This window comes from Pomacea canaliculata, linkage group LG6 (genome assembly GCF_003073045.1).
Source record: "Pomacea canaliculata isolate SZHN2017 linkage group LG6, ASM307304v1, whole genome shotgun sequence".
Classification (NCBI taxonomy): domain Eukaryota; kingdom Metazoa; phylum Mollusca; class Gastropoda; order Architaenioglossa; family Ampullariidae; genus Pomacea; species Pomacea canaliculata.
Window position 1 is genome coordinate 27,214,550 of NC_037595.1, and position 283,860 is coordinate 27,498,409.

The following is a 283,860-nucleotide window of genomic DNA, read 5'->3' on the forward strand; positions in this document are numbered from 1 at the left end:
CATAAAAAACATTCAGAATAATTCTTACCATTCTACACCTTGTGTGTGTGTGTTTCAACATTTGTACTACGACCAGTTTGATGCGTGCAAATTAAGAATAATTTAATCGTTGTTTGCCTCCTTACTGGATTCCGGTTCATTTCAAATGCGCCATCAAGGACAAGCCATTTCCCACAATTCCTCTTTCGAAGCAGCACACCGTGACATCACAAGGATCGTCATTTTTTGCAGTGACGTCAAACCGCATAATGACGTCGGCTTACTAGCTGCAACTCAACTTCCTGCCATAACATGGCAACAGTATGGCGGACTGTCAGCACGAAGATCACAAGCTAATAAATTTAATTAATAATAATTAACTCGTCCTGCCAACTCGTAGAAATGTCGGTGAATGTTGCAGTGGGAAAATCCAAGAAAATAGTCCAGACGTTTTTATTTACTATAAGGCGAGACGGTTTTTAATGAGGTAGGTGAAGATAAACGTCAGGACTCTTAAAATATTTCGCGAAATATGGAGAGGAATAATTCTCACTCTGTCATTTTCTTTAGCGAATGATCACAGCCCTTAACATCTTAAGACACGTCTGCACCAAATCACCCAGCTATTATTTTGAGAAACGGATTGAAAAGAATCTGCATGTAAAAACCTGAGTTTGTTGATCTTCATGAAATAAAAGTTTAAAATTTACTTCAGCTGTCAAATAAGTAAACCAGAGAGAGACAAAGTGCGTGTTGCAGTGTGGTGATGGAGTAGGGGGAAGTAGAAAAGACTTCTCGCTTCTGTATGTTTTCCGTCTAATGGACCTAAAAGCGAAGGGAAAACGTGCCTTAGAGGAGACAACGAGCCTTTAGGAGAACAAAAGTGGCTGACAACTTCCTGTAGTTCCGCGTGTTGCACTGAAATATCAGACCACAGGCAGAAAACGTGACCACCCTCTCCAACAAGACAGACAAAAGAAAAAATAAAGCAGGGAAAGGGAGCGAGGGTGGTGGCTGATCATGTCTGACGTGCTTCATGCTTCCATTCGAAGGAAATGAACAAGTTTCTATGAATTTTTGTTCAGAGTGTGATTTTTTTTTTTTTTTTTTTTTTGGTCGATGCCATGTCATTATTTCTCATTCATGTACAAAAATAAATGCATGCGATTCTCACGTTTTAAAGGCTAACACGAGTGCAACATTTTTTTCGTTGTGATCGGGTTTAGTTCTTAATTTTCAAGGTATTATTACCCTTTAAACATCGCCATTCTCACCTGCCACTATGAGAGCCACGGACGTGTACAGGTGGACTGCTGTCTGTATTGCTCCGTATTGTAGTAGTAGTTGTTGTAATAAATAAAGATCTCAGTTCAGCAAATCTATGCATGTCTTCGAGTCAGATGAAGAAACATCACTCGAGTTGTCGTGTTCAAGAAGCGATATTTTTCCCAAAGCATAAAACAGCTGATTTTTTAATGAAGCCCTACAGATTTGAACTTTATTTCGAAGCTTCGACTGAAGTTGAAGTTTCCAAAAGGAGTTACTCTCGTCAGACTGGTAAGTAAATTTTCTCCATATCAAAATTTAATGGGCAACATTCATGGTTATTGCAGTTTGCGATGTATTAAAGTACAAACGAAGAAAAGTCATCGTGTGTGTAGGGAGGATGTGAGACGGGTGTGCAAAAGAGAGAGTGAAGACATTGCCAACTTGCAGCTGTTGGTAATCAACTCTTATAATTTATGGAAATTCATGAGGACTACAGAACTGGCATGCTGCTATAGCTCGGTGATTTTATTTCAGCATGCACATACAAATTTTAATTTTCTTATAAGATACATGTCCAATCATCTTATTAATTGTAACAGGCGTTTCTTTCCGTAAAGAAATGCTTCATAGTTATTATTTTATTTCATTTCCAGATAATAAAACTTCGACTATAATTAAAGCATTGCTTGAAGCTGCCACCACCGCCACACCATACCCTTCATCATCATAGAGACATGTGATTGATGTCCTTGATATCACAGAGAGCTGTGTTTGACAAAAACTTTGATATTTCCGTACATACTTTGGTAAATAAAATGTTTACTTGGGTAAGTGTCATGTTTACGATTTTTCAAAGGAAAACATGTTCAAACTCGCAGTTCCTCATTTGTTTTAATTTCCTTAAATCACCCCATTGTCTAATTAATATTCACTGTCCTTGATATAATAGTCTGTGAAGCAAAAATAGACTTAAAGTGCTATCAACGCTACTTCCTGGAAGAGTTCTGATTTAAATATACAGTTTCTGATTTCCAGATCCTGTGTGTTGCATGATCAATTGCACGCGCGTTGGTGTGTGTGTGGTGGGGGGAGGGAACGGGTTCCTTCTTCCTGTTGACTGGTTTGCTGCTCTTTCCGAGTTTTAAGTCTGCATTTATTATGGCATCCCTTAAATTTTGTACACGTACTTGGTATGTTTTATTAACATCAAGTAGTTGTACATTTTCTTTATGGAACATTATACTTTCGAATACTCAAAAAAAAAAAAAAAGTGTCGATCACCCAAAACTGCTTTAGAGTTAATATCGACAAATAGCCTTGTTGAAAGCACGATGCCAATGATATGAATTCGATAAACAATGTCAAAATACATTGCAAACGTATATCCGATAATATTTTCATCATTTCATCATATTTGTACAGCAATACTGTTTAACTGACGAAGCTCGGGTTGTTTTTTTTTTTTTTTATACACATCGATACTACTTTTTCTTGTTGGACTCTGAAAATACGCACTAAAATTTGGATTTTAAATTCTAATCTCGCTTGGCACGATTAAAAAAACTAGTAGAATTTAAAAAACCAGAAGCTTACGTAAGTGCGTTTATCAAAGGTTGTCGGTCTGTATCGGAGAAAAAGCCAGTGGTCTTATATTGCAGGTTCTATCTCGCGGACTGAGGCCTCCGTTTCAGAATCTCAGTCACGATTCGAGAAACCAAGTCAACTGCACAGATAATGCGGAAGAGTAGAAGGGACTAAACTAGAAAGTAAGAGAGAGAGAAAAAAAAAAGAAACTTGCAATTGCTAAAGATAAGGGAAGATAAGCCACACAGGTGAGCCACTGACCACTTTCAGTCCAGCAACTCCGTGAAGACAGCAGCTTCCCGTCATGGAGCCCCGCACGCTGGGACTGATCACCTGCCTTCCTGTTGGCCAGCCTGTCCGCCGTGACGTGGGCCACCGTTGACCACCTGATCCTCCATGACTGCAGTAGGTGTTAGGGCGGAGATCAGTCATAAGATTTCAATGGTGATGGTGTGTGTGTGTGTGTGTGGGGGGGGTCAAATCCATCAATGATAAAATACTAAATTGCTTGATAAAATACTAAATAAAATCCTGTGCATGTAAAGTAAAATGTTCGCGCACTTGAGCTTTAACTGGCGAATAGGCAGACCTGCGGATCAGAGAGATAATCCTTTTTCTTTATGTCCAGTGCAAAATCAGACGCGGGAATACGGACGACTGGTTTCCCTTACACTAGACCCATATCCACCTCAGCTACCCGGCAAGGTGACTGTCTCGGCCACAATCCAGCTTGACAAACCAGTGGAAGGACATGTCAGAATGGACCTGCAGATCGTGAAGAAGCTAGGCTTCCTGGGATATGCCCTGCAGATTCCTTGCATCGGTAATGTTGGCACTTGGTACGTTCCTCACGCAGCTGCTCGCGTTTCTCTTGTGTCTGGTTGCTAATACTGATACCCGGTTTTTTCGAGATATTGTTATCTCTGACAATGATTCTTTTATCCATAAACAAATTTTTTTCCCCGCGCAGCAATTATACCGATGTCTGCGCTATGCTGAGAGGCGAAACACCTACAAAACCACCAACCACTACCACTGCCACCACCGCCACCACGGCACGCACCGTGGCTACCCTGGCTTCCTGTGAGGGATGCTCTCAGTCGGAGACAGTGCTGACCAAGGCGCAAGATCTTTATTCCACGGAGACCTCCACTATCTTGACAAGCTCCGCTGAAGGCGAGGTCTCGGAAACGATTCGAGCCGGGGTGACGACACCGTCGTCGTCGAGTGTTGACACCTTAGCCACGCCTGGCACCGAACCTATCATCAACGTCGATAGTGTTCAGACGACCGCAGTGTATGTCACAGACGCTGAAGCTGACGAGGGAGACGCGCTACCTAGCGACGGTGTCCCTGTCGTTGATGTAGACGGCAGCCAGATGACGTCACAGCCTGTTGATACAGCAGCCACCCACTTGACCACGGAAGCAACCACCTCGATAAATGTGACCCCTGGCAGCAGCCTAGGTACAGCACAACCTGAGGTGACCGTTGACGAGACCACTTCCGGGTTAGCCATTGAAATGGACAGCACAACCCAGCGGCCGTGCCCAGAACTCATGGTCGAAAATAATCTGCCTTGCGCATGTCCCTTTCAGCCTGGGTCGTACACGCTTCCTCCGACAAGCTTCAACATCCCTGACCTCGGCATTTTGTCGTCCCTTGCCAGGGTGAGTAATGTCCCTTTTACCTTTTACCGTTTATCAGAGAGGAAGAAGGGAGGGAATGGAGGTCGAAAAGTTTATATGCAATGATTTTTAGTCTCATTTCTTTATTGGAAAAGCTCGTGAAACAAAAAGATCAAATAGAAGCGCATAACAATACAAAGAAAATGTTTCTTTCTCAGTTACAGCTAGTCTTGGGTTATTGGCAGAAGTATCCGCTTATCTCTTTTCATTTATAAAAATTTAACGCAATTTTAGGAAGTTTTGGGCCATATGTAAGATCCACTTGTATATATGAAATAAAAGATCGCCCAAACTATCATTATCATAATTAGCAGGGCCCTAGTGGGCCTTTTTCTGCAATGGAAGGGAGATAACAAATGCAAGATGACGGCGTTCCTCGAGCAAACATGTCTCTAGTGCTGGTGGTGTCTCCTTGCATTGCAGGGTGACTACCGCGTAAGAATTCGCTTCTTCGACATGGACACAGGGGACATGCTGGCCTGCCAGCAGGTGGAGACGACCATTCGCGACCCGTGCTCCGGTACGGACTGCATTGTGGGTTAGCAAGGTGTTGAACGTTAGAGACCTCGTTACTGGATTCGATGGAGGTTGTTGGGGGTTAAGGGAGTTCTCCTTTTCCCTCATTCGTCATATATTTCGTCTTAACGTTATTGGTAACGTATGGTAGTAAATGTTAACAGTTGACTGTGCTCTGGCAGGTTTCTGGCTTATTCGTGCGATCGTTCGAGAACGAATGACGAATGCGGATGTTATGGTCTAGATGTGTATGTGCGTCTAATTTTACACGTTCTTGGAAAGATAGATGGTTTACGAGGATTGAGAATATACAGCAGTCGAGCATCTGACCCTCTCGCACCAACAAGGGAGACAATCACTGATAGGATCGAGTAGCTAGCACTGACAAATAGCCTCCCTTTACAAATGGGCACGCTATAGACAGAAGAGTAAAAGCCGGTGCGCAACTGTACAAGCCTTTTAATTATTACTATACACTTCCTGTAGTATCAAACTTACCACCCTTCACGACATATATATATATTTTATGTAAAGACGGGTGTGCAAAACGAGAAAAAACTGATCTGACTATGATATAAGGTCACGGTCTGTGCCAAGGTTGCGAACACCGCGCAGAAAACAACCCCGCAGTGATATGTAAACTGAGTGAAATTCTTCAACAATGGCCTTTACATGCATTTGCAACTATTTTTGTATATTCACCACAATGACATATGAGTTAGTGTAAATTATGCAAATGTCTCCCTTCAAGTATACAAAACTTGATACATTTGTCCCTCTTTAGGAGATACACAACAAAACAAGTTAGTACATGCATACCTAACACGCAGTATGGTGGGTTTCACCTTTACATGGCGTTTAATTTGAAACACCTGTATTAAAAAAGGTATGCACTCCTAAACAACACAGGAAAAACACGATTGTGACAGATTGACGGACACCAGCACGCGGTCGCTTATGGGAGAAAAAAAAATATGATAGCACTATACACTGCATTTGAGAATTCTATAGTTGGCGGAAGCAGATTCTGCTGTTGACGCGCTTTGTATTTGTGTTATCACTCACAGGGAGGGGGGGGGGGAACAACGCATGGCTTACATCCATTCCTGCCCCTGCCACATCATGGTTGTCTCCCTTTAGACGGAAACTGCATTCTTCGATATTTTCTAATCCGCACAATAAAGTTGTAAGAGTAAACCTCTTTATTTGCCTTCCATCGTTTAGCGTCCCCTGCTCTTTTCAAGTCTTTAGCCACATACGACAATGCCGGCGGACTGAGAATAAATATGCTTAGAGCCACAAGACCTTAACAAGGCAGTGAAACGTGAGCACTATCAGCTTCCCACCATTGAGGAGACTGCGAGTCGGCTAAGTAGCAACTCAGTATTTAGTGTGCTTCACGCTAACTCAGCATTTTGGCCAATCAGGCTCGACAAAGAAAGCTCTGACCATGACCTACTACTGCTACATCTTTCTTCTTAACAACATTAATATAACCTACTACTGCTACAAAGTTTTTATCGTTAAAAAAGTACATGATTTTTTATTATTAATTTTTTGTGTGATGATAGTCGCGAAGCAGTGGACATTCATCATAAAAGCTTTACTCTTAGCCTGTACAATCCAAACATTAGCTGCCAGCGACAAATGGTAAAACACATGCATCACTAAATTTAATGAGTAAGAACGTACAAAATCCTTACATGTAGCTGCTATAAACCACGATGCATTTGAAAATATTCATAAGCGTATTTGGAACTATAGCTGAACCACAGTCCTTAATGTCGATGTCCATGTATTGTTTTATTCGGGTTTTTTTTTTTTCCATGCATGTTCCAACGATAATGTGTTTCAGTCTTCGTGCTCTTATTGTTCTATCGTTTTGGATTCTCCGATTTTTCGTTGAGACATGCTAACCATGAACAGCAAAAAAGAACTGTCGAAAACACGTTACATGTAGTGATCCTAGCACTTCTTATGCTCATGCTCTCCTAATAATTTTTTTTTTACGTCCTCAAGTTTTGGCGTTTGATTTATATATATAAAGACTAGAAAATACTCAGCCATTTTGTAAACACATACAGAACTAGGTTCTAAAGTTAGTAATTAATGACAATGAAATGATAAATGTCAGCTGTCTCCTTCAAGGCAAAATGGCTTCTGCAATGCCCTTTGCTTTCTAATCTCGTCCAGTTCATCCTGCTGCTTTCTCAGCTGCTCTCTCAGTTGGCGAATGCGGTCACCAGCAGAACTGGAGGGCACCGACGATGTCGTTTTAGGAATATATGGAGGAAACGATGACGACGATGGTGCGGCTGACCCTGATGGTAATAATAATGATGATGACGATGACGACGACGATGACGATGATAATGGAGGTGTATCTGCTGCGACGTCCTTGCCAGTGGCACTTACAATCCTCACTCGAAGTCTGGACGCCGGCTTCTGGTGCAGTGCTGCGGACAGTTCCGTGACGAGACTGGCAGTGTCCGGGCTGCTCCCGGGTTCCAAGGGGGAGACAGGAGTCAGGACAGGGGGTTCGCCGAACAGAAAGTCGTCAGTCTCCGACTCGTCCCTCGCCACAGCCTCGTCACCCGTCTCTAGCTCTGGCAGCTGCGCCTCGACCTCATTGCCTCCAGGAGGCTCAAAACGAGTCTCCTCTCCCCTCGTGGCGCCCTGCCCGCTGGTCTGCGGCGGCCTTACGTCATCAGCCATATAGGGTGGTGGCACCTCCATCGACGCAGCGTTGGGCGCATCGTCGCCAGGATAACCGGACGTGACAGGTTCGCATTTGATGACCACACCTGGCGGCAATGGGTAACGCTTTTCTAGGCGGGCCCTCTTGGCGCGTCGCTCGGCATCCCCCTTATCTTCTGTGCTGCGACGCTTCACCGCCGACTCAACATTCTCGCCACTGGCAGTGCAGGTCGTGGTGCTTGAGGGTTTGACCATGACTGCCTCATGGGCCACCTTAGCCTTGCCCTTGCCTTCGCCCGCCGACCTCACCTCTGTCTTGCAAGCAGAGGCCATTTTGCTGCCTGAGCTGAATAACGAGTACTTGGGCCGCGGTTGGTCTCCATTCTCCGGTTTCCCGCACTTGACGAGGCGCAGTCCCGCCGGAAGATTAGCGTTAAGCAGCTGCGACGGACCTGTCTGCGAGCCAGCGCTTGCTCTTGCTGCTTTGGGAAACACCACGGTGACGACTTTGACCTTAGAGCCACTGCTGTTGGATTCTGGATGCATGGAAGCTCCAGAGACGACAGGCTCAGTGTTTAAACTGGGGATAGGGCCACTTGGCACCTCTCCCGCGTTCAAGCGACCCACGACGTTTGAGGAGACTGCTGGATGTGACAATGAGGGGGCTGAGGGCGCTGAAGACGGGATGGCTTTTAATAAGGACGTGCCTGTCACAACGCTCATGGCCGAGGAATTGACGGGAAACACAATTTTGATTTTAGACTTTGCAGACTTAAACGAGTTGCTGGGAATGGTCACGAGTGGTCCTTTGCTTCCTGGTGTGACAGTCGGCGTCACGAAAGTCCGCAAAGGTGGACATTTAGCGGAGCTAGATGGGAATGGTTCAATCGACGAAACATTTGCAGAGGTAACAGAAGGTGATAATGATGGTATTGTCTTGAGGTCAGAAAGCTCCCCTGCCGATGGTAACTGTGGTACCGATGTCAAAATTGGTTTGGAGAATGCCAAAATAGTCGGGATAGCTGTGGACGTCGCGCTGGAGTCAGGAACTAGCCCTTGCGTCGTCCTAGAAGGAGCTGCGTGCAAGGTCTGGGATAAAGAGTCGTCTACAGCAACCGACATTAATATGGCCGCCGAGGACGTTTGCAAGGTGGACTGGGCTTTAGGTGCAATGGGCTTCAAACCTACACTTAAACTAGGTGAGCTTAAACTGGTGACCGAGCACGTCGCGGTGGTCAAGGCCGAGGACATGGATGTGACGCCTGCAGTAGAAGTCTTCGACGTCGGGACGATAGCATTCGTTGTCATCGGTGGCATTTGCAAGCCAGAAGCAGGTGGTGCCACAGCTGTCATGACAACCGTCGGCTGTGGCGTAGCGCTTAAAATGGCCGGCGATGTTTTCCCTATCTTGCTACCTTGCAAAAACGACACCAGGGATGTTGGGGTCTGTAACAAAGGAACGCTTTTGGAAATCTCATTTGGCTGCCTGACCGTTGCGGCAGCACTGGGAACTGTCTGAAATGACCCGGGTATCATCAAGGTCTGAAGTCCAGTGGGCTTGGACGTGGAAGACGAGGTCACGAGAGAAGGCCGTGACGCAGCTACAGTGGAAGCCGACGTCGTGATGATGAAGGTGAGGACGCACGACGTTGGTGGTACTGATGGCGCGGTACCACTCGAAGCTGAGGTCACAGGTGGGACCACCGTTTTCGCTGTGGGACCCATCCCTGGCGCCGACAAAAGCTGAACGCAAGTGACGCTAGGAGCGGTTGCTGACGGAGACGAATGACCCATCATAGGCGACGAGGTCTTGGGTTCTTTCCTTGCCAAGATGACCAGCTTCTTCTCGTGCTCGGACATGGCAACGCTGCCCTTCCTGACGAGGTTCGCTAAATTCTTGACTGCGGCACTTGCTGCCTGCCTAGACCTAGAAGACAAAGTGGTTGGTGTCTTTGCAGGGGCTGATGCCCGCTTAACGCCCTCTGACTTCTTGACTCCAGAAACGTCATCTTGAACCATGCCCATCTTGTCGGAAGCGTCATCTGAGCTATTCATGAGAGTCACGGTAGTGTTTTTGGACTTAAAACTCGGCCTCTGCCGGTCGGTAGGTGCGTGTGTGACGTCAGAAATGACACCCACATGCGTCGAAACGGTCGGCCGCACAGCGCCAGCAACAACACTCTTTATGTCGGCCACCGGTCGCTTGCTCGAAAAATCTGAGCTGGCATTTTGACTAGCATTATTTGCAGCTAGACCACCATACCCTGCGCCGCCCTCTCCGTGCATAATCCTCTCGCCAGACGACCCTTCGTCCGATGTGCCTTCCTCACTCTGGCCTCCACACGCGTCCCTTTCATCCCGTTTCATCTTCGACGGCCTGCATTTGATCAGGTTTAGCATACACAGGTACTTTAACGTTCTCTTGCGACAGTAGTCAGAACACCTTGACCTCAAGCCCGGCTGAGCTTTCTCGTTGATGTTCTGCTTTGATAGGCGCTCCAACACGACGAAGGACGATCCACACATGTCCAACAGCTCTTCCTGAGACAGCTCTTCCTGACAAAATTGCTCGCTGACCGGTTCGTCATTCACTTCCATCTTCACTTCTGCATCCTGTGCTTCGTTCTCTTCGTTCAGTGTAGCTGCCGCTGGATCTGGGGACGACAGCGAGAACACTGAGTCGATCTTGAAGGGAAAGGTCACTGGCAGGTCATCTGCCGAGTCACTGTCGTACCCCGCAGGATCACGATCGAACACTCTCTCCTTCTTGATAACAGGCTCATTTTTTATCTTCGGGAACTTCTTACACTTTTTCAGGGCTCCGGACAGCAAGGCGGCTGCTGCAGGAGGTTTCACAACCCTGTTGGCTCTTCTTGACGTGATGGGCTTCTCCAGCTGAACCAGGCGCGGACTCCTGGCCGTTGGCCAGCGACGCGGCGTGCGTTGCGTGCTGGCGGTGATGGTCGGCATACTGACCAGGTAGCTACCCTTTGTGTTCGAGATTGGAGCATTCCCAGCGCTTCCGGCTTCCGCTCTCCCGGCTGTTGACGCTGCCTTAACACGTGTTGTTTCGACTTTGGAGAGATGTAAACTGCTTGGAAGTAACGAAATGGCTTTGCCTGGAACTTTCGCTGCCCGAGAGTCAGTTTTTTCTTGGCCTCCTAGCAAAGATCGGCCGCTGCTCGCAACGGGGGAGATTTGTCTGTTGTCCTTAGGATTCACGAGAAAGACTTTCATGGGCATTTTAGAGGACGAGCTGTCCGTTTTGGTGGCCTTACTAACAGCTTTCGACTCTGATGCACGCATAGGCTGGCTGGTGGGTGCCTGAAGCAAGAACACGCGACCCGGATCCGAATCGTAAGACATTAACAACTGCCACTGACCATCGGTGGTTTGCCTAGTGAAGAAGCGCTGCTGACCCTTTGCAGGTTCTCCCGTGTTAGCTTGTCCGAGAGCAGTGCCACCTGGTGTAATCAATCGGAGGCCGCCAGAAGACAGCAACTGCAGCTTGGCCGTAGTGCTCCTGAAAAATTATTATTATTACTGGTGGTGGTGGTGTTGTAGCCGTTTTGTTTTTAATATACACACTATTTTTAAAAAAGCTTTAGGGAGAGAATTTTATTGGCTGCTGAAATTCGAGTTACAAAAAAAAAAAAAAAAAAAAAAAAAAAACCAAAAACGAACAGATAGACAAAAATAAAGAACATAACAGTCATTTTTTGTCAATTTTTACACTGATACAAGGCATACATTGCCAAATTATTGCGGTTAAAGACTGTACATCATAGCTGTAACTATTCTCACCTACAAGCGTGTAACAAGATGTGAAAGTTTGAATAAGTTGGTCACAAACTTTCACCACTACAAACAAATATCCTCCTTTTAATAACTGTAATATTAATAATTATATACATTTTAACTATTAATTCCAAAGTCATGTCTCCATTAAATATCACCTGCAAATTATTTCGATCTATTGCCAATCAATCGAGAAGTTATAAGCACGGCAACCTTCTGGTCAGAGTCAGATAACTACAATCATTAGAATACGTGTAATATTTCCCACACATGTGAGTCTTTGTGTGTATGTGTGTGTGTTGCTATAAAACAAAGTTCCTTCTTCCCTCACAGGTCCAAATGCCGAATGATAATCCGATGATCAGTACGCTCATTTCCTGCGCCAATTTTTTTCTTTTCGTTTGTTTCGTATTTGTATTTGTTTTTGTTTTTTTGTTTTTTTTTTTTTTTTTTTTGCTCATTTGGTTATGAGACAATATCTCAAGCTCTCATTTTAGTCGCAACGAAGCACTACACATAGCTTTTATCAGAAGATTACTTCGTGTTAAAGAAATTAAAGTATTACAAAATGTTCGTCAACCAATCCACACACCATTTGTGCACGTTACAAAGAATAATTTTACTTGATTGTAATAATATAATTAAAACCATTACATGACTGCATCTAAACAAGTGTAGTCAAATGAAATATTAATTTTTAAGTCGCGTTTTGCACTAGCTATAATAGAAACCTTCCAGTTTTCTATGCGGTCTTTCCTCGTATAATGTAATAACAAAATAAACGCTACAGTAAACAGCAGTAATAAGTGTCAAAGTATAGTTATGTGAACACACGCATTGGCGAGGACATCAGCATAATAACAACCACAACACCCTGAGACATCATGACAGAAAGTTACACAGCTATCACTAGTAAACACTTACCCTTTCTTCTGCTGTGTGCTGACCCCGCTGACTGTCTGAGTTGTCGCTGCCAGCACGGCCCCCTTCTTACTCGCTTCACGTGTCACGGCATCCGCCATTTTGTGATATTCCGTTGCTACACACAAGCACGTGACTAAAGATCAGTGTTGAAATGAAATGTCCCCAACAGCACAGTTAGTCGTATTTTTTAGTCTTTACTTTTGTATCGTGGGCCAGTTTGCAATCACACACAAAAGCGAACACACATATGCGCGCGCATTCATGCACACACACACACACACATGCGTACTGTCTGCACGTAGAATTACAGCACCAGAATTTATGGCACTGTCTAGTGTTTGTACGCATGCTCACAAACAGACAATTCTATCTCTAAACAGACATTTAAGGTGATTTCTCAGTCTACTATTGTTTGGCTTGTCAAAATTCAGCTGGAAAACAAATCAATACTTCCTTATACTACGCCACATAACAACACATAGTCTAAAATTATCATTTGTATACACGATATCAAGTCCTCGGGAATCATATACGGAAACCAACGACGGAAATTTTCCTAAAATTTTCATCAAGCAAGCTGCAAAAGAAGGAAACCAATCACAGTTTGATACAACATGTAATAAGAATACCTTCTATTTACAAGATGGCGTTCTTTCGCAACCAGTGCAAGGACTCGATGACGTATGCTTCCGCTCTAACATCGAACTAAGGGTCGTAACTCTGTCCATAAACTCCCAAAGGCGGCTATCTGTCCCATGTGACTTTGTCATGACTATACTTGCAAAAAGTATGAAGTGGTATATAATACATAAATAGTATCACACTAAATAGCAATTAAGCGAAGAAAAGCTCGTGGAGTAAGTGTTCGAAGTTTCTTGCAGCTTCACTGAACTTCATATCGACATTGTCATTTCCCAGCCATTCCATACGTCACTGTGTTACTACGCGGTATAATAAAGGTATATTTTTTTATAATCCTATATTAACACACCTTGCATATCCTTACCTTATCTTCTATAATTCAAATCTCTGCAAAGTACAGCATTCTGCATAATATTTGACAAACCATGATGCTCTCTGACCGAGGAAGTCTAATCCGCGATAAAAACAGCCGGAAATACGAAGAGACCTTGACCCTACCTCTCTTCTAAGGGACACAACTCCAACAAATTCTTTCGTCTCACATGTGGATATGACAGTGTAGTGCCCGTAGACTGTTATCCATTCTTTCCTGTGTAGCGTAACTGAATGTAAATATTATTATATTTTAAGTTTCCTCTAGCAATGCAGTTATAATCCATCAAAACAGCGGAGTCACAAGTTAACGACTGCTAGGACTGTTGGCTAATCGAGCGCACCGCATGCGTCGACGATCAGCTAGTTCGGCACAGTGTCACGTGACCAATGTTGATACGCCGCCTGCTCGGCAAGTAGTAACTCCACACTTGCGCAGCAACAAGCCTTCGCAGAAAGATGTCGAGCGTAAAGCCGGGCCGTGAATTTCACCAAATCGCAAAGACAGAACGCGCAAAGAATAAAAAATTCGTTTAAGGCTGCGAAGATTGCAATTTGAGAATCACTCGGACTAGCTTGCGTCTCGGAGGCTTTCGACGTTTGGCTGGTTGTCAACAAGTGCGCACGTTTGAGTGTGAAAGACGAAAGAATGCTGTTGTGTGGTCGGCATGCAAAACGGATAATGTAACATACGATTTCAGAAACCAATCAGAGGAAATTAAACTCGCTTTTTATTTACATGTGAAGAAAATAACTACTTAAAAAATATGTGCATGCACGCAGGAAAGTTCGTTGGATGGTATCAGAAATATTTTCGAATTCTTGTAGATATTGTCGGTTTTTTGTTTTTTGTTTTGTTTTTTGTTATTATTATTACTGTTGTTGTTATTATTATTATTATTGCTGTTTTGTTTTGTTTTTTTGTTGTTATTCAGAGAGCTAAAGATTAGTATAGAGCTTCCAGTTTCCCAAGCTGACAGGGTCCAAGTGCTGCTATCATGTGAAACTAGATTTGATTTATTTTTGTTCGAGCGTCGGAGAAATATAGAAATGAACAATGAGTGTAAGTAGATTTTATTCCCTCTGAAAGTCTTGCAATAAAGACATTTTAGTTCCTTCTTCAAGCCTATGAGGCTCAAAGCGGAAATAAGTACTCGAAAAGTCACTTTATTATTTCAGCCTCTTTTGCTGCTACAGAGATGCTGCCGTGGGATACATTTACTGGTGAAATATGCTTTTATGTGACCAACTGCCTTAGCTGGTATAAATCTTGCATATATGTATTTTATGTATACACATATATTCCTTTAAAATGTTGTTTTTGAAAGTTCTGTCTTTCGCTAACAGACTGAGGGCACTGGCTCTCCTTGGTTTTGTTCTTTGTTGTGGTTACTCTTCAATTTGGATAAAAGTATTAAACCTTCATATTTACACTTGCTTCTGCTGCGTTATCTCCCCTCCTCTGTTTTGCAGATGGATAGCGACCTTGAGTTGCAGTGAATAAACTGAAGTGACGATCACTTTTTTTTTTTCAGTTTCATTTAGTAACATTTCTTAATATATTCTCACTTTTCTCCTAATGCCACTATCCCTATCGACTATTCTCATTTTTCTTCGTGCTACAACTATGTGACTATTTCATGGATCTTGTTCAGCGCAATGAGTTTTCCTTTGGCTGGGATATTGCGCTATATCAATTCTCAGTTATTATTTTCCGGCCTCCATAGCTGGTATGGTATCTTAATCTAAAGTTTTGAATTTCATTTAAAAAGTAAATTTGGAATTTGAGAAACAAACATTAAGAGACTATATATCGTAGTCATATATAAACTGCAGTTTCTTGGGTTTTATCAGATATTCATGGCTATTGACTATATTCCAAGCAGCAATATATATGAAGGGTAAATAAACATTTCGCTAATATTTTAAATAAGCAGGATTTTAAATACACATTTTAATAAGGCAAGCCAGTGATTTTTTTTCACTTAACTGAACCATTCTTTTTGGACCAGGTATAATTACAGCTTTAATTTCGTGACGATTTCAAAATGAAGAATATTATGGTATTCTCGTTACATTTGGTATAGTTTATATATTAAATTTCGTTACAGCACTTAGCTTCTCATTCTCAATGTGTCTCTAGAAATCAGTCTCTAGGATGGTTGCTAGCCTAATTTCTTTCATGACAATAAAACCATCGTCCATTACGATCACTAGCTGCTCGCTGGTCTCAGATTAACTCGATCGATCAATTAATCAAATGACACTGCCAAATTAAAAGAATATCTTTTAGTTAATATATCATGAGTAATTATCTTAATGCGTGTTATGCATACACATATGCAAGCGTTTCTGCTGTCGAATTATTTTAACACTTTAAATTAATGGCATGGTAATTAATGTCTCTCTTCAGTCAATTATGAGGCAGTTATGTACAGAGAAATATGCCACAAATCTCAGCATTGCTTTTCGACATCTAAAATGTTTGGAGAAAAGTAAAACACGCGATCGTCGACGGGACGCTCACAAGATAGTTCAAAAAAGCCATTGCTGTTCATCAGACGCGGTTTGGTGCTTTCTGTCTAAGGGTCTACACTTCAAACTCACGTACACCAGGGGCCTCAACGATGGAGCTTGCCTGACACAATCAAAAGATGCTGAAATCACATATGACATCATCAACTGTTGCCTGCGCTGCGTCACCCTCTCCTCTTCGTCGTACACGTCATTTTCCAGAACCATCGAATATCGTCATATTTGTTGGTAGGTGATGTCACTTGTCGCTATCTACCCTACACGTCGTTCCACCAGTAACGAGCAGTTGACTCCTTCCACTAGCTTGCCACGTCAACAAGCCTGGCATGAACACACACACATCCATATTTTTAGAAAAGACAAGCGGTGAATGTGTGTGAACCATTTCTGACCTTTTGGGACAAGATCTTAGTGTTCTGGTCACGACCGTTAATATCTTTCTGCACAGCAGTTGCAGGAGGCAACGGTTCGAGTCGATGATTTAAATGTGATTGTTTTGTTCTTTCGGAATTCGATTAGAGAAACGTTACTGGCTTTGGATCTGCCGTACAAGGCAACATCTCTTGGCCACCCTCTGACAGTTCTGTGCATGAAACAATAGCCTGTGACACGATTGTCTTTTTTTTAAAAAAAAAAAAAAAAAAAGGAGAATCAAGCTGGAATGATGGCTGATAAACCACTGCAGTCTGCGTCCGTTTCAACGGTCACTTCAAAATGTAACTACTCAAGCTCAGGATATTTGACCAAAGGTCCATGTATTGTGAAGGTTGAAGGTCAAGGTCAAAGAACAACAAGACGGTTACGGCGGTTCGTCAGCCTGCCACCGACCTTCGTTCAGGTGAGCGACAACATCAACAACTGCACGTCGTCGAAGTACGACGGATGCGCCAAAAATGTAGACCTGTTCGTGCCAGGGGCAGATTATGTTGATGATAAATACAGCAGCCCCGTCAGGAGTGCTGCTCCTGCTCCTACTATTGATGCTTCGTATATCGACAGCTGCAGTTACATGTTCGACGATAGTCGTGCGTACATCGTCACGCCGGCCTTCAAAAAAGAAGACCCAACCTTCGTGATCCCAAAATATGTTCTTCAATCTTCCGCCCAGAGGATTTCGCTTACAGATTCACTGGGACTTTCAGCTTCAACCCAGAAAGTGAGAGTATTGCCTAAAGAGGCGTTCAGAAGCCCGGCCTCGATTCGCTCAACCTCTTCGTCTGTGTTACGTGCTCATTACGTGCCATTTACGCCTGCTGCAAAAGTATCAGATACGGATCCTCTCTACCAATATGAAATGACCAATATTTCTTCAGAGGTGCGTGCAGGTTGCTCTCACGAGAAGATGATTCCTCTTCCGACGCTTTCCGGACCACCAGCAGCGAGGAAGAAAAAACAGATAACTGAAGCTGCAAAAGAAGACTCAGAGTCCGTTTTTCCACCGTCTTACTTTGCCGCAAGTAAACACGCATATTCTCGTGGCTGACCGGGCTCGTTCAAAGGACGAGCATCTGCAGCCGCAAGCTCTGCAAACCCTTCAGAGGGTGCAGGTCAAGGCTGCACAGTCGAGCCCCGGGCGGAAGAGCCCCAGGGAAGGCGTCGATCTCAAGCGCGCGCACGTCTTTGCGGTGCCACGTCTTCCGGTAGCGAAGGTGAAGTCGACGCGGAAAAATAGCGCAAAGAAAAACTCCGTCAGCCCCTACCGCTTCCCCGCCAACATTTTCGACGCCGACGACCGGGTCACGGATCGTGAGGACGACCTCTCCCCTTTTCTCTTCTTTCCTCGCTCACCTGCGCACGGAGCTTACACCAAACGTCTACGAATCCAGCCAAAACCCGTTCTGGCAAGCTCTGTCCCTGTTGCGTTCCTCAGACCTAGCCCTAACCTTGATGACGACCCTACGAAGTCTGCTACAACCGAGGTAAGACGGTATTCGACTGCGCAGCAGACGCTGCAGGCAAAGATAATCCTAGTCTCCAGGCAAACGCCATCTTCTGTGGAATCAGGGCCAGCATCTCAGGCTGTCAGAAAAGGCGCGCAAACGCTCGCAGCAGAACTGAGGAACGCCTCTCACGTGACGAACCTGAAGACGTGGAGAGATACAGAATCCGACGAAACGTTACCAGCACCACCTAGTTTGTCAGAAAAATGCCAGACCGGTGGTGGGCCTACGGCCGCAAGAAACCCAGGGGTCAGACGAGGACCTGAGGTGGCCGGCGTGGCCAGACGCGCACGTGCGCTGGAGGAACACGTAAAAAGGATCTACAGCCTCAAGCAAGTTACCTCTTTTTCTGATTGAATGACTTTCTACTTTCTGCCTGGCTGCCCTTCTTCGACTGACCACCACTGCTGACAAGTTGCGGACTTCCTTTTTCTTTCGTAATGTGAGAGATGCTGCGTTCGACGATGAGCTTCTGCATAGGTCATTAAATTTCTCAAGCTTCTCTTGTTGCATCAACCTTGTCACTGCCCCTCCACAAGCTTTTCTTCTTGAGGTGATCGAGGAGGCATCAAACCAAAGCATACATTTTTGCAGTTATCATCATAGATCGTCAGAAATTACTTGTCACAGTCGAAGTGCTTGCAGATATATGCTGGGACTAATGGTTGATTAATGTTTAATTAAGCTGACATGCATTGTTAGAATTCAGTATTAAAATTAAAATTATGGTTCAGTTGCCAAGGAAATTGTCTCGAGGCCGAATACAATTGTCTGGGCTCAAATGAAAATGAAGTACCCTGAACGTTTATAGGTTGTTGGAAAGTGAGGTGTAAGAGACATCATTTGTTTTTTGTCGGTGCCATCTGTATGTGAGGAAGGTGCCCATTTCCTCTCCCCTGCTTTTCTTGACAGCTGGGTCGATTGGGGAGACGTTTGCTGCGCCACAGGGGTATCGAACCAGCGTACCTTTCGGTTCAGCGCCAGTGTTCTAGCAACTCGGTTAACTGCTTCTTCTATAAAGTTCTTTGCTTCGTAGTTTGTTTTACGGAAGGAATTGGGGTGTTAAAGAAGGCGATTGTGTGGAGATAAGGAGGGGACGTAAATAAATTTTGAAATTTCTGTTGCAGTTAATTAGCGTGAATTGCTTATAAATGAATTTTTCTGAAAATAAATCTTTGTATTCTGTTGAATGCTAGCACACAAATGTTTTAGAGAGATAAAACCTGAAGTGAATGGATGGAAAGGGCCTCAAGCAAGCACACGCGTACGAACGCACGCACATGGACGTGCACAAACGTGAATAAAATTTGAGAGAAAGAGAGAGCCTGTGAATGACTGAAAGGTAAAGATCAGAATGGCGCGAAAGACATACAAACAGTGAATGAGTAAGTGAGCATAATAACTAAATAGACAGCATGGCAAAATCTGTTCAATTAACATGGCTAAGTTCGATTCCTGGCCTCTCAGTGTTAGGAACTGAAATAAAAGAGTTATTTTTAAAAACTATAAAAAAAAATCATACAAACAAGTAAACAAAAAGTTAGTGATCTCTGTTGTTCACTCGTTAGCTTTCGTTTCGTTTAAAATTTTGCAGCTGAAGCAACATCTCAGAACTACCATATTTGAAGTACACAGCTGCCCGCATGATGTCATCAGCTACGTGTTCATCTGAATTTTCTTTGCTGCCATAATCGGCGACCACAACGAGAAAATTATGGTCTAATAAAATATTCGCTTTGAAAGATCTCTTTATATATATATAATTTATTTATTTTTGGACGGCTCGATCATTATTATTCCACATGCAACTTCACGTGCATCGTGTCCAGTCTGTGCTGTCGTTCTAAGAAGCAAATACTGTGTATACAGCTTTTTTTTTTTTTAAAGTAGAATGAAACAAAGGTGTGCAAATAGTCTAACTGGTAATCCTTGTTAATTAGTTAAAGATGACTATGTTTATGACTAAGTTATAATTTTTAAAGAATTACTTTGAGCTGCATAAGAGGAACAGAGAGAGGCCCAAACAGACATGGAGGCGAAATATCGAGAAGGATCTCAAGAACAGAGACCTATTACTGAGACACCCTCCAGAATAGTAGCAGACAGAACCAGATGGAACTCCCTTGTAGTCGTCTCACGTGCCAGACACGCCATGTCTGTCCAGTTCTTACAACCATAAATATTCACTGATCGAGTTGCTTCACCTTCTCAAGATTTTATGATCTTATACAAACACTGTCATGTAGATAAGGTTTCTTAAGACTTCTCCCCCTCAAGACCGACTTTTAGTTGAATCCTCACCTGTACGTGCTTTTGAATTATCTCCCTTCCCCCACCTTTTTTTTTCATCCTCATTGGCCCACACTTCATAACCGCCCCAGCGCCTCTTACATCAGGCAATAGCCTCCCATCTACATCTCCACACATCCAAAACACCTTTCTCTTTTGAGGTAAACTCCCTATATATGCCATTTTTTAAAAAAATGTACCTTGAAAACTATAAGTATAGCTTTATTTCTGTCTTGTGTTATAGCCCCATCTCCAATCTCTGCTCCTATATCAGTCTTTCAAGTTATTTACGGTTAAACTGCAACTCCATCGTACAAAAAAAAATTACTTATATGACTAAATTTTAAATGCGTGCAACTGATTCACTGTATGGTTAAATAACGTTCTATTAAGACTGTACCAACCATCACTTTGTGTTCAGGTCATTCCGTCTGACCTTAACTGACCTTTTGCATCATCGCGTTGCGTCACGTCTTCACGCATGATGTCAGAAGCCAATGAAAAATTCCCCTTGTGTTTTTGATACAAAGAAATTATTAACCATCATTTTTTTCTGATTGACTGGCTTTGCGACAAAAAAAGATAACATTACCAAGTGAAACAGACGCATGCACGCACAAAATACCCATAGATGTCTAACACAGCTGCTCAGGATATTTTCTCTAACTCACGGTTGAAAGCTTTATGTCCTATTGGGATTATTATCTTGTGAGCACGCTGTTCCGCGTTTCAGTGTAACCTGTAATCTAAAGTTTTTATAAAAAGAATAAATATTTGTGTAATTTGTTTGCTTTTGTGGAATTTTTGGGTAACTCTTCTTTTAAATTTATATATATCAGTGGAGACCTGAATTTGATATATCTCGAGTTGCATTTATAATTCGCAACTTCTGCCCAATTTCCAGCTAGTTAAATGTCTTTAGTTCTCGTATCAGTATATAATAATTTTCATAATTTAAAAGACACTACGCATAACATTTTTTCAACTGTTTTTAATCACAAAAATAATAAAATAGTATCATTCTTTGTAGTGCTTTCTCATTCATCACTAGTTAAAGAAAGACAACTCTGAAATCGTTCTTCATTATGAAAACAACAAAACCTGACATTACAAAAATGGCGACCACAAGCAGTGGTTGGGAAGCATCATCGGCCGACAACAATACAGATACTGCCTCACCTGAAAGCAACGAAGATCAGAAATCAGATGATTTTGTGACAGAAAAGAATGAAGATTTTGATCAGTTTTATCAAGAGGTAAATTTGATGATGGATAGGCATAAATAATCTGATAAGAGGAATGAAATGCCAAACGCCTTAGCCTAATCTAAAAGTAAATCAGTAGTCAACGTTAAAACACGTTTATTGTTTGCGTACATCAATAACGACAGTTTTTACTTTAAAAATTAATTCACATCATGAATGTTGGAGTCGATTTTTTGGTTATTAATATCACCAGCGAGAAGAAATTCGGCTTCAGTGTGATGTCGCACGAAAGACTAAAGGGATATTTTGTAGGCTTTACCTAGGAAAGCTCCTTCACATGCTTTGTTTTTCAGCATTTTGAGACTTTTTATCTTAAAATCAATTTACAAAATTCGCAGTAAAATTGCTTGCATAAAGGCTTCAACTATGCCTGGTCACATATTGACAAGAAGTAAAATATGTGTACCAAAAGGTGAAGGCGATCGAGCACAGGGACTCAGTATTGACGTGTAAACAACAAATTGACCGCCTAACACGACCAGGAGCTACCTACTTCAATCTCAATCCGTTTGATGTAAGTTTTTTTTATTATTATCATTAAACTAATTTTTTTTTACAGTATTTTTTCTTTCAATAATGTGTAATTATTTACGCTGCAAAGAAGAAACAAGGGATGTTTATCATTACTTTAAACTATCAGTATCAGTGTGATATTTATTTGGTCATGTTTCATATACCTGTGCATTTTGTTAAATATTTAGTATACATAATTTAAAATTACACAATTTTAATAATAATTTCAAGCTATCTGTTGTTGGTCATATAAATGTAAATAATTGCTTGGTAATAGCCTATTATTAAATAAGTACTATGTAGAGTTGTTATACAGAAAAAGGCCCATTCTTTTATGATAAGTTATCAAATCTTAGAAAGTTATTGTATTTGTTTGCAGGTTGTAGTTGTAGCCCTGTGCTCCACTAGGGGGGACTAGGAACAAGAAGATTATATTTGTTTTGAACTTTGTCGGGCTTTGCGATAGTCTGTAGATTTTAGCTTGTCACATCATTAATAAATATGTTTATGATCATGATCAGATGTGCAGAAATAAGCCAAATGATATCTAATCTTGGCTAGAAAAACTGAAATGTCTTTCTTTGCTTCTAAAATTGTAGTAAGGGTAAAATTTTCTGTTCTGTAATTTTTATAATAGATTAGAGGTTGAAAAAAAGATTATAGTCTTTAGTTACGTTGGCATTCATTTTAACTTGCTATTTTCTCTTAGAATCATGCATTTATTTTTGATAAAATGCTTTTGCAGGTTCTTTGTATTGATCCAGACACACCACTGGCAGATATAAAGAAAAAATACAGACAGGTTTGCACTTCTGGATATTTTATATCATGGGGGCAAATGCAGCCATGCATGTATGTGCATATGCATAGGTGCATATGCCTGAATAATCATATATTGAGAAGTTGGGTAAACATTTATGCATTGAAAGGTGTTTATAAATTGGATAATTTTAAAACAGTATCATTCACTTAGATGTTTGTATTCATTAGCCCTCTGTGTAAGTCACCTACATTTTAGACATTATCGACATTAACCTTTTTGCAAACAGTCAGTCTGTAGAAAATGTTCTTACTATTTTGTTTCATGTTTTTAGAAAGCTTATCAGTGCACTCTGTGTATACAGTTACTTTCCTACTGTAATCAAATTATGAAGTAACACAAGATGGTTTTCTATTTATCAGATGTCCATACTGGTTCACCCTGATAAAAATCCTGAAGATATAGAGAGATCACAAAAAGCTTTTGAAGGTAAAAAAATCTTCTGTATTGTAAATTGCATTTATTGTTTGTTGTTTTTTTTCTCTCTCATTTTGTAATTATTTCTTCTGAAATTTTTTTTCCAATGGATCTGCTTTAGACCATTGTGTGTTTGGTACTGAAACAATTGACAGTACTGTAAATTAATGAAATATCTAATTACACTTAAGGAATTGGTAAGTATTCTGCATAAAATTTACCTTGTGCAATCTTTGACCTTTGCTATGTGTGTGTACAATTGCTAAACTTAAAGATAAGATTTTAATGCTGTGGGGGTTTTTTTATGTCCACAAATTACAAAAATTACCCAAAAAAACTGACACCAAACTAATCATAGTTGCAACATTGCAGGTGGATGTAACAAGCATGTCAAACATTTGCCATTGTAATACTTCTCTTTGTGTTATTGTTACAGCATGCACCAACATATTTTGCCTGCACTTTATGATTGGAATTATGTATTGCTAGGTTTAGAGACATGGAGATTGATGCTTATTTGTGAGAGATGATGTAAGTTGGAAATTAAATATGATTCACCTTTCTCAGTTTCACATCTTCACAGAATCACTAAAAATTTGGATGGTCTTATGAGTCATATGTTCTTGCTTCAGGCATATATTTTTTTCCAGAAGTATCATCAAATTCTACTACGACAAAGTTTAGTCAACTGTGATTTTTTCTCTCTCCTTAGATTACACTTTACAAAATCTGTTCAGAGAGCTTACTGATTGTAATTTTGAGATGGTTACTAAAGCATACATACTCTTTTAACCCATGTCCATTCTCTAAAACTTTTTTTTTTTTTTTGCTTTAGTTTAGTTCCTAATGATTGCTAGAAATGAAAAATAGTTGGTGGGGTGATAGTGTAAGGGAGAGCATAAAAGTAGTAGTTAGAGTTTAGATGTGATTCACTTCCCCTTGTTCAAATTCTTCTTTGTCAGTACATTTTCTTTGGTAGCTTTCAACTACACACAAAGATGGTAACTTTAATGTTATCGTGCCAAATATTTCCAAAATATCACATATACTTGCATAACATGAAAAGTCAGGCACCTGTCAGATTATGGTGAATGGACAATGCCTGTTCAGCAGGGATTGTCCTGCTGATTTGCTGATAGGCATGTAAATGTAAATCTTAACCCTTACAATGGAGATCATCTGAAATAATATTTTTAAACGTTTTTCCCTTTAAACTATGGAATTAGACATGATAATAATTAGCTGAAATGTGGTTCATCTGTGTCCATTCTGAAGTAAATGATTTATTTATTTATTTAAATATTATTTAAAAATTATTTATTGAAATTTATTTATTTAAAAATAAAGTGTTTGTATTTGTCATGTATGAACAGAATAAACTTGAAAAATCATTAATGAAAGAACTTTTTTCTTTGTCATTTAGCGGTTAATAAGGCTTATAAGACACTGGAAAATGAAGAGGGTTTAAAGCGATGTGTGGAAATAGTGGAGGAAGCCAAGACACGGACAAATGAAATGGTGAGGATTTTTTTTTTTTTTTTTTTTTTTTTGCATACAGACATGCATGTATGAAGAAGAGGGACAGCAAAGAAGAAAGAGAAAGTCTGGATTCTTTTCAACAGATTCCATACATTAACTAATACAACAATTGTCTTGTTTCTGAGCTACGCTGGCCTATTACTAGTCAGTGTGGAACTGTAATTATATGCCTTGACGAAGCTTGTCTACCATACTCTATTATTGTATGTGTGAGTATATCTGTCTCTTGATTCTCTGCAATGCAGTTCAAACATGTCTTTCTCATTTTTGACTGGGCATTGGGGGCTTTTTGTGGATTCACTGTGTGGCTTCCACATTAGTCTTTAGCAAAGGTTATCCCCATACGGAATCTGGATTTTCCATCCTAAAGGATGCTGCAGTTGGCAAGTTTGTGGCTGGCAGCATCATTGTTGAGAAAGAATAGACTGCGGGGCAGACTTTGGTTAGGCAAGTCCACAGAATAACCCATGACTGACTCCTTTTTCCATCTCTGTCTGTCTCTCTGTCTCCACTAAGATATTTTGAATCAATAATTAATCTATTGTGGTATGTTTGTTGGAAAGAAGTGTTTATAGACATAAAAGTTATGCTCAGTATTTTGTTCTTAGTTTTCTGGTGCCATTGCATTCAAAAATGTTGTGTTCAAACTTGATTTATACAGAATTGTTTATGTGTATAGATCAAACAGAAAAAGAAGCAATTGAAAAAAGAGGGAAAACCCCAAGAAATTCCTGAGGATCATCCAGATAAGGTATATATTTTCCACTTTCTTCTTTTCAACAGTTTTTGAAAGTATGGATATAAACACTTTGTTTAGATTTTTCATCATGCTTTTATAACCATCGTAGATTTTATGAGTGGAGGGATTTTAAAACATACCTTGTAAATGCAAAGTCTAAAAAGATTTTCTGAAAATATGTTGGTGTAATTCCAAGCTTTAGCAGCTAGCACATAAAAGAGACTTTTCTTTAGTAATTTATGTTCCATGTCATATTTGTCTTTTTTTTCCTACACCTGAAATTAGAGGAGTGTGAATTCCCAAAGCAGAAAACAAAAACCTTAAGCAAACCATTTTATTGTTTGTTTTTCTGCATAAGGATGTGTCTTCTAAAGCCATGAGCATTTGCCTGTTCATAATACATCACAGCGTTAGTTGCTAGTGATCATTGCTGCTGTCTTATGAAAACTACATGGAAAATTTGCGTGCTTTTTTTCCCTTAAATTTTGAGATTTCTCTGCCATCTTATAAAATGATCTTAAAATGTTGATTTGTAGCCATGTGGGATTGTAAACAGTCAATGTAAATCCATATCTTTCTTCACAACTGTTCAGTATTCCATGGACACTTTTTTAAAAGACAAGCCATTGCTAGTAGACATTGAATCAGCCCATTGTGATCTGATGTATTGCCAGTGTAAAATCTGGCTTTTTAGCGATGCATACGACTGTTTGCATCACAGCATGTATGTGTGTGTGCTTTCTGGGAAGAAATTTTTGAGTGATATATTATTTGACTTTTAGAAATTGGGGTTTGAATGCAAGGGTGCTAAATCGTGTGCTGGTACAGAACCAATGTTATTTCATGTTTCTCAAGATGTCACATTTTAACATCTAGTTTTATGTATATAACATATAATAATAGATGCACTGTTTACATGATTGCTAACTCTGATTTATATTTTTTCAAAACCTAGAAGTCATATGGTGATTTAGGCACCAAATATTTGTTACCTAGTTCACAATGGTCCCAAATTACGTGGTTTTGAACCAGTTAGTGAACAGCTTGTTAAGGAAATTTGTCTGAGAAGTAGTCCCAAAACATGTGAACTTGATCCTATTCCCTCCTCTCTGCTTGTCAATTGTCTAGATGTCCTGTTACCACATATAGTCTATGATTTATGTAAAGTGCTATGAGCAAATCTTTGGAAAGACGCTATGTAAATCCTCATTATTATTATAGTTGCAAACAGATTTGTATTTTTTCAACCTAAAAGCTGATTCATCTTATGGTTATTTGGGCACCAAATATTTGTTTCTTTTATTAATATGTATTTAGACTTCACATGCTCTTTTAGCACGAGCTCCTTTAACATCACTCTTCAAAATATTGGATAAGGATTATTATTTTTTGCATATGCAAATTAAATATTTCCTTCTGGTTTCTTCCAAACATTCCATCTTATCCAGTGTTTTCATGAGCCTTGCCAATACTTAATATCAAGGCAAAGTATGTTTCAAATGTTCATATCCATTTTCTACTAACTGCAGAGTGAGATTTGGACAATTGGTAGTTAGTGAAGTATATTGTCCTGTTTCACTCTGCCTTTAAAGAAATTGCCATGAAACTAGTAAACAATTACTAATCTTTATAAACAAAAAGATGTGCTTTTGTTATGTGTTAGTACCAAGATTTTATTAAGTAAATAAAATTAAATCAGGACATGCCTTGTTAAACAAGATTTGGCTCCATTGTCAACTTAGTCATTAAATCAGTCATTAGCAAACTGAGTCAGCCCTACTTTGCCATGGACTCAGTTGCTACCATTTGCAGATGGCCATACTGCTTGCCCCCTTTCCGGAGTGGCCAATATTTATACATACACGTTTGAACTGATGTTATTTTCATATCTGTGTATTCCTGTTTTTGAGAGGCAATATGAATAGGTATGGATTTTAATATTTATGAGAGATGGTAAGTGCTAGTGTAAATAAATTGGATAGAATCAGTTTGTTCTTATTTATAGTCTGTTACCATTGGCAGACAAATGATTTCCTGAAAGGATTAGTAAGGATATTTTGTATTAGTAATTTTATTTCTATAATTAAGTCACTTTTTTTCAGTACAAGCATGCTGTGTACGTCCAAACCTGCAAACTGTTTGCTGACCTTGAGAGGTTGAGACAGGAACGGGAAACCAAGGAGATGCATGAAAGGTTAATATTGTCTCCATACTTCCATATGAGGACCATCAATTACTGCCAGAAGTCACTTTGCTCCATAAAATATTTTTTTAAACAACCTAGAGCTTACATTTTTGGTGTGGAAAGTGGTAATTTTCTGTTTTAATGTAATAATTTTTTTTTTCTCTCAAATCAATTAAAACAGCATATTCCCACAAATGAAATAATTTCTTCTGTGGCTATATGAATCAAAAATTACCCATGATGGTATAATGATGCTAAACAATTGTTAAATAAATGTCATTATAAATGTTTTATGAATCTTCAATGTTAGTTGAAAGGTATCAGTTAAAATTATACTTTGAAAAAATAATAAATTGCTTTCTCATTATTTTTCTTGGCTTGAACCGTTCTGGTTACTTTAAAACATTTTAAATAACTATGTGCCATGCCGGACCAATAACCCCTACACTGCCCCCCAAAACAAAATTGTAAGTAAAGTAATACCAAGTTATGATGGTGATTGTGGAAAACTCAACACAGGAATTTAATTGTTAACAAAATCATTGCAACAAGAAATCATGTGTCCTGCGATTGTATGTCTTTTGAATTGTCTTTCTTATAGTAGGTGCCAATACTGAACTATTCAGAGCAGAGAGAGAAAATTGCAAATCTAGTATCTGTTACTTCTGAGTACAGGGTTAAGTATATTTTCTCCTTGGGTTTTTAAAAGCTGACCATCTGCTGTTTTTTTTACATACATTGAACATTTTCAGGAAAAGAAAAGCAGAAGCTGAAGCTGAAGAAGCAGAGAGACAGGAGCTAGAGAAAGAGTGGAAAAAGAACTATGAGGTATGGTCATGAGTTCTGTTAGTTTTTTTTTTTTCCTTGGCCAGTAGTGGGAACTGAAAATCAAACTGTGAGCTTAAATAGTAAAGCTGATCAACAGAGAACAGTCACAATGCCACAGTGCATCAACATCTATTGTCCTTGATGAAATGTTTACAATATGGTTCTTAAAATACATCATGTGCCTCGCAAAAAGAAATATGACAACTGTTTGTCAGTGGTTCTTATTTATCAAAATCCTTTTTTAATTTCTCTCCAGAGAGCATACACTGCAATGAAACTAAAACTTGGATAGGTTTAAGTCAGAGATTGTGTAAAAAAAGCAAAGCTAGCAGATTTTTGCATACAAATCATTGCCATGATACCAATTAGCTGTTGTAAAGCATCACATTCTATATCTTTCGTGTGCAATCATAGTATGATAATTTAACATTAACATAATATTTCATTTAGAATTAATTTTCATGATCATTCATTTGAATGGTTTCTCTATGTGCTTTTGTAGGAAAGCCGTACTGGAAGAGTTGACAGCTGGAGAAGTTGGTCTAAAGGTGGAAAGAAATCAAAAGGGTCATTTCGTCCTCCCAAAGTCAAGACAGAAAATCGTTAACCCATCTGTTAACCTGTTAGCTATTCCTTGTGCATCCAGAAATTTTTACTGTGAAAAATTAATGTTTGAAAGTTAGACCTTCCTGTTTAATTAGCACGAAAAAGAAACCATGTGAAAAAGTGAGCCATCAATAAGCAACTTGGGGGTAAAAATCCCATCTCACTGAGGAAAAAAGATTTATTTACCAGGAAAAGTCAAACCCCATACAGGTGTAATCTTATGTGACTTAAAAGCTGGTTCAGAGACATTCTGGACTCTGTGATGAATGCGTTTTTACAGTCTCATCATTGTCTGTATCTGGAACAGTTGATCTTATACTGAATAACCTTTCCCACTTTATCCCAAAAATAAGACATTGGGATAAATATTGGCTTCCCTGGCCTAGCATTTATTTCATTTTGTTTGATTAAAAATAATTGTCTATGCTTATTGCAGTACACGTTTGAGACAGACATTAAAATTTTAATAAAATGGAGTGTGTTTAGAAAGAATGTATATATGTGCGATCACTGTATTCATTGGGTTTTTAAGCTATTCGTTTATAAAGGTCTGATGATTTCATCTTTTTCTTATACCCCTTCATTTGTGCCGAGAACTAGAAATTGGAATGTATCCTATTCCTGAGACCAGGGTCACAGTTGCTGAGGAAAACATAAGAGGAATCATATGTCTTATATTTGTTTCCTCAAATGAAGGTCCTTGTAAGTCATATTTCTTTAGCATTACTAATATGGCAAAAAGAAAATATATTGTCTCTCATAGGAAACTGGTACAGAAAACACTGTTCAGAGGGTTTTTAAATGTTTAGTATGCCATTTCAGTTGAGCCCAGCATGGATGTGTTTATGTACAAAGGAGTCAGTGACCTGGTAAAGATATTCAAGGTATTGTTTGTGATTTTGTACACCTTAAGAGAGTATTCAGATGTTTTAAACTAATGCTATTGCTTCACCAAATTATTTGAGCCCAGATTAACAGATAAAGGCATGAATAGATGTTGTGGTTACTGAAATAACAGGGATTCAAAAACTGTGCTTTGCATCTACTATGTTATTTTGGTTGCTATTGTTAATTGCATCACAAAATTGCAGACTAAGTCTAAAACATAACATTTTTAATAAGTCAGTGGACTTGGGGGAAGGTGAAGTTTTTTTTTAATTTTGTAAAGCTTTTAGAATTTATTTATATTATAGACTATTAAAAACAGCATATTAATGCTGACAGTAAAATTGCTTTGTTCTTCACATTGAGGTATTCAAAGCTTTTTCCAAATTTTGTTTCTTTTTAATCTCAAAAACCTTTGCTTGAATGTGAGATTGTTCAAAGTGTACATTTCTTAGCATCTATTATTTTGAAAGGCTAGCTAGTGCATTCCACTTGAAACAGACTCGGCAGCAGACCTATATTCATCAAATACCTTTTCATCTCAGAGGATCTGTCATCACAAAGGTTCTTGGCTGTACATAACATTTGGATTGTGTTCGGAATAGGAGATGTTCTCCTGTGTATATAAAGTGTATAAGCACAGTTTCCCATCTTTACCATTTTCACTATCAATTGCTGTCGTGAGGTTTGCTACAAAATCATTGTTGTGGTCAGATCTAATAGATGAGAGGGATGTCAGCTAGGATCAGTTTGCAACATATTTTGTCGTGTACTTTTTGTGACAAGTTCACACAATATTGTAAACATCCTGTTGTTTGTGTTTTTTTGTGCTGCAGGATGCTCTGCATTACAGGCAAACATGAAAAGTTGAAAAATTGATGCTAAATTGTTTACAATCATCATTCATCTAGGATTTCTTTTGGTCGGGGTATTTATTATTTTTTTTAATACCTTACATCTGTTCCTTTTTTTTTTTTTCATACACTTTCTGGCATTTCGTACAGCATTTCTGTTGCAGCGATTCTGTAATCGTCGACAAAAGTCAGCTGCTTTCATATTCGCAGGTTACTTATTTTGGAATGGTGTTAGTAGTTTTCAGATTAAAAGCTATTATCAGATTATACAACCATGCATTAAGATTGTATTCAAATTACTAATTTATTTAGCGCATGGTCATTGAAGCCACAAGGGTACATTACAGTGGGTTTTATTTTTGTTTACCTAAATGACGTGTTTTGCTGTCCTCAATATGAACTTACTACTTTTTACCCATCCCATTAAAAGATACACGTATCGATTCATATATATGCATCTTTAAAGGAGGGCATGAGTGCTTTAGTGGCCCGCATTGATTTAAAAATAGTCAGCATATGCCTGTGTAACCTGTGTTTAACTTCCCCCCCCCCCTTTTCAATGCTCTGCCTTGCCATGGAGAGGTTCTTCAGCTCAGGCAATTATCGTTATGGTAATTTTTTCCTCTTCCTCCTCATTTAGTCTGTCAAGACATGGTCTGCTTCTGTTTCTAGATTCTTTAAGTTCTCTGGGTTTGCAGATGAATTACTGACTACTTCATGGAGCGCAGGCAACAAAAACTGCCTTTGTGATAAAAATATTTACTAGATCTTGTTCTTGATGTGCGCAGTTAAATTATAACATTAAAGTGTAAAAAACTTGAAGAGCACAACTTTTTTTTTTTTACTTTATAGTCTTTATTTATGTGCTGCTATTTTTTGTATTTTCCTAGATGCAGATGTGTGAAAATGTAAAACAGCCCATTGTGACAGAATAGTTTAGAGCTATATTATCATGATTATTAGATAATCCAGCACAGACTTGTGGCAGCTGTTAGAAATTTCAGTACTGTTGTCAGCCATTAAATGTGATTACAACATTTGCAAGGACACATTATTTTTCTAAAACCGTACTTGATTGTAGGGTTTTTCACATTTCCAGAACATAGAAATTTAAGAGCTGCCTTTCATCTCCATTAACATGTTTTCTGGTTGCCTCCTTGATTTCCACATCTCCATTAACATGTTTTCTGGTTGCCTCCTTGATTTAAATAAAAAGTGGTTATACTTTTTAAGGGTACTTTGGTTACAGCTGAGTGTTTATTGCTTCATGTATGACATCAAGTGTATTACTGCATATATAGTGTTTCTAGTTGTGTTATAGGCTCGTGAACAGTAAGGAGAGCATAGTTGACAGATTTTAAAAAGGTCACATAATGATAGTAATCTCTATTTAGATATTTAGAATGAAGATTAGGATGGACATCTTTTTACTTTTTTTTTTAATTGTCCACATTTATTGATTCATTTCCTGAGGTCAATTTGAAGTTTAAATAAGACTGACCAAAACTTCTCCTAGTCAGTCAAATTTTGGTCATACTGCATCACATATAAGTGAAACAGCTGTATCCTTTTTTTAAATAATAGCATCATAGATATTTTAAGTAACTCAACATAAAACTCCTGAGAAAGAGATATTTTTGTCTATTTTGTAGTTGTGTCTACTGGCTTAGACCTTTTTTTTTACTGTAACTCAAGCTGGACAAAATTTCTTCTAAGCACAAAGCAAAACTTACATCAGTTTACACACATTGATTTGTGACAACTTGTCCTTCATTATTACCAGTAGTTATAAAACAAAGGTAAACTTCAGGACTGTAGGCCTTTCACATGGAAAAGACCTTGCATTTTGCTCAACTGCTGCATTGTGTCTTTTCTGAAAACCCATTTTTGGTCTTGACACCAAAGCTTATACCTATTGCTAGAATCAACCGTTTGTTGGTGTGTCAGAGGAACCGCTGGTAAACTGCCCTGAACACATTACATATAGGAAATGAAAGTTTGAGACACTTGAAATTTGTTGGTTGACTTGAACTGATTTTTGAATTATTATTTCTGAAGAAAAATATTAAAGAAGAAGCTTTTTAAATTTATAGTGTCCAGATTAAGTACCTCTTCCTGTTTAGAGTACTAATATGCCAGCTGTAGGTATTTTTACTATCTTTAAGGAGATTTTAAAAAATATGCACAACCACGCAAATTGTATGCTTCCATGTTCTCAACTCCCAACTTAGCTTGCTCAGGTGATAGATGAACCCTGGAAACTTCAATGAGTGGAATTGGTGTGCAGTAGCATATCTTTCCTAAAAGTACTTAACCTGTAAACGAAAGCTTCTCACACTGTTATCTAAAATGATGAAACCATTTTAAGTCTTGAGGATCTGAGATTGGTAATACTACATATCAGTGTAATATTACAAGAAAAATACTTTTGTATTATGCTTCATACAAACTGGACATGAGCCCTCCTCTCTCTTACCATTTCAGATAATGTGCAGTAGAACAGGTTCTTTCATCTGTAGCTGGTTTCTTTAAGGTCATTACCAGCTGAGTATATAAGCCTGCAGCCCTTCCTCAGCCTAGTTTGTGAACATGTCATCTTTAATGTACTCTGGAATGTATACTTAAATGTGCAAAATGTGAAAGTTTAGTGAATGTATAGCTGGCACAAAAATGGTGCTCTTGCACTGCTCTTATTACAGGTAACTCACAATTTTCATGAGGGATGTTTCCAGGACTGCACATAACTTAAAATTTCACATAAAGCGAACACAATCTTTCTTTAAGAAATAGTGGTCCTAGTTTATCCACTTTCTCACTCTTGCCAGCTTTCACACTCATACCAAGTCTTTTTTTCCATCCTACTGATTGTTAATTTAACATTCTTATATTGAGCAAATATTTCTAACTTTTGCTCCAAGGCTTTAACTTTTCAAGCCTGCTTTGAGTAGTTGAGCCAAAGACCAAAATAGTTTATATACACAGTTTACTGAACTGCTTGCTGTTACTTGTGTAATATTTTAACATGGGTACAGGATAACCTGACCTCAAGACCAGTCAGTGTTCAAAGGCATGCTGACAATTACAAGCTGATGCTTCTTTCCACATCTGAATATTTTCTGCCAGCTTTGCTGTGATGCTGATATATCACATGGTATAAATCCTACAGCCTGGATGCAAAAGACAAAAAAAAACTTAATATGCAATAGTCATTTAAAGCTCAGTGTAAACGCTTCAGGCAGCAAGATTTGATCTACCCCTCATTTTACTCTAATCACAGCATCTATCTCACCCAACACCCCACTCTACTTTCCTTGGTCATTCATTCTCTTTTTCATCATTATGTTAGCAAAACAGGAGTGCCTATACCTTCTGAGGTGTACTCATCTTGTTTGTACGATATATGAGATGTGCACATTCTGTTTGTATCATAGACGATGTGTACATATTGTGGTTGTACAATATATGAGGGCAAGAGTTGAGGAAACTGATATAGAGGATATATGACTAGGGATAACTTTAGGGAAAATTTGTTCGGCCACAAAATGGCACATTCTGCAAGAAGTGGGGTTATGAACAAAAAATGGTGAGATACAAGACTTTATATAGGTAGAACTAGAAGTCATTGTTATTGTGCAGTGACATCTAATGATACATCAACATTATCTGTACACCATATAAGTATTGTGTTTGATAGTTTTCGCCTTTCCTGCAAAAGTAAAATGCTGGAACAGAATAGGGCTGTAATAGGAATCTCATCACAATCATTTTTTTTTGTTTTTCCTTTCTTCTACACTCCCACCTTTCCTTCTCCCACACACATCAGTCACATGTAACTGAACTGGTGCCAAATTTTACCTTTATAGATGGCAGAGCAAACATTAGGTTTACATGGTGGTGGGTCTGCAAAGGGCTATATTAACAGCTTGCCATTCACTGTAATACATCTTAGCTTCAGTGTAAGTTATAATGATACTCATTCTCTCTCAGATCCAAGATTTGGGGTATTTCATTCAATGATTAAAATACTAAACAGTTTGTTATGTTTGCTTCAGTGTCTGTGTGAGAAATTTTGTTTGTCCCTTATCACTCTAGTTTGCTTATTTTACAGGTGGGAATTAGACAGGCAAAAGAAACTGCACTAACAGTACTATAGCATGCTAATGGTTAAATTTGGGGGATGTACAACAAATAATTTTGAAATATCCTTCATGTTCAGTACATATCTGGATACTTGAAATCAAGTTGCAGACTTAATATTGTCTTGTTTTTGTTGCACAAAGTTCATGGTTTGTGCTCTGTAATTTTTGCAATTAATTAATTGTAATTGACAATTAAAAGTCATACCATCATTTTGGTGTGTAAGTCCTAAGAGCTATTTTGGTCAAGCAGCTCTATATTAACTGAGGCAACTATATGACCATGATGTGTAGTTTTGAGTTTGATTGACAGCCTTATCACAGCTGCATTTCTCTTTAAAGTTTATTACATGTATATTAGCTTGTCTCCAAGTGTTGCTAGGAGTGACATTGTCAAAGGTTATTTGATATCGTTTAGTTATAGGTTGTTCACAATTCATAGACAGCTCTCAGAAATTACATTTTTCTGAATATCATGTTCTACAAAGCTGATTTTCAATTTTATTTTCTAGGCAACAGTCACAGGGTTTGAACACCACAATCTAATAGTCACTTAATTTATTTAGTTTATCTGTTCATATTGACTTCACTTCCTTTTTTTTCCCCAATTCAAGTGCCTCACGTCTTGTATTAAGATGTTTGGGGGGTTTATGACACAGTTTCACTTGAAGTCGAAAATACTGTCTACCTCAGCTGTAAGGCGATAGATTTCAGCAGTCACAGTGGTTACTGTGCTATCATTGCTCCTTTTAGTGTTAAGCAGCCATATCCTTATGCTGTAAATCGTTGTTGTGTGGCACACTGCCTCCTAGGTCATCCTCGTGACGCAGTGTTTTGCTTTGTCGAAAAATAGTGAAGAGGTCAGGTTACCGAAAATTGGCTCGAGGCCTAAAGAATTCTGATGTCATAATCGGAGACGTATTCTCAAGTAATAGGAGTTGATGTGTGTTCGTTTTTCAGAAGGCGATTTAAGCAACGTAATCATCTTTGACCAGAGAGCTTTTACAGTCAGCTAAAGCCAGTCGATTTGGCATGACATGCGCTTGTAATAAAAGCTTACAAGAGGTATCCTGTTGCGCATTCCCCCATCGGACATAATTTTTGAAGTAAAAACAGTGAAACATCATAGAAGAATAATTCCATAAATGTGCGTAATTAGCCAATGAGGCGTGATCAGAGAATGTGTCGTGTTTTGTAGATAGTTGCTGGTGGATTGTTTTTTCAAATGATGATACGTACTAGTAGCAAAGTATATGACCCTATATGTTTATACCTCCTCGTTTGAAAATCTGAGGAGAGGTGAAAACTATCATTTATGTTGACAACTAGGCCAAAGAGTGCGTCAGTTGTAAATGGTTCTCATCATCCACTGTCTTATGACTGATTTAATGTCCGTGTCGCATGACCGACCTCCAAAAGGGAAGGGACAAAAAAAAAAAAATCGAGCCAGAGATCTGTATGGTCATGTATGGGTCTCTGTAGCTGAAGAAATATAATTTGTGGCAAAAACTAGACTGAAGTCAATGTGCCAAGACTTTATGACTAGATGAAAAAAGTCGTAAGAAGCGGATTCAAGGTGTGTAGAGAATGTCTCCTAATAAAGAACAGTAGGTGTGCGCAGTTTGTCGGAGTAAATCACCTCATAAGCTGACATCACTGAAACCGCGCGCCTCAGCGATTCGAGAGTAGCGTCCCTTTGTGTTGCGCACGCAGTAGAGCGTCAGCGTGTTCACGCACGCGCACTGAGTCGGCATAATCGACGTCTGCTCTTCTAGGGAAGATGGCGGGCAGGGTCATGAAATCATTCGACTCTGTTAACAGGACAAAATACCATCAGATAAAGACTATATGAATGAGCAAAAGGGTGGTGGTGTGGGGCGAGGGAGGCAATGCGAAGAAAGGACCTCAACTGATGTTACTTCATTATCAGTTTACCATTGGTGCATGGTGAATGTTTAATCAAGTTATTTTAAAAAAGCTAGTTCGGTGGTAGTATTTCGTGATGAACTGGATAAGATCTGCAAGTGGATTAGCTGCTTGATGTAAGAGTGTGCGAGACAGAGAAAGAATTAACATGTATAAGCAAATAAATGCGATTATTACTCTACCGATCAACCTAGGACGTCCTTTATCCATTAAAACATTTAGCAGTCATTGTAATTAATTTGTAAATAATTATACATACTCCGTAACATATAATGGAGTCTACGCCCATGGTGGGTCATTAATAAGACAACCGAGTAAACTGTATATGGTCCTGTAGGGATTAACAATATAAAGACGACAAAAGCTCTCCTAAACCCAACGGCAGCTTCAGATGAAACAGAACGGCTGGGGGAAACCTATATACAGTCGCTGGATCAGTCTTGGTCCACTTCAAACCAAATTTTAATTGATACCAGTATCAGTCGTGTCATATTAATTAGCAGAATCAAGGAAGGGAAGTATAGTAATGAGAAGAACAGGTTTTCGCCAGGTCGACGTTCTTAATGGCCACAGTATGGTGACTAAACAAGGATACAGCGTCATAACGGCGCAGTTCACGCTTTCCGCTATTAATAAACATGTTAGGCTTGCCTACCAAGTGAGAAAAGGTTTTGGGGGATAGGCTAAAACATATTCTGTTTCATAAATATTCCTACAACTGTATAATTTAGTCAAATGTAAACCACCTTCCTGGACCTGACCATGAAGAGGAGAGTCGATACGTTGATTGTCGGTAACAGCTAGTCAACGGCTGTTTGAAAAGTGTGAATAGTATAACAGTCTGCTTTTTTGCAAAGCGAACGATCTGCGATAATGGTAATTTTTCATTGAAGACACCATCTGACAGACCCATAGTCTTTCAGTACGTTTGGAGTAAAAAAAAAAAAAGAAGTAATATGTATACTTCTGAAGCTGGAAATTCCTCTTGAGACGATAAAGGAAAAAAAAAAACAGTTATAACTGTAACAGTTATAATAGGACTGGAAGGATAAAACACAAGATTCAATAACGCTGGAATTCAATTGTCATGCAATTCAAATTGATCTAAATAAGAGTAAAAAAAAAAAAAAACTTTTAGTGATTCTTGACACTCGTGTCTTCCTCTGCTCTCATGGAGTGGTGCTGCAAACGTCGGTCCACGACAACGCCATTTCTGGTCGTGGTGTGCGTGCTGGTCACACAGGCTATGCTGACCACTGCGGCCGATTTTTACCTGGAGGCCACGCTAGCCAACGGTCAGCTGGCTGTGTCAAAGCGGGACAACGCCACCTCAGGGTCTGCCGTCCGCCTGAAGGGTAGGGACAGTCTTCGCATCACCTTTTGCTTAAGGCAGCAGACTTCAGTGCAGGTAACAGATTTTGAAGATCCAGTCGCAGGCTTTCGGTTTTTAGCGATGTTTATGTACAAGTTAGTCTTGTGATCGTTCTTTTGATGTAGTTGTGATGTCCAGATCTGCAGTTAGTTTTAAGGGACGTCCCGTGGGCTGATAATTATAATGTATTCAATTTTAAAAGCAGAAGGTCGTTGGTTTTAGGTGAAAGCAGAGGGTGTGCTCTATACCTTTCTTATGTTGTATTTTTTGCTATTTTAAGTCTGTCTCTCTATCCAAATTAGGTGCGGGGTGTCTTGTACTCTAACGATGGAGATGGAGACCAGGTGGGTCTGGTACTCGATCAGACGTTCCTGGGTACGTTCAACTCTTCACAGCAGACAAACTGGGGGCAGCTGTGGGACGTCTTCCTCCGCAGCCCTCCTTTCTTCCCCATCGCTGAGCTCGCGCCGGGCAGGCACAGCCTCAGGCTCCTGGTGCTGGGACCATCGGATAAAATCGAGGTCAGCGCCGTCCACCTGCGCCTGTCTGACGAAAGATTGACCAGGGACATCTTGACCTGTTCGCTGTTCTGTCACAGCAGCCTGCCTACGGCGCCGACAGTAGCCGGCTCGCTCGCGCCGGCCTATATGAAGCAAGCTAGCTATATGACTATGTGTGCAGAGGAGGATAACGTGAAGGTATTTTAATCATCATCATGATGTAGTATTAGCATGGCTAATGTGCCTTTTGATTGTGCAGTTGGTTACTCTGTAATACGAAGGCAAAGCATGTAATGCAGCTCTCTAAATCACTAGCATAAGATGGAGGTTCTGTCTACAGAGAAGTTCTGTAATTAAAAGTTCTGTCTACGTCACAAACGAACTGACGATGGTGAGGACCACTATTGTATTTTGGGGGATTTTAGTCATGGATAGAATACTCTTATTTCATTTCGGTCTGTACTCGTATTTATTAAAAAAGGATGTAACCGTTAAGTGTGGGTCCTCTTTTGCCAGGTTCCTCTGTACGCACACGGGGTGAGCGAGTACACCATCACGGCCACCATGCCCACCTACCCGTCATCTGGCAACCATCGTGAGCCCAACACCACAGGGCTGTGCTTTCCTGACACCTTTGCTTTGGACGTTTCAAGGACGTCCCATTGCTGCCGACTGAGCCCACCCGGCAACAATCGGCCATGGGTCATCTGTTCGTTTCTAGTGTCAGCGGGAACGGCAGCATATCCAAGCTAACAACGGTTTGTGGTGACTCGATTGTTAATCACGTTTTAAGCCAGTATTTATTTCTGAAGACAAATTGGGTGGGGTGAAGATTGATTAGCGAGCTGACAAGGGTACAGCGTTGATTGATCAAGAAAATGATAGGCCTGAGAGTGGCTACTGTTCAACCCGCCAGCACACGAAGAAATTTATTCTTTGTCCTGATGTTTTACCAAAAGCTGTAGATAACTTTGTCCAGAAGTCGATGTCTGCTTTGTGTCTATAGCTAGCATAGTATCTGATCTAAGCTATTGACAAAGTCTACAGTTTACCCCGCTCCTGTCGAGTTACCTAGCACTTTCTAGCCTGGTACCTACCACTACCTGTTGAACACTATGTGCACACCTCTCCGAAATTTTCAGATGATACGGGTTGAATTTGAGCTGCGTGGCAAGTCTGACGGGTTTGTGGATGCAAGCATGGGTTCCACCCTGAGAATCAACTTTCACAAGATGTCTGGCACAGTGACAGTCAGCCCTTCTTACACTGGAAAGTACGTGTATAAATTCTAAACGTGTCATTACACACACAAGCGCGCGTGCTAGACACGCATTCGCATATACACACAGACGCACACACGATAACACACGCGCGCTTACGTAATCGGAAAATGCAGAACTTGGTGCCAATGCTCATCTCATAATGTATAGCTCTGGTAATGCATCATAGCGTATATATGCTTACGTCTGATGAAGCACAGATTTACCTCTGTGAGCCTTAACGGCCGTGCGCGCGACAAGCACAACACCACGCGACTAAAGTGTAATTTTGCGAAAACATGCGAAGAACAAACATGCAAACTTATCTACTGATTGCAGGTCCCAGACGACAACAACTCTGTCTCAGCACCGGGTGACATCTGGGGAGAATGTCGTGACAGTCGATTTCCCGGATTTCACCTGGCGAGAGGGCAGCGGCAACATCATTCTGCTGGAATTTGGTGACGTCATGGTTAATTCTTTGACCCTCGTCGACATACAGCTAGAGCGCAGGCCTATGACAGGGGAAAAAGTTAGATTTGTCCTTGATTTTTATTAATGAACTTTGTCTTATGGAGCCCTTGGGTTCATTCCTCCTTCTCTTCTTTTTTTTTTTTTTATCTACCGTTAAAGCCCATTGTTACGGGGGTGGTGGGGGGAAACCCAAAACAAAAAGCGAAAAAAAAGTGTATTTTTGTACGATCCATTCCAACGATTTGGGACATTCATTATATAGGTATACGTGCTACAACTTTTCATTGTATTTGATTTACATAATATGCTGTCGGGCAAAATACTTAAAGATGTTGATCTCTGAGTTTTATTTAGGTACAGACGGTGCACAAGAGTGATAAAATGATCATGGACGCCATTGATGTCGACTTCTGGTGGCGAGAGCCAGAGAGCATGCGAGTGGTCAACGGGGAGAGTGGACAAATGTGGGAGGGGGTTGACTACTTCAGGGTGTCACTTCCAGTTCCGTGGAACGGTGGTTTTGCGCAAGTAAAGAACTTTTTCTATAGCCATTAAAAATTACTTATGCTTGTGTGTGTGTGTGTGGATGATCAGAGGGGGAAAAATATCAAAACCAAAGACAGTTTTTTTTTATTTTGCAAATTGCAGAGGTGTGATAAATATGATGAGAAAGAGGTGCATCCTTTTCTGGTTCCTGTCTTGTTTTCTTCCAGGTATTTGTGATGTACCAAGACGGAAACGCTCGCCTTCTTCCGCTGGCACCCCCTGGCGTGGACTGGATCCCCTTCGGCTCCTCCGTTCTCATAGGCCAAAACGACCCGACGCAGCTCCGTCCCTCAGCCCCGATCTCGATGGTGACCTTTCACCCGTCATCCCTCCGCTTCAACATCAGTTACCGCGACGGCGGCTCGGCGGTGGTCAAGCTGTCCGTGGGCATGGCACACACCGAAGTCACGGTCTACGAGATCAAGGACGCACGCCCTGATCCCTCGCGACCCCGTCCGTTCGCCACGCTGCGTTCCATGTACCTGGAGGACGGAAACTCGGACTGCGACAGCGTGCTGGTGAACGGCCAAAAGTACTTCCCTATCTTGGGAAGCTGGGAAGAGGTGGCAGGGAACTCTTTCGTCTTCTTCCGGCGCTGCGAGTCCAAGCATCTGACGCTCAGCCCTGATATCAAAATTGATGTTAAAAAAACTGATTTGTGACTGATAGGATTCTGATGGCATTTCCTCCCCACCCACCCCCTTTCAACCGTCAATTTGCAACCCGCTAAATATGATGCGTGGCTCACATATCGGATCCGAGCGTTCCGCCTAAAGGGTCGACCTTGGACAAACTTGACTTCTTCTCGAGCAACTCCCTTGTTTCTGCTATACAACAACAGGGTGCTACAACTTGCTGCAATGTGTATGGCGTTTACATGGTATGCTGTCTGGCAGTAGGCTTAGAGATGCTGATCTGAGTTTTATTTAGGTACAGACGGTGCACAAGAGTTGTAAAAGTTTCGAAATAAGTTGCATTTGGAGACATGTGTTTTTAATAAACTAATAAGCTCAAGAAGTATGATCATAGATAGTATGCGTTGAAGCATTCACCTACAATAATTATCTAGAAGGAGCTGTATTTTCGTCAAACATTAAGGCAGAACAACGCAGGCAGAAGACCATTTTTTTGACCTTTTTTGTTTTAGTTAAAGCAAATATTTCTATAGCGCTTTATCTACGAAACCTTGTTCAAATCGCTTTACACGCAGATACACCCAATACGCTATTCAGGGTAGGAATGAAATGCAACTTTCGTTCACGAACATGCTCACAACACGCTCTTTACACAATGAGCAACCTCTCTCTTTCTAATGCATGCAAACGGAACTATAGATTGATGGGAAAGGGGAAGGGAGAGGATAGGCATTTAACGCCGAACCAGCAACTGAGGCTTTAATATATTATCACGGCAAAGCAGCTAGCACTGTAAAGGTGCCACATGATTTATAGTCGGCTCCACCCTCACAAGATTAGCTGAAATTTCACAAAAAGGATTTGATTGGGGTTGAGGAGGCGGCAAAGGACGTACGGATCGCGGTATTCGGAGGTCGTATGACGATGAACTTCCATTGTTACTGTTCACATTTTTATGTCTCTGCCCACAGCGGTTAGTCTGACCGCCTCTAAGTGACAACGCCCACACATGATGTCATTGGGGAGGAGAATAAAAGGGAGAGAGGAGTGGAGTGAATCGAAGGAAGGAGAAGTGCGCAAAAGGAAACCCGTACGAAATAAAAAGGTATCACAAAACAAACAGCTGAGCGAAGGAAAGGCCGAGAAAAAAAGTCGTCATTGCGTCTAACGATAAGATGTAGAACGTTTGTCGTTGCTCGTGAGGTGCAATGGCTGGACTTTGGACCCGGAAATCGAAAATGAGATAAACATCACTGCATAAGTCTTTCGAGTTCTCCCCTCCCCTGATCATCAAACTCTAACTTCGTCAACCTTTTCGTTCCCTTTTAAGTAATTATTTTCATTAATTTTCTATTAAAAACATGTTAAGTAGTTTTTGTTACTATTTAATGGTTGCTTGATGTTTACGTGTTTAGAATTACTCATGACATGAGTGAGGGATCGACTGACTAATGTTCACAGCAAGTTCAGGTGGTAGGCCTTGAAAGGAAACTCGACAGATCATATGAAAGGTGAGGTCTCCTCATAAGTAAACATCAAGATTACGTACGTCTGCGTTGTCCTATCTGCACGCAGACGTCCAAAGTCCACAGCGGCTGTCACCTAAGAAAGAACTGCTTGACCCCATTTCTTAGGGAGTTTTTAAAAAAGTCCTTCGGTTGCACGGAGTTCAAACAAAATGAGTCGAAAAAGTGTCCATGTATTTCTGGTGTACTTTCATAGAGATCTTTTGTGAAATTTTTCAGGCTCTCCAGGCTTGGATTGAACACTCATCTGCCACAGCAACGTGGTTCAACAATAGAACAAATTGAGAATATATTATATTTGCTCAGGTGTGACTGTGTGTGTATGTTTTGGGGTTTTAGGCTTTTTATTACGGGACTTGTCCATTTTAATAAGAGCTATAAACAGGTTTGAGAAAAAGTTTGGTTATTTATAACGAACTATAGCTTTTACTACTCCTCTGAAATCTGTCTGTTATTAACACTTCACGGTAGAAAGCTTGTAGAAACTATAGAAGCTGTAGTGCGGTCTTTGGGACAAATGAGCGTGTACCCCTATAAAGCATGTGTCATTGATTTGCTTGGCAAGACGAAAATGCAAAAAAGAAAAAAATCAACAACAAAAAAAAAAAAAACAAAAAACAACCCAACAAAACCCACAAAAAATAAAAAATAAACCAACCAAACAAACAAGAAACGGAAAATTATTTATCAGGATACCATCTCTCGCTCTCAGACGTGCCTATAACACTTTCTGTTGCTGTCACAGATCGAAATAGCCTTTATGTACTTTTGGAAGGTTGAAGGGCATCTGATATACATCGTGACCGTAGCGAGCGAGCAGTCCAAAGTCCTCGACTTTCTTATCTCTAGCAGCATCTCTTAATCACAAAAAATCCCCCCCACCTCCTTTGACCCTAACTTCTATTTACTGTCAAGTTTAATACGAATGGTAGTTATTCGGTCTTATATATATATAGCAGACACAATCGAATTCGGTGGTTGTTATCAATCATAGTGGTGATTACTACTTATTGAATCTAAAGCCATTTCAGTTATTGGTGCTCTTAATGGTAAGAAATCCAACACTTTGAGAATAAAAAGGTCCAATATATAGTGGTCAATATATTCAGAATTTAACGAAGTCGATTATAAAGAAATTCCACACCATACATGGATAGGTAATCACAATTACAGCTGGTATCATAATTGTCCCCATGTCACATAAAACTAAATAAAAATGTTGTTGTCTTAAATTAGATTTCTTGTTGTTGCACGACGACCGCTGAACATTTGAAGATAAGTATATATGTTGGAGGTGTGGTCGGGAACTGGCGACATTTGCAGCGACGTACGATCAAAGCAATACTCGAGTCAAAGTCCAATCTGTGTGTTGTCGATCTCCATCAGACCTTGAGTACTTCAAGTGAGTCCCTGCTGGGGTGTATTGATGCAATAATAGTGCAGTCAAAGGTCATAATTAGTACCTCCATCTCCCATTCTCTCTCTCTCTCTCTCTGTCTTTCCTTTCCAAATTTCTGTTCATATAATATAATTTTCCCTCTTATTTTATTGCTGTGACTTTTTTATATAGTAATATAGTGTTTCAGTGTGTTTTTCCGTAGATTGAGGGCTAGATGTAAAAAAACATATAACACTGGTTTATTCTGTTACCCTCGATAATAAAGATTTGTCATGTGTGTGTGAGAGAGAGAGAGAATGAATGAAAGACAGAGAGTGAGAACAGAAGGAGATGATTAATGATACGACGTGGCAAATTTATCCCAGTATCTGTAACGGTATGTTGTTTGTTTGCGCCAAATGCAAGCGAACACTGCGCACGAGCAACCCAGGAATCAAGTACACCACGTCGTCTGCTTCGTTAGAGTTCTTCTGTCACAAAAAAACACGAACGATGCCCTTTGCACGACTACTCGATTTTCTGTCCAATAGCTGACGAGTTCACTAAATTTCGCGCAAAATGGTAAGGTGCACTTGGACTTTGCCCCGTGGTGTACAAATAATGTGCGGGACAAATATATCCTTGTAATCCCCGACTAGTTAACGGTGGACGGAAGAAGCACAGTGTACCTTCAGTGAAGAAGTAGTTTACTAAATTTTTGGTTTTGCTAATCTCCATGTCATAAACTGGTAAGGGCCTTCGTGTGTCTCATTTCCATAAAATACGGAAACTATGAAGTGAAAAAATTAACCGAAAAAAAAATAACGATAGACTGCGGCCAAGACATCCTTGACGAACTGGTAAGGATTACTTCTGCGCTTTGTCGCTAAAGAATATTACATCATCAGATATTGAAATGCGGTATACAGGCAAATACAGCAGTGATCGAAATGCAACTGAAGACGGATATGTATATATTTACTTAGAATAATACAACCAACACAGAAAATATAAATAGATGCATTGAGCGTTCTCTTCCGTGTCTGATTGTTTTATGTATCATCGCATGTACACTTACTGTAATTGTTAAAAGTGAAAGAAAGGAGAAACGGAAGATATATATGCACAAAAGATCTCGGCAGATCTCGGAATTACTCCGTTGCTATAACTGTACAAAGTGTTGTTGTCAACAACGAGCGCCATTAATTGTTATGAAACACATTAACTGGCAAGCATATGCGAGACTTTTGCTTCATTCATTTGTCGTCAGATAAGACAACTATCGATCGTTTCATTGTGTTTTCATTGATTTTTTTTTTTTTTTAACATTGACTGCTCTCCTTACTCAAGTTCATTCGCTGATTCATTCCCTTGCAACAGCTAACATTTTTGTGAAAAGCGTATATAACATGAGATAAAATAGTTTGCACTGAAAGAATAAATAATTATTCTACCTAACCAAGAGAAATGAAGAAGTGATGAGAAGCATAAAAGTGTTTCAGCAAAATTAAAAAGTTTATGGTGTTGGTGTATGGTTGAGTAAAGTTTAAATGAAAAAAATACTTATTTAACATTAACTTGATGAAGTGTTATTTAATGCGGGATATGTTGATCTCTGTTCACTTTTGGCTGAAACAAGAGATAATCATTCAGATGGCTTTAAGCAAAATATGTTATTCTTTTGGATTATATATTTCTTTCTGGCCATTATTTCCAGCCGGATGCTTAATTTAATAGTGAACTTTCTATTATGTTTTATGGATAAGGCACACATATTCAGCACATTTTTATATTTAATACAGGAAATTATCTGTAACAATGACAACATTTAGTTTTATAAAATATTTTTTTAGAGGAGAGAAGACATTTTAATCATAATTTGTCATTCTTTTACTTTTCCCTATTCAAGACGTATTGCAGATATTTTTTAAAGTTTGCTTTGTTTGCCATAATTCATGTAATATTTTCCTGCAATGTATTCTTTTTATTTTCAGTGGCAAACACTAAATTTGCAGGTGAAAGTTGATCATTAGAAGACCTTCATGACAGGCATTTTATAAAGTTGTGATTCTTTAGCATGGCAGAAGCCCATTCAGCAGTTGCCTTCTCATTCACAGTCACACCTGAGGGTGTTGATGTAAAGCTCAACCATGAAGCTCTTCATGCTGTATGGGAGAGTGGTGTTCTTTCTTGGAAAAAGCGTATAGGAAAATGGAAGGTTTGTTTTCATGTTGTTTTTTTGGTGGGGTGGTGGTTATCAACATGTGCTTTACATTTTGTTTAAAGATAAGTATATTAGTAATCTCTGAATATTATTCTATCATCTATAAATCTATAACTGTTAGTCATTCCTCCCTGAATATTAATAAATTATCCACCTCTGAAACTTTTAGATGTACTGTACCTCAGTTTGTATTTCCCTACTCTGTACAACTATAGGGTTCAGTAATTGGCAGAGCTGATATGTTTCTGTACTTTTTATGTCTTGCAACCTTTATTTGTCTGAGAATTCAGCATGTGAATGTTGATTCCAAGGAATAAGAAATATTTAAAAATATCTGAGACATTGCACTTCAGCAATAACTAAAAGTTTTGAAAACTACTTATGTGTATTCTGGTACATGCTTTTTTTTTTCAGAACAATTTCCGAAATGGGGTGTTTCCTGCCTCTCCTATATCCTGGTTATTCACAGTCACTCTTATGCTGGGTTTGAAACTGGCAGGTTGGGATCCGTCCTGTGGACTCATTGGTCTTCTTCACATGCACACACCTGTGTTAGTGCTTTTTTATGAGCAATAATTGAATAAACAAGTAAATTTTTTCAGCATTATTGTTTTAAACAGATTTTATTAGCAGAAGCTATGTGAACATTGTTACTGAATGTTAACAAGATTTCTACATTTGTATGCATTTAGTATAATCAGTTGTGTACATATCTCCACGCTTTTTTTAAAAATGATAATTTTCAGATATTGACATATTTTAAAAAGTTAATTTGATGATGCTGTTAATGAATGCAAGCATGTGTGTGTGTTTTTTTTTCATGCATAAGTGCTTGCACATATGCAAGTACTGATTGCACTCACTGCTTACTTTGTTAAAGGAGTACTTGTACCAAAATTGCTTTCCTCTTATTTTATTCACTTTTTGTGCATTTCAGGATAAATAGCTACTCCTTTTCAGTAGGCCAGTACCTCAGCACTTTGTTGCATGGCACGCTGCTATGGATCTTGATCATCATAATCATCAAATACTTTCTGCGGCTTCTTCTTACCTACCATGGCTGGATGTACGAACTGCATGGCAGGTTTTCTATCAAAACTAAGCTTTGGGTTGTAAGTACATTAGTCTTATTCCAATTGTTTAAAGCTTGACGTGTAATAGGTTCTGGTTTGTAACTTGGACATGTGTAACACCCCAGGTTTAGTAAGCTCTAACTGGATCACTGATTAAGATGAAATATTAGGATAACAGCCTTAATAAGCCCTAGCTTAATGAAAATAATAATAATAATAATGATGATGAAAATGAAGATTATGTAAATATGCTCATTGCACTTTAGAAAGAACTATGTTTGAAAGAAGCAAATACTCAAAGAAATGGACATAGGACAAATATATTTTTTAAAAAAACCTGATTAAAAAAATAACAATGAAAAGAAAATTGAAATGTGTTTGTGATTAACAGAATGCAATCAAGCAAGTCAGACAAACAGAAGAAGACAATAAAACAAATTCAGCTAGTAATTAGAAACCATTTGTCCTGTGTCAGCTTATTTAATTATGGGAATAAAAATTGTTACTAAACTCTTGCTTTTGTCAGCTCACAACTGTGACACTCCTTTATTAAATCTAGATTCCAACATTTTAATAGATTTTAAGGACATTTGTCATCAGCTGATTAAATTGTGTAACACCTGTTTTTAGTATTTGCTGGATTAGAATTAAGCATGGAGACAGCATGTTACAAGGGTCAGCAAGAAGCCCTTGTTTGCAAACACACACACTCACAACCCTATCTATATCAGAATAACTGTGTAGAACACTTGCTAGTTGCTACTGGGTACAATGATGGCTGTGGTGAATTACAGATTTCACAACAACAAAATAGAGATAATTTGTGGACTTTGTTGTCAGTTGCGCTGATGCAAACAATATTTCAAATAAAGACTTTTATTCCAGAAACTGTTTTAACTGTGATGACATATTGATTTGTGTGATACGACTCGTCATCTTTTCCATTTTGAAACCCATACTTTGCCTAGTCTTGCATCCAAGAAACATTTATTGCATCACTGATATACAAAATGAAGAGGTGTGATATTTTAGAATCAGATGCCTTATAAAATACTTTATTCCCACCTTCCAAATCCATCTTCATCTGTTTCCCTCATTAAGTGTTCTAAACCAGATTTTTCGCTTCACCATATTGCGCCTCAAGGCACTTAGTTTTAGTTCTAGTAATCTCCAACCTCAGAAAATAACTTTGTCTTTTGCAGATGATGATTCGCATGTTTGGTGGACGTAAGCCCATGCTGAACAGCTACCAGGCTTCTCTTCCTAAACTTCCTGTACCTGCTTTGAAAGATACTTTGAAAAGGGTGAGTAACATCAGTTAATAAGTATATCATAGGTAAAATGAAATAAGATTGCATCAGTTTTATGTTTTTTAAAAATTAAATCCTGCGAAGACTCATATTAGTATTTTTATTTGTCTGTTGCTTAAGTTCAAGAAATAAATCTGTAGATGATATATTCTTCATGAATATGTATGCTTTGAACTCGGAGACATTTTGAATAGTGGTTTATCTGTGTGTGTTTAATGGAACAGTACCTTGAATCTGTGCGACCATTGATGGGTGACCAGCAATATGCACGCATGGAAAAACTGGCAAAGGAGTTTGGGAATGGTCTTGGCAAAAAGCTTCAGCGATATCTTGTGCTCAAATCCTGGTGGGCAACCAATTATGTAAGTTAGGAATAGCAGAAATAACAATGATTGAGGATTTCTTTCAATAATGTAAGTAATTATTTACCTGATGGAGACATCTCCTTTTGATAGCACTTCTTCAAGGTGGATGCTGGCATCACCTTCGGTCCCCAGATTGCTTTTTACAAATAGAATTAAGAAATTGTAAATCATGGGAAATCATATAATTGCTTTGTTGCCTAAAGCCATGAATTGTATGTTGTAGGGCCATTTTTGTTCTAAACATGCAAATACGTAAAACTAAGTAAAATGTACACTGAAGTACAAGACAGCCTTTGTTATGCAGGTTACAGACTGGTGGGAGGAGTATGTCTACTTGCATGGCCGGTCACCAATCATGATCAACAGTAACTTTTATGGGATTGTGAGCATTCAAGACATACATTTCAGTTGTTATAGTCACATTTTCTTTCATAGCAGGATGATAACTTTAAAATACAAATATGTGGGTACCATCAAGCACTATACACACAGATGCATACACAAAGTTCAAGCGCCCATATATATTTGTAACTCTGATGGCTGTCTTCTATTTTAATTTGCTAGTTTTTTAGGTTTAAGATTTTGATAGTTTACACATGATATAACAGTTAGTGTAAAGAGCCTATCGTTTGAAAAAAAGAATAGCATGTAGGTACACATCATTTTTAAAAATGACCTTTTACAAATTTTATTGCAGAATTTTCAGTCTCTCTACTTTCTTTTAAAAATCTTAAATTAGGAAATATTTCAACATTCACTCACTCTCTCTTTCTTTGTCTGTCTGCCTGTCTTGCTCTCATGCATACATACAGACAACAGAAACCTATGATGCAGGCAGATGTAGATTTTTTCCTACTATTCCTTTTTACACGAACACATGCATCCTTTTTATTTGTTGCATCCTTTGTATGCTTTTTCACTTGAGCAATGAAAAAGAAGGAATTGGAGAAAGCAACTGGGCATTTTTTTATTTATTAGGATGCTGTTTTAGTGAAGCCAACAAACCAGCAAGCATCACGGGCAGCCAACATCATCTGCATCATGCTTAAGTGTCGCAGAGAAGTGGATCGTGAAGAGCTGAAACCAGTGTGTGATTTTTCTTTTCACTTTTATCGGTAACTTCATTTCTTATGAAGGATCCTCATAGTGTCATTTGTGTCTGTTCATTTGTGTGGGTTTTCAGGATCTAAGATCCAAGTTGTAATGAAAATAGGCTCAATGGATTCGTGTTTTTGCTCTAATGCTTATTAGTGCTCTCAAATTAAGATAGTATCAACAAGCATTATGAGCAGCTGAAGAATGATTATGAAATTCAAACTTGGGAAGAAACAACCTTAATACAAAGCTGAGTATTCTGTGTTCAGACTATTGTGTGTGTATTTCAGATCTTGCTGAACAAGACAGTGCCTCTGTGCTCAGCCCAGTATGAGAGACTGTTCAACACAACACGCATCCCAGGCATTGAGACTGGTAAATTAAAAAAAAAAACCCACAAAAAAACAACTGGTTTCTGATATTGTTACCTTGATTGATTTAAACTGTTTATGAAATTTGTAAAATTCATTTCATTTTATAAAAAAAGTATCAAACTTAAGTAAGTTTTAAAAAATCAAATTTCATTTTAGAATTTTACTTTGTGAGTTGTGAAATTGTTCTATCAAGACCATAGAGGCTATGAGGCTATAGTTTTTCAAGACCACTGAATAACAAACCATTAGAGATAACATAATACTTATGGAAGATAAAGAGAAATACTTTTCTTCAGTGGCAAGATGGCATTTATGGTGGATTCTTAACACTGGCTGGCAAGAGTTCACTACAAGAATAAATGCTCAGCCTATGATGTAGATTTAGCATTCTTCTTCTTATCGCTTTTCACCCCCCAGTGGAGCATAGGGCCGCAGCATTTGCGGTTTCTGTAGCAGGATTGTTTTACTGGGTGGGGTTGTTAGCCCCATGCCCAACCCTCCTCCATCTGAGCTTGGGACTGGCAGGTTACCCAAGAGGGGGGGGTTTCTAGGTGTAGTTAGATTTAGCATTGGCATAACTAAAATACTGCCACTTCTGTAGTAATTTTTGTAAGCTCCATGAAAAAAGTGGCAAACCATCTAGCTCAATTCTTGTCCCTGTAAGAAATTTCCACAGATAAGTTGCCTCTTTTGTGCTTGACTAATCATGTTTTGCCAATATTAAAACCATTTAAACTCTATCTTTACCAGATACCATAATGCATCTGAAGGATTCAAACCATATTGCTGTGTATCACAAAGGCCGCTACTTCAAGATGTACATCCGTCACAAAAGGCGCATTCTCAAGCCAGTGGAGATAGAGACGTGTGTAAACAAATTTTCAGTAGTTGCTACGACATAATTAATACTTGGCCACTTGTAAAAGGCGCCATAACTGCTGGTTATTCTACTCCAATGTGGAGCAGGTTTACTGGTTTTTTTTGGGGGGGCTTGAGAAATTTCATTGTGTATCCAACCTCATTTTATGAGGTTAAGAATGAGTGATGAGTTTTATGTCTTTAGAATATCTAGATGTTGTTTCTGATTGTTGATAGCTCGTGTCATGCTATTGCTAGCATTAATTTTAATGCACAGAATGATTCAGCGTATCCTTGATGATGACTCCCCACCAGCACCTGGGGAGGAGCATCTGGCAGCTCTCACAGCTGTAGAGAGAGTGCCCTGGGCAAAAGCACGCAAAGAGTACTTTTCAAAAGGAAAAAACAAGGCTTCCTTAGATGCCATAGAAAAGGTAGGGGACACATTTTTATATTCTGCTAGACTGCATATTTTTTAAAGTGCTTGAATAAAGTTAATGACGAGTCTTAAATTCTTGAAAAGCCTTTGAATAAATGAGACTGGATGTTTGTGACAGATGTTGACATGTTAAGTTTTGTCACTCAATTTATATCATTTGATGGGCCCATCCATCACCCCATATAATATGGTCTCTGAAAAAAATTTATTTAAAACATATGATGTAGATCAGCTTTGTGCACTACACATTGTAGTTTAATATTTTGAGCAACTCTCATTTTTATTTGCTAATCTACCATTGTCTGGTACACCATTTGCTGGTTTGTTTATTGTAAACTTTCAGATATTTATGTCAATTTTAGTCTGAAGCATTTCTTCCATGAACACATTTTTTAGATTTTCTCCTGCTCCTTCTTGCTTGTTTTTGTATATTTTAATTTTTCAATTATTTCTCATCATTTTCATGCCTTAGAGTTCTTCTAGATTGTATTGCACACACCATAACAGGAATGTTTCAAGTGAATTGTTATAGATTTTTGGCACAACACAATGTTTTATCACCTTTTACACACATCTAACAAATACTACATTTTCCTGATGTATATCTTCAACAGGCTGCTTTTGTGCTCAGTCTGGACACCGAAGAACAGGACTATTGTCCCGTGAGTAGCTGTTTGCTCTGTGAAAATAGTCTTGCATCATCAGCTGTCACAATTTAATGTTTTCAACTTTTTCCAGATATGCAGATGTGTGCTTACTTAAAGAATTTTTTTAAATGCTGTTGGTGTTTTTACTGTAGGCTGATTATTACAAGCATTATGTTGTTAATTCACATTTTTTTTTGTTATTAAAATACATTCTTATTACAGAACTCAAAGGGAAAATTCCACTCTTTTACTACAAACTTCTTGATATGTTCATTTTTTGTTATTGTTGTCAGTTGTTCATGGTTTAACACTTCCAATTTGCTTCAAGCCTTCAGAAAATAAGACTCATGTTATCATCTATGATGACATTATATATAATAAAACATAACCAGAAATGCCATACATTGTGTCTGCAGGATGACCCCACTGCACTAGATCGGTATGGTCAAGCCATGCTTCATGGAAAGGGATATGATCGCTGGTTTGACAAGTCTTTCACTTTGGTTGTGTGCCCTAATGGCCGTGTAAGTTGAAAGCATTTTTGAACTACTTTAAGTTTTGAGGGTATTTTGAGAAAATGATTTCAGATTGTAATTGATGGCTTCTGCAATTGATGAAGTAGGCATTTACTTGCTGCATTTTATTTCATGCCAACAGATGGTCATTTGCTCTTTAAACAACAGCAAAGATAAGAAATCAAAGAAAGGTCACCATAGCAGTTAGTAAGAAATCACCAAAACTGGCTGAAGGAAGCTTCTTTTGGTTTAATAAGCATGTACATTTGATCTAAAATTGGTTATAGCAAAAAGAATTTTCCATCACTTTGTATTGTAAATTGAATTACTTCTTGTTTTGTATGTACAGGTGGGTTTCAATGCTGAGCATTCATGGTAAGTAAGATGTTAATGATTATGCAATGGCATTCAAGAAGAGAATTTAGAAATGTCTTAGTTGTCACTTTATATAAAAGTAATGTTAATGGACACTGCCTCAGGCATCTTTTAAACATCTGATAATAAAGTTAAATATTTGAGCTATATAAATCTATTAGAGAAATATTAAGTGATTTTGGCTTCATTCAACATCTCTTTAATCCTGTGCTGTTACATTATTTTTTATTGCAATATGTTTGGTATTTGACATCAAAGTGATATTTTGCTAAAACTAATAACGGATGCACTTTATGTATGCTTATGCCAGCAGATATTTGGAGGAGACAGTGAAAAACTGCAGAATACAGTGAAAACTGCTCACATTTGCTGAAAATGTATATGCTTTTGCAACTTGTTCATGCTGTTTCCATGACTTTTCAGGGCTGATGCGCCAATCATGGCACATTTATGGGAGTATGCCATCACAGATGAAGTCTTTACTCTCGGGTAAATATCCATTGAGCTGTTTGTGTTAGCATTTAAAAAGAAAATACCAATCTTGTTTTACATGTTCAAGCTTTTTACCTGCATGAGGTGATATTAATATTTTTTTCACATATTGAAATTAATTTTCTTTTAATATTCCGAGCAACAGTTTATTTGCAAGTTTTGCATCAGTTGCAAGGCAATTAGATTCAAGATAAATCACAAGCAGATATTTACAGGCAAAGAGCTTGTAAAAAAATGTTGTGTTTAAACATTAGGTTCATAATTTGTTAAATCTTATGCAACTTAAGTATTGATTGTTCAGAAGCATGACTTGATTAAAAGCATGATGTGTATGCCTTTAGTTAAATTTCCTGGTTGGTTGTTTTTTGTCCAGACTGTACGAGACTAGTGGTATAATTCATTTTACAAAGCAAGACTTCTTTTTGATAAAATGCTGAAGTGAACTGACCATTTTCTATTTGTAGATAATGAAAAAGTATTAAGTTAATTCTTAAGTTAATTCTGAAATGCCTATCATTAATGACTCATTTGCTTTACTGACAGAGAGATGTAAGTGTCAGTCTTCATTTTTCTGTAAGACAAATGTGCATAGTCTGGTGGATTTATTTTGTATTGTGGCTGCCAGCTTTGTGGGTGCATGTAAATCATTTGATCTAACCGGTGGCTGTGTATGTACCCAAACCTAATTATTTGCTTAATAATGAGAATGTGACTAGTAACAGTTTTTGTTTATAGTTCTGTTTTTGGAACATTTTTGCTTGCCTTAGGCAAAGACTAACACCAGAATGGGAACTGGCCAGCAACTTGCATGCTGAGGTAGCATCAAGTATGCACTTAGCCTGTTAGTGGCAAAGTATTTGTCACTGTAAAACAAATGCATTGACAATAAAGTGCGGATTCTCACAAACGCTTGATGACATTACACAAATGAACCATCTGACTAAACATGCTATTCCAGTACTAAAAATTATTTGTAACAATAATAATACAAAGTTTATAAAATGCATTATCCTAAAGCTTTGAGCGCTTCAAAATTAGAGCAGTGGTTATACTTCTCAGGCCCACATTTGCAGGCAGGCCTGAAGAAACATACAAAAGAGCAAGAATAATGCAACACAGAACAACCCAAGAATGCTATGAAAGAAATAAGAGATATTGGTGTGAAAAAAGAACTTTCGAAGACCATTGTGTCCTATTCACATCTAGACTGTGGCATTATGTCCACAAATACTTATCTGTACCTTTGCACAATTCTAATTACACTTAACACAATGTGATACTGCAGGGGAGATGCAAATCAGCTAACTTTTGCTGCAAATTATAATTCTTCAACATTTCAAAAGAGTCAAAGACCCACCCCCCCTCCTCCCCAGCAACATGTTGACTAATTGCTCAGCATTACTTGTCCAGTTTATTATGCCAAGCCATGATAATAATGCCACTATCAGGAGTGGAGTATTTTTTAACAACTGGAAGTTTTGCAGTTGTCTCTTTTGTTAGTGAAGCATCTGGCATTGAAAGCCTGCATTAGTCTCACCCTGCACTTTACACTGTCTGCACAGTTTAGGCAAATGCAACATATTTTTCCCTATCGCACAGTTCATGGCTACTCCAACACTTTATTGTTCCCTGCTTCATCTTCAGTTTTAAGCAGAGCTAATATCTGAAGAAACTAAAAAATTTTTGACCTTGACACTATCACTTGATCTGAGTGGCTTAGGCATGAATAAACTTTATTAAAGCTAACCATTTTTCAAAAAAGCAAAAAACTTTTATGGGGTTTGAGGGTTTGATCTCATGCTTCAGTTTTCTGTGACATGTTCACAACAGTAGCCTCTAATTAGAATAAAATATGTGCTTTACTTATTTTAAAATGATAGAATGCATGCATATGTGTTTCTGTTTGAAATTTCTTCAGCATGCATTTCTTTGTCTTCTTAATATTCTGACATTTTATCATTTTTCGTGGTATATTCAGAAATAGAGAAACATGAGTAGATATTTTTTACAGTAGGTAGACGATAACTGAATAAAAGAGCACCATAACAAATACAGTAGCATGGATGCAGACGATAGAAGCAAAGGGAGGGAGAGATAATGGGAAAAGGAGGAAACACCAATGAAGCATTTTGAATGAAGCAATGATAAAGAGTGGGCTATTAGGAATTATTTGATTAAGTCCTTTATTTCATTCTGGTAGGTTTAAACTTAAACTCTTAGATGAATGTGCTCATGCTGCTTGGTTGAATGCATTCAACAACCTTCAATTTTGCATAAATGAAGAATTGATTTTGGTCTTCAGCAAATTTGTAAACAATTGTATAGATCTACAAGGATATGCAGGGGGACAAAACCTTATATTGGACTTAAGATATGAGCAAGAATGGTACACAATAATCAAGTTACAATTGCAATTGACAGCAAAGATTTTTGTGATGTGTTTACTGTGTTGAGCTTAATTTTGGATCCTCTGCTTGAGTGAAGAATAAGACACAGGGATGAATCAGTTAATACCTTGGGAAAAACCATTATACTTAGTCATCTTAGTAATTTTTTTGCTAAAACTTAAAAAAATCTTTATCTAAAAGTGGCAGTAATATCATTCATGTTGGCTGCTGTAGTTTTATATGTATTTTGACACATTCTTTCTTAGTCTCTATCGGCACACCTTTCATTCTGTTGCCCTCACCTTATCCTCCATCCAGTTGTCTCGCTACATCTACCAGCTATAACTTTTATAGATTTGTGGCTTCTCTTTTTTTAATTTCATATTTGAGTGTGGTTTGCTATATGATAATTTTTATAAAAAAAATGAGTTGTTTGTTTTTCACATATACGTTTCATTTATTTATCAACAAATTTTGTTGAGATTAAGAAGTATGCGGTTTATCTTAAAATATGAAAATTGCAATATGAAATCAATTTTTTTTTGGTAGAAAGTAAAAGCTCTCTATGGTGAAGTTAATGCAAAAATATCTGTTAGGGCTGCAAAAGAAGTGACTTTATAAAATTGTTGTGATCATGATAGTTTGGTAATGCATTTACTGAAAGGGACTTATATGTATGTGATACATGTACCACATTACATTTTCTTGCCTCTTTACACTTTTCTGTCCACATATTTTGTATTTCATTTCCACAGTTATTACCTACCCAAACCCTTTACCCCTATGGATGTTTGTCTTTGTTCCCTTTGGGTTATATTTGACAAGACTTTCCTTTTTCTTTTTCTTTTTTTTTTGTTTTTGTTTTTTTGTTTTGTTTTGTCTTCATTGTGTTCTCATTTATCCTGCTCAATGGCCATTTTTCTCCCTTGCTTGAAAATCAAATTATCAGTAATGTTGTACAGAAAGTATGTCTTTAGAGCTAATCACAGACTAATGGTGTTTAAATCTTCAGATACAGGCATGATGGACGCTGTAATGGTGTCTTGGAAGGACCTCCTCCTAATCCAATCCGCTTGGAATGGGAGTTCCCCAAGCCCGTTAGTATCTGTCACTGTGTTCTCTTGTGTTTGAGAGTGGGATTGTGAATTTTTTATTTTAACATGCATGATTCTTGCATGATTTCCAGAAAGTAGCTGTCCGGTATTTATGATCTCTAGCTAACAGAGATAATAACAAGCTTTCCATGCAGAAATAAGTAGAAGTGTTTGAATACACAGAGCAGAGTGTGCATCTGGCAGAGAACTGGATAAGTTAAGAAGCCTGAGCATGGGAAGGCCATAAAGTTATGCAAAACTTCACCTTTATATTATTTAATGTGAGAAGTGGTGCTTCTATTTGATCTTCATTAAAGAAATTATTCATGCGTGCATGTTTCAGTGCCTTGACCTAATAGAGTCAAGTCGGTTCTTTGCTGAGAAGTTGTGTGAAGATGTGGACTTGCATATCATGATGTTCAGGGAATATGGCAAGGGATTCATTAAAACTTGTAAAGTCTCACCTGATGCCTATATACAGCTGGTTCTGCAACTTGCATACTACAGGGTCATTGTCCAACTACTTTTCTCAGTGTTGTTACATTGTGTTGCTGTAATTCTTAGTTTTTTTGTGTGCTGTTGCTGTTCAGTTGAATGCACGTTTACATGCAAACATCAGTTCATGTCAAGTAATTTGTCTTCACTTGCATCTGTATTAAATCTTTAACTGACTGATTGTGCGATGAATGCAACACATTCTTTCTGACTTTCAATACATGTTGCTACATACAGTATTGGACTAGTAGCTATGCAGTTTTCCTAAGTTATCTGTCCAGAATCTGTTCTTCAGATTTCTTTCACTTTGCATTTTGATTCGTTAACAAAACTAGCTTTGAAACCTCTTCTTTTAAGGCCTGTTTTTGAGTAAATATTTTCATTATTATGGGAAAATTCTGCCCTCTTGTTCGAGTTCTGACTAGCGGCAAATTTTAATGAACTTTCGAGAAAAGTTGATACTGTCATTATGTTATTAAGTCATTTTTTACTTAATATTTTCTGTGATGTGCAGTCAGCTGGCAAATTTTGCCTTACATATGAATCATCAATGACACGTCTGTTTCGGGAGGGACGCACAGAAACAGTGCGTTCATGCACAAAAGATACCTGTGCCTTTGTAAAGGCCATGGAAGCAAAAGCAGATGTAAGAATCTGTAATAGGTATTTTTGTATATTACCATAAGCTCAATTTTCATAAGAACACTTTTGATGACGCATATTTTACTTTGCTGTTTTTGAAGGTAGTGTTTTGAAAAGGTTCACCAAGTTATGAAGACAGTAAGAAATCTTTTTTGTTTTATTCAAATATTTGGCAATTTTAACTCTTTGAGTCCAGGTTGGACAAATACATATTGCCCCTTTGAAGATTTGAAGTTTTCTGATTGTCTTTTCTTTCTAAAAATGACGTTGACATGAATGTACACCCAAAGATGGTTAGCGATTGATTCTTCTTCCTTTTTGAGCCTATTTCTGACACTAAGTTGTTCTTCAACATTTTAAGCTATGTTTATTTCTACATAGATTGTAGCCATTAAAATATACTAAATACCAAACTAAACACTGCAGTAATCATCAGTTGTGCATAAGCATATATTAAAATTTTCTTTTTGGAAATATGATTTGATATACTTCATTTCCTTTGGATTTACTAGAAAGTGCTATTTCATGATGGTATGGGTTGAAAACGTTTCCTTTCTCCTAACTTTGAACTTCCTGTTTCATTTTTTAAAATGATTTTATGAAAATCGCATATCAAAGATCAAGGCCTGGACTTGCTAAAAGGTATAGAAGACCAAACTAATTGATCGCTTTATCTCCATATGTAAGAAATAAAACCCTTCCCAAAATACAGTATTAAATAAGTTTATGCTATGGTCTTTCCTCCTACAATCTACTGACAAATTACTTTTTCATCTTTCAATGAACAACCGAAACTAAATGCATTCAAATCCAGTTGCTTTTTTAAAATGTTAGAATTGTCTCTTTATCTATCATCCCTTTTTTGAATTGATGTCAACAGATATATGATTTTATTTTCAGAAGCAGGAGCTGATCCGCCTGCTAAAGGCTGCTGCTAATACCCATCAGGACTTGTATCGAGATGCCATGACAGGCAAGGGGATAGATCGCCACCTCTTTTGTCTCTATGTAACATCCAAGTATGTTGGAGAAGATTCCCCCTTTTTGGCAGAAGTGCTTAGTGAGCCTTGGAGACTGTCCACAAGTCAGGTAGGAAAGTGCAAAAATCCCTTTGCTTTTGGCCATCTGTTTAATTTTCATTACCAGCAAAGATCCTGTTCACAGTGAAAGTTGTATTAAATGATTTGATTGTTTGTAAATGCTGTCTCTAGCTGCAGGTGTCATCAACGGTATATTATAGCTTCTGTGTTTGCAGTTAACTTAGGAACAGATATGCTCATAATAGACCTGGAAATTTAAATTCCACAAATTGCTTGTGTTCAAAAAGAATTTTAATTGAAAGAATGTGTTAGTGAAAGTCTTTCTTGATGGTGTAGCTGACTTGCCTGTGGACTTTTGCAGACACCTCACCAGCAGACAGACAAACTAGATCTTCACAAGTACCCAGACAGGATTTGTGCTGGAGGGGGCTTTGGTCCAGTATGTGTTTCCCAATTTTATTTTATTTTTGGTCTTTAAAGATTTTTCAAATGGCAGTTTTATCTGTGACCAATATATTTCATGCAGATTTATTACTTTCTTTTAATTTATTCTGTGTCTCAAGGTTTAGGAATGAAAAAAAAAGCTTTTATTGAAAAATTCTTATATTAAAAGTCAATGCTTTGAAACATAATTTTCAATAAGACTGCCTATTTTAAATGGTATGCCTTGTATGATTTATATGCCAGTACTTCAAAGGATGTCAAGGTGTATAATTGTCAGATTATAAAAAAGTTCCTTGTAATGATTCTTGCACTACAGCAGCATTACTATGGAAAATTGAGGCTTTTTATTTTTTGTCATTTTGTTATATGCCTGTAGGTCGCTGATGATGGCTATGGTGTATCGTACATAATTGCTGGAGAGGACACAATATTTTTCCATATCTCATGCAAGAAGTCATGTCCATCTACGGTAAAAAGTTTCTTGACCATTCTTGGAGATATTTGGTCAATTTTAAACTGCAGTAGCGATGATTTACCTTAGTCTGATAATACCGCAAAGAAGGTTATTAACTGAATTTTAACCATGCATCTGTTACAAGAAATATCTTATGCAAGGAATGTTATAACTCTGCAAAAGTCCAAAAGGTTAGATTTTAAAACAACCACATCATAAAGTTGTGGTAAAAAAATCATATTTAAAGAAAAGACTTTAAAAATAAACTTTAAGTGGCCAGTGGGTTAATGGAATATGCCACAATCATTAATTTGTCGTAATGAAGCATAGAAAGATGTAGAAATCTAACAGATATGATGTCTTCTTGATTATTGACCTTCCAGAAATTGAAGATCAACTTTTCATGTTTTTTTAAAAATCTCACTAGTCTTATAGACATATTTTATTATTTACAGGATTCTCACAGGTTTGGATCCCTCATCAAACAGGCCTTTGCAGATCTGAGAGGAATCTTTGAAAAAAATTGATAGCGTAGCTTCTTAATAAGCAATCTAACAGGCTTGGGTCTCGAAGCAAAGTCCTTGGCAGATCTGAGAAGAGTCTTTGACAAAACTTGTATGCTTGGCAAAGTTACTGTTGTATGAGAACTCTGTAAGCATGTTTAAAGGTACCAACTAACACTTTTTCTCTCAGCTTATGTTGCAGCATTATGTATTTTTCAGTCTCACATATACATATATATATATTTTGTTATTCTACCGGTCCTTTTCCTATCCCATACTTAACCTGATATTTAAAGTACATGGGAAGGTTGCTTCATCATTTTAATGTACAGTGTAAAGGATTGTGTCAAAGGTTAGAGCATCATGTCATTGATCACATATGTTGATATATATTAAGAGGACTTTTCCTGTAAATCTATCACCCGTTATTTATTCTCTGAACCTAAGTTTGCAAAAAAATGTTAAGAAAATCCAGAACATTGATTTAAAAAGGCTGTTAGAATTTATTGAAAATTATTATTCCTAATTATGACTGTATGAGTCTTTCATTTAGTGAAAGAATAAGCTCCATCAAAATTGATCAAAGGGATTAATAATGTTTGTCATGAAGGGCTAAATCTCTGGTTTCCAAAATCCAGCTGTATCATTTGTGTTTTGAGTGTCAGTTGATACTGATAATAAGCCTGAATGCATTATTATTGATGAGATTGTTTTTATAGCATTACATATTTGAAACTACTCCTTTTTCAATAACATATTAACTGCAAGAATTCAAGACAGCAGTTTAAGTGACACCTTGATGTTAGCAGGAAAAAAATACCTAGAACATAAAAATATATACTTACATAAATGTCTGCATAAATTTTTTCAAGAATTAAGTCTCTAATTAATAAATTAATTTCTGAAGTAAATTCTGTAACTGATTTAGAAGAATATGTGTGAAGGTTTCAAGGACCAAAAGAAAATGCTTGTGATGTTTTGAACCACTATTTACATTTTATCAGCATGAGATTTGCAAGTGGCATTTAAGATGGATTCATTCCCATACAAGGTTAAGCCCTAAGAAATGTGTATAGACATTGTTGTTTGAATAAGATTCTCCAGCATTAGTGTACTGGAAGTTTCTTTTTTTGTTTTTGTTTTCTATGGTGTTTTTTATGATTTAAATTCAGTGCAACAGAGCTGCTCAGTAGAATGTCGCAGATTGTTTCATAAGTTACATATGAGTCTTATGTGTACTGTATTTGGGCCAAAAGTCTGCTTGTTATCAAAGAAAGACTTTTGTGGTTAATTAAAGTTCACATCTGTTTAGACTCGCCTGAGACCAGAATGTCACACAATCTAATTATGTGGAAATTTGATGCTCCGGTGATGCCTTCTGTATACTAGAAAACATATTTATGTGGATTTGATGATTTGTTATTTTCACAAAAAGCGACCATACAAAGATCGGTATTTTCTGGTAAAAGTTTAGCATTGACAAAGAATGACTCAATAAGGTGACTTGTGGATGACCATGTTGATGTGCATTCATTATCCAAAAAGATAATGCTGTTCAAATGAAACCCTTATCCAGTGATGCACTTTATATGTAACTGAATAGTTCTGGTGAGGGCTAATTTTTTTTCCAGATGTTGCCAGATGATCTGTCCAAAGAACAAAACATGAGTATCTGCAAGCATAATGTTAAAGATATCTTGAAGGTTCAGTATGCATATACATTTTCTTTGACAGAGTTGTTGGGGAATGTTCTCAAAATGATTGACCACCCTTTTGTAACTATAAACATTAGAATCCTTGAGTCATTTTAATTTTGCATACCAGTGTCAGGTACAACAATTCTTATTCCCTAAAGACCACAAGTAGGAACTGATAAATGCAGCCTCAGACATAATAAACATTGTCTTTATGGTGTTCTGACAGTTACTGTGTACCAGTAGCCCTCCTCCTAAGAAAACTGGCAGCTATCTTTTGATAGTTTTGCTACAAAATAAAGAATAAATCTTAACTTTTCTTTCCATTTTACTCTTCTTTTAAAGTCTGCTGCCATTATACATTTTGTCCCTTTAATGCTCATCTGGCTGTGTTGTAGAAAGTTTTTTTTTTTACCTTTTATGTTATTCTATATTTGGAAACCAGTTACTGTACATATCTGTCTAAATTATTTGTGTGAAAGAATAACTAGTGAAAACTTAACTACATATCTATAAGCTAAATCTATGAGTGTTGTAATATTTTGTGATTGTTAACAGATTGGAAGCTAATGCAGTCTGTTGACAGTGATGGTTTACTGAATAATACCCTGATTTATTGAACTTAGAAGAGAGAAAACAAAGAGAAATTAAAATCTAGGAAACCATATGTGATCAGTCATGGAAATGCAGTCTTGTAATAAACAACAACAGGCTTTGGTGTGAAGAGGAAAGAAAGCTTTCTCTCAAGTTGGCTTGAATATATTTATAGCACAGTTGTATCCTCATGTTTAAGATAGAATAAAACTTCATGCAGCCCAAGACAACCTGCATGATATATGGTGTCAATTATTTGTGTGTATATATATATTTAGAGAAACTTGCATACTTAAAGAGACTTGGGATAGCAAACAAGTGATCTGTAGATTATCTGTGTAGCAGACTAGCCTCAGATTTCAAATTCCTTCACAATAGTGAAGTTTTCAACATGCAAATCACAAGTACAGCAGGAAAAACCATGCAGCAATAGTCATGGGGTACTTTGTTGCAGCTAGAATACTACTGCACAGATACTAGCTCAATTAAATGGTCTTCTCATAAATCATAAAACTGTTAATGTTACCGAGTGCCCATGAGGGGATGTATGCATGTGTGTGTTTACAATTTTTGATGTTCAACGACTCAGCTCGGTGCATGGTATATGGAATCTTTTAGTATTTATATCTATCTGATAAGTATATATGCATATACACCTTCGTTACAATTATTTACAAGCCACAGATTGGATTTTGATGTGCATTCAAATGTGGCAGTTGCTGATTAAATAATTTAATGTATTCACAATGTAATCCTCCATGGTTTCATTGCTAGTGAAAATCTTCTAGCTACAATTCACAAAATGGTAGCAACAGAATAACTATCATGAAACCTGTCTATGTGATGTGAAAGATGGCCATTATTTTATCTTCAGTCGCCAGAATCATGACATTTTGATACAAATGAATAATGGAATTAAAAATGTTAAAAAAACATTTTATTTGAAACTGTGATAATGTGGGTGCAAGGGTGGATGGGCAGATGTGCATTCCCTGGAATGGACAGTTCTTTTTGTAGGCGCAGAGGAGGGGAATGTCGGTGTTTCACATATGTTTACACAATTTCCTTTGCACAGATGATTGTTCAATAACATTTTCACATCCGTTACAGTAGTATCTGTTCTGTTGATCTATAAATTCTTAAATATTACCTACATTTATGTCATCCATCATGAGGTCTTACAGTTTGACTGAATTTTGGTAGGTTTAGTAAGGCTTTGCAAGTTGTTTTAAATCTTTCCCACATGCACTCAAAACTTCATATGAGCAGCTTTATATGAGTTCTGTAAAAATGTGACATCTCACATGTTCATTATAACAGACGGTTGATTTTTAAAAAAATTAAGGAAGGAGTTGGAAAAAAAGAATTGAAGAGGGGAAGCAAAACTTGGCAATTAGAGGTGGAAAATTGTGGTTCTTAAACCCAGAAATAAAAACAAGAAATCAGCATGTTCTTGTGGGGGATAGAAGGCATGTAGGGGGTCTGGTTGTGGTTGACTTAAGAGGCAGAAAAAGCAGTGTGCATAACTGTGAGGAAAATGAGATGAAAATTATTGATGGTAAGCTGGATGGATGTTATGTGGTGAACTCAAATGTGGATGGATTTTCAAACAAGATGGAGAAAATTTTTTGGAAGGATGGAAGAACTAAAACCCATCATTACTGCACCGACTGAAATTAAACCTAAAAACTCTGTAGTCTTTACCAAAGCAGAATACAGTACCCAATTATGATGTTATTGAATAATCAGAGCTTCTGCTTACGCAAAATATTGCATACAGTACGCCTTAAAAGTTCGGAGGACCCCTTCAATTTTCGTCAATGGGATCCCCTTCAAATATGGGCAAAGAACAGGGACCCCTTAAAAATCCGAAGAAGGGGGTCCCTGGGACCCCAAAGAATTTAGCCTTAGCAGAAGCCCTGATAATAACACGAGGTGTGGCATCAGATATAATAAAACATTGAATGCATGGGAGTGTGAAGTTTAAAACACAGTAATGAAAACCCTAAAAGATTTTGAAAATATGTTTGAGAAAGAATGAAGGTTCACTGAGGATGAAGGATGGGTTATTATCAGTAGATGATGAGGAAAAGGCAGAGACACTAAATCAATATTTGCCAGTGTGTTTACGAAGGAAGATAGGAATACTATACCTACAATGCTCGAAGGCTTTTATTCAAGGGGATCATTTTAAGAGATACAAAAGTAACTCCTTAAGTTGTTCAAGAAAAACTAAGGAATCTAAATCTATATAAATCTCAAGGTGTGACCTGATACTACTGAGGATCCTGAAAGATGTGCTGAGTTAGCAGTTCAATTATGTTTCTTCTTTAATAAGTCATTAGCTCCGGGAGAATTACCAGACGACTGGAAGACTGCTGCGGTAACAGCTTTATTTTAGAAAGGCTTGAAATCTGATCTGAGTAATTATAAACCAGTTTAACTTGCATTGTGTATAATTAAGTTCTGGAGAGTAGTCTGCAGAGATGCTATAGTAAAACATTTTGTAGAATTTAAAATTTTCAAGGAATGTCAGCATGGATTTAGGGATAAAAGATCATGTGTGACAGTTATTAGAAGTCATGGATAATTTATATAATTAGATGATGAGGGTGTAGACATCTTACATTTTGACTTAAAATAGCCATTTGATTCTATCCCACATAAAAGATAACTAGTCAAATAAGCAGCACACGTAGTGGGTGGAAAACTGTTTACATCTGCTATATAGGTTGATGAAAAATTAAGTAAAGCTAAGACCTAAAAGGCTAAATATTTGAGAGTTGTAGTGAGGGGACATTAAAAGGCCACGATTCCTATGCGATCAGAAGCCAGTCCCTTCTACTACTACTATAATTTTGTGCGATGTGGGTGGCCAGTTACTTCTAGATATAAGAATGATTCAGTGTGAGTTACTATGACACCACAAACTTGTATTATACGTCCGTGATGACACCATACTCAAACAAGCTGATCTTGGATAGCAATTTTTTGTTGACATCGTCGAAATTCTTGCAGGGCAATAACAAACGATAAAACAATATCGAAAAAAACATAGATAAAAAGTTAATTATCAAATGTACTCGGCAAATTTTTGCACACACATATTTTAAAATATAGGGGGTTCGAATATCTAGTCAACGATTTCTTGCAGGACTTTTATTTATTTTGTTTCGGTACTTATTAGTTTTGTAAATTTTGTGATACCGGAAGTTGTTGCAAGCTTCTAAGGCAAGTGTTTACTTTCGTCTGTAATAAGTAGAGATGGTCTGTCTCATATAACTTGAGTATGCCTGGTGGACGACGCATATTTTCCCGCATTCAGCCAGGGTCATCATTCACATCATCATCGAAAAATGTTGGATCAGCAGGAAGGTGAGCTACAAGAATAAAGTGACAAGAGATGTATGATACTGTAACCCCAATCAGGGTAATTTACTGCAACTCGTGAAAGTGGTATATACCTGAAGTCAATACACATAGGACCAGTAAGACATTTTTAAAGGCACTTGTTTACAGATAATATGTAGTGCTAATAACCGTCATGGATGAGTTGTGTCGCGTTTGATATTTGCTTTTAATGAAATTGATTTTGCAGAAATGTGCATTTTCGGAAAACAACCAACATCTGCATTTTGCATTTTGTTTCAGTCATGGTGGAGACGACAGAGAACCTAATCTTATCCCCTTGGCATCGATGGTTGTGCTACAAAACACGTTGTGCTGCCAGAGATTTCAGGAGATAAAAATCTGTTCTTTGAGGTCACCATGTACATGTTTGGAATGATCATAATGGGGCTACAGTATGTGAACCTGTACAAGACTGTTTGGTGGTTGCCTCACTCCCATGCGAATTATGCACTGGTAATGTTCTGATTGTTCAGCTGATTAAATTTTATAATTATAGCTTTTAATGTTTACTAGTAGCAGCATTATATTTCAGAAAGTTTATCAGAGACAGGGATGTTTATTAGCATTAATCAAAACATCTACACACTATATGGGTGACCATGTTTGGAGTGAAATATTAAGCAGAAAAAACAAATTTTTATTAATCCAAAATTTGTGATATGCTGTTTATTTATGTTCATCCATCTAAAGTAATTTGTTTTTCCTTAATCAGTTTAATGAAAGTACTGTAGTGGTCAAAAGTTCTCAGTACGTAACAGACTTTATTTTTTATTGCAGAATTTTTATTTGATTGATCCATATCTGGTGTCATTTTTAGCAGTTCTGATGAGCCGTCGACTTGTAATTTGTTTTGTACAAGAGGTATGTATTTTAAGCAAGTTTGTAAAGAAGGATCAGACATTGATGATTTTTTAAAATATTGTGTTTCTTTGATACACATTTTTCATTTACTATATACTTACAGAATGCTGTGTGCACATTTTGAGTCATCAAGTTAGTTAAAGTGTGTAGAAATATGAATGAAAATTCATCATCAGACCAGCTTGGTTTATTATTTATGATATGTTCCACGTCTTATAAATTTAGGGGCTGTCCGGTGGCAAAAAAGTAAAGAATTTGTCACCAAGACAGGGAGGATTGTGAGTTGGGGAACTGCATGAATAAAAATGAAGGTCTGAGGAGTGAGGATTTGGCTTGATTGTACAAGATTTTTCTTACAGAGAAGAGTTTTGAGGTCAGATTTTGTAAGCTAAAATAGACACACTTTGAAGAGTAAGTGGCAGAGAATTCAGAATGGTGGAGCACAAGAAGAATTAAAAGAAGCAAGTGTCAAATTTCTCTGATGTGTGAGTAGAGAGCAGCTCAAGAAGACTGAAAAGACAACAGCTGGTAGAGCATCAGTAGCTCAGATAGGTTAGCTGGGGCTAGACTGTGAAGGCAATAGGAGCACAGCATGGCATTCTTTAACTCAATAAAGCTACCTCCCTTTCAGATAAGATGTCTCCATTAGTTACCCCATTTTGACTATTTTTTAAAAATTATACAAAAATAAATGTATGTCAAAAAAATAAAATTTTGAATGATTTTTAATATCACATTTTGCAGAAATGAACTATTTTACCTTTAGGAAGCTATATTTTTTGTTTTTTAAACATATATCAGCATACCCAAAACTGCCTTTCAGATTCATATTTCGGAAGTAGAGCCACATTGAAAACTTGGTATGTACGTAAAAAGTTCCAGATATTAATTCACACAAGTAAAGATTTTTTCATCCTAGTGTGAATACATATCCAAAATCAGGAAAATCACAAGATTCAAAGTAATTCGGCTGATTTTGCTGACTAAACTGACAGAAAGTGGGGAACATCAACCCTCATATTCTGTCGAGTTTTGCTCACTATACCACAAAGGATTTAAATTTGAAAAAGACCAGAGGTGCTGTTGTACAAACCAAGGAAAGTAACTTGTAGAGAAATGATTTAAAATAAGCTATTTTTTGTTCCTGTACTGTTAACTGCTGCAAATTCAAAAAAATAATAAAAGCATTTTACACATGTGCATGATGTCACTTCTTAAACAAGGTGAACCACCAGCTGTAGCTTGCCAGCATGACCACAGTGAGTTAATCAAATCCGAAATCAGCCTGGTAGCCAAATCTATTGGGTGAGGGCTGTTGCATGATTTCTTTTTGCCTACAAAAGACAAAACGAAAAATCAGAGATTATCAAATAAAGAGTTGCAGTAATTCAATGAACTTTTTTTGTCATTCTTGTTCATTTTTTTTCCCCAATCTCACAGGTCCTGGTATGTAAATCAAGCAAGGGTGTAGTTTTCTGGATGCTACAATTGCTGAGGATGATGTTGCTGTTGGTGGTGCTGGCATTACTGATCTACACAGGATACTATGTCGTCATACAACATTCACCACTCTATTCTTTATTCCTCTGTTACCCGTCAGTACCCATAATTAGCTAGAAGGATAAAATATCATTTTTTTAATTCTTGATTTATTTTCATCTTATTCTTGATCACCTGTTTTAAATTTGTAAATTGCTAAGTCTAACCCAGTGGTAAAGTATACTTTTTTGGTCAACAGATAAAGTATTTAAAAATAAAAACTATAAAGTAGGATATAGTGGTTACCAGTAAAAATAAAGCTGAAGAATATTTGTTAATTTCATATGATTATTTCAGTTCAAAGTAATTATTTTCTGACATGTTTATAATTAATTCTTTAAAATATACACTGACTATTACTACTGCAAGTAAGTCAAGATATAATTTTTGTTTTTGTTTCAGTCTGGCTACCTATATCATTTTGTTTGGGTTCTCCGTCAAACCATTATACAAGCGCAATCTAGCATGGCCTCGTCCTGTGGCTTGCACTGAGCGTACAAATACAAAAATTCGCAGCTGCAGTCGTAGTGAAACATCCTCCCTAAATTCAAGCAGTGGTTCCACTTCAGTGGGACCACCCACATCCAGTCCGCCAACAGGCCCATCAGAGAAAGATCCATTACTCTTTCACAGCTGTACTTTAACTCCAGATGTTGTGCGAGAAGAGGTAGAAATTCTGAAGACCGATTTCAATGATCGCATGAAACAAGTTCTGTTCAACTCCATGGTTTGTGCCTACTACATGGCCTTTGTGCCTCTTTGTTTTGCACAGGTATGTGTTGCATCAGTATGGCATCTACATTATTTAAAAATAGGACGTAAGAACTTTTCAGACTCAGAGTTTTCAGTAAAATAACTAATCTTATTTTGAATATAAAACTTGATTGCAAAGATTTCACTCTAACATATTGATATCTCTTGCAGAAGCTGTCTTTATGGTTATATAGAACAAAGTATCAATTTTAGCCATCTTTTTGAGCTCCTTTTTTTAAACCCTGTTTCCTACTGTGTAGTCTCCCATTTTTAGAGACAATACCACCATCTCCAGATTGAACATTGATTAATTCAAGTATGTTTCCTGTACACAAGAGACCTAAGAATGAAAAGTTAAGGCCAGGCACCGGTCGAAAAATTGTTAAAAATTTTTCATTTTGGCCATTTTGAGATTACTTCATACTGTCAAAGTTCATATTTTGTTCTAGTCACTCGCCAAGTTGGTTTTTCATAGAATAATCTAGAAATATGTCTATTTTGTCAATGAAAACATCTACTTCTATCCTATTTACTTTTCCGAGCGCAGAATTAGCGAGAATAGAGAATGTTTGAGACATAGCAACACACCTCGCACGTGGGCAACTGTGTCACATCGTATATCGGTCGAAAGGTCATGAATTGATTTTCAACAAAGGCTGAGTCAAAACCTTAGAAGGCCCAACTATGATACAAGCTCTTCTCTAGACGACACAAAGGGTCGGAAACTTCCTTATATGGACGCATGCGTAACATACTTTGCATATAGCCAATCAGAAATCGCTAATGCCGACCTAGACGGGGTCATAGGGCACACGAACACGCTTCGGCTGTGCTCGGGTATCCCACTATGCATCTGTCGTGGCCTCCGGATGTATAAACAAATGGCGACAGCATGTCAAAACTAGTTCTGGGATATTTTCTTTTCTAAGACATTAACGTTGATATTAAGTGTTCATTGTGCCTGTCAGACGCTCATTTCTTCTCACAATACCACGTGCAAAAAAATAAAAACCACGTGGACATTCTTAGACCGTCGTAGCAGCTAAAAAAAGTAACTTAGTGAGCTGAATTCGGCTGTCGAAATCACCATCAGTCATGTGGTAAGCGAGCTGAAAATAAAGCGAAGTTTTAATTTCTGCTGCAAAGCTCGGTAGTAATCAGGCCTAGATGCGAACATTTACACATTTGAGTGAACTTGCAATGCTAGTTATTTATGTACTTTGTCAGGAATGTAGGGAAACAGAGCTTACATCATTTGCACAGAAAACAAAGGTTGGGTGGGGGCTGGATTGTCTTACTCAAACCAAATGTAACAAACAGAATGTGAAGACAATTATGTATAACATTCCTAACAAACAATGAAAACTGCTATCTAGTCAAGTTTGTAGCCTTTCAGTGTCTAGAGAGCACATCATTGTCATCCCTCTAAAAGGCCAGACAGCTGGTGCTTTTCCCAGAAATCTTTGACAGAAAATAAGATAGCCCCTAGCCACAAAAATCAACCATCTTTAATCCATGTGACTACAGATGTAATTCATCAAATAATCCTAGCATACAGAGGAACAGAACATGAGCAGCTGCTCAAATTATGGTGCAGTCAATGATGTATCTCTAGATTTCATGAATAGGTTATTCTCATTATTCCTATTTGCCCCCACTGGAGCATAGGGCTGCAAGAATTGGTTATACTCCCCTAAAAGCTTTTGAAATAATTTCTTTATTGATGTTCATCCCATCACCCTGCAACTGAAGGCTAAGAAAGATGAGAGTGTTTCCTACTAATGCTGCTACTTCAGTAGATGCTCGCAAAAATTGGAAGCAATATATGTGACATCGCACATCACTAAATGTTAGATAGCAAAAGACCAAAGATGGCAAAAACCATGAAGCTAGTGGACACTGAACTTCCATATAACTAACTAAACCTATAACTGTGTTGCTCAATGTTTGCAAACAGCAATGTTTTTATTACTGTGTACTTCTCTGAAGCCTGGTCAGCATTTGGGTACACAACACAACCATGTTGACTTTTCTAAAAGTGAATAAATAATTAATTTTATTAGTTATGTTAAAGTTATATGTAGTAACACATGAAAGATGGTTATATTTTTCATTCAACAGGTAAATTACATGAAAGGCTTAGATAAAACAAAGCTACTAAGCTTGAACTTTGTGATCTCACTTTTTCCGTTCCTTTGTTTTTGTTACAGTTTGTTTACTTAATATCCCTATAACTTAATATTGACATGTGATACAGGCCTAAAATTTGAATGAAGTTTTCTTTATACATATTAAAGCATTTCAGGGAGAGGTTTTTAAAAAATATTTAGTGGTTTAGTAGTTACTAAGCTTTCACTTTGTTTTACCTCGCCTTTTCAGTTTCTTGTTTTAGTAAGCTTGTTTACTTCAAAAGCTTATAACTTTATATTGACATGTGATACAGACCTAAAATTTGGTTGAAATTTTCTTTATTCATATTTAAACATTTCTATGAGAACTTTTTTAAAAAATATTGAGTAGTTTAGTAGTTACTAAGCTTTCAATTTTTCTGTCCTCGTTTTCTCAGTTTCTTGTTTTGGTTAGAGACTGTTTACTTCAAAAGCTTACTCCTTCTTTTTGACAAGAGATATAGATCTGCAATTTGGTTGAGCTTTTATTCATATAAATGTAAACATTTGTAGGAGAGCTTTTCAAGAAATATTTAGTATTTTGGTAGTTATACCGTTTTAAATCAAAATTTCTTAAAATTTAACACAGTGTTTTACAAAAATTCATAAAAAAAAACTAAGCCGATTTTGCAAAATCCCCCTCCTACGTTGTAGATCTTACTTTTAGTAACTATTTCAAACATTTTGAGTCTACTCACAAAATGACGAAGTTATAAGCTTTTTAAAGTTTGTTGGGCGCCATTTTGGATTGTTTCCATGGCAACCGATAGCGCGACGAGTTCACTAAAACCATTTTTTGAAACTTCATTCAAGGGCTAAATAGCTGATATAAAAAAATCCGCGCTATCCCGTGAAACAAAAAAAATTTTTTTCGACCGGTGCCTGGCCTTAACTGGTGAGAATTTAAATCTGTAGAAATCTTGTCGTGAACCTTCCAGTCCATTTGATTTGAATATGTGATAAGCAGATCTAGTTTTGGTGGTGCATACATTTTTTTATCTCATATGGTATAGTAGTTTGTAAGGGGTAGTTGTCAAAAATGTTTGCTAATTTTTTTGGGTAGGGCAATCTTTCATGTGTCTCTCACCCTTTCACAGTTTTTATTGATACCTTCTTGAAATGAGATGATGTGAGGTTGTGGTGTTTAACAAATGTTTCTGGACTGTTGATCTGAGAGTGTAGATAATTCAGTCTGGTTTTGGATACTTAAAATGCTAGGTGACTAACAAATATTGTGTGGCAATAGTGTATTTTGACTCATGTAGTCTTTGTTGTCTCTCCCTCCCCACCTTACCTCACTTCCTTGCTTCTTTTCTGTCTTTTTTTCTCTTCTTCCCCCTCCTCCCTCCCACACCCTATTAACTCCCATTCCGTTCCTACTCATCCTACGTCCTTCTCATCCCAGTCTCATTTCATCATTTTTTTTTTTCATTTTTGCTTTCATTCTGCTTATCTGTCTTTTCACTTGTCTTTTTCAAACCAATTTTGCTATAACATCCAGATATAATTTATCTTAGTTATATTCCCCAAGCAGAGCATAAGCTCCAGCAAAGATGGCTTTCACTCTAGAGCTAGATTTAAATCTTGCCAACATGTGGATTCAGATAAGTAGGGTTTGGAAGCCTGCTTTATTTTCCTTGCCATTCCTTGGATGTTATTTATTTATCCAAGATGTGATTAGAAGACTGCTTTTTTTCAGTTGAAGATTTACTCTAAAGTATCTCATGATAGAAGGAACAACCTATTAAATAAATCTGATCATTGCTTATTAAATTATTATTTTTATTAAAGTTAAAGGTTGTGATGAGGACATAGAGGGACAAAGTGAGATTAAGGTTTTTTGTATTGGATTTTTGCCGGGGTGGTTGGTGGGGAATGGAGGTCACTTCTACCCACAATTCATGCATGCTTTTAGAAAGCTAACCTGGATTTCAAGATTTTCAAGTGAGCAATCACCTAAAGCATTTGTTGTTATCACCAGATTATGTTATGACTATCTTATTATTTTATGATTTAGATGATAAAGTTCTATGTGTGCTTACAGGATTTTGCACAACCCTAAAAAACATGCATGTTGTGGGAATTTAGTACGTCTGTAGCCTTTCCACATTTTTGTTTGTAATCCATGTCCAGCCTTAGATATATTTCTGCACTTTTCAGCATACAATCTTCTACCAGTCGCAGTTATTTCAGGTACAGATGACTTGTGTCCAGTCACATGCTAATTTATATTTGCGTTGTATAAAACGTAAAGTTCACTTTGAGTTGGTTGTCGTTATGATTTACCTCTTGCCATCTGTCACTGCAACTGGAGCAGAATGTTCAGAATCATTGCGATGCATGCTGGGTGAGTCTGAAACTCTGACTTTTAGTTGTTGTTGTTGTTGTTGTCGTCAGTATTTGAGAGAACTAGTGCAAGCATTTGGCTTGCTGATTTCTTTGGTTTGTTCACCTCTCCTGCTGTCTTCTAAAATGTCTACTTCGGATTTTTGAAAAGTGTCTGTCATATGCAGCCAGAATGCTCCTTTTAAGAGGGTTTTTTTCTTTCCCTCAGCATTGAAGGAAGTCATCTTATTTATAATCATTTATTTTTTTCTCTTGTTGCTGGATGTTAGTGCATGTGTGAGAGAGAGAGAGAGAGTGCTATGGAGTGGCAGAAACCAGGCATTGAAAGTGTGTATGCATGTTGGCATGCTACTCTGTGTGCATGTGTTCACGGCAGTGTTTCATTTCTGCACATTGTTCTCTCCGTCACCGTTTGACATTGTTTCTTCTGTATGGAAGGTCATGACATGAAGTGGGTTTTTTTCTGAAATGAAAGAAAAATAATGGCTTTGCATGCACAGTCAAACTTTGCACTGATGCTTTTTTCTTTTTCTGTGACTGAAGTTTTTGTAAATTTGGCTTTTAAATTTATGCTTGTTTCTACAACATGAAGATGACCTGTTTCAGCAGTTTGAAAGTGTTTTTTTCTATTATTGTGTGTTTAGGTTAATACATATATAGCTTTAGAACATAGTTTCTTTCTGTCTGTGATTTTCTCTGCCATTACCTGCCAGTCCTTGTTCTCTCCTCACTCTTCCTATGTTAGCTTGCCTTTACCTGTGTCTTCAGTAGTAAATAGGTAATTGTCTTTTATTAATGAAGGGTATGATTTGAGTATATCAGTGTGATACTTTGTGAGCTTATCCCTGTTACTGTATATTTGTATAGAGTTTTCATATCTTTATATGCACTCTATTTTATGATGACTAAAATTTTAGTTTATCAAGGTAGTTTACAAAAATCTTTAATGTCAGACACCTTATTTTTTTATATTTATTACTAAACTTTCCAAAAAGTAAATTTTCTATCTGGACAAAAAGTTCATTTCATTTACACAATTTAGCTTTTCAAGAATGTTCACCCACTCTTCATAACTGGACATATATGCACCTACATTTGACCAAGTTTGACGAGCATTTTATATAACAATTACTTTGACATACCTTGGTTCCAATGTTGATCCATATTTTCCTGTTTAAGAAGGGCTTTAAGCTGTGGTTCAATAAAGCAAAAATTATAAGAATGTGACAGAGAAAATCATCCATTTGATTGGAACCAGAGAAATTGAAATGTAATTTATTTTATGTTATAAAGTAATGTCTCATTAATCATCACCCAGAAGTATGACGACAGTTAAATCTAATTTAGCTAATGAGAGAATGCCTAAGAAAAGTAACACAATAATTGTTATCATTAGCAGGCAGTAGTATGGACAGAAAATATTTTAACGATCAGAATGGAGTATTTTGCTTTTTAAGTCGAGGATATTACAGTTAAACATCCATAGCTTCTTGAAAGGAAGGAAATTTGGAAGGAGTTAAAAAGATGAAGTATTAGACATTGTTTCTCTCAGATGCTTGATAGCATTGATGAAAATTTTAATTTGAAGTCTGGATGTTTTTATTTTTTGTGGGTTTTTTTTTTATTTTCTATGTGAACAATAATTTTGCAGGCTAAAATAGTAAAAGTCTCATGCATGTTTTTCTTGCCTTCATGTGACTATTCCTTTCATTGTTAATGAAATGTCTCTTCAAAAAATATTCCAGCTAAAGAAGACACTTTTTGCATATATATATAAAATTGCAAAGGGTGTTCCAACAATGCTTGCTTTGAAAGGTAGTTACCAGCTGGAAGTTGTCCCCTTTCCATTTTATCAAAATGCCTAGCATTAAGCATTTTTCATCTACATTTGTAAGAGCTTATCGCTTCCTGTCCTTATTCCTCTAAATAATTTTCCGGTCACATTACATTGTTAACGGTGTCAGGATGTACTTCTGGAGTGTTGTCTGTGTTGAGATCAACTAAATCACATTAACTAGACTTTATTTTCAGAGTTCTTAGAGGCAGAATCAAAGAATTAAAGACCTACCATGCTATATTTCCCCCAGATTTTTGGAATGAGCTCTACACATGGTATTTCAAATTTGAGTACATGTACTCAGCCTATTTCTGCCCTTGAGATATAAAGCCTAAAGACATCACCTTGTGTCAGTCAAAACTGATGTCACAAATATACATAGACTTACATAATCAAGTCTACAGCCAGTGGGAGAGCTGGTGGCATGTCTGACATTTTCAAAGAATTTTGTGAAATCTTGAGTGCTTGTTTTTGTGCTTGTATTGTAAGGAATTGGGGGAGAAAGGGGGTATGTTGTTATTACTGATTTGGGAAACATCTATATTGGTTCACCCCAGTCATTTTATGGGAAAATGAAAATTGGAAGACCTTTGAACACATAAGAGAAAATACAAATTTCTCTGGCTTGTAAATAGAAGATTAATGCATTTTTGAACGACCTGAAGGCCCATTGTCTAATTTTTTTTTTTATATTCCAGAACACTCTGTACTATGACACCTGGTGGGTCGGGCAACATGTATGTCTAACCTGGCTGAGCGCCTTTTTGATGTTAGTCACTCATTTCCTGTCGCCAAAGTACTTGGATCTTTTGCACCGTAGTGCAGTCCATTTAGGGAGGTGGCAGAGAGTTGAGGGCAGACATGTTCACGTTCCTTACAGCGCGTAAGTGGGTTTTTTCCCCCTTTAAAGTTACATAATAGTCACTCGTCACTAGTTTTAGAGAGAGACACTATTATGTCCAATTGTTATGTGTGGGACTCAGAGTACCTTGGTTTTTACTTTGTTTTTACATACATTTGTTAACCAGTTTTCTTTGTCATCTTAATGATCGGATATTGGATTTTAATCCTGTAACAGCTGAAACATACTTGTCTGGTTATATGTTTGTTTATTTCACCTTCTTTATATGGTTCTGGAAGTGTTGTGGACTTAGTTACTACATTTATCTGCAGGCTTTCTGACTTGCTAAACCTGAATAATATTGGAATAAGTGTAATATTAAGTCATGTTGTAGATGTAGAGTGTATTCTATTAAAACATAAAATGTTACAAAATATACACGAAATCATGGTGGAAAGTAGTTGCTTTTGCAAGAGTCAATGATGTCATGTTTAGTGTTCAGAAAATATGTGATTATAGCAAAACAAAAGTGGTGAAGATATTGCATTTGTCATTAGTCACAGAATGTGTGTTCATTTGTGTGTTCTCATACAGCTTATCTTTTGGTTGTACTAACAGCATAATTAACATTTTGTTTTTTAATTTTGTGACTGTATAGCTGGTCTGAGCTGCAGGTGTGGCCCCAGGGAGCATTGGTGAAACATGTTCGTGGACTCTTCAAGGCTGATGGTATCAATGTCACAGCCGAGCCTGGCAACAGCATGCATGCTCGTTTCTATGTAAGTGATATAGACTTGGAGCAAACACATGATGTGCATGGCATAAAAATAATATCCACTTTGATCTCTTTTTAAAAGATGTCGATGCAAAATGTGATATTACCCTCTGATCGCCATCAGGTGATGTTTCTGTAGTTTTGACACTCCTATGTCATGATAATGTCATGCCTTTCTAAATGATATAAGCTTATTGTGGGGAAGTCAGTTTCCATTCTTATCTTTTAATGACTGGGGTGGACAACATAGAATACTTATGGTGTGTTTGTGTTTAAGTATGTATAATGTATTCTGTAGGCTTAAGTATATATGTTGGTCTGCACCATGTTAAAGCACATCGTAGAGTGGAGAGGAATGACTTTGTCACCTTTTTTATTATCAGTTAATGGTTAAAACACATGCTGAACAATGTGAGATGAACAGTGTGAAAACTTGGCACTTCTTGTTTTTCCCTTTCTTCCCCACTCTTTGTTACTTTACCTGCTGTTTGAGGTGACAAAAAGCCTTTTCTGTATTTTAGGTGCTGTTTCACCACCTGAAATGTATTCTTTGCCCTTTGACTGTTTAGATGCTGTTCAACCAACCTATGCGTGTCATGACGTGGCTGCTGGTGTTGGCCTGGATGTTGGTGCTGTATCAGTTGTTGCGGCTCATTCAATGCAGCGAGTGGAGCCATGTGCTGTGCATGGCTTTGGCTCTTTTCTGCAATTTCTATACAGTCTTCAAGCTCATGCGCAACTGGTTCATTATGAGTAAAACATACCGTGATCACGATCCTGGGGCCAGCTCCCAATGACACAGAAAGAACAATGTTCCTGGAAAATAAAGTATTTTAACTCATTTGTGACATCACATAAAGGAAATGTCAAGGTATGGAACTTTAAAAAAAAATGTATCCTGCGTCTGAAAGCAGCATTTCTTTTCATAGAACACTAGTTAGTGCACAGGTCAACAATTCTTGAAATAACTATATCAAGCTTTTGGCAGCAAGAGCTTAGGACTTAGGCTGAAAGACAGGCTATAGACTGGTAATGAATGGCAAAATTGTAAGCGATCCCTGGTAAAATAGAAATACAAAAATTATCTCATGGATAAACTCCTTTCTGCCGTCTGTTACTCTTAACACTTTGTTGTAATTCTGTTCAGATCTGACAGGTGGAGACAAAGGTTTAAGAAAGTGGACTCTTCTGTCTTCTATTCTTTGGGGTTGTTGTTTTTTTAATACAACTGGTTCTACTTCATGGGATGTTACAAATGAAAATAATTAGAGATAGAGCATATACTGAAGATCCTCTAGTCTTCTTGATCATATTATGGTCATTCAAATCTGTATATGTGTCATCATCGCATGCTGCATTCGTCTTGTCGTCTCTGCCTATAGATGCCATAGGGAGGGTGAAACACCCACTCTCCTATACCCACACCCCTAGGGTAAAACCCAAAAAAACTGCTTTACACTTAAATTTTCTGGTGTTTTTGAACACTTAAAGTTGCATCATACACTGCATGCAGGCCATGTTTGATTCTTAGCAGAAGGTTTATATATGAGAAATGTTCTTAAATTTTTACTTCCATCAGTTACTGTTAATTTAATTATGTGGTGCTTCATTTATTTTAATTATGAATGTTTTCAAGAAGAGGGTTGGATGGGGGTATGTTTGTATTTTGCTTTCAACTTCCTTAGGCACACTTTGATTTGAAGGTGGTTTCAACCCAAATAAAATTGGGAGTGTTAGGAAATAGAATATGTTGCTAATAATGTTATCATTTTCTCTTTCTGTTTTTGAACCCACAAGAATTATTTAAAAATAACCATTTCATACATAAAAGCATTCATCCACCCACTTAACCTTATCATAATTCTTTCAAATTTCATCAAAAATGTTTTGTTGGCCAAAAAATGGTAACATTGGAATCTCATTCCTTTACCATCTGCCATTCAATGCTTACTGTACCAGCTATATGTTTACAGCAGGAATCATCATTGAATTATTTTGGCATATTTTTTAAGTAGCACAGAAAAACCTGCAGATTTTGTTTTGACTGTCTTTGTGCTGTCTCAAAACTGTTATAAAAAATTGCACAGGAAAAATTTAGCGTTCTACTAACAGTTATTGACTCTGATTTTGAACAAGAGCATTTTAAAATTCACATGTTGACAACAGCATTGTTGACAATGAAAACATCATTTAAAGTGACAGGCACCATCAGAGAAACGCAATAAGGTCACAAAATGTGCAGGAAATCACAGACTGTGCCCAGTGGAAAATATATTCAGTTACAAGAGTGAAGGATGTCATGTTTATGAATGTTTAAGAAATTAATGTGTAATTACAATGAACAAGAATGATTTGCATTTGTCACTGGTCTGAGAATGCGTGTTCATGTGTGTTTTCGTCTTGCATAGCTTCTTGTGATCAGATCCTCAGAGTTTTAAGGGGGCTGGGGGTGGGGCGCAAGGGTGGTTATAGAGAATGGGTAAAAAAATAGAAAATGATGAGAACATTTTGTCAACGTTCGCGCCTTGGTGAAGAAAACCTGTTCCCGAGTTTCGTTTTTCTTCATATGCTGACAGATATGTCAGATGTTGCTAGATGTTTGAGGTGCTAGTACCAATCATAATACTTTCATCAGGAGGTGTGCGTGTAATTATTTGTCTACTCACCAGCGGAGCAGATCAGTGGTGTAGGGGAGGTGGGAATAAAAATTGTGATGATGCCAGCCGCCACATGACTCACTCGATTGCTTTCCTACATCCACCCAATCTCCCACTTTCCCCACTGTCAGTTTCTATCAAAGGGTACCTTCTCGAATTATGATGCTGTTCAAATTAGATCTTCATTGTGGTGATGTATCGCAATGTGGTCAGCATATGGGCATGTGACTGTAAAGCAACATCAACAATTATTAGAAGCTAATGTCTGAGATGGTTATGACAGAACAGATCTTGCACCAGGAAGGGTCACAGTAGCACCCAGCCTATTAACACTTTCATCTACCACAAATTTCGCAGTTCAATTAAAACACCGTTTAACAAAACCCTAGGCGAACTAAAGCTAATTTCTACTTAAGAAGACCGGGTAAGGTACAGCAGACAGCTGCTGGCCAACAGTCCAGCTAAGCTGTGAAGAATTAGATGTCGAGAGTGTTCAGAGTGAATATGAAGTTTCCTGACTTATATGACAGCGAAGACAAGCGGCAGACAAGCTGCTTGATAAAAACGAATGGACCGGAACACAAAGAAACTGCTGTTCTTTGAAAACAAGATTTAAAACAAGGAACAAAAGAAAATGTTTTACTGCACATTTTCTGCCCCTCTTTATCTTCCTCTTGCATTTTTTTTTTTTTTTTTGGGGGGGGGGGGGGTAATTTAAACTGTGAATGGTAATCTTTGTCATCCATACCGATCTATGTAATCCATGCCATTGAGTTACTTGTGAAGCGCAGTGCAATGTGGGCTCATACTAGATACCTATATATATACTAAAATTATAAAAGGACTAGTTGAGCTGCCTGCTAGTAAGCGTGTGTCTCTAAACTTCTAAAGATTGAAGGTACGGGGTGCAGATCTTGTTTCGATGTCCAATATTTTTTTCTGGATGGTACCTGCTTACGGCGTCCTCCAGCTCCACCCTCACCCCTTTCACCAACCCTTCTCACTCTAACGCGAGCTCGGCACATACAAAGGCCTTGAAAACTGTAGGTACCGATCACAACCATTCCACCCGTCAACTCGTACAGACGTATGTATACTCACCAGCCAACCAGTTCGCCCAACCATTCATTCACCAGCCAGTCAACCCGAGATCGCGATTCCAAGATCGGCCAACAGAGATAGCTTGCATTTTGAGACAGGCAAGTGTTCTCAGGGTGGAACTTGAAAAAATAATACAATAAAATCAGCGAAAGGTCAACTCGGTTCTTTCGGGCGAGTGCGAAAAGCTTCAGTTACATTGTTAACACGTAAAACTGTAGACACTTGCTTGTCCATTTGAACACATGTATATATATGTATAAAATATTGCTAATGAAAACACTTGACGGGTCACAAATAATGCAGAAGTCACTCCATCGTCCCATCAAGCGATATGCTAACTATTCAAGGCAGAATAAAGGAGTCTTTCTCTCTCTCTCTTTTTTGGATATCTTTTTGCGACTTTATTGTTACAGGTAAATTTAATTTTTTTATTGTCATGGACTAGAACCTTCTTCACTAGTTACTAGTAGACGTAATCTCATCTCATATTCCACTTTCACCTTCATACTTGCTCAAAAGGTTTCTTACCAATCATATGCTGATGACAAGCAACTTTCTGTCCATCACACCGGCTGTTTCACTCCGCTACTAGCATCATAGAAGTCTGTATTAGCGATGTCACGGACTGGGTGGTAACGAACAAACTTAAAGTCAATGATGATAAAACGGAAGCCCTCCTATGGTCGAGAAAAAGAAATGTTCACTTGTTTGTCCACCCAATCACTTCAAGGTGGGCGAACCCAACATCACCTTTGCGTCCTCCGTCAGGAATCTGGGATTCATTGTCACTGCAGACATGACTCTTGCTTAATAGGTTGTCTGTCAGTCTGTCTATTATGATAGACAAGTTACAGCTGTCTGTCAGTCTGTCTATTATGATAAACAAGTTACAGCTGTCTGTCAGTCTATTAGGACAGTCACATATAGACAACGGACGTCCTCCCTCTGGAACTGAGCAGTGGAGCTCTTCTACATCACATTCGCCACTTGGACTCCAAGACTATATTCAAACGTTTTCTGAAAACATATCTGTTCACTTAGTACTATCCCTGAATTACTATCCTAAACTTTTTGCAATATTGTCTTGTCATGTGAACCATTATGTAACTGCCACATGTCTACACTGTTTACAGTCTCTGTATACCTTCATGCTTTCATCTACTGCATTACGTTCTATTGTACTTTATGTTGTCTATACAACCTACTTTGGTTGTGATACATATACATCGGATTATTGTTAATGGGCGTAAAACAACTATAACATAAATCACTTTAATTTAGGAATTATCACTTACGGAAGTTGGCGTGTCTACTAGAAAAAAAGGAAAAAATTATCTCATGAAACAGCAGACTAACGAATAGAATGTGCAAATGAGGAAAACAATATCATATAGTAACATACGGCAACGACCATTCTCTCTCACACAAAACGCCCGAATCAAAGAAGAAAACGGAACAGTTTTTATTCCTCTTATTTTTTTTATTTATTTTTTTTCATCTTTCTTTGTCACCAACAATCATTATTTTGCCCAACATGGCAAACCCAAAGTAGTCATAGACTGCGGATGAAGATAGTATGTTTTGTCAGGTGAAAACTTATCTGAGCTATACTCCCCTCTTTCAGCCTTTTTCAAAAGCCTTGAGCGAAGCTGGAAGAGAGGAAAAAAGTATGTCAGGGGCTAGACACATTGTAAGGGCGTATCTTTCGACTCAGAAACTTTCCACACTTCGTTCAGCCTGTTGCCTACAGTTCGGAATGAGTCAGATACTTTCCCAGCCACCTTTCACTCATCTCAACCATCCTGTCTCCCGGACTCCAGTTAGTATGCAACTGGTCAACAAAGGTAAACAAAACTACTGCTGTTCCTACAAGAGAAAGAAGAGAGATAGACGCAATCTGGGGCGAGTCCAGCATAGAGAAACTTTGTTGCAGGTGACAGGTCGCGCACAACCTTCTCTCCTTGATGAATGATCTGTCACGTGGGAGACAGGCCTGCGGAGGACAACAGAAAATGAGAGCAGCCATGCAGGTAAGTCGCTGTCTACTCTTCTTCTGTAAAGTGTTACAGTAGGGAGCGGGGACAGAAGGGAGTAGAATGACAACTTTTTTGTGTAATTCAGAGAATAGAAAACACGTATATTTAAAAGTATTACTCAATGTATAACGTTTGAAAATAGAAGGTACACATGAACTTATTTTGTTGGGATAATTAAAAGGTGTTTTCACGATGCACCTGGCGGTGAAGTCGTTGCTGTTCGTATCTCAGAGAGAGAGATCAGGTAGGTGGCAATACAAAACTGGATTAACCCGAAACGACCTTTTTACATCCGCTGAGTATCGTGTGGCTAGGATGTCAGTTGTAAACTGTTGTTGATTTTAATATGAATCATGCTTACTGTCAGGAAATGTAAAGTAAAAAAGGAACTTGTTGCGACTTATTGCTAGTTTAATGTAAACAAAAGCTTCAGCAATTGGTCAGAGGATGTGGTATAAAATAGTTCAGTAATTCTGTTTTCAAGAAGAGTAAATTTCTATTGATAAAAGAGATGATTAGTTCAAACTGGAATCAAATCGATGAATAGGGGTATCTAACGGACGATACACCAATTAGTATTTTGTTTAAAAATCCATTTGTTTTTCTTAATTTACCAAACTCGTTTCTGCTTCATTCTCCTGTGAACACCTAATTACATGACCTGTTTGTACATCCATACTTCCCAAAATTACATAAGCGAAGTTTGTTTTTAAATCTTGCTTTTGTTTTTTTTTAAATCCTTAAAACCTTTAGGACCTTAGCAGTCTTTTGTATTAACGGCTCGAAATACGCAGTTACACCACGAACTTGGTATACTGGACTGCTGGCAGACGATTTTTCCAGTTTACTACTAAAACGAGGCAGGTGTGTACAAAGCTTCCGGTTTAGTCACATTTATTGTTTAGGCTCGCCGAGACTTATCGAGTTGTAAATAAAAGAGCGCTTTTCCTCAGTGAACTGCGCAGGAAAAATGAAAGGGACGAGAATCAGCTTAATGTACCAGGATATTCCTCTTCCCTTCCGACGGCTCCTCTGCCTCCCTCGCCCTCCCACCAAATCCTTCACACGTCACATTTTGCTATTTTTAGATTGCTGATGAAACGTCTTCCTTGACTTATAAGAGCTGCGTTTAATCGCAGTAACGTTTCTGGGAGATATTTTCAGTTTGTGATTCATCATGCCAGTTTAGAACAAAGACGTCACAGCCTTCTATTTCTTGGAACAAATAGTTTTCGCATTTATTGTGATTCTTTTTGCTGGTTAACAAAATCAGAACCGTGTGACGATCTTGCAGAAAGACATTAGAGCGAACCTTATACCACGAACTTGTGTTGCTTGTACCGTCCCCTGATTGTCACTGAGAGACAGAAGGAACTGCAGCATTGTTGTGATCTTGAAAAATTAGAGCCAGATGACAAAGAAGAGGAAGTTAACAATATCAAAACAGATGTATTTCATGATGGCGGAGAGACACCTTAAAAATGACAGGCAGCAAGGTCTGATGAACAAGTAAATGATCCTCACAGTGGACGTTAACAACGGTCAGCGAAAGGTCTGAAAATCCGAGGAATCACCCTCACAGTGGACCCCAATCTCTCATTATAATACTTTTTGTCAAAAATAGGAGGAGCGGCTAAGGGACGACTGCTGCTGCTGATGATGATGATCATGATCATGATGATGAATTACAAAAGACTTTGGCTGATGACCTCTCAGCCTTTGTGCTGTGTCGGTTTTTCTGGGGCCGATTTTGCAGAGTAGACCCCAAAGACAAGATCTTCGGTACACATTTAGTTTTCATGATAAGTCTACTGTCTACATTTCGTTAGAATAGTTTATGATACCAGGAGCTTGATTGCATGTTTGGTCAAAATTTGTTCCGAATATGACATATGGGTCGGAGCGGGGGAGGGGGAGTTGAAACAAAGTGGGAGGAGCAAGGTATAGGTACGTGTGTATCAGCTGTTGTGAAAAAAGAACTCCATGACAGTGATGTTTGCGTTTGCTGTTGTAAGTCACTGGCGAGGGAGATGTATATGATCTTTTAGCGCAAAGTTCAAACAGCCCGACCCATCCATCCATCCAACCACCCACTTCCTCCTCTACAGCACTACTGGATCAAACTCGGTCAGGACCTGTTAGCTCAGATGCCAACAGACTCAGTCCACTGTACAGTCAGGAGGTGACCTCTCCTCCACGTGTCACGTGTTTGGGGTTGTGGGGTAGTTCTGACGTCACGAATCCTTTCAGTACACTTCTATCAGAGTTACTGTTTAGTGCTTACCTTTTCTGGTACTTCTGTTCCAGATTTCATTTGGATTAAACGATTTACCTAAGTCGTTTTTGTTGACAATTCACAGTTTATTAAAGCAATCATTACTCTCTCCTTCATTCCCTGTTTTTAAAGGTATCATTGTTCCCTCCTTTCACTTGACCCGAGCATCATGCCTCAGTACACTGGATGAGAACGACTGCTATACACGGAGGTAAGTTATTTTTTTAATGTCTCCTTTCATTTAGCAACACTGACTTAGAGCCGTTAGTCAGCTCAATCAACAACACCTAATTAAAGCGATAAGCCAGGTACATTAGAATGGTTTAATTCTTGGTATTAAACATTCAAAGAGACCGTTTTCTGTAGTTCTTAACATTTGTTCCACAGGCAGCTAAGATCCCAAAAGCAATTCTTGATATGGTAACTGTGTGTCCATACCGATGATGTTGGGTCTCAATAGGACGTTTATCTAACGGTCATCACAAGATTTAAATCCGTTATAAGAGTGGAGTTTAGAATCAGCATTGAGGTTAATTAAAATGTTCAAACACTCTATTTTCGCTTGATTGAAGTATGTGGGCACTCCCTACCCCCTGCTGAGGCGAGGTAATTTTCTTGAGTGCTAAATTTGTCTTTTTTCTTGCAGACAGTATCCGGGTCGCACAGTACGCTGAAAATGATCGCGTGTTATAAGCTTTTTTTCGTCGTTTCCCTCTTCGCTGCTGTCGTTCAGCTTCGGCCAGCTAATGAAGGTAACTTGTTTATTCCGTTGTTGCATAAGAGCTATTCTGCAATTATTCTTCATCATCATTAGTAACAGCACTATCGTCGTCGTATTCTTCTTTTAATCATCAATCTTTTTTCCTTGATTGGTCGTACGGACACCTGACGATATACACACCAATCCACGTCATGCTTATCGGCTCTGTCATTCTCTATTTACACAGTACTTTTATTTATCCCCATCACCATCATTATCTTTCATGATTATTAACAATCATCAGTACCTAAATTCGCACACGAGCGCACGGACGCACACATATATATTTATATACAAGTGTGTATGCAATGTATGAATAATTTTATTGTAGCAAAGGTAAAAGGCAGCGTTTTGCAAACGATTCGTCACTGAAATAAGAACTTCTTGATGTTTGCGCCGCTGTTGTCAGTGCCTGGCGAGATCCTCCAGGGCAAAATTTCAATTGTGTTCAACTAAGCAGAGTTCACAACTAATTCCTCTGTTCCGTTAAGGACAACTCCTCCGTGTGACGTATTTATGTGAAGACTGCGTGATTTCCTAGTCGTATGCCAATGAGACTGCTTTCGTGATTGACTCAGGTCAGCCTTAACGACACAAATCTTAAAAAGCAGCTTTGAGCAAAGTTCAGAGGAGTTTTGCATATACATTGTAGAACAGTTCTACACAAATGTTATAGAACTGTTCTACACAAATGTTATGGAGAAGTTTTTCACAACAATCATACTTTGTAACGCTATTCAAGAAGTTAATTTGTCGTCATACAGTGTAACGCTGCTCAAGACGTTAATTTGTCGTCATACAGTGTAACGCTACTCAAGACGTCAATTTGTCGTCATACAGTAACGCTACTCAAGACGTCAATTTGTCGTCATACTGTGTAACGCTACTCAAGACGTCAATTTGTCGTCATACTGTGTAACGCTATTCAAGACGTCAATTTGTCGTCATACTGTGTAACGCTACTCCAGACGCTGTGCAAGATGTCAAAGGAGACTAGCATACACGACAATACAAAAGGTGTCGCGTTGTGTCGTTAAGAGAGAAGCGTACAAAGTGAAAGGTAGAGTCATCGAGTTTTCTCTTTTGTCAGACTTGACCAACGGATGAAAGCTTAGTACGGTTTTTCATCACCCCAGCCCACCCCACCCACCCCAAGTCTCAGACTTCATCGTTGTTCCTTTTCTTTCTTTAGCCATCTGGATGTCGTAGTGTCGCTAAGGCTGTTTCATGTTTGTTTGCTTGTTTGTTTGCTTGTTTGTTTGTTGCTGAACTGGTTTAGTTCTACTCCACCAGTACCAACGAACGCTGGCGAGATTAAAAGCAAACAAGATGAACACGATGTTCACACGTCACGTGGTTTGAAATTGAAACGGGCCGATGAGATTTACAGCGGATTGTCACTTCAGTTTTTATTGCGAACTGTCGCCTCAGAAACCCTTCATGTAAAATATGTTTATGTACAGAACCAGTTCGTCAACATTCTGCGTTGTCAGGACACGTGAGACACGTAGTAGTAGGACGAGACTTCACCTTAACTCCGACAGACTACTGTGAGAAGCCTGCAATGATTATCGATGGCTCCCCTCACCACAACTCTCCTTTCTTCCTCCCATCCTCCTCCTCCTCCTCCTCCTCCTTTACGGGTAATCATTTCCTCCTTCCTTCATCTCACTACCAACCACCTCATTCCTCGTCATACTCTTCAGTATCAGTATCTGCTCTTTCTTCTCATCATTAATTCGTCTTTTTTCACTCTCTTGTCCTTCCTCCGCCTTCCTACCTGTCTCCTCCTTTCCTCTTCCATTCATCCTCTATCATTCTTCTGTCATCCCCTCCGTCAATCCATATACTCTCCTCTATCCTCTTTTCTCTTTCATTCTTTTTCCATCTTCCTCTGTAATCCCCCTCCATCCTTCTCCGTCTTCCTCTATAGTCCTTCATCCTTCCCTATCGTCCTCTATCATTCTTCTCCATCCTCTATAATTCTCTGTTGCCCCCCTCTCTCATCTCCTCCTCCATCATCTATCTTCCTTCCTTTCCCCCCTCCACATTCTCCCTACCTTCTCTTTTCTCATTTCTCTCCTCCTCGTCGTCATCACGCCCATCATCTTTATCATCGTCTGTTCCTTCCTCGTCACCATATTCTTTTCTTCGTCTCCTACTCTTGATCACACTTTTTACTCACGTAGAACAAACACAACAAGAGCAATGCAAACACGTGCTGTCATAGACGCATCCTTGTGCATGTTTTGAAGAGACAATAAATTAGACAGCTCGTCAATCACCCTTGACCTCTGCTGGCGTCACGCTTGGACGCGGTGTTCCATTCCTGGTTGGTGCTACATCAAGTGCCATTAGGTATTGCCTGGCTGTCAGCTGTGGCCACCTGATCTGAGCAAAATATGAGCGTTTTTTATGGTGGGGTAGTACAGTGAGAGTGGGAAGCAGCTATGCAGGATTGTTCCCCATGACCCCTAGATTCCCTTGCCCATAAAACAACAATATTAGTGGCGCTAGCAGCGGAGGGGAATATCGATGTTAAGTACCCCTTTGACGTAGAAAAGCGTTACAGTTTGTACTGGTGACATAGCAAAATAGTTTCCGTTGTGCCAGGTATTCATAAAAAGCAATGTTAATATATTTTATGACGTCAGAAGTGTACATCTATTTGTGTGAGTAGTTTGGAAAACATCCGATGTTAGTTGTTTGTGTTTGTGACGTGTAAGAAAAAAAAATTATGTAGAGCTTGTTAGTGTTGGGGAATAAGAATGGGATTGGGGAGGGAGAGAGAGTCTCTTATTTTTACTTATCTATTCCTGCACGAGCTGTTCCACCACACGGTTTGAATATGGCGATTTACTTTATTCCAGTCACCTCTGCTGGCCCCACCGAAGCGACTACCCCAACTACCGCCGCCACCACCACCACCACTACTACCGCCACCACTACCATCACCACCACCACCAAGTCATCAACAACAGCGCTCGACGATGACAATAATAGCAGCAGCAACGACACCAGTTTCGAACTGGGTGGGGACTCGTCGCAAGACACCAACTCTAGCGACGTGGACAGCACCAGGTGGCCATCGTCGTCTGCTCTGCCAACCACGTCGTCCCTGGCAACGCCAACCACGTCGTCCCTGGCAACGCCAACCACGTCGTCCCTGGTAACGCCAACCACGTCGTCCCTGGCAACGCCAGCCACGTCATCGCCAAAAACGCCAGGCTCTCAAATGGTTACGCCGACATCTCACATCATCGATACCCCGTCACTAGACGATCCTCCCGAGGAAACAACCGTTAAAACGTCAGACCCAACTTCATCAACTCTGCTTAATTCCTCAGGTTCAGCCTCGACGCACCCTCCTGCCCTCACCGACACTGTAGCTACATCATCAACCCCCCTTAATACATCACAGCCTGCCTCGACCCAACCTCTTGTGGTCGTTGGGACCGAAAGTACGTCGACAACTCTCGTTACTGCGTCAGACCCTGCCACTACCCAGCCTCCTGCGGTCTCCCTGACATCAACTGCTGTGCATAGTTCGACGAGTTCGACGAGTTCAACGGATAGTTCAACGGATAGTTCGACGGACAGTTCAGAGGACAGCGAGGAGGTGACGGAAGAAAGTCAGACAGTGGGGACGTCCACCAGACCTTCTGTCTCCCCCAAGGATGACGACGATTTCGACAAACCAGACGACGACATAGACGACCAGTCAAAGGAGGATAAAGATGATGATGATGATGAGGAGGAGGATTTATCATCCGAAGCGAACGCCACAACCACCACAGCACGGATGACGACGCCAGACTCACATGAAGACTGGAACAGCTGGGAGGAAATACAGAAAATGAGTGAGTCCATCAACTCAGGGGCCTGATCAAGTAAAATTTTATTTTTCCGTTATTTTTAACAGGGAGATAAGCCATTACAGAATTTACCACTTACATAGTTACTAACAAAAGGGAAATGAAAAAAAGAAATAAATGAAACAAAAGAAGAAAACAAAAAACAAGTAATTACGCTAACAAACAAGTAATCAAACCAATATACAAGTAACCAAGCCAAGAAGCAAGTAATCAAACTATCAAAAACCAAAACAACCTATAAAAAGTAATCAAGACTACAAAAAAAAGACCAAATTTGCAACTAAGTTTTAAGAAAATAATAAGACGACCAACAGGTAAAATAATCATGACAGAAAACAAAAAATAACAAAGTAATGAAGCCAACAAACAAAACCAAAACAACAAACAACAAACTAGGAACTAATCAAAACAACAGACAAAAGTAACAAAAAAGCAGGCAGCCGAGTAATCTTGACAGAAAACAAAAGACAAACAAGTAATCAAGCCATCAAAGAAACAGCAACAAACAAGCGATCAAGTCAACAAATACAAAGCAACAGATCAGTAAACAAATAATCCTGCCTACAAACAAAACCAACAAAATTATCTTCTTACTTCAGAAGCTAATTAAAAAAACAGAAGTGTTAGCAAACGAGAAAAACAAAAAGAAGAAAATGGCTGAGTGCGCTCATAAATGTATTCCCTCAAGCACTTGCGCGAGAAACACTCACACTCACTCACTCCTTCTCTCTCTCTCACATTAATAATCACTTTGGTCTACCTCATCACTCACACTCAACAATGCACACTCATCTACAGGGGCACCTTATAAAAAACAACATCCAAATCTGGCCACATCTTGAGGAACGGAAAGAGACTTGATATTTATCTCTGTAATGTCAGCTTCCTCTCAGAAAGATATATTATAGTGACACGTGACCCTGAAGTCGTAACAATTCGCCGACATTTGCCGAGAACTGTCTTGTCGCTCACCCACTCATCCAGTCACCCAGCCACCCTTTCAACCTTTCAGCCTCATAACCTGCGAGGTACAGACCAACCTAAAGTGGTTTAGGGGGACAAGTCTTCTCTAGAGAAAGCAGCTAAGTCACGTGATGTGACTGGCCCATGTGTCGTAGCTGTAAGCTAGCTAGTCAGCCAGTTACCTAGTTAGTACATCTACGGGTGTTATGTAGTAAGTTTTATCAACCGTTCTCTATTTAACTATCTTGCGGTTCTATTCAGTCGAATAAACGATGGTCAAAGACTACTCCAATTTTCGCAAATAAAAGGACTGTGCAGATGACTTCTTTTCTTGCACGGTCTTTTTTCTCGGCGAGTAGGTTAAATAACAGGAACAAATTGAATGAAATATTTCAGACGGTCGAATCGATGTTTCAGCACCTGTTTATATTAATAAATAAATGTCGGCTGAGCCGTGACAGGTTGTACGACAAGCTTACAACGACATCGACATCGTGTTGAAATATGAAATTGTTTACTTCACATACCGCTACCATCTTATTGACTTCTGTAATAGCTTGCAAACAAACAGGTTATTTTGACATCTTGTTGTCTCCTGTAACAGTTTACTGACTTATAGACTACTTCCACATGTTGTTGCCTCTTATAGCAGTTTATTAACATATAGACTGCGTCAACACCTTGTTGGTTCCTGTAGCAGCTTACTAGCATACAGGCTATTGTGACATCTTGTTGACTCCTGTAACAGCTTACTAACATACAGGCTATTGTGACATCTTGTTGACTGCTGTAACATGTTCTTTAATATCTTGTTGACTCCTGTAGCAGCTTACTAACATACAGGCTATTTTGACATCTTGTTGACTGCTGTAACATGTTCTTTAATATCTTGCTGACTCCTGTAGCAGCTTCCAAACATATACCTGCTTGGATATCCGCTGTCAAGGATGACAAACAAGCTTACTATGTAATGTTTGTTTATAATAGTACAAAATAACCACAGAAACACAGCAACACAAGTAGACAGAATTAACATATCAATAAATCCCTGTTCGTCCTAGCATACTCATAGTAAAAGGTAGAAGCTTTACGTGAGGAGGGACATTTTGAGAGCAAAGTGTGAAAGTTTCTGGATTTTATTCATGACCAAGTCGTGAAACACAGGTATTACATGATTACTTCAAACCGCCAATAGTTACCAATAAGTACTTGCACCTTGTTTAATACCTACTAACAAGATATAGGGGAGTAAATAGACTTTCTGAACATCCTTACAGAACAAGTGAGCAAAATGCCGGAATACCAGATAATCCTAATATTTAAAGTATTCACAAGTCTTTGTTCAGGGTGCGTTCGATGTTCCTTTTCAGACATTTCTATCGTCTCGTTCCGGAAAGTGGAGTCAGCAACCGTCGGAGACCAGGACCTCATCATGGAGTGCAACTTTACCTCTGAATCGGTAGATGGAATCCGGATCACTTGGATACGCCATGGCATGCCGATCCACTCAAGGTCTCACAGTCGATTCCGCATCACTGTGAAAAAGTATGGCGACCAGGAGATGCTGTACACACAGCTCCGCATCACCCATGCATGCATGTCCGACACAGGTAAGGTGACATTTATACTTTCTTTATACTGAACTTGCTGAATAGAAGTTAAGAGAACCCAGAATTATGGATGCACCTGTGGTTTGTAAGTTCCAAGTTGTAGTAACACTTCATGTATACCTCTGTTGTCCAGGACCGTACGCTTGTTTTGCGTTTAGAGGATTCAAAAATGCATATCAGGCTTTCAACCTCGTCGTGTATGACATCGCCAAACTGGCCATCTACCCCCCGGTCCTGAGCTTGCGATCCCGCCATCACAAGGTCGTCTTCTGGTGCAAAGTCACCAACCCTGACGATGTGCTGCAGTCCAGTGACTTCAAGTGGCAGGTGAACGGAATAACGCCCACCAGAGGTAGGTCACGGGAATACAGATGTTGTTGTTTGTTGGTGGTGGTTGTTGTTGATGGTTGCTGTTGTTGGTTGTTGTTTGCTGTTTGTTCTTGTTTATTGTTGTTGTTTGTTGTTGTTGGTTGCTGTTGTTGGTTGTTGTTGTTGATGAGGAGGCACAACCAGTAACTGAGAAGTATAAAAAATATGAACATTTTTTTTTACAAATTATTTACCTTCCTTTAAGTCGAGAGCTAAAAAAAAATGACAGCTTTAATAACTTGAACTTTTTGTAGTTTACAAACGTCAAGAAGATGAAGATTTGTTGCCGGAACATTTTTTTCCAAACGTGTTCAAAATATTTAATTTGCTTTAGGGAGAAATCTCAAAATAAAATTTTTTCCCGCCCATACAACAAAGAGTTAAATTCAGTTTTATTAGTTTGTTGGCATGTTTGTCTTGTTTGTGCATTCTTTCAGGTTTTTCTCGGCACCGTGGAGTAAAAGAGAGCAATGGAACTATCGAATTTTTCCCGCAGGAGATGTCTGGCAACTGCACCTGTTCTGTGGGCAAGTCCCACACCACGGCCTATTACTACGTCATTACAACAGGTGAAGGGGCAGAGGGCGTAAGGTCAACCATCTAATACCGGCCCCTGTGTTCCCTGTAATTCTTTGTACCTTTGTGTGATGGATGTATTGTAGTACTTTCTGCACCGACTTGCCATGATTTAACAAACAGTTTAGTCGTAAAATTTTGTTTTTGTGGCGAAGGTGCAAGAAAAAAAAAAGTCCAGGGCGACCGCATGTTTCATATTATTTCTTCTTCTTATCATTTTCTAAATTTAATTTTTTAACATTTTTCGTGAGTAGTTTATTAGAGCATTTTCTCTACTACCTTGCTGAAGGCGGGGTGATTAATGAAAAGGTAAAAAATTATCTGTCATTCATTGATGAAGTGATCGCGGCTTCTAACATTGAGATCCTTCAAGGGTTGTAGTTATAAAGGGCAGGTAAGTATTTACCCTGTGGCAACATGGGGACCTCAAGGACAAGCATCTTGTTTTGAAGATTATAAAGCAGTTTCTATGCCCCGCCTGGCTCCGCAGTTATGTACGTGAATCATAATGTAATAGTAACAATAAGAATAATCAGAATTATTCAATTTCAAAAGCGCATTTACCGTAAATGTGAAGTGAGCTCATTGTATATTTATTTAATTATTTGTTTATAGGTATGATAACTTGTCCAGAGGAGATCGACAAGTACGGTATCGTTTGGCCCTTGATACCTGCTGGACGACAAGCTATTGCCTACTGTCCCAGAGATCACACAGGTAGGTGACATGCTGCCCCCACCCTCATATTTCTCTGAATTGCACCCAATCGTGTCCAATGTGTAAATGTTTTCTAGTTTTTTGTTTGTCTTTTTTTAAGAAAGAACTCGTGGATTATTTTAATTTCTAAATATCACTTCTGAAGGTCTCAGCCAATAGGACAGCATCAAGCATATGCTAATGAGGTCTTGCCCAATCAGCGAGTCTACATTTTTCACATCGCGAGACATATGGTCTTCTTAAAAACCCTTAAAACAGCGATGTTTGAGGTCTAGCGAACAGAGCAGTTTCTTTTTTTCTCTCAGATGAAGAAAATCCATATCTTCCAGCGAGTTAAATCCAATCATTGGAAAATAATTTTTTTCGCGCTTTCACCATGGAGCTAATGAATAACTTCTGTGATGTCTTATTTCTGACCTGTCTAAGACACAACCATAACTGTCAGCCGTAACGGTAATACCTCGCTTCCATCAGTAACTTTCAGCTGTAACTGTTACATCCAGGTAACTCGGTATAAAGGTAATGCATCTCTTAAGAGAAGTAACTGTCAGCCTTAACACCAATGCCTCATTTCCGACAGGTCTCGCCACACGGAAGTGTGGGTCTGATGGCCAGTGGGCTGAGCCTGCCAACCTGCTGGACTGTGTGCTCGACTCGCTTCAAAATATCGACTCTCAGGTAGGTAGTCATTTGTCTTGTTAACACAAGAGCGAAAAGATGGTGTTGGCAAGGAAAAAAATAGTGAAATTCTCAGATGGACTGTGGTTTAAATGGAACCCAACTTTTAAAAAAATCTAGTAAAGTTAAATCTCCCAGTCTAGAGAGGACAATGGCCTGACTTGTCTGCCAACAGGTTCAGTACTGGTTTGTCTGTCCACAGGTACAGGACATTGTTGATGGGACGGCAAATGTTACCGTAGGAACCGTGCTTGAAGGACTCCTGACGATTGCCTGCAACGGCTCAGAGTGCGAGCAGCTGGACGGGGCGGGCAACCTGGACAAGACCGTGGACATCCTGGAGAAGGTTTCAGCCATCGAGGACGCTGAAGTCACGCAAAACGATGCAGAAGTTGGTGGACCTATTGTTAGCTAGCCTTAGGCTTACAATCATTAAATTATTTTAGACATTTTACTTTTATGTTTTATAGTATTCAAAGCATATTGTTGACAGATGTGATCACTTATTTTAAACTCAGTGTACCTGCAGTATTGTCATTATTAACAGCATCACTACTACATACATTTATGTTGACTGAGAGATAGACAAACATTTTCTCTGAACAGTCGCAGTATGATTCTGTTGAGACAGACGATGTTTAGCTTCTGGATGTAAGTGGATGGAAGTCTATGAAAGGAGTGTACAAGTCTCTTGTAACATTACAGAGAAATGTCACGTGATTAGGGTGTGGGGGAAAATGGCGCATCCTTCGCGGATAAACAAGACGATTAATCTTGATCTGTTGTCACTCGCTAACTGAAATAAACTCTACAAGATTTCCGCTTAGCTCTGGACAGACAGGCTGTACGCCGTGACAGAACAGCACAAAAACACATTTGAGTCATTTCTCTTCTGGTCCCGGCCATCTTGCTGCTCCCCTCTCAATAAGCGCAGGTTAACTAAGTGTAGTAAGTACAGGAAATACCTAAGGGAGTACCTTTGAGGCAAAGAGGTTACAGGTTACAACCCACCCTTGCCCCACCCACCAACAATCCCCAAAATTCGACTACGTCACTTATAAAGACTACCATTGGCTAGTCTTGACGCATGCGCAAGATGAAGTATTTACACACTTACCTGCGCATTAAGTTGCCTGCGGCTATTTTTTCAAAATACAAACTGTTTATCGCGGGGCTGCTGAACCACACAAACTGCTTTGTCCTTCTTTGTCATCCCAACGGACGAGCTTGCGAACACTCATACACACACGCACACACGGATTCAGACTGACACACGCTGATCTTGCAAACGTTCGCTCAGAGCTACATTTAGCAAGATGATCCCTAGAGGCTGTTGTCTTCATTGTTTGTCATAGTTCTCATAAATATATTTCCTCTTTGGAGGACTAGATTAAAAATAAATCCATTTTATTTGCTTATTCCATCAACGTCGTTAATAAAGGATTGTCATCGTCATTGCCTTCAGGTCTTTTCGTCGGTGCTGGACGCGTTGCTGGATAAAAGGACAGGACAGGAGTGGAACCGCGTCACGCAGCGGGTAAACGACACAATACAACTTTATTAGTCCACAAGGGCAATTAGTGCTTATATGCTAGCAATATATAGATAAATACTTGCATAATGTGCATGTTTACTACAATAAATAAGTCTCATATATATATATACACATACACCAGCAGCAGGAGATACAGATACAGGTCACCTCAGGCTAACAAAATATATACGCAAATGTATCCTCACAAACAAAGACTTTATATGCTGTATCAGTTCTAATTTAAGATTCAGGCAAGAATCTCAATGCCTGTGTTTCTCTGTTTGTTTGTCAAGGACAACAGAAAGCCAACGCGGCTCTTGCGGACCGTGAGGAGAATTGGACGGTCGGCTGGCCGGCACCTCACCAGCAACTCCAGCTTGCCCATTCGAAAGAACAACGTCGGTAAGAACGTCACGTGTGTGGTACATGGAACTGAACTGCTGCAGCAGCTCTGGTGTGGGTGAAGCTATACCGAGGATGTTCAGTATTGCTTGTTCGCTGCTGAAGCAGTTTGGTGTGGACGATTAACTGAGGATGCTGAATTATTGCTTTTTCTACCAGTTCTGCGGCAGCTCTGTGGTGGGGGTTGAAGCTATACCGAGGGTGTTCAAGCATGGGTTTTTTTGCTGTGGAATTCAAGCATGCCTTTTATCTCGTTCTCATTTCATTTTAGACTGAATTTTCAATATTTGTTCACTTGGGCACACAATTCTCGGCCACCTATGCCTGTTGTATGAAAGAGAGAGAATTTTTTTTGTCCTTTGAGGCAATGCAAACATATCGGTCCAGTCAGCAAAATTCTCTCAAAACATATCCCCACGTTCTTGAAAGGTGACGTTCTCTTTCTTTTCAGACATCTTAGTATCCCGCGTGTCCTTCCGGGACCTGGTGTTTCCCGAATACAGCCCCGCGCGGACAAGCTGGATGTTCCTGCACGCAGACAGCTTAGAAAATATCGCAGGTAAGAAGCTATAACCCACTGACCTGCGATGGGGACCGTGACAATATTTTCTTTTGTTTACCCATATTAAGTTGTCATTTTCTAACCTGAAATCAAGATTCTTAAGTAGCTTGTGACTAGATTTTGTTGAAGCTGCTATAACCTAATGACATATGGAAACAATTTTAAGTGTGAACGTCGCGTGTTCGATTCTGTATGGATCTTAAATTTATTTATTTTGTATATCTTTGGATTGTAAACTTTTCTGTTCTCTCTCTCTCTCACACACACAGACATACAGAGCTTTAACTTATTACCTCAAAAAGTGCAACAAGTCTTAGGTTTTTTCTTCTTGTTCCTATTCGCCCCCAGTGGAGAATAGGGCCGCAACCACACCCCGCCATCGGACCCGGAGTCTTAGGTTTGGGTTAGGAATTTTATGATGAAGGGTTCTGTCTCGTTTTCTTAACTCTTTACCTAATATAGTAATTTATCTTGTTCATATGTCTAAGTTCTCCCCTTATACCCTCCTTAAGCTTGGCATTTTCTGTTCCAGAGAACATTGGTCCTGAAGAGAATTCCTCAGTAACGAAGGAAGTGCTCTACGTTGCAGCTTGTTATAAAACTATCGCATCTCTTCTGCCTAACAACTCGGCTGAGGCCTGGTTAGGGTTTGTAGACAGCTTTTCGCATCTTTGTAATCCTCACATGCCCGCGTTGATAAGACCATCATGAGTTGTACTCAGCTTGTCCTATTGCATGGGCGTGAATCATCGTAATTTTCCAGTGTTATTTTCTGTTTTGATGAGATGTAAATAAACTAAAACTAAGGCGGCAATGCACTTCAAGAACCTTTCACACTGAAAGCATATCACAAGTTGTTATTTGTTTTACAGTACAGTCTGCAAACCGTTGCAAAATTGCAGAGGGGGTGCATGAATATTTACATCACCGTCTCTGATCATAGACTTTTCTAGTGGACAAACACTACCAAGCTCTCTTTCTCTCTTCTTTTTCCACTGACAATCGCTTACTTGCTCACAACTTAACGCATTTAATGTTTCTTGTCTTGTCGTTTGTTTCTATGTACAGGCAAAGCATAAACAGCTCATGGACGATCAACTCTGAGGTTCTTTCTTTGTCGTTTGGAATCGACCATCCTTCCGTTAACCTGCTTCGGCCACTCATTCTGCACTTTAAAAACACCGATGTAGGCATCATCATCATCATCATCATCACCATCACCCATCCCACCAACAACCCTTCTCCATCCATCATCAATCATCCCTCATCCACCAATCATCAATCGCATGTATCATCCATCCATCATCAACCATCCATCAATAATCAATCAGTCACCACCACCATCATCATCACTATTATTTAGAAGAACGACATGGACAGTCGAAGAAAAGGAAAACTAACTGGTACAGATCATCGTTACAAATATAATTTTAAAAAAATGAATATTAGACGGTTAAAAGGTTGCAACTGCCTGCATATACAGACTTCATAAAGGAAGTTAGAGGATCACAAGGCTAAGGTAAAAAATATCTTAACTAAGAAAACATGTATAAGCATGCTGTTAGAGATATTTCAGTCAGACAACAAACAAGAAAAATAAGGTAAGGGAAAAAAACGAAACAAAATAAAGAGAGAGCAATAAACAAATGGAGACAAAATTCTAGATAAAAGGGCAATTTAAAGACCTAGCGAGGTGCAAATTTTCTCTGACGATTATCAAAGCTCAGTACTCGATACTATTACCCCAAATCTGGGTGAACATGTCCCTTCTCTTTAGTTGAGATAAACTAACTCTTTTAAAAAAGAGACCGAAGCGAGTCATGCCCGTTACAACGATGTCACTGTTTCTCCACAGGTTAACCGCTCGAGCCCAGTGTGCAGTTTCTGGGACTTCGATGCAGAGAAGTAAGCATCCAAGCTGGCCTGCAATTAGTAGAGTGCATACCTTTTCACTGGCTTCTGAAATATCATTAAATGCTATCTTGATTTGCTTTTTCATTGTCCTCAGATACACCTTAGAAGTTTTTCGCTTTGAGCTTGTTTTGAAACCACTAAGATTTGGAGAAACTGATGTTTTTGTGGTCGCTCTGTAGTAAAGCAAGATTAAAGGCCTTGTTGATAAGTTGTCTTTGTTTGGTTCCCGCCTCCCTCTCTCTCTCTCTCGTCGCCCCTTCTATCTAAACTACCACCCCTGTCCAGCCCCGAGTCAATCGTCAGTTTGACGCTTGTTGATAGACGTGTCTTTGTCTCGTGCAGCAACGAGGGCGCGTGGTCAAACGCTGGCTGTGAGCTTGACGAAAAGGCGAGCAACTCGACAGACACGGTGTGCCGCTGTCACCACCTGACCAACTTCGCTGTCCTAATGAGTCCTTACCGCTCGGTGAGTCAACTTACTCAGCCTAGTTATACTGACGAGAACTGAGATGTGACAGCTGATGTGACAGGATATACTGACAGAAACTAGCGTGACAAGAAATGTTGATGTGAGAAGATAAACTGCTATTTGTCCCTCGTGCAGAGTTCCCATGACGACATCGCCCTCAGTATCATCACCTACATCGGCTGCGGGCTCTCTGTCCTCGGCTGTCTCGTCACACTCATCGTCTACCTAAGACTCTGGAGGTGAGCGATTGCGGGGCCGCTGGGGTGTTAGTTACTTCCCTTGTCTCCCCTCCACCCTGCACTGTCAGCTCTAAACATCATGGGCTGTGGTGCAATCCATTCATGTAAAATACATTTTTTCATCCGCACAGGACGAGCGTGTGAAGCTCAGAAAGTGTTGATTGTACAAAACCGAGTCGAGTTCAATCTAAACATTTTAAAAGCAAATAGTATTTTTTCAAACTATTTGAGCAGTCTGATTCTCTTGTCGTAATTGTATTAAGGGGAATTACAATATAGCAAGATGGCTTTGGCAAGAGACCTTTGTGACGTGTCGATCACGTGTCAGCTGTTTGGTTGCTTCAGGTACCTCAAGTCCACGCGCGCGCACTTGTTGATGCAGTTGTGTGCTGTGCTGATTGTCTTCTACATCATCTTCCTGGCTGGCATCGAAAGGACGTCAGACGTTGTGAGTAGCTGGTCCATTTTGCGTCCGCGAAATTGTTCTTTTTTTCCAAGACGAATATAGTACTTGGGCTTTCAGGAAATTAAAAAAAAAGAATAAATAAAATAAAACCTAACAAATTGTTATCCATCGCCATCGAGGGCGAAGAACCAATATTTTGTTCTCTCCAGGTTTATCTTAAAATGCTGAGACGTTTACTTTATGAGCCCCTTCGATTTCTCGAGATACGTGACGTCACGCTTGTACACAGACACGCCTAATTAACATATGGTCCCTGCTCTCCCATTAGCTAAAGCCCTCACAACCTAGCATATCCTGGCATCTGTGTTGTTGACTTTTTGATGGTTGATTATCTTTTCCATAAATGCTGAAAGCAAATCTTTTATCCTCGAGTAATGTCCCTTCCCCTGTCCCTGACCAGGTGGCGTGCAAGGCGGTGGCGTTGGTGCTGCACTTCCTGCTGCTCGTGGCCTTCTTCCAGATGCTGGCCCTTGGCGTGGAGATCGCGGTCACCGTTACATACGTCTTCTCCGCCACCCGCTCAAAGCTCTGCTACCTTATCCTCCTCGCCTGGGGTATGTCGCCTTGTGTGTGTGTATACTCTGTATGTTTACATCTATACCTGCTCATCTGTATGCAAACATATGATAGTTTTCGTGTGTTTTTGTCTTTGTATTTATTTCACGCACTCACTCGTTTGTTCTTTTTTCTGACAGGATTCCCTCTGGCCATCGTCATTGCTGTCACATGAACCGGCAGTGTAAGCCAGTTTATTGCGTTATCTGTGTGTGTGGTGTGGTGTGATCTGTGTGTGTTGTGGTGTGTGCGTGTGTGTGTGTGTGTGTGTGTGTGTGTGTGTGTGTGTGTGTGTGTGTGTGTGTGTGTGTGTGTGTGTTGTGTGTTGTGTGTTGTGTGTGTGTGTGTGTGTGTGTGTGTGTGTGTGTGTGTGTGGTGTGTGTGTGTGTGTGTGTGTGTGTGTGTGTGTGTGTGTGTGTGTGTGTGTGTGTGTGTGTGTTGTGTGTGTGTGTGTGTGTGTGTGTGTGTGTGTGTGTGTGTGTGTGTGTGTGTGTGGTGTGTGTGTGTGTGTGTGTGTGTGTGTGTGTGTGTGTGTGTGTGTGTGTGTGTGTGTGTGTGTGTGTGTTGTGTGTGTGTGTGTGTGTGTGTGTGTGTGTGTGTGGGTGTGTGTGTGTGTGTGTGTGTGTGTGTGTGTGTGTGTGTGTGTGTGTGTGTGTGTGTGTGTGTGTGGTGTGGTGTGTGTGTGTGTTGTGTGTGTGTGTGTGTGTGTGTGTGTGTGTGTGTGTGTGTGTGTGTGTTGTGTGTGTGTGTGTGTGTGTGTGTGTGTGTGTGTGTGTGTGTGTGTGTGTGTGTGTGTGTGTGTGTGTGGTGTGTGTGTGTGTGTGTGTGTGTGGTGTGTGTGTGTGTGTGTTGTGTGTTTGTGGTGTGTGTGTGTGGTGTGTGTGTGTGTGTGTGTGTGTGTGTTGTGTGTGTGTGTGTGTGTGTGTGTTGTGTGTGTGTGTGTGTGTGTGTGTGTGTGTGTGTGTGGTGTGTGTGTGTGTGATTGTGTGTGTGTGTGTGTGTGTGTGTGTGTGTGTGGTGTGTGTGTGTGTGTGTGTGTGTGTGTGTGTGTGTGTGTGTGTGTTGTGTGTGTGTGTGTGTGTGTGGGTGTGTGTGTGGTGTGTGTGGTGTTGAGTGAGAGAGAGCGAGAGGGAGAGAGAAAAGTATGTCGGCGCATGAACATACAGCAATGTAATGTAGCGCTATCCTCCAGAACAAGTAGCAGCTAAAGATAACATCCTCCAGAGCCTGTATATTGTATAAACTAAATATTGTCTTTCTCCAGATGCTGGTTGTCGCTGGAGAGCGGCCTCCTTTTTGCGTTCGTTGGACCTGCCCTACTGGTGATCTTGGTAAGTGTAGCTCTGCTTTGGTAAGCTCAGCTGGTGAGTTTGGGTAATTTGATCGAGTTTTGGTAAGTTTAACGGGATGATTGCGGTACATTCACTGAGGACTGCAGTAGGTTGAGAGTGGAGTAAGTTTGTGATTTGGGTAGATATTAGTTGTTGAGGGTGGTGTGCTCGTGTGTCTGCAGTACGTTTAACCCTTAATACAGTACGTTTATGAAGGTGTATGTTTAACTGGTGATAGTAATATAGTTGACCGGTGAGAGTAGTATGTTTGCTTTTGCACAGGACGCTACATTTCTCTAATAGTTTATTTGCAACTTGTGTATTTTTTTGTAACAGACAAACTCCGTGGTTCTGGTGATTGTACTACGAGCCGTATATTCGACGGCTGTCATGACTACCAAGACTAAGCAAGAAAAACTTAAGTATGACAAAAGATTTCTTTCTTCTTTTTGCTTCATGAATGCTGACCGCTTTATTTGTATATTCGACAGTCAGGCAGATGCAAAAACATACTTGATATGTAGAGAAATAGTAATATTTATAAATAATAATAAATCAAATGTCGCCTTGATGATGATGACCCTACAGACCTTTGAGAACTGAGTACCCATCCTTCAGGGCTGCAGCGTTCTGTTTGTCCCGGTTATTTCAGGGCCGGAGTGCGGAACATTTGTGTGCTGCTGCCGAGCATGGGGCTGACATGGGTCTTCGGCACCTTGGCTGTCAACGAGAGGACAGTGGTCTTTGAGTATATCTTTGCTGTCTGCAACTGCCTGCAGGTGTGCTACTGGCCGTCCACATCGCCCCGCCCCAACAACCCACTCCTCCCAATAACTTCCATTCCATCTTTTAATCACTTTTCTACTTTCCTAAAGGGATATTAAATGAGGACCATTGCTTCCCACTGGATTAAAAAGACAGATTACGATCACAGAGTCCCCATCACACCACCTCTTGCTTCTCGATCGCATATGGCTGATGACTTATTTCAGCATCCCATAATTCCTGGCGGTGTTATTCCCCGCACATAACCTTTTGCTCGAGATGTGTTCCTTATATTATTATGGTTTTGTTCTGAGACAGATTGCGTACACAATCGTATCTTCAAGTCTCTTCCTAAACATGACACCTAATGTTCGTCTACCGTGAGACATTTATATAAACAGTTTGTTTCATGGGAAAACGTCCGAGCAGCTCTCGCTCTTTCCGTTAAATTCGGATTCAAAAAGTATACGTCTTGAGAATAATTATCACTAAGTGCTTCTAAAGACTAATTATCACAATAAGCATTACAAAGTGACTATAGTTGTTCGGTGCTGCATTGACATAATGAACTTTTCTGTCTGTTGCAGGGAGTCTTTATTTTTGTCTTTTACTGCTTTCTGAATTCGTCCGTAAGTATGGTTGATATCTCTTGATATCTGTTTCTCTCTCTCTCTCTTGATCTCCTTTCTCCCTCTCTCTAGATGTTCTTTTCTATCTCTCTGTCTCTCTCTCTCGATATCCTTTTCCCTCTCTTTCTGTGACTTTTGATGTACTGCTCTCTTTTTTCTTTTTCTTTCTCTGCATCTGCCCTTTTAGTTTTTTTTTCTTGTCGTCGTCGTCACTGTGTTATTGACTTTCATCTTTTCGTGCTATTATTGTTCCCTAGGTGCGCGAGGGAGTCCAGAGGCTTCGTCAGCGTCACGAGGTGTCCAAGAACGTGTACTCCGACGAAGCGAAACCCCACCGAGCAGTTGTGAGTGGTTCATTTTAGTTTGTTTCTTAAGTAAAAAAAAGACAGACATACACCGACGCACGCAACAAACACACAGTGGCCTATGAGATGGAGTAATTGTAGCTAGAAGCTGCTTCCAGCGTGCACAGGTCTGGTAATAAAATGGGTCTAATAGGTAGAAGGCGGTTTTGCTTTTGTTTTCTGCTCATTGGGTTGCATGCAGAATGCATATTTGAAAAACCAAAATGAGTTCACACACTATGCACGAACTTGTATTACTGGACTACTGGCTGACGATTTTTTTCCAGTTAACTATTAAAACGAGGCAGGTGTGTACAAAGCTTCCTGTTTAGTCACATTCATTGTTTAGGCTCGCCAAGAATAACAGCGGAGAACTTCGCAAGAGACTTTGCATTGGTCTCGGCAGACAGACAGCAGTCCACCTACACACGTCCGTGTACTGTGTGTATGTGTGCGATGTGTGTGTCATTTGTGCAGTGTATCAAGGTTCATATATAAAATGATCAACTCTGGATAGAAAACAATCGCTTTCCCTCTCTGCGTACACATATTTTTTACTTTTATATATTTTTTTTCCCTCACTTTCTTCCAGAAAAGTCTCTTCGGCTTCCGTGCATCAAACAACTGCTCAGGTGTGTACTATATCAAAGAATGTTCAAATAGGCAGTAGGTTTTTAGAAAAGCGTACGATTTATAGTTTAGAATGTTTTCTAACGGTATACAAGAGTGCAAAATTATTTTCAAATAGCCGAGCCGAGTTCAGTACAGGATATAGCAGCGCTCTCTCCACTTCCATTCTCGAGATACACGCTCAGATATCACTCTGCGCAAAGAAGGGTCAAAAACACTGAAAACAGAACTGTGCAGAACTGTTGTCATGGCTACAGCCAATGAGAGATCCGGTGTGTCTGGTTGGGATGTCGATAGTGTCACCTCTTTTATGTGCTGTAGAGAGTGTTGCTTACATGCTTCCATGTAGAAAATGGAGGGTCGGGTGGTATTCATCGTGAGTTGAACTCAGTGAATTGAACAAGGTTGCACTATCGTAGGCTTTTAGAAGTTTAGACCCTGCAACATGACAGGCTAGCAAATCGTCTCGAATTTATTTGTTTATAGGGTGGGAATAGTTGGTGGGCGGGTACTTAAAGGTTGACTTGTTGGTTGGATTGTTGGTTTATTTCCTCTTCTGTAGAACACGTGAGTCAGATTCGGACAACAGCAAAAAGTCTACACTGAACCTCAGCTCCTCGGTCCCGGGCGAGTCGTCTGACACTACGAGCGACACGAACATCAAGCTGGAATTTCCACCAGGCGGCTTCCGGTACAGGGATAGCTGGTCTGGCCAGGTACTCGCTTTGCCCTCGTGAACACAATTTAACGTCTGAAATGTAAGAATGCGTGTGGGTTGCGTGCATGACTGAGTGAGGAAAGATGTTCACGGCGAGAACCTCTCCAGGTGATGAGTTTGTATCTGAGATGCGAACAGGCTTATTTACAAACATGTGTGTTGCAGTTGTGTGTGTGTGTTAAACAGAGAGAAGGAATGTGATTTCATAAGAAGAATGACCGTGCTATATTGCAAGAGAATGTATTAGGTGACAGGACACCTGCAAGAATAAGAGGTTTTATGGAATTTATGTTATTGCCAAGAAAATATTATCACACTGTAGAATGCACTCTTTTCAAATTATAGTATGGTACGTTCATCCTTTAATCATACCACGTTCATTCTTCCATTCACAGCACGATCATTCTTCCAGTTATAGTTGTTTGGTTGGCTAGTTGGTTAATTGAATGGCGAGAAAGTGCTTCCACCTAGAGGTGATATCGCACTGGGGAGAGAGGGAAGGGGAAAAACCGGAGTATCGAGAAAACCCTCAAAGGCTCGGCGAATAGGTGTCACACTCCAGTTATAGTGGTGTCATTGGTCCATTCATAGCATCCGTATCCAATCAGTAGTCAATCTTCAGGCCTTGCCTCTCAGTTTGTAAGATGCCTGGACTAAAAATCTAACCTCTGTCCTCAGTCGTATCCTGTGCCATATAGTGGCCAGTCTTCCGAGTGTCCAGTCAGACCCAATGACTACGATGCCAGTGCTGCAGACTACAGGGAGACAACAGACAAAAGAAAGGTCGGCAAAGTTTCTTATGACGGTGTTCGTCGTCACAGCGACATTAACAACTACAGCCACCGGCAAAACAGAGCACGTAACGTGAAGTATACAAGCGAGAGAAGAGCAGACAGCAGGCTCGAGAGGAAATGATGAAGAAAGTGACAGTTATGGAGATAAGAACAACAAGTCATAGTTGGAGACAGGAACATGAGAGGTCAAAGAGAGAGTGAGAATGCGTTTGTGTGTGTGTGCTTATGTAGAATGTTTCGCGGAATGAACGATCATTAACCTTTTAACGAACCCTTTATATGGTTGATCATGAACAGATTTCTATAGGTCTCAGTTTCTCTCTAATGCTTCCAAACAGATTTGAGATGCTGAGACATTGTTGTGTGTTACTGCCGAGAGGAGAATAAAGACTTATTATCTTACTTATTTTATTGGACAAAATAATAAGCATTCAACATTGTAGTACTACTTTAAGAGTTATTACTTGCGACAGTGAGACGTCGAAACACTAAAAAGCATCATGACAAACTGTTTTCACACAGAGAATAAACCTTTTTTGAGTCTAAGAGGTTTATCTCGCTGTTTTGTATCGATGACTCGGCATGCGGCCGTCTAGTGGAGCGTGGGAATACTAAAACTGTCTAAAACAGTCTTGAGAAGCGGATAATGGTAATGCGTCTTACTGCTTCGTGAAAATCAAGACATCTCTAGCTGCAACATACATGTACAGCAAGTCTTCCATACATATCTCCAAGCCAGGAACGACCCAGCTTGCTTGTGACACTGAAGTTTTGCTCTGTTAGTGATCTAACGAGCAACTACACTGGAAACATCTGTATTTTTTAAAGACATCGAGTTTGTTTTGAGCCAGCACGCGGTGGTAAAATAGACATCATGTGTACATTGCCATCTACACTTTCATTTGAACTTGTAGAAAGAACCATTTATAGTTTATATGATCTGTGAAAGGACTGGCACTGTGCAGTGTTTCACTGTCATGTCTATGATCTAAGCAAATTTATACAACGCCAAGTTAGTAGTACTTTATGTTAGGGAGGAAAGTTACAGATCAGAAAGTTAATATTTAGCTCTTTAAACTTGAATTCATCAATAAAACACAATATCCTTAAATATACACTACCGTTGATCTATCAGTTATTGGCTGATGATACTTCCAGATCTACTTTTACGTCTGCAAATCAATGTCAGCAAACGATCCCACTGTAGAATGATCATTGTTACCATGGATACCAATTTACAATGTGTTTATTTATTGATTTGACTATTTGTTTACGAAAGCACGTTCTGTGATGATGACTTTACTATTACGTCATAGATTATATACGATTATGATATGTAAAACTTACATTTGACCTTTGTTGCCCATTAAATTTTTTGTAAAACTCGGTTCTAAAAAGCTTACTGAAGCAAATTATTACTGCATTTAGAGTTTATGGAAGATTATAAGCAAATAAATACTCTCATCTTTAATATTTGTGAAAGTTTTATTTCTCGTGACTTCGTGAACAGAGTTCTTATACTAGAGTTACCTTCCCCTGACAAACAGAACTTGTCGTCTGCGCTTTCTTTTGGTGTATACTATGTTACGAAGAAAGAAGCAAACCAACAAAGCGGAGAATGTTTATTAGGATCAAATATGGAGGTGAGTATCAGTAAACTTTAAACAGTTGATCGTTGTCATCCTTTAGTTTCTAAACATCGTGATATCAGCCTTCTCTTTTGACCCTTTCGAGAAGTTACGATTATAGGAAAATGGGACAAGTACACCGGAAGCTCAGTACAGACGTGAATAACTGAAGGTCGCCACAAGAATCACATTTGTGCAGTTATTTTCTAAACATTTCGGCACGACTTTCAGCTCAAGGGCCAATGTATTTTCTTTTTGTTTTGTCAACATCAGGTGACTTTTTTTTTCTTTTTTTTTTTGTACGAACCAAGGCTTCCATTTACTATGTATGCTTATCATCTGTTTTGCTCCTACGTCTTGGCGTTCTTTGCGGCTTAAGAAACTTTTTGTCTCCACAAAAGGTTCTTCAAATACATTCACGCTGGACTGTTGTGCATTCTTTCTATTCTACAAAGAACACAACGATTGCCTTACGCTGTCCAGATCGTCTGTCATTTGCTGTGCCAGGCCAAGGACTTTACGAGACAACACGTACACAGCTTATTCCCCGACTATATCTAGTTGCCATCCGCTGTGTAAGAGGTCGTCCAGTTCGTTGGCCTCGCAGTTAATGACCAATCTTTCTTTTTTCCTCCAGGTAAATTTTCTAAGGGGTAAAACCTGTAACTTGTAGTTACTGTACAGTTTTCCGCATATTTCTATATCGTTATCCACGTGTTCTTCATTCATTCAGTGCGTAACAATTTTACAAGAATAATTGTTTACAACAAAATTAATAATCCAAAAACATAACAAAAGAAAATTACTGCTATACTTTGTCTTGGCGAGGAAAATTACCGTAAGCTCAAATAGCGCTGCGAGCGCAGCTTTGCACATCGACGATCGACACTTTATTACATCGTGGTTCGTTTTAAGATAAAAAAAAAAAATACAGTAGACAGAGGAATTCCACATTGCAACCGCTAACGTCACAAAATTATTTTTTAAAATGTTTTAGTGTAGACCAGGGACGTCAAGAGCCAGCACGGGCCACGGGGTAAACAACCTCTCCGGGTCCCTTGTAATTGTAATCATCAATTATTTTCCAAGTATATAATAATATGCTTACAATTCAATATCTACATTTCACTCAGTAACATGATGTAGACTGCAAGCATTAGGACAAGTGCACTAGAATCAACATCACTGCTTGAGCATTGAAGCGTTCACACATGAGTGGTTAGTAAATGAGGAAAGATGACATTAAAAGATCAAACTTGTAGTACCCCACTCAATAGGAAAAAAAAATTCCCAGAGAGCAAAAATGTTACGTCAGCCTTTCTTTAAAAGGAAAAGAAGAAGGAAAATAATCCACTGACCAAGGCCAGGCTCCTTTCAAAGCCGCGAGCTTTTTAACCAGACCTACCTGTCTCCCGCTCTCGTCAGGCTTGGTGTAGACGTTTGTGAAGTGCTAAAAAATCCAAGAAGTGCAGATATGCAAACGAAGACGCTTTTGCCATTGGTCTTAACCCTAACCACTTCTATTTACACACCACCTCTGTCACCGCTAGTGGTTATTATTGTCAAGAGATGCTGCTAACTGTCACAGTCGTATCGTTTATCATGAAATCCTGAAGAAGAGGAAACGGGTCATAATTCATTCTTAATATTGCAAACGTCACCTCCCAGACTTTGGTGGCAAGTTTTGTGTATTTGGGGAGGGGTGGGCTTTTTTCACTCTTTAATTACATGCATCATCTGTGAAAAACTGTCACCATTTCCGTCTGAACCAAGGGTTGATATAATAGAACTTATCTTGCAAAAAGACCTCATTACTGGATGCCATTACATGTTAACCTGACGAACCACAACTGGATGTCGTGCACGTGTGTGCGCTTGCTTGCGTGCGTGTGTCGGAGATAGAAAGGGTAAAGGGAAGGCTGGTAGAGACCTAGTGTAAAGAAGGTTTGCTATAAGATACAGTCAATATTAAAAGCGTATTTACCATCGTTTATTGCGGCTAAAGATCACCAGATGATGTTGGTCAACACTGATTGTCAGAGAGTCCACTTCGAAGAGTACGTCCGGAAACAATGTCCCTTGAACAAGAAAGGTACTGTCTTATTAGTATATCTCGATTACTTCATGTGTGTGTGTGTGTGATCTAATTACAAATTCACAGCGCATGTTTATATGAAACTAATGACAACGCTGGTTTTTTTTTTTAAGTTTTTCCAGAAACTCAGTTTTCAATTAAACGTTAGCGTTCGCGCGCACATACACACAGAAAGAGAGGACAGATAAAGGAGAAACAAAAGACGGTCACAGACGTTTGAATAGTCATTTCAATACTTGAGCAAATTGCTTCAACTTTTGAGGGCGAGCGAATGTAGAATCCTTCTGTGTATAAGTTTTAGTTACTTGAAACTCTTACGACTGCCATAAGCAAAAAAGGAATATTAAAAAAAAACCTAGTTATGTTTGAAAGAAGAAATTATCACTCATTCTGTTCTCACTATACACCAAAATATATTATTATTGTTGTTGTGGCAGAACGTGTCTGGCACTATTTTATACACACTTTGAAAGTGCCTGTGCCGATTCTGTTTCTCATAACCGAGCGTCAATAAATGGAGATAGTGGACTAGACTCACAAGCCCTTTATATCGTTGAAAGCATTTGCTCTTACGAATCAGCCATGTGTGTGTAACAGGGGAAGAGATGCGGATTCTCTTCCCCCAATCTTTCCGCAACACAAAACACAACACTTTCGTGGGTTCTAGATCGTTTTATTCGTTTACTCCAACGCCAGTCGATGGTGCTGGCGATGGCGAAACTCGACACAACACACTCTCGCTCTTCCTAGAAAACTGAGCTCCCACCTCTGCGCTGTCTCCTCACATTCTGCCCCTCGCCTCTTCATCCTTCACTCCCCCCCACACATCCACGCACCTACATCCTGTCGCTAGTCGACCCCCTCCCGCTCTCCCTCTGTCGCGGGGCTGTCACCTGGCCAGTGATTATCCCCCATCGCCAGCCTGTACCTTCCCTGTGTGCGTGTATGTGCGTGCCATCTTCCATCCTACTTAAATGCGATGTCCCACACTACCATATGTGTTTCTAGGGAAAGCCAGAAGCCATACGATCAGAAAGAACAACAATGAGGGCGCTGCCTGTCCTGGGCTAAGAGCTCTGCAGTGGTGTCTTACCGTTCCGTCTCTTTTTGAAAGGGACCACCAAGTTTTTTCCAGGGCGGAGTATGTTTGGCCAAAGCAGGCCTGCAGGGCACAAAAGCCTGAAAAGGAGTTCTCAGAGTTTTGATCATGCATTGTCCTTGCAGAAGTCCTTGACCTATGCGATCAGACCGGGCAGCTGGTGGGTCTACCGTCCAAGAATTTATCGGAATACGTAAGCACTTGCACGCAGGAAAGGAAGATCTACTTTCCGATTGCGCTTCGTATAGGTAAGTGTGATGGTGGCGATGCAAAGCCATATAAGGGGTTCAGTACAAGCTGAACGGGTAATTGGCGGCCAATTGTTTAGGACAGCGTGGGGGACCCTACAAGTACAACTCTGTGCCCACTGAATGTAGAAATTAAACGATTAGCTTATATTTAAGAATCGTGATAATCGTTTGACCAGGATGTGACAGTGCCTGTATCTCGAGAAACACTCTACTTTGAGTCTACTTTTCGCTGTAGGGTCAAACTTTTTTTTAGGCACTTGGCCAAAGACGAGGCAATGTGGAACAGGACAATGTGCAGGATCAGTTCATGTAGAACACTTTGATACGCAGCTTCCGTGACGACAGACTTTTCTTGAGATGTTTGTTGGATTGGTTCAGTAAAAAGACGCAGAACACTGCAATTTTACTTCGGTAAAAAAAGCGCATGCCAGGCGCTTTTATCTTACTCGACCTAGTCGGCATTGCAAGACCGTTACGGTAAAGGATGTTACCAGCTTCAGAAAGAACAACTTTGCAACTCAGGGTGATGCCAATGGTCTGCCGGTCCCCTGAAACCTTGACGTAGCTCCTTTTCGATGTGAGCTATATTCTTCTGTCAAAAAGACATAGCTCGATCCGTCAAGAAGAAGATACAGCTATGTCCCAGACATCGAGAACAGGAATACGGCCCTGAACAAGCAGCCTACACAGACTTCGAGAACCGCTTAAGCGTCGGCCACCACAAAATAAACTACATACATGTATATGTGAGGCGTCAGTGTTTCCCCCTCCCTATCACTGCCACGAAGTGCAGCAGGCAGCTCCTCACGGTCGCTGACAATTTACCGGGGCGGTCACAACTTACGGCGGAAATCTTCTCCCTACAGCACTTGCATCCGGGCGTCGTCCTTACTCATGGATACAGCTCTATAAAGAAGGAAAGTTTTCTGTGTACCTAGAACTTACGGATATTTATCTTCATGTCCGGACACACCAATCTACTTGCAAGTTTCTGTCTTTTGCGCTGGACGGCCAGTTTTAAATTTCTTTTTTTCCCGTGGATCTGCATCCGCCTGTTGGACGCTGTGATTGCTAAAGTGCGTCAGCAAACATTGGAGATCTTAAATTACCTTGCCGAATTTTTGCTGAAGAATTGAGATATGAAATTGTTGACTTGGGATCTGCGCAACCTTGAAGAACTCGGCTTTCTTTACAATTGTGGAAAAGTCCGACCTGACCCATACTAGGGACTTCAAACACCAGGCCATGCATTTCCACAAAGGCTTTGCTGTTTCGAGCTTCTAAAAAAACAAAAAAAACGCCCCAATAACGTGAAGCAGCAGTTACGAGTTACACTCGAAGTTTCTAGTGATTGATCTTTGTGCTGCGGCGGCGGCCAACCTCATCCCCCTTCTGCAGACTGCGTATTAACCCTCTACAGTAGGCTCTGGCACATATATGGAACCCAATTTCTCAGAACTGGGGTCAGTCCTTGCGAATCATACAAGCGCTGCAGCAGACCCTACGTACTCTACACCCATCGGCTGTGGTTGCTTTTGGAGTCCTGTTAGTCCAACGGACGGCTACATTCTCATGTACAGATTCGTCGACTACCAGCTGGGCAGTTCATCTTTCTTATCTCCAGATAGCGGTCTCTAATAGGGACGAGGCTTAAGCGAGCCAGAGCGGCTGCGATTTTATGAACCCTGACAGTTTGGGGCAATCAGTTTCGTGGCCAAGCAGTCATGCTTGTGTAACGGGGCGGCCCTGCTCGGAGGTACGGAGGGCTGCGCCTGCAGTCATCTGAGAAAGAGAGGATGGATGGCCGATAATAACAGGAGGGGGAATGGAGGGAGCGACAGAAAGCAAATGAAGATAGCGATCTCACAGTCATACTAAAGCAACACAGCCAAATTTACAAATGCTTTAATGAACCTAGCAGTAATAATGAATAGTCAGAATAATACGCCTTCAAGACGTCGGGCTGTCTGTATCTTTGCCCAGGAACCCATTGGGAAAAAAGGGGGATTACAAAGAGGGTGCAAGCCTCGTGTTTGACCTGTTTAAAAACAAGTTCCGGATGTTGGTTTAAGCATGCTCGCCAGTGATTTTCCCTTCTGCAGTCCATCTGGTTCGTGCTTGCAGTCAGGGCGACACTCGCTCTCCTTTTCCGCCCGATACACTCAGCTGATCCTGCGTTTCATTCAGAACGAGTCTCCTTCACAACCATGACCGCCTTCCTGGCCAAAAATCGTCTGCCATAGTGGGAATCACAGAATACGGTGCTATACTAACTGCGTGTAGTATGATAAATGCACGTACCCTTCAAACATAATTAAAACTAATTTCACTCAGGAGACTTTCCTCTTTCGTTAATGTTATCAGGCTAGTCCGTTAGCGCGGGTAAAAACCTCAAATCACAAGCACGGCGGAATTCCGGCTGGAAATTGTTGCACCTGAATGGTTATAAGGCTCATTACTCATTAGTGGTAAAAAGGCTTGACATATAGCGTCACAGGTTCTTGCAAAGATTAGACTCCGAGGAGTTTTGTACAAGTCCTGCTCGGTCACCAACTCAATGTCAGCTGCAATGATAGAGCTTTTGACTGGTCTCGAATGTTATGAGGTCTGCTATGGATTTGCAAGACGTTGTTTACATTTCACACGTTCACAAACACATGAAATCTCCCCCCACCGCCCCTCTGTTTGAAGTCTACAGCAGCAGTTGAGTCGATACTTGTGTCGATAATCGTGTTTGATGTCTAATCCAGACGATTCTATCGGTTTTTGTTTTTGTTTCTAGGGCGCCCCAACCACCAGGTGAAAGAAGTACGACCTATGGTGAAAAATTTTGCCAAAAGGTTCCCGGATTTGATGGGTCAGTTGAGCCAGTGCCTAGCTATATCTCCCGCAGTCATTGGGTGATAAGGCTGATACATCTTTCTCACCCTTCCTCTCTCACCCACACGCACTACCTTGGTATGTTTATCCATCACACATTTAACTGATTTTTCGGACTGTCTGGTGGAGGGACATGAGACATGTGGGAGGCAGAAGGTAAGAAGGGGTTTTATGTGGAAATCAAAGCAACTGGCAACAGGTGTCACACACGGCGAAAGAACAGCCTGTCCCAGGTGAGACTGGAGCCCAAGACAGCGGACCCTTGTAGGGTAGAAAGAGGTTGGGGGTGGGGGGCGGAGTTATAGGTACAATTGAATGGGAGCTTTCAAAAGAAAAAAAATGGTAGTGACTTTGGTAATAGTCCTGTGTTTCACATTTCGCCTTGCTGATGGTATTATCATCCACAGCTTACATTCTTATGATTCATTTCAGAAAATCTGGATGCCCAGACAGCAAGTTCAAAGCCACAATTACTATCACCATTACCCAGAAAGAAGGCACAAGCACAGCAGAAAAAGGGAAAAAAATTAAAGTAGGCTACATAGTTTAACACCAGCTTATATTTGGTGGACAACTTCAGCCAGGAGCATTTATATTCCTTTGACCGGCAGTTACAAAATGAAAATCCTCAACCTTTCACTAGATCTGAATGTTTGTCACATGTAATCAAATTAGGATTTATATGTAAATGGGTATGTATCTAACATCTCTTGGATTAACTAATGCATGTATCATGCAGAAATGCAGGTTAAGAAATGACACGGACTTAAGAGCCATAAGCTATTTAATAATAAAATAATAACAAACAAACAAAAATTATAGGCTGTTGACAGTTTCATGAAAAGTGAGATAAAATTCTGCTTCTTTATGGTGACTGAGGATTTTAAAACAGATTGATAGATTACAAGTAAATGACATGTAAATGATGCCAGCTCACCATGGCTAGTTTTTCAAGAAAAAGATTAAGGATCCTTGCTACAGCTATTGACATTGTACCAAGCAGGGCTTCTGCTAAGGCTAAATTCTTTGGGGTCCTTCTTAAAAATCTGAAGAAGGGGTCCCTGTTCTTCGCCCAAATTTGAAGGGGACCCCATTGACAGAAATTGAAGGGGTCCTCTGAACTTTTAATGCTTACTGTACGCAATTTTTTGCGTAAGCAGAAGCCCTGGTACCAAGCGAACAACAGATTTCAATCAGGTACATACGCGCGCGCACACTCACACACAAGCATGGAAAAAAATGTACTTCAACAGCAGGCTCACGGCAACATATTTTTTTGCTTTAGTACTAAGGTAAATGAAATCAACACAGGCTAGCACCAAAAGGAACTGTCACGCAAATCATGTGGTACTCTTTCTGTTTAGAGATTTTCTAATTCCCTTCCTGAGTTTTGGTGTTTTTGCGCTGTCTTCTCTTTTATCACCCTTTGGTTTCTTGTCACCACTTGTGACAATTTTCATCATGATAAGTGGACTGGCAGGTGCTGTTCTTTTTAGACACGCTTCCACCAAACCTGCTAACAGCACCTCCTGATGAAGTTCTGAAAAAAAAAAAAAATTAAGGTTCTTCAGTTATTAATTCCCCAGCCCACTTCCCAGTACAATATTGTGACAATATGCTGAAAACTAAGGACTGGGATAAACAAAATGTCTCTAATATGCACCTTTCTAAATGCCCCAAGAATGAGGAGTAAAATAAACATGAAAAAGTCCATTTTATATGATTTTATCATGTTCAACAAATTTCATCCCATGCTGTTAGTGGGTGGGAACTCTCAAGAACAAGCAACATACTTGTGTCTGAGCTCTGACACCAGTGAATCACATCCCAAAATGAAGCAGCTGCCTGCAATTGAGGTGATGTTTGTAGCTTGTCATTCTCTGTTGACTGATGCATGACATCCAGGACATGGACCACCGTTTTGTTCAGGCAAGCTACAACTGCTGCATAGGGGGAACAGCCTGTTTGTTCACCACAAGAAACATATCCTGATTTTTCCTCCTGCTTTTCCCTGCTACACCTGCCAGCAAAAGCACCAAAGACATTCAAGGACAGTTATCTTCTGGCAAAGAACTTCATGCATTCCCCTGACAAGAATTTACTGATCTCAGTGTGCCTTCAAATACTGTATCATGCACTTGGTGGCTGCTTGTGACAAAGTTCTGCTTACCCTTTTTAACCAAGTGATCTGTTGATCCTTATCAGCCAAATATTGCATTTAATGTTGTACTTCAGCCGTTAAACAATTCCCTTACATTCATTTTATCATTTTTCCCCCTCTTAAACTCCTTATGCAAATATTTACTTCAGTTCTCTGAAATATTACTGCATGGATAGGTACTAAAAGGAAAATGACAAGATCCATAGACACAGTAACAGCCACAAAAGAAAAAAAAAGAAAAGAAAAAAAATGCAGCTCTTACATTCTACACATTTTTCTAAGAAATAATTTTGAGCAACATCATAAATGTACTTATTATTTACCTGAAGCACCAATAGGAAACCAACTGTTCTAGGGTAGTGGTATAGATGTTAACATCGACATGCTTGTGCAGGTGTGCCACAGCTTCAAATACACAATGTGTGCTTGTTGGTGCAATGTAAGGAAGGCTTGGTTTCAAAGTTTCTGCCATTGCAGCATAGCTGCTTAGAAGGTTGGTGAGAAACGATGGTAAGCGTTTGATCAATTTCAGTTTACGCTCTCTATCTCCTTCCACACTTTCAACAATATATGTCAAAACCTTGTCCACCCATGTTACCAAAGTCAACAGTTTGCTGCCAGATTGCACACAGCGAGACTCACTCAGCACCCATTTAGCAGCAGTCCAAGCAGCCTCCACTATGGCTGCCTTACTATCCGAAAAAGCCATCCCACTGTTGTCACTATGACAAGTTAAATCACATTCAAGCAAAAGGGACAGTGTGAGACTGTAAACATAGGCTAGGTTATCTTTCTCTGTAGCATTAGTCATGCCATCAAGTTTTTCAAGTTTCCTTTTAGCTGTTCGTCCTGCAGCATTGGCATGTGCTGAGCTGGGCAAATGGAAACCATGGGAAAAGGACAGCTGCCTAGCCACTTCTGCTGCAAGAGCAGCTTCCTGGCTTTGACCCAGATGACCAAGGTGCCACAAGGCCATGGCTACAAGGCTGGGTGTTGGCTGGGTGACTGCAGACAGATTAGGATGTTCTGGGTTGTGCAAAATCCTCAAAAGCCATTCTAGAGACTGTTTATTCAAAGCACTGAAAATGAGAAACATAGGAAGCATGTCATTTTAATTATAAAATAGTTCATAAGCAGCAGGATGCCTGGAATGGGTGGGGAAGGAATAAGAATAACTCATTTGTTCTTAGTAGAAAACAGCAGCATGATGTTAACATCCCTTTTAGAATGAATAAAACTCAGTCATGCCAGCTACATGCGGAACAGATGATCCAAGGGAGATAATTGTACCTTGGTGCATGCTGAATGTTCATTTCCTACTTTTATAGTAAAATAATAATAAATGCATATATACAGCGCCGTTCTCCAGCAACAGCACAACTCAAAGCGCTTTACAGCAATAATAGTGCACCTGTATAGCGTGCTTTGCTGTCTAGCTCAGTGCACTGCACAGGAAGAGCAAATACTGCACAATAAAGTAACAAAACACAAAGATGAAGTGGTGATGTAACATAACAGTACACAATGTAGCGATAGCCAGTTTCTCTTAGGAAGATCAAGCCAGGTGGAGAACTATGTGAAGAATATGATGTAGAGAAAAGTCATCTTCAACCCGTTGGCAAAAGGGAGATTACCCTAATCATCACAATCAGATGATGTATCTAAATATAATTGTTCTTCAATCATTTCATAAAGACATCCAAGTAAAGAAGTTGAAGCAGAACTCAACCATTACATTGTGTAAACAAGTGTCTACAAAGCACTGCTTTTATTTGAAAGTACAGCTCCATTTTGTCTTCCATATTAGTTACATGTTTTTACTGATGGCATGAATTAATGAATAAGGGATGAGAAAAACTGAGTTCCATACCTGGATTTGGACAACACAAGGTGGACGCATGCTAATATGGAACTCTTTAGTAAGCTTCGGGCAAGTCGTGGGAGTGACAGCCACCACACTCTAGAGGTGCCAAAGCGCACAGTAAACCAAAGTTGGTGCAGTACTTGACTAATCAGTTGACAGTCTTCAGCTGTGTCCTGCCTGTAAGGATAAAAGATAAAAAATAATAAAAAAAAAATCAGCAGTAGACAATATTTTCATCAATTTGTTAATTAAATGACATGCAAGATGAAGTGTTTGGTAATAAATTTATTACTTCAAAACAAAAAACTACAATGCTTCTGACGTTGTTGACATTAATATCCCATGTGAAAAATAGAACAATGGCCTGGGAAAATAATACACTTTCAACAGGAAACATTTTGTAAAGGGATAATCAAGTTGCTTTTTACTTGCTAATTTATTGAAAGTTTTAGTTCATTCTTTTCACTGAGTGAGCATGGTTGACAAGTTATTATTTTGCATTGAATGAATATGGTCCATAGCACTCAACATCTGCAGATTAAAAGCTATCACTATCAGATGGCAAATAACATGACGCATAGTAGCAGCTACCTACAGATAATCTCTGATGAAGGAAGTCAACCAGGGCAGCAAGCCATGTTCAACAACCCAGTCCTTGGCAACAGTTGCTATGGAGCAGCCTTTAATGAGGACTTGCAAAGCTCCACGCTGTGAAATTTAGAAATCAAGATGAAATGTATGGAAGTATAACTTGCTTATATAAAAATATATGCATACTTTATCAGCAAATTTGCATCAAACTTTAAAGCAATCTTATTTTGAGAGTGATGTCCCTTCACCTAACTGGCTGGAGGGGACAAACTCTGCCGTTTTATTCGGTCCATAGATTTATGTCGAGTTTTAGCGTACTTTACCAATCTGTGATGTTTGTTGCATCATTCTCCTCTATTCCAGATTGTCCTTCACTGCTTGTGCTGCGTCATTTCTTCCACTCAGCATGAAGGTTACTACATGTCAAGTTTAGATCTTAGATCATTGATCTCTGTGCTTCTGTCGTCTGGTGATAAGACGCGATTTGTGTCATCCTGCATCTTGCTCCGTCTGTTTCTGGTCTGTTGCGGTGCTCGCTTTGTCAGAGCCAGAATTGTAAAGTTTTCAAATGTGTTGCCCTAAAACATTTTCACTGGGCTGAATTAGCGGTCACTTCACAGGAAAGACTGGTGCTGGTGAGAACATCAGTTAGTGCTCACCACATGTCAGACACAGCCAAATGTCTCTACTGAGTGTGAAGGTGATGACAACTGACTTTATCTTACCCGTCTTAACTGTCAGCAACCTCACGTCTTTCACCAGCTACATGCCACTATGGGTCATTTGGTACTGTTGCTATAACCACGGCAACTCTTTTGTTCTTTAGACAACAATAGCTCCAAAGGATATCCTATGAGACCCTTTATCAACCATCTGGCCCAAAGACTTCCTTTGGAATCCCCATTGGTTTTGTGCAAGCAGTGCAGCAACCTGTGAACTCCTGTCATTTTAGAGCCTTGTCTTAACTGGACTGTAAGTCTGGCAAATGCTGGAGAAAGCATGCTATACAAATGTACTCATTATTATTATACGTAGCATATACAAGGGAGAATAAAAAAATAAAGGCAAACTAGTTTAATAGAAGTAACTGCGAGCTATCAAATATATCATTTTTCCACATAGTCCCCAGACAACACATTTGTTCCTTTGTTCAGTTAAATTCTGTATTCCTGCAGATAAGTTTTTCAGCTACTCCTGAAGCCGAGCATTGGATCTTACATTATCAGTAGTGAATCTGTGACTTCAATGGACTGTCCTGTATCCCAAGTCATCATGTATCATGGCAAATGCGGATCCATAAAATCCAAACGTGCTGTCAACTCGGACACTGTTATCTATCAATCTTCTCTGCTCAAGGTGTTCCATATGTTAATGTGTTCTTGTGTGTGAGATGCTGATGAGCTATCAGAACGACCCTCACTGATTACACCTGTTCTTCCCACTTTAAGCCCTTTTACCCCCTCATAAACCTCTCTACCCACTAACAAACCTTTCACTGATTCATGCAGCAACACCCATAATGAGATGACATCTGATGGCAAACTTTCACAGGTTTCACTCCCTCTGCCTATTGCTCTTCCATGGTTTAATCTTGCCACTCAGCAAAAGGCCAAGTGTTAAATTCTCCAACAGGCAAGGTACGTATGTTGCACTGTGCTAGCTTCTCTTTCTTCCAGTTATCACATAATTTAAAAATTACCCTTACTTTTAGATTCTCCCTCAGAATTCGCCAATTTGAAGGGGGAAAAAAAATAACAAAAATATCCTCTCAAAGTCTGACATTTGGACAGCTCAATCACAAGTGTTTGCCAGAAATTCTTATTCCAGTTTTTCTGATCTCTCTGTAGTTGTACCTTGTTCTACCCTTTTCCTCGTTTTCTGTTCTCCTTCCCTCTTTGCAAATGAGAACAAATAGAAGTCTTTTTGTTTTAACCATAAATGTCAACAGAAGGACTCTTTCCTGTTAAAAAGAAAATCCCATTTTCACGAGTAAGTAAAGATGATAAAGAACATGTTAGTCAAAAGAACTGACCACAGTTTTAAGATCACCAAGACTGGAGCTAATATGTGATGTAACAAGCTTGAAAAAATAGCGACGTTCAAACACACGGTGATCACTGGTATCTCTAAGTCCATCTTGAAGCAGCTGCAGCAGCCAACTTCTTTCCTGACAAAAATAAGCAACAGAGATTTTTTTTTTTACCTTTAAGAACTTACACACATAGTGAGTGAAAAAAAAATTAACTGGAACACACCTGCAAAGAGTAATAGTAGATAATAATACATTATAATGCAAAAAAAAAAAAAAAACCACTTTCTCCAAAAGATACAGAAAATGAAACCTTTCAGAAAGCTTTTTGGTGGAAAGAACAAGGCAGAGACTGTAAGCAATGTCATGGATTACTTCAAAAGGAATCAATAGGAATGCATGTACACATTGTAAACCAATGAGGAAAATATCACACTTTATATAGTGTGCACTACCCCAAACAAAGCATCAAGAAAAGTGCAATTTTAAGCATTCCAAAGTTAATACAACTTCTTGATGTACAACTGCCCATGCTAGCGGCCATTAGTTTAAGTACAGCAATTCCAACTAAATTAGATTAGGATTTCAAATCAATGACCACCAAAAAAAAATGGTAAACCAGACCAGTGGGATGGGGCTGTTGAAAAACTTGTAGAACTCTGGTACACTGCTGACATCTAGAGCTGGCTTCAGAAGCAGGAACGACTGGATGGCACAGTACATGTTATGACCTGCACATTTATATAGGCTAAATAAACTGTGTCCCATACATTTATATGAACCTCATTAACTATGACTTGTACATATAAAAGATCACATGATTATAGCAGTGCAGGCACACATATAAACATCCATTAATGCATGCGTTTTGGAGCTGAGCAAAGCCATATGGCCAAATTATATGCGTGCCTTAAGTCATGCATGACATCATGTAAGAAACAGATTTCAAGGAAACTTTACAGAAAACATTTGCTGCTTGTGGATGCAACAGTTATTTCCCTAAAACTGTAGATAGCTCTTGAACATAAAGTTTTCTAAACAAGTCCAGCTTTCAGCTTGCAGCAAATGCTTAGGTCCTATCAATTTGTTAAGATTGTGCTAAGGGCCTCTGTAAAATGTTTACTCAGTCACAAGGAAGGAAATGGAAAAAAATCCCTTTACCTGGGTCACTGATAATCTTGACTGCCCTGGCAAGGAAGAGGGAAATAGTGCAGGACAGTTTTTGGTTCTCTTTAGAAAGGCTGTTCCGCAAAAGTTCCAAAAATGCCAGTAGCAAGCTCTTCTCTGGCAGATGATGAGCACCCTCTATATGAGTATAAAGGTTGGCCAAAGCTAGAAAGGCAAGTTTTCGCATTCCTGCTTCATGGCTGCTCAAGGCAGCAAAGACTAGACCAAGGCAGTTGTTGTTGATGAATGGACGGATCTCAACAACATGTTCTGCAAAAATATGTAATAGTTTCAGATATTTGAAATTTTCCTGTTCATTCTTATCAATTCTATTCAATATTTACCAGATGACTCGACTATTTGGAGCCTAGGGGATACACCTGCTCTTCAACCAAATTACTGTCCCATAAAGTTGTTGTCATGTTTCTGTGGAAAGCAAGGCTAGTCATCACCACCTGCACTACATGCACCCTTAACGATGTTCAAATGGATCTTTAACAACAGACAAATCAGGACAAGGTTTGTGGAGAAACATGCCTAAGGTCTATCTGAAGAAAAACAGTTGGGACCAGATATCCTGCAGAGGTCATGCGTAGGTAAACCCTCAAACGCCCTTGCTAGGTCTCGCAGATACACTAGATCACTGTCTGAGAAAACCACTACTGGCTAAGGACTTACATGTCAGCAGAAGCATGGATCCATCACCTTGCAACTGAAGGTTTATGGGATCTATTGACAGGGCATGGCAGTCTGACTAAATCACTGACTTAGTTAAAGCCAGCAGACGATGACCTTCTCTACCATCTTCTACAAAGATGACCTTCTCCACGATCTTCTAAAAAGATGACCTTCTCCATCATCTTCTAAAGGATGCATGGACGAGGGGTTCAAAGCACACTTAATTCTCCACAAAGAACCCAGGCCAAAATCCATATAGGTGAAAGGGAACACGATGCAGATCTATTCCTAGAGAGGTCTTAATGATTCTGATATGCTCTCATCCCTACAACCAGAGTAAGACAATAGGTGGGAAGGTGAAAGAGAACGATGACAGCACAGTATGCATGCAGTGTAGTCAGTGAACCAAACAAAAAGGCTACTGAGCTCTTTTTACATAGCCTTTATATAGCAACTGAGGGTAGGTGCACCTGGTTACAGTGAAACCCCAAGCAGACAAAGGGACTAAACATAGTGATAAGGCCGCTAATTCATTTGGTGGTAGCCCCTATGCTACAAAAAGCTGGGTTCTCTGGTAAAGTTAGTAAAAATCATTACACTTTATCTTGCTTTCAAAATCAGTTTTAACAGAATATTTTGTGACAGCACAAAACATGGAAAGACATCTACCTGGTCCCAGAAAGTGACAGAACAAAGGGAGGAAAAAGCATGGGTCGTAACAACAGGCTTGAGACATCAACTTTTCAGCACTTTTGGTCTGTTTGCCCTGAAAAAAAAAAATTATTTTTACATTTTCACGTGCCTTCTAATGATTAACTACATCTAATATTGCTTACAATCTGATTCATATTGAGTTAAATCTTGCACAATATGCCTACAGTCTGTATAAGTTGATGGCAATGCTGAATTTAACACTCTTCCACCAGAATATTCTTGACTAGAAACAAGCATACATGCCAGTCTACTTACTTTTGCAAAATGAGTGGCTAATAGTGTAGTGGTTAAACCATTCGCTTGTCACCACTGCAGTGAGTGGCTCAGGGTTCAGATCTCATCTCAGGACACTATGTATGTGACATCTATCAACAGGGCTGGGCTTCGGGGGTTTTCTCTGGGTACTCCAGTTTCCTCCCCCCACCTCTCTCCCCCATAGTGCGAAATTGCCACAAGTAGAAAACACTTTCCAACTAAATAAACCAACCAACCAATCTGCAAAATGAAATACTTACATCTGCAGTGCGGAGCAAGGGAAAATGAAGTACAGATGCTTCCATAATGGATGGGTCTATGTGGTCCACAACTTGCTTCAGCTTCAGAGTTTCTATCAATGAGGGCCCCATGTGTTGCTTTACTTCTAAATAACTGACTGCAGCATCTCCCCAGAGCACAGGCCTGCAACACAACACCATCTTTTCCTGATGTTTTTCTTCAGCAGTGCATGCATTTTCTAAAAAAGAAACTATCCCTTGTTTAAGAAAGAAGTAGCTACAAAATGTGGTGTAAAATTTGAAAATGAAAACAGTTTTGCTTATGAGCAATAATGGTCATATTTTTCCAGCTTTTACATTTGATCTGATTTTGTCAGGGCTATCCCTTGTGCCGTTTTTTTCCTTCATGCTGGCTGTTGATTCACCATTTTTATGCTGAATTTAAGAATTTCCCACTTTTATTCTAAGGATACTTCTTTTCAGGTTCATTTTTAATAGACTGAACTGCTTTCCTTTTGAACTGGGCACTTGTATGATATTATGACTGAGGGTGAAGCATATAAAAGCACTAAAGCACACAACTCGATCATCAGTGAGAGGACAAATACAATTACTGACTGACAATTATAAGTGGACAAATACATCTAAAACCATACTATTTGGAGACAGCAGGAAGAAATTTGCAAACGATAAGATACAAGAAGTTTAATTGCAATTCTTCTGCAAGATGCATTAATTTTTTTAATTTTGTATTTTTTTCTTTTCACAAAGTATCAAACACATTGTTTAAAATTTGAAGTTTGAACACTGAAATAATGAGCGGACTCTGTCTTTAAAGAGAAAAAAAATTCACTCACTCTTTCAAGTCTATGCTGGTGTGTGTATGTATGACCTATTCTCATCCTCAGTATAAGCTGAGCACAGCAAAGAATGTTTTCAAAGATGGAGGCATTCTCAAGTGCATGACAGTTCTAGAAATGTGGGTACCTATCTGCTGGTATTACCTGCATACTTACAAAGAAAGTACCACACCCTTCTTTCCCCATACGCATATGCCTTTCAACCCTCAGAACAGTTCCTATCTCTAATCAAAATTGTCACAACACTCTCAAACAACATGTACATGAGCAAAGTCCAACAACACCATAAGCCCATGCTGGAAAGTTGTTCTACCTGAACTTTCTGTTAGATCCTCCATACTTCTCGCATGCTGCCACCAAGAACAAAATCCGCTGATCTGTAAAAGATATAAACCTCCATTACATCTATACTTACAAACAAATTTAATGATGTCAAAATGAGGGGGAAAAAGATCCAAACATATCATAATGGGTTATACAAACATAAACACACTGATCTTATAATGTGCACATTATATTTAATAAATGTAGCTTTTTTAATCTTGTTCCAATCTTGATGAGAAATAACACACAGCAAGCTTTAAGATAGGATCTTTTTTTTTTTGGGGGGTCAAATCAACTGTGTATGAGCAGCATGTTACAGGAACACATCGTGTCTGCAAGATATTTTAACACTACTAAAAATAACTAAAATTTTTTAAAAAATACAATTTACTAAAAAAAATCTTAGTAAGTGAAATGTTCATTACAAAAAACCTTAGTCTTGTTTTAAAGGTTTGTGCAAGCATCAAGACACTAGTTTGCAACTCTGTCCATGCTTACCAGTTAGTGATAGAGAAGCCCCATAAGCAGCCATAAGAATGTTGTAAGATAGGACTGAGCAGCACTTTTTCTCTAGTTGCTGCAGCATCACCAAAAGCCACACCAGCTCGTCCTTGACAGCCTGTAGTTCCCCACCCTTCATAACCATTAGAAACTCTGAATGTCCAACACACATGTTGAAGAAGTCCAAATTAATGACGAATATTCCTCTGAAAAAAGCTCGAGCTCAGGACTAGATTTGGTACTTGCACCAACTGTTGAAAGGACATCATCTGAAGTTTCTTCTCTTTCTGGGTCAAATAAGGCAGATGTGCCATCCTCTTCGAAATGAACATCTACCTGTTTCTCAACATGTTCACCAGTCTCTCCTGAAGATCATCAAAAATAAGAAGTATGCAATTATCTAAAATCAAAACTGAAACTTATTTATTGCTCAACTCTTTAGATATATATAAATATGTGGTTTCTATTCCATTATACTGTTGATCTTTAAAATTAAACAAGATTTTTGAAAATCTGTTCAAGTTTACTCCTCACTTTATTACACAGCAATGAAGTAATCAGATTTTCTGCAGATCTGTAAAAAGAATTTAATAGACTAGCTCTGGCTGTCAGCTACAGAGGACACAGTGAAAGCTGACAGCTTGCTGCTCACACTAAGAAACCTAATCTAAGACTAGAATCTAATATCTTAAAATGTCTGTAAACAAACTGCCATACCTTTAGCAAACAATGCTATCACCAGCTTTCTCAGCAGTGCCAAAATTTTGGGATTCTTGTAATGGTACCTGCACGCAGATAAGTGTCACTGAAACTTAGCTATTCTTTTAAGTTATAATGGATATTATCATTAGATGTTATGGTATCTCATCAAACATGTTTCAATCAAATTATCACCCATGAAATTTAAATACACTTAAAAGTATTGCCTGTACTATGATTTGATTCTCAATTCTTTCACCTACATATTGCTATGTTTATCAGACTGTCTCTTTTGAGGAAATAGAGTGAGCCAAAACCTTCAACATCACCCCAAAAGCCTTTATTTTCCCCAAACTGTGATGCATATAAGTGCTTGACAATTGTACTTAAGCCAAACAAATGCATCTCGGCTATGAGAGAAGCTAAGATGCATCCACTGTATTTATGCTAAGTTCAATAAAGGATTAAGAACAAATGCTAAGAAGAACATACTTCAGACAGCTTTTCACAAGAACAGGCAGAAATCCCATTATAGTGTCTCTTTTAGCTGACCTGATGGGCTAAGGAAAAACAAAAGCAACAACTATTAACAAAACATCAATGCGAAAGTTTTCTTTATGAAGGCACTGCATTAAACATTTTCACTAGCTCCAAATAATAGATGATTAAAATAATGTTGATTTCTAATCACCTTTCCCAACGACCAAAGCAATTACCAAAAAGGAACACACATGTATATAAGACTTCTACTTCTGAGATTTCTTGACGGGTCAGCAGGTGCTGGTAAAACATAACTCAATTATAATATTGTTTATTACTGTGTACAGCTTTTTTCATTAGAAGAAGCTGTTATTTATGCCATGCTGACCAGAGGAATTTTGCCACTTCCATGGTCATGTCATCTCCCATAGGTAAAAATTATTTTAACTGTTTAAAAAAAAATCTTAAGTTAAAGGAAAGAGACTCAGTAAGGCAACTGATGTGCTACAGGTGAAACACCAGACCTACCCGAGACAGCAAGGCAGACAACAGCTCCACCAGACACTGCATACTCTCCTTGCTCCCTTGCCAGTCATTGCTGGAAGTCATGGGCTCTGTTGTTAGATACCGCAGGCAGGCCACAAGAGCATCATCCCAACTGTCTGTTTGGTGCTGTAAATTATTCATTTCCTCATTTTTGCTATGCCCTGAGTTCATGGCCTCCTGCCTAAGCACTGCGGCCAGGATGTGGAAGTGACCTGCCAAAAGATGTGCGCTGCTGGTAGCCAGCCTCACAACCTTTTCCTTAGCTATATGCATTGCTTGAAAACCTGAAAGTTAAAATAAACAATTTGCGAAGTTAAAAAAAAAGTTAAAATAAACAATTGGCGATAGAACTAATGGAAATCAACAATTAAATAAAAAAAAACCTTTCTTTGCATTAACCACCCCAACACTTCTCCCTCATTCTTATTCTCAATAGAAAACAAAAAACCCAAAAAAGTATTCTGCTCTTTGTTTTAACATGTCCATAAGTACATAGTAACACTATTACATTTTTAAACAGTAAACAAAGGAATACAGGTAAAAAAGATGCTAACATCGACATATTAAACTATTATTATCATAGGATGCAAATGAGACTTTCAGGCAGAGATTTCTTCAAGACTTGACATTGTCAATGCAGCATTACCATAAACTCCACAACTGATGAGAGTGCTGATGATCTGGAGAGCCATCCCACCAAGGGGTAACAATTTTTCATTTAAGTAAGGATGAAAAATGTCTGCTATCACCTGCACTGTGGGGTCTTCTGCTGCATCTTCTGAAGTGAAATAATCAGATAATATGACAGACGAAATTATTCATTCATTTGTTTGAAGGAGAGTTAGTCAAGAAAAAAATAGTGTTCTAAATCAAAGTAAACAACAAATCAAAAACTAAAAACACACACACACCCTTACCTCTCATCCTTGAAGTTAGCTGCAGGTAGAATAGGATCATGGGTAAACAAGCATCTTTTTTCCCCACCATGGTATGATTCTCTTGAATCCACTTACTGCATAGCAGACAACACATGGGACTGAACGTCATGAATTTTTCAAACAATTCTCTCTGAATGGCATTCATCTCAACAAAATCATTCAGCATTCTTTGCCATGTCTGATCTGTACATGCTACTGCTAAGGCTGGTGACATTTTAAGGCAGTTCAAGGCAAGCAGCTCCAGCTGTGCATCCTTCAGGATGGAAACTAAATCAAAAAGCTGTTCTAAAGCTTCGAGAGAGAACTCTTCTGCTTCCAAAACATTTGACATCAACTCAGGTTGTGTGTTTGCATTCTCAGCTAGTCGAACAAGTGTCCTGCAGAGGTCAGTCACTTTCAACTTCATAGCTGCCTGTACTACAAAACACTTTTGTGGAAGTCTCAACAGCCTAAACAGGGCAGACACAGACTGTGCATGCCCAGATGCAGAGAACAAAATCTCCACGCATTTTCCCAGTAGTGGAAGGAGACCGTCTGGAACTTCATCGTAATCTTTTAATGCTAACCACATCTGTTGGCGACACCCTTCCGCAACAGCTGCCAAATTCATCCTTCTGGCCAACATTTCTTTGATCAAGAACCTCCAGTAAGATGCTGCAGTAATGGTTGACCAACCATTCAAAGTCAGTGTCATACTGCCTAAATCCCTGACTGAACACCCAGCGACTCAGCGGATGTTGAAGCAAACAGCAGAGACTTTCTGTAAAAATGTCAGACACCTGACCAAGCTGGGAACCTATTAAGTCACTGCATGCATTGGCGTCCTTTTGCAAACTAACACAGTACTTGTTATTCATCAGTGACAACATCTCTCTTTCACAAACACTGTTTCCTGCTTTGTTTTCAGCATCAGGTTTTGAATTTTCACCCTCACTGTCACCACCATCTTTTCCATCTTCAACCTCATCATTATCCAAATACTTTTTCTCCTTGTGGATATCGCAGCTGCCTTTGGTGGCTTCTGAACTTTTTGTTGCTTTGCTACTTGCACTCATACGGTGAAGAACAGCCTTTGTGATCTCTATGCATACTTGAGTAAGCTTTCTGTTGTTGGACACATCCTGGTCACAGCAAAAACAGTTTCAGAGGTCAGAAAATATTAACTATGTTATTGTATGAATTGCAAACTTCCAATAAAATCTACTGTAAGCACCAGTACTATGACTAAAATTTCACATTTTATGTCGATGAATATCTTGAAGTTCATGAACCCTTGTGTTATTTCAAGGTCAATGAAATTGTAAAAATAAAAGATGTATTTTATTTTAATTAGTTAATATAAATAAATTTCCTTATATACACATACAGTTATGCAACATCAGATCAGGTGAATAGAAATCTAAAACTATGAAGAAATATAGAGTAAAGGTAATACCCACCACACTTTTGCTGCTAAGACAAACAATTTTGTGAATGTAACAAAGGCTCTGCTGAAGCAGAGGCAAGAGGTGGTGGGTAGAAACCTCCGCCACTACTTCTGCTGCTCTTTCTGGTATCTCCTCCTCATTTTCCTTCATTACTCTTCTCATAATCAGAAGTCCAGGGTGAACGGTATTGGATCCCTTCAAGTGGCTAAAATATGACTCATTGTTCAAGCTTTGCTCAACACTGTTCCAGCTGAAAGATTCCTCAGATGCATGAAGCTCAACATAGCCAATGACATGCAGATCAAGCTGTTGTGACAATGCATGTACCACTCTGATGAAAGCTCTGCTGTCATGCAAAGAGTGAAGGATATCTACTAGCACACGACAAATGTACCCCTGCACTGAAAATGAGAACATAAGAATACAACACTTTACACATTTTAATGCTGGCATTTATTAGATGTGGGCAGTGAAACTTAAAAGTAAACTTGCTTCATGACTGGCTTATAATATTTACATGCTTGCTTCATGGCAGTCAGAAATACTGCCAGACAAAGTCACTTTTGCATCCATGTACCACTGATGATAATCTGAGCTCTTAGCAGAGAACAGAAATTAAATTGAAGACTATATTATATGTTTATAAACTGATGTAATTTAATCCATAGTACAAAATACAATGACTGTGACCAGAAAGCTGACAAGCCAGTTTCTGCAGTAAGATCATTCCACCAAATATCATCAGAGGGGTGTGGCAGGGGAGAAAAGCACCATACATTACATGATTTGCATGACTGACAAAAAACATAACAAATGCAAGAAAATTAGCTTTCACCATGAAAGAGAAAATGTGAATGACTGATTACTCAAAAGAGTATAGCTTCAACATATGCCTACAAGGAGTTGTTAGGAATTCTCACCATTTTCAGAGGAATGAACGCTGCTCTTCAAGGCCAGCATACTCAGGGGTGAAAAGGAATGACTGAAAAAGATATTAGCAAATTTGTATGAATGCTGCATATTACCTCAACTTCTTTCAAAAACCCTCAACTTAAACACCATGACAACCACTATATCATCATCATTATTTATAAGCTGTCTTACATCAGCAATCCTTCACAATCTTGCTAGTCAATACCTGGCCAAGCTCTCACATCAAAACTGGTTAAAAATTCTTGTTGAAAGTGATAAGGAATATATATGTTATGGCAGCAGCAGTACCAGAGAAAACATACTTTGTGAGAGTGAAAAAAAAAAAGTAAAAACATATTTGCTTAGTATGTAACAAAATAAACGTTACAATTATGTCAATAAGTATTACACATATGTATACTGATTTACAGATACTAACTGAAAATAAACAAATCAATAGTACATAAATTACAGTGCAAGGCCTGAAAGAGCAAGTGAAAAGCTCCATGCTTGGGTCTACAGCGGTCACATGGCAATAATCCTTTTCGTTACTGTTGCTTTTTCTTTTGCCACTTGAGTATGAGTAAAAAGTCATCTGTAAGAACATTCAAATTTGTGGGAGCAGCCATCTGCCAAGCATCAGCTATAGTTTGGGCAAAGTAAGATATAGCGCCTACATCCCAGTCAACAAAAACTAGTTCATTGCTGAACCTCTATCACGCAATTAGGACATTGTTTCAGGGTTACAATACTATAGTAAGCATGGTATGATACTGTCATGATTGATAAGACTGTGCCTACAAACCTCAAACCAGTCTTATCCATACACAGATTGTCCTCTTCATCCATCATCTCCATCAGCTGATCATTGGCAGGGTAAGGATTGACAATATACTGACGTAAAATGTCGACGAGAAATGTCACTACCCTGACGAAGATGAAACATCATCTGAACATTCAAGGTGGCGGAGCCAGATGTGCAGCTCTCCCTCGTGTCCCTCAAAGAGACCAGTGCTCAGAAGAATCTGGAAGAAAACAGTTAAAAGGGAGCTTTGGATGATTGAAAAACATCACTAAGGTTGCATATTATACTCCATAGACATGCACTCCCCTAGGACTTTCTCTAACTGGACAAATATTGATGAACATCTGACCAACTTTGACAAAAGCTTTCACATGTTTATCAAAACTTTGCTAAAGTTGGTCAAACATTTGTCTATATTTGTCTGGTTAAAAAGGACCTTTATACATATGGAGAAAATTGGTGGATAAACTCTATACAGTTTTCCTGAAGATTGTTGAAAAACCACATGTACTCTGAGTATGAGGAACAAACTCTGAATTGTTGAGTCAGTAACTAAGACTACATTGTGGCAAGCTGCTCCAGTTTTGGTAAGATGCAACACATTATCCTCCCTTTGCTGGTGATGTTATATTGCTGTGCCACCAGATTACCTTTACAGAACACAGGTTTCAAACTAATGATTCCAGATGTAAAGGTGTGGAGATATGAAGATGAAAAAAAAAAAGAGTAAAAGAAGGTGGCAGAATCTGTACCTTTACTACCATCCTTTGTGCTGCATCACTATACACAGCATCCTCACTCTGAGTAAAAGAAATCAGCTGCTGGAGCAAACCAATCTTCTTCTCTCCCTTGTTACCTGGCTAAAACAGAATTGATATTATGACAATAACTTGCTTTTGAAAACAGAGGAATAACAACGGAAAGTATATAACACTATAATGATTTTCCACACTTGCAGCAGGCCTGTGGCACATTCAAGTGAAGCAAAACGTAAAGGACTGAAATTAAAAAATGGATGAAAATAGCAAGACTGCTCCTTTTGAGTCCAATGATTTAATGGTTTTGTCAGAATCATGAAAGCAACTTTGGTTTTTATTATTTTATAAGACAAGCTACTTAAGCAGACACATGTTGTATAAATCTCTTTAAACAAACACTTAATGCAAGCAGATTATGAACCATCTGAATATAACAAACGTCCTTTTGCAATATTTAAAAACAATACGAAAAAAAAATTGCTTTAAGAATTAAGCGAAATATACTCACTTCTCCAAATAAAGAAAGTTTACGGATATCACAGGCTGAGAATGCCTGCAGTAAACACAAAGCTGGTAACGTGGAAGACATTCCAGTGGGAGGCCTGTCAATTTCCAAACTAGAAGATGTCACCTCTGCCAAGAGGGACAAGACCAGTGGAACCATCTCACTTGGACCACTGTTCAGAAGATGAGGTGCTGCGCAAAATGTCTTTAGAATGGTCACTAAATGTTCAAAGCGAGTCACATGTGGCACTGAAAAAGAATGGACAACATTGATCGGTGATCACACCTGAACAGGCAGCATCAAGTAGCATATATCCGTAAAGTATATGAGCTTGGATGTTGACTTTTTTAAAACATGACCACAATGAATACACCATCTTCTATGTGAACAAATAAGGTAAACTTCATTGATACACAAGCAAATGAACACACAAACACACACGTACAATATTTATACCCGCCCTAATACAACCAAAATAGAAGCACAAAGATAAAGAAAGTTACATACATGGCATTTCTGTATCTTTGTACAAGTCCCGGGTAATGGGAGTGCTGAATTTTTCAGTAAATGCCATTTGATGCAAGACAATGTAGAAGCAGTTGGGGGCTTGGGATAACCTGCCATAGATGCACATTATACAACTCATTAAAGTAGGTTTTTCCACTTAACATCCAGTTAGCAAACAGAGTGATGCAAATTTGTAACTTGCAGATCTGCTTCTCATTTATAAGGCAACTTGTTTTTTTTTAAATACTCCCATTTCAATGTCATCTGAATAGTATGATAATTACTGACAGCTATGATGCATGAAATAAAAACAGAAGAAAATAGATCAAGAAATGAAAACTAAAAAAAATCAAATGACCTTTAAGATGAATCCATGAACAGCTTGAGTCAGAGGTGCGTTGTCTCCAAACTTCTGGCTGGAGATGTCATGAAAGTGCTGTCCCTTTCTCATGATCACCAGGAGTGCTTGCAGAGACTGGTGTTGTACAGTGGGGCAGGAGTGCTGGGAAGTGGGTGAGGTATACATGTAGAAATGTTTGCAAGTCTTATGACAAAACCAAAAACAAAGATCAAAAGCTAATGGTGGTCATGCTGGTATAAAAGGCATGAAAAAAGGCACAAAGAAATTACTCACATGCAATCCATCTTTCAGGGTGTTAATAATGTTCTCTGGAGGAAACAGAAAATGAACCAACTGCGATATCCTATCACTCCCTTCACCAGGATCTGTTAGGGTGGATGGCCAGTCATAGTTTTGGACAATCTAGAAGGCAAAAAATTTTTAAAATGCACATCTATTCTTCCACAGCTAAATGTTCTTAATATGAAAATTTCCAAATATACAACCAGCCATCTATATTTTCCTTCCTTTCTACATTTAAACTGGTTACTGTTTCAAGCAATGCATATATAAATATATTTACTTAAATCTCATTTTAGACAAAAGCAAACTTCTTCAACTATATCTGAATTGGCTTTATGCATGTAATGCAGAAAATAGGCATCTCTCAACACACAGACACAGTATTATTATTCAACTAAGTTACATATCATCTGGCACATTTCCATCATCAGCTTTCCATTACTTAAGCTTAATTAATAATAAATAAGCTTAATTCAACCAACATGCCACTAACACACTTAACAATATCATTTGCCAGCTGTACCTGTTTAAAAAATTGGACACATGCTATCCAGGTGTCAACTGAACGTGGCACAAGATGTGGATACAAGTGTTTCAGAAATGTGTTGACCTGGTCAGGACATGCCTTTAAGATTGCCAGAGCTAGCTTGTGAGACTTTGGAGCAGTGTATGATGTTAAGAGTGTCTCCAAAAGCTTGGTCATTGCAGGATTTTTGTTCCTGGTGATCATCATATGCATATGCACACCAATATACACATACACCAATAAATGGAAACATTGAAAGGTAACAAGATTAACATGATAAACCACTTTTTGTTAATATAAATGGAATATGAATAAAGTCCAAAGCAATGACAGGTTGAAAACCAATTCTGAAGCAAAGAAAACTGTACAAAAAAACTGTACAGCTTAACATGAAATGCATCCTGGTAACTAACAAAAAAAGCCTATTCAAACTAAGTTTCCTAAACATCAAGGTGTGCCACTGATTCTCTTGACTTCACGAGCTGTGACTACTCTGTTTTGTAAGTTCCTTTCATCTATTAACCATCACAGTGAACTGAACAAAATTTATCTGAGAAATAACTTCCATTTTTTTCCTCTCTTGGTTCTTGGCAAAAAAAGGTTTTCTGCACAGCTGAGTAGCAAAATAAAAATACTTAACAGAAACTACATTCTCAATGGCAGCTTACTCAGTGGACCCCAATGTTTTATCGTTGAAACATATGCCAGGCTTGTGTGTGGCACACAAATCAATCAACATTGCATGAAGAATGTCTGCCACTTCCATCTGTTCTGATGTGTATTTTCGCTTCTGTCGACAGAGCCAAAACAAAAAAGCATGAAATACAGTACATAATAAAAACTACTATGTTCTTCTAGTCATAGTTTTTAAGAAATTAGCTAAAAGCTAAAGACTGATGCTACTGACAACTCATAAAATGTTTTCACAGTGGTAAGCCAAAGTCAGTAAATGTAGGCTATCATAATCTAATAGTCCTCTGAGATTCTTTTTTTAGCTTACAAAATATTTAAAATGCTATATACATATACATAAAATAATTAACTTAAAAAAATCAATGAAAATAAAATGTAAAAAAATTAATCTTCATATTCAGTTGTGAATATTGTCACTAAATTTAGTAAAAACCAGTTGGTAAACCATATGTAGAAGTGAAAAGTGCTACAAAGATTGTAATGTAAAAAGCACAAAAACTTGTTGGAATAATATGCTATATACTGAAGGCTAGATGTTATAAATATAATGGAGCAATTAAGATCTCAGAAATGTTCTCTAAATATTACACCATTAACTTTTGTATAGAAAATTATTTGCAAGAAGAAAAGTGCAAACAGTTGTTAAATAAAATAGAAAACAGTCTGAACCTCAAGTTCTGAGGGATGACTCTTCCAATGCGTAGGCCCTGGCCACTGGTATAAAGCCAAAACCTCTCTCAACACAGGAGTGCTGAATAAGTGAACCTTGGCTGTCTTGCCAATGGCTTCATTTATCACAATCTGTGAAAAGCATATTAAACACTGTTACTTCTTAATAAAAGTAGAAGGTAGGTATTTTGGAAAACTCTGAACAATGCAGGTGATTAATAGCATGCAGCAGAAAGCATTTGCAAACACATGTACACTAAATCTAAATTTCTAAAAACTTCTGTCATCTATATGTTGGAATCATGAAAAGAAACATTATAAATTCACATCATCACTTTGAAATGTTTGTAGAAATCTTAAGTTTAAAAGAAGAAAGTTAAAAGGACCAAACTGCTTACGGTGTCATGAATGGTAGTTAAGACAAATCTCACATATTCTGATCTGTCATAAGCAAGGCCCTTGAGAGTTTCTTGCAGCAAGACTGAGGAGAAGCAAAAAAAGCCATGAATAAAACAGTTTTAAATTTTGAAAATGAGCAACCATTATTTTTATTATAGATAATACAGTTAACCTCACAGCCAGTTTGGTTTATTGCCTACCACATTACTTTTGCATGACTGCTTAACCTAAGTTTGTAAACAAAAGAATGAGATCACCTTTTTGATCCACCAAAGTCTTAGTAATTTCCAGATCTTCAATCAAAAGCAGCCTCATCAGGAATATTATCATTGATGATCTTACATCACAAGGATCCTAAAACATAAAAATATCAAAAATAAACAAGTTGCAATTACTGAGTTATATAAACTATATATATGAAACATACAGAAATGGATCTATCAGCATTACGAACCATACATATGACAGCATAAATATTTTCACCATATCAAGTAGTCCATACATTTTGAATGATCTTTTTTTTTCAAAATTATTATTTGTAATTATTTGTTATTTATCCGTAAATTTAAGAAAGCTCACTTGCTTCATCTTTTCAAACACCTTTCCAAATGCACAAATTCACTGATTTCCAGTCTAAAACATTATGAGATATATAATACTTCTCACCTTTCTATCCTTTTGCAACAATAGATAAGGAAGATTGCGGTGATTGAAATCAAACTGGATGAGAATAAGTCTGGCATACTTGTATCCCAACTCAACAATGTCAGCTAGTAAAAGAAGAGTTGTCTTTAGATGGGCAGGTTTGTTGCCCTGACGCAGACTGTTGAGGATCATAGGTGTGTGCTTTGTAAAAAGTGTATTCACTATGTGTTGTCTCACTTCTGAAAATGAAGCCACGACCCTTTTGCACTCCTTTAAAGTAATTCTTAGCCATTGAAAAACTGCATGAACCTAAACAGTAAAACAAAAAATGTTAGTTTAGTCTTAACATGTTGAAATATGATGTCATATGGAGAAAGATTACCAAAAACACATCTACATCAGTCACTGTCAGAATTGAATAAATCCACATTATGGCTTTACTTTTCTGATTAAAAAAAAAGAAATTTTTAACATGCACGAAAATGAAATAAATAATCTATTAACAAGTAACAAACCTCTTGAGAAGATTTTTGGGGTCTGCTAAGAACATTCAATACTTCTGTGCACTGGGAAGAACTAAGAAGGTATGATTTCAGCAGCGCAAGTCCTTTAGAATTTGATATCTCTATGACTTTATCTTCGTGGTCTGTTGTAAAGTGCTCCAAAAACTTCTGGAGACCTGCAGATAAATCACCCTTTTAAACAGGCGTGACTATAATAACACTTCAGGTCCTCACCTAGGGAATGCCTGCATGTCATGTTCCCCTTTGTATCATTTTTTAAAACTCGTTTTGGACATCTTATTGTAAGTAAAACATTACTAAATAATTTAGATTAAAAGTAGAAACAGACTGCTGATATCAAAATACCAGATATGATCAAGGAATGAAAGCATGTCCTTTTCTACATTGAATGTCTGCACAATATTTTTATGAGTCATAAAAGATGCTTATTGTTGAACATCACTTTCCAGTTATGATACTCTGCTGCTTATTGTTACAAATGCAACGTAGATGCTAATGATCATCATGTTTGCAAGGGATAAATAGTTATGTCAGCTGGGACATTGTTCTGCAATCTACCTGACAAGGTAGTCTCTGGATCGTGTAGGAGGGACTTAAACTTCGCTTCAGTGAAGTCATCCTGTGCTCTTTCTGTTTTCCTTTTTTTAGACTTCGCCCTTTTATCTTTATTGTGTAACGGACGTTTTCTCCTTTTCACACTTTTCTCGTCAGTCATCTTCACACGTGCTGCCGATGTTGTCTAATCTCTAACCTCCTGACGGAAAGACGATTTCATTTAGAAATTAGCCAGGTTTTAGGAAGCAAAAAAGCCCAGAGCATTAAAACTAACATATGTGTGACAAAATCTAAAAACTTTTAAAATAGATGTATGATAATTATTTGATATTGAGCAAGACACATATTATGGTGACGTCAGAGAAAAACGGAAGTCCATTGATCGTGACGAAACATCACAGTCATACGGCAAGGAGTCATCGTATGTAGACAAAACCAACGATTTTCTTCCTTCACACAAGTCGCACAACAACTTTGTGTTACAAAAATGTCGCTTGACAGTATCCTTTGTCTTAAGTTCTGGTGCCAAGCTCATTTTTAAAATAAAATACGTTGTTTACATTAGTATTCATGGAAAAGTGGATAACCAGAAGAAGTAAGCTATTGATGTTTATCTTAGAATATCTCATCCTAATACAAGTTGTTTCAAAAAGTATATTGTTGTCTGGTGAGTATGAATAAAGAGTTTAACTATATTGAGATGTACATGCCAGTAACTGCATATGTTTTGGACTTAGCATCCATTTCTTTAACATTTGATAGAACATCTATTCAATCTGAAGTTCGCAGCTAAAGATCTTGAAAGACAGGCAAAAAGATGCGAGAAATCAGAGAAGGAAGAAAAGGTGAAATTGAAGAAGGTAAGAATAAATTTTGTGCTTAAAGAGAAATTAGGTTCAATGCTAGGTTTTAGTTACAGACTTTTAAATAGACAAGTTTTAATTGATCAGAAGAGTGTTGTGTCAAGGAAGCACTTTTATTTGAAGGAATTATTAGCTTTGTGACAGATTTAGTCTGTTAGATATATTTGAGAATTTCTGCATTTGACTGGTTAATGTATGGTTTAAAATGTGTTATAGGCTATACAAAAAGGAAACTTGGAGGGTGCAAAGATACATGCTGAAAATTCAATTAGGCAAAAAAATCAAGCACTTAATTATCGACGAATGTCAGCACGGATTGATGCAGTAGCAGCTCGTGTTCAAACAGCAGTCACAACACGACAAGTGACAAATTCCATGGCAGGTGTAGTGAAGTCCATGGAGAGCGCCATGAAATCAATGAACCTTGAAAAGGTAGGTTTTAATTATTTAAACTTAAAATCTAATAATTACATCCAACCCACAGATGTACAGATCAATCCTTTCTGATCAAATCAGTCATGACAGAGATCCATAAGCCTTATGGGAACATCCATAGAGCTTTCCCAGACAGGAATTCAACTTACATGTAATACATTTTTCCAGCTGTACATTTTTAGGAACATTGTTACAAGTTTGCCAACTAAAGACTTTCATTTACATGTTACATGCTCATATTTTTATGTGTCTTTCTCGTATTTTAGGTATCGCAATTGATGGATAGGTTTGAACAATCTTTTGAAAACCTTGATGTGCAATCTCAAGTAATGGAAGGTACTATGTGCAACACCTCCACACTTACAACGCCACAGAATGAGGTTGACAGTCTTATGCAACAAGTTGCAGATGAAGCAGGGTATGTCTGCATCTTCATGCTGAACTTTAAATCATTGCCTACACTTTTTGCACATATATTCCAGTTACACAAAAGTAGTTATATTGTTCAAATTTGATTTTATACACAAAGTCTACCACTAGAGACCTAGTAAGACATTTTCTTTTCAATGTAAGCTTGAATTTGAAATGTATCACTTTTTATAAAAGGTTTATAACTATTAGCTTTTTAAAGTACTGTTATTTGCTTATCATTAGTCCTAGCTGTGTGTGATTTATTTCACTTTCATTTTTTGTAGTACATTGATTTGCAAAGTTCTTGATGCTTTATTATCATAGTTTTTAATTGTCATTCTGTTTATATGGATTAGTTTTACTGTAACATTAATGGTGAGTGCACATTTACAAGAGTGTTGTATTACTGTGCACATTTGTATTTTTTCCCCTTTATAATTTATTATTTTTTGTGACTACAGGCTGGAACTGAACATGGACTTGCCTTCAGCTCAGGGCTCAGCAGTTGGTTCTCTAGCTACTACCCAGGCATCTCAAGAGCAGGTAGGCACAGCATACTAGTGAATTTCCCAGCACGTTTTGTGAAGTTTTAAAAAATCCAACTTTGTTCTTTTCTATTTCTATGTAGATTTATTGTCTAAAAGCAAGGATGAATCTGCCTTCACTTCATCTGTCTAAATAGTAGTATCCTTACCTTCTTCACATTACTGACTTTCATTTTTTTCAGGATGAACTCACTTCAAGGCTTGCCAAGTTGCGGCAGATGTGATCAGAATTTTCAAGGCTACTTGTAACATAGATTGAAACTTTGGGTGAAGGCAACAGCTTGCTCATCCTTAAATTTTGAGAAGAAAGAAAAGATGAAGAAATCAGAACAGCACCTAGCTGCTTTGTTATGCCAGCAGTGGTCACCTTTCTGTTGCAGGTGTTTGCATGAGGAAAGTGGCCTAGGAGCTATTTCAGAACTGTTAATTTCATCTAAAGTTGACATTCATTCTGAACAAGTAAATAGAATGCTTCTTCAGATTTTTGACTTCAAGTCATTTGTGTATGTGATTTAAAAAAAGAAACTGTTGTACCAAAATTGTGAGTTTGTCAGCAACTTTAATATCATAAGGTTTGTCAAAGTGATTATTCTCTATCATGATAGAAATATAAGAAGTTCTCATACACTTCACGGAATGAAGATTGTGTAATGTAGCACTTTCCCATCTGTAATCTTCCTTATGCTGGAAGAATTAGGATTATTAAGTACTAACTGTATTCTGGCTTAACTGCTTTATCACTTGATAATTTTATTAACTAAAGATTCATTTCATGTGAGAATGTTTATGTATATACAAGGTAGCAAGGGATAAAGAGTAGTGGAGGGGTAGTGAATGATGAATGGTGTGTATGCGAGAGAGAGGACAAGAGGACTGTATCTATACTCAAACTTTTTTTTTTTTTCGCCTTTAGTATGGCTATGTTTTTTGTGGTGTCCTTTTAAACAAAGTAAAGGTCATGCAGAAGTTGAATTTTAAGCATTTTTATTCTTTGTTACTTCTCGAGGAGCATAGGGCCACAACACCACCTTGCCAGCGGACCCGGTTTTGGCCCCCCCGCCTCAGTTATGCCTATGTGGTTCCGACGTCCTTTGTCTTGCTCTCTACTGTTCTTTTCCAAGTCTGCTTTGATGGCATAGGCATCAGTTGGTAAAGGTCTGGAGCTTGTTGATGATGTTTGTCACTCTCCATCTTTCAGAACCATACAGTAGGACTGTCTTCACATTGGTGTTGAAGATGCAGGTCTTTCTGTGGAAGGATAATGCTCGGGAGTTCTAGATGGGGCATAGGCTGTTAAAAGCATGCCTGGCCTTGTTGATGTGGCTTTTGATGATATTGTCTGCTCCACCGTCCTTGTTGAACAATGCTCCCCAGATACATGAAGCGGTTTGTTTCCAGGATGTTCTCTCCTAGAAGATAGATTGGAGTTCCTGCTTGTTGATTATCAGAATTTCAACCATGCATTTGGAAAATCTTTGATTCAGGGTCAGCAGCCAGGATTATCCAAGAACACTATGTCCTTTGCTTGTTAACTGTTGATGAAAATTGGTATTTTTACTGGGATGGTCGTGATGGGATTGCATGTTTCCTGTGTGTCACTGTGTGCAGCAGAAAGTTTGCTATGTGAAGAACTAATTGATCTTGATGCATGAGAGATTTTTTCACAATGGTACAGGTACTTCCCTGCTCATTTTTATTATAGCCATAAATTCCTTTTGTTGTAAAATAAATTCAAAGTAAAGGAGTGTTGTGCAGGTTTACGCATTGGTGTTATGTTGTACTTCACAATTTTTTTTTTAAAATAATTTTTTAAGTTTTAAAAATAATTTGCAGGTTAGTAGATTTCTTAGTTGACTATTTTTATTTGACAGAAAAAGATTATGTAAGCAGGATAGATATTGTATATTCATTGAAACATTTATTAGACTTTATTTGTATTGTTTCTTATCTTCACAAAGATTGCAATATCCTGATGTACCAAATGTTTTTTCTCTTTTCAAGTAGTTTATTTAATCCTGTATTATATTCTTTCCCATTCAATGCTAATTTAATTGTAGAACTGCTCATCTACAAAAGTCCTTATTTCATTACTTTAAAAAAATTTGATAGTATCATGAAAGTGTTAAGACTGATTACTTCTTCCAGCTTTTATTTAAAAAAGACTGACTTTTTGATCACAGTACTGTTTAAATTATTAAGGCAGGTAGGTATTATGTATCTTGGCTTTTAGTCTTACTTTTACTGCATACTGTACAGTTGTGTACAAAAGCTATTTACATACTTATTATTAAAATAGGTAAACATCAATTGTCTGTGAATTTGTTGTTGGAAAAAAACCATTTTTAATACTAGACACTACAACCTTGTTTTGAAAATGATCTTGAAATGAATGATAGATGCATTTTGCAAAAGCAAGCTCTTTCACTGTTGGGACATAGCAGGAGGCTGTGTTCCTATCCTTCAGTAAAATACTTGTATGTGGTTAAAGCAGGGGGGTGGTGAGTACTGGATACAGACACCGAGATTGGGCATATTGAGGATCACTGATTAGACATGAGGATGATGATAATCGTCTCCTGCTGGCTGTGTGCCATTGCAAGTTGTTGTTGATGTAAGACACTAATTCCCCCTCACACACACACACTCACTCATACCAAGTCACTTTCACACATATTTTGCATATAAACATTCAAAGTTTAGATTCAGTTTTACAAAGCACAACTCAGTTGTTTTTCGTAGCCAATTTGCATGTTGAAAAAAATACATCTTTGGTGTTTTAAGTGGAACTGCCATTTTTTTATTTCTCCTTTTATTTAAGTACTGGATTAAATAAATTCTTTTTATAGCCTTATATATAATTCTTTTGTATGTACCAGCACCACATCCAACTAAAAAAATAGTTCATTAAAACACATCAGCTGATTAAAGTATAAATAAATATATATTAAATACTGAGTTTTATTCATTATTTAGGTCAACGACATGCTTTTTCAGCCTCTGTAGCAACTTTGAATTCATCCTTTATCTTGTCAGCAAGGCCAGGTGTGATAAGAACATCAATGGCAGTCATTGCAAGAGCCTTGGCCACTTTAAGGGAAAGGGTTTCAGCCTTCTCAGTGTCTGCAAAAAAACCCCATTAAAGCAGATGAGCTGAAAACATTTTTTTAGTCTAAGACACCATATACATGATAACAAAATTCCCTTTATCAAATGCAAAAATTAAAAGAATTTTAAAAAAAATAAAGAAAAATGGCACCTCAGTATATAACATTGATGGTCATACAGGTTGCATGGAGATATATAATCACAAGACATAAATCTATGTTTCAGTTTTTCCATTGAAAAAAATCGGACAAAACAATATGCAGACATAACAGCATAAAAATTCTTTATCTTGGATATATGTCTACTCTCTCATGTTTTCTCTCTCCTGCACATTTGCACACAATCTGTAAAAGGTAGCAAACTCACAGGCAACTGTGGCAAAGTCCTTAGAATGTAGACTTGCAGTGGTGTCTATAAAGAATTTCGGATGAATGCTGGGTACCACATGTGACACATTTCCCATATCTGTTGATCCCCCTGCCTTCTGTGTTTTTTCTGGATCTTTTTCGAACTGGATTCCCATTTTCTCCCCATTGTCTATATACAATGATGCTAGTGTGTTATTAGAAAGAAGGTTTGAATATGGCTTTTTATTTAACTTGATCTCCACCTGCAGTTAAAAAGAAGACACGATTGCCAGAAAAACTATAAGCAATGTGCTTTCTTCATAATTATATATTTTTATATAAATATGTAAGCAAGCAACAAACAACAGGAAACAAAGAAAAAAGTGGTCTATCAGATTATTTCTCGTCTCTGATCTCTTAACAGGGCTGGCTGCTTGGGTTGCTGACACGGCGATTTCCCCCCCCCTTGGCAGCAAAAAAAAAGAATACTCGCAAAGAAAAGCAAAAAATAACTACAGCCAAATGGTTACCTATTTGTCTAAATGTCAAATTCCATTTGAAATCTGCTGAACAAATTATCTGAAATATTTAAGAAGAGGGTTTTACTGGGGGTGGGGGGGGGGAATGAAATCACTGATTTACGGGGTTAGCTTTTTGCTTTTTTTTAATTAAATGTTTTTATTGACACTGTAATTTATAATAAATTCAAACATAACGAGTAAGCATTTCTATGTAACAGACAATAGGGAAATAAATGTATAATTTTCTTTCTCATTTCAAACTTTCAATCATGCTAATACACATGCCAATAGTAAAGTGTCGATATGACATTAACAACTGATTCTACAAAATTCCAGAAATTTCTGAATGTCTGCTAACTACCCATACCTCATAATATAAGCAACTCCCCACATCAAAATAAAGCAGATCAATAGCTTATATCAATGCTTAAAAGTCCATATACTTTTTGAGGAAAGCCCCATGAGATGACTTTACTGCTGTGCAAAAACTATAGAGTGCACATGTATGAAGTGTCATTGAATCATTGTTTATACAGTACATGACTGTATTTGAAAATAATATAAAACTTATAACTAGAAAGTAGGTATGTGATTTAACATGCAATTATAATAAGTATAACACTGGTGTGTGTAAAATGGTTATTTAGCATCATGTACAAACTATATCGGAGTACAATCAGATAAGGTAACATGATAATAGCTAAATAATTGAATGAAACATCAGTAACATTTAGCAAATGAATTTAGCAAATAAAATCGCAATGTTTTGTCTCAGGAAATGTGAAAGGGATATTTAGATAGAGTGAAAAATGACTAGAGTCTGGAGTAAATGGATGCACTGAGATTTCTGTACTAACTGTGGTAAACGTACATATGATACTGATAATACAAGAATCACTAGCATGGACACTGTCATCCTTGAAATGTATTTACAACAGAAGCAAGATGATGATGGTAACGAAGGAAAGAGAGGAGGAAGACGAAGGTGAAAAAGAATGGGAATTAGCAGATGCTTAATTTAAGAAAAAAATGGATTTTTCATTTATACCTGACATCCTGTAGCCTGGGCTGCTCCATGAATGCAATCTGTAACTTTCTTGGTAAGTACATCAAGTTCAAGAACAGTGGGGGCTCGGAGATAATACAACAACTCAGATTGATCTGGAATAATGTTGGGCTTGAGTCCACCATTGATGATGACACCTGCAAGTCATTACCTTTTTTTATAAGATAAAGATGAATCGAATGGCCAAGATCTTTTACCTCTATATAAGGGACCACGAGACCACGATTTTAGATGCTGGGCAACACACATTTCTCTCTGTGTGCACACAAGGCTGGCTATCAGGGGTTTTCTCTGGGTTGTCTGGTTTTGTTCCCTTTCTAACTTCACTTCCCTTTTCCCAACAGGGCCAAATAACTGCATGGTGCAAGCACTTTCCTATCAAATAAAACTGCAAAAATGGCAACATCTGGTCACTAAACATGTGATGTATCCAAACTTACATCCTGAGTCACTGGCATTTAGACTGAGGTGTCAAATACTCTTCTTTTTTTTTTTTTATGATGGCTGTGCCCTCAAATCCTTGCGAGGAATGTCATAAGGCTGGCAAAGCAGTGTTTTTTCCTTTTTCTGTTTCCCAGAACTGCAATGGGTACAAAGGTAGGTCCACACCTTTCAGCCACAGATCTTTCCCCTTTGTTTTGTACACAAGGCAGTCTTGTAAGATGTTTTTGAGAGTCTGTTCTGCTTGGCTGCACTAACACTGGGATGCGGTTGCAATCCATATCTTCATTAGATGATTATTCAGAGCATAGTGCAGTATGAAAGTCTTGGGGATCTGATGGTCTCTGTCAAGATACTGGAAGGGTTCCCATGACCTTCACCATGCAGTGACCCAGTTTGCTCTGTATCTGTTCTGGATGAGTGCCTTGATCTCCCTTGAGGTTTGCTGGCTAAGGAACCTGGCCACCTTCTTTGGCCAGCCAATCTTCAAGCTCATTGGAAGGCCAAAAAGTGCTGAAACTCACCTGGTGCTATTTCTGGAAGGAAAGGGTGCCCTTGAGGCTCTAAATGAGTGGGTTGGGACATATGTTTTGCTGACACTGTTAAAGACTGCATTTAAAAAAAAACTTTTTTATCACTCTTAGGTATTGTAAATCTTTTAAAAAAATACTTTACCATGAACACGCCAGGTAGGTTTTATCTGTTGGCGTAGGTGAGAAATATTTGTGTAGCATTGTACAGCTGCATCCAATGCATTGATACCATCCCACGGAGCACCAGATGCATGGGATGCCTTTCCTGTATAAATGATCGCAACCCTGAAAATAACCATTTAAGACCTTTTTGAAAACTCAAATGAAAAATATTTTAGCAGATGATGGCCATAATGACATGAATGATGATGAAGTATGTTTCCTTGCATACTTTAACTTGAAACTTTGATTTACAGAATAGTAATAATAATTTAAGTATTTGCTGAGTACCTACTCTTGCAACAGCAATTCAATGTGTTTATAATAGCAAGAAATATGCACTCTATGCTTTCTGTGTTCACTGCATTTACAGCAGCAGACATCACCCTGTGCCACAAAATCTCACAAAACCAGCTTATACAAGCTTCATTAACAATGATAACCCCATTGTACACTATTATTTTAGAAAGTAGGCTGAAAAGATAGATAAATGGAGGACAACATATCCTTCCACTTTTTTTTCTGTGAGTTTGAATGCAAATACTGTATGCAAATTTGCAATTGCACACAAGCAATACATTTCTTACTCCTTCATGGCCAAGTAGACAGGGTTTGATAAATTATGCTGAGAAGGGTGAGCCATCATTGCAACATCTACATCCTCAAAAGCTCCAGCGCGGATCAGTTCAATCTTTCCACCTCCTCCTTCTTCAGCTGGTGTTCCCAGCACCATTAGCTTCACACACAAAATGGAAGTCTAATGTTTTTGCAATAGTACCATACATGGCCTTACAGCTTCTTATTTTCATGGAGAGTACCAACTTAACTTGATGCTATCTCCTCTTCCTGAGTGGCTTACCTCCTTTAACTCTTACAGAGTAAGGTACCCATTCTACAGCAGGGTCAACTGCATCACAAAGGTATTGAAAGCGGCTATAGTATGCTGTTCAGATGCTGTTGCTCTAGCAACTATAGTATCTGCTCCCCATTTTTTGGGAATGAACTCATTCTCATCAACTGAATAATAATAAAATGCTATGTGTCTACTAATGAAGATTGCAAAACAGCAGATCAATGGTTTATTATTAGTCTGCCATACTAAAAAAAAAATCTACTGCTTCAACTGAAGCTTTTAATGTTATTACAGTCTCCATGAGGTCCGGGTATTGGGATATCCTTACAATAAGCTACTGAACAATCTACTTAGGAGGAGTAATATACTGTCAAAGGTCAAAACTAAGGGAAGCATATATAACACGTACATTCCCTAAAATATCTTGGTTTGGGTTGCCTGTCTCTAAGCTTTCCTGCTGACTGACTGTTCAAGCTCACAGATAGCGATCGTCTCGAGATTTGTTTCTGCAGTAAATTTGTTAAACTCTCTCGATACATGACTGAATCTGACTGCAATATCTTTTTACCTACATTTGAGTATTGTACCTTATCTTTTATATCTGACGTTGTAAATTAATTGTGCTGTCCATTACTACATTTTGTTTTTTTTTTTGTAGCAAAACTAAGGAATAAAAACATCACAGGCCTCCAACATTGCTACTTCTGATACAAACCAATCATGCCTTTAAGGTACTCGTGCATAAAAGTACCTGCTTACAGAACTACCGATACATACTCGACCACCTCTGCCTTGAAATGCAGACGACTGGAGAGCTGCCTGGACACCAAGCGAAGCGGCCACCCCTACCATGGCGATCAGATTATGGCCACAGGCGTGGCCTATACCTGGCAAAGCATCGTATTCACATAGTATTGCAATATTGGGGTAGCCGTCTTCCTCTTTGCACCGCGAATATTTCGGAACTGCTCGAAATGCCGTCTCCAGTTTGTACGATCTTTCCACGTTAAAATCACGTTCTTCTAGAAAATCAGTAAGTCTCTTATGTGCATACTGCTCGTTGAAACAAAGTTCAGGATGATTCCAGATGTCTTGACTTAAAATTCTCAAGTACGATGTCTGAGAATCAATCGCTTCACAAGCAATTCTTTTTAGCTCTGCGTCGTCGCCCATGTTCTCGCCTTCCGCCTGATGATGAAATTAAAAAGATCGTCTGCTACTTGTCGTGATTCTACCAGTCGCTGAGGGATCGGGTCGGGATCTCTGATACATAATTTTATATTTCCTGATATTTGGATAGATTTGAGTTAACATAATTAAGAATTCGTAACATTACTTAAGTAAGATATTGATGAAGATATTGAAGTATTCACCTGCTGATCAAGCTATTATGGATTGGGACAATAAGAAAAAGCTCACTAAGGGCAAGTACTTGTTTCTGCAAGTGCATTAACCATTTGGTTTTTCCCCTGAAAGGATTACTAACCACTAGCAACCAAAGACGCTATGAACCTTTGTTCGGTTACAAATAAAGTGTGATTTGACGTTAATATCTACTTTTTTTTCATCTGTGATTGATTGCATTTGGGGCTTGGGACGATTTTACTTTACTGTCTTTACGAAATTGACTATGCGTGGGACGAAAAGAAAAATAATAATTAAAAAAATGCAAAATTTGTAAAGTGCATACTCACACAGCTCCTATAAGGAGCATGCTCTTAGCGCTTAAGAACAAGAACAAGAACAAAACATGGATAGCTTACGAGTGACAGGAAAACAAAGAAGTAGCACATATAAACTACAAAAGAATCAACAACCGTGGTAAACAAAGAATAAAATCAAAATATACAGAAAACACAAAGCTGGGAACCAAATATAACAAGAACAAGAGCTAAGAATAACATGAAATTGCAAAAGGAAAGGTGTGAAAAAGGACTAGCATTATGAGAAAGGCTGTTAGGAGTAATGTTTCCAGAAGAGGTGTGTTTTCGGTGCATGTTTAAAGGACTCAATAGACCTACGTAGGAGAAATTGACTTTTGGTGTTGGAACGAATTAAATGGTAGGAGCAAAAGACCTATATGATCTTTCCAAACCCTTTGATTACCTACAGAGGCGTCCTACCCAGCCAAATCATACCAACAAAAAGTTAACATGGACCACCTGCTGCTATAGTGTCCAATAATAAAACAAAACCTTTCAAGTCAGATAGCATAATGTTTATACATATTATAATTGCACGAGGGCTAGATGTAAAACAGCATAACTTTTGCTTTTTCTGTTACCCTTGTAAATAAAGATGTGTTCATTGTTGTGCAATGAACTGAACTTGTATAAGGAATTAATGCCATTAATACATAGGACTCCATAAGCATCCTTAAAGGAGTAAAACATTAATTTGCACACATTTGAATATTTTTTTTCTTTTTGTAATAGTCCAGCAGTTTAGTATCATTTCCATTTAAGTCAAATTACAGGCTAGATGTTAAAAAAGCATGTTCTGCTTATTCTATCACCCTCAAAATAAAAAAAAATTATCTCTTTGTCTTTCACACATGCAGGGTTTGGTTATATTGTAATATAAGCATAAGAATATTGACAAACATCTGCTCTGTGTTCTATATTGTTTAATTTGGTGCTACCAGTAACAGGTAAAATAAAAATTAAAATAGTGATGCACAAAGGACTAGATACATAAATATGTTATTAAACTGTGTGCATGCACACATGTCTCTGTGTGTGTGTCTGTTTGTGTCTTTCAACATAAAAAAGCAACAGGTTTTTAGCCGGGTTTTAGGGGATGAAATCTTTATCCATGTATACCAAATAACCTGTGTTTGTATGTGCATGCATGCATATATGTGTGTATGTGTGCATGCAGTGTACAGCTTGGGGGCAGTGGAGGAAGGTTAGCATCTATGGTAAGTAAAGGAAAATCATCTCCTATCACCATTAATGATGATGAACCGTGAAGGTAAATGCTGATTTTGTAGAAGACAAATCAAAGACTTGAAAAAGCAAATAAGCCAATAATAGGTGGTGATTTTAAAATAAGCTGAGATCACAAGTGGAGGTTATTTTGAAAATATAAAACTAAAGACTAATCAAAGATTTAAAAATAAATCTTAAAACAGCGTCATACACCAAAGCAATCAAAAAAATAAAAGGACATTTTTGGGGTGACCTTCTCTGCCACTATACATTACACTCCGACAACTGATACATTACAGGTGTGTGTATGCATGCATCTGTGTGTGTGTGAGAGTCTTTGGGTACATGTGGATATGTTTTTAGGCCAGTTTTTATCCTTGTAACTGTGGCAAGTTTTTTAAGACATCACTACATTACCTGACATAAACAGACAGAAAATAAACAGAAATAATTATAAATAAAGTATTAAAGATAACTTAAATTTCTTTAGTTTAATAGTTCTGAAGATATTGTGAGTACATTTAGTCAGCTGAATGAAAGTACCATTTCAATAGGGATTAATATAAGATAAATTACTAGCATTTGTTACATATACAACAGTCTTTTTTTTAGGAGCTGATGCTATTTGACAACATATTATGTATACATCAAGATTAGTTCATTTTGTGAAATAAGGTAAATTAGCAGTACATGTATAATACTTCACAAATTCTAGGAAAGTAATATGAGATTTTCTTGCATAAAGGAAAAGTTGCAAGTGTTAGCAGGAAATGTATCCTGAGTAAAGAGGAAAACAATATAAAATGTTATGCAAAATATGCAAACAATCTGGAAAAAAGATTAGAGTTACTTTTAATTACAGCCTTATGTATGGTGAATAACAAATGCCCAGGTTACAAGGGTACATATTCTGAGTATTCAGTCACTTTTAATCTAAAATACAATAATATGGAATAAATAACGTGATTTTAGAAAAATGTAGTTGAGTAGACAATGTGAAACTACATTTGTAAAAAATATTCCAGTAGTTCGGCACACTTGGAGACAGATGATAATCTGTCCCCTAACTGTAGCTTGTGTATGGTGCCTTTAATACACTTTTGCTGCCTGTCTTTTAATTCTTTTTTTTTTTAATTTGTAAGATAACAATGAAACAAACTTTCCTTTTAAAGGCACTATAGTTTTAATAAGAAAATAATTTTGCATACATTTCCTTGCTCCATTGTGAATGCAATGATCATTTGGAACATCCACAGAGTATGGGAAATTATGGAAAAAATGTCCTTGCTTTACAAACTATATAAACATGAAAAAAAATAAACCCTTATAAAGTATATGATGAGTGTGTGAATTGCTTATCTGACCATGCATTTCTATGAAATGAATTGTGTCATCACTACCAACAGTCAACAACACCCTATTCATCAGTCTATGGTGGCTGTGCTGCAAACACGTTACTACTTCCAGGTATGTGGAATGAGACAATCTTGAATATAGATCAGATATATATATTTCAGGGACCATGTAACTCATCTCCTTTGTTTCCTGAACTGGGTACTCATCTGTTCTTGCATTTGTTACAAGCTGCCTGTGCTGTGCCTCCTGCCCTGACAATTTTTCCTCCCCTAAATTCCACCCAGACAACTCTACTCTTCAGCTGATGACCTTTTTATCTGATGCCCCTATCCTTATCATCAGACTAAGAGTGTATGGTCATTGGATTTTTCATAACTGTGCTGCAAAACAGTAAAATTCTCTCCCCTACCATATCCACCACTTACCCACAAATTTCTTAAACAAGCGACTAAAAACACATCTGTTCTTGAGCATTACTCCAAACAACAATCCACATAATTATAGTCTATCTTCTAACCCTTTCTTGCACTTTTTTCATCTGTTGACTAGTCTTTCTCTGCAGATTCATGAAACTCTTAACCCTTACTGTTTGTTCCTTGATTCCTCTTTGCATCTTGTGTGGTTGTCTTTTATCACTTGTCTGTATGGTTGTTTATCCTTCCGTCATTCATATGCCGTCCATGTCTCATTTTTGTCTTGAGTGCTGAGAGCATGTTCCTTCATGAGTGTAATCACACACAATATGAAATGCATCTTTATTATTATTATATACAGAACAGAGTATATGTATATATCATATCATCTTATCACAATCTTATCACAATCTTATCACAATCATAACAGTATATGCATATGGGAAATGAGATCTTGAAGTATAAATTCCTAACACACTACTTAATTCTTGATACACAGATGAAGAAAAAAGTATATGAGTTGCAAGGCACAAACAGCACCATGCTTTCTCTAAAAATGAGTTTACACTTAGATTTACCTTGTCTAATCCATCCGCCTTCTAACATACAAAAACTGTAGGAAACAACCAATATTTGATAGTCAACAGATAAATTTCCTTAATGGTTACTCTGTTTTCATAGAGTTTATGAATTCCTCAGTGATCTTATTTGGCAGGCCTGGTGTGATGAGAACATCAATAGCAGTCATTGCTAGGGCTTTTGCAGTCATGAAAGAAAGAGTTTCAGCCATTTCAGTTTCTGAAAAATAAAAGAACTCCTAAAATGTGATGTTTCCTCCTGTAAATGTAAACAGTATTAAGGATATCAATTTATCAGTCTGACAGTTTTAGTTCCTCTGGTGAAGTGCACATATACAAATTAAAAAAAAATTGTGCAAAATTAAAATATCAACATATTAAAAATTACCAGAAGCCAACCTCACTTGCATGAGATGCAAAATCCTTAGAATGAAGACTAGCGTCAGTGCCTATGCTGTATTTGGGATACAGACTAGGCACCACCTTTGACACGTTTCCCATGTCAGTTGACCCTCCTGGTCTCTGGATTATTTCTTGATTGGTTTCAAACTGGATTCCAGTTGCTTCCCCATTCTCTACATAAAGTGATGCTAGAATTTTGTTTGCCAGAAGGCTAGAGTATGGTACAGGTTCTGACTTGAATTCCACCTGAAATAATTTTTAAGTATGTTTAATCCCACAAAAGTGTTTGGGAGAGGACAAAAAAAAAAAATAAATGACAAATTCAATCTCTGCTATTATCATATCATGCTTATTATCATGTTTTAATGTATATATACATCACATTTATTATTATGTTTGATTAAAACAATACTGTATTGTCCTTTATTTCTCTGGAAAATCTAAAAGAAAAGCAAAGGCTGTACTTCACTGGCATAATTGTATGTTTTTTAACTGGTTGTGAAACTGACCCATTTGTGCCTTTGAGTTCATCATCTTTAAGTTCATCATGGACTAAATTTTATCTTCTATTTTGTTTTTGTGTCCTGCCAAAGGAATTACACAGAGAATTATTTCTCATCCTGGTTGATACTTTCCTTGGTGTTGTCAGTCATGACCACTACTTCATATCCATCAAAACTAAATTGCTTAATTCCTGTAATCTGAAGTGACTAGCACGTAGTTATTTTAACAAAAATAGCTGATTCCCATAAAAGACAGTTATTCTGGTTGAGCTGTATCTGTCAACTAGCCTCTGTTGTCACTTTTGGTCTGAGATCTAATGTTTGAGCTACAAGCTATGTGATTTTGAATCTGCTCCAATTCCTGCTAAAACATTCATGAAACTCTTCAAGAGCTTATCCAGTGAAGTGTAGTACTCAGTTTGCATTCTGAAGGATTACGCAGACATGCACAAATTAGGAAAAACTGCTGCCTGCATAAGATGACAGTAGTAGTTGTAGATATTCTCCAAAGCTTTAGATTGGATCTAAAGAAAGTAAGTATATGTGTTAAAACATTAGTTTGTTTAATAATAAAAGTCTAAAGCAGAGAAAAGCTTGAACATATTCTGATTGAGTTTCTCTATAATACCTCACATCCCGTTGCCTAGAGCAGCTGCCTGAATGCAGTTTATAACCTTCTGGCAGAGAACCGAAAGTTCTGCATCAGTAGGTGCTCGCAGGTAGTATTGCAGCTCAGCCTGATCAGGAATAATGTTTGGTTTGACTCCCCCATCTGTGATTACACCTGTATTTAAGTGAGAATTTGTTTTTTTAGCTAATGAACTGCTGAAGTATGCCTCTCGTTTTAATGCATTACCAGTATTATAAATCAAACATAAGACAAACTTTTTATTCTCTTGATGTTGGAGAAAAGTAGAGTAGAAAAAGAATTGAGCAGGCAATCCACATTACTGTTTTGTATTCCAGCACACAAGAATATCACATCTCACTCACTGACTTTTCATCAAAAATGAAAAATTGTAAAAATGATATCTAGAGTATTACACAACTATATTATCTAAAACAATTGAACTGTCCATATTTCCTTCATTAAAAAAGACCAAGTGATGGGCATAATAACTTTTTTCTTAGCAGAAAGGTTTTAATCGATTTAAAATTGAGAACAGATGAATACTATGTCTTTCTCATTTTAAAGATTTTAAAATATATTAGATTCTAAATCTGTCTTCATTTTAAAATGAGTAGTGCCCACCATGAACACGCCAGGTAGGCTTCATCTGCTGGCGAAGGTGAGAGATATTTGTATAGCATTGTACAGCTGCATCCAATGCATTCACACCATTCCAAGGAGCACCAGACGCATGGGATGCTTTGCCCTTATAAGTGATCTTCAACCTAAAAATAAACATTAAAATAAATATTAAATTTATCAAAGGATATTTTTAAAACCCACTGCCTTAAATTCTCACCAAACTTACTTATTTTACAGATATATGCTAACCTGATTTGACAGAGTATGATCCTTTTAATTTGTAACAAGGAATCAATTTTTTAAGATCTTTCTCTAGAACACAAACATATGGAGAAAGCATACAAAATTCTGCCACAAAGGTAAGCCATAATACAAATTATGAAAATATCTAGGATTCATGCAAACTGAGAAAAACTGGATCCAAAAGACTGAATATACAAGGAAAACAATACAACATCATGAACATAAACTATACTGCAGAAAAATACACAAAATAAGCTTCAAATGGCAGTAATGTGCATGTGCTATTCCAACCCAACATAACATTTTAATTTTTTTCTTTGATTTACTTGTGGCTTGCTTCACTGCTTTTAACCTCAAACTTATAATTTCATAAAAAAATATCTTATATCTTACCCTTTCCTGGCCAGCACTATAGGCATTGGCAGGTTAATCTGGGCAGGATGGGCTATTATTGCAAGGTCTATGTCCTCAAAAGCTCCAGCATCAATCAGTTCAACTTTTCCTCCACCTCCTTCTTCAGCTGGTGTACCTAAAACTGTCAGCTTTACAGAGAGCAAAAGAACAAAATGTTCTAAATGCCTGCTGATTAAATATATTGCACAAGATCTGTTTAAACAAAACGAGACATGGCCCAGTTTATTAAGGGTTCTCAAATGTATAATCAAGCTACTGCCAAAAAAATTGACCTGAAATGCTAAACAATTTACACCTGACAAAGAAATAATCTTTTAAAATATTGGATGGTGCTCACACTTTGTAATGTATACCATGTACTATCTATACTTGCTAATTTGAGTACCTCGACATGATTTTCTGGGTCTGAAGTGCTAGCCTTTCATGTTTATCATAAAGCAAAAAAAAAATTGCTTTAATAAAATATTATATAGTTATTTGAGTAGGATCGTGCTTGATCAACGGTATTTAAAGCATCTTAATTGCCTCTTACTTGCCCACCCCTGCCTTGAAATGCAGACGATTGGAGAGCTGCTTGGACACCAAGCGAAGCGCCACCCCTACCATGGCGATCAGATTATGGCCACAGGCGTGGCCTATACCTGGCAAAGCATCGTATTCACAAAGCATCGCGATATTGGGGTAGCCGTCTTCCTCTTTGCATCGCGAATGTTTCGGAACTGCTCTAAATGCCGTCTCCAGTTTGTACGATCTTTCCACGTTGAAATCTTGTTCTTCTAGAAAATCAGTAAGTCTCTTGTGAGCATAATGTTCCTCGAAACAAAGTTCAGGATGATTCCAGATGTCCTGACTTAGAGCTCTCAAGCGCGATGCTTGCGAATCAATCGCATCACAAGCAATTCTTTTCAGCTCTGCTGCGTCGCCCATGATGTTCCTTGTCGCTATAGGTCAAGAAAAATCGTCTGCTTTGTTATCACTTTCACTATCTGAAAAAGGAAAGTTTAAATACTTTTCTTCAAAATTTGAAAGGTTGATCAAGTTACATCAGTGCATTACAGTAATAAAACGGTAAAGTTTGACCCCATCCCAATGCATGCTTAAAGTCCAAACAGCCAGATACAAGGTTCATTGGTGTTTGGTTGGCAAGGATTGTCTCAAAAGAAACTGTAATTACTGCCCTTGAATGGGGGCACTGTCCCATCACGAACTAATAAATATACGTCCGTGGTCCCATACAGTCCGTAGTCATACGTACCCGAGCACAGGATAGTAGAAATGTGCAAGCGGTTGCAGAAGTTTGCCAGGGAAATCGATAAATTTCATAACTATCAGTTTACAATTCTCGCATGACCAGTCCTCACATCACTGAGGTACTAATCTGTCAGAGAATCGGTCAAGGCCAGTCGTACTCTAGTGTCCTCCAGCCTTGAACTTCGCGTTCAAGTTAGGACAACCTTTCGCTTCTTTGTGACGGAGAAGAAAAGTAACAGAAACTGGCCAATTAAGCTGTAAACAGCGAATCAATATGCCATTGTTCTGGAGTAGAAAACATTGAAAAATTCTTTTACATACTGGTCTATGTTTTCTAAATAATGTGGTTAATAATCAGCCTCATCAGTGTTTACCTTGAACTATGTTCTCAACTGAGGTCAGCGAGTTCATAGACTTCCACCCCTACTCAGTGAATGGACTAGTCCAGTGAGAATCGAGCATCACATTGCTCGCATATGCACGTATATTCGTTGCGCATTACTCTCAGCTTCCAACGTTTGATATAAATACACGCTTACTTAAAAGAAATTGATTTATCTAAAGATTTCTGTCGGAAGAAATATATAGTGTTTCTTTTCCATTTCTGTAGATCGAGGAGTAGCTATAGATTTTTTTTTAAAAAGTATATTTAATTACTTATTCAATTTCGATCGATCCCTCGTAAATAAAGATGTCATTAAATATACATAATTATATAGATATATATCTCTTCCGCTCCACTACCTTTTTGTATTTCGTGAAGAATCACGTCTCAAGCATAGGAAATATCATTTAGCCCCCACCATCGACTCGAGACAAACCACGTACAACACTAACAACAGTCATAGAGATGAACTGAAACATGATTTAATTTACATGAAAATTTTATATACATAGTCACCAGATCAGAGATAATTAATATATCGCTGCATGTGGTGTGCCTAATCAGTGTGCTCATGTAGCATCATTTTGCAGATCATTATGTTTCGAATATTTAAAGGCAATTTAAGTTAAGCTCGTCTCCTGACCTTTTCAGATCGTTGAGGAGTCAGGTGTTCGAAACCTCACTTTTTCTCAGGGATCAGTTTAAGTGAGGGCGGTGCCCATCTCTTCCACACTGCATGCCTAATTACTTTCCCAACTCTCCAAGGAGTCGACAGAGGGAAGATTGTACGGGTATCAAACCTGCGCGCCTCTGACCACTATAGGCTATCCACTTATTTTTTCAATCACTACTGTTCAGTGGCGTAGGAACCAGGGGGGCAGCGGGGGCAGCCGCCCCCCCCCCAAGGAAAATACAGGGGGCAGGAATATCCTTTTGCCCCCCCCAATATTTGAGACGTAATTCCTCACAAAGAGCAAAGAACTGAAGAAAGGTAGGGGAACGTAGAGAGGAGACGGTCATCACCGTCACAAAAGCGGGCCCTGAGGCAAGTGGAGGCCCTAACACCTCTGACGATCAGATCGGGGACAGTCCGTTGGTCTTGTTTGCCATGCTAGTTGCAGGCTGTGTTGAAGCCTGAGTGAAGAAAGCAGGCGGACAGTACATCGGTACATCGAGTGTCGTCTCCCTCCCCCCTCCCCCATAATGCGACGCCTTTTCTTTGGCGGTTTTCGTTTGACCAACATAAAACATCCCCCACCCACTCGCTGTCACCCACGGTGTGTGACCGAGTGTGACTGCGTGGCCTGTGCATGCGCGCATGTGTGCATAGGTGTGTGCGCGCTGGTGTATATGTGCAGAGCTGGAATGTTGATCGTTGCTGTCACGGGGGTTTGGTGTTTTCTTTTTTAGGTATAATGTTTGGTAGTGTATTTTGTAATAGAGGTACTGGAAGGGCTGACCAGTAGGTAACATGGGAGACGGGGGATTGCTCTTGGCCGGAAGGGTTAGTGAGAAAGATGTTAAGCGAGATCGATAAGCTTTTGAAACTGTATCTTACTATCCCAGTTACCACGGCAACTGCAGAACGCAGTTTTTCTGCCTTAAAACGAACAAAAACATACCTGAAAAGTTCCATGACACAAACGCGCTTGAATAGCTGTCTCATTATGCATGTATTTAAAGAGAGGGTTGATCTGCTTAATCTGGACGAGATTGCAATGGAGTTCATTAATAGAAATCACCGAGGACACAGTTTTTTTGGCACACTGACTTACCAACCTTGATTAATATGATTTATATGATTATAACGTTTATCACATTTCTTGTGAATGCGTTAGCCGGGGAGTCATTCTTTAATTTGTTTTTTCTTATTTAATGCTGCTTTGCCTTTTAACAATAAAGCAGCGTGTTGTGATGCTACCACTGTGTACGTGCGTGCTCTACCCCCCCCCATCCTTTTTTACATAATGTGCGAGTGCGAACGCCGTTCACTGTCAGCAGGGAGTTTGCCCCCCCAAAGCCGAACATCTTCCTACGCCACTGCTGTTATAAAATTAGTTATAAAAAGTACTGTTTTGTTTGTGTGAGAGATGTGGTAATATAATCTAGCTGTTTTTAAAAGCATAGAATGATCTTTGCAGCATTTGTACAATTATCTTTTTACTGACATTTGTAGGATGCGGAAAATACCTTGGAAATGCCAGCATGCGATTTCCAAGATCTGTCGATGGACAATTAATTTTCTACGTAACCTGCATAACCAGGGAGGATCTGGAAGACATTGCAGTATGCGGCTTTAGGAAAAATTTCAGGAATGTGCAAAACATGCTGTGCATGGGTACATGAGTTCCTTCACAGAATATAGATAACATGTTGTGTATGGGTAGGTAGGTACCTAACAGGAAAATGTTATAAAGCTCGATACCATGGTCACATACTGTGCACGGGTACACGAGTGCCCTAACAATGTAGATCACATATTGTGGATGGGTAGGTAGGTACCTAACAGTTAAAGGTTATGAAGGATTATTCTGGGCGCATACCGTCAGTAAGAGTGCAACAGCATTTTCATGTCTGTTTCAACATCCATCAGCTGGCTCGTATTTGTCGCCTGAGATAAGTCACAATTGTTTTACGAGCGTGTATCGGTCTTGAAACTCTCTGTCCATTTTTTTTTTTTTTTTACCCTTTTCGGGACTCCGTAGATTATGACACACTTGTCCTTTGAGTTTGTCTGATATCTAACGTGGTGTTACAAGGGACTCTGAGCAAAATGCCTTGTACCGGGTAGTTCACCAAACTACACAATACGCAGAGCAGTTTGATTCTACTCCCAAAGAAAAGATGGGTCATTGACAAAGTGAATGCAACATAGCATTTAAATGAGTGGCTGACCTTTGTGTTTTCATTTTATTAGTTCAATGAAAATTTTCTTAAAACATATCGATCTTCTGGCTTTGAAAAAGCGAATCTTTACTGTCACAGTTTAGTAGATTGCAAAGGCTTAATTGATAGGCGGATTTTTCCACTTTCTTTAACACAAGTTTTTGACGCTCAGATTCTACTTGTAGAGCTCTATGGCTCGGAGATCTGCAGTTCAGACAAAATAATAATTAAAAATGTGTGTTTGTTTGCAATTTAAGATAAGATAAGATAAGATAAGATAAGATAAGATAAGATAAGATAAGATAATACTTTATTAATCCCTAGAGGGCAATTCAGTTGCAGCTCGATTATATATATCAACCCACAGGCAGTCGTGTTGCAGTCAATCATACCAGCTCGATGAAAGTCATACATGATCGCATGCACATCACATTCATAATCCATTCAAAAGTCTGACGGCTGAAGCAACAAAAGACAGCCGCAGTCGGTTTGTCCTGCATGCAGGCATACTATATCGGCGACCTGATGGGAGCTGGACAAGTTCACCCGACAGAGCATACCTGTCATCACGAAGGATGGCAGACACTTTCAGTAGAGTCCTCCTGTTATACAGATCCTGAAGAGAACTCTGGGTGGATCCAACGACTTTGGAGCAGGTGGATACCACACGATGTAGGCTGCTCTTGTCCTTCACCGATAAACTATTATAGAAACAGATGAACGAGAAGGACAGCACGCTCTCAATATGTGATCTGTAGAAAAGCTGAAGAAATTGGGGGGAGACAGAGAAAGACCTCAGCTTCCGGAGAAGGAAGAGGCGTTGTTGAGCCTTCTTCACGACAGATTGAGTGTTGACATCCCAGCAAAGTCGCCTATCGAAGATGGTGCCCAGGTATTTAAAAGCAGAAACAATTTCCACCTCCTTGTCATGGATGACACAGACGGGACACGGTGGAGAATTCCGACGGAAATCAAAGACAATCTCCTTCGTCTTACTCACATTAAGTTCTAGAAAGTTGTCATCGCACCAAACAATGAATTCTTCCAAAGCATCACCGTGAGTGTGCACTGGCCCGCTAAGTAGAGACAGCAGTGCAGTGTCATCAGAGAATTTGACAATTTGCTCAATGCCTTAATGTTTTCAGCTGCCAAAGGAACGTTTGTCAAGAAAAGTGTATGAAATTCTACCGATATTAGACCATGAAAATAAGTTGAAATGGTTACATTAATTGATGTTTTTTCTTTACAAATATGGGTTTGATTTTGCATTAGTAAAGTCGAGAAGCTAAAAATGTCAAGGTTTTTTGTTTGAAAGAATTGAGATATGGCGCAGCATTTGAAATAGCTTTACCGATATGTTATAATTTATCGAAGCTGTTTTTCGCTGCAGACATTACATGTTTATTTTCATGAATTTTATATTAGCTAATAGACACTTTTAATTTAATTTAATTAGTATTTTGTTCTTAAGCACTTGTTGTGTTTGTGTGTTCACTCAACATCTATGACCAAGACAACTTTGGGTTAGGTTTAGGGTTTGGGTTATGAGTTCAGATTTCATTTAGGGCAAAAAAAAAAAAGCAGAGCAGAGCAGACAAAAACAATCGAAGATAAGGTTTGTTAAAGACCAACCTGAATGGTTTGCGTCTTTTGTTTTTACATGTGTGTATCAGTAGATATAGGCGATCTATATAAACCTAACCTGTAAATTTCAGATCAAAAATCCAACGGCACTCATTAAAAAAGTAAGTACAAAAAAGTAGTCATTAAAATGTGGCCAGTTAAGCACTGTGTAAAGGACGAAATTCACAAATTTAGGTCAGATTTATATATATATTCGAAATGGCAGCGGTACGATTACCCCAGCGTTTAAATGGCGCCCTGTGACAAAGGGGCATAATCACGCCAGTTGCAAGGAGACTGCGAGAGTGACCTTCCCTGTGCAGCTGTTCTCTCGACGGGCAAATGACAACCCGGAGGTATTGTTCTTTGAGTGCACCCTCATTATTTCCAAGGCAACACTTGCAGTCTGCTTGAACTGAAAATTTGTAGACTGTCTAAGACTTGTCAACCTAGGTAAGCTCATTAAGTTATTGTTCTATCATAAATCATTCTCAAAACGCACTTTAACTGTTTCCTTAGCTTCATGCTACGACGCATATACTTGGCCCCAAAAGATTTTTTTTTTTATCCCCTTCTCTCTCCTATTTTGCTTTGGTCGTGTGATATACATGTTGATGTATTAATTTGTTGTTGAACAATTCTTACATCTTTGATGAAAAAAGAACGTTATTTGCTTACACTGCACTATTCGCTAATAAAGAATATTGTCAATAATCTCCCCCCTCTTAAAATGTGTGTGAGCGGAGGTGGGGGGGGGGGGGCGCGGACTGTAACAGCTGGCCGAGAGATAAATGCGTCATTTGACACATCTGCGATCTCACCCTAACAATCAAAATGTTACTGGGCGTCTTTATTAACCGTCTTTGCTTCACCTCCATGACAGTTTTTTTCCCCCACTATAGCATCAACAGAATGATGGCTTCTCTTTGCTCTAGTTTTGTTTTTCACAAACTTTTCTGTTAGACGCAGTCGATGCAGAGTGTTTTATGAAGTACGTTATAAATTACTTTTGTGCTATCAGTTACTGTAGCTTTGGACTACGGCAAAACTCTCCATCAAGTACTCAAGCTCTGTGGTGTATTTCAACAGGTGTCAGTAAACTGGTGCTCAACCCTAGTCACCACCCAAGGATTTAGCCCTGTTCTGCAAAACAGATTGTGTCCTGTAAAGTCATTCACGCTGTGAGCCTGCCATGTCTGAGGCTCTGCTGACTGTAAAGGAGGCAACTGCCAAATTGCTGGATGTCGTCAGAGAAGGGTCACAGCACCTCCCAGGCTCCCCGACGACCCAGGCTTTGACGGTGGGAGCGGTGATGGGAGCTCTGACCTACTTGCTGCTCAAGAAACGATATCGTCTGCCGCCCGGTCCCACCGCTTTCCCCCTTGTAGGAAATCTGCTGGGTAGGTTGACTCCCTCCGCACTCTGTTTGTTTTTTATGCCGTGCTAGCAACTATGGCTATATCACGGCAAAAAGTAGTTGTAACTTGAAAGGTTTAAACACTGCACTCTGTAAGTTGTAATGGAGGCGGGTTTGTGTGAGGGGGAGGGGTGGTGGAAGGTAGTGAGAGATGAGAATATCTCTTGTCGTATGAAGTCCCTCTGTGTCAGCGTTGCATTACAGTAGAGCTGGACTCACACTTTGAATAATTATAATATTTATTGAAGGTAACTGACTATAATGGTAAAATTCTATGGATTTTTTTTTCATTGCTTCCAAGTGGAAGGGTTCATATGATTTTCTGGCGATACGTCAGCAATAAGGTCAAGCTGACACGAACTGTGCCATAAAAGGAAATAATCGTTCGCTTGTACTTGTCCCTTGGTCTTGTCACTGACAACGATTCATATGGTTCAGTATTTATTTTACCGTGTTATTGGTAAACTGTCAAAATATCACACAAGCGTCCGGCTACAGATGCAAGTAGTTCAGCTGACTCAAAGCGGGCTTAAAATGATATATCTTCAGAACAAATCGGATTCCATTTACCTATTTAACTGTCATTGCTACGGCCCTAGATATGCTCCTCGAGGAGTAACAAGGAATAAACAAAACAAAACATTTAACTATACAAAAAATCAGATTACCAGTGTAACAATTATTTACCAATTTACTACATTAAAAAGCCAAACGCTTATAAATTCCAGTCATTATTAACTTCAACAAATAAAATGACCCTCAGCAGATTAGCTCCATTCATGAAGATTTTATTAAGGATGGCGAACAAGATGAATTGATAACATGCGGATGTATGTATGGTTGTGGGCGGGTGTAAGTGAAATATTGTACAGTGGAACCTCGGTTAACGAACTTAATCCGTTCTGGAAAGCTGTTCGTTATCCGAAATGTTCGTTATCCGAAACAAATTTTTCCATAAGAAATAAAGGAAATAGATTTAATTGGTTCCCAGCCCCTGTTGACTCGCTAATATTTGAAAGTTACAGGCTATATAGGTATTTGTTTTCATGAGAACAATTATAATGCAATATAAATGGAGTTAAATAAACATAAAAACATTAACGAAAGCATTTAAACATCAGAAAACTTGCCGTTTTGACGGCGTGGTTGGAAGCAGGTGTAGGGAGGAAGTGGTGGAATTACTGCTTTGATTCCCCCTCCATGTGCACGTGACATTATAAAATAGGGGGAGACTTCCCTTTTCTGTCGCTTTGAGGTTAAAGGAAAAAACGTGTCCAGTGTCTGTTCCTTCTGCCTTTTCTGTAAAACTCTTCGGTAATACGACATCACATATCCGACAGACACATGCCACCTTCATAAAATCATTTCCTTTTTCAATTCAATTGTTGGCCGCTTCCTTGTCATTACCTCACTACTATTAATTGCTCTTAATCTTCTTTGGAGCCATGATTGAGGATTATCTTATTAAAATAAAGCACAAAAATCACTAAATAAGAAGGATGGCACAGATAAGGAGCGACCGATTGTAACTGTGTCTCGAGCGCGAATGATGACATGCTGGTCGGTCACGTGTGGTTCAGGTGGCTGTTCGTTATCCGAAATTTTGTTCGCTATCCGAGACAAACTTTTAACGAAATTTTTGTTCGTTAACCGAAATATTCGCTATCCGAGGCGTTCGCTAACCGAGGTTCCACTGTATATTGGGATGGATGGAAGTGTGTTAATATGTACAGTACTCCTTGGGGGGTAAAGAAGTAGTAAAGAACACAGAAAGTATGTGAAGGACAGTGAGAGAGAAAACAAAAACGTGTTTATCCTTTGTTTGCATGTGTTCATATACTTTAATTTACTTAACTACAATTGCAGGTATACACGAGGCGGCTGGAAGAAGGAAAGAATGAGTGGATGATGCAAAGAATTAGTTTGTTTCCCTTTTTCTCTTTTTCTTTTTTGTTGTTGCTGCTACTGTTTGCTTTTTTATTAGCTGTCATAAACCAACCAGTGTGTGTGTGTGTGTGTGTGTGAATAATAGATACTGTTTATAACGACAGGAATGTGCATGAACATGTATGGACATATTTTTAATATCTCAATACCCCTTAGAGTTTGACAGAATAAATAATCTTGAATCGTGAAAGTGTTTAATATTGTGAACAGTAAACGGACAGGAAGCATGACGAGAAAACGTGATATAACAGTTCTGAAAAAAAATCGAATCTCTTGCAAATGTTGGCAAAATGTGACCATTATTGTTCATAAGAAGAAAAGTTTCATTTATCCAGCTTATTCGTCTCATTTTATCTTATATCTTCATAAGTACTGTACACTGCTAGTTGGATCACATTTGTAAAACCAGTTTCCTTACTTAACAAGAGGCTTTAAAAATATATAAATAATAATACAAATGTTCAAACTGCACACAACATACGTAGTGATTCAGACCTCAACATATCAGCAAACAAATGCACAGTCACTTCACTGTAACCTAGATTTATTACACGAAGAGATTTCTCGGGGATAGAGATGGTAGCCGCGAAAAAAGAATAACAGTATACTCCCTCTGCTCTAAACTTTTTAACTTTATGAAAGTGAAGGGAATGGTTGTTGTTATTATGATGATATTGCTATGTTTATTGTCTTATAGTTGTCAAGGAACTTATTTAAACCAATGAAATTTACAGTTATAAATCGCCACAGACATGCAACACACATAACTCATAAATAATTCACAAAAATTTGAAGTACGGATTAAAATGAAGCGTAACTGATAAACTGACTCTTACATCTCACTTTGTTCTCTTCCAGTATTTCGTGAGAAGGACCCATTATATATGATACTTCTGAACTGGTCCAAAGAAAAGTATGGTCCAGTAATCACCCTGTACTTTGGTAAGTCATTCGGGGAAAATAACAGATTATTCATGACAAAATTAATAACAAAAAAGAACGAAAAATAAAGAGAGAGTTTTTTAGACCTACATAATCTTAATATCAGTGTTATAGCTAATATAAGTAAACGATTTTTTTTCGTTTGCAAGCGGGGAAATATTTCAAAACGCCATTGTTTATCATTGAAACCCAGCTTGCTTGCTCCTTTAATTGTCCTTTAATTTATGCTCAAAGTTATTATCAGAAACGAAGGCACCACAAACATTTTGTCGTCGTTTGTATCGGAAGTGGTGGTGATTGATAATGACAGCTGCACAATGGAATTATTATTATGTTACGTGTCGTGTGTCTTCCAACCCTTACAGGGCCCAAACGCTGGGTGACTCTGAACAGCATTGATGTGGTCCACGAGGCGTTAGTCAAGAAAGCCACCGACTTTGCTGGACGACCTTATGCATTTTGGAGTACTCACTGTTTTCTTGTTACGATTATTTTCTCAAAATCTTGTACTACAAGAACCTCATAAAATAGTCGCTGTTACCAAATATTTTATGTTTTTTGTATCTATTTCTTGTCCAAGATCATGTGCAAAATGGAATCTCTTTTAGGTTTATTTTTCTAATTAAAGTGCAATATACAGAGATGATATTACGAAACAAAACCATATGACAAAGTTTTGTTTCTGAGCAGAGCTTTGAATGTAACCTAGTGGGCCATCGTGATGTTGCAGTGGATCTCCTTAGCGAAGGTGGGCAAGACATTGCCTTTGCCACGTATTCGGCACGTTGGAAGCTGCTCCGAAAAGTCGGCAACCAGGCTGTGAGGTAGGTAGCACCGCCATCAGGTTATGATCAAAATAGCATCTTGCACAAACTTTTTGAAAGCCTGAAAGCACAATTTTTATATTCTGCTCTCTGCTCCACATCTCCGCAGAGGCACATTGTTGTCGGGAAGATAACATTAATTGTTGTTGTTGTTGTTGGTGGTGGGTGGTGGTGGTTGTTGTTGTTGTTGTTGTTGTTGTTGTTGTTGTGAGGTGGTGATCTAATATGTTGTGGCTAGTTTTAAGGCTGAATGTAGTCACCAGTTTTTGTGGGTACAACTGGACAGTAACTGTCATTTGCTTTTATTTTTCTGTTGATGTGTCCAGTTATGACCTTCATCTATGTCATGAGAGAATAAGTAACCCATTTATGTTATTCGGATGTTGGGTTGGGCAGGGTACTTTCCGTGTACATAGCATCTGTTTAAAAAATTTCTCATGGCACCCAAGTGTTACGAAGTCGCTGTCAGGACATGCGCTGGTTCCAAATGTCAGGCGACTGCAGTGCTCAGTAATAAACAGCTTGGGACAGCAAGGGAGACCTACATTTGTACTTTTGCTTTCAGATCTTTCATGACAGGAACTCCGCTAGAGGTCGCTGTCCACGAGATTGTGCCGTTGGCGGTAGACAAAATGGCTGCCGAAACGGGACCTTTCGATCCTCACGTCATTTTGTCGTCTTTGATGTTCAGCATCATCTACTCGATGTGTTTTGGCGAGAGGTGCATACCGATAACTGTACTATATGTATATACATATACCATCAAGGTATTTTTTTCCCTTGACCGCATTGTGGTATTGAGGTAAAAACGGTCACATATGATTGATATGAGCTGGTTTGTTTATACTTAAGTTTTGTTTGTTTTGAGTCTGTTTGGATGTTCTGTTGGGACTATTTTTTGTTGGTAATGCTAAGACTATTTGCTGTTGCTATTCCTTCGTGAGATTATAAACAACCACACATAGTCACCGGATTTTTAGTTACTCTGCTGCAAAACAGGGAAACTCTCTTCCCTTCCATATCCGCCACATTCTTACCATTAAAGGTGCGTATCTGTTCCATGTGCATTCTTACACCGATCAAAACCATACTGATCTATTTGCTAACCTTTCACATTTTTTTGTCTCTTGATTGTCAATAGTTGTAAAAATTGACTTTATCTGACCATTTCCTCTCTATCCTTACTATTTGTTCCCTGATCCCTCTTTGCATTTTCTATGTTTGTCTTGTATTACTCGTCTGCACGGTTGTTTCTCCTGTCATTCGTATGCTGTCCATGTCTCTTTCTTGTCTCAAGCGCTAGGAGAATGCTTATTTGTGAGCGTGATCGAACCTTTTCTGCTGGACTAGGCGAGGTCTTGATGACCCGGAGCTGTTGCGACTCATGCACGTCTTGGACACCGGCAACGAGCTGATTGGCAACGGCCTGTTTGAGGACGTCGTACCATTTCTACGTCTGTCACTCACACCTAGAGCTCGCCAGTTAAAAGCGATTCTAACAGAATTATTTGACTTAATACGTATTAATGTCGACAAACACAAGGAAACGCTATCCAAAGGTGAAGTTGTTGGTGTTTTAGAGTAGTACTTTCCCATTTTTCAGCTCAAGATAATATTATCATTGTCACTGTCATTCAAAGATGTGGTTTGCAGTATTCGCGATCACTCCATGGACATGAGTGCTGATAAAATGTATAGGTTTGGGGAAAAACGTGATGTACAGCACAGCAATATCATTTTTATGTCGGGAGTTTATAGCAATTATAAACTTTTTTTTCAGACAATATTCGGGACATGACAGATGCTGTCCTCCTTGCTCAGAAAAGAGTGGAGGAAGAAGAAAACCCGGAAAAGATGGCCATGTTTAATGATGTCCATGTCAGGCAAATTGTTTCTGATCTTTTTGTAGGTAAGAAATGACATCACTACTTGAGAGTTTTGTGTGTGTGTGTGTGTAATAAACATACACGTGTGTGAAGATATGTTCGCATGTGTGTGTGTATATATATATACTGTGTACTTGTTAGTATCTACACGTGCGGAGATATATATACCTCTGTGAAAAGATTTTTACATATTAGATGTGTGTACACCCAAACACATTTCTATACATATACAAACGTGAACGTGTTGCTGTGTGCAAATATCTCCATACGTGGTTTATTTCACCTGTGTTTAGTTAAAGCTTTTAATATGCGCATATATATACTTATATCCCAACTGTATGTATGTGGTGTGATTTCAGCTGGCGTTGACACAACAAGGATGACCCTGGACTGGGGCCTGTACTTGTTGGCCAGTTTCCCAGAGATCCAAAGAAAAACTCAGGAGGAAATTGAGGCTGTCACAGGCACGGGATGTTTGTTATTGCTGTGTTTTGCTTTCATTATCGTTCTAACTCACCAGCACGCTTCTTTTAACTTAAAACACATGCTTCGTAGCAATGGGAGATAAACTGTTTTCTGGATCCATTCTCTCTGGTGCTAATTTTTTAATACATTTGCCATTAGCTTGCACGCATTACCGTAGCTCTATTAATAATATTTAATTTCAGAACAGAAAGTCGATCCTTAATTTGCCAGGGAAGGTGGAGTAAATGGGGAGGATAGGTTGTGCTCTAGACACACTGAGCCACTTACGATTCGATTCGTCTGTTGACATAGGGGACCGGATGCCACAGCTTGCGGACTACGGCAAACTTCCCTACACGGAGGCAGTGCTATACGAGATCATGCGTGTGGGTACAGGGGTTCCTATGGGTTTGCCTCACGAGACCTTATGTGACACGACAGTGGGTGAGTAGTGATCACATCTGCTTGAGTTCTTTGCCTTTGTCCAGTGAAACTTTGTCTCGGGAGACTGAGACTGTGACAGAAAAGTACTCTTATACTCTAGCAGACATCTAGGCTTGTTGTTCGAGACACGACTGTAGCTGTGTTTTCAGATGCTTTGAGTAGTTCCTTATCATCTGAACTTGCAAAATAAACTAAAAGCATCATAATTTGTTTAAACGCTTAAACAGACTTAAGTAAAATGCGATAACAATTGTACAAGTGCAAATAATTTAAGGGTTAATGATTTAGCTGTAATAGTACCATAAATTTCGGTCTGTTGATGGCACCTGTAACGAACCGCTTCCACCAAATGTTAAAACGTTACATTTCGTGTACTTGAGTGAGTAAGCCAAGAGGGATCCTTTTATTTTATTTAATTAGCCTACTTATTGTTGATGTAAGAATGAATAAATGGTGCATGCGGATTACAGTAGATAGGTGCTAATGAGAGCATTTAACAATTCAGCTGAATCCAGCATCGATATATTTGGTCATTTTGAAGAAATGGGAGACTTCACATCTCAAGTAACTGAATACTTCTGTTTTAGGTGGCTTCGATGTTCCCAAGGGAACGATGGTCTTAATCAACCACTGGGCGCTACACAATGATCCTGATCACTGGGACAAGCCAGAAGAGTTTCGTCCCGAACGTTTCTTGGACGACCAAGGCAAGATGGCGCCTAAGCCTGAGAGTTGGCTCCCTTTCTCGACAGGGCGTCGGGCGTGTCTGGGAGAAGCCATCGCCAAGCCAGAAATCGTGCTCGTGCTGGCCTGCATCTTGAAACGACTGAACATCTCGCTACCGCCAGGCGACAAGTTTGATCCTCGACCGGCCTTCAACAGTACTGCAGTCTACATCCCTAAGCCCTACAGAATCATCGTAACCAGGCGCACTAAACCTTAAAAAAAACAAAACAACGCATGACTTGTTCAAGTAACTCTGAGAAAAATGCCTTGAATCAAACTACGCAGAGCAGTTTGATTCTAGAAGAATAAGGGGAATAAGGGAAAATTAACAAATTGAATGTAACATAACCCTTGAATAACAAGCCAACATTTGTGTTTTCTGTTTATAATTCATCATGTTAAAACGTTGCATTAAAAAGCGCATCTTTGCTGTCACAGCTTAGCCGATTGCAAAAGCTTGATTGACGGATTTAAAAAACCCTCATTAACATCTTTACATGCATAACGGGATTTAATGTATACCATGTCCTTAAAGAAATGATTAGACCGTTCAAACAGAAGTGGGCGGATTATATAGCCGTTGGTAACTATGCTTCTCAAACTACCCCCAATACCTAGCAAAATATTTCATGAATAGATTATGCAGCATAATTTTTTTCTGAAGCTGGTTTCAGGAGAGATCACAGCACAATAGACCACATATTTATCTTGAAAGCACTTCGTCAGAAGCAGTTGCTTAAATACAAAAAAGTGTATGAATCGAAACAATTTTCAACTCTGTAACTAGGAAAAAAAAACTTTGGACTGTATTACTGAAAAACTATTTGACTCATCAAAAGTATGTGTGAAGGTGTTAAAGGTTGGTGCTGTTTTAGCTGCTCAGGATGACTAAAACAAGGTCAGATTTGTAGTCCTGTTTGGTTTCGTTTTCTACCCATCCACTTCTAGACCATGCTTCCGAGTCTTAGGTTAATGATACGAGTACAGTATACTTAAAGTGCTTTAGACTCTTAATGACCGTATTTAATTCCTATTTTGTTAAAGTCATTTTTGTCCATTTTCAGCTTCTACTGCTTTATGGCAAAGGTATCTAGAGTCTGTGTTCAGACAATAGCATAATCAGAAATGTGTATTTGTTCGCATTAACCTTATTGCCTTAATGTTTCCAGCTTCCAAAGGAACGCTTGTCAAGAAAAGTGTATAATATTTTTCTGCAATTCGATTATTAAAATTAATTTGATATGGTTACGTTAATTGGTGATTTTTCTGTACAGGTATGGGTTTGGTTTTGTATGAGAAAAATCGAGAAGCTGTAAATGTTAAGGTTTTTTTTTATTGGAAGAATTGAACTGGTGTCCAATAAAAATGCGCCTGTATCCTAGAGATGTCGAGACTGATATATATATATCTCTCTCCCTTTCCCCCATAGATTTATGCTGAGGATACGACCCCGGGGACTTAGCTTTCCGTTTCTGCTGGACAGTTTGTGTTCCGAAAGCCCGTGTTTAGAAGACCAAAGACGGTTGGGGTCAAGTATGAAAATATCTCTTACTTACTAGTAAAGTTAACATCCTCATCGTCTGAAATGTGCTGGAGAGGTTAGCTCTAATAACAGAACTTGTATCCTGTCGCAACATCTACATTAAATATGTTTCTACTTTGACAACTAAATTCATAACATTGCTGAATAATAACAATCGTAATCATGCAAGAGATGGTGACGGTACATTTCATCATCGAGCAGTAAGTTCTGGGATTTAACCAAAGAGTATTGTCAGCTGACAATTACACGAGTACAGCTTGCAAAGATAAAATAAAAGGAAGAGGGGGTGGCAACGGGAGTAAATGAAATTGTGAAAAGGAGAAGTCACTTGAACTATAGGACATATCCTTCAAACAAGGTTGGTTTTAAGGCCAGCCTCAAAGCTAGTCACTTTGCAAAGAGACAAGTACCTAGACAATGAAAAGGAGCTTTGAAAAAAATCTTCATCGTCTGATGTGTATGATGATAAAACATACAAGAGGTCTGTCTGAGCAGTCCAAAGCGAATGAAATGGCTGGTATGAGGTTAGCATCTCAAACATTTGCGACAATGCAATGAAGATGTATAGTCCGTGCCTACGTGTATTTCAGATTATTTTAACCCCTTTCCGACTTACAGGCTGCATGTGTACATTGAATGTATGGGAGAATGGATGAGAACATTCGATGTGAGAGTGCCTCCGTGACGTCACTGTCCAGTGTCTCCGCTGTGACCCCGGAAACCACCTCACAGACACGGCCAGTGTGTACGGTCTTCGAGTGTCTTCACGCGGTGAGACCAATGAGTTCTCGGGAAAGGATCAACTGTTTCTACAGGAAGTGTATTTGTGTTCTTAGGATTCTAGTTGGCTGGAGATGTAGAGGGCGACAACCCTAAGATTGTGGGACGATGAACTTGCGGTAACAAACACAATGATTGCTAGAGCTGTTATAAGACAGATACGTGAACTGGAACTTTAGAACTGGAACCTTATTGCATAATCGGTGTATAATCTTCATACTATGATTGTAATATTTGACAATGCTGAGATTGATGGTGGGGAGTGCCCCGGATGTCAACATTGCAGATATCGTTCAGATTTTCATCTCCTTTAGAACACTGTGTTGAGGCGAATAGTTAAAAATCTGTATTTGTCTTGTAGTTTGTAAAGTCCTGAGGAGCTCGATAACAAAATGAAAATGATTTGGGCAGCCTCAGGCAATCGTTTGGTTGTGTGTTTTAAGAAGAACGCGAATTTGTCTGGTGCCAGTGTGCTGTAGAACCATCCTTACTGTGACATACTCACTCTCTGTAGACGTTGCGCGTGCGTTAGAAAGATCAATTTCTACAAAACCATACTTTTTCGTACTCATTTAGTTACCAAGCATCAACCAAACAAACATCGAAGGCTTACATAAATCTGGGCCGAGCAACTAAAGCACTCGCATCATTGAGGTCACTTCAAGTTCCTTGCCAAAGACCTGTCACTACAGTTCCACGTCGTCACTTGTCACTTGTCAACCCCATCCACAGCACGAGTGCACCGTATACCTGTCGTCTCCCCAATGGCCTCCCTTGAAGAACGACTTGATTGATGACTGACAAAGTGATGACTGCATAACAGTAAATGTGTAGCCGGCAGACGTCATTCGAAAGGGTCCGCAATTCCCCGTGATGACAGGCATGCCCTATCGGGAGAGTATTGGCAGCTTCTGTCCGGTCTCCGATTCCTTTGGCCTCCAAGAGAGACAAAGACGACGAGACTGTCCTTTCTTGCATCAGCCGTGCAATGTTTGAACACTACGGTGTGAGAATAAAACTTTATAATATATGTATTTAAACTGTCTGTGTGGAATCAACGTGTTGTGGTATTTTCGGTTATTGTTGTGCTGTATTAACCCTTGTTTCCTCATAAGCACTGCCACTAATTTTTCTTCTGGCATAAACAAAGTCTTATCTTACAATGCCTTAAGTCCACACTCTCCTCTCCATTAAGAGCCTCACGACAGCCTCACCCTTCCATCTCCCCCTCTCTCCACGGAGCCAGTATGCCCTAAGGTGACAGGTCCTGCCTGCTTGCTGCTTGGGGACTCGCACACACCGCAGTTTGTAAACAATTGTTTGAAAAGACTGTAACAGACACCATACTCTGTGATTCCTCCTCGTGTACCCGTGGTATGTTTAGGTGTGACTTAGGGACTTAGGAATTTCGATAATTTAAAACCCTAGGTTGCATGACAGTGAAATGATATTCGGCAAACAGCAAATCTCAGCGACAGTCAAGTTTATTTCTGAATAAAGAACAAGCGGTTTCATTGCTTTCATCATCGATCCATTATACAAACATGGCTTTAGATACTATTCACTCTCTGACCGACAGGCCAGCCCGATGGCCCGCCTGCTCCTGCCCACCATTGCACCAGAGGATGTTCACATCAAAGTTTAGGGTTACTGAATGCATCATTTCCTTATTGAGTAATACATCTTCCAAACCTTCAAGGTCAATAACTAGCTCTTCTCTCTTTCAACCAAAAAATTAGGTTGCTGATTTTTGTTGTTGTTGAATGTACAAAATAAAGTCTATCATTTCATTTTAATCTTATATATATTTTTTTTTTATCAATTGACCACATTTAAGACGCCTTCCTTTAACTGTTAAATATATGTGATGATATTTGAGTCAATAAAATATGGAGTACCATTAAAAGAATCTATGAAAACGTTAAAAAATCTAGTCATTCTTGAATCAAATGCAAGTAAATATTGATATCAGTTTCAACGTCTAACTACACGTTATGTATATGAGGAAAAGTTAAAGAAACAAAGTGACAAAATGTTCGCACGCATCTGCTTACAAAAGTAGAAGTTACTCGTATTTTGGCAAATTAGTATTGAATAGAATAGAATCGAACCATAAATGGTCCCATTATTGTTGAATAATATTTTTAGTGTGACCTAGACACGAAGAGTGTTTAAAGTTGTTGCAATTGACTAAGGCCAAAACACATTGAATCGGTCTTTCTAGGTCAACAGCTTGTGTTCTCTACATGTAACATAAAAAGTATAGAAAAATAGCTGAGACTGTCCCTCGTTAATAAATGTGTTGCAGCCATGCATAGAGCTTTCAGTATAAATAAAAAGGAAACTGTGTTGTGTTTTGGTACCCTCTGAGACGGTCAAGGCGGCTCCATCACTATTTTTCTTCAAGTGTTTCTTTTGCGGAACACATCCTAGGCACAGCACGAACCTTGAAAGGCGCAGGACGATAGGTTACTCCCAGCACACCTTGCAATGGTGGAAGCTCTCCAGTTTCGGGAGGCAGGAATTGGAAGTGTTGTACCATTGTTGACAGATATAGAAATAATTCCATTCTGGCAAGCGCCTCACCCATGCAATTGCGCCGACCTGTACAAAAAGGGTTTTTAAAACATATAATTTCAAACTAGGTAATTTCATAAAAAAAAAATTCCAGACTAAAGACTTCTCATGTGTATACCAATGGCCAGCAGGCGAGTTTTGGCAACTCAGCTGATTATCATCACGGTCGTCATCAGTGTGCCATTTAACCTCAATTATTTCACCAACTCCAACTGAAGAGCTACAACCTTTATCTGTTTGAGACTGTCACAAACCTGCTGTGTATTTTGTTTAAAATTTTTTTAATATTTAGTTAGGAAGGGGATAGAGAGAAGTAATTGGAAAGGGGAGGTTGAAACACCTATTACCGGGGCTGTCAGGGTCCACAGCTGAGGCGTGCCGCGCCATACAGGGATGGCCGGCCGATCTTTGTTTAATTATGTTGGTGTTGATAGGTTGTTTGTTGGAAGAAGAAAAGAAAGAGTGTGGTAGTGTTTTGGATGTGTGTGTGTGTGATTGTGGTTTAATTCCTTGACGGGAGTGGGGAGAAGAAAGGTCTCCTTGGTGTTGTGTCCGGAGCGAGGTTTTCTGTTTGTAAACAAGTCTTGAACGGACTTGTGTAGTCCTGACTGGACTGTACAAATCCTGACCGATTTGTATCTTTACTTTATGTACCACTGAACCTGTTGAGGTGAGTGTACATCTTTGTTGATGTTTGGGTGAATGAGTATTTTTGGTGAGCCTGTGGTTAATGTTGGAGAATGAGGAGAGTTTTGATGAGAGTGATATATTTGTGTATATTTTATGAATAGGTTGAATTTGCATTTGTTTAAAGAATTGTTTTGTTTTATTTCTCCAGGTTTCTGTGTTTCTGTGTTTGTGTTTTTCTCTTCTGTTTCTATTCTTCATATACGCCGGGAATTCTCCAGTGGAACTTTGTGTCACGCTTGACTGCTAGAGGATACTTGTGTCAGTGTCAAGTGGAAACTGTGTGCTGCCTTCAAGTGTAGATTTTTGTGTTGTTTAAGTTGAGACTTTGCGAGGAACTTATTTTCAGCAGCTCCATTAGATGTGTTGTGACCAGGAAAGTGTTCAAGACTGTGGGTTGGGGAAATTTGGGTTTGTGTTGTGTTTCTCTTTTGATTTTTAAATTATATTTTAAAAATTTCAATTGTTGTCTGTGTTTTGATTTTATTTATATTCCTCGTCTGAAAGGCGCTGTAGAGTGCAGGTGACAGAGACTTTTTGGAAGCTTTACACTGTTCAGGTACTTTCTTCGTTCACATAATTCAAATCCTAACATAGCCTGCCCGATTTTTATAACAAAGAATTCATGTGGGATTACAAAGAACTTTGTCACACAACAAGATACGCGCGGATTTATGCTTGTAAAAGTCAAGAAGAAATTGTCCATAAATGTTTGAAATGCAATATGAAAAATATATAACATACCCACAGAGAAGGGAATGAACTCTTCTGGTCTCCACAGTTTGCCGTCCTCTCCAATGAAACGTTCAGGTCGGAATCTGTCGGGGTCACCAAAGATTTCTGGATCTCTCATCACAGAATACAGGTTTGCGATGACTACAGTGCCCTTAGGGATCGTGTATCCGCCAAAATCTACGTCACATTTGGTGGCATGCGGCAAAGGTAGTGCCACAGGGTTGACGCAGCGAAGAACCTCCATGATGACAGCCTCCATGTAAACTAACTGCGGTCTATCCTGTATGGTGGGCGCTCGCTCTGTACCGACAACTCTGTGGATCTCCTCGTAGCACTTGTCCTGCACGTCAGGGTGGTGAAGGAAGTAAACCAGAGTCCAGAGGATAGTTGCAGGGACCGCCTCCGAGCCGCCTATAAATACGTCGAAGGTTGTCTTAAGGAGATTAACATCTGCAAAATGCAAACACATGTGTAACTTTTATAGTTCTTTGTAGTAATTACTAGTGAAGATCAAAAGTTATTTGATACTACCTTCTAAGTTACATTTCATTTGTGTGGTTTCGGGTGGGGGCAGATATTACACATGTAAACAAAAAGCATCGGTCTTTGAATCAAGTAACGTATTTCAGCTTGTCAAACATAAGTTGAATTATGGGAATGTTTGAGCTGCGTTTCATCATCAGATTTAGCTCAATGCTCATTCAGACACTTCGTCTTGTGAGTGCTAACTCAACCTCTGCATGGATGTAGGGTGTTGGCTAAGATAAATAGATGGTACAGCGCACATTCTAGGTGTCTGAGACCCACTTATATCGTTGGTTTCCCTGACCAAATTTACCCACCCTTTCTGCTCATTGATGGTAGGAGTCTGAGTTGAACTTGGTCTTCTAATTACCGAATGCACCTGGGATGTCCATTTTCGTTTCTACTTCAACATGGACATGTGAACGATTTTCGGTCAGCTGGGATGTCTTCGTGCAAAGGGTGGATATGAAAACGGTATAATGAAAACGTCCCTTTTCAAAGTATTTACTAGTTATAAAAAAAGAAGGGACCTAGAATAATTCCTTGATTTATGAATCAAAAAGTAAAATCTTAGAGATTTATCCCTAAAAATATACCTTATAATCCCACAATTGAAGTAAAATTGTTTAAAATTGAACAAATCAGGTATTTACTGTTGATGTGAGGTGATCCTGACTGACTGTTACGATGATGATGTATTTCTCTGATGTAGGCGCCAATAAAGTCGTCCACTGTGCCCTCGTCAGACCTGCGGTAGTGCTCGTCTACAAAAGGTTTGACAAACCCATACAGCACATTCTTCATGTTGTCCACAACCCGTTTCAAGTTAAGGCAATCTCCAGGCAGGTATCGTAGGAAAGGCATGACAGTGAGTGCGGCACCCGCTCCCCAGTCGTTAACAACGACATCCACCAGCCGCAGATAATTTCTAAAGACATCGTCGTCATACTCGAAGCGTTTGCCAAAGACAATGGAGCAGATGTTGTTGGACACGCTGGCTTGGGTCCAGTGTCTCAGATCGAGTGGCTGACCTTGGCTCTCGGATATGACCCTGATGTACTCTTTGATCTCTTCTTGGACCTTTACCGCCAGGACGTTTTTGCCCATCCCTAGCTCACGTAGGATATCCAGAGAAACTTTTCTTTGGTCTTTCCACACAGCACCAGAGGTGTCAATAACGCCTAAAAAGATTAAAATGTTTTCCCTTGTTTCATAGGAGGACCGTGATTTATGAATATTACTATGTTTGTCATTGTGTGTGTGTGTGTGTGTGTGCGCGCGCGCGTATTCTAAACAATGCTTTTTTATATACAATTCATCTATAGAGTAACTCATTATATTCTAGAGCACAAACATTAATGAATTAAACTGTTCATTTGGAGCAGTTATATGGTTTGAAGACCGGCATTTTAAACAATGCAGAAACTTTCATGATGACCCACTAGTTTGAAACTACTTCATAGCTGAAATCTTTGAGATTTTAACTTGCCTTTGCTGTCGGTTATTATTTCATTAACATAACTATGAGGCCTGTCGGAGAAGGCGTCGGCATTTTGTACCAGCGCTTGCTTGATGACCTTGTAGCCGTTGAGCACCACCACCAGCTGGCTGCCCAGGTACAGACTCAACACGTCACCGTACTGTCGCCGCCATACTGTGAACTGCTCCCGAGGATCTTTCTTCATCATCAGCAGCAGGTGACCCAGCAGTGGTACAGCCAGCCAAGGTCCTGGAGGTGCACCTGCAGGTCGTCTGACGGAAAACCACCACAACAACGACAACACGGCAACGCCTACAGCAAGGCCTGTGTTGATGTCGAGGATTTCCAGTAGAGCTGTCATGGTGCTTTGTTAGCTGTCTTTTACAACGACAAATATAGATGAACCCTGTGTCACTAAAGTAAAATCAATATACATGGATGATGAAGAAAAAGGAGTGTAATCATTAATGGGTAAAAATAGTATACAACTAAAAATACAAAACAAAATGAAAGCTGTCTAAAAAGGAAGGCGTTAGCGACAATGCTCTTTTCAAGAATTGTTCCTTGATGGAAACATCAACTTGTCTACACATCTTAGATTTTCACAGTGAGATGACGAAACAGTAGCAAAATATGCTATCACATTTCTAAACAACAATCATTCCTATAAAGCACTAACATCGTTTCCAGGAAAGCGCATCAGCGGCTGTTTCTAGACAATTGAGAAACTTCGGTGTCAGTAGCCGTCTACTTGAATCCGTGTATGACAGCATTTTAGCCTTCAATCTGTCACTGTCATTTGGCGTGTTTTTCCATCAAACATAAATCTTGTTTGACAAGATTGGTTAAGAATGCCACCAAGATAATTTGTTTTCTACAAAAATCATTAGATGATCTATACAGGGCAGTGAGGTTAAAAGGTATCAGCATCATCACAGGCCGCTATCACCCACTACATCACCATTTCTAAATGCTAGTCTGGCGTAGATGCAAATGATTTGTCACCAAATCCTCGTCACCAACTGCGATAGCGCTCGTGAACAGGACTCACTAATGGAGAGAGAACGTGTCTGTGTGTGTGTCGCTGAGGTAGGGGGTTGAGTATGAGTTTAAGTAGTTGTAATGTAATGGATAATAATAAATGTCTTTTGTATAGAGCCTTATACTTACCCTAAACGCAAGCACAAGGCTTCACAAAAATAAAATAAATAAATTTCTACAGCACAGTCTATAGAAAACTCCTTAACTGATATCCTGATTTTCAACCCTGATACGACGTTGCACTTTATTAAGGTGACCAGACTTCCCGCATTTGGCGGGACAGTCCCGCTTTTGACCTCGTGTCCCGACTGAATATCGGGTGGGACGCCCAATGTCCCGCTTTCTGGCTTTCTGGCTAGTCCATCAAATGTCCCGGTTGTCTTTAAAAATCACTTTTTTTGGCGTTTTTTGACGGTGACGACACCATCATCGGCACGTGTCCCGCTTTCGCCCCCGAAACGTCTGGTCACCTTAACTTTATTCCATTAGAGCAGTTGCCACTTGTAGCACGAAACCCTATACCAAGCTTCCTTACAGAAAAGTAACTGTTATCCTGCACCACACCCTGTCTCACACCTGCCGACAAAGATGTTACAGTGTTCTGTACATGTAGCAGCTCTGCAGGAGTCATTACAATAGCTTCCCTGATATACAGGCATGCAGTCTATTGCACATTCTCCTGTTACGATGTTGCATGTTGTTCCCTCAGAGCAGTTGCCGCACGCACATACTTTACACTAGTTAAGCTTGTATCATGCAGCACATTTCAATGATATCCGCAGCTGCTTGTGCAGTGGACACCTTACTGCAAACAATATTCACCTGTACAGCCTTGTTCGCCTGCTTCTGTTACAGGGCCATGTCCCAACAATTAGTTTCCACACCTTTTTACGCAGTTTACAACTCAGTATGAATTGTAGCATGCTCACTCTTTAACTACACACAAAACTAGAAACAGTTTTTGTATCTTTTACTGTATATAAACTTTACGACCAGCCGACGATGGACTGGAAATTCTCAGGTATATTCCTGTAGTCCAAATTCGCAATGATCGATTTCATAACATCGACACTTACTACTTCATTCAACAAGGTATTGCTGTCAACTTTACTGCAAACAAATCTTGCTGCAACAGGGCAATATCACAGTTTGTGACAACCTTTGCAGAAAAAGAATCAGAATCTAAAGTCAACACAACTGATGCACAGATCTAAACTGGGGCAAGATGGCGCAGACGTTAAAGTTGAAAGAAAATGCTCGAGAAAAATAAGACAAGTAGTGAAGACACAGAAACTAATCGAGAAACAAAAGCGATGATGCCACGGATCCAGGGATTGCAAACACACAAAACCTGACGCAGGTTAACGGGCAAGACGAAATGTGATAAAGAGCTGCCCATCCCCCCATTAAGCCAGTTAGGAGAAGGGACATCACTCTCCCATAGATGTGTGAGGTACAACCGAGTTGTCTTTACTACTTATGGGAGTTCTTTTTTTTCGGTTGCGAAGATTAGTAGAAACGAAAGACATTATATTGTCATCAAAACCCTATACACAACTTATGTTCTCTTAACTACACACAATTCCTTGAAATCACTTCATGAAATAATTAGAACTGCAAACCTTTCAGAAAACTTTGGTTAGACTCAGTCAGTATCAGTAAGAAGAAAGTGTGTTCCCCAAATAAAATTCTGTACTTTGCAGTTAAGTCGACGCTACACTTTTAATTCATTTTACATAGACACCGTTTCTGCTTCTTGATGTTTGTATCAACACTTCAGTCATAATATGGAATATATTACTATGCAGGGTTAATTATATAACGGTCTGATTAATATATCTTCTGCCGAGTTGAACATCCCAGCCTGATTTACTCTGGTAAGAACACAATATATATATACACTGAATTCGGGTAAAAGTGTGCACTCAACCCTCAGACTTACCCTTCCTAAGTACTGTCGGAGCCTTGACGAGCGCTTCTCACCACCGAAGCTGCGATCAGAATGAGGTAAAGACCTATTCTGTGACGTTGAAGCCTCAGCTGCGCGGGCTTGGGGATGAGCTTGACACCGCACTATAGAGGAGACCAAGAGTGACACCTGTTATACGAGGGATGGACGTCAGGCCACGCCCCTTTTAGACGAGTAAACGTCGTTTGATTCGGGCGTGCCACGCCTTTGTTCTGACAATCATATGCTGGCAACACACACACACACTAACAAACAAACAACCACACACTTTACTGATACTCGTCGAAGGTGGGCGTGGCCACCGTCACATCCGGGTCAGCGCGTCTTCACTTTCCTACCTGTGGTCGCTCTTGCTATCCTATTGGATTGAATCTCGAGGGCGGTGTACCACGGTGTGCGCGTGCGCTACGCTTTAGACTGCCACACCTCTACAACCACTGTCTTCCACCTCCGTCTACCCGTCTGTCGCGTGTCGCACGCTGGCTCAGCCCGAGCCTGGGTTGTAGAGGGGAGGAGGGGATTACGTCACTGTAATCAGATGCAATTTTTTTTTTTGACATTTTGGCACGGTTGGAGCAAGAAAGGGAAGAGAGCATTCATCGGGGTGAAGAGCTCGAAAAGAAGTGGCGCTTGGTAGATGTAGGTGTCCCCTTCAGTCCCCGAACCATGTTTTTTTTTATTTGCTCCCGTGTTCCTTTTTATTTTATTATTATATATATATTTTTTTAAACGTGTGTTTGTAGCGTTCTCACAAGTGCTTGTCGTTTGTTCTGCACTGGAGAGTGATTGGATTCGCTGCGACGCGCGGCACCGTCTATAACACCTGTAAACATGTCATCGCCGATAGAAAGAGATTTGTGTTTGTATTTAAGTCACCATGGTAATATTAGACTGCTTGTATGTCAATGTATGAGTTTTTGTCTGTGGTGCGCAGTTTGCAAACAACATTTTTGCTTCTTTTTTTTATAAACCTCTAAGCACCTTTCATGTTGTGCTTATTTATTTATCATTTGTTAGTTGTGCTACCTTCATGGCAGATCTGGCATACGGATAAAGCAAAGTGTTTACTTGAGATATGAAAGAAATGATAGAGGAAAGGGAATACTAAGGCAACAGGGGAGGTGGTAGTGAAAGGTCATTGATGGGTGTTGGATTCAAGGGGGCAACGATATTACTACCAGCAAAGTAGTTTGTGATTTTATTACCCGTTGAGAGTAAGAAGGGAACTATTTTCATCAAATGGAGCAGCTTGTAGTCTCCACTTTCTTCTTATTAACTATTGATATACACTTCTCACATTCTGTGTGTCTGTGTGTGTGGGTGTTAAAAGTAATAACATTGTTATGGCAATAGATTGACATTGCGCTTATAGGTTAGCACGTAACCAAACGGACAATTTAACTGAAGGTGAAAGTGTGAGAAAGGTTAATATTTTGTCAAACATTGGTCAGAATGGTAGTCAATGAGGCGTAGGCACCACCAATCTTTCAGCACAGACCACCTTGTATATGACAGACTCCATCTTGCTGTCGTATTGAAGCTATGATGAACTCGTTCATTATTAGCAGCTAGAAGTCGATAGGTTTCAAACTTCCTCCACGATGTCAACGCACATGTAATTATCCAATTGTTCTCATACAGATAATCCAATGCAAAAGTAAGATTTAGATGAGATGTTCCTACGACTACAGCTAGAGTCGTGATACTAGAGGGTTACTAAATAAATCATTTCCTTATTGAGTAAATAGAAAATGAGCTCTAAATCTTCCAGACCTTCAAGGGCACTAACTATTCATGAAATAGCTCACCAAATCATTTCTATACTGTTATTTCCTACTACTAGTTTTGTTAGAAACATTTTGATTGTCTTCAAAACTGTTTTCGATCATTGATGAAATTCTTGAACAATTCTTTACTTTCATTTTTCTACTTATCGTTTGTCAGTTATGAGCTCTTCCTTCTTTTATCCAAAAAATTTGATTACTGATTTTTGTTGTTGTTGACTGTACATAACAAGGTCTGTCTCTACATTCTTAATCGTGTTTAATAACTCTTATCAATTGGCCACCGTTAAGAGATCTTATTTAAACTGGTAAATAGCTGCAGTGATATCCGAGTTAAACAAACATAGAGAAGTATTAAAAAAATCTATTAAATCACTAAAAAATATCTTGACATTCTTTATTCAAATACAAGTTAATATTGATATTAAATTCAACGTCTTACTAAACGTGATGTATATGAGGAAGAGTTAAAGAAACAAAGAGACGAAATCGTTCGCATGCAACTAGTTAAAAAAATACTTCACATGCAGTAGAAGTTACTCGTATTTTGGCAAATTAGTATTTAATAGAATAGAATAGAACCAAAGGGCGTCCCATTAATTGTTTTAAAATAATTTTAGTGTGCTCTAGATATGGAGCGTGTTGGGCACTTCAAATGTTTTGCCATTGACTAAAGCCAAAACACACTGAATCGGCCTTTCCAGGTCGACTGTCTGTGTTCTCTATGTGTAACATAAGCATAGAAAAGTAGCTGAGACTGTCCCACGTTAATAGATGTGCTGCAGCCATGTATACCCCTCTGAGTATAAATAAAAAGGAAATGCGATGTATGTTAGTGCCCTCTAGGACGATTAAAGCGGCTCCATCACTGTTTTTCTTCAAATGTTTATTTTCCAAGACACATCCTAGGCACAGCTCGAACCTTGAAAGGTGCAGGACGATAGGTTAGTGCCAGCACACCTTGCAATGGTGGAAGTTCTCCAGTTTCGGGAGGCAGGAATTGGAAGTGTTGTACCATTGTTGACAGATATAGAAATAATTCCATTCTGGTAAGCGCCTCACCAATACAACTGCGCCGACCTGTACAAAAATGGTTTTTATCACATTTATTTTCAAAGAATTTCATGAAAAAATTTCCAGACTAAAGTTTTCTCATGTGTATACTACTTGTCAGCAGGCGAGTTCTGGGTCGTCATCAGTGTGCCCTTTAACCTCAATTATTTCACCAACTCCAACTGAAGAGCTTTATCTGTGTGAGACTTTTTGGAAGCTTTACACTGTTCAGGTACTTTCTTCGTTCACATAATTCGAATCCTAACATAGCCTGCCCGATTTTTATAACATAGAATTTTGTCACACAACATGATACGCGCGGATTTATGCCTGTAGAAGTCAAGAAGAAATTGTCCATAAATGTTTGAATGCAGTCTGAAAAATATATAACTTACCCAAAGAGAAGGGAATCAACTCTTCGGGTCTCCACTGCTTGCCGTCCTCTCCAATGAAACGTTCAGGTCGGAATCTGTCGGGGTCACCCCAGGTCTCCGGATCGCTCATCACAGAATGCAGGTTGGGGATGACTAAAGTGCCCTTAGGGATCGTGTATCCGCCAAACTCCACGTCACATAGGGTGGCATGTGGGAAACTTAGTGGCAAAGGGGTGGCGTAGCGAAGAACCTCCATGATGACAGCCTCCATGTAAACTAACTGCGATCTATCCTGTATGGTGGGCGCTCGCTCTGTGCCGACAACTCTGTGGATCTCCTCGTAGCACTTGTCCTGCACGTCAGGGTGGTGAAGGAAGTAAACCAGAGCCCACAGGATAGTTGTAGAAACCGTTTCCGAGCCGCCTATAAATACGTCGAAGGTTGTCTTAAGGATATTAACATCTGCAAAATGCAAATACATGTGTAACTTTTATAGTTCTTTGTGGTGATCAACAAGTGAAGATGAATAGTTATTTAATACGTCTTTTGAAGTTACGTTTTATTTGTTTGGTTCTGGGAAAAAGGTATTTGTACATATAAACAAAAAGCATCGGTCTTTTGTTCAAGAAACGTTTGTGTCTTTAAGATTGTTAAACTTAAGTTGCATTCTGGGAATGTTTAAACTGCGCCTCGTCATCAGCTTTCGATCAAGACTCATACAGACATCTGATGTTGTGAGTGCAAACTCAACTTCTGCAAGGGTGTAGGGTGTTGCTCATTGATGGTAGGCATTTGAGCCGACCTTAGCCTTCCACTTACCGAATGCACCTGGGATGTCCATTTTGTTACTACTTCAACATGGACATGTGAACGATTTTCTGTTAGCTGGGATGTCTTGGTGCAAATGTGGATATTTCTAACTAGTCCATAATTGGAAAAAAGAGTAGGTACCTAAAGTAGTTCATTGATTTATGAATAAAAACTAAAAATCGTAGAAATCTATTCCTAAAAATTCAACTTATGATCTCACATTTGATGTAAAATTGTTTAAAATTGAAAAAATTGGAATAGGTATTTACTGTTGATGTGAGGTGATCCTGACTGACTGTTGCGATGATGATGTATTTCTCTGATGTAGGCACCAATAAAGTCGTCCACTGTGCCCTCGTCAGACCTGCGGTAGTGCTCGTCTACAAAAGGTTTAATAAGCTTATACAGCATAACCTGCATGTTGTCTACAACTCGTTTCAAGTTAAGGCAATCTCCAGGCAGGTGTCGTAGGAAAGGCATGACAGTGAGTGCGGCACCCGCTCCCCAGTCGTTAACAACGACTTCCACCAGATGAAGATAATTTCTAAAGACGTCGTCGTCATACTCGAAGCGTTTGCCAAAGACAATGGAGCAGATGTTGTTGGACATGCTAACTTTGGTGAAGTGGCTCAGATCGAGCGGCTGACCCTGGCTCTCGGATATGACCCTGATGTACTCTTTAATTTCTTCTTGGATCTTTACCGCCAGCACGTTTTTGCCCATCCCTAGCTCACGTAGAATTTTTATAGCAACTTTTCTTTGGTCTTTCCACACCGCACCAGAGGTGTCAACAACGCCTACGAAAATTAAAATTGTATTACAACAATTTCCTTGTTTCCCAAGAGGACCGTGATTAATGAATAGTATTATATGCATAGTAACTTATTTTTTATCATCTTTGTATTTCTCTTGAAAGTCTAAAGAGATATTTGAATTTGAATTTTGCTTATGTTAAAAAATCGAGATTATACGATTAAAACTGTCACCACATCGATAAATGCTTAAATCTCAAACAGTCTAAAATGAAACTTGCATGATGACCCACTCGTTTGAAACTATTTCATAGCTGAAATCTTTTAGGTTTTTAAACTTGCCTTTGCTGTCGGTTATTATGTCATTTACATAAGTCTGAGGCCTGTCGGAGAAGACGTCGGCGTTTTTTACCAGCGCGTCCTTGATGACCTTGTAGCCGTTGAGCACCACCACCAGCTGGCTGCCCAGGTACAGACTGAACACGTCACCGTACTGTCGTCGCCATGCTGCGAACTGCTGCCGAGTATCTTTCTTCATCATCAGCAACAGGTGACCCAGCAGTGGTACAGCCAGCCAAGGTCCTGGAGGTGCACCTGCAGGTCGTCTCACGGAAAGCCACCACAACAACGACAACACGCCAACGCCTAAAGCAAGGCCTGTGTTGATGTCGAGCATTTCCAGTAGAATTGCCATGGTGCTCTGTTAGCTGTCTTTTACAACGACGGCAGCTTGAGCTCGAGCCTGACACAGCATTAAAGAGGATACCAAGAGTGACACCTGTTATATGAGAGCCAAAACAGGCCACGCCCCTGTTAGACGACTAAACGTCGCTAGATTTGGGCGTGCCACGCCTTTGTTCTGACAATCATATGCTGGCAACACACACACTAACAAACAAACCACACTTTGCTGATGCTCGTCGAAGGTGGGCGTGTCCACCGTCACATCTGGGTCAGCGCGTCTTCACTTTCCTACCTGTGGTCGCTCTTGCTATCCTCTTGGATTGAATCTCGAGGGCGGTGTACCAGGGTGTGCGCGTGCGTTACGCTTTAGACTGCCACACCTCTACAACCACTGTCTTCCATCTCCGTCTATAACACCTGTAGACATGTCGTCACCGATAGAAAGAGATTTGTGTTTGTATTCAAGTCACCTTGGTAATATTAGACTGCTTGTATGTCAATGTATGAGTTGTGTCTGTGGTCCGCAGTTTGCAGACGACATTTTTGTTTCTGTCATGTTGTGCTTATTTATTTATTATTTGTTAGTTGTGCTAGTTTCATGGCAGATCTTGCATACCGAAAATGCAAACGTGTTTTATTGAGATATGAGAGAATGATGGAGGAAAGGTAATATTAAGGCAACAGGGGAGGTGGGGTGAAAGGTCATTGATGGGTGTTGGATTCCAGGGAGCAACGATATTACTATCAGCAAAGTAGTTTTGTAGCTTGTAGTCTGCACTTTCTTTTTTTTTTTTTAACCTATTAATATACACGTCTCACATTCTGTCGTATGGGTGTGTAAAGTAATAACAGGTAGGTATGGCAATAGACTGACTTTGCTCACCACCAATCTTTCAGCACAGACCTCCTGGCATATGACAGACTCCATCTTGCTGTCGTATTGAAGCGATGATGAACTCGTACCTTGACAGTTGTTTAGTCAGGGTCAGGTATGCGAGGAACGCTAACAGTTGGCAGCTTTGGCTTTCATGCAGAGATAATAAATTTGTACACTTCCATCTTCCCCACCAACTTTCTGTATTCTGAAAGTTTTATTTTAAAAATGTCAGCAACATTTTTCTGGTAATTGGTTTTTTTCTTACCGCTTTCACCTGTACTGGTTTCCGTTGCTGCTTTTTGTCTTACTGAGTGTGTAGAACTGTATTCGGTGTAGTCAACATGTAGATGTAACATTCGTTCAGTCACTTTCTGAAAACAATTATTTTAAACAGGTTGCACTTCGAGGTAAAAACAATCTTATTGAAGAACACTGACACATTGTTTTGTTTGTTTTTTTCCTTTTTTTTCTTCATCATTAAATTATACCTGAAGAATACCGTGAAATGATTTACAAGAAATTTTTTTTAAATCCAAAGTCTCCTTTCACCACACACTTTTGTATTCTAGTTTTACCCAAGTTACTTCATTGGCCTAAAATTACACCAACCTGTAGCTACAGAATGCCCTGCGATGCAAATGCTGTTAAAATGAGCGACCTCCAGCCAGACAATTGGAAATGTCCTGTTCATCTGCTCGAGAACAAAAAAAAAAAATCAACCATCTTTTATGAGCCCATCCAACTATGTCAAGATGAGGGACACCAAAATCACCTAACCGCCAACCATCCGTCCGTCCGTTCGTCCGTCCGAAGTCTTGTATTCGTCGATTCAGTAGACGTGACTCTTGATAGACAAATCACAACTGTCGGTCAGTCGTCCAGTTATGAGCAACAGCAACATATGGCCACAGGAGTTTTAGTTATTGTACAGCAAAAACAACGTAATGCTCTCCTTTTCTATATCCGCCATCTACCCACTATTGAGTGCCCACGATGTCAACATTGCATGCATCGTTCAGATTTTCGTCGCCTTTAGAACACTGTGTTGGTTTGAATTGTTATAAATAAGTATTTGTCTTTTAGTTTGTAAGGTACTGAACCACTCGATAACGAAATGAAGGTGATTTGGGCAGCTTCAAGCAATCGATTTGTTGTGTGTTAAAAGAACACACATTTGTCTTGTGCAAGTGTGTGATTGAGCCACCCGTACCGTGACAAACACTCTCCCTCTCTCTGTAGACGTTGGGCGGGCGTTAGAAAGATCAATGTCTACAAAATCAGTTTTTTTGTGGACTCTTACTACTTCTTTGTACTTAAGTAGTTACCTAGCTTAAGCTAAACAAACATCCAAGGTTTGCATTAATCTGGGCCGAGCCATTAAAGTCCCCGCATCCCAGAGGTCACTTGAAGTTCTTTGCCAAAGACCTGTCACTACAGTTCCACGTCGTTACGTGTCAACCCCATCCACAGCACGAGTGCACCATATACCTGTCGTCTCCCCAATGGCCTCCCTTGAAGAACGACTTGATTGATGACTGACAAAGTGATGACTGCATAACAGTAGGCAGACATTTTTCGAAAGGGTCCGCAATTTCCCGTGATGATAGGCATGCGCTATCGGGAGACTCATAGCAGCTTCCGTCGGGCCGCCCATTCCGTTGGCGTCTAAGAGAGACAGAGACGATGAGATTGTCCTTTCTTGCATCAGCTGTGCAATGTTTGAACACTACGGTGTGAGAATGAAACTCGATAATATATGTATCTTAATTGTCTGTGTGGAATCAATGTGTTGTGATGTTCTCCATTGTTGTTGTGCTGTGTTAACCCTTGTTTCATCATAAGCACTGCCACTGCTTTCTGGCATAAAGTCTTATTTAAAAATGACACATGTCCACACTCTCCTCTCATTGTAGTGTGTTAATTCTTTGCCATCATGCCATTTGCATCATAGAGATAATGTCAGGGACCTAGTCAGAGGGCTCGAATTGAGTGCACGTGTGCGGGCGAAAGTCGTGAGTGATGAGAGGTTTTGGAATGTGTACCTGTTTGGTGTTAAAGAAGAAGGAAAGAAAAGGTGTGACTGGAGAGGGAGAGAGCGGCCAGCGAGGAGAGATTGAGGTAGAAAGCAATGGGCGAGAGGAGGTGAAACTGGACGCTTAATGGAGGGGAGGCAGATAGTGTTTCTGGTGGAAGCGAGAAGTCACTGCCGTGGCAGTGGTTTTTAGAGAGAAAGGGATTTGGAGAGAGGTGGGGAGTGTGTTTTAAGGGAGAAGGAGTTGGGACACGGAGGTGGACGGATGATTGAGGGTAGAGAGCCATTGCCTAGACTGTGTGCCTCACTAGTGTGTTAGAAACTGTGTGAGTGGATTTTGGTGATTGTGCAAGAACCATTGCCAAGACAGTGTGCTTGAATAGTGGGTCAGAGATCGAGTACATTTTAGTTTGGAGGTTGTGTTAGTCGAAGTGTCAGTGCCCAGACAGTGAGCTTCAATAGTAGATTGAGAAGAGTTGTTGTGATTGTGCTAGAAGAACTAGTGCCCAGACAGTGAGCTTCAATAGTAAATTGAGAAGTACATTATATTTTTGGAGGTTGTGTTGGTCTAAGTGTCATTGCCCAGACAGTGAGTTTCAAATAATAGATTGAGTAGAAATCTTGTGATTGTGCGAGAAGAACCCACCAAGACAGTGAGTTTGAATAGTGGGTCAGAGATACAGTGGATACTGGTGGTTGTATTAATCGAAGAGCCATTGCATAGACAGTGTGCCTGACTGGAGCTGAAGAATTAAGAGCTTTTGTGACTGTGTAGTTTCATAGTGAGATTTTTTTTTTTTTTTTTTATTAATAAACGTAGGCAGATTCGTACAGGCAAATCATTTTGTTTTATTGAGAGAAAGAATGCGCAATTGTCCGACTCACCTGGTGTGCATCGAGAGGGTGTGAAAGAGAGACGCTAGCTGTGTCGTGACAGATAAATAATCCTTAATCTTGTATCCGTATAAAATGGCTGGTCTTGTGTTCATTGCATGACTGGCACACCTCTGAGTTACTTCATCTTGCCTTAATCTACCTCACTGCCTCACAGACAGCAGCAAAGACCAACTACAGCAATCCTTTTATTCTGCCTACATTTTCCTTCAAAAAATAAGTTTAAAAAATTAAAACGCTTTTATTTTGAATGTACTAAAAAGAGTAAAAGATTTTTTCCTGAGGTCTAGGTATTTTCTTAAATCCTATATCTTAAAATATAAAACTGTAAGGGGCCATTGAGTATTCCTAGTTCAAAGAGTACTCCCCTTCCCCCACTCCACCAGATTTCTCCGAAGACCGCCAGGTGACCGGTCCTAGGTGGTAAAACAGAAAAGCCTGACGACAGCCTCACCCTTCCATCTCCCCCTCTCTCCAGGGAGCCTGTATGCCCTAAGGTGACAGGTCCTGCCTGCTTGCTGCTTGGTGACTCGCACACACAGTATTGTAAACAATTGTTTTAAAAGACTGTAACAGACACCATTCTCAGTGATTCCTCCTCGTGTACCCGTGGTATGTTAAGGTGTAAAGGGACTTAGGATTTCCATAAATAATAAGCCTGGCTTACATGACAGTGAAATGATATTCAGCAAACAGCAAATCTCAGCGACAGTCAAGTTTATTTCCAAAAAAAGAAGAACAAGCAGTTTAATTGGTTTTGTCATCGATCCATTATACAGACATGGCTTCATATACTATTCACAGATGTACTAATACAAGTTGTATGTTATCTTAAATATAGGATACAATTCTACACAGTCGCCTACAAAACACTTTTATACATCTCTATACCTAAGAATAACTTTCACAAACATTTCGGTCATTGTTTGTTTTTTTTATTTATGATGTGACCATATATCTTACTGAAGATGTTTCCAAATGAAATTTCTTTATAGTCAGGTTTGTCTACATCCCTTTATTTGCTGAGTAGTTAAATTAACGGTTCCATGTGTCGCGTGTCAGCGATTGTGCTGTCATCCTTGTATGCCTCCAATACTCAGCTGGTCCATCGTTGGGTGTTTTTCTTCACGCTTTTGCGCCCTCCCCCACCCCACCCCACACACTTTTCTTCTTTTCTTCGTCTTCCATCTTAGCGCGCGCACAGCTTCCTTGACGCGTCAATTTTCTTTTTTCCTTCTTTGACGTCATGGGCAGTCGTCATCAAGTAACAGACGGTGCTAGACCGTGGCCCTGACGTCAGAGTTTTTCATTTGTGTCGACCGATCTGCCACAAACCCTTTGGGTAAGTAGAGATCCATTCTTTCGGGTTCCACACCATTCCAGTCTGTAAGGGCCTTTGGGTGGCGGTGGAAGTGCAAGTGAGAGAATCCTTTTATGTTCAAAGCCATATTCAGATGTTTGCATGCAGGACTTGTACCTTGTTAGGTTAACGTTCGTGATTGCCGGGTCGCCATGCTTGTAGCGCGTACTCGTTTCCCGTTGTATGGATTTGTGTAAGAACAATATTAGAATTCGAGCGAATCTTGTGACTAGTCCGATGGTTAGATATATATGTCTATGTGAAAATATTGTTTTAGAAATTGAGCAGTTTCAGGACACGCCTGTTGATTGTATGAATTGTTTTATCTACAGGCTTTTTAGTTTTTTCTCGTTTCTCTTCACTCTTCCTCCTGTTGTTGTTTTTGCTCCTCCTTCGTGTCACCGTGTCTTCACATCCTTTGTTCGAGCTGCTGTCCGTCATCGTGTCGAGCGTCCACCAGAACCATCATCATCTCGTCGGCGCGTGAACCGACTTTATTTTTTTAAGTTAATAAATAATGTTTCTAAGTTTTCAAAGAACGAACTTTTTTGGTCCACCTCCTTTACTATACTTAAGATATCTGTGGCATCCATATTTTACTAAATGTCACGACACCGTGAAGTGTGACTCTCGATTTCTTTCTTCCAAACACACCCGCAGGGCCACACAAATACGCGTTCTTTCACACCAATACTAAAAATGACTTGCTAGCAGACCGCCTTCTCTTACTAAACAAAAAAAAAATTACATAGAAAAAGTTCTCACTACGATCTGTAACCTTTCTTCAAACAGATAATCCGGTATAGATAATCTTCCGTTCATTAAGAGCAGTTAGAAGTCGATACGCTTCCATCTTGCACAATGTCAACGCACATGTAATTATCCAATACTTCCTCACACAGATAATCCAACGCGAAACTAGGATTTAGAATATCATCAGCTGCGACTACAGCTAGAGTTGTGATGCTAGAGGATGTTTAAATCCTAGTTAATGATCATGTCCTCACTGAGTTATACCAAATAGAGCAATAAATCTTCTAGACTTTCAATGTCACTAACTATTCACAAAATATCTCACCAAATCATTTTCATAAATGTTATTTCCTACTACTTTATTTGTAAGAAACATTTTGATTGTCTTCAAAACGATTTTCAATTATTGTTGAAATTCATGAACAATTCTTTACTTTAATTCTTCTGCTTGTCGTTTGTCAGATTTATACAAGCTCTTCTTTCTTTTATCCACAAACTCTGGTTACTGATTTTTGTTGTTGGTAAATGTACATTATAAGGTCTGTCTCTACATTCTTAATCATTTTTTTTTTTACATTCTTAATCATTCTTAATTTTTTTTTATCAGTTGGCCACCTTTAAGAGACCTTTTTTAAACTGGTAAATAGCTGCATTGATATCCGAGTCAATCAAATATAGAGTAGTATTAAAAGAATATTTGTATTATTAAACGTCTAACTAAGCGTGATTTATATAAGGAAGAGTTAAAGAATTAAAGTGACAAAAAATGAGCACGCATCTGCTTACAAATACTTCATATGAAGTACAAGCTATTTTGTCAAATTAGTAATTAGTAGAATAAAATCGAACCAAAAGTGGCCCCACTAATTGTTTAAAAATATTCTTAGTGTGCGCTAGACACGGAGCGTGTTGGGCCCTACAATTTTTTGACTAAAGCCAAAACACATTAGGTCGAGCTTTCTAGGTCGGCAGTCCATTTTCTCTACGTGTAACATGAAAGTCATTGAAAAACAGGTGAGACTGTGTCCCTCTTTAATAGATGTGTTGCAGCCATGTAAAAACTTTGAGTGTAAATAAATAGGAAGCTGAGATATGTGTTTTGGTGCCCTCTGAGACGGTCAAGTCGGCTCCATCACTGTTTTTCTTCAAATGTTTCTTTTCCAAGACACATCCTAGGCACAGCTCGAACCTTGAAAGGTACAGGAATATAGCTGAATCCAAACAAACCTTGCAATGGTGGAAGCTCTCTAGTTTCGGGAGGCAGGAATTGGAAGTGTTGTATCATTGTTGACAAATATAGAAATAATTCCATTCTGGCAAGAACCTCACCCATGCAACGGCGCCGACCTGTACAAAAATTATTTTTATCAAATGTAATTTCAAGTCGAGAATTTCATTAAAAAAATTCCAGACTAAAGATTTCTCATGTGTATACCAATTGTCAGCAGGCGAGTTCTGAGGTCGCAGCTTAACACTATCCCGCCGTCATCAGTTTGCCCTTTAACCTCAATTAATTGATTAGTTCTAAATTAAGAGCTATAACTTTTATCTGTGTGACACGTTTTGAAAGCTTTACAGGTACAGGTACTTTCTTCATTCACATAATTCGAATTAAACCATCCATTGTCAGATTTTTGTAACAAGGAATTCATGTGGGGTTACATAGAACTTTGTCACACAACATGATACGCGCTGATTTATACTTGTCTCCAATAGGACGACACAAAAAGTCGAAAAAAAACTTGTCCATAAATGTTTGAATGCAATATGATAAAATTTATAACATACCTGTAGAGAAGGGAATTAACTCTTCGGGTCTCCACAGTTTCCCGTCCTCTCCAATGAAACGTTCAGGTCGGAATCTGTCGGGGTCACCCCAGGTCTCCGGATCTCTCATTACAGAATCCAGGTTGGGGATGACTAAAGTACCCTTAGGGATCGTGTATCCGCCAAACTCCACGTCACATGGGGTGGCATGTGGGAAACTTAGTGGAAAAACGTTGGCATAACGAAGAACCTCCATGATGACAGCCTCCATGTAAACTAACTGCGATCTATCCTGTATGGTGGGCGCTCGCTCTGTGCCGACAACTCTGTGGATCTCCTCGTAGCACTTGTCCTGCACGTCAGGGTGGTGAAGGAAGTAAACCAGAGTCCAGAGGATAGCTGTAGAGGTCGTCTCCGTACCAGCTATAAATACGTCGAGGACTACCTTAAGGACGTTAATATCTGCAAAATGCAAATACATGTGTTACTTTTATAGTTGTTGTTTTTTTGTAATTAATTAGTAAAGATCAATAGTTCTTTTATACTACTTTTGAAAATACATTTCATTTGTGTGGTTTCGGGGTGGGGGCGAATATTAGACATATAAACAAATAAGCATTAGTCTCTTAATTAAATAGCATTTTTCAGCTTTTCATATTTAAGTTGAATAAGGGAATGTTAACGCTACGCCTCATCATCAGCTTTAGCTCAAGGCTCATTCAGACAATTCATCTTGTGAGTGCCAACTCAACTTCTGCAGGGAATTAGGGCGTTGACTAAGATGAATAGATGGTTCAGCGCACATTCTAGGTGTCTGAGACCCACTCTATTCGTCGGTTTTCCTGACCAAATTTACCCACCCTTCCTGCTCATTGATGGTAGGCGTCTGAGCCGACCTTGGCCTTCCAAATACCGAATGCACCTGGGATATCCATATTGTTACTACTTCAACATAGACATGTGAACGATTTTTTGTCAGCTGGAATGTCATGGTTTAAAAGTCGAGTATGAAAACGGCATAACTAACTAACTATTCAATGATTGGAAAAAACAGGGACCTAGAAATAATTCCTTGATTTATGAATCAAAAATTTAAATCTTAGAAATTTATCCGTAAAAATATACCGTATAATCCTAAATTTACTAAAATTGAACACATCGGAACAGGTATTTACCGTTGATGTGAGGTGATCCTGACTGACTGTTGCGATGATGATGTATTTCTCTGATGTAGGCGCCAATAAAGTCGTCCACTGTGCCCTCGTCATACCTACGGTAGTGCTCGTCTACAAAAGGTTTAATAAGCTTATACAGCATAACCTGCATGTTGTCCACAACCCGTTTCAAGTTAAGGCAATCTCCAGGCAGGTGTCGTATGAAAGGCATGACAGTGAGTGTGACACCAGCTCCCCAGTCGTTAACAACAACATCCATCAGCCGCAGATAATTTCTAAAGACATCGTCGTCATACTCGAAGCGTTTGCCAAAGAGAATGGAGCAGATGTTGTTGGACACGCTAACTTGGGTCAAGTGGCTCAGATCAAGTGGCTGACCCTGGCTCTCGGATATGACCCTGATGTACTCTTTGATCTCTTCTTGGACTTTACCGCCAGCACGTTTTTGCCCATCCCTAGCTCACGTAGGATGTCTATAGCAACTTTCTTTGGTCTTTCCACACCGCACCAGAGGTGTCCAAAACTCCTAAAAAGAAAAAAAATTGTCTTACAACAATTTCCTTGTTTCCCAAGAGGACCGTGATTTATGAATATTATTATATTTGTCACTGTGGGTGTGTGCGTATGCATAAAAAGTATAATCACGTGCCTTCGTGTAACGTCGCATTACATATATAAATATACAACGCTTTGAGTCTTTGGAACCGAGAAACAGTGCTTTACATATTCACTATACATATACATAGACAGCATAGTAACTCATTTATTTTTATCATCTTTGTATTTCTCTTGAAAGTCTATAGAGATATTTGAATTTGAATTTTGCTTATGTTAAAAAATCGAGATTATACGATTAAAACTGTCACCACATCGATCAATGCTTAAATCTCAAACTGTCTAAAATGAAACTTGCATGATGACCCACTCGTTTGAAACTATTTCAGAGCTGAAATCTTTTAGGTTTTTAAACTTGCCTTTGCTGTCCGTTATAATATCCAATATAAAACTATTAGGCCTGTCGGAGAAGGCGTCGGCATTTTTTACTAATGCATCCTTGATGACTTTGTAGCCGTTGAGCACCACCACCAGCTGGCTGCCCAGGTACAGACTGAACACGTCGCCGTACTGTCGTCGCCATGCTGCGAACTGCTGCCGAGTATCTTTCTTCATCATCATCAGCAGCAGGTGACCCAGCAGTGGTACAGCCAGCCAAGGTCCTGGAGGTGCACCTGCAGGTCGTCTGACGGAAAGCCACCACAACAACGACAACACGACAACGCCTAAAGCAAGGCCTGTGTTGATGTCGAGCATTTCCAGTAGAGCTGTCATGGTGCTCTGTTAGCTGTCTTTTACAACGACGGCAGCTTGAGCTCGAGCCTGACACAGCATTAAAGAGGATACCAAGAGTGACACCTGTTCAATGAGAGCCAAAACAGGCCACGCCCCTGTTAGACGAGTATACGTCGTGGCGCGTGGCACCTTGATGTCACATCCCGTTCAGACTGCGTCTTCAATTTCCTAGACGAGTTTGTGGTCGCTCTTGCTATCCTCTTGGATTGAATCTTGGGGCGGTGAATACGATGTGCGCGCTTGCACGTTACGCTTAGAACAACAAGTAGACTGAAATCTTCCTTTAAACATCCTCTACAATGTTCGCCATTTCTGTCTTTAGCCTATTCATCTCTCAAGTCTATAACACTGTAGAAACTGTGTGCGTCACTTGATATTGAACAAACGAGACTTGTGACTTTGCATATTCAAGTCATTCCCTTGTCCTAATATTACACAGTATCAACCGGCCTTTATTGTGGGTTACTCTTGCAGACTTGCTGACATAGCATGTAGTCATTCGCTAAACCAGGGTGGGCAATTATTTTCCCAAAGGCCGATGAGAAACTGGATGTTCTAGAGGGCCGGACTATATAGTTAACTCAGTTTTACCCAATACTGTATATATATCAGAGACAGGAGGCGGGCGGATCGGCCCGCGGGCGGCGTTTGCCCAGGTCTGCGCTAAACCATGGTAGGCTTAACCGGAAGTTCTGAGGTCCCGAGCCTCGTTCTAGCAGTTAAGTGAAAAAAATCGTCTGCCATCGGTCCAGGGGATCTACGTTCATGGTAAAACTCTAAGCACCTTTCATGTTGTGCTTATTTATTTATTATTTTGCTTATTTATATTATTTATTATTTGTTAGTTGTGCTAGTTTCATGACATATCTTGCATACCGAAAGTGCAAACATGTTTTCTTGAGATATGACAGAATGAAGGAGGAAAGGGAATGTTAAGGTGAAAGGTCATTGATTGGTGTTGGTTTCAAGGCAGCAACGATATTACTAACAGCAAAGTAGTTTGTAGCTTGTAGTCTGCACTTTCTTATTTTTAACGATTAGTATACGCGTTTCACATTCTGTCGTATGGGTGTGTAAAGTAATAACAGGTAGGTATCGCAATAGACTTTGCGCTTTTAGGTTAGCGTGTAACCAAACGGAAAGTTTAACTGAAGGTGAAAGTGTGAGAAAGGTTAATATTTTGTCAAAAAATTGGTCAGAACACTAGTCAGTGAGGCGTAGGCACCACCAATCTTTCAGCACAGACCTCCTCGCATATGACAGACTCCATCTTGCTGTCGTATTGAAGCGATGACGAACTCGTACCTGGACAGTTGTTTAGTCAGGGTCAGGTATGCGAGGAACGCTAACAGTTGGCAGCTTTGGCTTTCATGCAGAGATTCTAAATTTGTACATTCCATCTTCCTCACCACCTCGCTGTATCCTGGACGTTTTATTTTTAAAAAAGTCAGCAACATTTTTCTGGTAAATTTTTTTTTTACCGTTTTTACCTGTACTGGTATCCGTTGCTGCTTTGTGTCTTACTCAGTGTGTAGAACTGTATTCAGTGTAGTCAACATGTAGATGTAACATTCAGTTCAGTCACTTTCTGAAAACAAATATTTTAAACAGGTTGCACCTCGCGGTAAAAACAATCTTATTGAAGAACATTGACACATTGTTTTGTTTGATTTTTTTTTTTTTTTTTCCCTTCATCATTAAATCGTTACCTATAGAATCATGTGAAACGATTTACAAGAAAATTTTATTTTATTAATCCAAAACTTCCTTTCAACCACACACTTTCTGTTCTAACTTTACCCAAGTTACTTCAATGGTCTAAAATTATATCAACCTGTAGCTAGAGAGTGCACTGCGGTCCAAATTCTGTTAAAATGAGCGACCTCCAAATCGGACAATGGGAAATGTCCTGTTCATCTGCTCAAGAAGAAAAAAGAAAAAAAAATCATTTTTTATCCGCCCACCCAAGTACATCAAGATGCTGGACACCAACATCACAGTCTGTCCGAAATCTTGCATTCGTTGTTACTGCAGACGTGACTCTTGATAGACAAATCACAACTGTCGGTCAGTCGTCCAGTTATGAGCAACAGCAACATATGGCCACGGAATTTTAGTTATTGTGTATTGTTATTGAATACTCTCCTTTTCTATATCCGCCATCTACCCACTATTGAATCATTTAATCAGTTAATTTTGGCTGGGACGAGGTACTGTCGCCTCTCTTGATGAGGAAGAATAGCCTCCCCGGACCATTCCTTGCCTTTGGTCCAGCTCCCAGCAGCACTTGGGCTAAGAGAACCGTTAAGGACTGTGACGTCACCGTGGAGTACCTCTGCTGTGACCCCGGAAACCACCTCACCGACACGGCCAGTGTGTACTGTCTTCGAGTGTGGTCAGTTACGAGGAGAAACCAAATTATTCTCGGGGAAGGATCAACCGTTTCTACGGGAAGTGTATTTGTGTTATTAGGATTCTAGTTGGCTGGAGATGAGGAGTGTCTGGTGCAAGTGTGTTGTAAAATCATCCTTACCGTGACACATACACACTCTCTGTCAAGGAGGGCGTTAGAAAGATCAATGTCTACAAAATCAGTGTTTTTGTGGACTCTTACTACTTCTTCGTACTTAAGTAGTTACCTAGCTTAAACTAAACAAAGGTTGACATAAATGTGAGCCGAGCCACTAAAGTCCTCGCACACTGAGGTTACCTGAAAGTTCTTTGCCAAAGACCTGTCATTACAGTTCCACGTCGTCACTTGTTAACCCCATCCACAGCACGAGTGCACCATATACCTGTCGTCTGCTCAATAGCCTCCCCTGAGAGATGAATCACGCGCAAGCCTCCACCCACCAACCCATCTTTCCCACTCTCTTCCACGAGACAGCAGCGAAGTGTGAAAAATGTCTATATTAATGGCTGACAAAGTGATGACTCATAACAGTAGTTAAGTAACAGGCAGACAATTTGGATTCAATTCCTCGTGATGATAGGCATGCGCTATCGGGAGAGTCATGGCAGCTTCCGTCGGAAAGTTCATTCCGTTGGGCGTCCAAGAGAGACAAAGACGATGAGACTGTCCTTTCTTGCATCAGCTGTGCATTGTTTGAACACTACGGTGTGAGAATGAAACTCGATAATAATGTATTTAAACTGTCTGTGTGGAATCAATGTCATTTCGATTGTTGTTGTGCTGTTAACCCTTGTTTCCTCATAAGCACTGCCACTAATTTCCTTCTGGAATAAACAAAGTCTTATCTTACAATGCCTGAGGTCCACACTCTCCTCTCCCTGCAGTGTGTTTTTTCCTTGCCATTAGCTTTTATTTTGAATGTACTAAAAAGGGTAAAACTTACACACCTAAAACTTATGCCCTAAGATGACAGGTCCTGCCTGCTTTCTGCTTGGTGACTCGATCGCTAACGCCGCATTTTGTAAACAATTGTTTTAAAAGACTGTAACAGAGACTATACACTGTGATTCCTTCTCATGTAACCGTGGTGTGTAAAGGGACTTTTTATTTTTATTTCCATAAATAATAAACTTGGCTTACATGACAGTGATGTCTCCATCCATTTCTTCGCTAAGTGGTTAAATTAAAGGGTCCATGCATGAACTCAAAGAACTGTCTTTACCATTTATTTTTAAGGACATTACTAAAGCTTCTAAGTTTTCAAAGAACTAATCTTCTTGGTCCACCTGCTTTAAAATAGCTTAAGATATCTGTAGCATCCATATTTTACTAATGTCACGACACCGTGAAGGGTGACTCTCGCTCTCTTTCTTCCAAACACAACCACGTGGCCTGAGCAGATCTTTTTCCCTTTATTAGGCAAAACAAAATTACATAGAAAAAGTTCTCGCTACGATCTGTAACCTCTCTTTAGACAGATAATCCGGTATAGACACTCTTCCGTTCATTATTAGCAGCTAGAAGTCGATAGGTTTCAAACTTCTTCCGCGATGTCAACGCACATGTAATTATCCAATTGTTCTCATACAGATAATCCAATGCAAAAGTAAGATTTAGATGAGATGTTCCTACGACTACAGCTAGAGTCGTGATACTAGAGGGTTACTGAATAAATCATTTCCTTATTGAGTAAATACAAAATGAGCTATAAATCTTCCAGACCTTCAAGGGCACTAACTATTCATGAAATAGCTCACCAAATCATTTCTATAATGTTATTTCCTACTACTAGTTTTGTTAGAAACATTTTGATTGTCTTCAAAACTGTTTTCGATCATTGATGAAATTCTTGAACAATTCTTTACTTTCATTTTTCTACTTATTGTTTGTCAGTTACGAGCTCTTCCTTCTTTTATCCAAAAAAATTGATTACTGATTTTTGTTGTTGTTGACTGTACATAACAAGGTCTTTCTCTACATTCTTAATCGTGTTTAACTTTTATCAATCGGTCACTGTTAAGAGACCTTATTTAAACTGGTAAATAGCTGCAGTGATATCCGAGTTAAACAAACATAGAGTAGTATAAAAAATATATTAAAACTCTAAAAAATATCTTGACATTCTTTATTCAAATACAAGTAAATATTGATATTGTTTAAAAATAATTTCAGTGTTCCTTAGAGATGGAGGGTGTTGGGCCCTTCAAATGTTTTACCATTGACTAAAGCCAAAACACTTTGAATCGGCCTTTCCAGGTCGACTGTCTGTGTTCTCTATGTGTAACATAAAAAGCAAAGAAAAAGTAGCTGAGACTGTCCCTCGTTAATAATGTGTTGCAGCCATGTATACAGCTCTGAGGAAACTGCGATGTATATTGGTGCCATCTAGGACGGTCAAGTCGGCTCCATCACTGTTTTTCTTCAAATGTTTCTTTTCCAAGACACATCCTAGACAGTGCACGAACCTTGAAAGGTGTAGGACAATAGGTTAGTGCCAGCACACCTTGCAATGGTGGAAGCTCTCCAGTTTCGGGAGGCAGGAATTGGAAGTGTTGTACCATTGTTGACAAATATAGAAATAATTCCATTCTGGCAAGAACCTCACCCATACAACTGCGCCGACCTGTACAAAAATGGTTTTTATCACATTTATTTTCAAAGAATTTCATGAAAAAATTTCCAGAATAAAGTTTTCTTATGTGTATACCACTTGTCAGCAGGCGAGTTCTGGGTACGCAGCTTAACACCATCACGGTCGTCATCAGTGTGCCCTTTAACCTCAATTATTTCACCAACTCCAACTGAAGAGCTTTATCTGTGTGAGACTTTTTGGAAGCTTTACACTGTTCAGGTACTTTCTTCGTTCACATAATTCGAATCCTAACATAGCCTGCCGGATTTTTATAACAAAGAATTTATATGGGATTACAAAGAACTTTTTCACACAACATGACACGCGCGGATTTATGCTTGTAAAATTCAAGAAAAAATTGTCCATAAATGTTTGAATGCTGTATGAAAAATATATAACATACCTGTAGAGAAGGGAATGAACTCTTCGGGTCTCCACTGTTTGCCGTCCTCTCCAATGAAACGTTCAGGTCGGAATCTGTCGGGGTCACCCCAGGTCTCCGGATCGCTCATCACAGAATGCAGGTTGGGAATGACTAAAGTGCCCTTAGGGATCATGTATCCACCAAACTCCACGTCACATGGGGTGGCATGTGGCAAACTTAGTGGCGAAGGGGTGGCGCAGCGAAGAACCTCCATGATGACAGCCTCCATGTAAACTAACTGCGGTCTATCCTGTATGGTGGGCGCTCGCTCTGTGCCGACAACTCTGTGGATCTCCTCGTAGCACTTGTCCTGCACGTCAGGGTGGTGAAGGAAGTAAACCAGGGCCCACAGGATAGCTGTAGGGCCCGCCTCCGAGCCGCCTACAAATATGTCGAAGGTTGTCTTAGGGAGATTAACATCTGCAAAATTCAAATACATGTGTAACTTTTATAGTTCTTTGTGGTGATCAACAAGTGAAGATCAATAGTTATTCAATACTTCTTTTGAAGTTACGTTTTATTTGTTTGGTTCTGGGAAAAAGGTATTTGTATATCTAAGCAAAATGCATCGCTCTTTTGTTCAAGAAACGTTTGTGTCTTTTAAGTTTGTTAAACTTAAGTTGCAATCGGGGAATGTTTAAACTGCGCCTCATCATCAGCTTTCGATCAAGACTCATACAGACATTTGATGTTCTGAGTGCAAACTCAACTTCTGCAAGGGTGTAGGGTGTTGCTTATTGATGGTAGGCGTTTAAGCCGACCTTAGCCTTCCAATTACCAAATTCATCTGGGATGTCCATTTTCGTTACTACTTCAACATGGACATGTGAACGATTTTCTGTTAGCTGGGATGTCTTGGTGCAAAATGTGGATACAGTGGAACCTCGGTTAACGAACTTAATCCGTTCTGGAAAGCTGTTCGTTATCCGAAATGTTCGTTATCCGAAACAATTTTTTCCATAAGAAATAAAGGAAATAGATTTAATTGGTTCCCAGCCCCTGTTGACTCGCTAATATTTGAAAGTTACAGGCTATATAGGTATTTTTTAATGAGAACAGTTATAATACAATATAATGGAGTTAAATAAACATAAAAACATTAACGAAGCATTTAAACATCAGAAAACTTGCCGTTTTGACGGCGTCGTTGGAAGCAGGTTTGGGGAGGAAGAGGTGGAATTACTGCTTTGATTCCCCCTCCATAAGCACACGTAAGATTATTAAAATCGGGGATGACTTCCCTTTTCTGTAGCTTTGAGGTTAAAGGAAAAAACTCGTCCAGTGTCTGTTCCTTCTGTCTTTTTTGTAAAACTCTGCGGTAATACGACATCACATTACGACAGACGCATGCCACCTTCATACTTTGAAATCATTTCCTTTTTCAGTTCATTTGTGGGCAGCTTCCTTGTCATTACCTCACTACTATTAATTGCTCTTAATCTTCTTTGGAGCCATGATTGAGGATTATCTTACTAAAATAAAGCACAAAAATCACTAAATAGGAAAGATGCGCATAGATAAGGAACGACTGATCGTAACTGTGTCTCGAGCGCGAATGATTACATGCTGGTCGGTCACGTGTGGTTTACGTGGCTGTTCGTTATCCGAAATTTTGTTCGCTATCCGAGACAAACTTTTAACGAAATTTTTGTTCGTTAACGGAAATATTCGCTATCTGAGGCGTTCGCTAACCGAGGTTCCACTGTATTTCTAACTAGTCCATAATTGGAAAAAAGAGTAGGTACCTAAAGTAGTTCATTGATTTATGAATAAAAACTCAAAATCGTAGAAATCTATTCCTAAAAATTCAACTTATGATCTCACATTTGATGTAAAATTGTTTAAAATTGAAAAAATTGGAATAGGTATTTACTGTTGATGTGAGGTGATCCTGACTGATTGATACGATGATGATGTATTTCTCTGATGTAGGCGCCAATAAAGTCGTCCACTGTGCCCTCGTCATACCTGCGGTAGTGCTCGTCTACAAAAGGTTTAATAAGCTTATACAGCATAACCTGCATGTTGTCCACAACTCTTTTCAAGTTAAGGCAATCTCCAGGCAGGTGTCGTAGGAAAGGCATGACAGTGAGTGCGGCACCCGCTCCCCAATCGTTAACAACGACATCCACCAGATGAAGATAATTTCTAAAGACATCGTCGTCATACTCGAAGCGTTTGCCAAAGAGAATGGAGCAGATGTTGTTGGACATGCTAACTTTGGTGAAGTGGCTCAGATCGAGCGGCTGACCCTGGCTCTCGGATATGACCCTGATGTACTCTTTGATTTCTTCTTGGACCTTTACCGCCAGCACGTTTTTGCCCATCCCTAGCTCACGTAGGATGTATATAGCAACTTTTCTTTGGTCTTTCCACACCGCACCAGAGGTGTCAACAACGCCTACGAAAATTAAAATTGTATTAGAACAATTTACTTGTTTCCCAAGAGGACCGTGATTAATGAATATTATTATATTTGTCACTGTGTGTGCGTATGCATAAAAAGTATGATAACATGCCTTCGTGTGACGTCCGTATTACATATATAAATATACAACGCTTTGAGTCTTTGGAACCGAGAAACAGTGCTTTACATATTCATTATACATATGCATAGTAACTTATTTTTTATCATCTTTGTATTTCTCTTGAAAGTCTAAAGAGATATTTGAATTTGAATTTTGCTTATGTTAAAAAATCGAGATTATACGATTAAAACTGTCACCACATCGATCAATACTTAAATCTCAAACTGTCTAAAGTGAAACTTGCATGATGACCCACTCGTTTGAAACTATTTCATAGCTGAAATCTTTAAGGTTTTTAAACTTGCCTTTGCTGTCGGTTATTATTTCCCTAACATAACTATGAGGCCTGTCGGAGAAGGCGTCGGCGTTTTTTACAAGCGCGTCCTTGATGACCTTGTAGCCGTTGAGCACCACCACCAGCTGGCTGCCCAGGTACAGACTGAACACGTCACCGTACTGTCGTCGCCATGCTGCGAACTGCTGCCGAGGATCTTTCTTCATCATCAGCAGCAGGTGACCCAGCAGTGGTACAGCCAGCCAAGGTCCTGGAGGTGCACCTGCAGGTCGTCTGACTGAAAACCACCACAACAACGACAACACGACAACGCCTAAAGCAAGGCCTGTGTTGATGTCGAGCATTTCCAGTAGAGATGTCATGGTGCTCTGTTAGCTGTCTTTTGTAACGACGGCAGCTTGAGCTCGAGCCTGACACTGCATTAAAGAGGATACCAAGAGTGACACCTGTTATATGAGAGCCAAAACAGGCCACGCCCCTTTTAGACGAGTAAACGTCGCTAGATTTGGGCGTGCCACGCCTTTGTTCTGACAATCATATGCTGGCAACACACACACACTAACAAACAAACAACCACACTTTACTGATACTCGTCGAAGGTGGGCGTGGCCACCGTCACATCCGGGTCAGCGCGTCTTCACTTTCCTACCTGTGGTCGCTCTTGCTATCCTCTTGGATTGAATCTCGAGGGCGGTGTACCACGGTGTGCGCGTGCGTTACGCTTTAGACTGCCACACCTCTACAACCACTGTCTTCCACCTCCGTCTACCCGTCTACAACACCTGTAGACATGTTGTCACCGATAGAAAGAGATTTGTGTTTGTATTCAAGTCACCTTGGTAATATTAGACTGCTTGTATGTCAATCTATGAGTTGTGTCTGTGGTTTCCGCAGTTTGCAACGACATTTTTGTTTCTGTCATGTTGTGCTTATTTATTTATTATTTGTTAGTTGTGCTAGTTTCATGACAGATCTTGCATACCGAAAATGCAAACGTGTTTTATTGAGATATGAGAGAATGATGGAGGAAAGGGAATATTAAGGCAACAGGGGAGGTGGGGTGAAAGGTCATTGATGGGTGTTGGATTCGAGGGAGCAACGATATTACTAACAGCAAAGTAGTTTTGTAGCTTGTAGTCTGCACTTTTGTTTTTTTTTACCTATTAATATACACGTCTCACATTCTGTCGTATGAGTGTGTAAAGTAATAACAGGTAGGTATGGCAATAGACTGACTTTGCTCACCACCAATCTTTCAGCACAGACCTCCTGGCATATGACAGACTCCATCTTGCTGTCGTATTGAAGCGATGATGAACTCGTACCTGGACAGTTGTTTAGTCAGGGTCAGGTATGCGAGGAACGCTAACAGTTGGCAGCTTTGGCTTTCATGCAGAGATAATAAATTTGTACTTCCATCTTCCCCACCAACTTTCTGTATTCTGAACGTTTTATTTTAAAAATGTCAGCAACATTTTTCTGGTAATTGGTTTTTTCTTACCGCTTTCACCTGTACTGGTTTCCGTTGCTGCTTTTTGCCTTACTCAGTGTGTAGAACTGTATTCAGTGTAGTCAACATGTAGATGTAACATTCGTTCAGTCACTTTCTGAAAACAATTATTTTAAACAGGTTGCACTTCGCGGTAAAAACAATCGTATTGAAGAACATTGACACATTGTTTTGTTTGTTTGTTTTTTCCTTTTTTTTTTTCTTCATCATTAAATTGTTACCTAAAGAATACCGTGAAACGATTTACAATAAAATTTTATTTTATTAATCCAAAACTTCCTTTCAACCCACACACTTTTGTATTCTAGTTTTACCCAAGTTACTTCATTGGCCTAAAATTACACCAACCTGTAGCTACAGACTGCACTGCGATGCAAATGCTGTTAAAATGAGCGACCTCCAGCCAGACAATTGGAAATGTCCTGTTCATCTGCTCGAGAACAAAAAAAATCAACCATCTTTTATGAGCCCACCCAACTATGTCAAGATGAGGGACACCAAAATCACCTAACCGCCAACCATCCGTCGGTCCGTTCGTCCGTCCGAAGTCTTGTATTCGTCGATTCAGTAGACGTGACTCTTGATAGACAAATCACAACTGTCGGTCAGTCGTCCAGTTATGAACAACAGCAACATATGGCCACAGGAGTTTTAGTTATTGTACAGCAAAAACACCGGAATGCTCTAATTTTCTATATCCGCCATCTACCCACTATTGAATCCTGTCAGCAGTAGATTTTTGGCGGGGACGAGGTAGAAAATGTCCTCAGTCCCGGGATACCGAAGGAAGAAGGCGTGCCTGAGTCACAACATGTAAATCTCCTTAGTGGAGATTATATAGTAGAGCATGGTAGATTACATAGTAGAGCAGGGTAGTGTCCATCGACGCTGGATTCGGCGCGGTACTGACCCCTTGTGAATTAACCTCACCTAGACGAGCATTGACTGAATGAACTAGAGACTTTTCTGAATGAGGAAGAATCGCCTCCCCGGACCATTCCTTGCCTTTGGTCCAGCTCCCAGCAGCACTTGGGCTAATATAATCGTTAAGCCTGTGACGTCACCCTGGAGCACCTCTGCTGTGACCCCGGAAACCACCTCACCGACACGGACAGTGTCGTCAGTTACGAGGAGAGACCAAATTATTCTCGGGGAAGGATCAACCGTTTCTACGGTAAGTGTACTGTGTTATTAGGATTCTAGTTGGCTGGAGATGTGGAGGGCGACAAGCCTAAGATTGTGGGACGATGAACTTTGGATAACAAACACAATGATTGCTCGAGCGGTCATAAAACGGATAATTCAACCGGAACATTAGAACTGGAATCTTATTGCATAATTAGTACATATTCTTCATACTTTGACTCTAAGATTTGCGTGTGCTGAGATTGATCATGAGAGTGCCCACGATGTCAACATTGCAGATATCGTTCAGATTTTCGTCGCCTTTAGAACACTGTGTGAAGGCGAATTGTTATTAATAAGTATTTGTCTTTTAGTTTGTAAAGTCCTGAACCACTCGATAACAAAATGAAGGTGATTTGGGCAGCCTCAAGCAATCGTTTTGTTGTGTGTTAAAAGAACGCGCATTTGTCTGGTACAAGTGTGTTGTAGAACCATCCTTACTGTGACATACTCACACACTCTCTCTCTCTCTCTCTGTAGACGTTGCGCGGGTGTTAGAAAGATCAATGTCTACAAAATCGGTGTTTTTGAAGACTCTTACTACCTCCACGTACTTAAGTAGTTAACTAGTTTAAGCAAAACAAACATCGAAGGTTTGCATTAATCTGGGCCGAGCAACTAAAGCACTCGCATCATTGAGGTCACTTGAAGTTCCTTGCCAAAGACCTGTCACTACAGTTCCACGTCATCACGTGTCAACCCCATCCACAGCTCGAATGCACTCTATTCCCGTCGTCCGCCCAATGGCCTCCCTTGAAGAACGACTTGATTGATGACTGACAAAGTGATGATTGCATAACAGTAAATGTGTAACAGGCAGACATTTTTCGAAAGGGTCTGCAATTCCCAGTGATGATAGGCATGCATCGTTCGTCGCGTTTAGAACGGAGTGCACCGTATACCTGTCGTCTGCCCAATAGCCTCCCCTGAGAGATGAATCACGCGCAAGCCTCCACCCACCCATCTTTCCCACTCTCTTCAACGAGACAGCAGCGAACTGTGAAAAATGTCTATATTAATGACTGACAAAGTGATGACTGCATAACAGTAGTTAAGTAACAGGGAGACATTTTTCGAAAGGGTCCGCAATTTCCCGTGATGATAGACATGCGCTATCGGGAGACTCATGGCAGCTTCCGTCGGGCCGCCGATTCCGTTGGCGTCTAAGAGAGACATAGACAATGAGATTGTCCTTTCTTGCATCAGCTGTGCAATGTTTGAACACTATGGTGTGAGAATAAAACTCGATAATAAATGTATCTAAATTGTCTGTGTGGAATCAATGTGTTTTCGATTGTTGTTGTTTTGTGTTAACCCTTGTTTCCTCATAAGCACTGCCACTGCCTTGTAGCATAAAGTCTTATCTTACAATGCCTTAAGTCCACACTCTCCTCTCCCTGAAGTGTGTTAATTCCTGGCCATCATGCCATTTCCATCATAAGATAATCCGTAATCTTATATCCATATAAAATGGCTGGTGTTGTGTTCATTGCATGACTAGCTCACCTCTGAGACTTCATCTTGCCTTAATCTACCTGACTGTCTCACAGACAGCAGCAAAGACCAACTACAGCAATGCCTATTCTGTCTACAAAAAAATAAGTTTAAAAAATTAAAACGCTTTTATTTTGAATGTACTAACAAGGGTAAAAGATTTTTTTAGTTAGGTCTAGGTATTAGGTCTAGGTATTTTCTTTAATACCTATATCTTAAAATATAAAAGTGTAAGGGGCCATTGAGTATTCTTAGTTCAATGAATACCCCCTCCGCCATCCACCAGATTTCTCCGAAGGCCTCCAGGTGACTGGTCCTATGTGGTAAAACAGAAAACCCTCACGACAGCCTCACCCTTCCATCTCCCCCTCTCTCCACGGAGCCAGTATGCCCTAAGGTGACAGGTCCTGCCTGCTTGCTGCTTGGTGTGACTCGCACACACCGCAGTTTGTAAACAATTGTTTGAAAAGACTGTAACAGACACCATACTCAGTGATTCCTCCTCGTGTACCCGTGGTATGTTTAGGTGTGACTTAGGGACTTAGGAATTTCCATAAATAATAAGCCTGGCTTACATGACAGTGAAATGATATTCAGGAAACAGCAAATCTCAGCGACAGTCAAGTTTATTTCTAAATAAAGAACAAGCGGTTTCACTGCTTTTGTCATCATGTATAATGATCCATTATACAAACATGGCTTTAGATACTATTCACAGATGTACTAATACAATTCTACACAGTCGCCTACAAAACACTGTTCTACATATCTATACCTAAGAATAGCTTTCACAAACATTTGTGTCATTGTTTTTTTTTTTAAACTGATGATGCGACCATATATCTTACTGAAGATATTTCCAAGTGAAATTTCTTTATAGTCAGGTTTGTCTACATCCCTTTATTTGCTGAGTAGTTAAATTAAAGGTTCCGTTCATGAATTTAAAGAACTGTTTTTGCACTTTTTTAAAGGACAAAATAAAGCTTCTAAATTTTCAAAGAACGAACCTCTTTGGTCCACCTGCTTTACCGTAGTTCAAGATATCTGTGGCATCCATATTTTACTAAATGTCACGACACCGTGAAGTCGGACTCTGCTTTTTCTTCCAAACACACCCGCGGGGCCACAAAAATACGCGTTCTTTCACACCAATACTAAAAATGACTTGCTAAGCAGACCGCCTTCTCTTACTAAACAAAAAAATTACATAGAAAAAGTTCTCACTACGATCTGTAATCTTTCTTCAAACAGATAGTCCGGTGTAGACAATCTTCCGTTCATTAAGAGCAGTTAGAAGTCGATACGCTTCATCTTGCACAATGACAACGCACATGTAATTATCCAATACTTCCTCACACAGATAATCCAATGCGAAACTAGGATTTAGAATATCCTCAACTGCGACTACAGCTAGAGTTGTGATGCTAGAGGATGTTTAAATCCTAGTTAATGATCATGTCCTCACTGAGTTATACCAAATAGAGATATAAATCTTCTAGACTTTCAATGTCACTAACTATTCACAAAATACCTCACCAAATCATTTTCATAAATGTTATTTCCTACTACTTTATTTGTAAGAAACATTTTTATTGTCTTCAAAACAATTTTCAATTATTGTTGAAATTCTTGAACAATTCTTTACTTTCATTTTTCTACTTGTCGTTTGTCAGTTTTATACAAGCTCTTCTTTCTTTTATCCACAAACTTTGGTTACTGATTTTTGTTGTTGGTAAGTGTACATTCATTCTGAATCATGTATAATTACTTTTTTATCAGTTGGCCACCTTTAAGAGACCTTCTTTAAACTGGTAAATAGCTGCATTGATATCCGTGTCAATCAAATATAGAGTAGTATTAAAAGAATATTGGTATTATTAAACTTCTAACTAAACGTGATTTATATAAGGAAGAGTTAAAGAATTAAAGTGACAAAAAATTAGCACGCATCTGCTTACAAATACTTCATATGAAGTGCAAGCTACTCGAATTTTGGCAAATTAGTAATTAGTAGAATAAAATCGAACCAAAAGTGGTCCCACTAATTGTTTAAAAATATTTTTAGTGTGCCCTAGACACGGAGCGTGTTGTGCCCTACAATTCTTTGCCATTGACTAAAGCCAAAACACATTAGGTCGAGCTTTCTAGGTCGGCAGTCCATTTTCTCTACGTGTAACATGAAAGTAATAGAAAAACAGGTGAGACTGTGTCCCTCGTTAATAGATGTGTTGCAGCCATGTAAAAACTTTGAGTGTAAATAAATAGGAAGCTGAGATATGTGTTTTGGTACCCTCTGAGACGGTCAAGTCGGCTCCATCACTGTTTTTCTTCAAATGTTTCTTTTCCGGAACACATCCTAGGCACAGCACGAACCTTGAAATGTGGAGGAATATAGTTGAATATAAACAAACCTTGCAATGGTGGAAGTTCTCCAGCTTCTGGAGGCAAGAATTGGAAGTGTTGTACCATTGTTGACAGATATAGAAATAATTCCATTCTGGCAAGCGGCTCACCAATACAACTGCGCCGACCTGTACAAAAATTATTTTTATCACATGTAATTTCAAGTCGAGAATTTCATTAAAAAAATTCCAGAGTAAAGATTTCTCATGTGTATACCAATTGTAAGCAGGCTAGTTCTAAGAACGTAGCTGAACACCATCACGGCTGTCATCAGTTTGTCCTTTAACCTCAATTAATTGATTAGTTCTAAATTAAGAGCTATAACCTTTATCTGTGTGGCACGTTTTGAAAGCTTTACACTGTTCAGGTACTTTCTTCATTCACATAATTCGAATTAAACCATCCCTTGCCAGATTTTTGTAACAAGGAATTCATGCGGAATTATATAGAACTTTGTCACACAACATGATACCCGCTGATTTATACTTGTATCCAATACACAGGACGACACAAAAAGTCGAAACAAAATTGTCCATAAATGTTTGAATGCAGTCTGAAAAATATATAACTTACCCAAAGAGAAGGGAATGAACTCTTCAGGTCTCCACAGTTTGCCGTCCTCTCCAATGAAACGTTCAGGTCGGAATCTGTCGGGGTCACCCCAGGTCTCCGGATCTCTCATCACAGAATCCAGGTTGGGGACGACTAAAGTGCCCTTAGGGATCGTGTATCCGCCAAACTCCACGTCACATGAAGTGGCATGCGGCACACTTAGTGGAAAAACGTTGGCATAGCGAAGAACCTCCATGATGACAGCCTCCATGTAAACTAACTGCGGTCTATCCTGTATGGTGGGCGCTCGCTCTGTGCCGACAACTCTGTGGATCTCCTCGTAGCACTTGTCCTGCACGTCAGGGTGGTGAAGGAAGTAAACCAGAGTCCACAGGATAGCTGTAGCGGTCGAATCCGTGCCGCCTATAAATACGTCGAAGACTACCTTAAGGACATTAATATCTGCAAAATTCAAATACATGTGTTACTTTTATAGTTTTGTTCCTTTTGGTAATTAATTAGTGAAGATGAATAGTTCATTTGTGTGGTTTCGGGGTGGGGGCGGATATTACACATATAAACAAATAAGCATCAGTCTCTTAATTAAATAGCATTTTTCAGCTTTTCAAATTTAAGTTAAATTAGGGGAATGTTTACGCTGCGCCTCATCATCAGCTTTAGCTCAAGGCTCCTTCAGACACTTCATCTTGTGAGTGCAAACTCAACTTCTAAGGGTGTAGGGCGTTGACTAAGATGAATAGATGGTTCAGCGCACATTCTAGGAGTCTGAGACCCACTCTATTCGTTTGTTTCCCAGACTAAATTTACCCACCCTTCCTGCTCATTGATGTCTGAGCCGACCTTAGCCTTCCAATTACCGAATGCACCTGGGATGTCCATTTTGTTTCTACTTCAACATGGAAATGCAAACGATTTTCTGTCAGCTGGGATGTCTTGGTTCAAAAGGCGAGTATGAAAACGGCATAGCGACCACGTCACTTTTCAAACTATTCAATGATTGGAAAAAACAGGGACCTAGAATAATTCCTTGATATATGAATCAAAATTTTAAATCTTAGAAATTTATCCGTTAAAATATGCCTTATAATTCTAAATTTACGGCAAAATTGCTTAAAATTAAACACATCGGAATAGGTATTTACTGTTGATGTGAGGTGATCCTGACTGACTGTTGCGATGATGATGTATTTCTCTGATGTAGGCACCAATAAAGTCGTCCACTGTGCCCTCCTCAGACCTGCGGTAGTGCTCGTCTACAAAAGGTTTAATAAACTTATACAGCATAACCTGCATGTTGTCCACAACCCGTTGCAAGTTAAGGCAATCTCCAGGCAGGAGTCGCAGGAAAGGCATGACAGTGAGTGCGGCACCCGCTCCCCAGTCGTTAATAACGACATTCACCAGCCGCAGATAATTTCTAAAGACGTCGTCGTCATACTCGAAGCGTTTGCCAAAGAGAATGGAGCAGATGTTGTTGGACACGCTAACTTTGGTGAAGTGGGTCAGATCCAGGGGCTGACCCTGGCTCTCGGATATGACCCTGATGTACTCTTTGATTTCTTCTTGGATCTTTACCGCCAGCACGTTTTTGCCCATCCCTAGCTCACGTAGGATATCCAGAGCAACCTTTCTTTGGTCTTTCCACACCGCACCAGAGGTGTCGAAAATTCCTAAAAAGAGAAAAAAGTCTTACAACAATTTCCTTGTTTCCTAGGATGACAGTGATTTATGAATATTATTATGTTTGTCATTGTGGGTGTGTGCGTGCGCATAAAAAGTGTGATCACGTGCCTTCATGTAACGTCCGTATTACACACAACGAATTGAGTCTTTGGAACTGAGAAACAGCGCTTTATATATTTATTGTACATATGTGAAGTAAGTCATTATTTTCTATTGTAAGTCTAAAGAGATATTTTAGTTTGAATTTTGCTTATGATTAAAGAAATCGATTTTATACGATTAAAATTGTCAGCACATCGGATGGACATGACCAACCAACTTCGAGCAAAGCTTAAATCTCAAGCTGTCTAAAATGTCTGTTTGCCAGATTGATCTACTAAGTACAAAGTTACAATGGAATTACACACTAACAATTCGAATGATATCGTCTAAAAACAACAACTTAAGTAACTGGAGTTGATGTTTAGCAGTGCCTCAGAACGGCTCTGCAGTGGATCCCATCTCACTGCGGGATAGATGGGAATGAGGAAGCTGACAGGATGGCTAAGTTGGGTGCAGAGGACGAGCAAGAAGACAATGCAGTCAACATGTCAGAGATGAAAACCATCATTAAGTCTCTGTACAGGCCACAGCAACCACTGGACAGTTACCATCAGCTGTCCAGACCGGACCAGGTCGCTATCTTCCGCCTCAGGACTGGGCACAACAGGCTGCTTCACCACCTACACAGGAAGTTGCACCTAGTGCCGTCCCCGAGATGCTCTTGTGGAGAGGCAGACCAGACTGTAGAACACATCCTACAGGACTGTAGGAATCTCCGTACCCTGAGGAAAGAGACGTGGCCGCAGTCGGAGACCCTGCACTTCAAGCTGTACGGGCCGGTGGAATCTCTGCAGAAGACCACCGATTTCATATCAAGAGCTGGTCTCCAAGTGTGAAAGAGGCGAACGACAAAAAAAAAAAAAAAAAAAAAAAACTGGAGTTGATCAACGTTTAAGATACGATCCAGCTAAACGACCGCTCGACCGATAAATCGACCTTTATCCCATTCTCTTCCCTTCCAAAAAGTATACAAAGTCACAGAAGAAGAATGTTTTATCTCATTGACCAAGTACATGTGTTTACTTTTCCGCTCTATGGAATTGTTTGCAAACGAAAACGGTTAAAAAAAATCTTAAATAACCGTAAACGCGCTTTTTTCTCTAGTTTATTGGGACAAGGGATGTAGATTTTATATAAATGAGCTTACTAGACAAGTCTAGAGCACAAACATTACTGAATTAAACTGTTCGTTTGGAGCAGTTATATGGTTTGAAGACCGGCATTTTAAACAATGCAGAAACTTTCATGATGACCCACTAGTTTGAAACTACTTCATAGCTGAAATCTTTAAGATTTTTAAACTTGCCTTTGCTGTCGGTTATTATTTCACTAACATAACTATGAGGCCTGTCAGAGAAGGCGTCGGCGTTTTTTGTCAACGCGTCCTTGAGGACCTTGTAGCCGTTGAGCACCACCACCAGCTGGCTGCCCAGGTACAGACTGAACACGTCACCGTACTGTCGTCGCCATGCTGCGAACTGCTGCCGAGTATCTTTCTTCATCATCAGCAGCAGGTGACCCAGCAGCGGTACAGCCAGCCAAGGTCCTGGAGGTGCACCTGCAGGTCGTCTGACGGAAATCCACCACAACAACGACAACACGCCAGCGCCTAAAGCAAGGCCTGTGTTGATGTCGAGGATTTCCAGTAGAGATGTCATGGTGCTCTGTTAGCTGTCTTTTACAACGACAAACGTAGATGAAATCTGTATGACTAATATAAAACGATATAAAGTGATGATAGATAAACAGGAGTGAAACATTTATGGGAGAAATATTATACAACTAAAAAATAAAAAACAAAATGAAAGCTGTCTGAAAATTGAGGCAAGAAAGACAATACTTCTTTTAGGAATTGGTCCTTGATAGAGGGAAACATCAACTTGTCTACACATCTTTGATTGTTAGCAGTGAGATGGCAAAAGAGCAACAAAGTATCTCAATACACTGCTAAGCAACAATCATTCATGAAAAACACTAACACCATTTCCACGACCTTAGCCGCGGCTGAGCAGTTTGGACCCCAATCACCGCGGCTTAATGGCATTATACTTTACTTCAGAAGTCTGTCCTCATACGCAGATTTCCGCTGAATGTCAGAGAAACTTTTACTGCTACCTTAATTTTCTCAATCTACTTGCATAATCAAAGATGCTACAGTGCTCTGTACAGGTGTTGCCGTGTCGCTGCAACATGTACCAGCAAGAAAGTGTGTTCAACCCCCAAAAATCTGCAGACCTATTTTCCAGTTAAGGCAAGGGAATTTTTAAATACAGGTAGTCCTCGACTTACGACGGTGCTCCGTTCTTAACACGGCGTCGTAAACCGAATTTCGACGCAAGTCGGATCATACGTTCATACAGTACTGTACCATAATAACAGCACAGTACTGCAAACATTAGCCTATCCAAACACCTATCCTAACACAGCACCCTACATAATTATCAATAAACATGAGTACAGTAAAATATTGTGCAGTATTGTGAGTGTGTGGGTGTGGGTGTGTGTTTTTGTGAATATAGTTTTAGGGTTAATTGTTTCTTATTTAGTTGGGTATTTACATGGACTGTAGGTGTTTGTGTGAGAGGATAGTTTGAGTGGAATTAAGTTGTTATTAAGTTTTTATTATAAGTTTTTATTATAAGCCAGTTGTTTTACCACGTCTTGTAAGTTCTCCTCGTGAGATAATAAAGTTAAATTGAATTGAATTGAATTGAATTGTACACTACGCTTTGTTATCACTGTCGCTTTCATGGGAGCAGATCCTTTCACATGTTCAAGGATGCGATCTTTATCCTTGATAATCGTAGCGACAGTTGAACGATTAAGTCCTAATGACTTGCCAATTTCTGTTGCTGTTTTCCCTTCTCAGATTGCCTTATGTCGTTATGTCTTCCGCCGTACGTGGAATGTGGCGCACGTACAGCTCGACTTACGACGCTAAACCTCGTAAGTCGGAATGAGCGCCGTATAAAAGCGTCGTAAGCACGAAACGACGTAACTCGAGACCGTCGTAACCCGAGGACTACCTGTACATGTACCTTCTACGTCCACGCTACATTTTTATAATTCAAGAAATTACCTAGACACTGTCTCTGTTCCTTGATGTTTGTATCAGCGTTTCAGTCATAACACGGAATATATGACAATTGCAGGTTTAATCATTTAACTATCTGATTAAGGTATCTTCTTACGAGTTCAACAACCTAGCTTAGTCTGTACCGGTAAGCTGACAATATATATACATATTGTGAAATCCCGCAAAAGTGTAGACTCACTCCTTAGACTTACCCTTCCTAAGTACTGTCGGAGCCTTGGACGAGCGCTTGTCACGACTGAAGATGCGATCAGAATGAGCTAAAGACCTGATCTGTGACGTTGAAGCTTAACGTGATGCAGTTGCGGCCGCTTGAGCTCGAGCCTGACGCTGCAACAAAGAGGATACTCTAAGAGCGATCCCTGTTAGGCCACGCCCCCTTAAGTCAGGCCACGCCCCTTTAAGACGATTTCATCAGACATATCAGCCATCATTTTATCTTTGTACTTTGTATGAGAATGTTACGGGACTGGCGACTTCTAACGCTGTTGTAATTAATAAGTTAAATTTCAATCAAATTAACCTAGTCCGAAATCTTTAAAAAGTGAAAACCACTGCACTTTTTTGGTTTTGCAGACAGTCCGGTCAAAAGACATCCTTGGACCGTACTTTGCCCATCGCTGGTTTAGCTGCTTCCACCTTACCTTAAAGAAGAGCTCCCTATACCCCGCATTACAATAAACAATACATGACGTACACAGTATACTGTCACGGGCCAGGTCGAACTGTTATACACTATATCAATAACACGTTTGTTATTCTTTTTAATCCATTGAAAGCATTACACAAGTCGAATTCTCTAGAAACTACCAACTTCCCTTATTATATGATACCACTACTATTGCTCCTTGCTCGCGCTGTGAGACTCTGGCAACGCGGCCTTGACCAGTAGTGGACTTTACCGCATTCCACTTCTTAGAATCTTGGCACCACAATGACATTCCTAGGGCAGCGGCGTGCTAACAGTGCATAATAAGCCACCCAAAATAAGTGCTGCTAAAAGTGCTTCATCATCTCTTCAATACCACCACTGGGGAACTGATTGAAGAGAAACAGGCTGACTTAAGACCAGAAAGGAGCACAGTCCAGAAGATCTTCAAGTGCCTTAAAAAGTCGGGCATGCTAGGATAATTAGTTACAAAGAGGTCCAGCGCTATATGTTAACAAGGAAAAAAACACTCAGCACAACAACAATAATCAACAATACCCGCCACACCAGACAAACCCTCATCAACCACAAGTCATGTAAAAATCCGCTCGCACGTGGTAGAGTTCAAAGGTCATCTTTGATCTTTCCAGGTCATCAATCAAGACACGTTTCAGAAGCAACTGTTCTCCCGTGGAAGAGAGGGGGAAAGGTGTGTGGGTGGAGGCTTGCGCGTGATTCGTCTTTCAGGGGAGGCCATTGGGCAGACGACAGATATATGGTTCAATCGTACTTTTGGATGGGGTTGACAAGTAACGACGTGGAACTAACGACAGATCTTTGGCAAGGACCTGTAAGTGACCTCAGGGATGAGATGACTTTAGCGGATCGGCCCTGATTTTTGTAAGCCTTCGATGTTTGTTTGGTTGAAGCTAGGTAACTGCTTGAGTGCGAGGAAGTGTTAAACGTTCACAAAAAGCACGACTTAGTAGATATTGATCTTCCTAGCTGAGAAATATTGAGTAGAGGTGTGAGAGAGATCCAATGTATTTTGGGTAATTTTCCCCTAGTGAGCTCCACTGGTTGGCAAGTGACCTAAACGTAATGCAGACATCTTTATAGCATTGTATGAGGTGTTATCCCCATACCAGTTACTTCAATTACTCTGGACTGCTCCTACAAACCTCTTGTATATGACATGCATCGCCCACGACGACTTTGGTAGAAGCTGCTTTTCGGTTTCTAGTTCCAGCGTCTGGTATCACTTTGCACAGTGACAGTTTCTAGACAGGCCTTAAATTAACTTTTTCTGATAGATATGTCCTATAGCTCTAGTGGGCTACTCCTTTTCACATCTTCATTTACTTGGTTTCTCCCCTTACACCACCACCACCACCACCACCACCACCACCACCACCACCACCACAAACTGAATTAATTGATTGAGATGTATTTTTTTAAAATTTTATTTTAACACTTTGACTAGTATTGTATGATTAAGTTGGGCAACAGAACTGTGACGGGTTTTCTCTTTATTAACATTAATAATATATACTTATGAACATTAGAGGGGTTTACAAAAGAATACTTTTATTTTTTCTCAAAAGATTACGCATAAGCTGAGTAAATTTAACGTAGTGTAATATAAGCAACAGTTAAGTGTATGAATGACGTTCTTTTTAAATCTGCATGATAAACCAATAAAGTGGCAGTCTTTAAAAGAAAAACTACAGAAATCTGCAGACTGGTTTCTACAAAATGGCAACAAGTTACAAAGGCCTGCTGAACTTAAAACTTGTAAGTATTAGGCAAAGCCATGTAAGGAAAGCGTGTGCGTGTAGGGTGAAAAGCGAGAAAGTCGAAATAAACATTGGTCAAAGGGAGACTACTCCGGCGAGCATGGGAATACCAGAAGCAGACGGCTTTGGCGGACATGATAGTCGAAGGAAGCTGATGTGTAAAGAGAAGAAACTTAGAAGTCAGCTTGGGAGAAGTAATTCCTTGCCTAGCCAAGGTATCATTCGTAAACCTATTCGTTTCTTATTTGATTCTGTTTCTATTTTTATTTTTGGTATTGTCAACGATTTACTGTGAGGCGAAGGAAACGAAATGATATGATGTAGTAAGCAAAGTTAGGATAACTGTGTACGTGATAGATAGTTGAGTGTGGAGCGGATGAGAACAAAATATGTATTGAGAATTAATTCAGAGGAATTTGTTAGGAACTATTTCGGGGAGAACAAGTAGCTGCCGCGTGCCCAGACACGCTGGGCGTCGGGGATAGACGCCCGATCTTTCAAATCAACTGAAGATCATGGCGTCACCTCTAACCAAAACTTTACTCATAAACTGTTTAAAATATCGTCTAGCGCTCCTTAAACACTGATCGTCCTGGATGCTCACAACATTTTGCCCTTCACTCAGGGATGGGCAAGCTACTTTTAATTTGTAGCCGGCTAGGCTACAGCTACTTTTTTCAAAATTTGGCTACACTACAGCTACAATTTCCCCAAAAGTAGCCAGCTACTTTGGGCTACTTTTAAAATGTAGCCAGCTTCTTTTGGCTACTTTTAAAAGCGTGATGTTATAACAAGTTAGCTGTAGCCAGCTGGCTGTAGCAACATACACAAACATCAAATATACACACAAAACACTTGCTTTACAAAGTTTTTATTATAATAATGAAACGGAGAACTGCGATATACCGACAATTTTATTTAGTGAATCCATAAATGCTTTCATTCATTCCTTGCCCCCTTCCTCCCCCGGCCTTTTTCACACAATAAGTACACGTATTTACGAATATTAAACATTTCTGGATCTTTTTCCTCATCCTGTTTAGTGACAAAAGAAATTATATAAGTTTTCCGATAAACATTTGTTTTCTATAACTATTGTTCCCATTACTTAGAAATGAAAACTAAACAGATGCTTAAGTATCAGGTACCTGGAATTTTCAATAAGTTAGGTTATGTGGTGATGAAAAATGTCAACCTCTTATCAATACTGTGACAATGAACAACAGACCATTGAAATAAATGAGTTTTGCATGGAATATAAGTAAAACACTGCTTAATCTAATTTAGGCAAGCAGATCATAAGGCATTTTTTTTCTAACACTGACACTGAAACAAAGAAAGGAACACAACTAATTGTTTCACAAAGCTGATAGGGTGAAAAGTATAGTCCTGGCATACTAGAATAGACTTTAATTATATAGTAGGATGTCAAATGTAGCATATAACACTGAAATATGTTTTTCAAAAATGATCTGACACAAATATATTTATTTTAAATCTTTAAGCTTGAATTTCTCTGTTTGTCGTTTTTGACATCCAGTCCTAAACTATAAAACATATTTCTCAAATGGCTTGTGCTACGCAGTAAAATTTGCAATTTGTTTAGAAATGCATAAGCTGTGATGCCATTACTTTTGATAAAATTAACATTTTTCTAAATATTTTCTAAATATTTAATTGCCACATTCAGACTGAGTCGGGGGGTATCATGTCTGATTTTTTATATCTCCTAGAAATCTTGAGATATCAAAACGCCTTATGCATAAGTTTTCTTATCATTGCCTCTAGTTTACAAAAAACCTAAAACCTTTGGTATATGACTTATGGTATTGTGTAAATTTGTTTTTAAAATGCTTATACGTTTTGAAACAAAAACGTTGATTAAAGTCACAATTTTCACTTTAGGTACTCAAAAACAGTTTTAAAGTGCTATTTATGTTATTTTGTTACTCTATATTTAAAAACCCCTAAAGATATTTAAAATATGGATTTTAATTTTTGGAGTGTACCGGTAACCTTAAAACAAATCTACATTCTTTTAGTCCTTCATGGAATTGAATTTGACCAGAACTTTGGCCTCGAAGTTGCTGTCTGTCACCCTAGTGCGCAGCTTTGTCATGATAAGTCCTGCCAGACTGAACAATCTCTCAACAATTCTTGCATTTGAAACTATACCCACATTTTGTGGCTTCGCAAAATGTCAAAAATTTCAAATAAGGCTGGAAATTGATGGGTAAGTCCATCTTCGTTTTTCAAATGAAACAAAATACCGCTCCCGCCACATGGACGACCCGGTACTTCCGGTTACTGAGCGTGCGAGACACGTGGGTGTCTGGCTGTCAAGACACCGAGCAGTGACAGCAGTGGCTGTCGTCGTCTTGCTGACACGCTGTCGACGAATGGTCGTGAAAGTAGCCAACATGTAGCCAAGCTACGGCTACTTTCTAAAATGTAGCTACGGCTACAAGCTACTTTTTAAAAATTTGTAGCCGGCTAAGCTACAAGCTACAAAATTTGTAGCCAGCTACAGTAGCTGTAGCCTAGCTACAGCTACTCCCCATCCCTGCCTTCACTAATACTAAAAAAACGTCTTATTGGCCTTCCTTGGTCAAATGTCTTGTCTTCGTTACATGCAACATAAAAATATAAAAAGCTTAGGTAAAGAATAGTTAAGACTGGGCTTCGTTGTCAGATGTACCTCATTGCGCCATCTGCCTGCTCCAGGAGACACTACGGCCACGGGTGTGCGAAGCATTGTTGTAACCACAGTGGAGTCTGAGCTTGTAATTCTGTGTGTAAATGAACGAATATATAAGGGAGGTAACAGTGGAACCTTTAGGAATTGCTCCTCTGTAGATTACTTCCCTTTAAATCCCGAAAAGTCAACCAACAAGGTATTTCTGTTCGAAAGTAGGCGAAGGTTTAGTTGCTCAAGTGCCATGTCGAAGTCAGTTGCCGGATACTCAATTTAACTTGGATCTGTGCTCAAACAACCGAAAATGAGAAGAAAACAGTAGGTAATATTTAAATTCAAATGTATATTCTGATACAATAATTTATATGGCTGTTTTATCCTTTTTGTGTGTATAAATATTTATAAATATTTTATTTTTAATGTCGCACTTTTGACCTACATCCCGATTTGTGAACTCTCTGTCTCATACAGTTAGTCTTTCAGTTGATTTTACTGCAAGAAAACAAGACTTATAGTTATTAAAATTTACTCCACGTAAATGTATTTGAAATGCTCTTTAAAACAGAGTATCACAGATTGTTATTTTTATTGTAAGTTAATAAATTTAAATTTTTACAAATACCGGTCGAAATTTCATTCGCCTCTGCATGCTTATACCAGGGGAGAGCGGGTTACCGCAGTCGCGTACACAAGGCCGTACTGTAGTCACTTGCAGGGCTTTGAGTATAAATGAAAAGGAAACTGAGATGTGTTTCAATGTTTACTCAGACGTTCACATCCGCTCCATTGCTGTTTTAGTTGAAATGTTTCTTCTTTGGAACACATTCTAGGCGCAGCTCGAGTCTCGAAATGTTCAGGAAAATTGTTTGCTCCCATCAGGCCTTGCAAAGGTGGCAACTATCCAGTTTCTGCAGTTAAAGCATTTCATAGAGAAATTATTCCTTACTGGTTTTACTTGACTATCAATGTATTTTATTATGGCAGGTTCCTCAACTGTGTTTCGTAAATCCTTTTCCGAGGGACCAGGTGCTTCAGATTAAAAGAGGCAATTTTCTAAAATAAATTTCACACATAAATCATTATCTTTTATAACCAGGGTAGAGTCTGTGAGCATCATCACAGGCCCCTCTCAACCATCGTCATTTCCAAATGCTACCGTCCGGCCGCAAGTGTAACGACTTTTCACCAGGAATAATGCGTCTGCCAAATCCTTACGTATGATGGCGAAGCTTGTTACAGTTGCGCCAGCTTGAACTCGAGCCTGACTTTGCACTCTTGAGGGTGGTCTACTGAGGGTATGTGCTTACACTTACTTTAGACTGCGTGTGTGAAGAAATAACAGGAAGTTATGGCAATAGACATCACGCTTGTGCGATGTGATACGTAAGCAGGTAACCAATGGCACAATTTAACTGTAGGTGAAAGTGTGAGAAAGGTTAATATTTTGACAAACATTGGTCACAACGCTAGTCAGTTGTTCGGTGGCACAACGGTTACAGTGAAGGCTGGCTGTCCTGGGTTCATATCTCGTATCGGGCACGATGCTGTTTCTTTGGATCTGTTTACAGGACTGGCTGCACCAAAACAATCACATGCACCTGCGGTCACCTGATTGTAGAGGAGAGACATCCCTGTTATTTTGCAAATTAGTTGTAAGAGTATGTTTGTTCTGGCTTATGCATACCGGAAGAAAACGAAGAAAAGATTAAAGAAAAGAAAAATAAAAATATTACGGGCTATAATGAAATTACATGTTTACAGAGTCATGAAAGACAACCTACACAGGATGTTTTCCAAACTGGAGAGGGGGGAAGACCGAGCAGCAGACGATGTCGTTTGTTCAGCAGCAAGTAGGTCCCACTACCCCTCCCATATTCAAAGCCTGGGTCATCCTATCAACCCTTCCTAAGTTGCGACTTTTAAAAGCTTTTTTGCACTCCAAAATACCAACAACAACAACAACAACAACAACAACAACAACAACAAAAAACCAGAGCAAAAATTCTATTTTAAAAAAACAATAAAAAGATCCTGCAAAAAATACTAGCTTTACGCGCTATGCTATACCAGCTTCAATAAATCCGGCCATGTTAAACTATATGGAAAGGTCGAAGTTTACCGATGTCGGTTTAATCTACAAATCGCTCTCGCTTACCCGAGTGATTGCGATGAGCATACTGTGCAAGAGATGTGTAATTATGCTAGCCTTCAAACTGTTGCATAGAGATGGTGAGAGCGAACTACTTGTGCAAATCTCGTAGGACGAATGTACACACGTTGTGCATGTGGGTACCTCATGATCGCTCGACGGGTACATTCATAACGGGACGTTGTCAGCGTGCACCGTCATTATTTCTACTGCAGCTCTTGCACGTCTACTTGAACTTAACATCGTAGACTGGCTTACGCTTGTCACCTGAGGTAAGCACACCATAGCTACATTCCAAGAATGAATCGCAGAGACTTTTTCTTTGAATGATTTTCTTTCGCATCTCGTATTTTGCTTTTCTTTTTGTGTGTTATATGTATTATTTTCTTGTTTAACAATTCCTCCCTTTCTGATGAAAAAGCATGTTGTTTGCTGACACTATCACCTTGGCTAATAATGCATTGATATTTTCATAAATCTTCTATATGTATATCTTGACTTCCTCAGATTAACTCCATTTCTTAAAACGTTTGTTTTTGTGACACTGCACGGCTACTTTGAGTCTTCTCGAGTCTTGACCTTTGTGGCTTTTTTTTACACGTGTATACACTAAGCATGGTTTCTGAAGTTCCTCGATCAAGTGTGTCCAGAGCCTTCATCTTGGCTTTCCCAGCTGCTGAATGGGTATTCGACACTCATAAGCTGGGGTGCGTGAGGGAGAGGACACGGGGAAACAGTTCGCCGAGAGATAAATGATGCATTAACCCACCCAGCATCTTACCCTAGTGACCGAAAGGTTGCTGAACTACCTTTACCTTCTTTTCTTCACATTTATTCAAGGTTTATTTAAATTAAATATTAACAAGGAGATAGTTTTCCATCACTGTCGTTTGTTTCCCCAAAAAATAAATTTTATGTTAGCGGATGCAACGTTTGTCATGAAACGCGTAATGAAGTGCATCGTAAATTATTGACTGCGTTTTCAGTCACTGTGGCCGCACCTTTGTACTACGGCTTGTCTCTCCAGCAAATATTCAAGTTCTGTGCTGTATCTCAACAGGTGTCAGTAAAACTGTAACGCTGAGGCTCAACATCCACTCCCACCCCCAGAGACCCCCCGTAGAGTTCAGCCCTGTTCTGCAAAACAGATTGAGTCACGAGCTGGGCTCACCATGTCAGAGGTGTCGCTGACTGTAAAGGAGGCAACTGCCAAATTGCTGCATGTCGTCAGAGAAGGGTCAAAGCACCTCCCAGGCTCCCCGACGACCCAGGCTTTGACGGTGGGAGCGGTGGTGGGAGCTCTGACCTACTTGCTGCTGAAGAAACGGTATCGTCTGCCGCCCGGTCCTTTCCCCCTCCCCATTTTGGGAAATGTCCTGGGTAGGTTGTCTCCTTTGACTTATTGAGCGATCGGTAGTTTATCAGATGCATACAGATGCACATGCACGTATACGAATAGCCGGAAACACCAACAAACTGTAGACTGCACATCTAATCTGCACAGAAATTAAAGCAGTGAGTTCAACCCAAACTTTATCGACTGTTCGAGGTGGTATTAAATCCTTTTTTATTTTGTTCCAGTGTTTTGGGAGAAAGATCCATTCTATATGACACTTTTGAAATGGTCTAGAGAAAAGTATGGCCCTATTATCACCGTTTACTTCGGTAAGTATTTTACGATTTTTATATCTCTACGACGTGTAGATTTGAACTGTACAAGATGAACATCTTGGTCTATAAAGACTTCATTCAGCTGCAGCTGAGCAGCGACGGAGTCTTCCGTTAACTACAATGAAAGAGCCGCAAAATTTTTCATCTTTTTTATTTTTGTGTTTGCTAAGCGCGGTGAGGCCAGGCTGTAGCCAGGGAGCCACACTATACAAGCTCACTGATGATGATTTATTATTATTATTAAGTCATAAGGAAATAAGGAAAACGTGTGTTTTTTAAATAAATTCATGAAAAAAGTTATTTAAAAAAAAAAGGCCAAACCGAGAGGCGCACACGCCAACAGACAACAGGCTTGTTTACACTTAACTATCAGTGAATCATTATGTCAAAGTGAGATAAGAAGTCTAATACTAGTTATATCTACTTTTATTAGTCATGTTTATATATAAGTTGTGTGGTAGTGGCCTGCTATGGCGATGAATTCAGCTATGGCAGCTGAGCAAAAGTTCTTATGACTAAATCACGTGTCTTCCGACCTTCGCAGGACCCAGACGCTGTGTGACGCTGAACAGCATTGATGTGGTTCAAGAGGCGTTGGTCAAAAGAGGAGCCGACTTTGCTGGACGCCCTTGTTCCTTTTCAAGTGCTCATTTGGGCTTTTTTAAAATCTCTTTTCTCGCAACCTTGCAGTAAATTCTTTCAATTCCCTATATCGAACAGTTTGTTGTATCAGTAATAAATACTGCTCCTTCTAATGTTAGAACTATGTTAACTTCCACGTTAAAGGGAAGCACTTCAGGATTCATTTTTGGATTTCAACATTAAAAGCCATAGTGCTTTAAAAAGGTATATGTTAAAATGTGCTAGTACAACTTTGTGAAGTTCTTTCCACTTGTAATGATACTGTATAAGAGGATATAGATTTGAGATACCTTTGTCCTTTTAGGCAGAATATAACTCAGTCACAATGTTTCAGTGGATGTCTTCAGCGGAAACGGGGAAGATATTGCAGGTGCCACTTATTCACCACAATGGAAGATGGTACGAAAAGTCGGAAGCCAAGCCATCAGGTGTGTTACAAGCGTAACCCGGTTTTAATGGGCTTTTCCCATCCCCTTTACTTGCTGGCTAAAGATGAAACAACTTCTTCATTGCATGCAGAATTCTATTTTTCATTTAACATCAGACGACGGGATTTTTAATATTGGTTTTGTTGTCCTTTTGTATTTTTTGGTGAGCCATGTAGCAAGATATTTTTACGGTGAAAAACACTTTTTGTCTTTTGGGAGTGAAATAAGGAGGAAGAAAATCTCCATCATCGTTGTCATGAAACAGCAATCGTGACCTATATGAACATTTGCTCTTTGCTTTCAGATCTTTTATGACAGGCTCTCGGCTGGAGGTCGCTGTCCAGGATATGGTGTCATTAGCGATCGACAAAATGGCTGCTGAGAATGGCCTTTTGACCCTCATATCGTCTTGTCATCTCTGATGTTCACCATCCTCTACACGATGTGCTTTGGGGAGAGGTGCGTAGCCATAGGAGAACTGTAGGTAAGGACCACCTCGGCAAACAAGCGGAGATACACCAACAGCCACAAACATAAGGCAGAAGAACTTGAACACGTAGCATGCCAGAGCAACTCAGTAGTAAAAATAGGACTGGCAGATACTGCGAGCAGAAGAGATGGAAAGGAAGTTAAGGAGGAAAATACGGAGCTGTCATAGTGAACCCGAACTCAAGATTCAAGCGGTGACAGAAACCTGACATCGCTGCCAATTCCGGCTCTCCACGAATTGCGTGGTAATTGAATCAACAGATAGGAGTAAAAAAGCTATGAAACATTTACAGAAAAGAAATTGGAGAGTTCAGTGTATTATGGGACAGATCCATTCAGCGGCAAGACGGCAGAAGTGGCCGATTAGAGACTGCTTGTCAACGAACTGGTCCATTTAAAAAAAAAAAATATTCAGCAGATAGCAAGCGAGGTAACAGAATCACTTACCAACAGTAGACACAAATACTGACGAAGATCTGCGGGCAAAAATACAAAAAGAGATGTTGAATAATCACCTTCTAGAAAGTAATGAAGAATGTGTGCGCTCACCAGCCATTCCCTATAACCCCCCAAGATATTTTTTTCTGCTTTACCAGGCGAGAATTCGATGACCCAGAGCTCCTTCAAACGATGCAGATCTTCGACACCAGCAACGAGCTCGTTGGTAACGGTCTCTTGGAGGATACCGTCGCTTTTCTACCTGTGGCTGTGACGAGCAGAGCTCGCCAGTTGAAGACAGAGTTCGGCAAATTCATGGACTTCATAAATTACAATGTCGACGATCACAGGAAAACATTATCAAATGGTGAGGATATATCTTGTTTCTATACTTTCAGCGTTGATCCAGATTTTAAAAAATATCAGGTCTGCGACAAGCCTGAAAACTTAACTTCTTTAACAACAAAAAACTTTCATGAATAGTTTGACCTCTTCCCAAAATCAGTCTTACAGATGCATTCCTTCGTACTCTCAGTGTTGTGAGTTTTTGTGTGTTTGCGTTCGTGTGTGTGTGGAAGTGAATCCAACAGAATAAGTACTTATTTCGTTATGTCTATCCCTTTAGTGCTAATTTTTACCCCTATGTCACATGCAACATACGTCAAGCATACCGCCATGTGGAGAAATGTGTTGCATAAATTATTAGTTTGTTACTTTTGTCAGAATGCGTTGTATTTTTATTTATGTACTTTATTGGTAAAGCTTAATATGATGTGTGGTAGAAGTTTTCGAATCATGTTTATTGCGAAAGGGAATTAAACTACATTTGCTGTAGGTGCTGAACCTTCGTTTCAGACAAAGTTCGGGACATGACAGACGCTGTCCTCCTTGCTCAGAAAAGTGTGGAGGAAAAAGATCCAGAAAAGATGGCCATGTTTACAGATGCCAATGCCAAACTAATTGTTACTGATCTTTTTGGGGGTAAAATAAGACTTTATTACTTTCTGTGTGTAGTGCTTTGCAGAAGATGTTTGTGTGTGCACACGCGCGAGAGAAAGCAGTAAATTGTCAAACAGAACAAATTTGGCCTCCCGAAAATTGCTGACGTGCCTGCGTATGTGTATGTATCTGTGTTCCATGTGTGTGTGTGTGTTTTGACAGCTGGCGTTGACACAACGCGGATGACCCTGGAATGGGGCCTATACTTGATGGCTAGTTTCCCAGAAGTCCAGAGAAAAGCTCAGGAGGAGATTGATGATGTCACAGGCACGAGATATTTGTTATCGCTATTGTTCTTGCTCACACCCTCTGAATGTAAAAGTGCTTGCAACATCTAGGATGCACTGACTTCTGAATGTAGTGACTCTTTTTCGTGCTACACAATTATAAAATTATACTGTTATACCATTATAAATTATACAATTTTGCCAGTTTGTTAGTACAGTAGTACTGATTTTACGAGATAGCGGCGCTGATTCGTAGTTGTAGCTGGAAGCACCTCCATCTCCCAGCCACCTACCATACTGAATACCAAATGAGCTAGAAAAAAAAAATTAGAGAAAGGAAGACGATTAGTGTCCGCATGCTGATTTCTAGATGCGATGTACACCTTACAATTCACTACCCGTGCGGTTATTTATGCCTTTCTGTGTGTGATGTTACAATACAGGAGACCGGATGCCACAGCTTGCGGACTACGGCAAACTTCCCTACACGGAAGCTGTGATGTACGAGATCATGCGCGTGGGCACAGTCATTCCTTTCGGCTTGCCTCACGAGACCATATGTGACACGACAGTGGGTGAGTAGTGATCACAACCGTTCGAGCAAATGAAATATAGCAAAAAGATTGTATGAGTACCCTCTGCTGTTTAGCATTTAAACAAATTTACTAACGGTTCAATTTCGTTTTTAAAAGTAATTCTAAGAAAATCTGCTCTAAATTTTTTTCTTCCATTTTAGTTCCTAGAAGTACAGATGCCTTACGAGACTGCGCACTAGTCTTTAATATTCTTTTATATTTTTTTCTAATCTTCTTTGATGTCTTTGTGACATTACCCACTTTGACTAATTCCTGAGCCTTTTTCCCTCAGTTTCCCAAGTTCGAAAATTTGTCAGTATTGTGAGCGGTCGAATACTATACTGTACCTATATGCCATCAGTCCTGAAGCCTTCTGTATTTAGAACATCGCATTTGAATATTTAGAAACTAGAGATTTCACATCTAGAAGCACCAAGACTTCTCTTCCAGGTGGCTTCGATGTCCCCAAAGGAACGATGATCTTCATCAACCACTGGGCGCTACACAATGATCCTGATCACTGGGACAAGCCAGAAGAGTTTCGTCCAGAACGTTTCCTAGACGACCAAGGCAAGATGGCGCCTAAGCCTGACAGTTGGCTCCCTTTCTCGACAGGGCGTCGGGTGTGTCTGGGAGAAGCCATCGCCAAGCCAGAGATCCTGCTCGTGCTGGCCTGCATCTTGAAACGACTGAATATCTCGCTACCGGCCGGCGACAAGTTTGATCCTCGACCGGCGTACAACAGTACTATCGTCTGTACCCCTAAACCTTACAGAATCATCGTAACCAAACGCGCTTAAACCTTAAATCTGATCATGGTATTTCCTCCCACTTAAACTGTTCAAAACGTTTTTTTAAAAATGTATATTCAGCTATCCTTGTAAAGTCAATTGCATCAGCAAGACGTTTCTCTATTTTAATCGGTGGATATAAAACCATATTTACTGCTTTATAAACTGTAGGGATATTATTTTCAGGGCGCACATTTCGAGCTATGTATTGTATGATATATGGATGCCGTTTTTGATACCACATATATTTTTTACTTTTTTATTTGTTTCAAAAACATTATATCTTGCGTCTTAAGTTTTTAATATTTTTTCTTCCAATCCTCTCTCGTGGGCCTTAAAGACTATCGGGAGTAACTATACAAGTCTGCAAAAAGTATTAAATGTAAATAGAGCAGTAATCACACTAATCTGCTCGATCCGCTGCCTCCAAAGACACTGAATGGATCTCGGGCACTTATGATCTGGTCGAGCTCGTACAAGAAATGGTGCGAAAACGCTGGCAACACTCGATGGTAGTCTCAAAAGAATTCCACCAAGAAGGCAACAAAGCAATCGGAAATTATGGGATTCTCATCACTATAGAGATGGTTTACATTTCTTGTACCAGATGATAGACACGGAATGCGTTTCCTAAACTACGCAGAAGAGGATTATTCGCCTGGGGCAAAAACTTTGATGACAATGACCCCAATGCGTCACTCGGCGTGCATAGGAAGATTTGTGGCTTTATCTCGAGAGCTTTCGTCTTATTGTCATCGCTTTTGTTATAATTTTGTCACACGTTGTAATGCGTGTTTGTTTGTGTCACAATACTTCACTATATAACCAGGATCGGCTGTCAGTGACAAATTTAAACGTAAGACAGAGATGTCTTCGTGCTTTTCGTGAGTACTTTGTCGGTCCCTGCTTTGTACTAAATGGACATGCTTGACAGATAACAACTTTAATGCTATAGAGATAAGATGTATCGGTATAAATAAATACATCTGTTGCAGAGGTTGAACTGATAATCGCCCTCTCCCTACTTCCCCTGTAATTTAGTGCACTTGTGTAATCGACTACCCTTAATTGAGATTCGCACTCTCCGCCCACACACCCGAACAAAACATGAAATCAAATATTAATAAATGCAAAGTTTGTAAAGCGCATACCCACTCTCCTAAGGTAGATGCTCTTAGCGCTTAAGAACAAGAACGAAACATGGGCAGCATACGAGGAACAAGAACACAAACAAATAACATATTAACTATAAAAGAATTTTTAAAAATCCGTACTAAAAGAAGAATAAAATTAAATAGAGAAAGCACGAAGAGGTACCAAATAGCAAGAACAAGAACTGGCAAACTGTGTCAAGTTAAAGTTAAGGCAATATACATGGAGGAACATTTGACACGGAATCCGCGGTTCGACCAAGTTTGGCAAAGCTGTTACAGGGCGGTTATATTTTTTTTAAATGCTAACTTGCTAAAACGTTCGACCACATTTGTCCTCCTAGGACATAGGTAGAATCGGCTGTAAAAAGTTTATGTGATTAAAAAAAAAAAAAAAAAAAAAAAAAACTAAAGTGGCGTGTATTCAATTAGCGAATCTTTCGCGAAAAAGAAGTCTCGACCTTTTTCCAAAATCCAGCAAAGCTTAACTGCTCTGTTCAAATCGTTTTGTCTCGTAAATAAAACAGGCGTTGTCTCTCAGATCTTGGAAACTAGAATCTTTCAAGAACTTACCCAACTCATTTGAGAGAAAGTTTACAGTCGGGTAATATTTATAACAAATATTGACCTTAGTGCTTCCCTTCTACACACACCCAGTTGGGCGCGTTTTATCTTTTGTAATTTACAGAAATGCTCTTTGTATGAAGGCTCCAAACTTCAGTCCTTGTGTGCTTAATCTCTTTTCTTTCTCAAAAAAAGAACTCACGAGCAGAGCTGGTATTGTAATCTTATCAGTCTTAGCGGTATGGTTTAAGAACATATAATTTTGATAAAACGAATTCTGCATACGACACATAATATTAACTTCTTTGAAAGTTTAAAACCCCACACACAATGAGGTGTTCATTATTACTCACGAGTATAATGTACAGACTTGACCTGTTCCTGTTTGCAAATAAACTTAAGAGAACCTAAAGTCAATAGAAACTTTGGGGAAGAAGTTGGCTTATGTGTCTGCTTGAATGAATGGCAAAAATGAGAAAAGGTATTTTGGAGTTCTAACTTCTGCCGTAATGGATATGAAAGGACAAATCATTAAAGTATAAATGACTGACATAATAAAGAAAATAGAAAGCACTTCATTCTGACTTTATGAACTTTTTTCTCTGGTCCTCATATTCAGATTGGAATCCTCACCAGCTGAAGTTACAGCCGATCTAAATAACTGGCTGCAGCACGTCTGCGATACAATGGAAGATACAGACTCTTGTATTATAAAATCTCGCGTGGGAGACACGAGACTTAGGTACTTCGAGCTCAGCATTCTTCTGTCATTGTGATTTTTCTCTGCACACGTAAGCATAAGCCTGTTGCCAAATATTTCTTTTCAATAACGTTTATCCATGTTAACCGACTTAATTGTGCTTTATTGCGCAGGCAAAAATGTCAAAGTAATGTTTAATTTTGTTCACGCATTTTACCTTTTTTTTTTTAATATTTAAAGCAAATTTGTGTCTCAGGACTGTTGAAGTCATGAAATCAGCCCTCGGTTATCTCCTCTTACTGGGACTTGCTGCATGCGTCAATGGGGAACTACTGCAGACACTGCGTTTGCTTCAGTCCTCTGATATTTTCAAGTATCTGACAGCAGAAGAACAGGTAGTTACATCTTGTAGCCTTGACGTAAATAGTATAAGTGGGTGGGGATATGGGGAAAAGAATGGGTGATGAGGGAGAAGCAAAGAAAGAGGATAAATCGAGTGAGAGACAGACAAACACAAAGACAGACATCATTAACAACGAAGAAAGAAAAATAATGACTGAATATGCCAGCCAACCAGAAAGAAATGTTCTGCGCCAGTATTCAAACACTACAGTGACGTGCAGGTCCTCCTGACGGAAGTTGTGGCCACTGCAGAGGCGTGCAAGCTGACGGCGTTCGCAGCGCAGGTGGGCAAGGATGCCATCATCAGACTGATTGTCCGTAAGTGTATACCCACAGGCCACCCTGCAAGGTCCATTGTACTTCGTTTGTTACTCTACATCTGAACAGCTCACACTGTCCACGTCATCCTACGTCTTAACAGACCAGTATCCACCCCGTTCTACATCTTGACAAAACTCTGTTCTGGTATCGTCTTGTTACAAAGCTACAGCGAGTAAAAACAAACACCCATCCCCCCTATAAAAAAAACAAAAACAAACAAATGAAAAACGTGGGACAAACATAGTGAAAGTAATGATTGATAACAGGTGCTTATTTATCACAGACATGCATCAAATCCCCTTACGTGTTTAGTAGCTTAAATTTAATTGTCTGCAACTCAAGGACAGAAAGAATGTCTTGGAAAAGGGTCTTTCAGCTTTTGTTGTATTTTTGTCAATATTTTACACAAGTGTTTTATATAACTGAAGGGTGACCTGCTGTTGTCAACTGCCACTCCTAAATTTTATCAGCTTTGATACACATTTGAAGTGCATTGCCATGTCTTGGTACTTTAATGGTGCGGATGTGTGTTGACCTAAATACTGCGAGAAAGATAAACTGACTGGAAGTTTTGTTTTTCTTTTCAGACCTGCCTGCGCACGAAGAGGCTTTAGCGCAGACATATGTAACAAATGTAAGTGATGACGTCCCTACCCACAACCAATGACACACACACACCAAACATTCAAACCCTATTAAAAAATTACAGCATTAACTCTCTATGTGCGCGCGCGTGTGTGTGTGTGTGTGCGTGAACGTATGTGTGTTTAGCATTTGAATGCTGAAACAGCAGGCAGGTGCATTGTGGAAACTTCTGCTATTCCTCCGACCCGAAGTTAAAACCACGGACTGCCCTCATCACCCTCCTTCGTCAATCGCCGATGACAACGTGATGTTCTTTCCTCAAGGAAGACTATCTGTACTCACTTGATGATAAGCATGGTGACAAGCGATTTTAAGCACATTACCTACAGCTTTACTTTGCATGTATTACGAAACTGGCATCAAGATTTTGCTTTTCAAATAAAAATGTAAAACTAAACATTTACTGTAAACAAAGTTCAGTAAGTTCTTTTTGTATCCCTACTCAGACAAAATAAATGAACTTAAAACAAAAATAGTAACCAGTAAACGAGTTCTGTTCTGTTTTTTTCTTCTCTTTCACTTTAATTCTTGCTTCAATGCATGTACACCACACAAACAAGTGCATTCATACACATATATCTACACTATACAGGTATGTACACACACACACCCTGCTCCTATATTGAGAATAAAAGATCACATATATTTTCATGGCATTCTATATTTACACTCACCTTTTAGACTTAAAACATGCATTCACACATAATGCAAACAGCCAATGCAGAATAAAACTTTTTTAGCAGCATGAACAATAGCATTTTCCAAACATCTACAAGGATGGAATGCTGTCAAAAAGCCATGTTCTGAAGACAACACCACTTCTCATGATGCTCTCATGAAACCCACTTTAGAAAGACAAAAATAAAACTTCAGATAAGAACTTCTGAGTGCAGTTGTAAAGCTTCATAATCAGAAGAGGTTTATTATTAAGCATCATTGTAAGTTTGCTAAAAAAAAAAAACTAAAAAAAAAAAACTGCTTTATACTTGACCCTCCTCTTATCTGATGACAATATTTTAACGTCTCCTTTGTTAGAACACTGTCTGAAATAATACCGTTCACATTGTTTACTGTTTAAACTCTCTGCCACATCATATTGTGTTGATGCTCAGAAATGCAAAGCTCACACTGCTATTAGCAACACAAACATCATAACATAAAGCAACTGCACTGAATAAAGGCAAAGAATTGTGCACATGAATTCTGCCTTGTTCTTTCCTTTCTTCATGCATTTTGTGAAAGACAGTTTTAGAACAGCACTGATGAAGATAGTGCCAGGCTACTGCTATAACTCATTGTACTTCTTCAGGGATAAACGAGGAATAATGTTCATTGACTGTAACTCCTGAAACAGCAGCTTGCATGCATATGGCATCTTGAGCGTTGACACTTCTTTAGAGGATTCACAGTACTTGCACCTGAGTAAAAAGATGACAACAACAAAAAAGTGGGTAAAGCCCCCATAATTTATACAGCCAAATACTGAAAAAATGACAACAACATATGTACATGTGATTCTATATGTCATAACTGACCGCATATGCAGATACATCATACCAAGAAGGCTCTGTTAGGGGAAGGGAAATAATCGTTTCTCTGTGTATGTATGCATGTGTGCACTCATTCATATATATTATGCAAGGTGTGTGTGGACTAAATGCAATGGTTGTTTTGAGATGCAATTAGAATGAAGACAATGCAGACTTCATATGAACAACAGTCATCAAAAAGAAAATGTACACTGAATCAGGTCACTCACCATCCTGAGTAGCCAATCAGGCCACACTGGCCACACACATCCACCTCAAAGGCATCACTGGAGATCATTAACCTCTCTAACAGCAGCATGCTGTACATTTAAAAGAAAAAAAATGTCATTTCAAAGGTAAATTATCTTTATACAGATGTTTAGTCACATCTCCCTCCCACCCCCACTACACAAATGGATACATTTAACCTTAAATAATACATTTATAACGACCCTATGCTCCTCGATGAGTAACAAGGAATAAACAAACAACATACATTTACAAGCGTGCACGTGCACACACGCATGCAGAGACACACATTTACTCACAAGTTTACATGTATGTGAAAGTAAAATGCAAAAACACACACACTTACATGGATATATATATATCAAAAGAAAAAAAAGCCTGCGCGCACACACACACATATGCATAGGCAAGTATAAGTATTAAAGAATCATTATAGTTACTTTCTTTGGAAAGATGGGGGAAAAAACCTCTCACTGACTGAAGCGTAAAATACAGTGGTAAGACCATAAACTATCAACAGAGGAAAAGACTTTTTTTTTAACCTGGCTCCATATCCTATCAAGCAGTCTCTCTCCATCTCCCCTAGTCGAAGACCACCATCACGGGCACGGCCTTCTGTTGGCTGACGGGTCAAAATAGCCCGTGGACCTTTGGCACGGGCATGCATTTTGTCCAATACCATATGCTTGAGCTTCTGGTAATAAATAGGCCCAAAGTAGATGTAGGCTTCCTCTGGCTCCCTGCAATATTTGTTACAAGTCTCTTGTAAAGGGGCACAAGTCTGTGACTAGATCATGGCACATTTCATCATTTCTCTTTAAATGAGAACATAAAGAAAATAACCCAGGATATCTAAGCCACTACAAGATTGTCTAAAGCAAAGACTCACCCAGTTATGCCAGAAGTCACAAAGTCTTTTCCAAGATAGTTGAAGCCATTGCGCACCAGCACCTCAGAAAGATCTTCGATTCTGTCACCACCAAATGCTGTACAGAAAATTTCTTAGAAGATAGCTCTGCTTCACATCACATTCCTTAAAAGTAATTTGTGTAAACTTGTGCTCATTGTTACAAGCACTAACCAAATATACAGCAAAACAGGAATGTCAGAGCGGACCATCACCAGCATGAGCAATCCCACAAAAGCTGCCAAACTCTGGGGAACCAAAGAGTAAAAAAACAAACAAAAAAAACCACAACTTTGCTTATGTTTTTACCTGTACCATAATGGAATTTGCCCTCAAGTACACCAGCCTTGCCCCCCAGAAGCTCCATGAGTTTACCCACTGTCATACGAGAAGGGTAGCCATGGGGGTTCATGATCTGTAACAAAAGACCTCAATGAGTAGACATGAGAAAAAAGTGTGTGTGTGTGTGTGGGAGGGGGAGGGATATTCAGCAGAAGAGGAAACAGGAGACAGGCACATGTAGTGCAAGACATCAAATCAACCAACATAATAAAAGCAGACTGAGAACATAGGTAACATCAGGGAAGAAGGGGTTAACAACAAACTCACAATATCAGGGCAGATGCCTTGGTCAGTGAAAGGCATGTCTTGTTGAGGAACAATGAGTCCACAAACTCTGAAAAAATAATAATAATAAATGCAAAATTTCTAAAGCGCATACTCACATTCCTAAGGAGCATGCTCTTAGCGCCTTAAGAACAAGAACAAGACAAGGACAGCGTATGAAGGACAAGAAAATAAATAGCATATGAACTATGAAAGAATAAACAAGAGTACTAACGATGAATTAAAAACAAAATACAGAAAATACAAAGAGGAAGCAACTAACAAGAACCGAGAGTATCGTGATAAAGATGAGCAGGGAAGGGTGTGAAATAGGACTAGCATGATGGAAAAGGGTGTTTAGAGTAATGATATGGTAAAGGTGTGTTTTCAGTGCATGTTTAAAGGATAAATGATAGTGGGTAGGTGGCAGGTATGGAAAGGAAGAGAGTTTCATTGTTTCAATGCACAATAACTAAAAATCCTGTGGCCACATGTTGTTGTTCTGGTGACAGGAAGAGTAAGGAGACAATGATCAAATGTCATTCCCAAACTGTGTCAAATCAAGTGACACAACATATTTCTTTTTTAAATGAGATGATGTGACATTTATTGAAAAAGCACATAATGACATCATATTTTTTCCCTCATTCAAAATTTCAAAGGAAATCAATTCCTTACAATAACCTGTTGACACAAAATGCTGCACTCCTCACCCTTTCTGGCCATGCCGACTACTGAACTTATCCCCTATCTCGGGCCGCCGTGTCTGCCTAAGCAGAATCTTGATCAGGAAGGCCTCATCTGGGTTGGATGTCAACAAAACCTTCTCTACATAGGAAGGTACAGGGCCTTTGTACCTAAAATCCAACATAAAACTTATCATATTACCTATTCAGTCTGACATAAACACAACTTATCTTTACTATGCAAACAGATATGTGCACAACATGAGGACACAAATGTAGAAAATATACATTGACGAAAATTTTATACTGATTTTTTTCTTCAGTAGATTTCCTCTCCTAACAGATTACAGAAAAATGCCAGAGAATAACAACAAATAAAAGAGGTAAAGAGGGGAGTGGAAAGGGCGAGAGAAATCACTTCGACAAGGAAATGCTACTCACAGCTCAAACTTATCTCCCATTTACAATGCAAGAACCCTTCACCACTGCAATCTACTTCATATCTCATGGATTAGGTATTTATATCTACTCTATACCCATTCCTGGATGAGACAGTGTAGCCTGGAAGGTAATGTGTGCTTGACTTTGAAATAAAAGGTTGCTGGTTTGCTTGGAACAATGACTGAAAAAACTCCCCCTGACCACCTAGCACGTGAGTACCTGATTTATCGGAAAAGTAAAAGGGTGGCAGAAGGCTAGATACTACCTATCACATGCCATGCTCTAGATATTGTGAACTATGAACCACAGTTTAAAGCACCTACAACTTACTAGCCTATGAGATCTTTTATCTTTACTTCCAATATCCACTTCACATACTTCCCCTCATAAACATGCATGAAATATTAATTTAATTAACATCTTCCCATGCATGTTTACCCACACTAATCTCAAAGTATTTTTATCACATCAGAAGTAAATGATGAAGGAGACTAGTAGCATAGTCTAAAGTGCCAGTTACTATGACAGTGAGAATTGGGTGTCATGACTTCAGATCCTAGCTCTGGATGTGACCTGTTCACAGGGTTGACTATCAGTTGTTTTCTCCAGGTACTCCAGTTCTCCCACCCTGTATGCATGTGTGAATGATAGTGACTTTGTAAGGTGCAAATGATTTCTGTTTCCTGTGGTGTGTGCCAGTCTGCTTTTGTAGAAGTAATCTTATGATTCCACTTACATGATGGGGACTTCTTTGTATTGGGGTTCTCTAGACTGGCCTGGGGCTGAAGGGAGTGGAGCTATAGTGACTGTTGGCATACTTTTGTTGACCAAAACTTGTCTGTTTTCAACACAGTCCCCTGAAATCATTTTGTAAATTCATCACACACAGAACAGAATTTCTGCATTTTTAAAGGAAATCACCAAGCTAGTAATTAATGTCCATCATCTGGCTTCTTTGATTCTAATCATAAAAGATGTCATCTTGAGACATTTGTGGACAAGCAGCTAAGACACACATTTTAAATTATTCTCAAAGCCTAAATGTGAGTGTCAAACACTAAATATATCCTGTCTACATATCTTTTCTTACATCAAAGTATATGACATTTTAAAAATATGGTGTCTTTATCTCAAAATGAATATCCAAAACAACTCTTGTTCCAAAACTGACCTGGAGCCACAATTCCATCAAATTCAAGCAGCTGGTATGCCCACTTGGGCTTTGATGTTGTTTCATCCAACTTAGCTCCCATCAACTTGTCAAACGTCTGGTTAGCATATCGCTTGACAGTCACAGTCTGCTTGTGGTACACCAGACAACGTCCAAAGCCTGAACCATTTAATACAGCCTTTTTAAAGTTAATAACAGTATTTTATTCCAATCACAGTTAAGAGACACGTTAAAACAAAAATCAAGGTACAGATGACTAAGATGTCGTATCTTTTAAATACTACATAAATAATGGTGAATTTTCACCAAAAACTAAAAATATTGAAGCACATATGGTAATACCTCTGTCAAGAGAAGCCTTGTTAAGAATCAGAGCATCCTCTATGTCATAGGCACTAAAGCTCATTACTGCCACAGTTGCATTCTGACCTGCAGGTAGCTTGTCAAAGTTGATTAGCTCAATTGTCTGAAAAAAAAATAGTTGAACAAAGTGCTGTAAGAAAGTTTTCCTGCATCAAATTAAGTTTTATTTCAGCTAGAAATGTATATTAAGTGTCTTTATCCTACTTGACCCAGTTTACATAGCATGATTGTTACTGTACTTAAAGCTACCAGCCCCAGGAAGAATAACTCTGACCCTGTAACTCCACGTGGCGCCTTTGGTCTGATGCTTGATGTAGCTTCCTTCCAGTGTGACCTGTATTCTTCATTCAAAAATCTTAGCTCAGCCCTCAAGATGCTGTTTTTTATGTCAAAGGCTTAGAGAAAAAGACAACAGCCACAATCAAGAAGACTACAGCTAAGCTTTTGTCAAAAGTGGCTGGTGGCTTTGGCATCGGCCACCATGGATAAATATTCTCCTAGCGTATGGGAGTCATCAGTGTTCCCTGTACTGCACTTTTCCCACCACCTTGATTCTCTATCTTCACATGAAGCGGTGAGCTACTTACAGCCACTACATGACAGAATCTACCAGTGGTCACAGCAGCATTAATTGAAAGTCTCATTCATCTCTCCAGCACCAGTCCTCCTGGGGCTCCTCTTCTGACCATTGATTAAGGTTGCCTGGACATCACCATTTTTAGGAAAGCCAGCTGCAAGAACCCATCTGTCATTTGTCCCCGACCATGAGAGAGTCAGATCATGATTGATCTCTGTCGAGTGCCGTGTTCAAAAACTGAAGCTATAGTGCTGGCTATTGACAGGGTGGTAGTTAATTCATGCATTGTAGCCTGGAGGCATTTTTTTCTTCCCTGGCTCTGGGGCACTCCTCTTCCTCCTCCCACTCATTTAGCCGGCCGGCTCAGCACTCAGTCCCATGAACAGCCTTTGACTTTCAATGTGAGCTGTCTACGGCTGTGCTCAGGGATGTGGACAGGCATACCTAGCTTCCTAGTAATCCATTATTTTCTGGTACCTAAGGAAGTTTGAAAAACATTCCTCTCTGTCACAAATTTTTAGTTTAAAATGTCAAAATCTGAGGAAAGGACAGGCAATTTCGAACCCTCTATGTAAAATTCCACTTACTTTTGATTTGACAAGCGGTGCATGAGGGTATGCTAAAAGGTACATCAGGGTGTCAATACGATTTCTCTGGTTTAATCCAATTGTACCTGAAATGTTTCAAAAAAAAAATAAATAAATAAATAAAAAGATGGTTTGTACAAATTTATGACTACATAAATTTAAATCAGAAAAAACAGAGCTTACTATGCTTCTATGAAAATGAAGATACACATATAATCATTGTATCTGCTTGGTGACAGTGAAGTTTCTAGGCCTGTCTCAATAACCACAAATTTTTTTTTTTTAGTGCCGATCTAACCCACCTGAGAGAAACTTGCCAAGAGCTTAATTACCCATTGAGTTACTTACCCTTAGTTTATTTACCCACAGAGCTTTTAACCCTTAGTTGTTTAGCCATGGAAAAACTTACCCATAGCTTGTTTACCCATGGCACATTGGTAGGTGATTCTAGGTGACTGGTTGTGGTGTGGATATGGAATCAAACCTGCACATACTCCCAGTATTGTGAAAGGTTCTATCTCCAGATGAGTTGTATCTCTGAAAAAGCAGCACATTCTCCCCATTTGGTAAGGCACACATAAACCCTTTGACAAACACAACTGTGTCATTTGCTTACTTGATGTGATTTAATAAAGTGACCACAAAGGAAACAAAATGAAATTTTCCTTGTAGATTTGCTTTCTTCAGTACTTATCAGATGACTCAACTATGAGAAGCTTAGGGGGTACAACTGCTGTTTCATCCTACAGATTTCTGCCCTTGGTCTTTAGGGTTAGTGGTTCCTGGCTACTCAGGGTTCTACTGGAGCCAGGAGCATTGCCCTCAGCTGTTAAGCTATACAAACCCAGCAATCTTAATAGTCTAATCATCTGGTTAAGTTAATAAAAGAAGCACATACTTACCCTGTAATGTCAGCCTCGTACAATGCAATCATACAGTCATTTTCTTCATTAACATCCAGGTACTCCACCAATCCTTCTCTCAAGAAGTCCTCAAAACTCCTGCAGTTACAAACACACAACATGCCATTCTTTGTCTGAAGTAATCTCCCCATTTAAGTACAAATAATTTTTTTAAGTTGGAAAGAGTAGTCGTTTTGTTTGATAATGTGCAAATGTCTTAAAAACTTGGACAATAGCTTTGATTTCACACTGAAGCCATAAAAGAGCGCATTTAAACCAAAACTTTACAAATATTACTAAGGAGAATGAAGTGAAAAAAAACCCATTGTTGTTAATTCTAACTTGTTCACACAATTCTCCCAACCAACCGAATATGAAAACCACCTGGACCACCACAAAAAAATTCTAACCAAAAAATGTCCCAACTGCTTGCTTCTGTTCATATAAGATGTGATGTAATATGTAGGTCATTTTTAAATATACTCTATATGTAAAATGCTTTAACTAGTCACCACTGACATTGACACTGAACTTGACAGCAAAATATTATATTCTTTAGTTCTGCACTTAGCTGTGCAAGCAGCTGCCTGCACTCACCTGAAACCTTGCGACAGCTCCTCTATGTGCTTAGATGTTACAAATGGACGTCTTTTCTGGACAATGATGTATGGCCTGTAAGTCAAAGAGAAAAAAAATTTCTCAAAAAAAAAAATTAATCAACAAATAAACTTAAAATACACAAATGACTGCATGCATACACATAATGCTGACTCAAACACACTTCATGCATACACATAATGCTGACTCAAACACACTTCATGCATACTTGAAAACATGAACACAAATGCTCTTGCATACAAGCATTTGTAAATTCAAACACATGTGCATCTGTACACAAAGAGTAATGTGTGTTACCTGCAAACTCGGCCTCCATCTGCAGCAATGTAAACACAACGATGGGCATGGTTTGGGAAAATGGAAACAAACTCACTGATGTAGCCAGCACGCCTCAGTAGACGAAATGTATTGACAAGTCTCTTATAGTTTCGAATTACTCCTAAAATGTTTCCTGAAATTTCCAGCAATCTCAAACAGGTTAGTAGGTTAGTGGTTGCAAATTGATATTTTAAGACATCTTACAAGACATGTACGACATGGATGACTGAAGAATAATTTTTGGTTAATGGAGATTGAAGTGGGGAGGCAAAAGATGAAAATGAATCTGTGGCAAAACCTTACATACAGTGGTATGTTGTAGCCAAAGATATATTTGAAAGATTTGCAGACAATAATTTTTCCACAATAATAATAAAAGCAAGAATAAGTCTCAGAGTACTATCAATTACAAAATAAATATCTGTAAAGTAGGCTAGAAAAAGTGGGAAACGATTTTAAAAAAAAGACAGGCAGGTTAAACAATAATGGAACAGCATTTTACCATTAAGAAAGACTATGTAGACTTGCAAACTGGAGAGCTCTTCACCGCTTAGTAACTGTATGTCCTCCACACCCAAATTCATGGCCAGCCTAATGAGAGGAGCCTCATCTTGGTCTGTGGTGATGTGGGTCATAAGTGCAAGATTTTTCACCAAACCACATGCCTGGTAAGAGGGACACAGATATTAAATCAGCAGGGACACAAAATGTTTTCTCTTACAATAATGACTGGCTGCAAGGCACCCTTCTTCCTTCCTCTCATATATATGTACTATGTATGTGTTCACGTGCACATCCAGACAAAAACCAACTCATCCAAACACTACTGCTTTCAATGCATGCATGTGTTAGGAATTTCATGGTAATATTCAATGATTTTTATTTCCAAAGACCAAAATGTTCTTCTATTTTTAAAAGTTAATTTACATGGTACTCAAAGAATACCAGAAATGACCAGTGCTGAGTCACAAAATATGGCAAAAGAAACAAAAAAATGACATCAAGCCTTACTTCCCCTTCTGGCGTATCTGAAGGGCATAAAAGCCCCCATTGAGAAGGCTGAAGGGAACGTGGACCACTCACTTTTCTTGTTTTTTCAAACTAAAGAGGAAAGAGAAAATTATTCCAAAAGATTACTTTTGCTTTTAACTAGATAAGTAAAAATAATTATACAGGTATAAGTTTTACATGTAATCAGACATCAATAATGCCACCAAATGTTAGCTTAAGCCTCTGCATACAAACATAAAGCAAAACATCATCCCCATTTAACCCCCTGGAAAGACTTTCAAAATTTTACATTTATCTTTTTCAAAGATGGGATGAAGATTTATGTTAAAGGTATGAAATTTGGATGCATTAAAATTTGGCATCAAATTAAACGTATAGCTAACCTGACTGTTGATACGTGTCATCATGCCTAGAGCTGATATGTATGACAGTCGTGACAACACTTGTGTCACACCTGCTCTCTCCATTTTGAAACGCTTTATTGTCCAGTTCCCCTGTTCAGAGACAAGAAATATAGCAAAAAGTCAGGTTTTGACACTACAAACCACTGATATGATGAATAACATTTTCCCTTTTTGTTTAAATTATAACTTCATATGAAGTGGCTGAAAAAAGCTCTGCATAGAGCATTTTTCACTCATAGGTCAGATATGAGCTTCTTTCGTCAAAATGATGAAAGAAAAAGAAGCTTACTGTAGAGATGGCATTCACAAGTCCATTAGTAATCTGATCCTGGCGCATTTGGCGGACAATGTCAAACTGGGCTGCTCTTGGCTTGGGGATGGTCATGTCTGCAATCTTTTTCAGCTGGAAACAAGCACACATATACTGTGACACAGCTTACAATATTAACATCATTTTTGTTGCCAAAAGTCATGCAAAAGCTAAAGGGTGGATCCTCCAAAACCACAAGATGAGCTTTGTTAAGCTATTCACAGTACCAAACCGACATCTTTTTGCTCACACTCTAGTATAGATTATTGCAGATATCGTCCTGTCTGTTTATCTCAGCCAGTTCAATTATTCTTGATGCTGCTTAAATTAAATTCAAAAGTTTATTTTACCAACCTCTGCATTAAATTTTTTAAAGAGATCTTCAAACAGCAAAGACAAAAGTTGTCCTGCTAGTTCCAGACGCTTGTTACCATAGTAATCACTGTCATCAACATGGATTCGACCAGTCTGGGCAAGTATGACTCTACGTATCATTAACGCCATGTATGTGGCCTTGATCTTGAAGTTCCACTGGGGTACCTGAACACAGACAAAAGTCCGAACATCAACTATTGTTCATCAAATGTCTCTTAAACAAAATATGAAAACTTAGAAGAGTCGAGAGCCAAACCACATGAATACTTACTGGTACATGGGCAAGCACAAGGTTATGCAGCACCTCTCTAGCTTCATCAGTCTTGCTCTTCTTCTGGCCCCACAAGCTGCGTGTTCGAATTTTGCTCCATATGTACTTCAGTGCCTGGAGTAAAGTCAAGCACATTTTTAATTTTATGCTTGTTACATACCCCTGTTCACTGGCTATACCATACTCTTAAGAAAAACAAACTAAATAAAAAAGTAAAAGCTATGGTTTGTGATTTTTAGCAAGATTTGTCCATCTGGCTTTGAATTTTGTAAAACTTGCACTAATCTTTGCCAGTTACACTTCCTTTGTTATAAAAATAATCTACACAAACCTCTAATGAAAAGTGAAAAGTTAGGAAAATGCCAGGATTTTGTTTGCAAGCACAAACAATGAGTTCCTACTGTTTTTCAATCTGCTCACACATATCTATTCAGAATTCAAATTTTTATCTCATTTCCAGACTCTTGCTTTTTTTTTGTTTTTTTTAATAGCAGAACATAGTGCTTCTAGGGACTTAAAAACTCGTAGGGTGGGAATTTATGTACCAAGACTTAAGATACTGAGGTTTTACTGTACTGTTCATCAGACTTCTGAACTTCATGTTCAATTTTTTAGTAGTTAATTATGAAATAATTGCTATTGGTCTTCATTTCTATTTTGCTGACCTATCTGCATAATAGATAAGCAGGTGTTTATACAGTGAGTAAACATTATTTAGGTTGGCGTGCAGGATTCAAGTATACCAGAATATGATAGGAGTTATTCCCACAAGAGTAATGTCATGAAAGCAATTTTCTGGAACAAGGTACATTTCGATACCTGCACTACTACTTTTATAGTACAACCAGGGGTCCATCATATCTCTGTATACTTTCTCTAATGAATTTGCATCTTGATTTTTGTTTACATCTACCTTCAATTATGACATATATCTCTAAAAATTGTAAATATGCACTGAGTCAATACAAAGTACTATCTCAGCTAAGCAAAGGATCAACAAGAATAATGTAGCCTCATTTGACATTAAGAGCGCACACACAGAGATCTGTATGCATTCATAAAATCTGTACATCCAAACAAAAAGAATAAAAAGGTAAAATCCATGGAAAATAAACCCCACCCAAAATTAAACCTTAACTTTCTGTGCTATAATTTTGATTAGAAATGCTTGTGTTTGTTTCAGGTTAATAGCACCTTATTATAAGGTGGGTTTTTTTTCATTCAGTACTCACCTGGTTCTGTGTGAAGACCTGTGCTCGATGACATTCCTCCAGGCAGGGCGCCATGGCTGCTAACATGTCCTCCTCACCACCAACCATTTGAACAATCTCCTGATCACACTCTATGCCCATAGCCTTGAAGACAATGGCTACCGGCAAGTCCTGTACATAGTGACCATTGTCCATAAAGAAATTTAAAGATGTACATGTAGAAATGTAAATGCAGTATAACACACATGAATTAAGACATGTTTCAGATGGAGTCAGTAAGAAAAGAAAAGACAAAAACGACGGAGCTGAAAAATGCAACGGACATGAATGTCTATGCGTACATTCACGCTGCATGAAAAAAACAATTATTAAATACATAAATTAAAATTGTTACAGATGACCAACCTCTGAGAAGGAGTTGTGCTTGAGGTAGTATTTTTCATGCTTCACTATAACATATGTTTTTGTTTTCTTCTCATGAGTGGAACTGGAAGAAAATAACACAAACATTCAAATAACAACAAAGCTCAAACCAATCTGTAAATAAATCAGACTGTAAAAATCTATAAACTTAACTTGTAAAATAAAAATACCAAAACTCATGATCTTCCTTTTCAAAGTTTCATAAAATTGCGATTACTTGTGGTTAAGTGCTCCAAGATGATGAATTAAAACTGCTTATACCTTGTGACAGAACATTCAATATTTCCTTTGCTGTCTATATCAACAATCATTCTGTTCTTTGACAACTGTTCTTGAATCAGAATGACTTTTTCTGTGCCTCTCACAATAAAGTAGCCACCAGGATCCATGGGACATTCATTTAACTTTGCCATTTCTGCGGGACTTTTTCCTGTTAGCACACAATTTGAGCTGCGCAGCATAATTGGCATCCTGTAAAAATATACAACCCATCATCAGTGGATATTACATGCTTATTGCTTATTTATTCCGAAGGTACTGGCAAGGATAGGGAATTTTAAAAACTGCAACTTGCAACCACAAATGGGGGAAATAAAGTTTTGAATAGAGATGCATCTCTGAGTTTATGACAGATTATGTGTCTGTTCCAGGTCCTAACAAAAGATAAAATAACCACAAAATCAGCGATATTTAATGTCTGGAAATTCATTTTAGCCCACAACAATGATTCACACAAAGATCCAAAGAAATGCTAAACAATTTTCTGGTAATAATAAAAATGTGCTTTGTGATACCTTTATCTACGGCGCAGTTTGCAGTTAGTTTGCTTACCTTCCAATTGGCAGATTATTGCGAATGATTCTTTGCGATCCTCTTGTGTATTCAACATCGACTGTAATAGGTGCTGAATATGTCATGTCTCGAAGCCTGCACTGCAATATTTTAAAGAAATCATATAAGGAAAATAACATACATGGATTTATGCTGTCTAGGAAAATAAAGGTTTTCTCAAATACAATATAGGCACTGAAAACTGTCTAGGTAGTCATGGATACCAGCTTCTAAGACATTGTTTTCTTCTTCTTCACTTTCTAATGAGAACTTCAGTATCTAGCTTAGATCTTCCCATTGTTGTCTATTTACCAATCAGTTTCCTTCCAAGAATATTTCTCTACACTATAAAACAAAGTCGCTGACTTTATTAACTCAATCTTTGTCTATAGAAATGTCAATTTAAGAAGGTCTTGGTGTTTGCTCATGACCAACAACTATTTACTTCTTGATTTCAAATATAGCATCATGACTGAATTCATGACCTTCATCTAAATAATGCAGTGCTACCCAATAGGGCAGGAATGGAAATTTAATGAGAATACTCACTAGTTTCTTTCTATTCATTATTTAACTATGAAATAGTATCGTAAATCAATAATACAACTACAATTTCAATCGCTGGGGTTTTTTAATTTATAATTCATAGCCAGTTCTCATCTATAACCAAAGTAAGAAAAACCTCTCTTTAACACTTTTTATCTTGTACAAATACACAACCTCATGAGGTGTGATGGGCTTGGTGATGTTGAATCCTTCCTCTACATCTGGCATTCCAACATAAATGTTTAAATACCTGGTAGAAAAAAAAAAGAAGCAACGCAAAATAATATTAAAAAAATAACCCCCTACAAAAGCATGTAGTAATAGAATGAAATATATATATATATGTCAAAGTACAAATCATATAAGTTAAGGATGAATGCTACTGACTAGACGGATATTTATTGCCACTCAAACACAAATAGCAACTGACTTATCTCAACAATGTAGCAGACATGCAGGTTTGATGCTGGGGAAACAGTTCACTAAGTGGTTAGAGTACTCTCAATCAAATATATACTTCTAGCTACAAATCAACAATATCAAAAACTGCCTAATAGAAGGTAAGGTGTAACATTCTGATGATGTTAAAAAGAATAGTCATGCACAACACATGTTCTCTAGTTTCTATAATAAACAGTGTTCCCTCCTCAAAGTTCTCACTTACTTCAAATAGAAATTAGGATCTGCATCACTTGTCACCTTGTCATTCGCTTTCATTATCTTCTTCAGCTATAGCCAAAAAGAAATTTTGAGATGTTCAGTATTCAACAAATGTGTGACATCAACAAAAACAGTCTTATCCTTCTAAAAAAGAATTGTCAAACTATTTTTTAAATTTCCTTGAACACGTACAAAACTTTTTTTTTACAAAAAACATCAGGATTCTTCTGACAACAATAAAAGTGTATTATGACCGAAAAAAATCATCAGCATTTCCAGAAGAAAAACAAAGCGTTTTATTACATTCTAGGCTGCATAGTATGTATTGATTAGTGACAATAACAATGTCACATGCAAGATTACCACAACTGAAACAAATACTTTGGTACAGTTTGAAAACTTTAAGCTCATAAACATCATTCAAGGGTTGTACGAAGACTTGTCCTGCCAAGTTATTCATAATGGCAAACTTGAAGGAGAGAACATCCTGGAAACAGATTGCTTTGCATATCTGGGGAGCATTGTCAACAAGGACGGTGGAGCGGATGATGACATCAAAAGCTGCATTAACAAGGCCAGGTATGCTTTCAACAGCCTACACCCCCTCTGGAACTCCTGAGCATTATCCTTCAGCAGTAAGACCCGCATCTTCAACACCAATGTGAAGGCAGTCCTACTGTATGATTATGAAACCTGGAGAGTGACAAATGCCATCAACAGCAAGCATCAGACCTTTACCAACCGATGTCAACACCATATTCTGGGAATAAGATGGCCAGAAAAGATCTCCAACAGTAGCCTGTGGAAAAGAACCAACCAGAATGCCACTAGTCAAGACATCAAAATCAGTGCAAAATGGGGCTGGATAGGACATACCCTGCGCAAACCAGCTTACACCATTGCTAAGCAGGCACTTGACTGGAGCCCCCAGGGGAAAAGGAGAGTTGGGAGACCAAAGCAGACTTGGGAAAAAAAACAGTAGAAAGTGAGGCAAAGGACATCGGAACCAAATGGGCCCAACTGAAGGTGGCTGCCCAAAACCGGGTTCGCTGGCGAGGCGGTGTTGCGGCCCTATGCTCCTCATGGGAGCAACAATTTAAGGAATAAACTAACTAAACTAAACAGTTTGAAAACTTACCTCAACATTGATGAAGTAGTTAAATGAATCGATATGTTGCTTCACAAGTCCTTTCACTTTCAAAAATGCTGGTAAAAGCTTCCATTTTTCCTGCAAACATTTAATAGAAATTGCAGTTAAAATAAGTATTGTACACTGCAGAATAGTTTTATTTAACAAGGGTCGATATGTGAAAAGCCAACAAATTTGCACACTGTTAAACAGATCTTTGTTATGCACCGTTTTATGACAGACGTCCTTTGGTGCCTATTTACACACAAAAAAAAAAATGAAAATGATCAAGCTGCAAATAATAATGTAGTTTTCGTTTAACTGTTCATTTTCTAATAATTTAAATAATATGAAGACTATTTCTGTAATCTATACCTTATACATCGTTCCTTCTTTCAGGATGTCGGTATATCAAAAGATTACAATTAGTCTTTTCATTCCCCCCCCCCATTTTTTTTTTTTTTGTTTTTTTGTTTTTTGTTTAATTGAAATTGAATCGAACATTCTTCACAGGTTATGCTTTTCTCTATTTTAGACATAAGACACCACCACACACAAACACAATGTAACATACATGAAGAGGTGCGTTTACCTCTATGGTTTTTACAGAAGCTGAAAGCTGCTCTTTATCAAGACGCATTACTTCTTCTATCGACTTCATTGCGATCTGAAATTTCTTGTCTTGTAAACAATAACAATGTAAAAACTGGAAGTCACACCACGCACGTTCGGATCAGTGCAAGAAAGATAACTCTAATTCCTTGATGCTCTTCCGTCGTCTGTTATCAACAAACCTTGCTCATCATCTGAAAATTGGATTATCGCTTTATTTGTGCACAAATTAATCAGGAATAATATTGTCTAACTTTGTTATCACATGTATTCACTTATGTAACTTTTTGTGGACAGTAATTTTATTTTGTTCCTTTTCAATCTTTCAAAGAAATGGCTCTTGCACAGAACTGTGTAATTCATGTAGCTGCATTTCAGCGCACAATCTTTAAATTATCTTACTGCCATAGAGTTAAACAAGTAAAATGGTTTCTGGGAGGAAATTTCTGTAGAAGAGAAAGATTTGTTTCAACATCATCAGCATCTAAAATGGAAGCATGGCTGATTCATCAGTACGGTGGGAACAATGAACTAGCACTGTATGACAAGGTACGAACACCCACGATAAAGTCTCCGAATGAGCTACTGATCAAGGTTTACGCAGCAAGTGTAAACCCAATTGATGTTAAAATGCGGAGTAAGTACCCAAGTGTCACTCATCTCTGAAACACAGATTGCACACTTTTTTGACAGTTTGTCAACCATCTGTAATGATACAGATTGAAAATTAAAGCTGCAAACTGTTGCAGGTGGATATGGCAAGAAGCTACTTAAACTTTTGAGAATGCAACAGACTGGACTAAATCCTGGCAGTGAATTTCCTCTCATTTTAGGCCGAGATTTTTCTGGTGTTGTGGTAGAAACAGGTCAAGCTGTGAAGAACTTTAAGCCTGGAGATGAGGTGGTCAATCAATATTTTCTTCTAATTAGTATCAAAAGAAATGCATAAATGTTTGCTAATATATACTTGAAAAGTGATAGTATGACTTATGTGCAGTCAAGGCTTTGCTTCATTTTTGTTATTTGAGTCAGTATAGTTGCCTCAAACATTTGTATCGTAAGTGATTTCAGGTTGAAGATTTTCTTTTTTATCTTGTGATTAAGATATGGGGGGCCCTTGGTGCCCACAAACAAGGAACTCATGCACAGTTTACAGTGGCATCAGAAAATGAAGTGAGTTAAGTTTCTGATCTATTCTGTATTTACAGTTGTTAACTATGCAAGTTTTGACATGATGTCTTTCATGAAGAAATAGAAGAGGTGATAAAAGTTTTGAGAAGACATTTGCAAAATTTAAGATTACGTAAAATTGCTTAGAGAATGGTTATTGTCATGATTGAGGTACTGGAGATGCATGTTAATATAATCTATGTGCATGCTTATTAATAAGCATTTTTCAAAGTTTTTGTTACTATTGTTTTTCAGATTTCCAAAAAGCCAGAAAACCTTACTCATATAGAAGCTGCTTCCATTCCATATGTTGCTTTGACATCATGGGCTGCATTATGCAGTGTTGGAGAACTATCAGAAAAAAATGCTCGTCGAAAGAGGTGAACTACTAGTCCCTTCAAAGAAAATTATTGATTATTTCTGATTATTTCTCTGATCTGCTCTTCCCGTACGTTCCAGCTAGACAACTCCGCTCCTCGTCTGATGATCGTCTTCTTACTCTTCCTGTCACCAAAACAACAACAATTGGCCACAGGATTTTTAGTTATTGTACAGCAAAACAATGGAACTCTCTCCCTTTCCATATCTGCCACCTACCCACTATTGAATCCTTTAAGTGTGCACTAAAAACACACCTCTTCCGTAAACATGACTCCTAACAACCTTTCCCATAATGCTAGTCCTTTTTCACACCCTTCCTTTTACAATATCATGTTACTCTCAGCTCTTGTTCTTGTTATTTGGTTCCTCTTTTTGTTTTCTATATTTGATTTTATTCTTTGTTTAGTATGGTTGTTGATTCTTTTATAGTTCTTATGCTATTTGTTTGTTTTCCTGTTCCTCATATGCTGTCCATGTTTCGTTCTTGTTCTTAAGCGCTGAGAGCATACTCCTTAGGAGTGTGAGTATGTGCTTTACAAATTTTGGATTTTTTTATTATGAGTATGATTATTATTATTAAAATAAAGCTTTTATAGGTTTCTTGGGCTCTCAAGTACAGCAAATTGCTCAATTTTGACAGTGGTGCCCTGTTACACACACACACAAAACAGCTTTTTGATTTAAACAGTAAGAAAGAAGTGGAATTGCAAATTAATTTGATAAAAACTTCTTTTATTTCAGAATTCTAGTTCAAGGAGGATCAGGGGGAATTGGAAGTTTTTCAATACAGGTATATAAAAAATATTACTACTGCAAATCATTGATATTTTGATTTGTATTATTGTCATACATAATCTAAGATATTTACCTTTGAATGTAACAGTATGCAGTTATTGTCTCTAATTTTCACCTCAATGAGGTATCACTATTGGCATCAAAAGCAAATGAAACTGGAAGAATTTATGATGCATGACTACTTGGAAGATTTGTCTCTCTTTGACACCTTTTCTGTTCCTATCATAGGACACTGTTTAGTCTTGAATGGTGTCATATCCCATAAAATATGAACATGCAAAGCGTGTTGTGTTTAGATACCCATTGCTTTATTATGTACTCCTTCGATAGAACATCTTAAGGTAATCATCTATAGCTGTAAAGTGTAAAATTGTAACTGTAAACGCTTTACTGTGCAAGCATGTTAAATCATTATTTACCACTCGCTCCTCAATTCTCGATCATATATGTACATCATTCATATTTTCTCTTGGTGTCATCTGTTTTTCTTGTGTGGCATTGGTTTACTGTTGATTCATTTGTGATCTTTCCTGTACGACAGATTTAGCTCAACTCCACATTGGGAAACACACTCTTAAAATTCAGTTGTTATTACTATTTATGGTAAGCATACTCCTCTGCCTTTTAAAGAGTCACATAAGACCGATACAAATAGACAACGCATTTGCTTTTTGCACAAACTTTGTATTGTGTCCAACAGCTGTTAAAGGCATGGGATGCTCATGTAACAGCTACATGCAGCACAGATGCTGTGGAGTTTGTGAAGAATCTTGGAGCTGATGTTGTCATAGACTATAAGACTCAGAATGCCAGAAAGGAACTCTCCAGGCTAAAACCGTATGTATCCATGTTATGCTGAAACCTAGAAAGTTATTATGTAGGAGTGTTTTACTTTTTCCTTACTACAAAATAAATCTTTCCTTTCTTTGAACTTAAACACCTCTTTAGTTTTGACCTATGAGGAACCTATTAATTTACTTTTAAGTTCCATACTCTTGAAGTATGGTTGTTCATTTCTGTTATTTTACATGTGCCCTATTTATATTCATCATCGTGATCCAATGTTTTGTGGTGAAAGAGAGTTATTGTGATTTTGTAATATAGTCACAACTCATCTTGACTAATTTGAGAAACAACTTATTTTTGTGAACTTTCAGGTATGACTTTGTTTTGGACACAGTAGGTGGTCAGGTGGCAGACTATTCCTTTGATTTACTGGCTACATGGAAGAATGCCAAACTGGTGACAATTATCACACCCCTTCTGAAGAATGCTGACACTTTTGGCTATGTGCCAGGACTTGCCAAATCTGCATTCTCTTTGGGATCCAACCTGCTGAAGGTAAAGCATTTTCAGGCAGCAATCTGTTACAATGTTAAATCAGATAATTTACTTAATTATCTTGTGAAATATATTCATTTGGATAGGTTCTTTCTCTCTTTCTCGTGCTGATGTTAATCAGGGCTTCTGCTTACGCAAAAAATACAGTACAGTACGCATTAAAAGTTTGGAGGACCCCTTCAATTTTCGTCTATGGGGTCCCATTCAAATGTGGCCGAAGAACAGGGACCCCTTAAAAATCTGAAGAAGGCATCCCAGGACCCCAAAGAATTTAGCCTTAGCAGAAGCCCTGTTAATGCACCCATGCATAAATGTATGTGCATGATGCATAGTAAATCACCACTTAACTGAAAAGTCTGGAATGTTAGTCACCATTTGTCCATCTGTCCATCCATGCACACAGTGCTTTTTTAGCAATTCATAAACTGTTCTGTCTGTTCTTAGTATTTGCGAGATTAGGGGCACGTCAGGAGGGGCATGAATGTGGAAAATCCACACAAGTAACTTTAGGTTCTCCTACAGTTTAATTCTTGATCATATGTAGAACACAAAAAGTATGTATTTATGGAAATAAAAAATCAAAAAGTATATTTTTATGCCTAACATAGTCTGATTCTGTAAATGACTGTTGCCTCCATTGTACACATTTACTTGTTCTGTGTTCTTTTTATTGCAGGGTGTCACTGGAGGTCGGCACTATCGTTGGGCCATATTTGTCCCAAACAGTTATGCTTTGAGTAAAGTGGGACACTTGGTTCAAAGAACAGAGGTCAGTATATACAGTAAGCCTGTAATGTGGAAAAAATTGTTATATGTCTGTTGTCAGCACATGCATTGCAGAATGAATATCAGAAGTTATTGGATGGCAGGCATACGACTGGGTTACAAAATCAACCTAAAATCCACTCCTTACAAGTAGAGTTTGTTACTAAATGGCAGGTTTTTTTGCCCCATACTCTTTGGAGATGATAACTTAACCCTTAACGTACCAAGCCTACATCGTCAACATTGTTTATCAAGCTGGGGTTCTCAGAGGACCCCGTCTTTTTTTTTTAATTTCTCAACTGTTTGGGTTCTCAAATTGGGTTATGGGGGTTTCTGAAACTATATTTCAATGATACAAGTATTTTTAGCATTAAATATTTTGTTTGTTTCCATAGTTAGCCAATAAAATTTATATATGCTTCTTCATAAAAGTGTCTTAATTTTTACATATAAAACTGATTCAAATAATTTTAACAACAAATTTTTATATCCGATAAAAATGCAATATAATATTCAAGTGCAGCCAGTTACTTCATTTTACTAAAATAAATGCTCCAGATTCATGTGTTGCAGTTGTCCTTATCACATGTCACAGTTGTGTTGGTTCTATGTGTCTCACAGACAAAACATTTGCTTTTAATTTTTTTATGATGGTTTTATGTCTATATGATATTTATCTAAGTCGATGCAGGACACATAAAAAAAAATCAAGAGTAAATTAATTGTTCTGGCAGGATCACTAAAAAATCAACCTCTGGGGCACTCCGAGTACCCCCCTTGCTAATATTAAAAACTGGTGACCATGGGGCAGGATAAAAGGGCATACAAGATTTAATTTGAGATTTTGGTCAGCATCACATCCGTACGGTTAACCATCAAAGTAGGCGGGTCTCCTAGGCCAACCTGTACCTCACATAAATTTGGTCTGGTTTAAATATACCAAAAGCCCTACATTACTGGGACTCATTATTTTCCTTACTCATTAGTTTAAGCCAGTGTGATTGTGTCAAGTTTGTTATTGTTAAGGTTAATAAAAGCGACATGAGGCGGTTTTGAAGGGAAATAACTTATAAATTTCATGCTTTGATTCGTTAGTTGGTAATTTTGTTTATGTATATTTTTTTGGGCAGCTTCAAATATTAGGGTAAATAATAAGCTAAAAGATAGTAGTCACCAAAGTGAAAACTGTAACAATTAAACTATGCCTGAGATAGTGGTAACAATTAAACAATGCCTGAAAAGATTGATAACAATCAAATAATGCCGGTAAACTTTGATAACTATTAAACAATACATAGAAACATTATTTTAAAATGCTTTTGAAAACAAAGTTCATGGAATTTTTTTATCCAATGCAGTACCTTACAAATAAAGAAGATAATTAAGCTATACAGGGAGAAACATGTTAAAAGTCAGGATTTAATATGAGGTTAAACGAAGTGCATTTTTTAATCATGACAAATTCATGTGTAGAAGATATCAAATGTCTTCATTCCCTTTTTCTAAATCTCTTTTCTGTTTCTTATATTCCAGATAAGACCAGTAATTGAGCAAGTGTATCCATTCAAGGAGCTCTCAGAAGCATATGCAAATGTGGAAAAAGGACACAATCGAGGAAAAACAGTAGTAGACATGTCAACATGATATGACAGGTCACATAATGTTGAGTTTGCTTACATATTTGTGACATTGTGCATATTTTGCACTGAGGAATACTTACCTTTCATTTAGTGACTTTAAAATGAGGTATTCTTATACTTGACAGGTAAAATTACAAATTTTAGCATCTATGCAATTAAAATTGACCTAAAATTTTGACAGCAAGTGAAATATTATTTAGCAGTTATACTACAGGCAAAAGAAATGACATTGGTTATTTTTTCAGACCACAACCTCTCTCTAAGGTTATCATTATAAAGCCAAGATAGATGCAAAAAGTAATACAAACTGAAATAATTTTTTTTTTTTATCAGGAGTCAAAATAATTTTTTTTTATCTTCAGCACAGTGTAACAGTGGTACAATGCACATGGTCAGAAGCAGTATACTATCTAGGCACCCATATGTGAAGGTTGTGGCTTATTTGGAACTTCCAGCTACAAACCTCATCTATGCTGATGGCATTCACCTTCTTCTAAACACGAGTAGCTACACTGAGAACAGAATAAACTCTTTGCTTTGATACTGTTATTATTATGTCTGTATTTTCATGTAAATTTTGTAAAGTACTTTGAGCTAACCTTTGAAGGAAGTGTAAAGCGTTATTTAAATTCCAATTTATTATTTTAATAAAAGAATAAAAGCAAATGGATTTTTTTATACCTTTATGCAAGGTTTGCAAGCCTATTTAGATCTAAAATGTAGTCCACTGCTTTTTAATAATTACCATAATTTATAAGGTACATGACATAGGCACACTTAATTAGTACTATAAACATCATTTATAGGACATGACAATTATATTACCTTTAAGCTATGACAATTATTACATGCTCATCACAAACAAAATGCTACCAGTGACACACTTACTATTCAATGAACAGGTACATTTTTGAGGTAGTGATTAAGGATGACTATCAGTCTGTGGTTGAAAAAGAAAGGTAATCTGTGTGATTTACACTTAAACGGCTTAGAGACAGAAAACAACGATGGGGCAAAGTGGAGTGTAAAGAGAGAAAGACGAGATCAAAAAGCTAATTAGGAAACCAGACTAGAAAGGTAATTAGAAAACCAGACTAGAAAAGTAAGTATAAGAGCTACACAAAAGATGATGTAAAATCAGATACAGGCAATGCAGTCTTATAAAAAGACAGCATGCTTCATGGTGATAAGGTGTACAGCGGAATGCTGAACTGGCCTCATGACAACTAGCTAAGATGAGCGATTTGCGGTAGTCTAGTAACCTAGACAAAATTTAGCGAAAATGCTAGTCAGTACAAAATCATCGAATAAGGACATCAAAGGGATCAGCATGCTTGATGATGAGTTCTGTGTATTGCCTTGGGGCAATGACACAACCTCCCTTCATGACTGCGAAGTCGTACGGCACCAGGGACTACACCAACCACTTCTTCATAAGAGACACAAATGAAGAAAAGAATTGGGGAGAGGAACTGGTGTTTTATGCTGTCAGGCTTTATCATGGCAAGGCAGCCAGCACTGTAAATGGATGTCACACGGAGAGAAAGGACCAACGTGTCCATGCAGAGATCTGAACCCTCACTGCATTGGTGATAGATGCTAACTGTTGCGCTGCTCGGGGTGGATGGGAGGGAATTGATGTTTTACACTGAGTGAGCAACTAAGGCAACCAGCCATGTGAACAGATGCCACATGCAAAGAATAAACAGCGTGCCTGAGATGAGATCTGAACCCAGGACAGCCAACCTTCACTGCATTGGTGATAAGCGCTATCCGAATATCATATGAGTTATAAAGTGAAATGAGAAAAGTAAAAGGATATATAAAACAGTTGTAGGCTGTCAAGGAATTAATTGAAAACACAGTCACTGCCTGCTGACTCATAGCTTGTAATTAACGTAGTGAAGCTGATTTCAAAGTCGGATTTCATTTCCCTATCAGCATCACATTTCATTTAATTTTGGGGTGGGCAGATCACATCCATGCAGGCAGCCCGCAAAGTAGGCGGGCCACCTGAGGGCGACCTGTACCCGTGAAAAAATCCTCTGGAATACTTAGTCCAGGAGCCCGTCGTTACCCGAGCTCATTATTTTCCTTACTCATTAGTTTAAGGCATGCCGCAGAGAGGTCATCACACGCTAAAGTAGAAACTGTTTTTAATAGATATAAAGGTATTTGTCATTCCATTATTAAATTAATTATCTTTATAAAACAAAATTTGAAATAAATGTAATATTCCCTTAAGGAATTTGAATAATATACATTTGAATATAATGTTGTAGTGTTATTACTATAAATAACTTAGGTTTGATATTAATTTAATTAAAAAGAATAATGTGAGGCTACGCCAAAGGGAATCAACTGAGGAATGTGCTTGTGTTTATGCTAGTTATTTCCCCTCTCCTTACCCACATAACTTTCGAGCGGTGTCGTTTGCCAGACTGTTAATTGAAAGTTACATATGATCTTCAGCAAGATCGTTAGCTGTGTGTCGCCTTTGGAGTATGGTGTTGAGGTGAGATGTTATTCATGCATTTGTGTGTTGTAGTTTGTAAAGTCCCGAGCCACTCGACAGCGAAACGAACATGTGGGCAGCCTCAGGCAATCATTTTGTTTTGAAAGAACGCGCATTTGTCTGGTGCGAGTGTGTTGTCAGCGTGCGACTGGGGGGAATCCTCCTTTGCGAGTGTGTTGTCAGCGTGCGACTGGGGGGAATCCTCCTCTGCGATTGTGTTGTCAGCGTGAGACTGGGGGAATCCCCCTTTGCGAGTGTGCTGAGACACCCGTGCCGTGACGTGTAGAGGGCCGGTAGTCCTGCGTTGTTGTTGTTAGTTTTCAAAATTTATGCATCCGTCTCAGTTGGTCAGTACATATATTCCGAGGTGATTAACGATTCTGTGCACAGAATTTTGCCTTTCCACGCCCTTCCAGGGATCGTTGGCGACCTTGTAGCTTGGAACACCCTCGCCCAGCACTGCCCTCCTCAGGCACTTGTTCTTGAATGCCTGGATTCTCCTGTCGTTTCGGTGAGTCCACGTGTCATACCCGTAAAGCAGGATCGGTATTACCAAGGATTTGTACAGCTTGTACTTGGTAGTGAACCTTATCTTATGGTTGTCAGATCGTATCTAGCTTAGCCATTGCCACTGCTGCTGTTGCGATCCTGATCCACATATCTGGTGAGGAGCTGCCGCCCTTGAACTGAGTAGCTCCCAAGCTGCTTATCTCTTTCCATGCCATATGCATTCTGTCAGTCTGTTGGTGAGGTCTTGCAGTTCTTTGCTAGCGCCTGCTAACCGATCTATGTCGTCTACAAAACACAGGTGTCAGATCAACCTTCTTCCAATGGAGATGGAAGTACGATGGTCGTGGACAGCTTCAAGCAAGATGTTCTCAGAGAAGATATTAAATAGCACCGGTGATAGAGGACATTCTTGTACGCCTACTGTGGTGCAAAAGTAAGCTATTTGGTTACGGAGCAGTACTGTACTCGTTGAGCTACTGTATAGCACTTTAGTGACTTGAACAAGGCATTCTTCAATCTTGAATTTTTTACATCACATGCCATACCCCGATCACGTGCCAGTCTCTGTCAAATGCCTTTTTAAAAGTCAGTGAAGTTGTAGAGGATTCGCTGATGCTGAAGATGCTTTTCAATAAGGATGCGACAGTTGAAGATCTGCTCATGCCTCTACATGGTATGAAGCCAGCCTTTTCTGCTAACTGCTCCTAAGCAGTGGTGCTGATGCAGTTCTGTATGACCTTCAGCACGATACTAAATGATCTATGACTGAGAATGCTATCAATGCTGTTGTCAATATATTTTGTTCATATGAAAAGTTTTAATTCTGTGCGAAGTCATATCTACTATTGCAGCTTACTTTTTTTAAAACATGACTATGGAAGAACTCAAAGAGAACATTTTTATAAAAATTTATTCATACAAATGCTGTTTTTGTCTTATTTTGTATATTTTTCCACAAACACTAGTAATATATACATATACTTTGTTTTGTTTTTTTTAAACTGACAATGATTTTATAAACATTTAGAAAAACAGAAATTCACAAGGTTCAGGAAGAGAAGAAAAATATCTAAAACAATGACAAACAGCACTCACACAGTCTAAATGATCAGCAACTACATACACACATAGATTACTAAAATAATGATCAAAACAAACCCGAATGAAGCAGACCAACAGGCCCATGGCAATTAAATATTAATGAGATTATATTAATTAGTTGTCTTGTTTCAACGAAATGTGACTAAAACAGCCTGCTACACATAAAATAAAATTCTAGGAATGGATTATTTCCCTGCTTTTTTTTTCTTGCAAAAATTCAAAGAGGAAACTTTTTAAAAAAAATGACCCAAGGCATGCCTATATATTTCTAAACAACAGCAATATTCTGTATGACAAATATTTTTCATCATATTCTATAGATATATTATTTAGGCTGCATCTCTTTACAAAACAGTATGGCTCAACATGCACATATTTTGACATATTAAAGGCAGTTTTTGACTCGGGAATATTTTTTAAAATCTGATTAGCATGTATAACACTCATTGTGGATAACCTCCAACATCCGGACAATTTTAAAGTTCAATTTATGCCTAATCTCCTGAACAAAAAGTTACTACCTAGCAAGTCTGCTGGGTTTTTTTTTTAATAGTTTGGATGCCACCCCTTTGGTTATTTTGTGTTTATATTACTTTCCAATCAAATAAACATTTTTGTTAAATGCTTTGAGTAAAAAACTATTACAGAACTACCATCAATTAAGTGTTAAATGTTCTGATACATATGCATGCTTTCACAATTTTATGTTTGTTGTGCAAATACATTCTCTTATGTGCAAGCAGTTACAGTCTTCATCAGTTAGCTGTCTTGGAATGAATGCATTATGTACATTCCTCTGAAATTTTCATGACTTCTTTTGTTGGCTGAAGAGGCTAGTGATATTCTTTAATATTTACAAGTGGTGTGATCAATAATAACTTCACATAGGACAGACTTTTAACATGTCAGCTGGCATTCTTTGTTCACTAATTGGCACAATAACCTGTCAAACCAAACCCAGTATAAATCTTAATCTTCAAAAAAATTAATGAACCACACCTAAACTTCAAAAGACAGTGCACTATTTAAAATGTAGTCCTCATGTGTTCAAATATTTTTCATGTCTGTGTGAGGCTGAAAGTTTCTAAGCTAAGAAAAAAAAATTGATTAAAAAAATGAAACAAAAGGAAAAAGTAAAAAATACAAAGATTTAACAAGTTTTTTTGTCTGATTAAGCATTTTAATAAAAAAATGCAATGTATTTCTGGTAATGTCAAAAATGACTAAAACTCTTTTGTAGAATAACACTAGAGATTCAACCCATTCACTGAAGTGCCATGAAAATATCTGCCAGCGAAGTGGTTATAGCCTGTATAAGGCAAGTATTGCACATCAAAAGCTCTCCATTTAAAAACTGAAACAATTTCTTTGGGAAAATGGGTATGTGTAAAACCTTAGATACCATATCTATCAGGTCTGGGTACCCCTACCTAAAAAGTGAATGAAGTGTTACAAACCAAGTAACATCCAAATATCTTCCATCCACCAAGTTGCATTGGTTTTATTGAATGGAGTCTTGTTTATAGACCTGACATATATATAATACTTTTTGCCTTGGAGGAATTGTCCACACAGCTGCCGTTTTCTTTTGCTAACAATTTCTGTGAATCCAGCATACTGATATGAGTATCAGTAACTCCCTTCGCCCCCCCTCCCCCCTCCCCCCACCTTTTTGGTCCATTTTCTGTCTCCAGAAATTGTATGAATCTAATTACAAATGAAAACAACATAATTTGATAACTGAGGAACAGACACAGAGCACATTCTTTGAACCTGCCAAATGCAAGAAAAAGTACACCAGAAGTTTGTTGGTCAGAATAAACAAAAGGGTCTGGGTAACCAGTGACAACAGAGTGGATGGTAGATTCTTTGAAGGCCAACAATTTACTGAATGCTGAAGAAGAATTTAAGAGTAAAGTATGTCTATTTTAACTATTTCTTGGTTATTATTGGTGCTCTAAAATTTAACATATAGTAGTAACTTTTACCTCCACATAACATTAGGAGAATATAGCCTAATAAAATCCAACATTTTCATTAATAGTATTTCCAACTATAATCATTTAACTGTGAAAAAGTCATCTAACAATCATCAAACATGTTTGGTTTGACATATAGGTGACTTGTGATTTATAGACGGGATGCATTCCACTTGACCAAGTGTAAACCTTTAAGTATGTGATTTAAGTAATAATAGTCACAGTCTGGAGGTCTATGCACTCTACTTGATGGGGTTTTTTTTAGCATCATTAAATTGATTCATATCACATATCCTCAGTTTTTTTCAATATGCTGTTTACTGTGCAACAAATCCTCTACTTACATATTTCACTTGGATGGCTATGCAACAATGTTTTGTACAGGGCGAACACTGAAAATTTTCAGCACAAAGACTGACTGACAATATTTGCAGGCTTACTTCTTTTTAGAGCATTTTTGTCCCTCTTTCAGCTTCATCCTTGTGACAGTATAATGCTCACTAAATGGCAGCAACTAAAAGAAGAAAATGACAGAAAAATCAATCAAAGTTTAAGTGCAGCATATTTTAAGTCACATTTCTTTTTGTTGTCAAATAATAACAAGTGGCTGGTAGGTTGATTGGACAGGAAAATGCTTCCACCAAGTGGCTATTTCGCACTATGAGGGGGAGAAAAACCTGAGTACCTGAAGAAAACCCCCGATGGCCAACCCTATCAACAGGTGTCACATACAGATTGTGTCCCAGAACGAGACCTGAACCCTGGGCCTCTAACAACAGAGGTGACAAGCATGTGTTTTAACCATTACACTGCTGATGTCCAAAAATATGTTATTTCACATTTTTTGAGTTAAAAACACGCAAATCACGAGTCCACTGTATATGGAGATTAAGTTGCAGCAATGCAATTTTTTTCTCATTACTATAATTTCTTAAACTGTAACTTACATACCACGAAATACAGTAGTTAAGTAGTTGACTGAATAAATGGCAAATATTTGAGTGGAGCTGGTGTTAGCAAGACATTTACATGATAAATACAAACGTTAGCAACAGATTCTCCCCAGCTAGTAAATTGTTACAAAATCTGAAATCTGCTGAGCAGTCATGTGAAGTATGCAGTTATAAAAATAATTTTGTAACACTAAAATTATCAGGTTTTAAAGCCTTTAGCCTTATGAAAACAGAACATTTAAAACAGTCTCCTATATATAATGCAAAAATTATAATAAATAGTAAGTTTTGATTTTTAAAAAAAAATTTAACAAAAAAGACTATGTATTAAAAAGCTTTCATCTTTCCCCTACACTTCTTCACACATGCATTAACATCCATCCTTTCTCTACTCAAAGGGTGAGTGGAGGGGACTGAAAAATTTCCAATCAAAAATGAACCAAAAAGTGGAAAAACTTAATCATATAAGAGGCATTTGGCAAATAAAATGTCAACACTAAATTTAATGATTAAACAATGGATTCATAAAAACAAAATACACAAAAAACAATTCAGATCAACATTTGAGACAACCAAGTGATTCATTCTAGTTTGATTACACATTACAAAAAAGGTTGACAAACACTCCAACAATTATGCAAATGATAATCATAAATCACTTGTATATACAAAATAATGAAACAAAATTGATCCTTCTATAGTGATCAATAAATTCTGCTGGAAACAGCATCAGTAATGTGCACCAAGTCCACTACGCTGATAAAAAGCATGCTGAAAGAAACAGGAAGTATATGTGACTGGGATTTCTGGCCTCCATTCTTATAAAAGTATGCAAAAGGAAGACTGGATAACTTCATAATCGTCGAAACAGTAAAGTCAAAATTCCATTTGGCTGAAGGCCAGAATCTACAGCTTTGAAGTTGTTAATGTATATTTGAGGCATTATGACCATTTTAATGATACTGCACAACATTAGCACATTCTAATGTAATATGACCTACTGCCAAAGAGATTGAGTAAATATAGTGTAAAAAGAGAGCTAGCATGATTTAAAAAATAAAATAAAAGAAACGGCCACACAGAGATCTTCAAAAATGGTAGTAAAGCTCTACTCTCCAACAAGAAATCTTCTACGTATTGAAGAAATTAAATTTTACATGCAAGATCAATAAGCTTACTTTATATTATAAATTTTAACTTTGATCAACCAAAATCTTATGCTTATTATAATTTAAAATTTTTTTTAAGTGGTTATGTTACATTTATTGTTTTTCCTTCTGCTATGTCACTGCTATCAGACCAGATCCTGTAAATTCCCTTTCAATCATGAGTTTTAAAAAATCGTAAAAATGAGGCTACTAAAAATTTTTCCAAATAAAAAATTAAATGTTTAGTACAAAATTATTTTAAATATACCTAATCAAATAATGTTTTGTAAAAATAACTATAAATAAAATTTTTTAAATGATGTGGACATGTATCAAAAGCTAAAAAGTTATTGGAGCTATTGAAAGGTGAAGGAAAGAAATCTCAATGTTCAAACTTGAGCTGGAATAACTTCTGTTGCATTTAATTCACAATAATGATACAACTACTTAATCATAAACTTCATTCTTAACATTTTTTTATGTTTGTGATAATTACTTTATATGATCCAGAAATAAACAAGTGGAAAAAAAGTAAAAGATAGTCATAGCATTAGAGACAGTTATAAAGAACAAAAACAATAATTCATCAGCATTCTTATGACTTTTTAAAACAAATTATATGTATTATAAAGCTTAATTAGGTGGTATTTTTTTTTTACCCTGGCATGGCTCACTTTAAAGTTTACAACTGTCTACAATTGTATACAATTGAAATGATGCAAGCTTAATCTATGCCCAAGAAAATGTCTATTTTAAATTGTTATTGGTTAAAAGAAAACATCTGAATAAAAGCTTATGAGGAAAGTAAGACATAGACACCTTGACTAAATACAAAGAATGTAAATAAAGATCAAATAACTGAGCATGTCTTCACATGCCTGTTTGGTTACATGACAACAGGGAACTGAATCTTAATTAAATGGGTGGGATGGGGAAGGGAAAAAAAATCTGACCTAATCTGTCTTTTCCACAACAAAAATATGGCACTAACAAAGCAGTCACAGCTACCTACACTCTGATAAAATACATAAATTAGATTGTGCTTAAAAAGAAAAAAGATAAAAACTTCTTGGGCAACTTTCACCCCATTTTCAAATATATGATATGTGTAACATGGTTACTACATTCTCTTATGCATACCTGTGTACAAACCGGCATGACACAATGAAAATGGATACACATTTAGCACTAAAATTATTTGCATTTCCTCACCACTCAATTTTTCCCACTCATCACACCATAGTAATTTCTTGCTATATTAGCAGTGCAAGCAGAATGTAAAATGTAAGCTGAATGTATTGTTGTACTTTTAAAAAAAAATGATTTATCAGACAAACATTTGGACTCTGCTGCTGACTCTTCCAAACTAAGTTATCAAAGTAAATTAAGCAATACAAATCGAAACCCAACTTTCTGGGCTAGAGATTTTTCAATGTCATGAAAGAATAGTACAACAGACATACCTCTCTATATTAAGCAACCTCGATCACTAACCTGTGAGTATAGTGCTGATTAAATTTAAGAGGTTCTTTATAAGTCTTGCTGAGTCTGACTGTATTTTCACTGTATAATTAGTAAATTTCTCTTGTACAGTAGTCTAGTCTTCAAGGAATACTTATTAATAATTAAAATACCTTCTTCCTTTCCTAGTGAGGTAAATCCTTCTCAGCTGATCACTTTCTAGAATGAAGAAAAGCTATCTTAGGTACAAACTTTCCGACTAGGCTAATACTGCTTCTCAACTAGAACCTGACATAGATTCTAAAACACTTTTTTTTACGCCCTTTGATAGTTTGGTCACTTGACGTTGAAGTTCTCTGTTTTTAATCTGCAACAAAAGCCTAGTAATACATTTTTGATATCACACAAAGAAACACTGGAAAATCAATGAAAATCTGATTAAGCACTAAATCTGAAGAAATGCACCTCTTGCTGTGCTTCACATGGAAGGTTTAAGTCAGTGAGGAGATCATACAAGGAACCTGATAGCTAAAATCTAGGCACATATTTATATAAAGGAAAATTTACTGCATCATTAGAATAACTAAAAGACTTTAAATGGTCAACAGCTAACATAGGCAAATTAGGTTTGAATTTATGCATCACTGCTAATACATTTTAATAAAAGTTAAAAACAAAAAATCCATAAATTTTACACAACAAAAATCTTTAATTATCAACACCTGTTTATGAGTGAAGAAGTAGCACCAAAGTGTGCTGAACTTAGACTAAAGGTAAAAAAAAAAATCAACTGTAAACTTTAGGATTTCAAACTAGAATTTTACCAAAGAAAGTATACCTGTAGATTGTTTATTGTTTCTTCATGCTGTTTCTGAAGATTCTGGACCTTTAACCGTGCATCTTTCTCAGCTTCATAATGCTCTGCTTTCAGTTCCGTGATCTGCAGAACAAGACGAGGTAAAAATTAAAATCTAACATGAACTTATCCCACATTTACCAACTAAACTTCAAGTTCATTTGCATGTCGCATCAGAAGACGATTCAAAACATCACCTTTTTGTCCTTCTCCAGAAGCTGAGCATCCTTAGCAGAAATCTGCTTCTTCAAGCTCTCAATTTGTTCCCGTAGCTGAGTAATGAGAATCACATTATCTGAAGTTCCAGTGTCAACAACACCAGCGTCGGATACATTGCTTCCCGTGCTGCAAAGAAAAACACTAAATGCAGTTAAGAAACGAATATTGTAACAATGCAAGTGCTCCTGTATAAGTCACAAATTTATAAACACCAAATTCTTTTAAATGCATTTTTGTCAGCTGCAACATTAAAAGGTCTATGGGAGTCAATACTTGATGTTTTTCATAATTTCTTTGCCAAAATACCACATAAATGTTGGAGTCAAAGCTGAGAACCAACCTAAGATGCAAGAGAATTAAATGATGCTAACATAATAAGACATGATGTACAGATAAAATTCTGTTTTTTTGAGGTGGGGGTGGAGAGATTATTTTGAATGTTTTGCTTACTCAATGGTGCAGCAGATCTGTGAGTAATGAGAAGGGGTAGTTTACAACTAAAACACAACCATTTCATAAAGGAAAATGAATGACAACATAGTGAACAAACCTCTTTGGAGTTGAAACAGCAACACCATTGGAAACAGATTTTTCCAACTTAGGTCTTTTGCCACCATGCTCTTCAATCTCCTCTCTGCAAACAAAGAACACAAAATAAATATTATTTTCTTTTGCCACAGAGAGACTACACATAGCTGCTAAATTCCGACACAATCATTCAAATACCAAAGGTCAGTTTCAAAATGTGTGTAATGTCCAGCCCCCCCCCCCCCACTTTTTTGAATCACAGCAAAACTGTTATAGCTGCTATATTCAGTCAACCAAAAACCAAAACTTAGATTTTAGGAAATATGCATCATGCACTGACTCGTATAAGATACCAACCCAATCAAAATTTAATAACAGTGAGACATGTAGGTTTGCACCACACTGTACAATTATGACCCATTCCCACCAAAATCAGTGCTTCTGAAGCATTTCTTAACATGGGCCGAATCCAAGTTGTAAGACATTTACTGCTTTAAAGTCACTCACTTGTTCTCACCATGATGGCGGTGGTGATGATGTTTGGAATGATGCCGATGGTGATGATGGTGGTGGTGGTGTGACTTTGACTTGTGATGGCCACGATGCTGCCTATCTCCCTGCCATTCGATGTTCTCAATTCCTCCACTACCAGGGCCTCCTGCAGTACCACCAGTAGCACTCAAAGATGGCCCCTCCCCCTTCTCCATCAAGTTTGTGGTGCGATCTAAGAGGCTGGATGTCTTCTCAGACAGTGACTTGGTCTTACCATGCTTTCGGTGCTGGTGGCCGTTGGAGGCACCTTTGTCACCAACACCAGCACTAACTGTTGTGGCCTGATTTTCATTGCTGCCACCTCCTGATGTGCTGCTGAACTTGGTGTTGCTGGAGGCTAACTGCATGATCACAGCAGCAAGACCTGACTTATTGTCAGATGATTCTGACTGGGAAGTTAGCAGGTTTATGCGGGTTTCAAGACTTTCCCCTGGTTGACCTTCTCTCAGCGAAGATGAGTGCTTGAGACCAACAGTAAAGTCCTGACTTTTGCGAGTCTTTGCCAATACACGCTTATAAGCTTGTGTGCATAACCAACACAGAACTTTACCATCAACCTGTTAAGAAAATAAAACAAAAATGACATGTAGCAACAACTAAGGAACAACTTGAAATTAAATTTACAAAAAGAGATTAACATGAGCTCAAACTCCTTATTTAATAGACCTTAGCTTATGTCAAGGGGAAAGTGCACAGCAGCCATAACCTTCAACCTTTTTTTCATCATCATCTATATGACTGAAATGTATCATGTGAAAAACAAACTTCGGTTAGTATAATCATTTAAGACAAATAGAAACAATTATGATCAATTAACATTAGAGCACCAATATTAGCTGAAAGAACTGTACTAAAAAGCATTGGTCATATATACAAAAGGGGGGAACTGTAGAACTAAATTAGAACAAACCTAAAACGTAAGATTTTTGGTTAAGGTAGTATATATTCAGTATAAAAGAAAGGGAAAAAAGACAGAACTCAGACTCTTATTTGTTACATCTAGTAAGGTTATATTAATCCTTTTTAATGGGGTAAGTAATAATACAAAATTAAAAAAATAAATTACATTGCTAGTACACTAAAGACTTCCAATAGCAACACCATCAAGAGCAATATAAACATCATGAATTTGGTTACATCTCCAACACATCTGTTAACACAAGATTATAGATCACTAAGAAATTGTTACTATGGTGTTTTTGTTTACCTTTCTTCTGCCTTCTTCACTTCGGTCAAATGCACATTTTAGCTTGCACTGTTCACATACAAGTGGTGGTCCCCATTTCTTTTCCGAGTTAACGCACCGCTGACATCGCTTTCCAATAAATGCAGCCAGGATGCTGCAGTACTCACAAGCAGTTGGCTAATAAGAGAAGACATTAACAGTAACCTTTAGTTTGAAGTTAACAAAACAAACCAACATCTTTTTTTTTTAGGCTGACTGCTGTCTTTAGTTTCTTTGTTTTACTGCAATACACACTAACATTAAAATTTTTTTTATATCTACATGTTACATGTAACATCTTATTGCTGCTGCTGTCCTGAAGAAATAATTCCTCTTTGTGTACATTTGTCGTGCAATAAAATTAGGGTTTAAATCTGAGTTTAAGTGGTTTGCACAAATCTGAGCGAATGCACAAATTCCAAATACCAGAAAAATAATTACCTTGCCATAATGCTTTACATTCTGGGCACATTTAGCACAAATTGTTGTGGTGCTGCCCTTACTGGAAAAAATATACAAAAAAAGTAAAATATTACCCTTTACACATATCATAAGGCAGTTGCTTAAGGTAGCTATTATCTAACACCAGCATAGTACACGTAAGAATTTCTGAATGTGCATAAAAGTCTTTATTAACCATGTGAAAAAAATGAGATGTGCATAGATTGATGTCTGAAAATTTATTTTTAAGAAACATGTTTTCTCAACATTAAAGAGCTGACTAGTTTTAAAATGTACCTTACTTTCATGTCATAGTCACCCATTAAGTGAAATTTATAATAAAACAAACATTGCAAAAGAAGTTTAAAAAACATGGATATAGGTTGCTTTTACATCCATTGTTTTAAGTAATGAGTAAAATAAATAAGAGCTTACTTCATCCTAGTTTTATTTACAGTTCTGATTAATAAAAATACAAAATCTAAGATTAGTGATACAGTAATGCCTTCAAGATATTTCAACAAGATTAGTCTAGCTTGATCAGAGCTGTATTTTCAAAATGCATACTAGCTAAAATAGTAATTCCCAAAAATATGCAATCTGTGATATATAATTGTTACACACTTTTTATCCAGTAGTCAACACAATACAGACACAAAACACTGCTGAAACCATACAAGAAAGTTTTTTTTTTTAAATATCAACTTTTAAAAAATTCAAACGTTTCATTATTTTAATATTCAAAACTACACTGGTTTCTGTTGCCTGATTTCAGTTTTAAAGCATTCCTTTTTTTTCCAATAAGTCTATTTCATATCATACCACATGTTGTACATAACAATTAAGGCTAGTAAAGAATACACACACACAAAAGTTACATGATAATAGCAGTTTAAACATGGTGCAAGAACAGTTACAGCCAGAGAAGAACTGATGCTTTGTGGATTTTTTTTAAAAATGCATAATTTTCAAAATATTAAAAATGTCTCATTCACTAAAGAACTGAGTATTAGGGACAGTGGAAGCTTTATAGTAGCACACAATTATTATTTTCTATTAGGAGTGTTTTTCTTTACACTTACACAGCATAATTCTCAATTACCAGGGATACATTTTGTGTAGAGTGAGAATTATTTTCCTTTGGGTGGAAGGAAAGCAGTCTTTCTTTACATGCATGAAGACATTTCTAGCAGTTAATGGACTTAATCATTCCTCTTTGCATGTAAAGTTCCAGTGTCATATACTTTAAAAGGCAGGATCAATTAAGCATTCTGATGCATGTAGCCCGCCTGGCTGCTTTTATATTTCTATCTAAACTAAAGTGAATGCTGGTATTTTGACCAAACCTACACAATAGAGAACCTACACTAAACAACATAAATACTACTGATGTCTTTGTCACTGTGCTTTACCTGTTTAACTGAAATTCTGCACGGCAGTATGTACACTTCACTATTGGAAAATTGCTCCGACATTCCTGCAAGGCAAATATTATATACTTTGTAACTGAATACATTTTCCCTTTCAGAAACTAATACTTAAAAATAACAAAAAAGTCGAACAACTGAGCGAAACTCTAATTTCGTAGTTTCTTTTCAAGGAATACTGATCTGATGCCAAACACAGTTCTAATTGTCTTCTACCGATTTTGGTGCTGCTTAGCCTCATACGAAAATAAAATATACTAAATACATTATTATATTTATGATTTCATCCAACTGTCATTCTTTTACAAACTATACTGCACATTTTATTCTCATATAGCTTTAATTTTACATGTTTATTGCTTTGTGTGGAAATGCATCAACACAGATTCCTCTTTAGGAACTGACAAAATACAACCACAACCTACTTTACACAGTTGATCACCATGTGACAAGTCATCGAAAGGAAATCTCCGATGACATTTTGTGCAAGCAAATAAGGCAGCCATTTAAAGAATATACTTCTAGTAAGATTTCATGCCACTCTTTGTGAATGCAATTCGATCTATCAAAACCTTCGCCTCCCCAATCGGAAGCAGACATTGACGCGCACGCGCAGAACTTTCGAAAGAAAAAATTTTTCAGGGACTTGAAATTAGTTCGGTTTTGTTAGCTCTTTAGAATTAAATTAATTACAAGCAATATTATTATATGTTAATATTTTTTGTGTCATAAAATACGTAAATGAAGCATTTTTATGCTAAAGGATCCATCTATTTTCGATTGTGTGACGAACAGTGTTTATAAAGGTCTTGCGAAGACATATCACATCATCAATCCATTCCAGTAATGAATGCCATACACTTTTATTTCTTAAATTTAACATCTTAATTGGTTGTATCTCTAATTTGGAAAACGTTTTTTTAAAAAAATTATTTTGCTTTTTATAAATGAAAATATATGCAGAAAATAGTAACTTTGCGTGCCCGGATGTGACCTAAAGTGATGTTTACAACTTCCATGTGGCTGGAAAAGGAATCTAGACTGTTGGTCCCTTTGAAGTGATCATATAATTAAACGCCGCATCTGGAAGCACAAATGGGGGTATGTAAAACAACATTATTTAACGCATATAAAAGTATCATTCTTTGTTTTCCTGTGACAAGAGCCATAAGAGTATAACTATTAACTTGCTTCTAAATCTGGCGCCTTCTATACTCTTATGCTAGATTAAAACCAAAAATGTAAGACGTTTGTATAATATAGGTAAACCAAATGTCCTATACTATATCACAAAAACAGAAACGTGCTTTCAAATCAAAGAATAAGCGTTCCTTATTTTATATAAAATATTCAGTTGCTTTAACTTTGTTATTTATATGTTGAAAAAGACCGGAGTCGAGAGTTATTTACGTTGACAACTACATGATAAAGTATCAGTCGACAACAAATGAGAAATATAATGCCGAACATACGTTGCAGATTGAATTATCTACGCTCTCGATAATTTTCAGTCACAAACCAGAAACAAAATCAAAGGATTACGTGACATAAAGAATAGGTTGTACTTGGAAACCGACAGCCCAAAATAAAATACTGTAAAGTTCGCTGTTATCCGTAGCACGACCTAAAATATTTAGTTTTGAGAGTGATCACACTTACACATACTTTAATCTACTTTAGTTGTAGACATGATTTATTCACTTGTTTGCAACTATCAGTGTGTGTGTGTGCGCGCGCGTGCATACCAGTCTGCATAAACTTGTGGATGTGAATACATAGATTATGCTTCTATATATGTCTCTCTCTCTCTCCATATAAATGTGTATATTCACATAAGTTAACTTTCCAATTCATATCACACTGTTTCATATTATTTTATCTACGTTTTTATGATATATGCTTACATAGCTTAGCCTGGGTAAGATTCCATCTCATAACAGACTTTCAGCACTTGGTGCATCCTTTGGCCAGATTGCTCATCTTCCTCAGCAGATTTATGACACTCTCCATCTTTACTGTTTGTTCCCAGATTCCTCTTTGTGTCTTCTATGTTTGTCTTTTATTTTAATGTCTACACAGATGTTTCTCCTTCTATCCTTAGTATTCTGTCCATATCTCTTGACTTAAGCACTGAGAGCATGCTTCTTCATGAGTGTGCTTATGCCCTATATAAATAACTCATTTATTTTTATTATTATAATGTGAGGATGTCTCATTGACAGGTTCACAGGCTCTCTTGTATGGCACCTCTGAAGTGATGTCACTCATTCTCATTTTTTTTTTTTTATCATTCTCTCAGATGTCATAGAAATTGCTCAATATAACATCTTTTTAAATTTTGTGCAATAGTTGACATTTTATAATTGTGTATAATAAACATAAATATAAAGATGATCTTAGAATACACAACCAACCAACCAACAACTGCAACTTTCTCATACACAAAAGACGTATTCTTGGAACTGCAGTTTGCAGTTGCAAAATCACGAGTAGATAATGCTGTTCAATTAAACACACCTAAACATTACCACATCGCTTGCTTTCCAGTCTCTTGAGTAGCCCTAAATGATGATTTAACATGATGATCTTTCGATCATAATTTATTAAAAACTGTCAGCTGGTTGAAGATGTAGGAACATAAGCAGCAAGAAAGGCATAACTGGCTTTCATACAATAGGATGAGAGATTGCACTATTTTTAAAGCTGTTTGTTGATATACTTAGTTTTTGTGTGTAGAGAATCCCATGTATCTTCTACACTTTCCAAACAGAAAGGTTCAAAGGTTGGAATTGCAAAACTTATAAACTTGTTCCTAAATTATATTTTGTGTCTTTGTGCACTGCCAGTATAGTCACAGACAGTGTATTGTTATTATCTTATTTGTTAAGCAGAGAATGATTCTTGAACTACCTCTAATTTTTCATTATCTCATGCCAGGGATTTCCATTTCATCTTTTGTTGTGTTTGAATGGATAGAACTGTGATTTTATGTGAATCCTAAAGTTACATCAGCATGTAATAGCATGCTGTGTAACATGTATTTTGAGGTGGAAGAGGGGGACTTTGAAAAATCTAAAATATGGGTTCTATAATTGTGTTTTAGCTGTTCAGAGCCATGCAGTAACTGATTTTGAATCATGCATACTGAGATCTTTATAGAATGATCACAGCAAAGCAGCACAGCCTGTCTTTGCTTTGATTTCACTGCTGTCTTTGTCTCACAAAACAAATTGTAATCCCTTTCCAAAATACAGTAAATGAGATGGATTATGAAGCGACTTGGGCTTGGCTCGTATGCTTGTTGAACAAGGAAGAACTCTTTGTCAGTCCTCATTTTCATGATCAATCTGCATATCACCAGTCTTCTTGGGCACATAAGGCATTATTGATTCTTGTGAAGCCTTGTTATTTTATATCTGTTGTTGGGGAGAAATTCAATGAATAGCATTTGCTGGATTACACTGCAGCTTTACATAGACGTGCATAATACAAGTTTATAATTATAGCAGATTATGGCAGTCTTCAACTTAAGTTTTCTATTTATATTTAAGCAGCACTTACAAGGTAGCTTAAAGTTAGTATATTGTTGTTATTACCAGGAAACTGTTTGAAATTAGTGCTTTTTTAGGACACTACCAGAAATTTTTTATTTTAAAAGTCATCGGGATTGGGAAAACATTTTTAACATTACAAGAAAATGTTTAGTCGTTTAAAGTCAAGATTGAAGCCAATTGACAAAACACTGGCTAACTGTGAGACCTGAGCCATTGATCAAGATAAAAGAAACAGGCCCTGCCTTATTGAATCATTGCGAGGGGTGGGGGCATCTTGAGCTCACTGCTTCGGTCTTTTTGGGAGGAAGGTTCAGTACTAGACATTTTTGAATCCAGGTTGGTCTTCAGATATCTTTATGAGTCCCTCTCCCCTGTCCACTCCAACTCCTCCTTTGAGTTGACTGCAACTTTGGAAGGACACCATGTTCCCTTGTGGTGGCAGTTAAAACAGCTATTTACCTTAGCCAATATGATGATAGATTATGACAACTGAAGGTTGTCTTTTCATGACTAATCTTTAGGGTGAAGAGAGAGTGTGTGTGTATGTGAGAGAGAGGTAAACCAAGCATGGCGGCTCAATGTTCTTGTTGCCATGGCCATGGTGCGCTGAGCTGTCAAGTGGAACAGACGTGTGGTCCATACAGCAGTAATCACCGTCGCCTGCAAAAACGTTCCATGAGTGAATTCGATCGATGGGCATGTCACCTACGTCTGTGACATCACGCCTTCAAGAACACTTGACTGGATGATAAAATCACAGATTTTGCATAAGCAATGCTACTCAAAGACATCGGACTAGGTTTTTTTAAATTCCTTTTCTCTCCAGAAAAAAATACTGATTAATATGCCAGTTTCACGCTGCCTTTGCTTTATATCGGCAATAGATGCCAAGTAGTTCGCCTGTTGTTCGAATTAATCGTGGACATATATTGTTTTTATCGCTGGCTGCAAGGCTGGCCATTAGCACAAGCAAGACATTTAGTGGGTCGGTCCTTATGAACCTGATGCAAGACGAGGTTTGCTCTCGCTGAGACGTCGTCGTTCAAACACTTCACAAAGTCTCTCATTCACCTGCAGGACTTCTTTGGTGTTGCCAGTATGAGCTGAAGGAACAGTTGTGTTAGTAAAACTTATTTGTTTGCGACTTGGACCCTTTAGTTTACTTCAGAAGAAATAACTGATGTGGTGGGTAATGTCATCGGAGAGAACGGTAGAGGTCTTTATTTCAGGACTCTAACCGGCTGGTGGGAGGGTGATTTCTTTCTCTCACCCCAAATCGTCACAGCAACTGGAATGTATGTCCCTTTGTTATATGTTCACAGAAGATTTCACCCCAACATAATTATTTAAATTACCAAAGCGTTCAGTAGTGGTAGCAGTTCTGTTGTGACGCGATTGAGAGAAGAAGTCGAATATCTTTTTCAGGCATCCCTATCAGCCACGAGCTTGTATATCCCTGATCTGACACGAACCTATTGGCTTGTCCAGACACGGTTCTCGCGCTCTTTTGGCACTAACTGTCGGCGTCATCATCCCCACCCGGTATCTCGTTTTGTCAACTGATAGGAAAGCAGATCTCTTCAGTGCGCTGTCTGATAGACAAACGCCTGTCGTTTTAAAGCCACTTGGGAAAATGGGATAGAGAAGGGGGGAGGTCGGGGTGCATGGGTGCGACACTTAATGGCCAGCCTGGGCATCTAAGAAGGTCTTTGTCTGTGCACGGTATCTGAAACTTTGCGCCTCTTCGTCGGCATGTCGCAGCCTGCCACCGGAGAATGGCTGACAGTCCACACAACTCTCGTTCCAGCCCCATTCCTCTATTCCAGCACTTAACCTGCGTCCACCAGTTGACAGTGTACGGAGGGCCAGAAGTCATTTAGTTTTTCTGGAAGTGATAACTTTTGAGCACTTGTTAAAGTCCGTAGAAATTATTAAAATTTGCTTTTTAAATTGTAAAGCAAAAAAACTAATAATGAACATTTCTTTATATCGCTTTTCCAATGAATAGCTCAGAGCGCTTTTCAGGAGTAATAGACTGATCCACGTAAACGGAATCACTAACAGACAGACATCCACTTTCGCTTGTAACAGTAGACTTCTTGTTACTTCTACAGTAGACACCTACTTACAAAGTAAATACAGACGTGTTATGCACGCTCATGGTGAGGACAGGGTCGCAGTGGTCTCTTTTCTGAGGAAAAAAAAGCGTCTCGATGTCCTAAGTTGATGGTGTTTGATAGAAGAAACATTAGCCTGGGAAACGATCATCGGTATGACGAGGTCTTATCGGTCTTGAACGCTTTTTTGATTGTTGTCCAAGAACAATTTTCTGTTTAAGTGAACACACTCAAAAAATGTAAAAACCAATAATGAGGTTAATGAACCAACTCCATGTGAATGTAGGAGCAGTGAACTGTAAGTGGCTCACCGTCTCTAGGCAAGGCATGTGGAGGAGGAAGTCATCTCGGTCAATCGCCCTCGTCCCGTCGTTGATTTCCGTAAGTGTTGGACAGAGAGAGAGGGGTGGGGGTGGGGGTGTGATTTCGCTGGCTAATTTCGAAAAGCGAATTTTTGTTTCGAAGCCAAGCACACTACCCGCACAACTTAGAAAGCCTGTCTTTTTAATAGAATAGCGAAAAGAATATCCATCTGCCAATATTATTTTTATAACGAAAAATATGTAGATCTTTTTTCAGTATTCCAAACACATGACATGCACACCACGTGATTCTGGCATTAAAGTTCTCTGAAGTCTACATTTTGCAATGTTCATTTTTTTCGTCTTGAGTATGTGTATAGATAAATACCAGGATATTCATCTCCCCGTGAGCACTTTCACCGATATTGCTGCCGTAGTGTCGAGTGGCACTAAAGCTCGGTGAACAGGAGACCGATGCTGAGACCTCGCTATTCTGCCATGGTTGGCAAGCAGTGGGGAGGGTGGGATGACGGGTGGTTGTGTGAACGTGGAAAGACTGGTCGTTGTGTATGCACCATTGGTTTACGGGTGGTTTGGAGCAGATTTATCATTTGGTGGGGACAGATTGTCCACACGGTCGAGAAAGACAGCCACCAGTTTGCTCCAAGCTGTTTTCATATGTTTTCGAAGCTCCTGGTTTTCTCCAAAGATTGAATACACATCTGATCCTGCCTTTGTGGTGGTAGTGATAGGCGTTACTCTGAGAAGCCATTCACAGAAAGTTAAAAGCAACAGAGCATGTTACTACCGTGATAGTTAGCACTGGGCCACCACACCCTTCAAGTTCCACTCGTCAGGACTGTTCTTACTTTTTATTTGAACTTTAAAAGATTCTATAGCCAGCTGGCTTATGATATAAGCTCGTGCTTGTCCTTTATTACGAGTACAGTGAGAATCGTAGATCGGGGGTTCAGATCTTATCTCTGATAACATGTTCTTTCTGGACATGCTGGCCTGGCGTTTTCTCATATAGTCTGGTTGCCTCCCGCTTTGTCCCTCTTATATCTCCCCCCACACACATACACATCACCCCCGCAATACAAAATGACATTTTGCCTTGTTAATTGAAGTCTACCAACCCGCACAACTTAGAGCCGTGATATAGCCCTAGTTGCTGGCACGGCATAAAACACCAACAAACAAACAACCGCACATGTCTTGTTAATAGGATAACGAAAAGAAGATCCGTCTGCCAACAGCTGAGTTGCATTGTCAATCCCGTGTGAACACCCGTCATCAGAATTACTTCCTTAGTCTTTCGTATCATAGCTGTTCAGAACTTTTCAGCTATGTTTTAAATTAAATAATTAATGATTTTAGAGAGATTTCCTCGTTATGAGGCGAGCTCAGTGCGGCGTAAACGAAAGACTTCAAAACGAACGGACAGACAACAGTGCAACAAACACAAGCGTCAGCAGACTGAATGAATGCATAGCAGACATGAACGAACGAGGAAAAGCATTTTTGCTTGATTTATGCCTTTAATTTTAAATAAATATAATATCATTACACGATGATGTTAATGACTTTCAGCTCATTGTGCCGTTGGTACTTCCGCACAATGGCCGAAAGTCTCAAGTGCAGTTGACAGACGATGATCCCCTAACTGTCCAATGTTTCATGGCGCTCAACAAAGGTTGACGTGCGCGCACTCAGCACCTCCACATCGTTCTCCTGTCGTGCTCAATTGGACAATTAGCATGTAAGGCTACCACACGCAGTTTATTCCCTCCAGTGAACCCAAGGTTCTGCCAGTCGACCTTGATTTGCCTCGTGTTTAGAGCGTTGGAAATTCCTGTCATGGATTGAGTTGCTGTGTGAGAAGTTTTGTTGAACGTTTATTTGTTTGTTTTGCTGCAAGGCAGGCATCAGGTGGGTATGCAGGGGCAGATTGATTACAAGCATAGACATGTATACACTATCGTGTAGTTCTCTTGCTACAGAATGTTTGTTGGGTTATAAACGTTCCAGTGTCTGCGATCGAAAGTTATGTATAGTCAGAGACGAGACTTGCTAAGTGTGGTCTGAATAGCCGACCTGCCACAAGATTGGCGAGTCATTTTCAAGCCCCCCAATCCAACGAAGATTTATGAAAGTTAAGCCTAAAATCTTATATCAGCGACTTACGTACTGGGGTCGTAGTGGCGTCCTGTGCAGCAGCAGGAGGCATTAGACACTCAGTGGGACAAACTCTAGACTTTTTTCAAACCACTACCACGATGGCGGCAGAGAGATTAAACAAGAGCTTTCGTGGCTCCGACCCTCGTGTTTGACCGCCTGCGGAACAACATTGAAATGAGTGGTCCATTCTACAGACAAGATGACACATCAGTGCAGATGTTCGCATCCCTAGTTGACAGCCCCTGACGGCTGCGCTTCGCTGTCTTGTGTTTACCCCTGGTTGTGCGCACAGAGCTGCTAAGCCTCGTGGCTTGTGTGCAACTTGTGGAAAGGAAGTGAGGCAGTGCGACGGCAATCAGCGGTAATACCCGACACGGTCATTTCACGCACGCTTTGCTCAAGGGGTGGGCGGGGATGGGGGATGGGTTGGCACGAAAGTAGGTGCACCCAACACAAGCCTCTCTTACAGAAGTCCAGACTAGATTGATTTAACAACAGGCTGGCACGACTTCGCAACATTGTTGGGGCACTCAACCTGTTAACCGCCTATTGCACGGTGTAATGCACCCGTTAACATGCATGCAGCCTCCTATTCCTTGCCTATCCAAAGTCTTACCCGTTGACTTTTGAGTTGAGCTTCAGTGAATAGCAAAGAAAAATATATTTATTTACGTTTATTCGTTTTGTCTGCTATATACCAGCAGAAAAATCTGTTGACGTTATTTTAGATATACACGAGTTTTAGCATCCTTGAAGCGAATAACAGACACATTATTTATTTTGATGGGTAGTTTTACCATGTTGTCTGTTATCAGTGCCCACAGTAAAGAAAAGAAAAAGAAGTTGTGGGGACACACCGTTCTTTGGCACGGCACCGCTCTCTTGTCAAGCAAATCGCCCTGTAGCGAAGGGTCGAATACCCATGCAATGGCTTACAGAATTGCGAACAATCCGCGTACTGTTGTGTTTGCCCTTGCTTTTATTAAACACGAGTTTCGCTTCGGAGAGGTGTATATAACTAGGCTGCAATTTTTTTTTTAAAAAACCAACATACTTAGACGGAGTGCACCTTGGCACGTGTGCGTGGCATTATTAAAGATTTCTTTTTGGCCTACCTCCACCTACCCCTTCTTCTTTTGTGAGTGATCGCATTCCTGACCATTGAGGACGAGCGGGGTGCTGGGTGTAGGTCGATCTACGAGTAGACCCTCTGTCGTGGCAGACCACTGCCGGGGATTTATTGTGAGGCACGTAGCGTTGCAATATGTTGGTGTCTGCCACCACCAAGCGCCAGCGGCCATTCTGGTGAGTGGTGTGGGGTCACCTGCCGGCGCCGGCATAAGCCTGTGATGTTAGGAAAGTGCCAGGTAAATAGTCTGTGCCGCGGGCTGAGCCCAACTAGGTGTTACTACGGTTGTTGTTTGTTTGATTGTTGTTTGCCTCTGATCTTCGTTTGATTTTAATAGAAGGTTCCATCAGGGAACAAAGAAGAAACATGTTTTCTGCGATCGTCTATAGCCACTATTGACTATAGGTCAAGTTTGTTCATATTAACAGTGTCTCGCCTGACCATACATTATCCTTTGTTTGGTGGCAGCTCATCCCTCTCGTGGCCGCTGTTGAAACGGTGTGTATTGTCATAAAATCAGCTTTTATGCTATTTGCCACTCTTCTGCGCTCTTCCGTTCTGCTGTATAATACTCACAGAGCTGAAAAAACCTCCAAACCAACAATCTTGGACACCTCTGCAAACAACCTTCACGCCCTAACACATCTTATATTAATTACGTGGAGTAAGTCTGTCATTTACAGGTGTCATGTTTATGGTGGGCACGTGGTCGTCGTAAACTTTATTAGGAACCTCACTTCTCCTGTATGGGGAGAGGGGGAAGGGTAAACAACTTGAGAAGTTCATCACTGCCCGTATCAAAGCCTTAATCAGTTGTGTACACAGAGGGGTGAAAGAGAATCCCGCTCGGCAGGCAGGCGACAAGAAGACGAGAAGGGTGGGGAAGGGGTGTAGCTCTCGTCAACCGAGGGAGGAGAGGGGGTGGCAGAAGAGAAAGCGAATGGTGCCGCTACCACTGGCTGTCTTTTGCCGCAAGCCAGTGATTTATGTGCGAGCGATCGGCAAAGCCCGGGTTCCCTTCTCTGCCTCGCCGCTCTATTTACGACGGCGATCTTTGTCGAAGAGCGGGGGGAGGAATCTCGTGGACAAGAAGAATCACCTCCCGAGACTGGAGTGGTGCCGTCGAGTGTCGTTGAAGGGCTGACGAGGACTTGTGGACATTTCCCCCTTCTCCCCCACT

The 283,860-nt window shown here is 38.8% G+C and overlaps 25 protein-coding genes and 2 non-coding genes across 44 annotated transcripts in view; 12 read left to right on the top strand and 15 right to left on the bottom strand.

Annotated features, from left to right (window-relative positions):
• The first annotated feature begins 2,920 nt into the window (after positions 1–2,920).
• On the top strand, positions 2,921–5,209 carry LOC112567154 (flocculation protein FLO11-like). The gene is made up of 4 exons (XM_025243725.1): positions 2,921–3,237; positions 3,461–3,671; positions 3,803–4,502; positions 4,944–5,209. Coding segments are annotated over exons 1-4 (1,032 nt in total). The 5' UTR covers positions 2,921–3,236; the 3' UTR covers positions 5,064–5,209.
• Positions 5,210–6,223: 1,014 nt separating this feature from the next.
• Positions 6,224–13,926, bottom strand: LOC112567137 (mucin-5AC-like). 4 transcript variants are annotated; one of them, XM_025243695.1, is made up of 3 exons: positions 13,596–13,926; positions 12,456–12,570; positions 6,224–11,256 (listed from the first exon to the last, which is right to left on the bottom strand). In XM_025243695.1, the coding sequence occupies exons 2-3, from the start codon at positions 12,551–12,553 to the stop codon at positions 7,167–7,169; spliced, it is 4,188 nt and encodes a 1,395-aa protein (XP_025099480.1). In that variant the 5' UTR covers positions 12,554–12,570; positions 13,596–13,926; the 3' UTR covers positions 6,224–7,166. The 4 variants fall into 4 exon arrangements, with proteins under 4 accessions (XP_025099480.1, XP_025099478.1, XP_025099477.1 ...); XM_025243693.1 differs by having other exon boundaries at positions 13,462–13,596; XM_025243692.1 differs by lacking the exon at positions 13,596–13,926 and adding an exon at positions 13,447–13,573.
• A 7,399-nt stretch (positions 13,927–21,325) lies between these two features.
• On the top strand, positions 21,326–32,113 carry LOC112567158 (dnaJ homolog subfamily C member 8-like). The gene is made up of 9 exons (XM_025243728.1): positions 21,326–21,489; positions 21,911–22,012; positions 22,757–22,813; positions 23,194–23,260; positions 24,672–24,766; positions 25,467–25,538; positions 27,629–27,720; positions 28,464–28,539; positions 29,042–32,113. Exons 1-9 carry the CDS (start codon positions 21,349–21,351, stop codon positions 29,144–29,146), a joined length of 807 nt encoding a protein of 268 aa, XP_025099513.1. The 5' UTR covers positions 21,326–21,348; the 3' UTR covers positions 29,147–32,113.
• Positions 32,114–36,801: 4,688 nt separating this feature from the next.
• On the top strand, positions 36,802–43,503 carry LOC112567153. 4 transcript variants are annotated; one of them, XM_025243722.1, is made up of 8 exons: positions 36,802–36,967; positions 38,124–38,354; positions 38,621–39,016; positions 39,335–39,576; positions 39,961–40,091; positions 40,417–40,609; positions 40,906–41,079; positions 41,265–43,503. In XM_025243722.1, the coding sequence occupies exons 4-8, from the start codon at positions 39,517–39,519 to the stop codon at positions 41,757–41,759; spliced, it is 1,053 nt and encodes a 350-aa protein (XP_025099507.1). In that variant the 5' UTR covers positions 36,802–36,967; positions 38,124–38,354; positions 38,621–39,016; positions 39,335–39,516; the 3' UTR covers positions 41,760–43,503. The 4 variants fall into 4 exon arrangements, with proteins under 4 accessions (XP_025099507.1, XP_025099509.1, XP_025099508.1 ...); XM_025243724.1 differs by having other exon boundaries at positions 38,190–38,354; XM_025243723.1 differs by lacking the exon at positions 36,802–36,967 and adding an exon at positions 36,976–37,822.
• A 1,697-nt stretch (positions 43,504–45,200) lies between these two features.
• On the top strand, positions 45,201–64,685 carry LOC112567140 (carnitine O-palmitoyltransferase 1, liver isoform-like). 6 transcript variants are annotated; one of them, XM_025243698.1, is made up of 23 exons: positions 45,201–45,496; positions 46,631–46,854; positions 47,275–47,411; positions 47,798–47,972; positions 49,136–49,237; positions 49,468–49,605; positions 49,913–49,990; positions 50,587–50,694; positions 50,994–51,078; positions 51,828–51,942; positions 52,213–52,369; positions 52,989–53,036; positions 53,438–53,545; positions 53,886–53,911; positions 54,335–54,400; positions 54,947–54,952; positions 57,803–57,887; positions 58,228–58,392; positions 58,894–59,025; positions 59,922–60,110; positions 60,423–60,500; positions 60,882–60,974; positions 61,415–64,685. In XM_025243698.1, exons 2-23 carry the CDS (start codon positions 46,714–46,716, stop codon positions 61,484–61,486), a joined length of 2,304 nt encoding a protein of 767 aa, XP_025099483.1. In that variant the 5' UTR covers positions 45,201–45,496; positions 46,631–46,713; the 3' UTR covers positions 61,487–64,685. The 6 variants fall into 6 exon arrangements, with proteins under 6 accessions (XP_025099483.1, XP_025099487.1, XP_025099484.1 ...); XM_025243702.1 differs by having other exon boundaries at positions 46,754–46,854; XM_025243699.1 differs by having other exon boundaries at positions 45,201–45,385.
• Positions 64,686–66,952: 2,267 nt separating this feature from the next.
• LOC112567150 (transmembrane protein 39A-A-like) lies at positions 66,953–80,634 on the top strand. Its single transcript, XM_025243716.1, is given in 10 exon segments — positions 66,953–67,125; positions 67,402–67,457; positions 67,460–67,614; positions 67,939–68,022; positions 69,463–69,617; positions 69,964–70,333; positions 74,643–74,675; positions 77,364–77,548; positions 78,165–78,285; positions 78,851–80,634. Coding segments are annotated over 10 exon segments (1,473 nt in total). The 5' UTR covers positions 66,953–67,039; the 3' UTR covers positions 79,079–80,634.
• A 2,790-nt stretch (positions 80,635–83,424) lies between these two features.
• On the top strand, positions 83,425–108,721 carry LOC112566991. Its single transcript, XM_025243423.1, has 30 exons — positions 83,425–84,069; positions 86,483–86,561; positions 86,997–87,102; positions 89,981–90,970; positions 93,319–93,558; positions 93,692–93,910; positions 94,365–94,496; positions 95,119–95,220; positions 95,801–95,898; positions 96,101–96,289; positions 97,364–97,435; positions 97,726–97,834; positions 98,286–98,393; positions 98,929–99,043; positions 99,465–99,582; positions 100,252–100,301; positions 100,653–100,776; positions 100,915–101,018; positions 101,364–101,466; positions 101,885–102,038; positions 102,180–102,205; positions 103,232–103,236; positions 103,304–103,370; positions 103,707–103,792; positions 104,023–104,149; positions 104,723–104,764; positions 105,022–105,108; positions 105,701–105,740; positions 106,301–106,454; positions 107,135–108,721. The coding sequence occupies exons 3-29, from the start codon at positions 87,027–87,029 to the stop codon at positions 106,342–106,344; spliced, it is 3,627 nt and encodes a 1,208-aa protein (XP_025099208.1). The 5' UTR covers positions 83,425–84,069; positions 86,483–86,561; positions 86,997–87,026; the 3' UTR covers positions 106,345–106,454; positions 107,135–108,721.
• A 46-nt stretch (positions 108,722–108,767) lies between these two features.
• Positions 108,768–116,019, top strand: LOC112567160 (uncharacterized protein CXorf65 homolog). The gene is made up of 5 exons (XM_025243731.1): positions 108,768–108,893; positions 110,884–110,970; positions 112,198–112,320; positions 115,106–115,180; positions 115,636–116,019. The coding sequence occupies exons 1-5, from the start codon at positions 108,869–108,871 to the stop codon at positions 115,737–115,739; spliced, it is 414 nt and encodes a 137-aa protein (XP_025099516.1). The 5' UTR covers positions 108,768–108,868; the 3' UTR covers positions 115,740–116,019.
• LOC112567139 (nucleolar pre-ribosomal-associated protein 1-like) lies at positions 115,970–126,892 on the bottom strand. Its single transcript, XM_025243697.1, has 12 exons — positions 126,584–126,892; positions 126,075–126,138; positions 124,923–125,085; positions 124,363–124,459; positions 123,010–123,285; positions 122,473–122,579; positions 121,852–121,986; positions 119,824–119,936; positions 119,235–119,405; positions 117,688–118,443; positions 116,997–117,223; positions 115,970–116,743 (listed from the first exon to the last, which is right to left on the bottom strand). The coding sequence occupies exons 1-12, from the start codon at positions 126,756–126,758 to the stop codon at positions 116,544–116,546; spliced, it is 2,484 nt and encodes an 827-aa protein (XP_025099482.1). The 5' UTR covers positions 126,759–126,892; the 3' UTR covers positions 115,970–116,543.
• A 4,107-nt stretch (positions 126,893–130,999) lies between these two features.
• On the bottom strand, positions 131,000–139,011 carry LOC112567144 (nucleolar pre-ribosomal-associated protein 1-like). The gene is made up of 16 exons (XM_025243706.1): positions 138,821–139,011; positions 138,254–138,417; positions 137,760–138,047; positions 137,351–137,447; positions 137,093–137,175; positions 136,695–136,826; positions 136,001–136,122; positions 135,330–135,525; positions 134,798–134,926; positions 134,522–134,665; positions 134,164–134,273; positions 133,660–133,904; positions 133,146–133,253; positions 132,394–132,613; positions 131,597–131,658; positions 131,000–131,077 (listed from the first exon to the last, which is right to left on the bottom strand). Exons 1-11 carry the CDS (start codon positions 138,975–138,977, stop codon positions 134,217–134,219), a joined length of 1,569 nt encoding a protein of 522 aa, XP_025099491.1. The 5' UTR covers positions 138,978–139,011; the 3' UTR covers positions 131,000–131,077; positions 131,597–131,658; positions 132,394–132,613; positions 133,146–133,253; positions 133,660–133,904; positions 134,164–134,216.
• Positions 139,012–139,181: 170 nt separating this feature from the next.
• On the top strand, positions 139,182–141,552 carry LOC112567159 (charged multivesicular body protein 1b-like). The gene is made up of 6 exons (XM_025243729.1): positions 139,182–139,317; positions 139,580–139,677; positions 139,897–140,112; positions 140,382–140,533; positions 140,988–141,069; positions 141,254–141,552. Exons 1-6 carry the CDS (start codon positions 139,305–139,307, stop codon positions 141,293–141,295), a joined length of 603 nt encoding a protein of 200 aa, XP_025099514.1. The 5' UTR covers positions 139,182–139,304; the 3' UTR covers positions 141,296–141,552.
• A 2,286-nt stretch (positions 141,553–143,838) lies between these two features.
• Positions 143,839–149,338, bottom strand: LOC112567151 (peptidase M20 domain-containing protein 2-like). Its single transcript, XM_025243717.1, has 6 exons — positions 148,874–149,338; positions 147,831–147,979; positions 147,227–147,369; positions 146,093–146,247; positions 144,543–144,786; positions 143,839–144,191 (listed from the first exon to the last, which is right to left on the bottom strand). The coding sequence occupies exons 1-6, from the start codon at positions 149,267–149,269 to the stop codon at positions 144,046–144,048; spliced, it is 1,233 nt and encodes a 410-aa protein (XP_025099502.1). The 5' UTR covers positions 149,270–149,338; the 3' UTR covers positions 143,839–144,045.
• Positions 149,339–150,299: 961 nt separating this feature from the next.
• LOC112567157 (peptidase M20 domain-containing protein 2-like) lies at positions 150,300–157,616 on the bottom strand. Its single transcript, XM_025243727.1, is given in 8 exon segments — positions 150,300–153,593; positions 153,778–154,021; positions 154,907–155,062; positions 155,531–155,673; positions 156,167–156,315; positions 156,720–156,784; positions 156,787–157,173; positions 157,443–157,616. Coding segments are annotated over 5 exon segments (840 nt in total). The 5' UTR covers positions 157,115–157,173; positions 157,443–157,616; the 3' UTR covers positions 150,300–153,593; positions 153,778–154,021; position 154,907.
• Positions 157,617–162,631: 5,015 nt separating this feature from the next.
• Positions 162,632–172,300, top strand: LOC112567143 (steroid 17-alpha-hydroxylase/17,20 lyase-like). Its single transcript, XM_025243704.1, has 11 exons — positions 162,632–162,785; positions 163,422–163,732; positions 166,555–166,638; positions 167,004–167,102; positions 167,369–167,462; positions 168,028–168,183; positions 168,813–169,021; positions 169,243–169,371; positions 169,708–169,812; positions 170,126–170,257; positions 170,845–172,300. The coding sequence occupies exons 2-11, from the start codon at positions 163,525–163,527 to the stop codon at positions 171,198–171,200; spliced, it is 1,572 nt and encodes a 523-aa protein (XP_025099489.1). The 5' UTR covers positions 162,632–162,785; positions 163,422–163,524; the 3' UTR covers positions 171,201–172,300.
• A 2,472-nt stretch (positions 172,301–174,772) lies between these two features.
• Positions 174,773–182,584, bottom strand: LOC112567147 (cytochrome P450 2J6-like). Of its 2 annotated transcripts, none has more exons than XM_025243714.1 (5): positions 182,294–182,584; positions 179,320–179,724; positions 178,484–179,011; positions 177,315–177,755; positions 174,773–175,910 (listed from the first exon to the last, which is right to left on the bottom strand). In XM_025243714.1, exons 2-5 carry the CDS (start codon positions 179,669–179,671, stop codon positions 175,699–175,701), a joined length of 1,533 nt encoding a protein of 510 aa, XP_025099499.1. In that variant the 5' UTR covers positions 179,672–179,724; positions 182,294–182,584; the 3' UTR covers positions 174,773–175,698. The 2 variants fall into 2 exon arrangements, with proteins under 2 accessions (XP_025099499.1, XP_025099498.1); XM_025243713.1 differs by having other exon boundaries at positions 179,320–179,688; positions 182,294–182,579.
• A 1,903-nt stretch (positions 182,585–184,487) lies between these two features.
• Positions 184,488–187,835, bottom strand: LOC112567149 (cytochrome P450 2U1-like). Its single transcript, XM_025243715.1, has 4 exons — positions 187,436–187,835; positions 186,611–187,138; positions 185,553–185,993; positions 184,488–185,184 (listed from the first exon to the last, which is right to left on the bottom strand). The coding sequence occupies exons 1-4, from the start codon at positions 187,785–187,787 to the stop codon at positions 184,991–184,993; spliced, it is 1,515 nt and encodes a 504-aa protein (XP_025099500.1). The 5' UTR covers positions 187,788–187,835; the 3' UTR covers positions 184,488–184,990.
• A 5,510-nt stretch (positions 187,836–193,345) lies between these two features.
• LOC112567155 (cytochrome P450 2U1-like) lies at positions 193,346–196,917 on the bottom strand. Its single transcript, XM_025243726.1, has 3 exons — positions 196,636–196,917; positions 195,482–195,922; positions 193,346–195,040 (listed from the first exon to the last, which is right to left on the bottom strand). The coding sequence occupies exons 1-3, from the start codon at positions 196,892–196,894 to the stop codon at positions 194,826–194,828; spliced, it is 915 nt and encodes a 304-aa protein (XP_025099511.1). The 5' UTR covers positions 196,895–196,917; the 3' UTR covers positions 193,346–194,825.
• A 114-nt stretch (positions 196,918–197,031) lies between these two features.
• Positions 197,032–198,058, bottom strand: LOC112567161 (cytochrome P450 18a1-like). Its single transcript, XM_025243732.1, has 2 exons — positions 197,610–198,058; positions 197,032–197,161 (listed from the first exon to the last, which is right to left on the bottom strand). The coding sequence occupies exons 1-2, from the start codon at positions 197,962–197,964 to the stop codon at positions 197,109–197,111; spliced, it is 408 nt and encodes a 135-aa protein (XP_025099517.1). The 5' UTR covers positions 197,965–198,058; the 3' UTR covers positions 197,032–197,108.
• A 3,730-nt stretch (positions 198,059–201,788) lies between these two features.
• LOC112567145 (cytochrome P450 2J6-like) lies at positions 201,789–206,663 on the bottom strand. The gene is made up of 4 exons (XM_025243707.1): positions 206,288–206,663; positions 205,328–205,855; positions 203,434–203,874; positions 201,789–203,021 (listed from the first exon to the last, which is right to left on the bottom strand). The coding sequence occupies exons 1-4, from the start codon at positions 206,637–206,639 to the stop codon at positions 202,807–202,809; spliced, it is 1,536 nt and encodes a 511-aa protein (XP_025099492.1). The 5' UTR covers positions 206,640–206,663; the 3' UTR covers positions 201,789–202,806.
• Positions 206,664–211,074: 4,411 nt separating this feature from the next.
• On the bottom strand, positions 211,075–223,534 carry LOC112567146 (cytochrome P450 2U1-like). 5 transcript variants are annotated; one of them, XM_025243712.1, is made up of 6 exons: positions 223,465–223,534; positions 218,516–218,651; positions 216,534–216,898; positions 214,585–215,112; positions 213,443–213,883; positions 211,075–212,997 (listed from the first exon to the last, which is right to left on the bottom strand). In XM_025243712.1, exons 3-6 carry the CDS (start codon positions 216,883–216,885, stop codon positions 212,783–212,785), a joined length of 1,536 nt encoding a protein of 511 aa, XP_025099497.1. In that variant the 5' UTR covers positions 216,886–216,898; positions 218,516–218,651; positions 223,465–223,534; the 3' UTR covers positions 211,075–212,782. The 5 variants fall into 5 exon arrangements, with proteins under 5 accessions (XP_025099497.1, XP_025099493.1, XP_025099496.1 ...); XM_025243708.1 differs by having other exon boundaries at positions 216,534–216,902; XM_025243711.1 differs by having other exon boundaries at positions 216,534–216,938.
• A 1,936-nt stretch (positions 223,535–225,470) lies between these two features.
• LOC112566992 (cytochrome P450 2D3-like) lies at positions 225,471–234,021 on the top strand. Its single transcript, XM_025243424.1, has 11 exons — positions 225,471–225,882; positions 226,671–226,990; positions 227,192–227,275; positions 227,826–227,924; positions 228,258–228,351; positions 228,656–228,772; positions 229,437–229,645; positions 230,134–230,259; positions 230,440–230,544; positions 230,948–231,079; positions 231,530–234,021. The coding sequence occupies exons 2-11, from the start codon at positions 226,783–226,785 to the stop codon at positions 231,877–231,879; spliced, it is 1,524 nt and encodes a 507-aa protein (XP_025099209.1). The 5' UTR covers positions 225,471–225,882; positions 226,671–226,782; the 3' UTR covers positions 231,880–234,021.
• A 2,128-nt stretch (positions 234,022–236,149) lies between these two features.
• On the bottom strand, positions 236,150–252,526 carry LOC112567138 (DNA-directed RNA polymerase III subunit RPC2-like). The gene is made up of 29 exons (XM_025243696.1): positions 252,371–252,526; positions 251,788–251,877; positions 250,654–250,718; positions 250,164–250,239; positions 249,444–249,544; positions 248,874–249,083; positions 248,595–248,676; positions 248,211–248,360; positions 246,979–247,092; positions 246,687–246,872; positions 246,312–246,425; positions 246,002–246,112; positions 245,619–245,708; positions 245,110–245,272; positions 244,587–244,740; positions 244,269–244,343; positions 243,672–243,770; positions 243,179–243,306; positions 242,770–242,855; positions 241,585–241,708; positions 241,243–241,401; positions 240,808–240,928; positions 239,658–239,801; positions 238,948–239,014; positions 238,648–238,753; positions 238,321–238,417; positions 237,974–238,171; positions 237,413–237,502; positions 236,150–237,071 (listed from the first exon to the last, which is right to left on the bottom strand). Exons 1-29 carry the CDS (start codon positions 252,437–252,439, stop codon positions 236,939–236,941), a joined length of 3,402 nt encoding a protein of 1,133 aa, XP_025099481.1. The 5' UTR covers positions 252,440–252,526; the 3' UTR covers positions 236,150–236,938.
• A 20-nt stretch (positions 252,527–252,546) lies between these two features.
• Positions 252,547–259,148, top strand: LOC112567152 (reticulon-4-interacting protein 1, mitochondrial-like). 2 transcript variants are annotated; one of them, XM_025243720.1, is made up of 10 exons: positions 252,547–253,027; positions 253,140–253,291; positions 253,495–253,563; positions 253,816–253,940; positions 254,683–254,731; positions 255,437–255,573; positions 255,894–256,077; positions 256,754–256,846; positions 258,376–258,494; positions 258,845–259,148. In XM_025243720.1, exons 1-9 carry the CDS (start codon positions 252,724–252,726, stop codon positions 258,484–258,486), a joined length of 1,224 nt encoding a protein of 407 aa, XP_025099505.1. In that variant the 5' UTR covers positions 252,547–252,723; the 3' UTR covers positions 258,487–258,494; positions 258,845–259,148. The 2 variants fall into 2 exon arrangements, with proteins under 2 accessions (XP_025099505.1, XP_025099504.1); XM_025243719.1 differs by having other exon boundaries at positions 252,548–253,027; positions 258,376–259,148.
• Positions 257,688–257,838, bottom strand: LOC112567386. The gene has a single exon (XR_003099817.1). It is a non-coding gene; the product is annotated as a U12 minor spliceosomal RNA (small nuclear RNA).
• Positions 259,149–260,448: 1,300 nt separating the features above from the next.
• LOC112567385 lies at positions 260,449–260,598 on the bottom strand. The gene has a single exon (XR_003099816.1). It is a non-coding gene; the product is annotated as a U12 minor spliceosomal RNA (small nuclear RNA).
• Positions 260,599–263,146: 2,548 nt separating this feature from the next.
• On the bottom strand, positions 263,147–274,028 carry LOC112565597 (protein FAM76B-like). The gene is made up of 9 exons (XM_025241143.1): positions 273,823–274,028; positions 273,383–273,447; positions 271,971–272,031; positions 271,512–271,667; positions 270,260–270,861; positions 269,775–269,858; positions 269,203–269,350; positions 268,988–269,089; positions 263,147–268,516 (listed from the first exon to the last, which is right to left on the bottom strand). Exons 1-9 carry the CDS (start codon positions 273,901–273,903, stop codon positions 268,427–268,429), a joined length of 1,389 nt encoding a protein of 462 aa, XP_025096928.1. The 5' UTR covers positions 273,904–274,028; the 3' UTR covers positions 263,147–268,426.
• A 145-nt stretch (positions 274,029–274,173) lies between these two features.
• LOC112565596 (centrosomal protein of 57 kDa-like) overlaps positions 274,174–283,860 on the top strand; it is a 21,124-nt gene continuing 11,437 nt past the window's right edge. The window contains 1 exon segment of the mRNA XM_025241142.1: positions 274,174–274,498. Within this exon segment, the coding sequence (XP_025096927.1) occupies positions 274,493–274,498 (6 nt within the window). The 5' untranslated portion in view covers positions 274,174–274,492.

Coding starts and splice junctions, on each gene's coding strand:
- LOC112567144 (XM_025243706.1), bottom strand. CDS start 138,977: ATGACTGACGAGAAAAGTGTGAAAAGGAGAAAACGTCCGTTACACAAT. Junction 134,927..135,329: donor GTGTCCAATTTTTTAAACAG/GTACAGCTGGCA, acceptor TTTGCCTTCTAG/ATTGTCCAAAACTATGACTG. Junction 134,666..134,797: donor CCCTGAAAGATGGATTGCAT/GTGAGTAATTTC, acceptor CCCACTTCCCAG/CACTCCTGCCCCACTGTACA.
- LOC112567153 (XM_025243722.1), top strand. CDS start 39,517: ATGGGTCATCTGTTCGTTTCTAGTGTCAGCGGGAACGGCAGCATATCC. Junction 40,610..40,905: donor GGCCTATGACAGGGGAAAAA/GTTAGATTTGTC, acceptor AGTTTTATTTAG/GTACAGACGGTGCACAAGAG. Junction 41,080..41,264: donor GGAACGGTGGTTTTGCGCAA/GTAAAGAACTTT, acceptor GTTTTCTTCCAG/GTATTTGTGATGTACCAAGA.
- LOC112567147 (XM_025243714.1), bottom strand. CDS start 179,671: ATGACAGCTCTACTGGAAATCCTCGACATCAACACAGGCCTTGCTGTA. Junction 179,012..179,319: donor AATAATAACCGACAGCAAAG/GCAAGTTAAAAT, acceptor TAATCTTTTTAG/GCGTTATTGACACCTCTGGT. Junction 177,756..178,483: donor AGGATCACCTCACATCAACA/GTAAATACCTGA, acceptor TGCATTTTGCAG/ATGTTAATCTCCTTAAGACA.
- LOC112567158 (XM_025243728.1), top strand. CDS start 21,349: ATGGCGACCACAAGCAGTGGTTGGGAAGCATCATCGGCCGACAACAAT. Junction 22,814..23,193: donor TAAAGAAAAAATACAGACAG/GTTTGCACTTCT, acceptor TCTATTTATCAG/ATGTCCATACTGGTTCACCC. Junction 25,539..27,628: donor CTGAGGATCATCCAGATAAG/GTATATATTTTC, acceptor ACTTTTTTTCAG/TACAAGCATGCTGTGTACGT.
- LOC112567152 (XM_025243720.1), top strand. CDS start 252,724: ATGGCTCTTGCACAGAACTGTGTAATTCATGTAGCTGCATTTCAGCGC. Junction 253,564..253,815: donor CAGTGGCATCAGAAAATGAA/GTGAGTTAAGTT, acceptor ATTGTTTTTCAG/ATTTCCAAAAAGCCAGAAAA. Junction 256,847..258,375: donor ACTTGGTTCAAAGAACAGAG/GTCAGTATATAC, acceptor CTTATATTCCAG/ATAAGACCAGTAATTGAGCA.
- LOC112567161 (XM_025243732.1), bottom strand. CDS start 197,964: ATGACAGCTCTACTGGAAATGCTCGACATCAACACAGGCCTTGCTTTA. Junction 197,162..197,609: donor TATTATAACGGACAGCAAAG/GCAAGTTTAAAA, acceptor TTTTCTTTTTAG/GAGTTTTGGACACCTCTGGT.
- LOC112567159 (XM_025243729.1), top strand. Junction 139,678..139,896: donor AAAAGGTGAAATTGAAGAAG/GTAAGAATAAAT, acceptor AATGTGTTATAG/GCTATACAAAAAGGAAACTT. Junction 141,070..141,253: donor CCCAGGCATCTCAAGAGCAG/GTAGGCACAGCA, acceptor CATTTTTTTCAG/GATGAACTCACTTCAAGGCT.
- LOC112566992 (XM_025243424.1), top strand. CDS start 226,783: ATGTCAGAGGTGTCGCTGACTGTAAAGGAGGCAACTGCCAAATTGCTG. Junction 226,991..227,191: donor CATTTTGGGAAATGTCCTGG/GTAGGTTGTCTC, acceptor ATTTTGTTCCAG/TGTTTTGGGAGAAAGATCCA. Junction 231,080..231,529: donor CATATGTGACACGACAGTGG/GTGAGTAGTGAT, acceptor CTTCTCTTCCAG/GTGGCTTCGATGTCCCCAAA.
- LOC112566991 (XM_025243423.1), top strand. CDS start 87,027: ATGATCGCGTGTTATAAGCTTTTTTTCGTCGTTTCCCTCTTCGCTGCT. Junction 87,103..89,980: donor GCTTCGGCCAGCTAATGAAG/GTAACTTGTTTA, acceptor ACTTTATTCCAG/TCACCTCTGCTGGCCCCACC. Junction 93,911..94,364: donor CGGAATAACGCCCACCAGAG/GTAGGTCACGGG, acceptor GCATTCTTTCAG/GTTTTTCTCGGCACCGTGGA.
- LOC112567146 (XM_025243712.1), bottom strand. CDS start 216,885: ATGACATCTCTACTGGAAATCCTCGACATCAACACAGGCCTTGCTTTA. Junction 213,884..214,584: donor AGGATCACCTCACATCAACA/GTAAATACCTAT, acceptor TGAATTTTGCAG/ATATTAATGTCCTTAAGGTA. Junction 212,998..213,442: donor GTTCATTCCCTTCTCTTTGG/GTAAGTTATATA, acceptor ATTTTTGTACAG/GTCGGCGCAGTTGTATTGGT.
- LOC112567154 (XM_025243725.1), top strand. Junction 3,672..3,802: donor ATCGGTAATGTTGGCACTTG/GTACGTTCCTCA, acceptor TTCCCCGCGCAG/CAATTATACCGATGTCTGCG. Junction 4,503..4,943: donor TTTTGTCGTCCCTTGCCAGG/GTGAGTAATGTC, acceptor CTTGCATTGCAG/GGTGACTACCGCGTAAGAAT.
- LOC112567155 (XM_025243726.1), bottom strand. CDS start 196,894: ATGGATGTTGTTGTTAACGACTGGGGAGCTGGTGTCACACTCACTGTC. Junction 195,923..196,635: donor AGGATCACCTCACATCAACG/GTAAATACCTGT, acceptor TGCATTTTGCAG/ATATTAACGTCCTTAAGGTA. Junction 195,041..195,481: donor GTTAATTCCCTTCTCTACAG/GTATGTTATAAA, acceptor ATTTTTGTACAG/GTCGGCGCCGTTGCATGGGT.
- LOC112567145 (XM_025243707.1), bottom strand. CDS start 206,639: ATGACATCTCTACTGGAAATGCTCGACATCAACACAGGCCTTGCTTTA. Junction 205,856..206,287: donor AATAATAACCGACAGCAAAG/GCAAGTTTAAAA, acceptor TAATTTTCGTAG/GCGTTGTTGACACCTCTGGT. Junction 203,875..205,327: donor AGGATCACCTCACATCAACA/GTAAATACCTAT, acceptor TGAATTTTGCAG/ATGTTAATCTCCCTAAGACA.
- LOC112567139 (XM_025243697.1), bottom strand. CDS start 126,758: ATGTGTGTTGGACATTCAGAGTTTCTAATGGTTATGAAGGGTGGGGAA. Junction 118,444..119,234: donor CTTGTGTTGTCCAAATCCAG/GTATGGAACTCA, acceptor TCTCATTTTCAG/TGCTTTGAATAAACAGTCTC. Junction 116,744..116,996: donor GTGTCAGAGCTCAGACACAA/GTATGTTGCTTG, acceptor TTTTTTTTTCAG/AACTTCATCAGGAGGTGCTG.
- LOC112567149 (XM_025243715.1), bottom strand. CDS start 187,787: ATGGCAATTCTACTGGAAATGCTCGACATCAACACAGGCCTTGCTTTA. Junction 185,994..186,610: donor AGGATCACCTCACATCAACA/GTAAATACCTAT, acceptor TGCATTTTGCAG/ATGTTAATATCCTTAAGACA. Junction 185,185..185,552: donor GTTGATTCCCTTCTCTTTGG/GTAAGTTATATA, acceptor ATTTTTGTACAG/GTCGGCGCAGTTGTATTGGT.
- LOC112567151 (XM_025243717.1), bottom strand. CDS start 149,269: ATGGGCGACGACGCAGAGCTAAAAAGAATTGCTTGTGAAGCGATTGAT. Junction 147,370..147,830: donor GTCTACTTGGCCATGAAGGA/GTAAGAAATGTA, acceptor GGTTATTTTCAG/GGTTGCGATCATTTATACAG. Junction 144,787..146,092: donor CCCAGGCTACAGGATGTCAG/GTATAAATGAAA, acceptor TTTTAACTGCAG/GTGGAGATCAAGTTAAATAA.
- LOC112567138 (XM_025243696.1), bottom strand. CDS start 252,439: ATGAAGTCGATAGAAGAAGTAATGCGTCTTGATAAAGAGCAGCTTTCA. Junction 243,307..243,671: donor TACGAGGCTGACATTACAGG/GTAAGTATGTGC, acceptor CTGCTTTTTCAG/AGATACAACTCATCTGGAGA. Junction 237,072..237,412: donor CTGATTGGCTACTCAGGATG/GTGAGTGACCTG, acceptor CTTTTTACTCAG/GTGCAAGTACTGTGAATCCT.
- LOC112567143 (XM_025243704.1), top strand. CDS start 163,525: ATGTCTGAGGCTCTGCTGACTGTAAAGGAGGCAACTGCCAAATTGCTG. Junction 167,463..168,027: donor GTCGGCAACCAGGCTGTGAG/GTAGGTAGCACC, acceptor TTTTGCTTTCAG/ATCTTTCATGACAGGAACTC. Junction 169,022..169,242: donor CAAGGAAACGCTATCCAAAG/GTGAAGTTGTTG, acceptor CTTTTTTTTCAG/ACAATATTCGGGACATGACA.
- LOC112567160 (XM_025243731.1), top strand. CDS start 108,869: ATGTTTATTAGGATCAAATATGGAG. Junction 108,894..110,883: donor TATTAGGATCAAATATGGAG/GTGAGTATCAGT, acceptor TTGCGGCTAAAG/ATCACCAGATGATGTTGGTC. Junction 110,971..112,197: donor ATGTCCCTTGAACAAGAAAG/GTACTGTCTTAT, acceptor TTGTCCTTGCAG/AAGTCCTTGACCTATGCGAT.
- LOC112567137 (XM_025243692.1), bottom strand. Junction 11,257..12,455: donor AGCACACAGCAGAAGAAAGG/GTAAGTGTTTAC, acceptor ATAATTTTTCAG/GAGCACTACGGCCAAGCTGC.
- LOC112565597 (XM_025241143.1), bottom strand. CDS start 273,903: ATGGCTGCCTTATTTGCTTGCACAAAATGTCATCGGAGATTTCCTTTC. Junction 273,448..273,822: donor ATGGTGATCAACTGTGTAAA/GTAGGTTGTGGT, acceptor TTTGCCTTGCAG/GAATGTCGGAGCAATTTTCC. Junction 269,351..269,774: donor GCTGTTTCAACTCCAAAGAG/GTTTGTTCACTA, acceptor TTTTCTTTGCAG/CACGGGAAGCAATGTATCCG.
- LOC112567140 (XM_025243698.1), top strand. CDS start 46,714: ATGGCAGAAGCCCATTCAGCAGTTGCCTTCTCATTCACAGTCACACCT. Junction 51,943..52,212: donor AAGCCAGTGGAGATAGAGAC/GTGTGTAAACAA, acceptor TTTAATGCACAG/AATGATTCAGCGTATCCTTG. Junction 59,026..59,921: donor CCATGGAAGCAAAAGCAGAT/GTAAGAATCTGT, acceptor TTTTATTTTCAG/AAGCAGGAGCTGATCCGCCT.